Source organism: Cyrtonyx montezumae, unplaced genomic scaffold, assembly GCF_038088225.1.
Source record: "Cyrtonyx montezumae isolate F1298 unplaced genomic scaffold, pur_monq_1.0 scaffold_7, whole genome shotgun sequence".
NCBI lineage: Eukaryota > Metazoa > Chordata > Aves > Galliformes > Odontophoridae > Cyrtonyx > Cyrtonyx montezumae.
Window position 1 is genome coordinate 21,413,014 of NW_027072078.1, and position 264,113 is coordinate 21,677,126.

The following is a 264,113-nucleotide window of genomic DNA, read 5'->3' on the forward strand; positions in this document are numbered from 1 at the left end:
GCAGCAGCCGGGCTCTGCGGCAGGGAGGTGGCTCCATCTGCAGGACACAGCCCCGCCGGGAGCCCCGGAGCCGTGGGTACCGCGGGCCCCAGGCCGGGAGCCGTCGGGGCTGCGGGAGGCGGGGCCGTGCCGGGCTCCACCCCGGCCCCCGGCCCACATAGGCCGGCAGGGTGGGCCCCTCGCCCCCTGGAGCCTGCGCTGTCCCGGGGCCGTGGGGCGGAGCACGGTTGCAGCGGCGGAGGGTAGGGGCTGTGCGGTGCGCCCCGTCTGCCCGTCCCGTCTCTCCGTCCGCCCGGGCAAGATGCTGCGGCAGCGCTGCGGGCGGCTATTGGCCCAGCTGGAGCGGGCACGGCAGCTGCTGGAGCTGGACGGCCGCCTGGAGGAAGGTGAGTGCGTGGGGCATCTCCGTGTGGAGCTCGTCGGGTGCTCTGAGGGCTGCCCCCAACTCGGTTTGCCATCCACTGTTGCTGCCCACAGACTTCATCCGTGTTGTGCGCAGCTTCGAGGTGACACGCCAGTGGTGCTGCTGGCTGGAGAAGGACGGGCAGCGTGCCCGTGAGCAGCTGGCCTGTGCTGAGGCCGAACGGGCAGCACTGGAGGTGAAGCTGAAGCATGCCCGCAATCAGGTGGAGGTGGAGATGAAGAAGCGGCACCGTGCGGAGGCTGAGCTGGAGAAGCAGGTTTGCTGGGCTGGCAGCTGGCACATGCCGGGGGTGCTGGGAGTGTTTGCCTCGTGCCACCTTGTTTGGTTCACAGGAGCGCAGGCTGCAGCTGGTCCTTGAGCTGCTGATGCAGGAGCCATGGGGCAGTGGGGAGCAGGGCTCTGTTCTCAGCACCCTGGCTGGATGGCGACTGGGGACAGCCCTGGCAGCAGGCAGGAGGTGAGCGGGGTTGGGGCACTGGGTGGGGCTGGGGATGCCCCAGCCGTGCTGACACCTAGCTCTTTCTGCAGGTCATCTGCAGTGGATGAGTCGTGCCAGTCCCTCCTGTCCCACTCAGACATCAGCTATGACCGCACTGAGGATGATGTGGTGAGAAGTGACCTGGGGACACCTCAGAATTGCCCATGGTGATGGGTGGAGCTCAGGTGCTGGGGTGCTGTTGGCCTGGCCAACAACCCCCAGCACCTCTGCTGCCTTTCAGGACGTTGACATGATGGTGGTGCGGGCCCTGAAGCGCAAGGCCCAGGAGAGACAGGTATGTAGGAGGGATGCTGGGGCATTTCCCATCTCTGCGCAGAGGGCTTCGAGGAACCCGGCAGGGGGTTAATGTATTGCTGCTGGGCTGGGAGCGCCGTCTCTCAGCAAACCTCCACAATCAATAGAAACTCCATTACCCTGAGCTGTGGCCCAGCCGGGCTCCTCAATAATTCATCCCCACGTGTGGGCATCCCGCGCGCTGCTCTGCATTGCAGCTCTGGCCTGGGTTCCTTCTGCCTAGGTCTGGGGTCCTATGTGGCTTTTGTGGGGTCTGGATGCATCTTTCTGGGGGCTGAGACCACTGCATTTGGGTGCTCGGTGGGCAGTCAGGGAGAGGTTCCCTCTCCTCTTCATCAATCCTTCTGTTCTGTGCCCAGCGCCAGTCCCTGGTCCCTCAGATCGGCCCCGTGGTTTTGGCAAAGCGGCACCGCTCTTCTGTGGCACCCTCCAGCACTGTGAGTGGAGATGGCCGGGGCTGAGCAGTGGGCTGAGCACAGCCCATGGGACTGCAGCCAGGCACCTCCTCACTGCCCCCACCTCACAGGAGAGCGTCCCCCCTGTGCCCCCTCCCGCCGAGGTCCTGGAGCCTGCCCACAGCCCCCAGCCTGCTGTGCTGGTGCCACGCCGCCGCTCGCGCCAAGGACACCGCATCTCCACGCATGCAGGTCACAGCTGGTTTGGGGAGGGTCTTGGGTGCAAGCAGGCTGCCGGTAGGGGAAGTGAGACTGGAACTGGGGTTCCTTGTGTGATGCTGTGTGTGCCATGTGCCTCCATGCCCACTGGGGGGCTGTTGGGTTCCCAGGAAGCAGGGAGGCTCCTGCAGCCTTTGGCTTTGGGGATCCCTGCACTGCTCCCTGTCTCCGCAGATCTGACCACGGCACGGGGCACCGGCGAGGACGTGGGTGGCCATGTCTTGGTGCGGGAGAGTCAAGCTGAGGTCAGCCCCGTGAGGCAACCAGCGCCAGGCCCCCCCTGCTCCTCTCCACCCAGTGTCCTGCCCCCCCAGCACCACTTCTCCTCCAAAATGGTGCGTGCCAGACACCCTCTCCTTGCATCACACCCTACGATTAGAGCAGCTGGCACGGCCAAAGCAGTGCTGGGCCCTCACCCCACCTCCCCACCCCAGGTCATCCGCCCCGAGCCGTGTGGTGCCTGTGGCTCCCGCCTGCGCTTTGGGAGGGCCGCGCTCAGGTGCCGCCAGTGCCAGCTGCTGCTGCACCCCAAGTGCCGGGAACGCTGCCCTGGACCCTGCACAGCCCAGCGTCGCCCGCAGGCCTGGCCCCGCGAGGTGAGCGGGTGGTCGTGTCCCCAGGCTGGGTGCTAAGTGAGCCGGCACTGCCCTTCTTTCACATTGCCCCTCTCTGCAGGGTGTGCTGGCTGATTTTGCCCCCCCGACCGCCCCGCTGGTCCCCGCATTGGTGGTGCGGTGTGTGACCGAGGTGGAGACGAGAGGCCTGGCAGAGGTAGGTGGTGTGCTGGTGTGGGGTGAGGTCACGCTCCCCGCTGGCTGAACTGCTCGGCCCCCACAGGCCGGGCTGTACCGGGTGCCGGGTGCGGAGCCGCTGGTACGGGAGTGGAAGCAGCGGCTGCTGCATGGCGGGGAGGCCCCAAGTGGGGTGGCCGACATCCACGTGGTGTGCGGGGTGCTGAAGGATTTCCTGCGGGGCCTCAAGGAGCCGCTGGTCACTTTCAGCCTGCACCCAGCCTTCCTGCATGCTGCTGGTGAGTGGGGGCCTGGGGGCTCAGATGGGGCTGGGGGCCGCACCGCTCCCTAACACCCACTGCCTCCACAGACATCTCTGACGAGACTGCCTGCAGCACGGCCCTGCAGCACGTGGTGGGCAAGCTGCCTGCCGCCAACAGGGACACGCTGGCCTTCCTCATGCTGCACCTGCTCAGGTGAGGGCTGTGGGACTCCAGCTCACTCCTCATGTAGAGGTGGGGACGCTGCAGCCAAGCCCTGTCCCCTCACAGGGTGTCACGCAGCCCTGACTGCAAGATGGACGTCCTCAACCTGTCCCGTGTCTTCGGCCCCACGCTGGTGGGGCACAGCTCCGCCAACCCCACACCGCTCGCCATCATGGAGGACACACCGCGGCAGTGCAAGGTGAGCAGAGCACAGGCTGTGCGTGTTGCTGTGGGTGCTGCCAGCCCCTCTGCTGGCCTCCATCCTTCCCTCTGTGCAGGTAGTGGCTCGGCTCCTGGCACTGCCACCTGACTTCTGGAGGGGCTTTGTGGGTACGGAACAGGAGAACCCAGTGCCAACGCTGGACCCAAGCAGCAAACATGGTGAGCACATGGGACTCTTACTACCGTAACAGAGCTGGGGTGTGACCCCCTGCCCCTGACCTACCCTACATCCTGCAGAGCCGCTGTTCTGCCCCATTGCTGCCGCAGAGCCACATGTGGGGCAGCTGAGTCCCACCAGGACATGCTGCCTGCCTGGTTCCCTGCGGAGCTGCGTGGGCACAGCCACCCGAGCACCGTGAGTGCTGCTGGAGAGGGGTGGGGGAGGCCCGCCTCGCCTCGCACCCTGACTCATCTGCTGTGTTCCCCTGCAGGCAGAGGGCAGCCCCTGGGAAGGTGGGGCGGTTCTTCCCCTCCCCGCTGTAGCTGTGGCTCCCTGGGGATGGAGCTGCTACTGGAGTAGCGAGGAGGAGAAGAGGAGGGCAGCGTGGGCCTGCGGTGTTCAGCTTCCCTGCAGCTTTGGGAGGTGCAGGGACAGGGATGCTGCCCCACGCTGGGCTTGGTGGTTGGTTTGTATTAAATGTTTGCAGCAAAACTGGCCTGCGTGCGAGTGGCATGTATGGCAGGAGAGCTCCAGGGCTTGTGGACAGGATTGGGCTGGGCCAGGTGCTCAGTGTGCAGGAGCTGTGTTGAAAGCACTGTGCACAGCAGTCCCCAGCATCCCGTTTCTGCAGGGACGAGGCAGCTGCCATCGCTCCTGGGCTGAGTGGGCAGGGAGGGAAAGGCAGGGCCCCCTGCAGCCCCTCTACTGAGGGGCCCTGTGTCAGCCCAGATGCTGATGGCCTCCAGTAATGAGAGCTGCTGTTAGGGATGGGACAGCCCCAAGACTTCCTGGCACCTCAGCTGGGGCCCCTTTTAACTCTTTCCTCTCCTCCAGCAGAGCTGCAATGTGCAGCAGAGGTGTGCAAGGCTCTGCCTGCAGCAGAGGGTGGGTGGACAATGGCCCAGGCAGGGCTTGTTTTCCCCTTACCTACCCCCTGTAATGTAGTGCAAGGAACAGCAGTAAAGGGGGGTTAGGGAAAAAGGGGCCTTGCACAACGGGGAAAAAACTGCCAGAACCACGTCCAGCAGCTGAGAAACCTTTGTTCATACTAAAATCCAGGGCAGATGTGGGACACAGGAAGAAATTCAAAAGTGAGTAAGTACTTTGGCTCAGTTCCCCTCGATGCAGGGGTGTTCACCAGAGGGCAAGGAAATTAGCACATCCAAGGCAGAGGCAAAACTTAAAGAGTTTAATGTGCTTAAAGTCAGGGAACAGCTAATCCCCACCCAGGACCACAGCAGAACTGGCAAAGGAATGCACAAGGCTGGGAGCAAGGATTTGCAGCAAATCCATCCAGCTGGGGTGGTATGGGATGGATGGAGAATCCCTAATGCAGTGCCTGGTGGGAAGTGAGGCGTGATGTGCCCTCGGCAGCATGCAGGGCTTTAGCACAGAGCTGCATGACATGGAGGGAAGGCAGGGAGATAAGTGGATAAAGGACAGCACTGTTTTCTACCGTGTGCCAGGATCAGCAGCGAGCTGCCTTCAATAAAAACAGGTTTTACAAGCCGCAGCATGGCGGTAGATCTCTCTGCCCCCTGCACACAAGTTAAGATGATTGCTCCTGTGGCCATCGCTGGTGCGAGGGCAGGCATGCAGTGAGGCCCCCACGTTGGCCCTCAGGAAGGTGGGAAGCTATTGCCCTACTGCAACTGTGCAGGTCTCAGCCTGATGAGAGCACAGGCTGCCAGCTCTGCCTCATACTGAGACCTCGTGTGAAGGTGCTCCTGTGGGAGTGGGTACTCTCATAGCTACCTCCAGGCCCAGCAGTGATGTGATGGAACCCGGTGTCTCATCCAGTGCTGTTAGGCCAGCCTGATGTTGCTGGCATTGCCCTGTGGTAGGCAGAAGTGCAGCTCAGGCTGTTGTAATCACACTGCAGAATCCTCCCACCAGGCTCATGTCTGGGCAGAAGAGATGCATTCAAGGCTCCCCTGGGAAAGGGCCAACACCTTACGAGGAGTTGGAGAGAGCAGCTGTTGGAGAGCTAGGCAGGGGTACCAAGTCTTCCAGGGCAAGGCCATGCTGGTAATGCCCTTTGGTGTGGCCGTACCCAGAGCTCAGGACCTAAGATGCTGCAGGGAGCAGGTGCTCTGTTCAGCCAGCAGATGGCCTGGAGCAGGGGCCCTGTGTAGGCCCAAAGCTTCGCCCAAAGCTTCACCCAAACCCCTGGGCTGCAACAGAAGCAGCACACGAGGCTGATGGTGCACCAGCTTTAATGTCTATCTGGAGCTGGCTTCAGGCACTTGCAAGGCTCCTGCACCTGGCCCTCTGGTGTGCTGGGAACCCCCAGAAGGTGAAGCCATATCTGGGGACAGGCAGAGGCCAGCCCAGCAAGCAGCTGACTCACAGGATGATCTGGTTCTTGTAGCTGCGGCTCAGCTCCTTGTGAGGAAGGACGATGGAGTTGAGAATAACAACCTCAGCGGGGATGGTGACGCTGCACCCTGGAGGGAGAGAGTGAGGGGCTTAAAAAGAGGGAGAGGACACTGACCCACCTTGTAGGACCAGCACTTACCCAGGATTGTGATGGAAGGTGTGAGGCGGCCGTCACGGAAGAGTGTCTCACTGTCGATTTTTGCATAGGGATCATTGGGGTTGGGGTCACTGGGTGTCCCTTCAACCCGGGCCCAGCGCCCAATGGTGCTGTCCCAGCCCACGATGGTATTGAGGACGCAGGTGTGGTCCTGGAGTGCAGTGGTGGATGAGAGGTGTAGCAAGGGACTGGAGAGGAGACAACCCCTGTCCTAGGGCAAGCCCTACTTACGTGTAGTGAGGCCCCATGCAGGATGATGGACTCGCGTATGCGCACACCAGCTCCCACTGTCACCCCCTCCCCGATGGAGACGTTGGGGCCCAGCTGTGAAGACAGAGGATCATAATAAGGTCAGGGACAGCAGTGTCCTCAACCCCGAGGTCTCCCTGCACTCACCACTGCTGTGCTGTCAACAGAGGCTGTGGGGTGGATGTACACGTTCCCTGCAACATAAGGCAGCTGCGTCAAGGGAAGCAGCCCAGATGAGCACCTGGCTCTGAGAGCAGGGAAGGAGCTGTCTGTGGGTCCTGGCTGTATGGGGCAGCTCCCTGGGCTCTGGGGGATGTCAGTGGTGTACCTCGGATGATGGGACCTCCAGGTTTGTTTTGGGCCAGCCTCTCTGGGTGGCTTTGACTGTACTGGTTCAGGTAGAGGCGGCTGGCATAGATAGCAGAGCTGGGGGAGGAAAAGCAGAAGATTGTTATTGTCTCTCCGGTGCCTTCAGGATAGAGGAGACTCTGAATTCAGTGCCTGCCATCCCACCCACCCTGGCTCTGTCTGGACATCTGCCTCTCCCACATCTAAGGAAGCTTACTCAGAGCTCCTGCTGCACCAGCCACAGTCCTTACCCAGCTGATTTGATCTGGCTCCAGAAGCCATCAGTTTTGTAGACGTAGAGTTTACCGCTCCCAGCCAGCGCTGTGAACACGTCCTGCTCCAGTCGGATCACTTCAGCACGCTGCCAGCCATTGGAGTTCTCCTCTCTGCAAGTGAGAGGTCTCTTAGATCCCTGCCCCAGAGGGAGACCCCAGCAGACCATCTCCAAATCTGGGGGCTTCTTTCTAGATGTGCACCTCTCCCAGAGGCAGGGCCAGCCCTTTCTTGCCCTATGGTTATTCTGCCAGCTGGAACAAGTTCTGTGCCAGAACTGGGTGGTGCAAGAGCTCCACCCAGCCCGTGTAGGTGTAGGTATGGCAGATTCTGTCCCCTAGCCTAGAGCCCTACACAGCTGGATCGATGCTGGGTGGTGGCAGAGGTGACAGGTTGGCTGCTGCAGAGAGCTTGAAGGTGAAGCAGAGCAGTTCAGGCTGAGAAGCTTGCTCAGCCCCTTGTTCATAGCTCTATGAGTATGGGATGGGAAGAGAGGAAGGGAAAGGGTGTCAGGAAGAGATGTACAGGGCAGCCTTGCAGGTCTGTAGCAGGGAGGGAAGTAAGCATTATCATTAAGCACAATCCAGCACAGAGCAGCCACCACAGACACAGAAGGACCGACTTACCCAAGGTAAGGACAGCTGGTTCAGGACCAGGAAACAAGTGAATGATGGCAGAGGAGGAAAGAAGATAGAGAAAGAATGGAGGATGAGTGTGCTGCTGCAGGCCTGGGAAGCAGTGGGGTGGGAGGGATGCAGGGCAGAAAGGGGCTCTCACAGTGCTAGCTCCTGCTGGCTCCTTTGGAAGACCTCGCCGATGTGCTGGAAGATGGCCGGTGTGAACAGATAGATGCCACAGTTGATGATCTCACTGACAAATGTGCTGGGCTTCTCAACGTAGTGCTGGACCTGAGTGAAGGAGAGATATGAGGGCCAGGGCAGAGCCTCAGTACCACACTTACTGTCCACTCTTCGCCTTCCTCTACCTCCTGTGTGTCTGTATTGGCCACGATACAGCCATAATTCAGAGCCTGGGTCCTGTTGGCCTGCGGAGTGGGGTGTGTCAGTGCCAGGGAAGCAGCGGGGGAGAGCAGAGCTCACAGCCTGGGACTCATCCAACAGCTTCTGGCCAAGCCCATGCCGGATCTGCACTGCTCCCCATCCCTGCCACGCACCGTGGTGCCCAGGATGACAAAGCTGTCCTTGTTCCCGTGCTGCTGCCGGAAGTCCAGCATCTCTTGCAGCGGGAACTCGGAGCACACGTCTGCGTTGAGGACGAAGAAGGTGTCAGCACCGCCTGCCAGGATCTGGTCACGGAAGTGATAGATGCCCCCACCCGTGCCCAGGGCCGCGTACTCCTGGAGGTACCTGTGAGGGAGGGAATGCTCAGGGACAGGTGTGCTTAGCGCCAGGCGCTTGGTGGCAGGCTGGAAGGGCAGGCAGGGCCAAGGGGCACCTAGCAGAGCACCCACCTGATGGGAATCCTGAATTCCTGCTGGGCCGATGCCAGGAAGCGGCTGAGGGCCTCGTGGGGCTGGTAGAAGCCCATCAGCAGGATCTCCTTTAGGCCGGGCACCTGCGGGGGCGTAGAGGGAAGGGCAGCAGCAGCACGGCCCTCGGCCCGGCTCGGCCCGGCCCCCGCCTACCTTGGCGCAGGCCTCGATGTGATGCTGCACCATGGGCACGCCGGCCACGGGGAACAGCGGCTTGGGCACCTCGAAGGAAAGCGGCCGGAAGCGAGTGCCTGCGGAGCGCAGCGGGTCGGCGGGGCCGGCCGAGGGCTGGCTGCCCCGCGGGGCCCGGCCTCTTACCTTTCTGCGGGCCCCCGATGAGGATCACGGCCTTCAGCGGCATGACGGCACGGCTGTCCCGCTCCGGCCCGGCACGGCACTTCCGGGACACATCAGCGCGCTCCGCCGCCGCAGCGTCACTGCCAGCGCCGCCCGGCCCCCAGCCCCGCCCAGCCTCCCGGCGCCGCGCCCGCCGCCCGCAAGGGGGCGCTGTAGCGCTGCTAGAGAGGCCGCGCATGCGTGTAAGGGGGGGGGGGGGGGGGGGTACGCGCATGTGCAGAGGGGTCGTGGTGAAACTGCGTCTGTGCGAGCGTGTGTGTGGGTCATCACCCCTTGAGCTGAACCCTGAGACACCCCCCCCCCCACCCCGCCCGCAGGCTGTACCACCCCACAGAGGCACGCAGACAGACTCGGGCTGCTCAGGGCCTTTATTGCTGCTCTGGCACGGTGCTTGCTTTAGCCCGCGGGGACGGCAGCGACTCCGGGGCCTGGCAGAGAGGTGGGGGCACAGAGCAGGGGCAGAACCTCTCCCCGCAGTCCGTAAATAAAGCCCAGTCGCTACAGCGAAGTTGCCCGATGTTGCCCCGGGCTGGGGCACCCAGAGGAGGAGGAGGGGGTCCGCGGGGCACGGGGGAGCCCCACGTGGCAGCATGTAAGTGCAGGGATGTGCGTGTGCATGGGGATGTGTGGTTCAGCAAGGCACGTGTAGGGTTGCACGTGGGGCGGGAGGGGCTGCGGGGAGCTTTCCAGGTACGGGCAGCTTCGAGCGTCTCTTCCTGCTCGGAGTGCCCCCAGAAGCGTGAGCAGTGTGGGCCTGAGCAGCTGCAGAGTATGCATAGCCCGGGGAAGGCACCGGTGTGGGGCCCGGGCTGCAGCCCTCTGGAGCGGGAGCAGGCCCGTGCTGTGGGCTGGCCCCTCTGCACGGCTCAGCGGAGCAGCCTCCATCTTCGTCGCTCCCGTGCAAAGCACGCTGACCGTGGGCATCCCCAGTCTGTGCTGGGGTACGAGGCCGCCCCTTGCCCCCCCGTGTCATGACAGTGGGAGCCACGGGCTGCGGGTAAGGCACGTGGCTGGGCTGGATGCTGCAGGGGCAGCCACGTTTTGGGGCCAGTCCCCCACTGACCGTGTGGCCCAGGCTGGCTGGCATGCTGGCAAATCTTCCAGACCCCCATCTTTATCCCCGCCCTATCCCTGTCACATTCTTCCCCCAACCCTCTGCCACATTCTCCATCCATCCCAGCGTCGCCACCCGACCCCAGCTGGGGCACCATTTTCCGGAAACTCTTCTTTGACTCCACTGAAAGACGTCGCTCGTCTCTGTCCCTGTCCTGCCCTGCCGGCGTCCCTGGCAGGTGGGGTCCGTGGGCTCATCCCGGCTCTTTGGCCGCCCTGTCCCGCGGCCCCTGGAATGTTCCTCTGGCTCCTCACCCCTCACAGCTACTGCGGCCCCGGTGGCTGGCCGCCCTGGTAGGAGCGGAGTAAGACCTTGTGCTTGGTGACAGCCTCACTGCGGCGCCGCTGGTGCTCCACCAGGAACTCCTTGAGGCGGTTGGTGGTGAAGGTGAGAGTCTGGCGGCGGAGCTTCATCAGGTAGGCATCCTGGAGCCAGGTGTTGGCAAAGCAGTCCTTCACTGTGGGGCGGCTCCTGCGGCAGCTCAGTGTCAGGGACCGTGGGGTGCCCACCACCTCCACACCATCCCCAAGCCAAACACCAGCACCTCCCTCCGAGACCCCCTTGGGTGTCCCTCAGGTCTTCCCAAGCAGGGATGGGTCTCAGGAGGCACTCACCAGGGGTGGACGGTGAGGACCTTGCGGATGAAGAGGGCAGCACTCTGCGAGACGTTGGGGTACAGCTTGAAGGCGTCAAAGCGCCCTGCCAGGATGCGGTTCTCTGTCTCAATGGGGTCCAGTTCAAAGAACGGCGACCGCCCACTCAGCCTGGGAGAGAGGAAGTGGCACGGGCTGGGCACAGCGGTTAGCGGGCACCTAGCACCCAGCCAATCCCCATGTGGGACAAATATCCAGCTGGGGGCAGGCTTTAGGACTACAACATCCCCCCTAGCCTGGTGGCCCCGCATGGGGCTTGCTACATCTCGGATGCTCACCCCCAAGCCCCTTTCTCTTACATGATGTAGGTGAGGACGCCAACACCCCAAACATCCGCAGCGGAGCCTACTGGGTCGCCTTTCACCACTTCTGGCGCTGCAGACAGAGTGAGCAGCTCTATCATATGCACAGTGGCCAACCCCAGCAGCCCCAGTACACACAGCACTCCCAGCTCCCCACCCTCACTCCCTCCAGCAGCCCTCGCTGACACCCCAACACAACCCAGCATCGGGTACCCTCACTGCCCCAGGGACCCAAACGCTCCCACTGAGCCCAACAGCTCTAACAGCCCCAAGACACCCCCAGCATCCTGGCCACTGTTCATCTTCCTCAGGCACCTCTCAGCTACCCACGCTCTGTGCCTGGGCACAGCACTCACACATGTACTCCAGTGTGCCCACACGCCGCCCCAGCTGCCGCAGCACCAGGGGGTTGTAGGTCTGGGCGCTGCCAAAATCAATGATCTTGAGAGCGTTTGTGCCCGAGACCACGACGTTGTCAGGCTTGATGTCAAGGTGCACGATGCGGCGGCCATGCAGGTACTCAAGGCCCTGCAGCAGCTGCAGGACATAGCTCACCACATCATCCTCCGAGTAGCGAAACCTGGGGAAAGGGGACATGAGCAGGGCCCTCACACCGATCCCCAGACCCTGTCACCCCCACTCCCTGGACCTGTCCACGATGCTATAGAGGATCTCCTTGCCAGCACAGTTCTCACAGATGAGCACCAGGTAGCGAGGAGTGATGTACGCCTCGTGTAGGGCCATGATCCGCTCGTGATGCAGTGCCTTTAGGATCTCATACTCCTGCAGCACGCTCTGCTTCCTCTCTGCCTCATAGGGCACAATCTTGGCCATGAAGAGCTTTCCTGTGGCGTTCTCCTTGCACAGCCGAATTACCCCAAAGCGGCCCCTGAAGCACAGGGTGATGCTCAGCCCCCTGTATGAGATGCTCCAGGGGCATAGTGGCACAGCACCCCATCCCTCCCTTCCTCACCTTGCTTTCTCATCCAGGAAGGTGTATGGCTTCTGGGGGACACCCTGCCGCAGTGCCGAGCCGTCTGGGGCCCTGCTGTCACCCGAGGGCTCCTTGGAGGACATGGTGGAGGTAGGTGCCTCCTGGGCAGGGGGCGAGGCGGGGGGCATAGAGACAAAGGAGGTGACCATGTAGGGGGGCATCTTCCTGGTAGGTGCAGTGTTGGGGGTGGTGGATGCTGAGGGGACAGGGGAGGGTTTGGATGGAGAGGGTGCCCGGGGTTGAGGGGACACCCGTGTGGGCAAAGTGGGAGCAGATGTGTCCGTGGGAGTTGCAGTGGTGCCTGTGTGGGGCGTGGCAGTAGTCTGAGGGGCAGTGAATACCAGCTCTGGGGGCTCACAGACAGTGATGTTGGGTGAGAACTTGGGGTCTGGCTGTGCCCCCTCAGGGACACCTGGCTGCAGCGTCTGCTCGGGCTTCTGTAGCACTGCCTTGTGCTTGCGGGGCGGTGTGGTTGGGGGGAGCCCTGGGACCGGGGGCTCCAACTGTGCCTGGGGTGTCTGGGTCGACCGGCTGGAAGCCACCTTCTCTGGGACGGGGATGGCAGTGTTCTTAGCTGGAGCAGCACGGGAGTCTGCAAGGAGGAAGGAGAGCCATGAGTCGAGTTGGGGTGCATGTATCCGGGAGCAGGATGCAAGCGGCATCCCACTGCCTAAAGCCCTGGAGGAAGAGCCCCCAAGCATCCTGCTGCTGCAGCCCCATGCCACAGGGCTCACTGTGGGCACCAACCCATGGGAACAGCCAGCTTACCTGTTGTCTCCAGGTGTACTTTGCCTGATGGGGTGCTGTACGGCCCTTGCCCAGCCTTATTGACACAGGCCACCCGGAACTTGGCGGTGCTGCCGGGGGGCAGCTCCGTCACGTTGAAGTAGCAGTCGGTGATGCCAGTGCTGACCAACTTCCACTCATGCTCCCCTGCCGGCATGGAGGCATGGTGAGGTTCAGGCTGTGCCCTGTCCTGCTCTCCCAGGCCCCCAGCACCCATCCATGCAAGGGTGAAGGTTGCAGCCCAGCTAAGGGTGCCCACAAGCAGAGCGGGGTGGCCACGTTTCACTGGCCACATACCCTCTAGCCGGTGCTCCAGCGTGTAGGTGCAGGGGGCTTTGCTCTCTGCAGGCTTCCACAGCACCAGCACCGTGTTCTTGTACTTCTGGGCGATCTCCGGGGTGCCTGGCCTCCCGGGGAGCCCTGCCGGGGGACACAGAGGGGGCAGGCTGGGTGCCTGGCTAGCAGCAGGGTGTGTGGGCTTGGACACGCAAGAAGATGCCTGTGCAGCAGCAGCCTGTCCCCCATGAAAGCCCCAAGTAGGGTTGTGCAGAGCAGGGATCCAGTGCTCTGCCCCAAAATGTCCCCAGCCCCATGGCTGTGTCACCGCATTAGCAGCAGTGCCTGAGCGTGCATCTCTTCTGCCAGAGCCAGCCCCGAGCAGCCCGAGCAAACAATCCCCAGTGTCTGGCATGTGTTCTGTCCCTGTGGGGCAGCACCTCTGTCCCCTGAGATCCCCCCACCCCTGTGTCCTTACGTGCCACAGCCAGTGTGCAGGAGCTGATGGCTGTGCCCAGGGTGTTGGCGGCTGCACACTCATATAGCCCCGCATCCTTCCTGGAGACCTTGGAGATGGTGAGCATCTGACGGCCGTCCTTGCAGGAGATGATGTTCAGCAAATTGTCTGTCTGCAGTGACCGCTTATCTGTGAAGGGGAGCAGAGGAGAGCAATACTACAGCTGCTTCCTGGGTACCGCCTGCCTGGGCAGCGCTGGCAGCAGCAGCTCCCACCTTTCATCCAGACAATTCTGGGGGTCGGGCAGCCAGCAGGCAGGCAGCAAAGGGTCAGGGCATCACCCTCCAGAAGCACCTGATCCTTCAGCTTGATGTGAAAAATGGGGGGAAAATCTGGAGAGCAGAGGACATGGTGAGGACAGGGTGTCAGGGGGTGACCCAGGTGCCCCACATCCCGTTCACACCTACCCGACTCGCTGGGTGCATGCTGCCGCCCAGCTGCAGAGCCATCCTCCCGCAGCAGGCTGGAGGGGATGCTGGGCTGTGATGCCATCTTCTCCTTTTTCGTCCGGGAGAGCCCCCAGCGCTCCCAGCGTGACCGCTTCTGCCCCTCACCTGTGGGGACACGGGCAAAGAGCATGGCTAGGACTGACTCCTAGGGTCTCACTGGGGTGCCTGTGTGGCAGCGCCGGGGCAGCTCGGCCCCAGGGTGCTCCCAGCCCCCAGCTCACCTTTGGCAGAGGTGGCAGAGCGGGTGCTGCCTTCCGAGCGCAGGGACTCGGAGGAGGGTGCGGGTGCCGGGGGTGGTCCCACCTGGTCCTGCGCCACGACGCCCACCCGTCTCAGGCTGTCCCCCTCCGAGATGGAGCGGCGCAGCAAGGAGGGCCGCCGCTCCCCCAGCTCCCCCAGCCCCTCATCTTCAGGCCGCTCATCTGACAGGCTGCGCAGCCGCGAGGACACCCGCTCCATGGTGGCACTGATCTTCCGCCGCACCGCCACCACCGGGGACTCCCCACCACCCCCAGGCTCCGACTTGAGGCTCTCCGAGTCCCTGCGCTCCTTGGAGCTGCCCAAACCCAGGCTCCAGGAGAAGCGGCGCCCACGGGTCGGAGTGTCACCACCACCTTCCTCCCCTTTGCTCTTCCTCCTCTCGGCGGGTGGAGTGCGCTTGAGGAGCACAGACATCCTGCGGAGGAAGCTGCTGTCCTTCTCCACCTCGTGGAGGTCCTGCACCGACTTGGACTTCTCCGCCAAGCCTGTGGGCTGGCTCCGGCGCAGCTCCAGAGGCACACCGGCTGGTGTGGGCCGGTAAATGCCGTCATCGCGGGCTGAGGGGCTGGCCAAGTGCCGGTCCTCAGAGCGGGAGCGAGTGAGGAGCTTCAGCCCACGGCTTAGGGATGACTCGCGGCTCCGCTTGAATTTGGCCTCAAAGACCTCCTCTGAGTCAATGTCCTGGATGAGCAGTGAGCTAGAGGAGCCGGTGGGCTGTGCCTCCTTCTTCTCCTCTGGTGCTGGGGCTGGTGCTGGGGGCTCAGCAGGGGCAGCAGGCTGGGGGGCTTCCTTGGTGGCCAGCTCCGCCTCCGATGTGGCTCCCATCGCCTGCATCACCTCCGCATAGGAGGATGCCTTAGGGGTGCGAGCACCAGGGGCCGAAGGCTGCTGCGGAGTGGCTGCTCTGGGCCTGGCAGCCCCCGCCCCAGGCGTCCCTGTGGCTCTGGTGGCTTCAGCCTTGGTGGGCACCTTCTCCTCCATTGACTTCTTCCCCGCAGTGGTGGTGGCGGCTCTGGCCTGGGGCTGAACCCGCTCCTCATGGCTGGGCCTCCTCTCCTGGGCAGCCTTGGCTGCAGGAGGCTGCGGTACAATGGGTTCTGGCACCTGGGGCCGTGCCTCGGAGAGTGCAGAGAGAGACGGGGACTCCTTGAGCCTCTGGGCCTCAGCGTGGACCATTGGGATCTCCAGCGGTGCACCAGAGCGGCGGTGCCGGACGACAGGCTCGGCATCACCATGGCTAAAGGAGCTGCTCTTCTGCAGGACGCGCTCTGGGGGCATCAGGTGGGGTGAGGCAGCCTCGCTGGATGCTGCCCGCACCAACCGTGGCACTGAGGGTGCCAGCTGTTCCATGCGAGGCGGCCACTGCCCCTTCTTGTTGGGGCCAACCCCTAACGTCTCCAGGAGCGGACCCCGCAGGCCGCTGACTTTGCCATCGGCAGTGCCACCCCTCAGCAGGCGCTGCCGCATGAGCTCCAGGCGCTGGGCGTGCTCATCCTCGGCCCCCCGACGCCTTGGCAGCTCCATGGAGGCTGCCTTGGCCAGGGCCCGCCGTGGCTCCCGGCCCAGCTCGGCCCCCTCCTCAAGGCCTGGGGGCCGGCTCAGCAGGGCACTGTCGGCTGAGCTGCCCCGCTTCAGCTCACCCCGGCGGGCACTGTCCGGGGACTCCAGGCTGGAGCCCTTCTTCATGGCTTTGCGGGGATACTCAAACCGCTTCTGGGCCTCAGGGGCCTCCTCGTCGGAGGAGCTGGGTGCCTCCACCTCCGCACACTGCCGCCGCGGCCCTGGGGCCCTTGGCCTCTTCCCCAGGGCCACCACGGCCTTTGCCGTAGCCTCACTCTGCCACTCCATGGCGGAGCCATCCCCTGGCACGGCTACCTCCTGCCGCAGGCCCTCAGCTGGCCCCGGCGTCTCGTCATCTGTGGGTATCTCATTGAGGGACATGCGGGAGCCAGAGAACTCCACCTGGTGCGGCATGGGGATGAAGGGCAGCTCGTCCAGGTCATCTGAGTCTGAGGAGGACGAGAGGGCTGGAGACTCCTTGAGGTGGCGAGGCACGGCAATGGAGAGATGGTTGGAGGTGTCCTCCAGCAGCTCCGGGATCGGCCGTAGCACCATGTTGCACTTGTAGCTTATCTGCGAGCGCTGCAGCACGTGGACAGGGCTGGGTCAGGCCCAGGCAGGTGGCACAGCACCATGCATGGCATCAGCCAGCCTGACACACATTGCTGCCCTCCCACCCCAGCTCCTAACCCCACCTGCCATTTCCGACGGGAGAGGAAGAGCTTCAGGTGGTCAGTGCTGATGACCTTCCCCTTGGCCAGTGTCTGCAAGGACAGGGAACAGCAATGTCATTTAGACTCTACAGCAAGCCATGAGCAACGCTGCTGCCACCAGGCACTGCTCCATGCTGGGACACACCTTGAACCAGGGGTGCTCCAGAGTCTGCTCCGCAGTGGGTCTCCTGTGAAGAGAGAGCCAGGTGGCAGCAGAGCCAGGTGAAGCCTGCATCCTGCCAGCCCCTCACCCAGCTCCTCCATCCCAATGGGGCACATGGCCATGCCCCAGGAGGGGACGGTCTCCATGGCACTCACAGCCTGTCATTGACCAGCACTTTGATGACGAAGCCCTTGGCCTCCCGAGTGAGCCCCTGGAACATCCTCTCCTCAAAAGCCACGTTGTAGTTGCGGATGTTCATCAGCGTTGTCTTGTCATTCTCACCCACAAAGGGAGAGATGCCGGTGAGGCTGCGAGGAAGGAACACTGTCATCGGGATGTGGGAAACAGTTTGGCATGTCCTGGAGACTGAGGGCTGCCCCAGAGCCACGGGCAGGAGCAGCCAGAGCGGAAGAGAAAAGCATGGAAAGGGAACAGAATGAGGGACTCTTCTGCAGGGACGCAATAGGGGCACTTACCACAGGTAGGCGATGACCCCCACAGGCCTGTGGAGAGGAGAGCAGGGTCACCACGCAGCACGAGTCCCCCAGCACAGTGGGAATGCCAGGTCTACCTGGCTGCTCTTACCAAACATCGGTGACGCTGGAGACAGGGCTCTGGTTGACAATCTCGGGCCCCACGAACTCAGGGGTGCCATACTTGCAGTACTGCGGCTCATCAGGCATCAGCTCCTGTGCGTTGCCGAAGTCACAGATCCGGACCTGCTCACTGCTCGAATCCGCCATCAGGAGGTTTTCTGGCTACAGGAGAGCGCAGGGCAGGTGGGAGCTTGGCAGGAGGCTCCCACTGGGAAGAGGTGCAGCAAGGCACAGGGGATGCCTCCTTTGCAGGGGCCCACGGAGCACTCACTTTGATGTCCAGGTGCAGGACTCGGTGCTGGTGCAGATAGCAGATCCCCTCCAGGATCTGCCGCATGTAGGAGCGGACCTGCGAGAGAGCAGAGGTGGGGTGGCAACAGGCAGCAGCAGCCCCGATGAGGCTGGGGGGTGCCACCTCCTTTTGGCACACTGCAGTGAGCATGGTGCATCCGCAGGATGGGACGGACACTGGTATCCCAGCCACACGTTGTCTCCCTGCCCACTTCACCCACCTCAGACTCGCACACTGAGGGCTTCCTTGCCATCCTGTCCAGCAGCTCATCTTCAGCACAGCTGGGAATGGTCAAGGAGCACAGGGAATGCTGTGCCCACACCCTCCTCCCACCTTGCTCCCATGCACTCACTCTGTCCCCCCAGCTCTCCCCTGGTCCCCACACCATGCTCCTGGAGGATACAGCTCCATCACCATGATGACTGCGTTCTTCTTCTCAAAGGCATCATGAAAGAAGACAATGCGCTCATGATCAAGCTGTGAGAGGATGTGCAGCTCCCGACGTGCTGACTGCTTGGCCTTGGTCCTGCCAGGGACGAACTTGGCGGCGAAGTCCAGGCGGCTGCTCTTCTCTGTCACTCTCCGCAGGTAGGAGAAAGCCCCCCTGAAACATGCCGGTGGGATGAGGAGGTGGGGAGGGAAGACCTCCCCATTGCTGAGAAGCTGGGGTAGACACTTGTACCCGCAGGGAGATGCCCCGGGACCATCGCTGGAGGATGACGACTGTCCTCAGAGGATCTCCTGGCCCCGTACCTCCCGATCTCCTCGTGCACATCATAGTAGTCAGTCAGGCGTCGTGCCTTGTGCAGCGCATCTTCCTCCATGGTGGCATCGGCTGCAGGCTGGGCTGGGGGAAAAGGAGGCGCTGTTGGGGCTGAGCAGGGGGCCGGGGGCAGGCCCCCAGTGCAGGGCCAAGGGGACTTGGCTGGCTGTACCTGCATGCACCACCAGCTCAGCCTTGCAGGAAACCTCTCCCGCCAGATTCCTGGCCGTGCAGGTGTATACCCCGCTATCAGTCTCGGCAGCACCCAGCACCACCAGGGAGCACTCGTTGTCCTCGTAAACGAAGCTCAGGTGGCTGCTCTCCTCCAGCAGCTCCCCATCCTGGGGGTACAGCAGGTGTCAGGGGGGCCCGTGCCATTCCCCCTCCAGCTCCCACCACCAACGTGTGCAGCACCCTGTGTCATCTGGGGAGAGCACAAAGGCCCAGCACAAGGAGCCCAGAACAGGGAGGGGAGCAGGGGCTGTGGTTCTGGTGGACTGTGAGTCAGGACAAGGTGCTGAGGTCCCATCCCACCTTGTACCACATGATGTCTGGCAGCGGCTTGCCCTCCACCACCACGGCGAAGCGGGGTGTCTCCCCTTCCTGGGCATCGATGTCCTCCATAATGGACTCAAAGCGTGGTGCCTCTGCCGAGAGATGGGGCGTGGGACATCATGGGGCAGTGCTACCCCAACACACTGAGAATGGGGCACCATGGGGCAGTGCTGCTCAATGGACATGGACATGGGGCAGAGTGGGGCCACATCTCCCCTTTATAAATGGATGTGAGGTACTGTGGAGCAGTGCCAGCCATGACACCGGTGTGGGGTACTGAGGAGCTTCCCTCGTGGCTCATGGCCATGGAGCAGTGCCTGTCATACACGGGTAAGGGGCACCATGCAGCACTGTCATTCATAGCACGTGGCCAAGGGGCACCATGGGTCATGGCACAGAGCCACCCATGGGGCAGCGTCACCCATGGCACAGTGCCACCCCCTGCACATGATCGTGGGGCGTGCAGGACGCCTCAACTCAAATCAGATAAGACACCAGATATGCATGCATAGCTCACGGGCTGTCAGCCTCATGACTACCACCCGAAAGGACAGTATCCCCACAGCATATGAGTATGGATCATGGATGAGCAATGCCATGCTACGGGGCAGTGCCCCCCCTGGCACACAGCCATGGTGCACCATCAAGGCAGTGCTACCCTATGGGACGATGCCACCCCCACGGCAGAGGGGCACAGCCCCCCAGCACGGGGGCACCTACCTGCGAGGTGGAGGCGGAGGGTGCAGCGGGCAGTGCCGTGGCGGTTGCTCACCTCGCAGGCCAGCGGCCCCGCAGCCCCCCGACCCACGCGCAGCAGCCTCAGGCAGTGCTGGTCATCATCTGGCATCGTCATCTCGCATGTTCCCTCCTGCTCTCCCAGCACCTGCCCGCCCCTGCGGGCACACACCATCAGCTCTGCATGTCACCCTTTGGTGCGTGCCCCGAGAACCACATAGGGTGCATCCTACCTCTTCCAGGTGACAGTGGCCTCCACATGGTTGATGGTGATGGTAACAGAGGCTGGTTGGCCCTCCACCACATAGACTACATCAGGCTTGTCCAGGATGACTGGAGCCTCATCCAGGTAGGGACCTGTGACATGTTTTGTCACCATCCCTCCCGATCCCACACCCAGCCCTGGGCTTGCAGCCCCTCCTCCTGCCCCTCCCCCCCAGCACCCAGCTGTGCACTCACCTCGATCCAGAAGCTTCACGGGCCCCACCAGTGGGGAGGGCTTGCTGTTGGTCTTGGGAGTGGCAGTGATGACACGAAAGAGGTACTGGGCCCCTTTGGTGAGCCCATGCACCGTGTAGGTAGTGTCCCGCACGCCAGCCACCAGCACCATCCACTGTGTCATGCCCAGCACTTGCATTTGCACCACATAGGTCACTGAGCTAGGGTCTGCATGGGGACAGGGTCAGTGCAGAGTCCCCACTACTGTATCACAGCAATATCCACCCCCTGTCCCTCACCTATGGCTGTGTCCAGCCACTTGGGCTTGTTCCACGTCAGTGTGATAGCTCTGCCGGTCACGGAGGCCACAGTGGGGGGCCCATCTGGGGGGGTTGGCACCACATCTGCATGAGAGAGGTGGAGAGTGGGGTGAGCTGCCAGGAGCCCCCATACAGCACCAACTCCCCTGCAACTTGCACTGCCCCATGGTCCCATCTGCCGTCATCTTGCTATAGGAACACCGCTTCCCCACCCTGAGGTATAGGAGTGGCAGCCCTCAGTGGTGACTCTACTTACCTGTGACATAGAGGTGTGCATAGCACGTGGCCTTCCCTACTTTGTTGGCAATGACACTTTTATAGACACCAGCATGTGTGTGGCTGACAGCTCTGAACACCAGGCGATGCACGTCCTTATCTGCAGGGATGGATGCAAGAGCCCATCATCGTGGTGCAGAGTTCCCTTCCTGGGCAGTGTTGTGCCCAGGAGGAGGTGGCTCTGGCCTAGGGGAGGGCAGTGGGGAACCCTACACTGCATCATCTTGCGGTCATCGGTGCTGTCAATACGTGAGCCGTTGTGAAACCAGGTGATGGAGGGGTAGGGCATCCCAGCCACCTGGCATTCCAGCACCGCCTCCTTGGACTCCACCACCTCCAGGTTGTGCAGTGGCTTCAGGAAGTCGGGCATGGTGAAGCACTCCGCCTCAGTCTCCGCCTGTTCCGGTTCCTCTGGGATGGATGGCATCTTCTCCAGCTTGGAGCTGTGGCCAACCATGGTGAGCTCAGTGCACCCAGCCCAGCCCCAGCAGCACAGAGCTGCCTGGCAAGGCTGGGGCACGACCCATGGCCACCAAGCAGGGGGACACCATCTTACATCTGGGAGGCAGCAGATGGCCGCGGCTCCTCCACATAGAGCTCGGCGGAGCACTCCACGTGGCCATGGGTGTTCCTGGCAGTCACCATGTAGTGCCCCTCGTCCTCACTGCTCACGTGCACGATAACCAGCGAGTGCAGCCCCCCATCCTGCTGGATGCGCACATTTTCCCCTTCCTGCACCATCTGGCCTGTGTGGAGACATGCACGTGGCATCAGCAGCCCTGCACAGCCCTCGGTGTCCCTGGTCCTGTGCCTCCGATGCTCCAAGACCAAGGCTGGGTTTCCACTGGGGGTGCAGACCCCTTGGGATGAGGGTTGGGTTACCGAAGTGGCTCCAGGTGACCGTTGGCGCAGGGGTCCCGCTGACCATGCAGTCAAAGCGTGCCGTCCGTCCTTCCACCACGTCCACGTCCTCCAGCTTGCGGGTGAAGAGTGGCTGCACGGAAGGCTTCACCGTCAGCCGGGCACTGCAGGTCAGCTCATCTGCAAGGAGAGTATGGAGGGTGAGAGCCACATGGCCAAGGGCAGAGCTGAAAGCGCAGGGCAGGGCACAGCACGTCACCCCATGGGGGCTGTGGAGCTCAGAGTGCATGTGCAAGGTGTCCAGGCACAGGGTCTGGGCTCTGTTGGCAGAGGAGTTCCTCTTCCCACCCCTCAAACAATAGAGAAACTGCCTGCTGGGTGTTGTGGGAGGGTGCCCTGTCCTTATGGAGCTGGGGGGTCACAGCTGGGGGTGCAAATGCAATGCTTCAGAAGGGGATGGTTGTAGCAAGGATGGGGGCACTGATAGGGAAGGGAATGGGACAGGGATACTTGTCCCTGGCTGGTGAAGGAGGAAAAGGGGGGAGTGCTGAAGGCACAGGACAGGGCAGCCAGGAGTGTGTGGTGGTTCCTGCCACCAGTGGTATCTTTGGGGAAGATGGCAGGTCACCTTGGCCCCTGCCGAAGGCCCATATCCTTGTGCTGGGCCAGACGGGACATGTCAGTAACAGCAGCCTGGGGACTCTGGAGCCTGGGGATTGGTGCTGCTGTGCTGCAAGCAGCTGGGGGGAAGCCAGGCAGTTCGTGGTGCCTGGTACAGCCATGATACAAACATGTCCCAAGTGCCTGGGAGCTGCACACCTGCTGGAAGGGGGCTGAGTGGGGTGGGCTGCAGGCTCGGGTGCTGGAACTGACTGGTGCCCTTCCATGGGGCACTAGAGCCCATGGAGTTTTGCAACACCAGCTGCTGGCGGCACAAAGCGCTTTCTACCCCCCACCCCTCCAGCACTCAGCTACGCTTTGGGATGGAGGTCCCCCTGGCACCACACTAAGGCCAGATCCTGAGCAAAACCCCCGGGGACTGAGTGCCCACCACTTACCCTTGGCTGTGCTGAGCTTGCAGGTGTAGATGCCGCTGTCGTCCTCGTGCACGGAGGTGAGCAGCAGCTTGCACTTGCGCCCGTCAAAATGCATCTTGCATTTGAGCAGGGCGGGCTGGAGCAGTCGGCCCCGTGACAGCCAGTCCACGTCCATGTCTGGCGGGCCAGCCACCAGGCACTCAAAGAGCGCCAGCTCCCCCGCCCCGACCACCATGTCCTGCAGGGGAACCACCACGGCCAGGGACTGGCACTCGGGCCGAGCTGCCCGGGAAGGGGGGAGAGAGAGAGAGAGAGAGAGAAAGAGAGAAACGCGTCTCAGCAACTGAAAAGCAACTATGGGGGGTGGCGGGGAGGGGGTCGTGCGGGGCGGGGTCATGCGGGGTAGGGGCCCGGCACGGCGGGCAGGGAGCGGGGTGCAGGCAAAGGGGTGCAGCGGGGAGGAGGTGGGGGTGAGATGTGGAAAGCGGAGCTGAGCCGGGGTGGTGGGCAGGGGGAAGGCAACGGGGGGTGAGGGGAGGTGTCCGTGCCAGGAACACACCACACAGCGCTTTACCAAACAGATTTTATTAGAGCTACAAAACGGGTCACGGCCTCGCAGCCCACATCCCGCCAAGCCCCCCCACGCTGGGGAGAAGAGACCCAGAGCTGGGGCTGCTTCTGCGGCTGGAACGGGGCGGACCCTAGGGTCACGGCCCCAGCACAGGGGTCCCCAAGTCCCTTGTCCCCCAGACTCTGAGGCGGAAGCCATCACACCGTGCTCCCTTTCCTATGGCCCCGGCTGGCACAGAGCCGCCATGGGGCCAAGCTCCCTGCTCCCTTCCCCTGAGCAGTGAGGAGAGGAGCAGCAGGACACACAGACACAGACACACGGATGGAGCAAGACACCAGACAGCATTGGGCAGCCTCTCTAGCTTGGCTGAGGGGGTGCCTAGCACTACCGACCTCCCCCCCACCCGCTGCTCAGCCCCAGTGACACAGTGCCCGGCCACCCCACACGCCCCACACCCGCCGTCGAGGGCCCGCGCGTCCCCGCAGTGCGTCCAGGACCAGGCGGCGGATGGAGCAGAAGGTAATAATGCAAGGTGAGGTCCACTGCCTAAGAGGTGTCCAACTAAGAGCCCCCGTGGCTCTGAGAGATGCACCCCCTTATCGTACTCCCCCTGCGTACAGACAAAAACCGCAGTCAGCAAGCAGAAGGGTTAGTGCAGCGGAGACAGGGCCGGCACGCACGCACATGCCAACACGCAGCACTGTGTGCTACAGACAAGGAGCATGGCAGAGGGGACCAGTGCCTCGGCCATCACCCATCCATTCATCAGGTGCATGCCTGGCTCGCACAGCCACTCCTGTGCCACCACGCTTTGCTGGCAGCAGGGGCCTGTAAGGACACAAGCAGTGCAGCGAAGGCTGGAGTGGGATTGGGACAGCCCAGGGACTCAGGCAGCCATCAGCAGGGAGGGCTGGGGGGAGCAGGGTACACAAAGCAAAGGGCAAGAGAAAGGCAGCATCACTCATCCCCTTCCTGGAAGTCCCTTGGTCCCAAGCCACTCCCCATTTGCACACACATATTAGGGGCCCTAGGAGGATGCTGGAGCCCACCACAGCGTGGCTGGGGAGGGGCAGCCCAGCCGCAGGTACCTGGGTATGGTGAGGCCTGCTCTGAGGTGGGAACAAGCAAATGGGAGAGCTCTCTGAGCTGTCCCATGAACACAGCTTACAGGCAGGTATGGAAGGAGCTGTGTGCATGGTGCGGGGACTTGTCCCTTGCAGGGTCACCAAGGGCATGATCCCTTTCTGCACAGCCAGGACCAGTGCCCAGCATGAGGACAAGGGGACATAGGTCAAAGCTACAGTGGTGGAGCAGAAGCCTCTGGGTCAGGCTGGGCATGCTGGCACAGCTGGGCAGCAAGACCCACTATTGTGGGGCCACACATTTGGATCGGTCAGCGGGGCAGCTTGCCTCCTTCTGCAGGCAACCTCTGCAGCATTATGACCACTCCCTGTCCCCTCCCTGCCACCCCACCAGGCACCACCCTTCCCACACTGGGGTCACACCCGCCTGCTCTGCAGCAGGCAAGGGCAAGAAGCAGCACCGCCGAGAAGGGGTCTGCAGCAGCCCCTTCCCCACACAGCTCATGCAGGGTGCTGGAGCTAGCCAGCCCCACGGGGACGTGGTGACACCCTCGGGGAGCTTTACCTCTGACCTCCAGCTTGGCCTCGCACTGCTTGGTGCCATACTCGTTGACAGCCTTGCAGGTGTAGAAGCCGGTGTCAGTGCGCTCAGCCGCCAGGATGTGCAGCGTGTACAGCCCCCGGGCCCCCTCCGCCTCGTTTGCGTGGTGCCGGCGGCCGTACTTCACAGGCTGCCGGTTCCGCAGCCTGCTCAGGGACATGGGCAGAGAGGCATTGTCACAGCTGGCCCCACAGACGGCCCCATTCTCACCTATCTCAACACCAGAGCTCTCCTTCATGCTGCTCCAAGCTGGCAGACCCCAAATGGGGATATTTCCATGCCTGCCCCCCTTCCCTTTCCTACTGTAACCCAGTGAGCTCCAGGACTCACCAGTAAATGATGGGCTTGGGCTCTCCACGGACACGGACACTCATGCTGACATCCTGCCCTTCCAGCACCGACTGATCCGACAGGGCCACCTGAGGAAGGGGAGGTCAGGAAGCAGCCGGCGCCCACCACCCTGGGGCCATGTGTCCCTTCCACGACCCCGGGAACCACCTGTCCCATATCACAAGGGGAGCCCTTGAGCACCGCAGGGCACAGCTTTTCCTCTGCCAGGTCCCAGGGGGCTCACCTCAAAGGTGGGTGCAGCCTTGAAGCTGCTCTCCGAAGAGCTGTGGGCAGCCCCATGCTCCGCTCTGGGCTGCAGCTTCATGGCCGGTCGGTGCTGCGGGGTCCCGGACTCGGGGAACTCCTCTAGTGGGCTCAGGTACTCCTCGTCTGAGGTGATGGGGCTGACCTGGCCCAGGGGGGGGGCCAGGTTCCCATGCCGCTCCACGGCGGGGGCTAACAGGAGAGGGTAAGTAAGGAGCGGGCAGCGGGCAGAGCCGGGCAGGCGGCTCGGGACCCCTTCCCCACCACCCTGTGCCTGAAGGTGCTCGGAGATGCCCACCCCATGCCGCATCCCGCCGGGAGCAGCGCGGTAGCCGGCAGCGAAGGGGTGCGGGGCTGCGCGGGGGGGGGAGGGGGGGGGTGCGAAACACGCCCCGGGGCCGATAAGGGGACGCGATATCCCGCAAGGCGACAGCGGGGCTCAAGTGGCTCTTACGCAGCAGGCCGCGCTCCCATCCTTAAGCCGCCCGGATTCCGGGAATGGCTGCCCCTGCCCCGAGCCGGCGGAAGGCTGAAGGTGACATTGGCAGCTGCTCTTCCCTCGCAGCCCGGACGGCCGTTCCCGGGGTCCGAGCTCGGGATCGCGGGGAGCACGCGTGGGCAGCGGGGCCGGCGTGGAGGGAGCGAGGGGCCGGGATGAGCGTGAGACGTGTGGCGGGGTCGGGGGCGAGCGCGCTGCTGGCAGAGCGCTGCCCGAGGTGTGGGGGTGCTGGCCCCACTCCAGCGCGGCCGTGGCAGCCGCCGTCCCCCCGCCCCCCCCCCCACACACACACCCCTCGCCAGCGGATCCCCTTACGGAGCTGCCGAAGCGGGAATGCGGGCGGGCTGCCCGGTGACGGCTTGCACCCCCCCGCCCCCGCGTTGCCCCCGCAGAGCAGCAGCGGCGGGGAGGAGAGTCGCGGGGGTCCCGACCCCCGACTCCCGCCGGACCCGCAGGGCTCCCCGCAATCCCTCCGCCCGCAGCCCTCCGGTGCACCCCGCACTCACCGGGGGGGCCGCGGCCCCCTCCCCGAGCAGGACCGAACCGCGGGAGCGCCGCTGCCGTTGCCGTTGCCGGGGCCGGGGCCGATGCGGCGGAGCCGGGCGCGCATCCAGCCCGGAGCGCTGAGCCCTCCCCGGCCGAGCACCGCCCCGGCCCCGCGCCGCCGCCCGGCCCCCGGGGCTGGGCCTGAAGCGGGGGAGGGCCCAGCGGAGGGCCGGGGGCTGCCGACCCCTTCTCTTCCAGCCGCGAGGATGCGCGGCCCCGAGGGGCGGCCCCGCGCTCAGCGCCCCGGCCGCGGGGGGTGGTGTTCCTGCAGCCCCCAGGGGCTCTGCGCTCCCCAGGGGGAATACTGGGATGGGAACACGTCGGGGCTGCGGTGCGAAGGGGATCCCCGGTTGACGGAGGGCATGCCGGGCACCGATGCGAGCCGCGTGTCGGGGGGCAGCTGGGGTACCCCGCAAGGCACGAGACTCGCCAACCACCGGGCGGCTCTCTGGGGATGCTCGGAGCCTGACCCCGCTCCCCCCACGGCGCAAAGCCGGCAGCGAGTCAGCTGCTTCGGTTCAGACAGAGCCTTGTAGGGTAAGGAAGCCGCTTTCCTAGCAGTGACAGCAAAGCTGGCAGGCAGCCCGTCGCCTCGCCGGCCCTCCCCGCCGCCCGCATCCCGGCCGTCGGCACTCACCGGGCCGCACGCTGAGGATGGCACTGCAGCAGGTGGCTCCCACCTCGTTGGCCGCTGTCACCGTGTAGAGGCCGGCGTCGGCCACGCGGGCGCTCCGGACCAGCAAGGTGTGCCGCTCGCCCTCCGCCTTGATGGGCCGTGCCGTGCTGCTCCTCAGCGGCACCCCGTCCTTCCTCCAGGACACTGCGGGCAGAGGCAGGGTCACTTCGGACCGTCCCGGGGTAGGAAAGTCCCCGCTCCCCCCGTTGTCGGCGCAGGTCTCTGCCCGGCTCGGGGACCGCTTTGCCATCGGGAGCAGCCCCGGGTCCCCACGGCCCCTGATGGAGAGAGGCCCCGCTATGGTTCCCGGCATCCTCCCGCCCTCCAGTGGAGGATGGAGGAGGGAAGCGGAGCTGCTTTGCTCGTTGCCAGCCTCTGCCAGCTGCTCCGTGCCCGGTGCCTCCTCCTGCTATCCCAATGCCGGCAGATCACTTTGCCCACACCCTATCCCCTGCACCGCACCCCAGAGCTTTGCTCCAGAGGTGGGCACGTCATCCCGCTGAGGAGCACAGAGCCACAGCTCTGCCGCACAGCTCAGGTGGCTCCAGGGACCCGGGACACCCAGGGGGACAGTGCAGGAGCCCATCGTGCTCTCATGCCCCCCCACTACTCACCTTCTGGCTGCGGGTTGGCCGTGACAATGCACTTGAGCAGCACCTCTGTCCCCACAGCCACCGCTGTGTCCTGGATGGGGATCTCAAAGACAGGCGCTTCCAGAGGATCCTCACCCGCCGAGACGTAGGAGTCATCTGAGGACTCTGCACAGGGAGAGATGGCCCCATGGCTGTGAGCAGGGTGAGCAGAGGGTCCTGCTGGGCATCTCAAGGCGACAGTGAGGTGTGGCAGCAGCATGGTACCCTCTGTGCATGGGACAAGAGCTGTGCCCTACCTAGCTCTGGAGAGGTGGGCCGGGCCCGGCGCCCCTTCCCCTTGCTCCGTGTGCCTCTGCCTTCCAGAGCCGTCCGGACACTCTCTTTCTTCTCTGCCACCTTTGCCTGCCTTCTGTCCACCTCCTTCCCTGTGCCGTGCTGCCCTGCCCAGCTCCTCTCCAGCCGGGCCTCCTGCTCCATGCCTGGCTTTGCCCAGGGCAGGAACCGCACTTCAGCGGACGCCTCGGGCCTCCGGTACAGCCCATGGGGCACAGCCAGCCTGGCAGTCAGCCCTTCGCTCGCCGCCCCAGGGGCCCTGGCCGCAGCCACCGGACCTCCATCCAGGCACGGGGTCCCTTCTGCAACGCGGCCCCGTGGGATGGCCTGCGCCAACATCCACTGTTCCTTCTTCCTCACTTCCCCACCACCATCTTGCTGCACAGCCTTCCTCGCCTCCTCCGCCGTGCCGCCCCGCGTTGTGCCTCTCCGAGCCCGCTGTCCCCCCGGCTCCGGCTCCCCGTCGGGCCCCACCAGCGCCACGCTGGAAAGAGCCAGGTGCTGGATGACGTGCGTGCCCTCGGCCGGAGCTGAGGCCTTGGCCGGCGGCACCTTGCGCGTCATGGCCGGGCCACGCTGGGTGCGGACGGCGGGGGGCTCGGCAGGAGGCCGGGGCTCAGCCTTGCCCAGCTCCTGCGAGCGCCGCAGCTGCTGCTTGGACACGGTCCTCTTGATGCGGCTCAGCTCCTCTGAGAACTTGTGCTCGATGTCCTGCACGCGCCCGGCGAACTTGCCCCGCTCGTCGAAGGAGGCGGCCTTCTGGCGGAAGGCCTGGCGGCGGCTGGCAGCGCTGCCCTCCCCGTCCCGCCAGCCCCCGGGTGTGCCCGCCCGCCGCTCCCAGCCCGGCTGGTCGAAGGAGCGCGTCTTGCGCAGGGGCAGCCACGGCCGGGCAGGGAAGGGGCTGTCCGGCTGCTCCAGGCTGCCGCGGCGCTCCTCGAAGTACTGCAGCCGCTCGAAGATCCTGGAGCCGGCGCGCACCAGCTTGGGCGATGCCCGCACCGAGATGCGTCCCGAAGCGTCGCTCATGGGGGTGGGGGGCCGGGAGTCCTGCGTGCTGCCCTGAGACTTGGGCTTCTTGATCTTCTCCTCGTACTCCTCGGGGACGGTGTCCTGGTAGTCGGCTGGCACCGAGGACGTCCTGCGGGGGGTGACGGGAGTGCAGGAGGAGGAGGAGAGGCGGGCAGAGGGCTGCGGGGTGGCCGTGGAGGGTGTGGGGGGGCACAGGCCAGCTCTGGGGGACGGTGATCGGATGATGGGTGGCTTGCTGGTCAGCGGCAGAGCGGCGGGTGAGTGCGGAGGCTCAGCACCAGGCTTTGGGGAGACGGGACCGCTGTGGGGATCATCTCGCCGGTACCCCCCCTGGGGGATACTGCTGCAAGGGGAGAGAACAGGGGAGAGCAGGTCAGAGCCCACCCTCACCTATGGCCGCATCGCGGGTCCCAACCCAACCACCCAATAGGGCACAGCCCTGGGACAGCCCTGGGACCCACAAGGAGCCACAGCGAGGGGATCCAGCCACACTTAGGCCACCGGGAGCCAGCTTGCTGGTATGACCCAGCAGCACCTTACTGCTTGTGTCCCACTGCCCAGGGGAGTGTATCCCATGTAGGATAACAGTGTGGTGATGCTGGGACACTCAGCAAGTGCCCTTCCCAGAGCTGCCATGCAGGCAAGATGAGGGCACAGGGACAGAGGAGTGCCCCAATCTCCCTGGGGTGTTTCATCATGCCAGGGCTGTGCAGACAGCAGTTCTGCAAAGCCACCCAGTGTGCATGCTGCTGCCAATAAGTTCCCCCTCCCTCGTTGCCCCTAAAATGCCCTCCCACCCCCCGCCAGCCCCACAGCCCAGGGCTTGGCATGTGCAGTGCAGAAATCAAAAGTGGAGATGAGGTTCTGGTGGAACAAGCAGCCTTGAACACAAAGGGGAGGATGGAAGTCGAAGGAGAAGGCCTGCGGGGCTGGGGAGGGACAGGGGCTCTGAGCATGTCAGCAGGCCCTGGGGAGGAAGCATGTCCCTCATCCCCACTGACTGCTGCGTGGTGGGGACAGCTTGTCCATGGTTGCCATACCTCTGCACCCCCATGTCCCTGACCATGCAGAGCCATCACAGATGGCCAGGAGGGGGTTTGGCTCGAATGGGGTTACCCCCAAACCCTAATTGGCTATAGCAGACAGGGACCCTGCTTCAGGACCCCCAACCCTGGGCCGTCCCCTCCTCACCGGTGCCAGGTGCCTACTGCTCAGAGCCTCCGTTCCTCGTCCGGGCATGGAGAAGGCAAAGAAAGACCAGGCAGAGGGGAGAAGATGGCTGCGGGGAGGAGATGGCCCCAGCGATGCCCCCTCCGCGCACTTCCCCCTGCTACTTACACATGGAGCGAGAGCGCCCGTCCTCGGTACAGGCTGAAGGCGCTGCCGTACGGGTCGCTGGCCACAGAAAGGCTATCCTCTGACCCCCAGCTTGTGCCCACCAGATTAGCCCGCGATGCCCGCACCAGCGGCTCCACGCCCAGGTGCCGGACCTCGGCGCCGCGTGGGGACGGCGCGTTTGCTTGCCTTGGAGTTCCCTGCGGCGGCCAGGCAGTAGGGCGGAGGTAGGGTCCCCGCACGGGGAGGTTGGCATCCGGCTCCTTCTCCACCACAGTCTGCTGGCTGCCCGACCAGCTGGAGCGCTCCTCCGCCTGAGACAGGGCCAGCACCGAGGTTGGCGTCGTGTTCATGGAGGCGTCCACCAGGGTGTCAGAGCCACCTGGAAGGAGAGCAGTGGGCATCCCCAAGAGGTATTCCACCCAGCTCCTCATCCCACGGGTGGGCTGCCCCAAGGGGAGCCCTAGAGCTTGATGTCCCCGCATCTCACCCGTGGGGGTACTGAAGGCCGTCTCATCTTGCAGCTCGCTGCGCTGCGTCACCTGGGGGTCGCTGGGCTCATCCTCGCCGGTCTCTGAGTCTGCAGGGGAAGAGCAGAGGATGAGGGGACACAGGGACCAGGCTGGCACTGCTCCTTGCAGACCCTCCAGCTCCAGGGGCAGATGAGCGGTGCACAGGCAGTAGTGGGCAGCAGAAGGGTGAGGGTGGGAGGGGGATGACTGTAACACAGGGGACCAGAAGGGACAAGCCGCCGGCAGGAGGGGCAGGACCAAGGCTGGAAAGTCCATGGGACAGAAACAGTATTAGATTATGCTATGTGGGGGGGAGGCAGGAGAGGAGATGCTGGTGGCAGTGAAAATGCAGGGGAAGGTGGATGTAAGTGGGTGACGGAGACGGGGGGACAGTGGTGGCACTGCAACAGAGGGGGGAGGAACACTCTGGGCACAGGGCCTCATCTGGGAGCACAGCTGGCATGAGGCAGGCATCTTCCTACCGTAGCTTTGTTTCCTGCAGGAGCGGAAAACTTCGCTTCCATAGGGGCAGCAAGAGAGAGAGAGACATCAACACCCGGTTATCGGCCCGGCCTGCAGAGACGCGTGGGGCAGTGGGGGAGGACTTTGTCCCCAGCATGTCCCTGTACTGCCAAGAGGCAGTGAACTGCCAAGGCAGCAACTGGGTGGGCCGTGCCAGTTCAAAGAGCATGGCACCATGTGCTGGCCTTGGAAGCCAGGGAAGGGGCTAGGACTCGCCAATTACCTGACCCAGGGCCCACGGTGGGCACCCAGTGCCCTACCCTTCCATATGGCAGGGGCCATGGGTCTGGCACCCCCAGCCTTCCCTACACAAATTCATTACACACAGTCACTACATCCTATATGGCACCACACTACATCCTCTATAACACAGCCTCCCCCTCCCTGCATACCTCCCACAGAGCGCATGGCATCAACCCCTCCCCACACCATGGTCACATCCTGCCTGCACAGCAGCCAGCTCCAGCTGTCCCCTGTGCACCGTGCCCTCACCTCCTGTTCTCCAAGTGGGCACACATGGATGTGTGTGTCTGGGGGGACATGTCCTGCATCAGATGTGCACTCTGCATCCCCAACCTTTCCGTAGCAAATATTTGAAGTGTTGCTGTGCCCCACAGTGTGGCTCTGGCTGGGAGAGCACCAATGCAACTCTCAGAGTGAGGCTGTGGGACACTGCATACCCAGGCACGATGTGGCCAAGTCAACACAGAGCTGCTGAAATGTTCCTTACCAGGAAAGCAAACCCACACAGATACCAAGGGCCAACATTTCCTCCTCACCACTGTGCAAGCCATCGCAAGCTGCTGCTGCAGAGCCCTCTGGCAAAGGCAACATCCCTCGCCCTGCAGCCCTGTCATGGCACACCACAGCCCACTGTGGGTCCATGCTGCTGTCCCCTCCCTGGTGCAGCCCAACACACTGCCAACTGTCCCTGCCACTGCAGCAGGCTGCCACTATATCCCCAGCTCCCCCAGCAACACTCCTGCCCCCTGAACTCTGGAGACACGCTCACAGGACACACCAGGAGCCTCTAACCCCTATTTTAGGGCTGTGCTCAGCCCTGTGCAAACTGCTCACTGCCCCCTCCCTCGTACTGCGGGAGGGCCGGACCCCATCCCAGCAGGGTTGGGGAGGAAAGGCGAATCCTAGTAACTCAACGCACCATGCGTGAAGCGCCCGAAGCGCCGCGAGTGGCCGGTTTTCTGCAAAGGAAAAGAGAAGAAAGCGTTATCCACAGCACAGCCCCACGCACAGCCCCGGCTGCACACCCCCACGGTACCTACAGGCACACACCCCACGCGCACAGCCATGCACGGTTGTAGGTGGACACGTGCAGCGCACGCCCACCACCGCACACACACGCACATTTCTTGTTGCCACTCCCCTGCTGTGCCCGGTGGTGACACTGTGCATCCCATTCCCGCTGCCTGCAGCCAGCAGCTTCATCCGGGCGGGTGCCCAAATGCTCCACAGCCCCTTCGAAGCCACCGCCTGCGCCAGCACAGGGACCGAGCCAGCCAAGCGTCTTCCAGGCACTGGCCCAGACTCAGCCATGGGCATGGACCCAGCACAGGGACAGCATCCCCCAGCCCGGCGGTGGCCGTGCCAGCTGTGAGAGAGGCCGCCTGGCACAAGTGCCATGAGATGACCAGCCTGAAAGGAGGGAGGCGTGGGAGCCACACTGTCTGGGTGGGATGGCAGCACGGAGCAGAGGTGCCAGCAGCTCCCTGCCAGTTCCCTGCCCTCCTCTACACCACAGCTCAGCACTGGGCATCTGCTTGCCAAGGGCCACCTGGCTGCTGAGTTGATGCAGGCAGGCAGGACAGGGATGCAGAGTGCAGGCAGCAGTGCTGTGCTGCCAGCACCCAGCCTTGCTCCTAGCCCAGCCGGGTAGTGCCACGTGCCCTTGCTGCCCAGGGTGGAGCCTGATGGGGCTCTCCCAGAGCCTCCTGCCTATCCCTCAGCTCCTGGGTGCCCTCAGGGATGGACAGACAGCGCCAGGGTCGTGCAGACAGCCAAGCACAACCAGCAGTCAGATGTCTTCGTAAGAGCAGCAGACTCATTTTGCAGCCCCCCAGGGTGCCGGTGGGCAGCACAAAGGGGATCCCACCGCCCCCTCCCAGCATGTGAAGCTGGCCAGAGGGCAGTGGCTCCACGAGACACATTTGTATTCAGGCTGAGCCAGATTGAGCCAGGCTTCACCTCCCCTCCCCGACTGCCTGTGCTGGTTCTGGCTGGCAGCCCGCCTTCCAGGCCAGGGAAAGATAGATGAGTGATTAACTGCACCATCGGCGGATAATTCCCCCATTAAAAAATGAAAATGCAATTGAGTGCCATTATCGGGTGTGCTCATGGCTTCCCCAGGGACTGGCGCCATCGGCTCCCACCAGATCTGGTGACTGCACCCAGCAGGGCAGGGCCTGGCTGCTGCCCCACAGCTACACGGGGGATGGGCTCCTACCCTCTGCCCCACAACAGGACCCCCAGCCTGGACCCCCTGGGCATGGCATCCACCCACAGCTCAGGATGCAGCACCCCCCAGGTTCCGGGTGATGCAGGGTCACCTCCAAACAGCAGAACCTCTGCTTTCAAAGAGGGGGGTGGGAGGGGGGCAGGAGGTGGCAGGAGCAGCTCAGGACAAACCAAACCCCATGGGGCTGAGATCTGGACAACTCAGCCAGCAGTGATGCACCCTGCCTGGGGTTTCATTTGCAGCATAGGAAAGAGCATGGTGGAGCCCTCGGAGCCTGCACTGCACCCACAGAGAAGGGGAGAAAAGCCAGTGGGGATGAGCAGCCAGCCTCAGCCCTTCCCGGTGGCAAGGTGGGGTGGGACCTGACCTTGCCTCGCAGCCCCAGTGCTTGCATAGACCCACCCTCCTCATGCAGGGTCCTGCCAGGGGGTTGTCCATCCCAAAGCTGTGTCTATGGGGTGAGTGGGGCTCCTGGGGACGTGGAGCACAACCCTCCCCTGTCACGTGGAGCCCTCCAACATGGCACTGGTGTTGCCGACTGTGAGACCAACAGGGAGCGGGGCTGAGGGGAAGCAGGGAGGCAGCGGGTGGTCTGTGTGGTGTGCCCAGAGCTCGGACAGCATAGCAGGACCATGGCCCTGGCATGTGATCCGTCCCCAGGAGCAGATGGAGCGGCCAGGTGCTGCCTCCAGGGAAGATGGATGCCCCCACACCTGGACAGGGCTGTCACCTCCCCACAGCATCCTGGGGGATCCATGTCCCCATCCTGCACCCCCAGGTGGGGACTGCGTGGACACCCAGCAGGGTGACAGCGGGGAGGCCGTGCACCCACGCAAGATGTAGAGGTGGGGTGCTGCTCTAAGCTCCACGAGGGGGTTCCTGGCAGGATGCCCCCATCTTCCCCCTACTGCCGAGGCCCGGTGACGTCCTTGCTCGTCGCTCAGCGGAATGTGCGGCGGGGCCCGCGGAGGATCTCTGCTGTGCCAGGCATGCTCCTGACGCGGAGGGGATGACGCATGCAAAGCCTCATCTCCAGCTCCGTGACCACCGGCGGCGGGGCCGGGGGGAGCCACGCAGCCGCCTCCGCTGGATCCGGAGGGCAGGGAAGGGACGGGACCCCCGCCGTGGGCTCGCAGCCGTCCTGGCAAAGGCGATGCTGAACACCTGCCCGGCACTGCTGCGTGAAACCGGCGGCTCTGCGGGCGGGGCTGGCGGTGGGATAAGCCCGGGGAGGGAGCAGCGCAGGGCCCGGGTCGCCCCCTCCCCACCGGGAATGGACGCGCGCCCGCTTCCCGCTATTTCACCTCCCCTTCCCTCCCCCCCCCCCGTTCCTCCGTGCGCTCGCCAGCGCGCAGCCCTTACCTGGAAGCGCTTCTTCACCCAGATCTTCTTCATGCTTCTGCAGAGCCCCGGCGGCCCGGCCACCGCCGCTCAGGCCCGGCAGCACGGCAGCCCGCAAGTGGGGGGGTCCCCACTGTCAGCGCCCCGGTGGGGCCCCCAGCATCCTCCCGGGGAGGGTGGAGGGAGAGGCAGGGGCTCGCCAGGTTGGGCTCTCGGGAGGGCTGGGGCTGTGAGCATGAAGCATCACTGGAGTGCTCCTCCCTCCATCCTTCCCCCGCCTGCCTCCGCCTCCGCCTCCCGCCAGCCCTGGCACGCAGTGACAGCGGCGGGGGACGGTCAGGGCACAGGTGGCGTGGGCACCGCAGGATGGGGGCTGCGCGCACACATCCCGCACCCCTCTGCCCTCCTGATGGCTTTGGCTGTGCGGGATCGGGGGCTCTGAGCCCCCTGCCCAGAGCCACCGAGCCGCTCTCCCCCCCTGTGCTCAGCACCGCTCAGTGCCGGGGGTCCTCAGCGCACCCCAACGCAGATAATGGCATCGCAACGCACAGCACCGGCAATGCATGGCACTGCCACATGCACACCACGATGCCTGGCAGCTCCGGCTGCTTTTCTGCACTCCCCCTCCCAGCCCACGGCTCCCAGCGTGGAGCTTGTCACGGCTTCATAATAACTTGCAAATTACCAGGTACAAAGGGAGCTGCTCGTACGACGTTGCTGACAGCCCCACCATCCAAGGGATGCTGTGGGGTTTCCGTGGAGACCCCGTGCGTCAGGCAAAGTACACAAGTGGCAGAGCTGGCACAAAGGGGATCTCCTGCTGGAGCCTGGGGATGCCAATGTCCCTCTCAGCCTGGTGCTATCCCCAAAGAAAGGTGCCTTGCTGCGTGTCCCCCGTGTACCCTGGCACAGATCCTGTCCCTGCCATGTGCCACATGCTCAGTGACACTTGCTCACCATGGCACAGCCTGTGTGCAGGGACAGCCACCCCACTCCTCAGCATCCCCTTGCTGCTGCTAGAAGGATACTCAAGCACACAGTGCCCGCTGCAGGCCGAGGACACAGGGACACAGTGTGACCTTGGCTGGGGTGCTTGGGCATGGAGCAGAACAGGAGGGGATATTTCCTACCTGCTGTGCCAGCCCTGCCGCTGAGGCACTGGGCACAGAAGGCACGGGGGAAAAGGGGAGGAGGGGTCAGAACTCTCCCAGTGCCACCAGGACAGCAGGAGGGGAGCGGGCAGTGGTCGGAGCTGGGGGGCAGCACCAGGAGGAGGAAGGGGCTGCAGCCCTGGACATAGCCCCCAGAAGCTGTGCTATATTTACCCACACTCGGGCCCGGGTCTCGGCTTCTCGTGTGTAACACAAGCCCTACAGCCTGCGAGAATCCGAGGGGACGGCACATTCCTCAGCAAAAATAACCCCCCGACAGCGGGAGAGAGGGCAGGGGTGGAGGTGACTGACTGGACAGCTGCACGCTGCTCCCCTGCCCGCTCCCAGCACCCCGAAGGGGACCAGTGGCATGGCCTTGGAGTGAGCTCTGTACCCAGGTGGCACGAGACAGAGCTGGGAGATCCCAAAGGGCCTCGTCCCCGTGCACAACCCCACCTGGGGATGTGGAACAGCTGTGCCATGCTCTGATGGGACATGGCCAGGCACAGTGCCCACCCCACAGCATGCCAGGGGCTGGAGTGGGCACAGCAGCACAGGGAAACTGAGGCAGCCTCAGAGAGTGCCCAGAGGGGGAGGTGGAAGCAAGGGGAGGCTCCAGGCTGTGTCCAGCCTCAAGCGAGTAGAGCACTCAGCAGGGCTGGCAGGGACTCTGGAGAAAGGGGCAGCTGGCACCAGGTGCAGGCACAGCTCTGCAGAGTAAGGGCCTAAAATTAGGCACCGAGATAAACGCCATGAGGTGCTGAGCCACCACAGACACTGTCAGCATGGCCATCCCAAGTGGAGTGCCATCAGCACTGCCAGCCACAGCCTCATGACCCTTGTCTGTGGGGAAACTGGGGATCAGGGAGAGCACGGGAGGCTGGGATCACCACCATGGAGCCACACAGCTGTGCCAAAATGTGCTGAGCCCCTGGAACAAATCCTGTGCCCCACACCCTGCTGCAGGCAGGCTTCATCCCACTGCACCAAGGGGAAGGGGCTGCGCAGGGTGGGTATAACCATGCAGGGTCATTGCACAGGGAGCACTGTGCAGGGAGCATTGCACAGGGACTGCTCCATTCACTCTGCACCCAGCTCGTCCCACAGAGACAAGGTTACACAGCACTTTGATTGCTGAGTGCAGGTGGAGGCGAGGAGCAGGACCCTGTGCTGGGCGATGAAGACACACAAATCCAACCTTGAAATAAGACGCAGCCTCGACATCACTCAGTGCTGGCACGGCGAGGGGGGGCAGGCTCTCTAACAGGAGATTAGTGTGGTTTGGAAGAGGTGATTTAAGATGGCTTATGGTAAAAAAAGCAGGAGATACTGCTGAGAAGTGATGTGGGGTCAGTGGGGAACCCTGGAGCCCCTCCTGGCCCTAGGCACACTCCCTGATTCCCATGCCAGGCACTGACACACTCAGGGGACCTGGGAGAAGAGCAGGAGAAAATCATTAGTGGGGTGGAGCGACAGATTCAGGGCAAGGGATTAGAGGAGCTAAATTGGGCTCTTGCGAGCAGAGGGGAATGCAGAGCCGGTGCAGGAGGACCTGACCACAGATCTGGGCAGCACAGAGCCTCCCCAGCAGTGACCTGAGCCACCTTGGGAGAGCTGTCAGCCCCACGGAGAGCTGCAGCTCAGTTCACAGTCAAGGGGAAAAGGCGGAGGACGAGGGACATGGCACCACAGAGAGCATTGAGCCCCAAAGCAGGGCAGAGCCACCTCCCTGCCCCAGGGCTGGCTTTGGGCATCTGTTTGCTGAACACAGTGCAGGTTAGTGCCCAAGGCAGGGTGACATTCACCCCACAGCCCTGGCTGCTCTGTGCCTCCTGTAGCTGCTCCAGAAACGTGGCCGCAAGTGCTGGGAATCGGGAGCAGGGAGGAGTGCATCAGCACAATGAGAACGGGCACCTGGGGAAATCAAGCAGCTCCAGGCAGAGATGTGCTGCAGGTTGGTGTGACAGAGGGGTGAAGAACCACTCTGTGCTCCCATCGCAATCCACTGACCCCAAAGATGCAATGTACAGTGACCACAAATCCCCACTACTCCTGCACACTTCTCTGCTCCCTTTCTCGGCTCACTCCCATCAGAAATGCATTCTCTCCAGTGGTGCTACCCCAGCAATCCAGACCCACACAGAGCTATGCTTCTTCCTCCCAGCTGCCTCGGGCAGCACAGCCCCGATGCTTTCCTCACCCTCAGCCCCAGTGCTTGGCACATCCATGCTCACATGTTGACATTGCTGCCCAACACCTCCAGCCAGGCAGTCCTGGTGGCACCACAGGGAGGTAGCACTGCCCTGAGGTGATGAACCCCATTCTGCACAGTATAAGGCCACCACTACAGCCAGTTGTCCCATGCACACCCCACATGATGCTGAGCATCAGGCAGCCATGGGGTTTTGGAGGTCCAGAGGATGCTGGCCACTCCCTCTTCCTTGCACCGGGCCCTGCCTACTGCCACACATAAGCTCCTCCTTCATCCCTCAGGCTCCTCCCCTTTCTTCCCCACTCCTGGGGTTCCCAGTTCCTTTAGTGCAGCTCCAGTGCCCCCATTGCAGCCCCAGTGCCCGCTACATCTGCAGTGGTGGCATCACAGCCACTTGTGTTCATGGGGACCGGTGCATGGGGGTGTCTGCTGCAGGGACACCAGGGGTGCCATACACCCAAACAACATGACCAATCTCTCTCTCCTGCTGCCCCACACAGGCTCACCATCACATGCTCCAACACCTCCACTCCCTGGCATCCCACCCTGCTGGCAGAGGCTGCTGCAGCCACATGCTCGCTCCCCGGCTCCAGTGCTGTCCTGCACCACCAGCACCAGGGAGCCCAGCCCGTGGCTGTTAGACATGGCACAGCTCAACCTCAGCCAGTCCCTGGGCACACCACGTGGAGAAAGCCTGCAAAGCTTCACCACTGCCTTCAGCGAGGGGAAGCAGCGCCGATGGTGAAGTTGGAACCGTGGTGCCAGAGCAGCGGTGCCGATGGCCATGTGGCCCTTACCTTCCATGTCAATGATGGCCAGCACCGCGCTGGTCATGGCCTCTCCTCGCTCGTTCTCAGCAACACACGTGTATACACCAGCATCCTCCTTCGTGCTGTCCCGGATCCACAGCGTGCCATACTCCTCCCCGCTCGGGGCCAGCTGCTCCTCGTTGTGGTACCAGCGCAGGCTGGGCCGGGGGTTGCCCACCACCACCACCCGCAGCCGGATGTCACAGCCGGTGCCGATGGCCGCGTTCTTCAGCTTCCGCACGAAGGCCGGTGCTGCCAGGCGAGTCGGGCCCTCCTTGGCCCCTTCCTGCTCCGCTGTGACCTTGGCGCGCTTCGGGGGGATGCCGGGGCTCGGAGGGGCTCTCCCCGTCGCCCGCCCGGGCTCCCCGCTGGCCCCGCTGGTGCCACCACGTGCTTGTGCCCGATGCATGGTGCTTGCTTCCCTTTCTCCTCCTCCCCAGTGCCACAGTCCCACTCCCCAGTTTCCTTCCCGGTGCACACCAGGGGGTGCCGGTGGTGAGGCTGCCCCCCGCTCCAGGTGCCGTCCAGTTCACAGCCTCCCCCTGGCCAGCCACAGCCCCGAAGGTCGCGGTACCGTGGGCAAGCTGGGGGCTATTTTTAGGCTGGGGGCTCAGATTGCCGCTCACCACATTGCTGCTCACCGAGCGCAGCACCCGCGCACCATGCTCCACCACGACCCCCGCCCTACACCTCAGCACCTGCTCCGCCGCTGCCTCGTGCGGGTCCCACGGTGCCGGCGCTGCCCTGCTGCTGGGCCCTGACGTCCCCCCCTCACCCGTCCCGCACGGCCCCCACAGCGCTGCGCTCCCTCTGCCCCCTCTCCTGAAGTGGCAGCTGCCTCTGATATGTCACATTCCTTGGCCAGGCTCCCCCTCTCTGCGCCCGCCGCACAGCCCTGCAGCCCAGCTCCGCTTGCAAAGATAGAAAGGGGCCAGCACCTTTCCATATTAGCAGTGAGGCCAGAGGGGAACCAGCCTTCCCCCCCACCTTCCCCATTTCCAGGCGTGTCACCGGATCGGGACACAGAGACCCTGGTGGCATGCGGAGGGAAAGGACACCGTCATGCTTCCTGCAACGCGAGACCCCACAGTGAGCTGGGGCAGGATCCGGGCCCTGCTCTCCATCCCCAAGGAGGGCTGTGGGTTTGGGGGTGCCTCCCTGCAGCCAGCAGCCAGGGCTACCACTGCCACACAGCATTTTGCCACCCCCGGGCAAAGCAGGGCTTCCCCAGCTCTGGATTTATGGCACACGTCTCATCACCTGGCCCCAGCCGCCCTCTCCAGGGGCTGTAAATCTGGTTAACGATATGGCACGCTGCTTGCCTGCCGTGAACGAGCCCGGCTGGGTTTGGCACAGCCAGCAGCCACCAGCACAAGGGCAGCTCATTAGTGGCACAGCACCAGCACCAATGTTCTGCACATAAGAGAGCAGCTGTGATGTCCTGGGACAAGCTGTTGTTGGGGACCCCGCTACCCACACCCGGGGCTGCAGAGCAGCTGGGCGGACCCCAGCAGCTCCAGAGACAAAGCCTGCAAAAGCCCTTGGTCCTCTCTTCTGCTGCACCTCAGTGCCAAGAGCTGCTCCTTCCCCACGCTGTCCCCAGCCCCAGAGGTGGCAGAGGGGACAGCTGGCACAGGGCAGCCCCTGCGGCAGCTGGGTAACAGGAGTCTTCAAAGAGAGTGGCAGCAGTGGGCAAGGTGTTGAGGGGAAAGTGGGGACAGAGCAGAGGGTGGAGCTCTGTCCCTACCAGCTAGGCAGGGAGGGAAGCGTCTGGTGGTGTCGTCTGTCCCCAGGGCAGTCCTCGATGTCACAGGGCCACCTGCTGGACACATCCCTTGAGGTTTGAGCGCCATACTTCCCTCTCTTTGGTCCTGCAGCCGAAAGTGGGGGCCCCCACAAAGACAGGGAGCTGCGCTGCCTCTCTCTGGTGGCAACGCTGTCCCTGCTGGTGGCAGCAGCTCGGGGATACCTGGCTTTTGTCGCTAAAGCATCCCACTGGGCTGGGCGAGGGCAGGAGGGGCAGCATCGGCTGAGAGCCACCTCAACGTCATGTGACCCTTAGGGGGGAATGCGGAGCGTCCCTCCCTGTGCTGGGGACCAGCCCAGCTCCGACTGCGGGGAGTAGGTCCCAGCAGGGTATGGGGACCCCAAAGCTGCTCTGAGCCTGCTCAGGGCTCAGCTCCCTTCGGACACGGGCTCTGCTGCAGTCCTGGTATCAGCAGGGTTGCACCCCGGTAGTGGAACTGAGTACTACTTGATGCTCCCACTCGTGCACCACCCCCTGCCCCTCCCATGCCCCCGCCCCATAAGACGCACAGGAGGCAGGGCGATGCTCCTCTGTTTATTTCAGCCGCCGGCAGTCACGTACACGCGGTGGGGTGGGGGTGCGGTGGGGCGAGGGGTGGGGGCGCCGGCCCTGGCCCCCGGGCCTCTCTCCGGCTCCTCTCTCTCTTTGCCCCCTCTCTCCCACTCACTCACTCCTGCTCTTTCCTGTGTCCACCTACGGGTTTCCTCTCGGCTCACCCATCCCCGTCCCCGCGCAGCCTCTTTCCCCCCCAACCCCCCCGGAGCGGGGCTGCCTCTGGAGCAGAGTGGGGGGGAGCGCAGAGCCCCGGAGACCCCAACCTCTCCCCGTCCCCGGTATCGCTGCATCCCTCCCAGGAGAAACGCCAGCTCCGGGGCGGGATGTGGTGCCGTGCGGGGAGAAGGCTCCTGCTCCTGCGGGGCCGCCCCCGAGCGGGGAGGGGGCTGCGGGGCGCGGGGGGATGCAGAACCCGCTGCTGGGACCCGAGGCCACCACCTGCTCCCCCCACCCCTTCCTGCCTGTCCCCTCCGTCCCTCTCTGCCGCCCCCCGGCCCGGCCCTGATCCTGGCGCTTGCTGCGAAGCCTTGCGAAGCCAAAGGAGAGAGCCCGGGGGTGCGGGGGGAGCCCGGGCCGTGCCCGGAGGCGGCCGTGTCGGGGGGATTACGGGTGGGGGGTCAGAAGGGCGGCTGGGCACCGGGACGGAGTCTTCTACAGCACCTCGTGCTGCTGTTGGGTCGCCTCGCTCACCACCTGAGGGAAAGGAGCATGAGATGATGCCACGTCCCCAATCCCCACCGGCCATCCGTTCCCCCCCCCCCAATCCTCCACGGCGCTCACCTCTCCATCACGAGTTTCGATGGTTTTGATCATCACTGTCTTCTTGGTGTGCACCTCGGAGCCACGCTGGTCTGGGCTGGTCTCTGTAAGGGAGGGGGACACAGGGATGACAAGGAACTGCACAGACAGCTGGTATGGGGAGATGGCACTGGAGCTGAGGCTGAGGGTTTCCAGGAGCCCTGGGCCACCCCTCACAGTTCAGCACCCATGGGACCCCCAAGGGCTCAGCCCAACTCACCTCGGAAATTGAGCGCGGAGGCAAAGGTCTGATGCATGGGGATGCTGATCCTGCGCAGACACAGAGAGAGAACTCAGCACCAGCCACCCCAAAACCACACCCCCACCTCATCCTGCTTCCCCCTGCCACTCACCGGTTCTCCTCGCCCTCCAGCAGCTTGCGGTATGTGGCAATCTCCACATCCAGGGCCATCTTGACATTGAGCAGGTCCTGGTACTCGCGCAGGTGCCGGGCCATCTCATCCTTCAGGTGCCGGATCTCCTCCTCCAGCCGCGCAATGGTGTCCTGGTACCCGCCGGCCTCCCCTGCAAAGCGCTCCTCCATTTCCCGCATCTGGCGCATCAGTGAGTCGTTCTGGGGAGACAGTGATGTTGGTGAGCAGGGGGTGGCATGTGGAGTGCTTCTGAGGCACCCCCGAAGTCCTTCCTGAGGAGCCCAGGGTTTGCTTTGCCCATGGCTCACCGTGCCCTTGAGGGCATCGATCTCACAGGTGTAGGACTGGATCTGGTGGCGGTACTCCAGCATCTCCTGCTTGGCCTGCCGCAGCGCGTCGTTGTTCTTGTTGGCCGCCTGCGTCAGGTCAGACACCTGCGGAGAGGATGTGGTCAGCGGGTGCTGTGACGGGGATGGCCCTGCTGACCCCCAGCCCGTCCCTGGCCCCGCACCTTGGATTTGTACCACTCCTCAGCCTCGGCAATGTTCTTGGCAGCGATGCTCTCGTACTGCGCGCGGATGTCCCGCAGCGCAGCTGTCAGGTCGGGCTTGGAGATGTCCATCTCCACCTGGATGTGCTGCTCCTGCAGCTGAGCCTGCAGCTCGCGGATTTCCTGGGGACACAAAGGGATGTGTCAGGCTTCCATTCCCTGCTCCATTCCGCAGCCCCAGCCATGCCTGCGGGACATGGGGCAGCCCTACACCTACCTCCTCGTGCACCTTCTTGAGGAAGGCGATCTCCTCCTGCAGGGACTCGATGCGTCTCTCCAGGTCGATGCGTGCCAGCGTAGCCGCGTCCACGTCCTGGGAGAACATGGAGAATGGGCTTAGAGGTGGTGATGAACACTTTCGGGTTGCACAGGGACCCCCAGCCTAGGCTGGAAGTGGCAAAGCTGTGCCCACAGCCACACTCCAATGGTGGGAGGGGGCAGGGAGGACAGGGGTAGCTACTTGGCTACTCACAGCTCTGAAAGCAGCCAGGTTGTTCTCAGCCTCCTCCTTCAGCTGGATCTCCTCTTGCAGCCTGGGGGCAGAGAAGGAGGCATTAGGGGACACTCGGACAGACCTCTGTCCCCCAGCACAGGTGTTCCCTATTGCTGTCCCCAAGCACAGCGTGGTGTGGCTGGTGGGAGCGCAGCGGATTGTCCTGCACTCCCAGCAGGCGGAGAGAGAGCTGGCAGGGGGCCAGGGACTCTTCCTCCCATTCCCTATTATAGTCAATGGCAACGGGAGCACAAAGGCATGAGGTCAGCTTGGTGTCATGCTCACTGCCCCAGCCCTTATAGGGATGACTGGCCAGCAGCTGAGGGACGGGGTCCTGAGAGGCGGCCGCCGGCTGAGTCACTCATGGGGACTGTAGGACGGGCTGGGCACCTGGCTCAGAGTGCAGGGAACCAGAGTGAGACAGTGGCTTTTGAGATCACTACAGTGCTGTGGGTATGGAGCTGTGACAAGGGAGGGGGCTGGGTGCCCTAGGCTGCAGCTCACAGAGCCTCAAGGGGACAGAGGTGCCACCGGCTGTGTTGGCACAGCGATGCAGGAACCCAACACCCATTTGTCCTGTGTCCTGCTCCTCCCCTGACATTTGGGGGTTGTCCCACAGGAGCAGCGCAGCTGGGTGGCTGCACAGCAGGCTGCCATCAGCCTCACAACATCAGCAGCCCCAGCCTGAGTTGCTACTCCTGCTGGGTCACCCTCAGGGGATGAGGACTCCAGCCTTCCCTTCAGAACAGCCAACACCTGGACACCAGGATTAGAGGTGCTGCCTGATGGCCCCGTGCCAGTTGTACCATGGTTTCCTTCATCCCAGTGACCATTCCTCCTGACCCCAGCCTCATCCCCACCCTATGACATCCCTACAGGGCCAAGGGGTCCGTGCAGCTCCTGGTGCACAATAGCACCCACAGCAGGCCTAGAGCACTGCTGGCCCGCGGAAGTGTGACTGCTTCCTCCCCTCCCTCCTTCGCATCCGGAGCCAGCAGAACCCCCACCCCCGCAGCCCTCCCTGCTTCTGTACATCCGTCTGCCTGTCCACCAGGGCTAAGATCAGCCGTTAGCTCTTCTTGCTGTGAGCAGAGCAGGGTCCCCCTGTTTCCCAGCTCCAGGGATTATGTGCCATCACTGCACAGGAGTGCAAGGGGCAGCTCCTGCTGCTGGGGACATCCTCCCACTAGGTGCTCCCTGAGCACCTCCAAAGGGCTGAAGTGCATCTGGCCCCATGCCACGGCTTAGGGAACCCCATGCCCTCCTAAGACCTGCACACATGGTGCCAGGGCTGCGGCCCCGCCACGTTCCCTGTGGATGGGTGGGTGCCCAGCAGGAGAAACACACACAGGGAGAAGCACAGGGGTGAGGGGATGAAGCAGCGGGGCCATGGTGGTGGGCACCCAAGAGGATGCCGGAAGGATCTACCCAGGGCTGGAGCCACCCCCAAGGAAGGAGCGGAGAGGCAAGGGCCCCCTCACCTCTGCTTGAGCTTCTGCAGGTCATCTAGCAGGTTGTCACGCTCAACCTCCACGCGCGCCCGCTGCCCGGTGAGCGCGTCCACCTGGCGCCGCAGCTCGCGCAGCTCCTCCTCGTACATCTCAGCCACGCGCGTGGGCTCCTTGCCCCGCAGGCGGTTCACCTCGGCCACCATCAGCGCGTTCTGCTGCTCCAGGAATCGCACCTTCTCAATGTAGTTGGCGAAGCGGTCGTTGAGCTCCTGCAGCTCCACTTTCTCGTTGGTGCGGGTCTGGAGGAACTCCTGGTTCATGGCATCGGCCAGGCTGAAGTCCAGCAGCTCACCGGCCCCCTGGTAGGCGCTCTGGTAGGTGCGCAGCGGTGTCACACGAGTGGTGCGGAAGGTGGACAGGGTGGGCACGGCCGAGGTGCGTGACACCTGGTAGACGCGAGAGGTGACGGAGCTGCCGCTGCCCCTGCTCCCGAACGAGGCGCGGGGGAAGACCGGCGAGGTGCCGCCGCCGAAGGTGCGGCGGTAGGAAGAGACCCGCTGGCTGGAGGAGTACGACTGGCTCATGGTGGCGGTGAGGAGGCGGCGGCAGGGAGCAGGGAGCAGGCAGCAGGGCTGGCGAGCGGCCGGAGCTCGGCGAGGCGTCGGGAGCCGACCCGCTCCGCTGCTATTTGTATCCTACTGACATCACCGGCCCCTCCTGCTGCGGGACAGCTGGGGGATGCTGCTGGAGGGGACGGCTGCCAGGCCCCGCCCTCGGCACTCACCTGTGGGCACCGCTGGGCCATGGCCCCCCTATAGTCCCCCGATGGCTCATAGCACCCCCAGGGTCCCCCTTAGTGCCACGATCATCTCAGCACATTCCCCCTTCCTGGGCAACGTTGCTCTGGGACCGAGGGAGGGGATGGTGGGCAGGCGGATGGGGAGCCCCCCTGGCACTGCTGTGACCCCAGCTGGTGCACAGTGCTCCCATTGGAGTATCAGACAGACAGCTGGACTGATGCCAGAGGGAAAGAAGGGGACTCAGCCTTTTCCCCTCCTGGAGCCCAGACCCCACGGCCTTATGTACCCTAGCAGCATCCCAACTTGCCCCATGGTGAAAGTTCCAAGCTCAGCTCTCTGTCTGGGGCCAGATGCCATCCCCACTATGGGATGTGCCCCTCAGAGAGGGGGACATGGGAAGGGAGCAATGTGGGGGGCCCCTGCCTTGAGAGTGCTTGGAATGACCCCCACCCTGACCCTACTTTCTGGGGCTGGGCACCCTCGAGGGTGTGCTGAGTGACCCAGAGCAGGTGCTGGGGTGCAGAGCAGCCCAGTGACAGTGACGTCACCCCCGGGTCCTGGCTCCGGCACATTCCCGAAGCAGCAGGCACCCAACCAAAATAGCCTCGTACTCATCCGCGTGGGATATAGTGATATTTATAGCCAGGGGAGGCACCCTCTTAACCCTTCTTGTGCCAGGTGCATGGATGGAGACCCTGCCCTCCCCCTGGTCACTGTTACTCCTGGGGCCCTGGGGACATCTCTCCCTAAGGAGCAACGAGCTCCTGTTCCCCACACTTCTGGAGTGGCCATGTTGGGAGGCCCCCTGCTCCTCAAGCCCCACTGCCCACAAGGTGCCCCTGCCATGCCCTAATTAGGCTGATCCAGGAGCTGGCACAGCCCTAGCGCCACTGTCCCCAGGACACCATGGCACAGGGGACTGTTGTGCCACCAGGCACAGCATGACTCAGCAGCAGGAGCTTCTCAGCCCTGGACTTCCCAGCCCCCATGTGTGCACCAAGAGGTGCCCAGGCTCAGCACTACATCCTGGGGGCAGCGAGGGGCTGGATGCCATTTAGGTGGGCAGAGGGTCAGGGTCCCACATCTGGGCTGTGCTCCCCAGGTTCTCCCACTGTCTGGAGTCCCTCCAGGCTGCCCAGATGCAGCATAACACCGTGGCTTCCCGGATAGTGCTCATTGCCCGGCAGAGCCTGACTTTAAAAGGGAAGGTATTTCCAGATGGGGCTGTTTCATCCCAGCGGGGGGGACATTGTGTAAGGGGGGGCTTGAGGGACGAGAAGGAGAAGATGGAAAAACATACAGCATCCTTCCTCCCCCTGCCCTGCTCTGACCATGCCCGGCCCATCTCTGACCTCATGCATCAGCCCGTGGTTGAAATGTGGAGGGACACATGGGTATTCACGCCAGCATAGCCCCACTGCTCAGACATCCATTTCTGTGAATCTGTCCCCCTGCCCCAGGTCAGGGCTGGGGTCAACACACTGCGCATGGGGAGTGGCTCCCAGCATGGTGTTGACCCTGCTCTGGAATGCACTTTCTGAAGTGGCCTTTCCTCGGCCGCCCTACAGCCTTCCGGGACACTGCCGCAGCGCAGAGGCCCTGCATTTGGCATAGGGCCGACAGAGGGACAGACGCCTCTTAGGAAATTCCCTTCCCCATGGTGCGGGAAAGAGGCGGGAGGAGTGGGAAGTGGAGATGTGGGCAAATGGGTCCTTGGCCATGTCCTGGGTCTGTCCCACTCCCTGGCACCACTTAGCATGGTCCCACCAGTTGTGGACCAGAACAGGGGCCATGCCCCAAGTGATGTCTCCCACCATGCTCAGCATCATTCATCTCCACCCCAGGCCATGCTGACCTAGACAGAGCCTGGGAACGGGGCCCCAATCTCCAGCTCTGGCTTGGCCCCAGCTCCCGCAGGGCCCCGGGATGAAGGCGTTGGGAGCCAGAATGTCAAACAACGCCGTGAGCCAAGCCAGCTGCATCCCACAGCCGGCCCTCCTCCTTGTCCCTCCCTCCCCTCTGCTCCCCCGGGATTTAAGGCACGCGGGGAGCCGGGCACAACCTCCCTGGGGCTGCAGGCACTGGGGGCTACAGCCAGGAGGGATGTAGTGACGGGACACCAGCTGCCGCTCAGTCCCATACCGCGGTGTTGCCAGGGAGGTCCGGGCCTTGCTTGCCCTCCTCCTGATGCGGATGAGAAAGGAGCAGCCAGGGTGTCCCCCCCACTTCGCTGGCCCCTGGCCGTCTCCCTCCGTCCCGCTCCTTTTACAGACACGAGCCTCCGAGGCGCCTTTACCCTAACAGGGAAGGAGCAGGCGCCTGTTCTCTTAGGCGCGTGCTATTGTCTAAATAGGAGATCACTCTTCCTCTGTGCCTGGAGTGCAGCCCAGCCAGCGCACTGGGGTCCCATGGAACCCTGGGTGCCCCCAAAAGACACAGCTCACTTCTTGCTGCTTCCTTCAGGCTGTCAGCGTGGGCATGCAGCAGCCCCAGTCCACATCTCTCTCTCCCCAGGGGCATGGATGCCTGTCCTGAGTGCCATGGGGATGCTGAGGGTGTCTGGCTGAACCTATAACCCATATGAATGCAGGGCGTGGCCCCTATGTGAGTGCATGGGATGTGTTGCCACCTTTGTCCAAGGTGACATTGTAGGGGAACTTGTTAGGGCCCAGTGTGGATGCTGGGAGTCAGCCACCTCCATGCCCTGTGAGGGTGCCTGCATTGATCAGGAGCATCCAGCTGTGACCCGTGGAGATGCTGGCGATGTTCACTTGTCCCACAGCCCTGCAGTCCAGAAGGATGCTGGGTTGTCCATCTCCATGGCTGCGATGGCATCACCCATGCCAGTGAGATGAGGCAGCACCCACCCCATCCCGCCGCGTGGCTGGTGGCTGGCGTAAGGGCGGCCGTGCGCTCAGCCTCCAGCAATGCCCGGGCGCTGACTTCACTTTCCCATGCAGGGACACGTGGCTTGGGGTGGGGGCTCGGCGGCAGCGCGGGTGCCATCCCTGCGCTCATCCTGACAGGGCGGGGACCAGGGGGCTGGCAGGCTGCAGGAGAAGGGGACGGCACTTCCCGGAGCTTTACACATCCATCCTGGCTGCCTGGCCCTTAACCCTTCCAGCAGGGCTCAGCTCTGCCTGCATGGCCCTATAGCCGCAGGAAAGGGCACGGTACCCCACCCCCGGGCACACTGGTGGGTGCATGCAGGAACACTGAACTGGGACACAAGCCCCACGGCGAGGATCCCCACTGCACTGAGGACTGTGGGGTGGGGCAGTGATAGGGTGCGGGGTGGCAGGTGCAGGGTGAGTCAGGGAGCACCCAGAAATAGCCACCAGCAGCTTTTCCGGGAAGACCCGGTGGCTCTGGGAATTAGCTGCCGCATGCCTAGGCGCTGCCCTTTGCCCACTGCAACGGGGCCACACTGCTCGGCCACTCACCCACATCCCTGGCACCCCGATCCCACTCCCATCCACAGGGGACAGGGGGCAGCCCCTGCCCTGGGCACCCGCTGCCGACCCATTCCCCTCGTTTGCAAACGGCCCCGAGCCCCCGGCAGGAGGCCGCACGGCGCTGCATACGGCACGCCCCATGTTTGGCTGCGGTGGCCGCGGTTGGCATGGAGACCCCCCCAGCTGTCCGCTGGCGGAGTGCCGGGCAGGGGGCACCGGTCCTTTTTATTTTCTTTAGGGGGAGGGGTGAGGCAGGTGCTGAGATGGGAGCACAGATCCCGAGCTGCCGGGGTCACGGCAGAGGGACCGCGAGCTTCCAGAGCCGCATTCCGCTTTCGTCTCCCGGCGTGCCACCGACGCCTTGTGTTGGGGGCGGGGGGGACGGGAACGCGACCTTCCCCCGTGCGGAAGTGCCGGTCCTCCGCTCCAGCAGGGGGCGCGCGGCGCGGCGCGGAGCGGGGCGGGGCGGCCATGCAGGTACCGGGCGGGAGGCAGCGGCGGGGCCGTGCTGAGCGGCCGTGGGGGGAGGGAGAGGGGGGGGCTCGGTGCCGCCGTGCGGCGCCCGCGGGGCAGGGAGGGATGGGGGGACCCGCGGCCCGGCTCCCGGCGTGACTCCGGTGGCCGTGGCCGCAGGCGGTGGGTCCGAAGCAGGCCGTGCAGGCGGCGGCGCAGGAGCTGGTGAGGTTCGTCAACCGCGGCCCCTCGCCCTACCATGGTAAGAGCCGCCCCGCCGCCCCGCCGCCGGCCCGCAGCCCCGCCTGACCCAGCCTTCCCCGCAGTGGTGGCCGAGTGCCGCAGCCGCCTGCTGCAGGCCGGCTTCCAGGAGCTGAAGGAGACGGAGCACTGGGACATCCGCCCCGCCTGCAAGGTGGGCCCGGGGCCGAGGGCTGGGGGCCCAGCGGGGAGCGTGGCTCTCACGGCCTTGCCCCTCCTTCCCCCCCTTCCGTTAGTACTTTGTCACCAGGAACTACTCCACGCTCATCGCCTTCGCCGTCGGGGGCCGCTTCCAGCCGGGGAATGGGTTCAGCCTGCTCGGGGCACACACTGACAGCCCCTGCCTCAGGGTGAGACCTCCCCTATATCCTCTTGAGCAAAGCCTGCCCTGCCCTGAGCCCCTGTGCCCACCGGTGTCCCGGACCCTGGTGCCATCTCTGCACTCTTCCAGGTGAAGCGGCGCTCGAAGCGGGGGCAGGTGGGCACGGTGCAGGTCGGTGTGGAGACCTATGGAGGGGGCATCTGGAACACCTGGTTTGACCGTGACCTCACCGTGGCGGGAAGGGTGATCGTCAAGGTGAGCCTGGCTTGGGGCAGGGATGGTGGCTTGGCTGTGGAGTAGGACTTGCTGCTACTCCTGCGACATCTCAGTCCTACAGAGCTGGCCCAGCGAGGCAGCTTAGCAGTCCTGCTGGTGTTTCAGGAGCCGAGCACGGGGCGCCTGGAGCAGCGGTTGGTGTATGTGGATCGGCCCATTCTCCGCATCCCCCATCTGGCCATCCATCTGCAGCGTAGCATCAATGAGAACTTTGGACCCAACACCGAGCACCACCTGTAAGGCCCGACTCAGCCCTCACAGCCGGAGCAGTGCCCAGCCCCAAGTCTCCCTGTAGCAGCTGCTGACTGCAGAAGGGTGGACTGTAATGGCTTCACTAATAACGAAGGGCACTGGGGTGTCCTAGGATTGCACAATAGCTCTGTGCTTAAAGCTTAGTGTGTCCTTGCTCCATTTGGCATGGCAGGCAGTCCCTGGGGGGTGGGCAACGCCCTGGCAGCTGCTGACACTGTCTCCCCACAGGGTTCCCATTCTGGCTACTGCTGTGCAGGAGGAGCTGGAAAAAGAGCCAGCCACAGAGCGCACAGCTGGTGTTGCTGCAGCCCAGGTGAGTAGGTAGCCAAGGACAAGGGGGGGGCTCTCACTGCGGTCTCCCATGTGCCATCTTTTGATCTCTAGTCCTCAGGGCTCTCTGCCAGCAAGTTCTTCTACTTCCCATTCACAGCTGCTCACTCTCAGCTCTACCCCAGAACCACATACACTGCACATGTGCATAACCCTTTTCTGTTCTCACCCCAGCCTGCAGCTACTCTATGGGAAGGGAGAAATCCCCCATAAAGCCATCATATATAGCCTCCCTCTCCTCTCAGAGGAGGGAGGGGAGGCTGCACAGTAGGCAGAGAGCCTTTCGCTATGCTCAGTGAACACCACTGCTGCCCTGCGTGAGGAGGGAATGCGAAAGTTTCTCTGCCATCCATCATTTGCACTGCCCACAGTTCTGCTTTTTTCCCAGACAGAGCGTCACAGCCCTGTCCTGCTTTCCCTGCTCTGCTCCCAGCTGGGGGTGAAACCAGAGCAGATTGTGGAGCTGGAACTATGCCTGGCAGATACACAGCCAGCGGTGAGTATGACAGAGCCTCCTTTTACCTGTATACAACATGCCTGCAGGCTGGCACTGCCCAGGTTCTGTGCATCGGATGCTTCTGCCTGGGGCATGCAGGGCTGGGAGCTGAGCAGACTGAGAGGAAATGGCTCCTGAAGGGCAGAGGTGGGGACTGGGCTGGGGATGCATCCCACCTATTCTTTGATGTCCCAAACCCTGTGTCCTACTTCTTGTTCTCTGACTGCAGACTCTTGGTGGTGCCTTTGATGAGTTCATCTTCTCCCCACGCCTGGACAACTTGCACAGCTGCTACTGCGCTCTGCAGGTGAGAGGAGGAAGAAAGGAGCCTTTGGACTTTGTCGTGGCCCTCTTGTGCCTCGACTTAGCTTTGCTGGTCTGTTAGCTCGTTCATATGGCAGGGGTATCTTGCTTACCAGAGGGCCCAGCGTTGAACAGTGGCTGCCCCTTTGTGCAGAGTGTGTGACATTCCCAGCAGCTCCTGAAAGTGATGAATTCTGTTTGTGCTGAGCAGTGTACCCACAGCTTCTTTCCTTGGTGCCTTGGGCTTTCCTGAGGATGTTCCTTCCAGCTCAGTGCTGAGCTTCCTAGGATGGGATGGCACCCAGGCTGGTACCCTTTCTCTTCTTCTGTCTCCCCAGGCCTTGATCGACTCATGCACAGTTCCTTCCCTCTCCCAGGAGCCCAACGTACGCCTCATTGCACTCTATGACAACGAGGAGGTGAGGGGCACTGCTGTGGGGTGGCTGGCACACAGAGGGGCTCTCTTCACCAATGACTAGAAGGAGTTACATCCCAGCCCCCCCATGGAGCACCCCACCACAAAGTGTGGCCCGGGCCTGGCAGGGGGTGGGAGCTTCTGGTGTACTTGGAAGCCTCCTTGCTGGCTATGGGGAGCATGCCGTCACTCAGCTGGCCTGCAGTGCTGGAGGTGGCTGGGGTGGTGCTGAGTGGGTTGTGCTTATGGTTCTCCTGGCAGGTAGGGTCAGAGAGCGCGCAGGGCGCCGAGTCCCTTCTGACAGAGCTGGTGCTGCGTCGAATCTCAGCATCACCACAAAACCTGACAGCCTTTGAGGAGGCTGTGGCCAAGTCCTACATGATCAGTGCTGACATGGCCCATGCAGTACACCCTAACTATGTGTGAGTACTCTGAACCCTGCTGTGCTGTGTGCAGGGACACATTCTTTGCGCTGCTGTTGGCACAGTGGCAGGACAGTTCTTGTTGTAATGGGGAGACAGGATTGTGGCATGCAACTCCTGCTTCTCTTTTGCAGGGACAAGCATGAGGAGAATCATCGGCCAGCCTTCCACAAGGTGAGCACAGCCTTCTGCTTTGTGCTAGAGCTGGTGCCACCTGTTTGTTCAGCAGCACCGTTAAACACACAGCCACTGCCCAGAATGCAACTCAGCAGCAGTTTTACAGGAGACCTTTGTCCTGCTGCACAGTGCAGTTGTGCCACATTGCTGGAGTTGATTACTTGGAAGCATAGCCCTGTCCATGGGGATCTTCCCTGGCTTAGAGCTGAGGCTGGTTGTCAAGCACGTCACTTGTAGGATCCAGGGGGTGGGACAGCGCTTCTGACTGTGGGTCTCTCCGGGGTACTTGGCGCGTACAAATTCTGGATGTGCAGTGTGTCCCTGTGCCAAACACTGTGTGTTCTCTTTCACAGGGCCCCGTCATCAAAGTGAACAGCAATCAGCGCTACGCCTCCACAGCTGTCACTGAGGCAGTCATCCGGGACATCGCGGCCCGCGTGGGTGTTCCTCTGCAGGTGAGCACAGCACCTGTGAATAGCACCAGTTCCTGCTGAGCCCCTGTGCTGGAGAGCAGGACCGATATCGGGACCTTACCTCTCTGCTGCTCTGCCTGTGCCTGCTGGTGTCTGTGGTGTCCTGCTGCTCCAGGGGCTCCTGCTCATGGGAGCAAGCTCCTGGCAAGCAGGCTGAGGATAGAAGGGAGTGCAGGTCTGGCCTGACCACATTGAATCTCCTGGGGCTTTCACATCTTGGCTTATGGACTGTGCTGCTCCCCTGTCCCAGCGTGCCTCCTGTTAGGACTAAGCCTGGTGGGAGCCGTGAGGGAGGCTGTGTGGCACTGGGAGCAGCTGCCAACCCCGTGTACTCATGCAGGAGTTCATGGTACGGAATGACACGCCGTGCGGCACCACCATCGGCCCCATTCTGGCCTCCCGCCTGGGGCTGCGTGTGCTGGACATCGGCTGCCCGCAGCTCGCCATGCACTCCATCCGAGAGATGTGCTGTACCTCGGGGGTGCTGCAGAGCATCACTCTCTTCAAGGTGAGCCGGGTCTCTTCCTGCTGCCCCAAATCACCACTGCTTCGTGCTTTATGTCCCCTCCAGCCCTACCTTTTGGGTGGGCTCCCCGCTGCACGGGGGCAGCGCAGCAGTGCCAGGAGCTTCCAGAGGTGCTCCTTGCCTCTCCGCCATCCATCCCAGCCTTCCCTGGTGACTGCCATCCCCAAATGGTTCCTATGGCAACCAGCACTAGCCTTGAATCAGTGATGGGTTACTATGGTGACGCGGTCCTGCTCTGTGCAGCAGCTGGCTGCACTGAGGCCGCACATAACCCAGTGGGGAGCTGCTCCCTGTGCCCCTGCCCCACACCCTGATGGCCTGTCTCCTTTCAGGGCTTCTTTGAGCTCCTGCCGGTGGTCAGCAGCAGCCTGGTGGTCGACTGAGGCGGCGGGAGAACAGTTACGGGGTTCAGCCCTGATTAAAGCATCTCTGTCTCGCAAGGGAGTGGTCTATGTGTGCAGCTGGGGTTGGGAAGGGACAGCTGTGGATCCTGAAACTGCTGTGAACGTTGTGCAGCAGAGGAGCTGGGATGAAAGATGGCCCTCAAAGCTATTGCTGTCCCCAGGCCCTGCCAGGTGGGCTGAAGCCAGCTCTCAGTTCCTGACTCACGCCTCTGCCGACCTCAGCACTCGGGCCGTCACAGGGAGCTTCCTTCCAGCCCCTGTGTGCCGCTGCCCCGGCAAGGGTCCTGTGGGATCGCTTCGGAGTTGTGCACCCAGGGCTGGGGATGCCCCTCCTGGCTTCCCCGGGCCGGCTCTGGCTGGGCGGGGTGTAAGGGCGTGGCCTGGTGCTCGCTGCCCATTGGCTATGGTGCGGGCGGGAGCCAGTCGGACCGCAGGGCCTGCCAGGGGCCGGTGCTGATTGGCGGCTGCGTACCTGCGCGGCGGCACACCCCCCTGGGGGCGGGGTTTGTCTCGGGGGAGGCCGTGATTGGCGCGATGCTCGGCCGTCTCTCCCCGGAACACGACGTCATTGGCCCCCGCTCTACCGGAGGGGGGCGTCAGCCTAAAACGGAGGAAGGGGGATGGAAATAAGTCGCGGCCTCCGATTGGCTACTGTGCGAAGGGGGCGGAGCGGAGCGGGCGCCATTGGATGGGAAGCGGCGGTGGGCGGGGCGAACGGCGCGGCGCGGCGGGGCGCGGGTTGGCGGCGGCGGCGGGGGCGCGGCCGGTGGGTGCGCCATGGTGCGGCCGTGAGCGGAGCATGGGGCGGCGGCTGCTCCGGGCGCTCCTCTGCCTCCTCCTCGTGGCCGGCCGCGGGCTGCTGCGGGTCGGAGGCGCCACCGCCGCGCACGGTGAGAGCGGGGCTCTGGGAGGGGCGGCGGCACCGCCCGGCCGGAGATCCCGAAGCTATCGGGTGGGGCGGCGGGATGCCACGGGGCGGGGGACGGGTGCCGCGGTGCCGTCGCGACGCGGCGGACCCGGCCCCGGTGCCGAGAGAGCGGCGCCGTGCGTCACCCGCGGCGGGGGCGTCTCTGCCTGGGCTGCCGGGCCGGCGGCGGGGATGCCTCCGGGCGCTCCGCTGACGGCGGAGTTGCAGTGCCCGGGATGGAGCGGGAACGGTGCGACGCTCTTCCGGACGCCCTGCCTGGCGGGCGCTGCGGGGCCCGGCTCCGGGGTACAGCTGCGAGAATGGGGACCGGGTCAGCGGCCCCGCGCGGCGGCTTCCTGCGGGACCCCGGTGCCCTTTAGCTGCCCTCCGCCGGCGGGCGCGGCCCGGGACCCGGAGCGAGCCGGTGCGCTCGCTGGTCGCTCCAGCTCTGGCCGCATCTCCCTTCTCGGAGCTCTGGGAGTACCGGGGGCCCTTACCGGCAGCGGAACTGCAGCCCCCCCTCTTCCCCCCGCACGGGCCCGGCGGCCGCTGACTCACTGCCGACGGGCAGGTGCCTCTCTGACCATCCGCCCCCAGGCAGCGGACCCCTGCAGCCACCCCGCTGAGGAGGGGACCACCGCCACCCGCTCCCCGAGGCCGCCCCGCGCGGTCCTGCCGTCCCCGGCAGCGGCTGCGGCCGAGACCTGCCCGGCCCAGCTCTCCTCCCCGGCGCGTAGCGGGACTGCCCGGCGGGACGCGGCTCTGTGGCTTCAGCACCGCGGACAGCGCCCGGCCACGCTGCCCGCTCCCGGTACCCCCGGCCCGGGGCCCCTGCAGTGCCACCCGCTGCCGCGCTTCCCTGTGCCCCGTGCCTCTTTCCGTTCCCACCCTGGGGAGCTGGCGCGGGGCAGCTCGCGGGTACACACGTTTTGGGGACCCGCTCCCCACTTGCCCCGGCGCGGGCTCGGCGGGCCCCTCCCTCCCCTCCCCCTGGTTGTTTTCTCGTTCCTTCCTCGCCATCCGGGGCTGAGTCATCGCCTGCTGCCGTCTCGCTGCTGACGGTCTTGGACCGAGATGCGGGGGGAGGAAGGGGGATGCTTCCCCCCCAAAGGGGTGGGGACCTCGTCATACCACTGCTTGTGTGCCTCGGGGCCCCCCCATGTTGGGAAAGCGGGTCCCCCCATGCTGCAAGGTAGAGGGCCTTGCCCTCGTCTCATAGTGCCACATGTGGGAGGGTGAGAGACAATCTCACAGCTCGCTGCCCCCCAGCTCCCTGCCCCCTAGCTCTCCCTTCCCTGCTGCCAGCACCCCACAAAACTCCGGGCTCCCCCCTTCCCTAGAGCCAGGAACGGGCTGTGCTCAGTGCCCCCTGCTCAGCTTTGAAGATGAGGAATGCTGCACTGAGGCCCTGCCCAAGGCTCCCCTGCTGCCACCACACTGCACCCCCCTGGCACTTCCCCGTGGAGCAGAGTCCCCAGGCAGCTGGCTTCCTTGCTTGTGATGAGCGAACCCCACTAAGCCCCCCCTTGCTGACTGTGCTCTGTCTGTCTGCTCCAGGCTGTCTGTTTGACCGGAGGCTGTGCTCCCCGCAGGAGGTGTGTGTGCAGGGTGAGTGCCTACAAACAGCCCCTGGTCCTGCTTTATCTGAGATGCTTGCTCATGGGGTGGGAGCAGGGCAGGAGGCAGATGGGGCTGTTTCACCCAAGCTGCTTTCATCCCTCCTCCCCACCACCCCACTCTTTTGCAGATGGGCTGTTCGGGCAGTGCCAGGTGGGCTCGGTGCAGGACAGGCCCCACTTTCAGGTCACATCCCCCGTTCTGCAGCGCCTGCAGGATGTCCTGCGGCACCTCATGGCACAAGGTGAGGGCTGGGGGGGGGCATGGCCACAGGTTGGGCAGCATCGCACAGAGGTACCACAGGGAGCAGAGACATTTGGGGTCCCACTGGCTGGGGACTGGGTTGGGGCAAGAAGGGATTCAGCTGGCTCTGGGAGAAACAGGAATGACCACATGCATAGGGTAGCTCTCCCACCCCAACATCTTATGGCCTCCTCTGCCGCAGGGCTCTCGTGGCAGGATGGCATCACACAGTACGTAATCTCACAGGAGATGGAGCGCATCCCCCGCCTCCGCCCGCCACCTTCGCTGGAGTCCATACCCAGGGACAGGTAGGGCAGGGTGGGGTGGGGGACACAGCAGGGCTGGGGAGCTGTGCCTAGGTGCCATCCCACGCTGCTTGTCCCAAGGTCCTTGCCCGTGCGCAGCCCCCCTCGGCACAGCCCCTTGCCCGTGGCCCCCGGTCTGCTCGCAGCCCAGCACCTGGGGCAGCCCCCACCGCTGCTGCCCTCAGGCCTGGCACAGCGCTACCTGGAGCACCTACTGCTGCCCCCACCGCCCCAACTGGGCTACGAGGAGGCCATGCTGCACCCCTACTCCTACCACAAGGTGCGTGGCATAGCGAGTTGCCTCTCAAAACCCCTTCTTCCTGTGCTGGGGTGTACAGTGGGTGCTGACTGGAGGCTGTGGTTCGGTTGCAGTTCGGCTACCAGGACACCACCGCGCACCACCTCCCAGGCAGCTCAGCCAGGCAGGGCCCTGATACCACCTCGCTGCTGGTCCGCAGCCTGTATGGAGCTGGCCCTATGCCCTCCTACAGTGGGCAGCCAGGGGCAGAAAGTAGCCACATATTCCAGGATCTGGGCCTGCTTGCACTGCCGAGGGAGAAAGCCACTCGCGTGGACCCAGCCAGCACCAGGCCCCAGCATGGTGCACGGTTCCTCAGTGACAACAGGGATGCAGGGCAGCAGGATCAGGCAGCACCCATGGCGGCTCGGCCATCCCCTGCACAGACAGGTACACAACCCTTGGGCTTGGAGCTCTGCATCCCATTTGCCCTCCATCCCCCAAATCCCCAACCCACAGCCCTGCATTGGGTGCAAAGCTCTGATCCAGAGCCACACCCCATGCAGATGCCTCGCTGAAGAGACTGGCCTCCCTGCTGGCTAGCTACAGGCTTGGGCTGCCTGAGCTCAGTCCTCAGCAGCTCAGCAGCCTCTCTGCCCTTCTGCAGCTGCTGCAAAGTTCTGGTGAGTGGGATGTGGGATACCACAGCGTCAGGTGTGGGGTGTTGACCCTCCTTTGGGATCCCCATCCTTCTCCTTCCCAGGTGCTGCTGGCCCTGAAGCACCCACAGCAAAGAGGCTCAGTGCTCAGCAGGGAGCTGCTGGGCCACAGGTGGGCTATGTGTGCATGGGAAGAGGGTGTGCCTTCCCCAGGGGACTCCTTGGGGGCCCTAGCACTTCCTGTCCCCCCTCTATAGGTGTCAGAGGGGGACATGCAGCATGGAGAAGAGCCAGTGCCGCCCTCCTCTGTGGTGCCACCTCCCAGGGTCACAGCCAGCAGTGCCCCAGCAAAAGGGCTGGGGGGCCAGGCAGCCACCTTGCCAGCCCCCCAGGCCCAGCCACAGAGGGGGCATGAGTGGGACGAGACGATGGCAGTGGAGAAGAAGAGCAACAGAGAGATGAAGGACGGCGGTGGGGCACAGCGGGGCACACGGCTGCCTGACGAGTACGGCTACATCATCACAGACCAGAAGTGAGAGTGGGGCCAGGGCACCGTGCAGACCCCATCCCCAGCACTGGGGCCGCATGCCCCCCTCACCCCGCCTTGCTCCCCGCAGGCCGCTGGGGCTGGCTGCCGGTGTGCGGCTGCTGGAGCTCCTGGCCAAGCGCGTGCACCTCTCCACCACCAGCTTCATCAACATCAGGTGAGGGCAGTGTGGTGCTGCCCAGGGATGGGGTGGGCTCTGTGTGCTCTGCTCTCACTCTCTGTCTCCCACAGTGTCGTGGGGCCTGCGCTCACCTTCCGTGTGCGGCACAACACCCAGAACCTCTCGCTGGCAGATGTGGCCAGCCAGGCTGGTGAGTGCTCAGCCTGGGGATCCCTTCTCCTTCACCTCTCCAGTGGCTGAGAGGGGGAGTGGGGCTGAGGTCCCGGTGCTGCTGGCTGACCTGGGGATGGTGGGTGGCTCTTGGGGTGTTCTTAGGCTCTTGGAGTTTTCTTGGCCAAGGGGAAGCACCCTGCTGACTGTTTGTCCCCATCTGCAGAGCAAATGAAGGCAGAGCTGGAGGCTGAGCTGGGCCTGAAGATTGTGCAGACGGGAGTGGGAGAGGTAGGAGCACAGCACAGGGACTTAAGACTGGGATGGGGCTGCAGGGAACTGGGAGCTGTGGGGTCTGCAGGCAGTGGTGGGGCCACTGATGGCCCCTCATGAGGCTTTGATGGGGGCTGTGTGTTGGGAACACGCTGATCACACCCAGCAGCATGGTGCTACCTGTAGGTTTGAGGCACTTAGATCTTACTAAAACAAGCCTGTGAGGCCTGAAGGGAGAACATTCCCCTCCATTTGGGACCTGGCTCATCCTTGGCTTCACTTCCCTCCAGTCTCCATTCTATGGCCTGGGCATGCCAGCCCTGTGCTGAGCACCCTGGGGACCAGGCAGGGAAAATGCCATCGTTCCTACAGGGAGCAGAGCGGCAGCTGGCGGCAGGGATGGAGCAGCAGCCATCTGCTGGGAGAGGGCCTCCCTCCCCTGCTCCTGTGGGCCACAAGAGTCATCCCATGGGGGATGGGGATAGAGATGGAGCTTATGTTTGCAGCTGGGGAAGGGCACAATGAGCCCCTGAGCCGTGGTTCCTATTCCTACCCTCCTGCCCTGGGGAGCTCAGTTGCAACCAAGGCAACTGATCTCCATCAGTCCCATGTGCAGCGTCAGGATGGCAATGCCTTTTAATGTGACAAGTGGCAGGAGCCAGGAGGGTGTGCTTTCCTAATGAGCAGTGCACCCCAGAAAGGGGGTTGTTTGCACCGAGGGGTGGGTTCCTTGTGCTGAGCACCCCCAGAGCAGGGGACAGCAGGCGCTGGGTCTGGCACTGCCCCAGCAGTGGGGGCAGGCGGCGGGGGCATCCCCAGGCATCATAGGTGATGATGATGATGATGATAGCAATGACGCAGCGTCCCCTCGGTAACCTCATCAGACCCATAGCCAATGGGAAGCCGAGGCAGTGAGGTAATGCAGGGCTCCAGCACCTCATTGGGTGCAGAGTATTTGATGGCGGGGCTGCCCCAGCATCCTGCCCACCCCTGGCTCTAGGGAAGGACTCTGTGGGGCTCGGTCTTGAGGGTCTCATCCAGCGAGGGCTCAGCACCCTCCTGTCCCAACGCAGGGGCTGAGAAACTGAGGAGGGTCTGAGGGGTTCGAGCTCTTGGGTTGAGTCAGGCAGGAGCTCACTGAGGCCAAGCTCTGAGGGCCTTAGGGGGCTGGGAGACAGTCCCAGGTACTGGCAGCAGCAGGTGGCTACTGCTTGGGCTTGTCCAAGTTGTGCACCTCCAGGGTCGGGGCTGTGATCTGTGCCATGTTCAGGCACACGTGCCCTGTGTGCAGACACCAGCTCTGCGCCCACTGAGCTGAGGAGCAGCACAGCCCCAAGTACCCTCCCTCTGGTTTAGCTCAGCCAACCAACCTCAAGCACGGTGTGGGAAGGGGTCTGTCCCCGCACGCCTCCTTGTGCAGATACCCCACGCTAACCCTTGCTTGGCATTGCTTGCAGAGGAATGAGGCAACTGCGTACCCGCACCCTTCCCACTTTGGAAACAGCTTCCACTCGGTGCTGCTCACCTTCATCGCACTGGCCTGTGTGGCTGGCGTCTCCATCGCAGCCGCCGCAGCCTTCTGCCTCCGGCAGCATGCCAAGCAGCGGGAGAAGGAGCGCCTGGCCGCCCTGGGGCCCGAGGGGGCCACCGACACCACCTTTGAGTACCAGGTAGGGATGTGGGATGCTGCATCCACACCACTGTGAGTATAGGGAGCGCCCTGTGGCTGAGAACTGGGGCTCTGCTCGCTGTCCCCAGGAGCTGTGCCGCCAGCACATGGCCACCAAGTCGCTCTTTGGCCGTGCCGAGGCCCCCACGGCACCAGCAGAGACGTCGCGAGTGAGCAGCGTCTCATCGCAGTTCAGCGATGCCCCGCAGCCCAGCCCCAGCTCACACAGCAGCACACCATCCTGGTGCGAGGAGCCTGTCCAGTCCAACATGGACATCTCCACTGGGCACATGATCCTGGTGAGCCCCCCTGGCAGGATGTGGCTCCCCGAGGCTCCCCTCAGCAGCAGGCTGACTCCTCAATCTGCACTCCAGGCCTACATGGAGGACCACCTCCGCAACAGGGACCGGCTGGCCAAGGAGTGGCAGGCTCTCTGTGCCTACCAGGCTGAGCCCAGCGTCTGCTCTCTCGCCCAAAGCGAAGCCAATCTGAAGAAGAACCGCAACCCAGACTATGTGCCCTGTGAGCATCTCAGGGCTGTGGTGCGGGGCACAGGGATGTTGGAGGTGCGGTATGGAGCGCTGTCCGCAGTGCTCACTGCGTCTCCTGTGCTGTTCCCCAGATGACCACGTGAGGATCAAGCTGAAAGCTGAGAGCAACCCATCTCGCAGCGACTTCATCAATGCCAGCCCAATCGTGAGTGATTGCTGGGATCCCCACTGGCACCAAGGGCAGCAGGAGCTCCCTTTCAGCCCCATTGCCTCCAGGGCATCCCCTGCTCCTCCTTCTGTCACACACTCCCTGGCCCAGTGACACGCAGCGTGTCACCCCTTTTCCCCCTCCAGATTGAGCATGACCCACGGATGCCGGCTTACATTGCCACGCAGGGGCCACTGTCCCATACCATTGCCGACTTCTGGCAGGTGAGTGTCACCTAGCTGTGCCAGCATCTGGGGACAGGGACATGCCCCTTGGAGCTCTGGAGCTCCTACATCCCAGTGATGCTCACCATGGTCCAGACGGGTCACAGTAGCTCGGACACTGTTCCTGGGCCATCACCCAGTGGTGACAACGGCGGTGCTTGGTGTGCAGATGGTGTGGGAGCATGGCTGCACCGTCATCGTCATGCTGAGCCCGCTGGCCGAGGACAGTGTCAAGCAGTGTGACCGCTACTGGCCTGACGAAGGCTCCTCGCTGTACCACATCTACGAGGCGAGTGGTCCCACAAGCATCGCCCCACTCCAGCACGTGGGGCAGGGCTGCGCTGCTCAGCACTGACACCCGTGGGCCATCCCTTCCCTGAGCAGGTGAACCTGGTGTCGGAGCACATCTGGTGCGAGGACTTCCTGGTGCGCAGCTTCTACCTGAAGAATGTGCAGTCGCAGGAGACCCGCACCCTGACGCAGTTCCACTTCCTCAGCTGGCCGGCTGAAGGCATCCCCGCCACCACGCGGCCCCTCCTCGACTTCCGCAGGTGGGTGCCAGCCCGGGGGGCACAGGGTCGGCTCGGGGGAGGGGTGGGAGCCAGCGGTGGCCCCGGTGGCGGGCCTCCTCTCCTCTCCTCCCCGCTCCTGCTCTCTGTCTGTCTCTGTCCCTGTTTCTCTCGCAGCTGCCGGCGTCATTTTTGTGATTTGCAGCTAGTAATCTGGCTCCAGTTGCATAGTCACAAAAGTGATCGTTGGCAGCCGTGCCTGCTGCACGGAGCGTGCCGGGAGCCCAGCCGGGGCCGGACCGCAGCCATCCCCACCAGCACCGCTCCCCCGTGGGCTCCTGCTCCCAGCCCGTACCGGGGAGGCGGCAGGAGCCCCGCACCGGACCCCGGTGCCCCCTCCCATCGCATCCCGACCCAAGCGGGCACTGACCCGCTGCCTCTTGTCCTTGCAGGAAGGTGAACAAGTGCTACCGGGGCCGCTCCTGCCCTATCATTGTGCACTGCAGGTACGTACCGCGGGGAAAGGGCGGGGGGGGGGGGAAGGGGTGGGGGCTGTGAGGCGGGGGCCGGGCCGGCCCCTGCACTTCTCTGCGTCTTCCAGTGACGGCGCAGGCAGGACCGGGACCTACATCCTCGTCGACATGGTCCTGAACCGCATGGCCAAAGGTACGGCGTGCGCCGTGCGTAGTGGGAACGCGGCGGTGGGCTCAGCCCTCACCTTCCTCATCCCCCACCCCATCCTCCAGGTGTGAAGGAGATCGACATCGCTGCGACGCTGGAGCACATCCGCGACCAGCGGCCCGGCATGGTGCAGACCAAGGTACTGCCAGCCCCTCCGTGCCGCCTGTCCCCAGTGCCCCCGCCCCGGGCAGGGGCTGCCCCAGCCTCACCCTGCTCCGTTTCCCCAGGACCAGTTCGAGTTCGCGCTGACCGCGGTGGCTGAGGAGGTGAATGCCATCCTGAAGGCACTGCCGCAGTGATAGCGAGGAACCCCCCCCTCCCACTCCCTCTCGTCTCCCTGTGGTCCCCATGCCGTCCCCCTGCCCTCTGGCTTCGGGCACGCTCCTGGCCCTGTAAATGCTGTCTGTGCTGCTGGCTCTGTTTTTTTTCCCCACCCCTCTCCTTGGGCTGCGGGGCTCAGCCCCCTGCGTGCCCTGTGGCGTGCAGCGTAGAGCCTTCGCTCCCACTGCTGTAGTGGGGCGCGGGCTCCCATCCCCTGCGGTGGAGGGGAAGGGCAGTGATGCTGGGAGTGTGGCCGTGGGGACACCCCTGGCTGCTCTCCCGCCCCTGTCCCTGTGCCTAAGCAGGGGGTGGGGGTCCTGGCCCTGCCCCTGTCCCTTCCGTGTCGCCCCCACCTCGTCACTCAAGCAGAAGAGAAATTTCTAGAGAAATATAATTTTGTATCTTGATGTGAATAAAGTTCTCGTGTCACGTTTGTGCAGCTGCAGCTGGGCCTGGCCTCTCTCTGTGTCCAGGGGAAGAGGGACGTGGTGGTGGCAGTGTCCTGCGCAACCCAGGGCCTTGGAGGGACCAAAAGGAGCACAAGAGAGCCCAGGCCTGACACAAGGCAGGGGGATCCTGCACCTCTTTTGGGGGTTGCCCCCATCCCACAGACACCCCACATGCGGTAGCTCCTGCAAACAGGTTTATTGACTGCTGTAGGCAGATGGGGTACGGGGGGGCTACGGGTGGGGGGATGGAGGCAGAGGCTGGTACCATTCCTTTTGCCCTGGCTGGCTGCCCCTCACTGCCTGCCACAGCCCCATGTGCCCCCAGCCTCACCTCAGGGGAGCAAGCCCCACATCCCTCCAGCAGCCAGCTCTGGCTAAGCTACAGCAATCCCTGCTTCCTCTCCCTCTCATCACCCCTCCCCAGCACCGTGTGGTACGTGGGGCATGCTCAGGGTCCACCCTTCTAATCCTATGGGTCTTGCTTGGCCACAAACGCTATCCACCACCCCCCCCCACCCCCACCGTATCCCATGGAGTTGGAGGGTGCTGGGGGAAGGAGGTGGCAAGGGGTGGCCGTGCAGGGACAAAGCGGAGTCCTCTGTGCCTCCATGGGCGAGCGGGTGTGCACGGTCCCCGGGCGCAGCAGCCTCAGAACACACCTGGGGAGACAAGCGGAGGGGGGGACACACAACATGACTGGTGAAACCTGGTGCTGGGAGCATGTGACAGCCAGCTTGGGACGAAGGGAGGAGGAAAGTCCTAGGAGGAAAGCCCAAGGCACTGTACAGCTGAGCTGCACTCATCTTCTGTACGGGAAGGGGGTGACAGCCACAGGAAACAAGGGGGGATTGTGTCCCCAGCCAAGGCAGGTGCCCCTGTGGGGTGTGCAAGGGGTAGGAGAAGGAGAGCAGGCAGGGTTCTGCAGCAGGAAGGGACGGAGGAGGTAAAGGCAGGAGCAACAGCATCCACCAGACACAAGGCACCAAGCAATGTCCGTGCACCTCTCCTTGCAAGGAGGAGCCCCCCCACAGTCGCAAAGTCTGAGGCAGCAGTGGGGGCACCAGCCACAGCCACTGCATGAATGTGGGGGAGGCAGAGAGAGGGGAACTCCCCTGCCCATGTCCCACAAATCCTGGGCACAGAGCTGCTTGTCCTACAGAGCATCAGCAAGGGCCTTTCTTTCAGCAACCAGGCTAATCTTGGCAGCCTCCCCAACACCAGGGCTCCCACAGCTACCCTCCACTCTTGGAGGAGCAGGGAGACAGGGCAGGACTGAACCCCCCATCCATTGCTGCGAGAGGCAGCAAAGCCATGGGCAGCCACCGCATCACGGCTCTTTGCTGCAGCCCTGGCACCTCATTCCCTCTGCCATGCCTGACAGAGGGCCCTTCCCCTGGGGGGCACAGCCCCTCAACCCCATGCTCACAGCAAGCGGCAGTGCCACTGCTTTGCCTTAGGGCCAGGTTTACGCCCTGGTGTTGTGGGGCTGCCAGCCCTGGGGGGCTCTCGCTCTGCCTCCCGCCGAGGCCTGTGAGCTGTGCTGGTGGCATGGGGGGCAGGGCTGCCCCCTGGAGCTGGGGGGGCACTGGGGCCGTGCCCACCTGCTTGGTGGTGCCCCGCAGCCTCCATCTCAGAGAGGCTGTAGGCCATGGCCAGCTGCAAGTCCTCATCCTCATCCTCGCTGTCCGTGTAGAGGCAGATGGGCGAGGAGCTCCGGGGCTGCTGTGGGGCAGGTGGTGGGGGTGAGGGGGGGCGTGGACTGGGGAAGGCTTGCTGCTCTCGCCGGCTCAGCTCCAGCCCCAGTGCCATGTCATCAGGGACACCTGCAGGGAGAGTAGGGTTAATGGCCAAGGATCCCAGCCCCCCCAGCCTTGGCACCCCTCCTAATCAGTGCAGCACAGTGCAGAGCTGGGTGCCCACCAGGCCTTGGGGGTGGGAGAGTCCCCATGTGTCTGCTCCAAAAAGCTTGCACAGGGCCCCGAGTGTTCAACCCCAAAACCAAGCCCTGAGGCAGCCTCCATGGCTCCCAGCAAGGAGATGCTGGAGGTGGCATGGCTCGGTGGCACCGCATCTCACCATCAATGTGGATCGACTTCAGCTCCCCATCCTCCTCCACTTCCACCCGCTCCCGCCCGTTCTCGATGATCCTGCAGACAGAAAGACAAGGAGACAGTCAGCCAACAGCCAGGCACTGTGGTGGCAGTCGCCCACGCCAATGAGGCCCTCACCGCTTGGTGGTGATACGTCGACCGTTAACGAAGGTGGTGGAGGTAGAGACAGAGCGGAATCCCATCCCTGCATCAGCCCCCGAGCTGAAGGATGAGGCGAAGAAATCTGGAGGAGGGAATGATAAAGTCAGCACCTGGGGGGCATGTGGGATGGGAGGGTGGCAGGCTCAGGGCTCTGAGCCATGCTGCGCCGTGGGTGCTAAGCCGAGGCACTCCATATCTCCTACCAGAGGATCCAGGGAAGGTGGAGAAGAAGTGGGCCCCTCCATGGTGCCGGGGACCGGCTCCCCGCAGCTCGGAGAAGGGCAGCATCTCGTCTGGAAGGCAGGCAGCCTCTATCAGCATCAGGCTGATGGTGCCCCATAACCATTCCCACGCCCCCTCCCACTCCACACGCACCAAAGAAGTCAGCAAAGGGATCTCGTCCACCAAAGAACTCTCGGAAAACGTCGTGAGCGCTCCGGAAGGTGAAGGTGAATTCAGGAGCCCCGGCATCGGCTCTGGAGCCCCCTGGCCCTGCTGGAGGGAACAGACATGGGGTTAAGCAGGAGTCAAACTCTAGTGTGTGCAGTCCCACAACTGAGTCTCCACACAGGACTGTACCCAAAGTTCAGTGACCCCCCCTCCCCATAGCCCCTGTCAGCTCACTCACCTGCCCCCATGAGGCCCTCTTTGCCATAGCGGTCATAGACATCACGCTTCTGCTCTGGAAGAAGAGAAGGGGCTATCAGGCAGGCAGCCCCAAGGACTGTGGGGACCCATCACACAGCACCATGGCATCTTACTGTCTGACAGGACTTCATAGGCCTCGGCGATTTCCTTGAACTTCTGCTCAGCGTATTCCTTGTTGTCTGGGTTTTTGTCTGGGTGCCATTTCAGTGCTGCCTTCCTGTACCTGCGCAGAGGGACACTCAGCGACGGGCACGCCATGGTAAGCCAAGCCTCCTGAGCACTCACAGCTCCAGACATGGCAGCAGCAGCAGCATCTCTGAGCTCGTTTCCCCCATTCCCAAGCACCGAGCCATCCGCCAGTGCCACAGCACCGGTGCCCACACGCACAGCAGCACCTCGCATGCAGCCCAGCAGCTCTGGCCACCAAACAGGCAAAGGACCTCCCTTCCCTGCCTCTGCAGCTCATTTCTGCTCTCATTTACAGACCCTCCCTTGGATGCACCCCAGCCCCGCTCCCCCACGAGGCACGACAAGTAGATCGATGGCACGCACTGGCCCGGGCAGCGCTCCCACCGCCAGGGACTAACGGATCCCGGAGCCGTGCTGGGCTGTGCCGGCCGCAGGAAACCTGGCACCCGGCCACGGCCGCGCTGGGGTCACGCCTGGGCTCTGCGAGCAGTGCCACCGCCCATGGCGCAGCCGCACGGCCGCCTCCCTCCCGGTCCCCGCTGGAGCCGGGTCAGGGCTCCGGGCCGCGGCACAGCTCCTGGCGATGCAGCAGCTCCCGCAGCTCCCCTCTCGTAGAGGACGGGGGGTGGAAGGCCGCCGGCCACTGACTTACGCCTTCTTGATGTCGTCGGCGGTGGCGTTGCGGCTCACACCCAGCGCTTCGTAGTAGTCCACCATGACGCGCGGCCGCCCCGCGGGGTCGCTGGGGAAGGAACGGCGGCGTCAGGCGGCACGGGGCCCCGCGGGGGTCCCCTTCGGCCCGAGGCACGGAGGGGCACAGACCCCGCATGACGCATCCCGCGGTACCTCCGCGCCGCCAGCCCGTGCCGCCGCGCACCCCTCCCGCTCCGGAGCAGCCCCACTCCGTCCGCGCCGCGCCCCCGAGTGCCGCAGCCCCGCGGTAAGGCGCTTAGTGCCTCCTCGGCCTCAGCGGATTAGCAGCTCAACATAAGGCGCTGCCGTCACGCACCGCGGCCCCGACCCGCATCCGCTGACGGCGCCGGAGGCTGCGGCTCGCCCTGCCCGGCGATGCGATCGCGGCGTTCCGCCGCCCGCGAGGCTGCTGGAAGTTTCCGCCGCTCCCCCCCGCCACCGGCGCCGGGCCGCCAGGAGGGGACGCGACGGGACACCGCTCCGCGGGAAGGGCCCGGCTCGATGCGCCGCGATCGCCCCGCACTCTCCGCTCCGCCCGCCCCCCCCCGACGCGCCCACCTGGCAGCCGCCGCCGCCGCAGCCGAGCCCACCCCGCCCGCACCGGGCCGGCGCGCCGCGTCCCCCCCAGCCCGGGCCGACGCGGGCCTGGAGGCGGGTTCTGCGGGGTGACGGGCGTCGGCCGCGGCCAATCGCGACGCCGCTGCGCTGTGACGTCACGCACCGGACGGCCGTGGGCCCTGGTGGCGGGGACGCGGCCCCCGCGCGTGGTCATCTGCGCGGCCCGGCCCTGCTGGAAAGGCCGCGATGCGGGGCGGCGGCGGCGGCGGCGGCGGCGGCGGCGGCGGCGGCGGCGGCGGCGGCGGCGGCGGGGACAGCTGCGGTGACTCAGCGTTTTGCCGTCCCCGCGGGGGGGCGGAGGGACGCGGGCTCCACTCCTCCCGCGGCCGCACGACGGCCCGTGCACCGCGCGGCCGCGGGCGGCAGAGGGAGCCCCGCGCCGGGGCAGGGAAGCTCGCCCCGCGGTAACGGGTGTTTTCGGCCCGGCCGCTCCGCAGGTCCGCGGCCGTTTGTGCCTGGACGCGTTAGGGGTGAGCGCAGCTCCCCGGGCACGGCCTCGGGGACCCCCAGCGGGTGGCAGCCGTGCATCGCATCTCCCCTCCTCCTTAACTGCTTCCCTCCGAAATCCACCGGCGCCTGGCCAGCCGCCAGCACCGCCCTTCCCCTTTTAACGATGCCGCGGCAATTCCCGTGGCTCCAGGCTGATTTCTCTGTCTGACGATCTGCTGGCGCTACGCACATCCCTAACATTTCTCCAAACCCCTTCCACGTGCGCATCTGCCGAGCCACGGAGGGCTCGGGTTCTCCCCAAAACCACGGGAGCAGATGAGCGTGTAGGGCTGTGCTGCTGGGGATGGGGAAGTCAGCTGTGGCTCTTGCCCCGTCGCCGCTTCCCCACGCCGGCACACTCCTCAGCATTGCAACAGATCTGACCGCAGCCCTGTTGCAACCCCGGACCATTTGTGGCACAGGAAGGCCTGCACGCCTCAGGACAGGCACTCAGCTGCGGCCCACAGCCCCTCCAGAGCCCCCCACGAGCTCTGGCATCACCTGCCCGTGCAGAATTCAGTGCCACCACTACCAGGAGTATGGGCTCAGCTCACCTGCCGGCTGCCTGGGGGCACCTGCCTCACCCCAGAGCCCCGACATGAAGTCATTGCCATCAGCCAGACGCGGTCCGTTCACTGCCGTGGGTGTGCAGCCGCTTTTCCCAGGGCGTGAATGAAGAAGGGAGGTGACACTGGGCCGGTCCTTGAGCCGGGGCGGCTGCTCACCGAGGGCGGGTCCCAACTCGCCCCTGGTAGCCCGGCACGTCGGGGATGAGGACATCTTCGTCCCTGGGAGCGCCTCCCTGCCCGGTGAGTCAGGGCTTAGGGCTGCAGTGAGGTCTGGAATTACCCTCATTGTTCTGCACGCAGCAAGCATTTCACAATTCGCTTCATTTCTTCTGAACCAGCAATTAAACGGCTTCAACTCAGCACAGAGAGCACAGCCAGTGCCTTGACACTACCGTGGGAGGAGGAGCAAGCAGCACAACATTTCGCTCCCTACGTCCCCCACAGTGCACGGGGCCCTCCCACCTGTGCGGTCTCCAACCTGTAATACTCCTTCCACCAGCAGTTTGGTTTTTCACCCCAGCTCTCTAGCAGAATGCTGCACGAACAGACCCAGGTGCCTTCTGGAGAAGCAGCACATCCTGTCACACCTCGAAGTGCCGGCAGCCTGTTGTACAAATCCTGCAAAGTCGAGGGCACTGCATGCTGCCCAGCTCTGCCACTCACACTCCTGTGCTGCAGACTGCTCATGCTGCCCCAGAACTGGCTGGCACAAGGCAGGATGGAGCCAGGAGTCACCTAGCACCAACCCCTTGGTATCTTGGAGGTATTTCAGGCAAAGATATTCACGGGGAAAGTAGACCCCACCACCCTGTTTCACACAAATTAGCTTACAGGGCTCAATTTTTGATGCCTCAGTGCTTACAGCCTCCCTCCCGCTCACGGACTGCATGCATCAGCACGGGCTGTGCTATCTACAGATCACTGAGGTCACCCAAAGGACGTTTATAGCACGGGGCATGTAGGCATTTCTGGTGTCACACAGCCACCATTGCACACTGTGGGCCAGCAGCACACCCAACCTGGGGTAGCTCTGTAGAAGCAGCAGCTTTTCCCACCAGCTTGGTGAGCCCCACCTTGCTCATTTAGCCCAGGCATCTCAGCTAGGGCTCCAGGCTGGGTGCTGGCACAGCCTTCACAGCAGCACTACTGCCTTCAGTCACTTTGCACCTCTTCATCATGAAGGTGACATTTGCCAGGTGACTCAGGAACAAAGAAGGGCCACTGAGAGAAGGTCATTTGTGTTCAGCTTTCAGTGCGAGCTGAGGGATGACAGCACCTTTCAATGGAAACTCATTAGGCCATTGGCTGGGCAGGGGCAGGGCTGGCTCCGCATCACAGCAGGTGCCGCAGGGTGTTTTCGGCTGGACCAACGAGCGGTGAAGTCACAGCGAAGAGACTCCGCCAATGAGCCCCCTCCAAGGCAAAACTACACCTGAGCTAACGCATGCAAAATATATGAGATTTATGCAATTTTATGCAAATGAAATGGGCGTGACCGCCCGCCCCGGAGCGGGGGGTGCCACCCCCGGTATAAGGCTGCAGCGGGGCCGGGCCGGCCGAGCGGAGCTGCGGCGGTTCGGGCAGAGGAGGTGTGCGACATCAGCAGCATGGTGAGTGCCCGGCCGGACCCTCCCTCCGGGCTCCTGGACAGCACGGGAGTGGCCGCCCGCGGTGTCCGTGAGCCCCGCGGTGTCCCGCACCCGGTGTGTCCCCTGTCCGTGCCGGGCTGCAGCCTTTCCCGGGCTGCTGCGTCCGCTGTCCCCTAAGCAGGGGGGCATCGGCGCGGGGAGAGCTTCTTTAAGGCTGAGCCCAGCCCTGCTCCTCCTTCTGCACCCTTTAACGGCCGCAGCTCCCCCATCGTATTTCTCGTGGGCATCCCGAGGCGCTGACGGCAGCAGTGGTGCTGGCTGTGTGCTTCTGCTGCGGAGTTTCCTAGGGCTCAACATAGGCTTTCGCGTTACAAAAGCTGATGGAGCCGCTGGGGGGAGGGGGAGAGGTTGAGAGAGCTCACTTTGCTCCCTGTTCTTCAGCTTTGGGAAGAGTAGTGAGAGCCAGAAGTCCATCTCTCTAAGGCTGCCAAGGGCTTGTTTCGCTACCCCTGTCCCTGCTGCACCTCTGAACAGCGCTTGGAGCACCATGGGTGCTCCCCTCGTGCGGCTGTCGGTGCTGCACCCAGTGCACAAAATGGCCCCACCGCCTTCCTGCCCGCTGACTCACAGCGGGGCACGGAGCACTGGAAATCCGGTTGGGTTTGGATGCTCTGCCCGATGACACATCCCAGTCTTGGCAACAGCAGGGCCGAGGCACGGAGTTATTTTGGTGTTTGTTAGAAGGGCTGCAGCCTGCGGGGTGTCTCACCTGGAGGGAGGGAGGGAGGGAGGGAGGCTGCAGGACCCATCTCAGCCCGTTGCTGGGGGATCCTCTTGCATCATCAGCCTTTAGTTCAGCTGCAGCATGCAGCGAGTGCCTCCCACTCCAGAGCTAATTTAGGGAAGTGGAGCCTCTGAGCATGGCAACCATTCACTGCTGCAAAAGAGCCCCTTGCCACGCACTTGTTCTCAGTGCCATCACATCCACAGCTCTCAGGGCACAGGTGATGCTCTGCCATCGCAGCCCTGCTCTGGAAGCAGCAGATGGACAGGGGCCATGCCAGCTGCTGCAGGGCTCAGCCTTCCAACTGTGTACGTTCATGAAATGAAGTAGATGCTCCCTAGGTGCTCCCAGGGCTGTTGACTGGAACAGAGCAGGGAATGTCCTGCATCTGTGGTCCCCACTGGGCTCTAATCCTGCCTCCCCCTCCGCAGCGTGAGTGCATCTCCGTCCACGTCGGCCAGGCCGGCGTCCAGATGGGCAACACCTGCTGGGAGCTGTACTGCCTGGAGCACGGCATCCAGCCCGACGGGCAGATGCCCAGCGACAAGACCATCGGCGGAGGGGACGACTCCTTCACCACCTTCTTCTGTGAGACCGGCGCCGGGAAGCATGTCCCACGGGCCATCTTTGTGGACCTGGAGCCCACTGTGATCGGTGAGTGCTGAGCTCGGGGTGCATGGCACGGGGTGCAGCATGGCAGTGCTGCTGGCGGGCACATTATTCTAACTGCAGAACAACCCAGGACTTCCTATGACCTCTCCCCATGGCCAGCCATGGCTGATGTCGTTCTCATTTCTCCTAGATGAGATTCGAGGGGGGGTCTACCGGCAGCTCTTCCACCCTGAGCAGATGATCACTGGCAAGGAGGATGCTGCCAACAACTATGCACGTGGACACTACACCATTGGCAAGGAGATCATCGACCAAGTGCTGGACAGGATCCGGAAGCTGGTGGGTAACCACAATGGGGAACGTGTGCCCCTGCACTGAGCTCCTCCATGGTGCGTGGGGCGGGAACAAGAAGCAAGCCTGCTGTGCATGGGGAGAGGCCTGCAGCTTCTCCAGCAAAGCTCTCAAACTTCTCTCTGGCAAATATCAAAGTACAGAGGACTCTCACTTACCTCTTTCTCTCTGCAGGCTGACCAGTGCACAGGACTCCAGGGCTTCCTTGTGTTCCGCAGTTTTGGAGGTGGCACTGGCTCGGGATTCACCTCCCTGCTGATGGAGCGACTCTCTGTTGACTATGGCAAGAAGTCCAAGCTTGAGTTCTCCATCTACCCAGCCCCACAGGTCTCCACTGCTGTGGTGGAACCCTACAATTCCATCCTCACCACTCACAGCACTCTGGAGCACTCGGACTGTGCCTTCATGGTGGACAATGAGGCCATCTATGACATCTGCCGCAGGAACCTGGACATCGAGCGCCCAACCTACACCAACCTCAACCGCCTCATCAGTCAGGTCGTGTCCTCCATCACTGCCTCTCTGAGGTTTGATGGGGCACTGAACGTCGACCTCACTGAGTTCCAGACCAACCTGGTGCCCTACCCTCGCATCCATTTCCCCCTGGCCACCTATGCCCCAGTTGTTTCAGCCGAGAGGGCCTATCATGAGCAGCTGTCAGTGGCTGAGATCACCAACTCGTGCTTCGAGCCGGCCAACCAGATGGTGAAGTGCGACCCCCGGCACGGCAAGTACATGGCGTGCTGCCTGCTGTACCGCGGGGACGTGGTGCCCAAGGACGTCAACGCCGCCATCGCCACCATCAAGACCAAGCGCAGCATCCAGTTTGTGGACTGGTGCCCAACTGGTTTCAAGGTGGGCATCAACTACCAGCCGCCCACGGTGGTGCCGGGGGGAGATCTGGCCAAGGTGCAGCGCGCCGTCTGCATGCTGAGCAACACCACGGCCATCGCCGAGGCCTGGGCACGCCTGGACCACAAGTTCGACCTGATGTACGCCAAGCGCGCCTTCGTGCACTGGTACGTGGGCGAGGGCATGGAGGAGGGGGAGTTCTCCGAGGCGCGGGAGGACATGGCCGCCCTGGAGAAGGATTACGAGGAGGTGGGCCTGGACTCCTACGAGGACGAAGAGGAGGGCGAGGAGTAGAGCGGCCGCCTAGCAGAGAACCTTGCTGCTTTTCCTGTGTCACCTGCGGAAACCCTTTGCAATAAACCGTTTGAGAACCTCCGTGTCTCCCAGTGGCCCCCAGCCGTGTTGGTTTCTTGCCAGGTCAGGTGTGTGGTGCGTGCTTCAGCGCTGCTGCTGTTGCTGTGCTTCCCCCCTGCGTGCTCTGCTCCTGCTCCAACTCCAGCTGCCCATGCAGCTAAGAGCCCTGCACTTGAGGCTGAGGACAGGATGCCCACCACACTCTGGGTTAATCCCCAGCCAAAAGGATCAGGAGGAATTCGTATGATGTGATAGGAGAAGCACCAGGCCTATGATCTGAAACCAAAGGGTCTGGCAGAAGAGGGGAATGGGTTCCCCTTGGGGAAGCCTACAATAGTTTTCGGTCTTCTCAGTGAGCTTTTGGTTTGTGTGAGGAGGGATTTGGGAAGGCACCCCAGGAGGCTGAACTCAACAGGAAAAAATGGTTAAAGGCACAGCCTGTCCACTGCTTTTTCTCATTCTGGTGCTGATGCCAGAGGACTTCAAAGGAACCCCATCTTATACTTTTCCTGTGGTAGCTTCTAGGGATGCCATGGGCACATCCTGGTGAAACAGCTCCCTTCTTCCCTGCTGGGGTGGGTTATTCCTGGCCCCAAGGCCCGATGCTGTTTGTTAGGTGGGGAAGTGCTGATGTAAGATTCGGGCTCTATCACGAAGCATCCCTGCTCACTCCCAGCCTGGCTCTGTCACTCTTGGAGCACTTGACGAGCACTGACTCCCCTGCATTGGCTCCATGCTGCCCAGCACTCAGCAGTCTGAGCATCAGCTCCTTCCTCCAGCTGCAAACAGGAGATTTCTGTTACCCATTATCCAGCATGCTGGGACCAGAGATTAATTTTCCCTGCTTAACACTAATGCTCCAGCTACACTGACCCCCAAGGACTGTCCTCCACTGCCCTCCTCCTCCCAGCATGCACCCGTGTGTCTGCTGGAGGGGAAAGTACGAACCAGCAGTGGGCTGCCCCGAGTGCTGGAGCAGAGCCAGGCTCAGTCTCACCGTGCAGGGCAGCTCCTGGCACTGCTCCTTGCGGCTGTGACCAGAGCCCTGAGCTCAGATTGAGCCATGCCAGCTGCTCTGGCTGGAATTGCTGCCCCTCATGCCGGGCACCGCTTCCAGCAGCTCCTGAGATCTGAGCATGGGACAAGGACAGACCCTGCTCCTCCAGGAGTAATTCTACTGCTTTTGTGCCATCTCCCTGTGCCCTCAGGGTGACCTGACTGCTGCCAGAAGTGCACAGCGGCTGTATTTGTGTTCTGATACTTTTTTTTTCCTGAAAATTATCCTGTTCCTCTGAACTACACATCCCTGTATGGAGTACCCAGCAGTGTCTCCTACCACTCACAGCTGAACCTATTGCTCGCCAGGAGCTCTGAATCCCAACAGAGCCTGCAGTGAGGGCAATCTCGTGGGGGGACAGTTGAGGTGCTGCTGTACCCCATCATGTGGCTGATCCCCACAGGCTTGTAGCTCCTGATACCACAATTTCCCACCCAGAAGCAGAGGAAGAGCTACTCCAGTCCCTCCACTTTAGGGTTTCTCATCCCCTGCGCCAATTGCGCAGAGACTCATAAGACTCCAGCTACTTTCCTAAGAGGTCCTCCCCCGCCGCATGCAAATACCCTCCCCCAAATAAAGGGGCGTGCCGCCCGCAGGCCCCTCCCCCCTATAAGAGGTTCTCTGCGGCGGGGATTGCCGCAGCCGCAGCTCCGCACCGAACCCCGACGCACCTAGTAACCGGGACAGCCCGGGCCCGCAGCCTCAGCATGGTGAGTGCGAGCTGAGCACGCAGCACTGCGCACGGCGGCGGGGAGGGAGCCCAGACAGCCGCTCCGGCACCGGAGGGGGGAGGCACGGCGGAGCCGCTGCGACGAGCCCCTTCCTTCCCCACCGTGACCTTGGGCAGCCCCATCGGCCCCTGCCCGGGGGCAACGTGCCCCTGCCGCGCACCACCTCTCCCGCCAGCCCGAGGCGTCCCGGTGCCCCCAGATCTCCGCAGCGGTTTGCGGAGCGGAGGTGACCCCTCCGGTGGCGTCCGGTGACCGACGGCCGCGGACGGACGGGGACAGCTGCCGGGAAGGGCGGGGGGGGGGAAGAACGGGCCGGGCACCGGGGGCACGGGCGGGGGACGCTGCGGAGCTCCCTCTCACTGCACCGGGTCACCCCACCGGGGCTGGCGGAGAAGAGCGGTGGGTTCGCTCCGGTCCAACAGATCCTGGCTGCTCCCACGGGGTGCGGGCCGGGGCTGATGGCCAAAGCGGGTGATGGGCTCATCCATCGGGCCCGGGGCTATATTTAGCGGCACGGCGCACTTCGTCTCGCTGGGATGGGCCTGTCGCTGTCCTTTCCGGCAGCTGCAGTTCTGACTCCCGCTCCCCCAGCCCTGCCCGCGGCGATGCTGCACTGGGGAATCGTCCCCGGGCACGTTTTGCCGCCACGGGGCTGGTCCCTGGCCATCAGTGATGCCCGGTCTGATCCTGCCTCCCCCTCCGCAGCGTGAGTGCATCTCCGTCCACGTCGGCCAGGCCGGCGTCCAGATGGGCAACACCTGCTGGGAGCTGTACTGCCTGGAGCACGGCATCCAGCCCGACGGGCAGATGCCCAGCGACAAGACCATCGGCGGAGGGGACGACTCCTTCACCACCTTCTTCTGTGAGACCGGCGCCGGGAAGCATGTCCCACGGGCCATCTTTGTGGACCTGGAGCCCACTGTGATCGGTGAGTGCTGAGCTCGGGGTGCACGGCACGGGGTGCAGCCCTGGGTGGGCACTAAGCAGCCAATGCGTGCATTCCTGCATCCTGCACCAGATGTAACTCCGGGAGAAGCCATAAGCCACTACACCAGCTGTTGTTACTGGAATGTCCTAGAGGCAGCGGTGCCAGTAGTCTCTGTGTGCATAGAGAGAAACCAGCCCGACCAGCACTGCGGCTCTGGCTGTGTCACAGTGGCTGAGCTCCCGTACAGGGAGGTGGCAGCAGACTCTGCTGGCAGAGAAACCTGGCACCTACACGGTCCTGTTGACATACTATCCTGGCAGGTGGAAGGGGAGGAGGATGAGGGATGGGCGCTCAGCTTCTTGTCAGCAAGCTTGAGGACTTCACAGCCCTCAGCCTCCTTTGCTCTCTCCTAGATGAGGTGCGGGCTGGGATCTACCGGCAGCTCTTCCACCCTGAGCAGCTCATCACCGGCAAGGAGGATGCTGCCAACAACTATGCACGTGGACACTACACCATTGGCAAGGAGATCATCGACCAAGTGCTGGACAGGATCCGGAAGCTGGTGGGTAATTGTAAACTGGGGTCACACGTCTCTGGGCTGGGCTTCGTCATGGTGCTGGGGCTCGGAGCCCGGCTATGCCAAGATAGGGATTTGCAGCTGTCCGTGGCAGGGATGGAATGGGTCCTGAAGGAATTCTGGAGTCAGATGCTGACAAGAAGATCTGACAGAGCAATCTCACGTGTTTCTCTCTCTCTGCAGGCTGACCAGTGCACAGGACTCCAGGGCTTCCTTGTTTTCCACAGTTTTGGAGGTGGCACTGGCTCGGGATTCACCTCCCTGCTGATGGAGCGACTCTCTGTTGACTATGGCAAGAAGTCCAAGCTTGAGTTCTCCATCTACCCAGCCCCACAGGTCTCCACTGCTGTGGTGGAACCCTACAATTCCATCCTCACCACCCACACCACTCTGGAGCACTCGGACTGTGCCTTCATGGTGGACAATGAGGCCATCTATGACATCTGCCGCAGGAACCTGGACATCGAGCGCCCAACCTACACCAACCTCAACCGCCTCATCAGTCAGATTGTGTCCTCCATCACTGCCTCTCTGAGGTTTGATGGGGCACTGAACGTCGACCTCACTGAGTTCCAGACCAACCTGGTGCCCTACCCTCGCATCCATTTCCCCCTGGCCACCTACGCCCCTGTCATCTCTGCAGAAAAAGCTTACCATGAGCAGCTGTCAGTGGCTGAGATCACCAACTCATGCTTCGAGCCGGCCAACCAGATGGTGAAGTGCGACCCCCGGCACGGCAAGTACATGGCGTGCTGCCTGCTGTACCGCGGGGACGTGGTGCCCAAGGACGTCAACGCCGCCATCGCCACCATCAAGACCAAGCGCAGCATCCAGTTTGTGGACTGGTGCCCAACTGGTTTCAAGGTGGGCATCAACTACCAGCCGCCCACGGTGGTGCCGGGGGGAGATCTGGCCAAGGTGCAGCGCGCCGTCTGCATGCTGAGCAACACCACGGCCATCGCCGAGGCCTGGGCACGCCTGGACCACAAGTTCGACCTGATGTACGCCAAGCGCGCCTTCGTGCACTGGTACGTGGGCGAGGGCATGGAGGAGGGGGAGTTCTCCGAGGCGCGGGAGGACATGGCCGCCCTGGAGAAGGATTACGAGGAGGTGGGCCTGGACTCCTACGAGGACGAAGAGGAGGGCGAGGAGTAGAGCGGCCGCCTAGCAGAGAACCTTGCTGCTTTTCCTGTGTCACCTGCGGAAACCCTTTGCAATAAACCGTTTGAGAACCTCCATGTCTCCCAGTGGCCCCCAGCCGTGTTGGTTTCTTGCCAGGTCAGGTGTGTGGTGCGTGCTTCAGTGCTGCTGCTGTTGCTGTGCTTCCCCCCTGCGTGCTCTGCTCCTGCTCCAACTCCAGCTTGCTCCCTGCATAGGTAAGAGCGCCTGGGACTGCAGTGCACATCCCACACTGCTCACCAGTCCAGGCAGCTTGGGTACCGCCTCTTCCTGTGGATAACCCTGCATCCTGCTTGGTGTCCTGAGGAGCAGATTCAGCCCAATCATTAAAAATCTGTGGCTGCGGAAATGTCTCCATTTGTACAGACATAGGGGTAGGTGGGCTAGTCAGGAAGACGAGTGCTTTTGGAGCATTGGGAGACACCCAGGTTATGTTCGAGCTCTGTAGTGCAGCGAGGGCACATTGCAAGGGCATCTGACGCGGCATGAATCCCTGTGGCTGCTTTACTACTGTGCTGTGAGAGGATTAAATGAGGGGAATGCTCCCTGTGAAACCACTTGGCTGCCTCTCTTTCTTTCCCTGCTGTGGGCAGCCCAACTGCTGCGCGTCTGCTATGCCCCTCCGGCTGCTGGTGCTCAGTGCCACCCCAAGGCTGTCCTCTGCACGCAGTTGCTGGGCTCTGCCTGTGCCTCGCACGGTGAACGCTGTGTGAGCTCCTTTCCTGCAGTGCACTGCCCCTGAGGGACCGCACAGCAGCGCTGCACAGCAGAGCTCGGCTGTAACTGCAGATGGATTTGTCGTGCTGGGGCCAGAGATTAACTTTCTCTGCTTAACGCTAATGCTGTAGCTGCATCGAGCCTCGGGGCTGCCCTCCCCCGCCATGCCCCTTCAGCCACGCCTGGCTGTGTCTGGCTGCTTGGCCCCAGCCACATGCCCTGCTCACACCATGTTCCAGCAGGACAGAGGACACCGTGCACACCTTCTCAAGAACACCTTTACTCAGAACACAAGGCAACGTGGGTGCCAGGCCAGCAGGCACTGAGCCCCGCCAGCCCCTGCCTTGCTCCAGCAGCACAAGGCTGGGCCTGGCTACAGCCATACCCATGGGAGGAGAGACCCGTGGGCTCACAGCAGGCAGCGAGGCCTTGCTCTGAGCAGCAGGACACATGTGCCAGTCCTGCAGCCATGGGGGCCCCAGCAGCCATGCAGTACCCAGCGGCTGTGCAGGCATCAGCAGCAGCATTCAGGGTACAAACCACTGCACCGCACAGTCTCAAATGACAAAGTCTAACTTCAAAACACCTCCAGCATGGAGCAGCTCTCCCCTAGGTGCAGAAATCTCTTCAGAAACAGCCCCAGGGGGAATAGGTCCAGGGTAGCCTGGTGCAGCTTAGGGCGGTGACGGGCCACATTCAGATGCTCGTGGTGACCTGGCCAGCTGGCGTGGCCTGCAGCTCCTCCAGCTGCTGTAGGATGTCCTCGACGCTGGGCCGCTCCTGGGGGTTCACTGTCATCATGGAGGAGAGCAGGCGGTGCAAGGCGGCCGAGTACCTGTGGGGAGTGAGGGGTCAGCACAGCCCCACCATGGAGAGTGGGGCCCACCCACCTCCAGAGCCTCACCTGGAAGTTGTGGGGATGGTGATGGGGTTCTGCACCGCTAGGGCCACGCTGTCGCCCTTCTGGAAGATAGCGTCGTAGGGGCCCTCCCCGAACATCATGCAGTACAGCACACAGCCTAGGGACTGCAGTGTGACCATCAGAGTAGCCCCTCACCTCACAGTATGGGGGAAGCCAGGGGCTGCATCCTCACCCAGATATCCGTGTGCTCATCGATGATGCACTGGCTGGGCACCGTGAAGAGCTCGGGGGCACGGTAGGAGATGGTGCAGCGCTGGGCAGCCCAGTCCTGAGGAGAGGCAGAGGGGATGCAGGGCTGGGGGCAGCGGGGTGATGTTCCCCCCCAGAATGGGCACCCACCTGCACAGCCATGGCCTCCCGAGAGCTGGTGACTTCCATGCGGGCCCGGTTCATGGAGCCCAGGTCCATCAGAATAGGTCGGTCATCGTCATCCAGCAACACGTTGGTGGGCTTGAGGTCCCTGCAGTGGGAGTAGGACATCACTGAGCACCCACTAGAACCCTGCTGCCCTCACCCCTGGCCTGGGCCCCCACCTGTGCGCGTAGCCCTTGCTGTGGATTGCCTGCAGCCCACTGCAGATGCCATGGAGGATGAGGAGGATGCGCCGCTCCGGCATGAAGGCTCCTTTCTCCCGTAGTGCTTCCACCTCACTCCAGAGGGTCCCCCCCTGGCAAAGACACACAGCGGGCGGTCACGGCAACCCTGCGTGGCATGGGTTCTGGGGGCCACCCCCTCACCTTCACGTAGGGCAGGAGCAGCCAGGCCTCGTGCTTGGCACCCTTCTCCACCAGGCAGTGGGCCTCCAGGCGCAGAATGTTGGGGTGCTGGAAGAGGTTGTGCATCTCCACCTCGTGCAGGGCGGCCTGCCGGTCCTCCTTGTCATGGCACAGGATGCGTTTCAGCGCGTAGAAGCGCCCGTCCCGCAGCCCCTCCACCAGGTCCACGTAGCTGAAGCCCCTGCGGCGAGCACAGCACGGTGTGGGGATGGCAGCCCCAAAGCAACGCCGTGGTGGTGAGCAGAGGGCGGCGGGTGCTGCCAGCACAAAGCCGCCTCCATCACCCCCGTCCTGGGGGGGCGGTCCAAGCATGCCCCCGGCTACAAGCGCCCCGTATGAAGCACAAGCACCCCCGCAACGAGCAGCCCCTGCGCCGGACACCTCCCTCCGTGCCCAAACGTCCCCACCACGCACAAGCGCCTTTCCCAAATCTCTGCGAATCCGTCCCCTCCGTGCCCCTAGCCCCCCTTATCCTCAACATCCCCCGTGCCCCCCCGCCCCGGCATCCTCCCCCGGCTCCCCGCTGCCCCCAACCCCCCGTCCGGCCGCACCCCTCGGCCAGGCGCTGCAGGAGGAGGTACCGCGCACCCCCCAGGCTGACGGTGCCGCGGGAGCAGACGCACAGCGCCTGCCCCATCGTCCGCGCGCGTCATCGCCCGCCGCCGCGCGTCACCGCCGCGTCACCCGCCGCCACCGAGGGGCGGGGCTCGGCGGCGAAGAGGGCGTGGCCTGTGGGAACCGGGCGTGGTCTGGCGGTGGAGGCGGGGCGCGGCGCTGCGGGGCGGTGCCCGTGCCCATATTGCGGGCTCGCTCCGTACCGCCGTCCCGGCCTTCGAGCCGCGGTCATGGTGCCCGCGGCCCTCGGGCTGCTGCTGGCGGCTGCGCTGCTGCGCGCGGAGGTGGGCGCGGGAGGGCGGCGGGCCGGGGTCCCGTCCCGATCCCTTCGCCCTCCGCGGCTCCGGGTGGGAGCTGCCGCCCCCGGCGCTGCCCGTGTCCCGCAGGCCGCCCCCCCGGCGCGCTCCTTCCAGATCGATTTCGAGCGGGACTGCTTCCGCAAGGACGGGGTCCCGTTCCGCTACGTGTCGGGCAGCGTGCACTACGCCCGCGTCCCACGGCTCGCCTGGCGGGACCGCCTGCTGCGGCTCTACGTGGCCGGGCTGAACGCCGTGCAGGTGTAAGTGAGCCCGGGGGGTTCCGCCCCTCACCTGCTCGGGGCTGTGCGCGAAGCTCTGGCTTGCCGCTAGTCTGGGCTGGCCCCGGATGCCATCCCCTGCTCCCCCAGCTACGTCCCTTGGAACTACCATGAGCCGCAGCCGGGAGTGTATGACTTCACCGGGGATCGGGATGTGGAAGCCTTCCTGGACCTGGCGGCGGAGCTGGGGCTGCTGGTGATCCTGCGCCCGGGACCCTACATCTGTGCCGAGTGGGAGATGGTGAGTCCTGGGGTTGCCGACTTGGCCCTGTGCTCGCTGAGCCGCGTCTCGCTGATGCTCTCCGTATTCTTGCAGGGCGGGCTGCCTGCCTGGCTGCTTTGGAAACCGGACATCGTCCTGCGTTCCTCTGACCCCGGTGAGCTCAGCATGTGGCCACGCCCGTGGTGTCCCTTCAGGCTCTTGGCATTCCTTGCATGCCGCTCTCTCTCCCAGCCCCAAGCACTGCTTTTTCCGTTCACTTCTCCCTCTTCTGTGAACCTGTAGTTTCCCCGCTCCACCCTCTTCATTGCAGGGCCGGTGGCTGTGGACTAGGGCTGAGCTGCCCCTGTCCCCAGCCTACCTGGCAGCTGTGGATGCCTGGCTCCATGTCCTGCTGCCCAAGATCAAGCCACGGCTCTACCAGCACGGGGGCAATATCATCAGTGTGCAGGTGGGTGCTGTGGGACCTGTCAGCAGGTGCTTGTCAGGACCTGGCTGCATCCTACCTGGTTTGCAGGTGGAGAATGAATATGGGAGCTACTATGCCTGTGACTCCAGCTACCTGCAGCACCTGCTGGGCACCTTCCGGGCACTGCTGGGCCCTGAGGTGCTGCTCTTCACCACTGATGATGCGCAGGTGGAGGAGCTGCGCTGTGGCACCCTGCAGGGACTCTATGCCACCGTTGACTTTGGGCCAGGTGCCACCAAAAGGAAGGAGATGAGATGGGAACAGAGGTTTTGGTCCCCTCTTGCTCTAACCTCACTTTTTTTCCTCTTGTAGACGCCAATGTGACTGAGGCATTTGGTGCCCAGCGCCACGTTGAGCCCAGGGGACCGCTGGTAAGGCACGATGGGATGGGGTGGTTTAGGGGGTGTCACCTCAGCTCCAGGCAGGTGACAGCCCCTGGCTCCCTCAGGTGAACTCTGAGTACTACACAGGCTGGCTGGACTACTGGGGGGGGCCACACGCCAGCACCAGTGCTACACTGGTGGCCCAGGGACTTGCTAACATTCTGGAGCTGGGAGCCAATGTCAACATGCAAGTAGCAGACTTGGGGCATAGCTTGGTCACCAGACCCTTCCTCTACTGGTGTTGGAGGTGGGCAGGGGGTCAGCAGGGTGGCCCAGGTCTGCATGGGTGCTGACTGTTCTCTGGGGTGTTACACAGGTACATGTTCCACGGGGGCACCAACTTTGCCTACTGGAGTGGTGAGTGGGGGACTGGTGGGGGGGCATACAGCAGGACTCTGTGTCCCCTTGGCATCAAGGAGCTTTTTTCCCAGGCTGCTGCTCTGTCCTGGGCGGGAGGTTGGGTGCTGCACCACAGTTTGTACCCCTGAGGACTCTTTTAGCTCCTGAGCAATCCTGGGTCATGCCCACTGCATTGCCAATGTAGGGCTGGTGTCTGGGTGCTAGGCTTTGCCTGCAGCTCCTATCACTTTCTTGGCCAGGAGCTGACTTCAAGGGCCAGTACAAACCAGTGACCACAAGTTATGACTATGATGCACTGCTCTCAGAGGCTGGAGACCCCACGGAGAAGCTGTATGCCATCCGCACTGTCATCAGCAAGGTGCTGAGCTTGACAGGAGGAGCAGTGCTGGGCTCTGCCCCTCATTCTGGGGAGAGGGAGTACAGAGGATCTTGGCAGGGCAGGGCCATCTTGCCACTCATTTTCAGGGAAGTCATAGCCCTGTGGGGCACCTGACAGTCTGCTGTTCAGTTCCAGCCCCTGCCAGTGGGCCCGATGCCACCTCCCACTCCCAAGTACGCCTATGGCTGGGTGGCTCTGCACAAGGTGAATATCTGCCTCAAGGGCTATGCTGTCCTGCTTGGCCTTGCCTGGCTGCCCAGCTCCCGTCCCTCTCTTTGCAGTATGCTGCTCTCCTGGATGTTTTGGATGTACTGTCCCCCTCTGGACCTATTCAGAGCCAGTTTCCCCTCAGCTTTGAGGCTGTGAAGCAGGTAGGTACCCTGAAGGTTACTGGAGGAGACGCTCCAGGGTGGAAGAATGGGCTTATCACCAGCTCTGCTTCCCTTTCTGCTGCCTGGCAGGCCCATGGCTTCATGCTGTACCATACACATCTGCCCCGTGACATCCTGGTCCCAGCCATGCTGAGTGCTCCTCCCCATAGCATCTGTGATAGAGGCTACGTGATGCTGCGGAAGGTGAGAGAGCAAGGGTGCCTGCCCCTTGGGAGAGATGTGTTGTGGCAGGGGCCTGGGAAGAGCAAGCTGGCTGAGAACCTCATTGAACCCCTGAGGGGCCCGGTTTTGTGTCCCCTCTGGGGTGGGGAAAGCAGTGGAATGCTACACTACTAGGCTGCTAGTAGTGTTTATGGTCGCAAGACCAGAGCATGGGACTGGGATGTGGGGAGGGGGGCAGCACTGACCCTGTGTTTGTAGGAGTATCAGGGAACGCTGGAGCGGGACAGTCAGACAGGGCTGCGTGTGAAAGGCAAGGCAGGGGACACGCTGGATGTGCTCCTGGAGAACATGGGCAGGATCAGCTTTGGTGCAAACTTCAGTGACTTCAAGGTGAGGAGAGAGGGCCTCAGGGCTGCTCCATGGGGATGGGATGGGCACCCATGTGGCTAAACACCCTCTTCTGTCCTCAGCCATGGAGAGAACACCTCATACCCTGCTACCTGGTTAACTACACACCATCTCCTCTTTCTTCCCCACACTCCCACTGGCATAGCCCTGGGCAGGTGGCAAACCCTTTGGGACCAGGACAAAGCAGTGGGATTGGCATCCACCTTTCCCACTGTTGCAGCAGCTAGGGCCATGCAGCCCATCTGATGTGATCCCATCCCACATTCACTGCTGGGGGGAGAGATGTGCACAGGGGAAGCCAGGCAGTGCTGCATGTGGCATCCTGCTGCCCCATTTCTCTTCTCCATTTCAGGGCTTGCTGGGGAACCTCTCTTTGGACTCCAGCCCACTCAGCAAGTGGCTTATCTACCCCCTGGCCATAGATGCTGCCATCCAGCAGGGCTGGCCCCACACTGCCCTGCCTAAATCAATCTGCAGGGGCAGAGCAGGGCCAGCTTTCTACACAGGGACCTTTGAGACCCCTGGCATTGCCTGGGACACCTTTGTGAAATTCCCAGGTTGGAGCAAGGTAAGCTTTGTGCAGAGTTAAGAGAGGGGATAAGGGTGGAGAGCATGGCTTAGTCTCATTTGCATCTCCTAGGGCCAGCTGTGGATAAATGGTTTCAACCTGGGCCGGTACTGGCCCCACCGAGGACCCCAGCAAACCCTCTTTGTGCCTGGCTCAGTACTGCGTGTTGGCTGCCCCAACAACATCACGGTGCTGGAGCTGGAGGGGGCACCCCTCAACCCCTTCCTGCTCTTCCTTGATCAACCCCTTTTCAACAGAACCCTGAGCCATAGCCCCCTGGATAAAGAATAAACAGAGGGCTGCCAGGTACTGTCACTGCCTCTTGCTGTGCCTGCAGGGATGGCAGGGGGCTGGTGAAGAAAAAAGGCACAGCTCAGCAGAGACGGCCAGAGCTGGCTGCTTTGGGAACAGGCAGGGTCTGTACTAGGAACAAAGGAGCCCAGACTCAGCTTGTTTTGCGTTAATCCTCATCCCAACTAGTTTCATGCTTATACACCTAGGGGGTTGAAGGCACTTTTTATTGACAATGCAGGCAGAGGAAGTAGTTGTTAACGTGTATGGCTGAGACTCAGTGGCTCCCAGGAAAGGAAAGGGCAAAGTACAGGTGAGAGGGCACCCACAGGCACGGGGGCTCAAGGCTGGAGGGTTTGTATAGATCAAGATCTGTACTACCACCCCAAGCAGCAGCCTGCAAGGTACCCATCAGAAAAGCAGGCAGTAGGACTTCCTAGCTGGAACCAGACTACAGAGTGGTCTTGGTCTTTTGCACTAACACTTGATGGCCTTGAGCCACAGTGCTGCAGCTACTCAGTCTTGTGAAAATTGCGCAGAGAGTGATGTGACCAGCTCAGTCCCTCTTACCAGCACTGCTCTACAGGATCTCTGTTGCTGCACAGCCAGTGCTCAGCCATGTCTCCACCATGTGGGTCCCTGGCTGATGACAGCAGCCCCCAGCCTTACGTGTGGCTGGCCTGGGCCCGGCGGTGGGTTTGCAGACAGGCTGTGGAGCAGAAGGAGAAATCGAGGTAATGGAATGGGATCCGGCCCAGAAGGGACTCTCCACAGTACCAGCAGCGGCTGCAGGGGAAGAGCAGAAGTGGCCTTGAGTGAAGGGGACACCTGCAAGAGCACTGGAGAAATGAAGAGCAGGTACAAAAAACGGCTGAGTAGGGGCTGTGACATGAGGGAGCAGGTCCTGCAGGACTAATGTGCTCACACTAACACAAGGCTAACCTAGCAGCCTCACCGGGGCACATCCCATGGAGCTGATGCTGCATGGGAGTACCATGAGGAACGTCAAGGCAGGCGGAACATGGGGGACTTTGGCCCCATCTGTGGTTGTTGAGCATCTCCCAGACCATCACGTGCAGGGCTGGCTGCCCTCAAGCCTGGGGGGTGGCACAAGGAAGGGACATGGCAGCTCGGGTCAGAAAGTCACCAAAGAGGTTGAAGGCTTGGCTTGCCACAAATCTGGCTGCAAGTGGACAAAGCTATCTCAACAAAATGTTTCAAGGGGATGGATAAACACACACTGCTGGGAATAGAAGGGACAGGGAATAGCTTTAGACTGGAAATGAGGACTGGAAAGAGAAGGGCAGGGAACAGCTGTGCTGATGTAAGGAGGTTGTCTGCAATGATGACTGCTGTATTACGCTAGCAGTAAGGGAGAGTGTCTGGTCAAAGGGAACGCTCCTGGCCAGCACTGGCAGCATTCACCCTCCCTCTGTCAGCTCACAATAGCTGTGTTATGTGGGCTGTTACCTGATGTTGGAAAGAGCTGTGTTGCCATTCATCATCTGTTCAGCCAGCCTCCGCTCAGCAGCTAGGGCCCTCTGCAGAGTGAAGAGAGAGGTCAGCCTGCAGGGCTTGCTGTGCCAGAGCCCACTGCATCAGTACTATCTGAGCCAGGCTGGTTCCTCTTCCCTGAGGCCTTACCTTCTCCCTGTCAGACAGGGCTGCAAACCGCTGCTTCTCTTCCTTCTCCTGCTCCAAGCGCTGCTGCTCATCCCGCTGTGCCTGCTCCCGCTGCTTCCGCTGGGCTTTCTGTGCCCTCTTTTTCTCCAGCTTTCTGGCTTCCATCTCCAGAGTTAGGGGCCCAGGTACCTGGGGGCAGTATGGGCAGGAGGCAGTCAGCGTCTCCCTTGGAGTAAGGGATAAAAGCACGGAGGAGGCAAGGGCAAGATACTGGGGTGTGGCTCACGGCCACTTTGCTCGGGGTACCCAGAAGGTAAGGGCAGAGGCAGGCACCCACCTTGGCACGGCTGTAGTCATACTTGTCTGGGTGGTTCACCATGAATTTGCGGAAAGCATTGCGTGTTGGTTTGTCAGCGGAGATGCAGTAAGGGGTTCTCTCCTGCTTGTCTCTGCCAGATGAGAAAGAGCAGCTCAGCCCTGTGGTATCACTGCTCCTATCCCACTGGGCTGTGAGCCCAGCAACTCCCTGGAGGCGTCCAACAGATAAATTAACAGACCAGGGTACTGGAGCCAAGGAGGGGAAGGTTACATATCCCTACACCACAGCCTCCCCCAAATCCTCTCCTTGCATTTCAAAGGGTAATCTCTGAATTACCTAGAAATAAACCCAGCAGTCCTGGCCAACCCCAGCTGCCCCAGGACAAAGCTAGCACCAGCTTCATGTGACTGCAATAGGAGAGAGTTGCTGGACTCTCACAGCAATGGCTGTCAACTGCTGGATGCCCTGTGACCATACCTGAGTGCAGGGTCAGCCCCTGCTTCCAGCAGCAGGCACACAGCCTCAGCCTTCCCTGCGCGTGCGGCCACATGAAGCAGCGTGAAGCCATGCTCATCCACAGGTTGGTTGAGTAGGGTGTGGGGCAGATCCAGGGGTTGTTTATCATCCCCATTCTTGCTGTCCCCTAGTGGGCCCCTGCTCTCTGGCACACCCAGGAGGTGCCGCAGTGTGCCCACATCTCCTGTCTTGCAGGCTGTGAACAGGGCATCACGGAGCTGGGTCTGAGGATCTCCTGTGAGAAAAGAACAGGAGGGGAAGTCTGATGCTGCAAGGCCATTTGGCTGCCAGGGCTGTCACATCAGATATCTCTGCTGCTCTCTAATCCCATCTATCCAGGTGGAAACACTATGGATCAGTTACTGCTCTGCACACACTGCTTGCTTGAAGGTATGTGGCTGCTTGACAGCTACCCTGGCACTTAACTGCTCCAAGTACCTGCACAACAATTTGCTCTTCACCCTGCTGCAAAGTGCCCAGCATACAGGGTAGGTGCTCACCTGGCCAAGCTCACAGCTCCACTCACCTGCAGTCCCCCAAGGAAGGGGTTCAGCCTCAAGATTTCCTTGCAGCTCTGTAACCAGCTCTAGGCCAGGCTGCCCACCCACGGTATCACAGCATCCCATTTTTTCAGCGTGGAGCCCTGCATAGGGAGCAGGTGGTGAGGAAGCCCAGTCAGCACCTGAGGCATGGCAGTCCCTTCCCCCATACCCTCCAACACTACCCCAGGCTGATTCTTCCCCCTCACCATTCTCCATCTTTTTATTCCTTTTCTTCTGCCTTTTGCGGTTTCGCTTGGGCACCACTTCAAACTCCCGGAGGTCCAGTGTCCCCAGTGTCACTTCCACAGTTTCCAATTCCCCTGCTGGACCCTCTTCCTCTTCTTCTTCCTCCTCTGGAGCTGATGAAGGTGAAAGGACAGGGGCTGAAGCCCCACAGACAGCATGAATTATTTGGGCCTTTCAGATAAGCACAACTTCCCCTTCTGCCCAGCACAAAGCCACTCTCTGCAGAGTTCCCACTCAGCAGTGTCCTGCCCTGTTACAGGGCTGTAAGCATCAACCTCAGGTAATTGCCCGGAACACCTCCCCAGCTTGTTCTTGCACTTCCCAATGTGTCTCAGTTCACCACCTGTGTCCATCTGCAGGGAATCCATCTCAGCTGCAAGCTGCTTTTTCTGCCAGCCTCTCCAGGGGGACCCAGTGATGTCTTCCAGTGGTGTATCCTTCCCTAGACAGCAAAGGTATCGTTGCCCAGGGATGGGGTGCACCTCATGCTCCCAGGGACAGAGAGCAGGAGAAGCCACTAGATGTGCCCAATGCTCCAGGGTTACGTGAAGGACTGCTGCACTGACCACAGGCCAACTCACCGAACACCTGCAGGCTGGACAGCACAGCATGGACTCGCAGCACCTCCCGCAGGGTGGCCCTGCGTGTGCTGAGGGGGATGTGGCAGACACGGGGATCGCTCCGGCTGAGGTGGGGGTTCCTGCCATCAAAGAGCAGTGCTCGGTTGTGATGAGGGACTCGGAGAAAGATGTGCTGAGCTTCCTTCAGGTGCTGTGCCCAAGCTGCTAACAGGCCCTGAATATCCTAGGGAAGAAAGGGAGGATCCATGGAGTCCTGAGCGCACAGCACAGGTAGCAGCAGCTCTGGAAAAGGCATAGGTTCAGGACACAGTACCCTCAATCAGGCCCTGACCCTGTTCTGGAGCTCACACCCCACGTATGAACTCCAGTGGCAGCATGGCGCCATCACACAGTGCTGGTTGCAGCCATGTGTTCCTACCGAAAGCCCAAGCCTGTGGTCCACCCCCACCTTGAGCAGAGCAGCCTCATTGTAACGCCGCAGAGAGGCTCCTGCTGATCTGGGTGCTGACCCTGGGGTCTGGGCATCCCGTAGGCTCTGCGCTGTGCCCCGCCGGGCTCGCACAGTGTAGCGGTGGAAGGTCTTGTGCTCCTGCACCTGGGGGCTACAGAGAAGGGCAGGCATAAACAGTGGGGTCCAATGCACACAGAGAAAGTGATCTGATCCTCCATGGGACCCTGAAAAAATTCTTGCTTGTTCCTGAGGCCACAGAGATTAACATTTCTCTTGCAGTGCAATTGGGGTTAGCCAACCCTCAAGCAGAGGAGTTGCTGGTGCCCAGGGCATGAAAAACACTGTGATGGAGGATTAAGGAGATGCTGACCTTCAGGGAAAGGCCCATCCAACAGTTGGCCCTGCTTGTCCCTGCCCACAGGGACAACCTCAGCCTTGTGCCCTTGTACTCACCCACAGAACACAGCTCCTGCAAAGTGCCCACCGCCCATCATCAGCACAACCCAGCGTGTGCTTGCACTGAGGCTCTGCAGTGATGCTATCAGCTCCGCTGGCTCCTCGCTGCCACCCTGAGACAAAAACACTCCTGTTAGCATCTATGGGATCACTCCACTACTTGCTGCCCCCCAAGAAAAAGGCCATCCCCACTACTGGCACATACACAGTCCTAGTCACACAAATGGGGGCATCTTAGCTGCAGCAAGCCTGAGGCACCAGACTTCTCCCTTCCCCTCAAGGGGCCCCAGGGATTTCAAACAGATGTATGCACTCCAGTGGCACGCTTCTTTCCCAACAAGCTGGACCGTGACTTGCCTTCCCAGTGCTCAGTATGCAACGATAGGCGGAGATGAGCTGTCCCCTTGCATTTCGGAGCAGCACCTTGTGGGAGCGGGGACGCTGGGGAGTGGCAGGACTATTGCTGGCAGGGGGAGGCAATTCTGACCCACTGCTTGCATCAGAACTCTCTGAATCAGACCCTGAGATGCTGGAAATATCACCTGCAAGGAAGAGAAAATGGAGCAGTGGAGCAAGACAAAGATTAACAAACAGCCTAACCAAAACTTTGCAGGCAGCTCCAGGGATCAGCCTGCAGCACCGATGTATCAGATAGGTTGAAAAGACTGTGAACATGGACAGGTAGCTGGCAGCTTCACCCCCAGGCAGAACAGCAAAGTCTCTAGGCCCTTCTGAGGCAGCCCCATTCTTCACCTGCTCTGCTCTTCTCCTCAAATTCTTCCACTGGCAGTGCCCGGCGCCCCTGGAGTCGCTGCTTCAGGTTGAAGCGGTGCCAGTCAAGTCGATAGTGCTCAGTCTGTGGAGAGAAGAGTGAGCCAGCAGGGTCCTGGTGCTTCACAGAAGCCACCTTTATCAAAGGCCCCACAGTGACAGACTCCAACTCATACCAATACTGGGGCCACAGGAAATCACAGTACGCTGAGGAGTCAGTGAGCCAGTTAACCATTAACCTAAACAGACCCAGGCCTGCACTGTGCCGTGCTGCACATGCAGCTTGGCCTTCAGGCCTCTGATGTACTGCAGAAATCCCCTGGCTGCAGGATTAACTCATCTGGGTCACTACAACAGAGCAGCCCACAGACAGCTCCCACTCAGTAGCAGCAATTACACCTCCTGCATGGCCTTGCCTTTTTCCAGATCTGCATCAAGAAATACTCATGTGAGCATCCTTTTAATTTTACAGTAGGAAAGACGAATGTAGTGTTCCATTTTAAGAAAACACTGTGAGAGCCTGAAGGACTACAGTGGGAAAACCTTTGCAAGGACTGCATCTGATCAGCCAGCTGGACGGGAGGTGGCACCCTGACTGAAGGTCCATCACACCATGTGATTCAGGACTCCCAGCATCTAAGGGGATGGATGTAAGAGCATCTGCACTATTGTCTTTTTCTTGTAGTGCTGCCTCAAGTGAAAGACATTCAGTGATACTGTACAGAGTCTGAATGCCTTTACCACCATCATGAAGAAACAGCACCTCCTGGTGCCAACAAGGTTACACATCACCAAAATTGGGCTATCCTCAAACAGTCCGTCCGACCTGCCGGACTCCAAGAGTAAGCCCCAGCTAAGCCGCAAGCAGCAGCTGTCACTGGGCAGCGTGGTGTGAGGCAGCACCCAGCAAGCCATGACAGCCTGCTCACCTGCTCCTCCCGGCTGCCGAACTCCTGGCCGCAGGTTGAGCAGCACATCCGCTCCGGCACCTCGGGGATTGCGCCGGCCTTCTCCCCTCCATGTGTGGCTGCGGGTTTCTCTGAAAGAAGCAAACAGGGCTGTGCAGCACCACAGAGAGCTCCTGTGTCTTAGCCCCACACAGCCTGGCCATGCAGGCAGCACAAGGCAGGAGAGGGAGCCTCGGGGACCCTGTGGTGACGGCTACAGGCCAGGAGGAGCCCACCCAGACGCTGCAGGGCAGCTCTGCCGCTCAGCACTCGCCGATCCCCGCCCGGCACTCAGCCCCCTCGCACCGCACAGACCAACGCACCGTGCCTTGCAGGCGCCGGCTCGGCAGCCGAGGGATTCGCAGCGAACCCGCTGACGAGGGACAGCCCGCGCAGGAGGACGGGGTCCTGGGCAGCCTGGAAAACCGACCAGCTCTCTGGGGCCGGCATCGGCCCGGCTCGCCCTAGCCAGCCCGGGCTGCAGCCCCAACACGGCCCCTCCCGCGCCCCCAGGCAGCACCGGAAGTGCGGGTGGCAGCCCTGGCATCCGCAGCCACTTCCGGCACTCCCCCTACGGGTCGCCGCGAGGCTCATTCCGCCGCCCGCCCTCCCACTCTCCCATTGGCCCAGCGCGGACCCGCCCCGCCATCGCCATCGGGCGGTGCGGCCGCCAGTCGCGTGCTGAGGCGGGGCCGGGCCCGGGGCTGCGGCCGGCGGCGGCGGGGTCCGGCCATGGCCCACCTCGAGACGCAGTACCAGCGGCTGGAGAGCTCCTCCACCGAGTCCCCGCCCGGCGGCGGCGATCTCCTCGTGCACGTCCCGGAGGGTGCTAAGTGTGAGCCTGGGGCCTGGGCGGCGGCAGGCCGGGACGGGGCGGCAGGCCGGGACGGGGTGGCAGGCCGGGGTTGCGGCCCGTAGGCAGCGGTGGAGTGGGCTGGGGGCTGTGTGCGGCCGGGAGGGCCCCGAGCTCAGGTTATGCCTGGCTTTCACGCTGCCTCTCCTCCCTGCAGCTCCCTGGCACCACATCGAGAACCTGGACCTCTTCTTCTCTCGGATATCCTTTCGCAGGCTGTGCGGGGGCGAGGTGGGGGGCTGTGTGGGTAGGGGAGAGAGGTTTGGCTGAGGGCTTGTGAGTGTCAGTGGGACAGTGGCCTCGCTGTCCCGTGTAAGAGGGAAGGAGTCTCCCGACTGTTTTCCTTGACTGTAGTTTTCACGTCTATAACTTGCATCAGAAGAATGGCTTCACCTGCATGCTCATCGGAGAGATCTTTGAGCTCATGTAAGTGTGGAGTGTCCCTGCATTGGGGTCACAACAGTGGCTAGGGAACAGCCTCAGGAGTCTGACAAGCTCCTGCAGCTGTGTGGGCAGGAGGATTCCTGTTACAGTCATCCTGTGAGCTCTTCATTAGAGTTTTCTGTGCCCCACACCTTCAGTTCAGTTTGTGGAACTGGTGCCTTTGAGCTTTCCCTCTCTCTAGCTTTGGGAGCTCGTGACCCTGCATCTCTGAGATGCATGACCCTGTGCTCCTGCCTGCTTCAGGAGGAAGGAGAAGGCTTCTCTCATTATTTCTCTCTTTTTTCACAGGCAGTTCATCTTTGTGGTGGCATTTACCACCTTTCTTATTAGCTGCGTTGATTATGATATTCTTTTTGCCAACAAAGCGGTGAATCACAGCCAGCATCCCAGTGACCCCATTAAAGTGACTTTACCAGATGCTTTTCTGCCTCCAAATGTCTGCAGTGGAAGGTAGGTGCAGTCATGGCACCACTTGTGTATTCTCAGGTGCTGGTAGCTGTTGCCTGGGGCTCATATCCCACTGCATGCTGCCTTCTTTCTTGCAGAATCCAGGCCAACAGCTTCCTCATCTGCATCCTGGTGATAGCTGGGGTTTTCTGGATCCACAGACTTGTCAAATTTATCTACAACATTTGCTGCTATTGGGAGATTCACTCTTTCTACATCAATGCCCTCAGAATCCCCATGGTAAGTAGGTGGGACAAGGGCTGCATGTGGTATGGGAAGTGGGAGGCATTTGAAGGTGAGAAAGCAGCTCACCTTCATTCCTCTCTGGAGCCAGCTTCTCCAAGAGGCTCGCTCTGAATGCTCAGTCCTCTGCTTCAGGCTATATGACTGCATGGATTTCCATCCAGCTTCTTCTCCAGCAGCCAACTTGCTGCTTGTTACCCACTCTGCCCAGCCTGCCTCTCGCTGTGCTGGCACTTGCATCTGCCATCTGCCACTCCATATGTTTATACTTCTGCGGTGGCCTTTTCTGTGATGCTTTTAACAGAGAAGGCATAAGTGAGGATATTCTTGGACTTTCCTGGGAAGCAGACAGTATCAGCTTCCTTGTTTACAGACTGGAAAAATGAGGTGTGGAGCAACTCAGTTGTTGAAGATCATGCTGGTGATCGGTGTGGCAAAGCTGGGCTCTGAGGCTTGTGCATGCGTCCTAGTCCAGAGTCCTTGCTCTGATGGACAGCACCAAAGGGTGCATGTGTGTATTTTGAGTAGAGGCTGTATCTTGAGAAAGATGGGATGAGCCAAGAGGCTTGGTTTGTCCCCACCTTTTCCACAGGCTGCCTCTGGGGTTCTCTTTAGGTTCCCATCCCCTGTTCCTGCCTCCTTGCTGACTCTAAACAGCAGGACTGTGAGCTCTGGGAGGGAGGATCCATGCGAGGTTGGGCCTGTATTTGTGCCTCTTAACACAGCTGGCATGTGAGTGGCTGGAAAACAACCACCTATGCTATTAGAGAGGTAAAGGACACTGGGGCATGGTTTGGAGCTTGCTTGCTGGGATGACTCAGGCTGAAGCAGTGCAGGAAGAGATGCCTGGTGCTTTGGTGTTGCTTGTGGCTTGTACACACCCCGAGGTGTGTGCTGGGATCTGCTGTTGGCTCAGCCCAGCCTCCATCTCTGGAGCCTGCCCCTGACCTCACCACTTTTCCTTCCAGTCCAACCTGCCCTACTACACCTGGCAGGAGGTACAGGCCCGTATTGTGCAGATCCAGAAGGAGCACCAGATCTGCATCCATAAGAAGGAACTGACAGAGCTGGACATCTACCACCGCATCCTCCGCTTCAAGAACTACATGGTGGCCATGGTGAACAAGTCACTGCTGCCCATCCGCTTCCGCCTGCCCCTGCTGGGGGACACCGTCTTCTACACGCGTGGGCTCAAGTACAACTTCGAGCTCATCTTCTTCTGGGGGCCTGGCTCACTCTTTGAGAATGAGTGGAGCCTGAAGGCCGAATACAAGCGGGCTGGGAACCGCCTGGAGCTGGCTGAGAAGCTCAGCACTCGCATCCTTTGGATTGGCATTGCCAACTTTCTCCTCTGCCCCCTCATCCTCATCTGGCAGATCCTCTACGCCTTCTTCAGCTACACGGAGATCCTGAAGCGGGAGCCGGGCAGCCTGGGCGCCCGCTGCTGGTCCCTGTACGGCCGCTGTTACCTCCGTCACTTCAACGAGCTAGACCATGAGCTGCAGTCACGTCTCAGCAAAGGTTACAAGCCAGCTTCCAAGTATATGAACTGCTTCATCTCCCCTCTCCTCACTATTGTGGCCAAAAACGTGGCCTTCTTTGCTGGCTCCATCCTGGCAGTGCTTATCGCTCTCACCATCTACGATGAGGACGTGCTGGCAGTTGAGCATGTCCTGACCACGGTCACCCTTCTCGGGGTGGGCATCACGGTTTGCAGGTGAGGAGGTTCCATGGTGGACAGGGCCGGATGCTGCTGACAGTATGGTGAGGGAGCAGTGAGGTTGACAGCCTTAATATGAGTGCGTTCTTAGGTTGCAAGTGGACATGAATCTGTGTGAGTGAAGGGCACGGCTGGGGCAAGTCAGGGCAGGGCAGGCAGGAGAGGGGGCCAGTGGTGAACTTGGACAGTGGCTATGGTGACGGCTTCAGTGTTGATATGAGGGAAGTTACTGGAGCCATACAGCAACATCCCTGGGCTGGCCTGTCAGGAGGGTTTGTGTTGGAGTGAAGGCCACAGGTGAAGCTGTACTATGTGTCAGTCTCCTCACTATCCCTGGATGAAATCTTCCAGGAATACTATGACGTTTCCCTGTTTTGCTCTGCAGGTCTTTCATCCCTGACCAGCACCTGGTGTTTTGCCCTGAGCAGCTGCTGCGAGTCATCCTGGCACACATCCACTACATGCCTGACCACTGGCAGGGCAATGCCCACCGCTATGAGACGAGGGACGAGTTTGCCCAGCTCTTCCAGTACAAAGCGGTGAGCCTGGCTTGCAAGGGGCTGGGATGGAAACCCTCTCCCATTCCTGGACTGGCAGAGGAACGAGGGGCTTTTCTTATTAGCACCCTGCCCCAGAAGATGGCCTAGAGCTAGGGGGTTGGCTTTGGGGCTGGCAAGTTTCTTGACATCCTCAACCTTTTGCTGAGCTCATCTTTGTACTCAGGTCTTCATTTTGGAAGAGCTTCTGAGTCCCATCATAACCCCTCTGATCCTCATCATCTGCCTGCGGCCCAAGTCCTTGGACATCGTTGACTTTTTCCGCAACTTCACGGTGGAGGTGGTGGGGGTGGGTGACACCTGCTCCTTTGCCCAGATGGACGTGCGCCAGCATGGCCACCCAGCGGTAAGGTGCTCTGGGGGCTGTTTTCACACCTGGAGTCTCTCAGGAGAGAGGAATGGGAATGTTTGGGAATCTAGGAAGTCTGACTGATGATTTGAAAAGCTGGGCTGCTTCAGCCCAGGAGAGGGGCAGCCTAGGGGGGTGGGATATATATTCCCTTCTACAAAGTTTACTCTGGAGAGAAAAAACAAGTCTGTTTCCTGTGCCTGGGAATTGTCAGGAAAGAGTTTGTAGTGACAGGGCTATGAACTGGTAGGGGATGGACTCGCTGTGTCAGGCAACTTATAAAAACAGCCATTTATTGGCTGTAGTTGCTCCCACTGTGGATTGGACGGTGCAAAACAAAGCTTTCGGCTCTGTGAATGGCCTTCATCTCTCTAGTTCCCTTCCAGCAATGCATATTTAGGGATGGAGGTGGGCAAAAAGCAAACTAGTTATGGGGCTTTTGGTATAGGGCATGCCTTCTGCTTGGCACCATGGCCCACTGTGCAGGTTGTTGTGTGCTGAAGCATTCCTGGACTTGGCATGAGTGTAAAGCAGATCCCGGTCTTCAGTCTCTCTTTGTGCTCCACAGTGGATGTCAGCAGGGAAGACGGAGGCCTCCATTTACCAGCAGGCTGAGGATGGCAAGACAGAGCTGTCCCTCATGCACTTTGCCATCACCAACCCCAAGTGGCAGCCGCCCCGTGAGAGCACGGCCTTCATCGGCTTCCTGAAGGAGCGGGTGCACCGGGACAGCAGCGTGGCACTGGCCCAGCAGGCTGTGCTCCCTGAAAACGCCCTCTTCAGCTCCATCCAGTCCCTGCAGTCAGAGTCAGAGGTGCCCAGGATGGGGGGCTGGGGGGGAGGGGGGTGGGACAGTCCTGGAGTTTTTGCTGGGTGCTGGCAAACTGTGATAATCAGGTCTTCTGGACAGACTTTGCCCTTACCTGGGCCATGTCCAGGGGTGCAAATATGATGGATCAGCACTTTCTGGGACAACTTCTGGCTTTCTAGCAAAGGACAGCTGGGTTTCCTATGCCCTGTGAGGTGGGAAAGGGGCTAAGAGAGCTGGGGGCCCTCAGTTCTGTCTCTGTGGTGGGAATCAGGCCTCCGAGTCTGTGCAGGGCAGTGATTCTCCCTTTTGTCTCTGCAGCCTCACAGCCTGATTGCCAATGTGATAGCAGGCTCCTCAGTGCTAGGATTCCACATGGGCCGTGATGGACAGGCCTCTCGTCATCTCTCTGAAGTGGCTTCAGCCCTGCGTTCCTTCTCCCCGCTTCAGTCTGCCCAGCAGCCCTCTGGTGGCTTCCAGACAGCAGGAAGGGATGGAGAGGGAACCCAACCTCGTGGTTCCAGTGCCATGACAGCCTCTGGGTAAGGGCATGTGGCAGCCTTCACTGCCTGACCTAGAAGCAGACATCTGCAAGCATGACCCTATAGCAGAGAGAGGCTTGGTGGTACCTGGGGCTCCGTAAACATCACTCATGTTTTCCATGGCAGTGCTGATGCGAGGACCGTGAGCTCGGGGAGCAGCGCCTGGGAGGGTCAGCTGCAGAGCATGATCCTGTCAGAGTATGCCTCCACTGAGATGAGTCTCCACGCACTCTACATGCATGAGGTGAGTTGAGCTAACCACAGGTGTGTGGGCCCAGGGCAGGCAGGACTGGGGTGCCCTGCCTTTGGGTGGTTTGGACTGACTGGAAGTGCCTTGCTGGGGAGAGGGTGCATTGGGGCATCTGAGCTCTTGCTACGTGTCTGACCCACCTGTGTCTTGGCTCTGCAGTTGCACAAGCAGCATGCCCAGCTGGAGCCCGAGCGGCACACCTGGCACCGGCGAGAGAGTGACGAGAGCGGTGAGAGCACCCATGAGGAGCTGGACGCTCAGCGTGGTGGTCCTGTCCCCCTCCCTCGCTCTGCCAGCTACCCCTTCTCATCACGGCAGCCTGCCGAGGAGACAGCCACGCTGCAGACGGGCTTCCAGCGGCGGTATGGTGGCATCACAGGTATGGGAGCTAGGGCAGAGATCTGAGCCTTCTGGTCAGAGTCCCGTAACCCATGTCCCGTAATGATGAAGACTGGCAGCCCCCCAGGTAGCTAACGCTCCTCGCCTCTCCTGCAGATCCAGGCACGGTGCACAGAGCCCCATCACACTTCTCCCGCCTCCCCCTGGGAGGCTGGGCTGAGGACGGGCAGTCAGCAAGACACCCAGAGCCCGTGCCAGAGGAGAGCTCAGAGGATGAGCTTCCACCGCAGATCCACAAGGTAGGGGTGGAGGCTGACAGGGGCAACACGGCAGAGCATGCCAGGTTGGGGACTGGCTGCCGGCACCCCGTAGCTGCCACGTGCCCTCTCTGTCTTGCAGGTATAGCCTTGCAGACTGGGGATCTCGTGGGGGTTGCAGACTGGAAGCCACCAGGGCAGCAGGATGCGGTGTCGGCCTGATTCCTCTCCTGTCCCGAGGGGATGGGGTGGTCAGAGGCTCCATTTTGTTGCCATCAATTGCTGATGAGACAAAACTGCCAGGCCAGCAGCTTTGCGGTGGCTCCTCGTGTCCAGCCATGCGTCAGGCCAACGCCACTCTGACTCTTGTGGGGTGAATGCGTGTGTGAGTACATACATGTGTCTGTGTTCACATCTGTGTTGTCCGTGTCGGAGGATCGCTGCAGAGCCATGACAGCTGACAGGACTGGCAGTGGGGAGCTGAGGACGGGCTCAGAGGCGGCAGCGACAGCTGCTGTTTTAAGGGATGTGACATGGAGCTGGGACCTGCCTCCAAAATGAAATCAGGGAGCTGGTGCCCTCCAGGGATGGCTGACAGCAGCCTGACAGCAGCGGGAGCTGTGGGAGCTGCCTAGCTCAGCCTGTTGCAGTGCTGGAACCACTCCTGCAGCCTTGGGGAAGTGCCCTGCGCCGCATTCCACCTCACGGGGAGGACCAATGTTGCACACCTCGGTCTGGAACAGGACAGCAGTCACCCACCCCTCTCTTTGCACATGCGTGTACTGCCCTGGCACCCTGCTGCAGGATGGTACTCAGCCGCTGCTGTGTGGGTAGAGTTGGGAACAGCTCTGCTGCAGCTCCTCCCCAGCTCCCACGGTAACTGCCCTGTCCCAGGCACACAGGAAAGGATCCATGGAGTGGCAGTTCTGGGCCTCTGTCCCTCCCCGCTGGCAGCCTCCTCTGCCTTGGGATAAGGCAGCACTTCCTGCCCTGCAAGGTGCTCAGGGTTATGGGCTGCTCCCAGGCCCTCTTGCAGTGCCAAAATGCTGGTGCAGCCTGATGTCTCCTGGGAGTGCACGCAGCCTGCTCGGCACCCACAGTGAAGGTCTTGTGCTCTGTGCACTGATTCCCTTCCCCCAGGCATCATAAAGGCCTTTTTCCTACGCTCAGTCTGTGATGCATCGGGCCTGTTCTGTGGCATCAGCCCTTTCCTCCTCCTGCCCTAACAATGGCTTCAGTGTGTCCTGCGTCTCACCCAGGGGCTCCTGGCTCCTCCTTTCCTTCCTTCCTGAAGCAGTCTTTTTGCAAGGATTGCCGTGGAGACCGTATGCTGAGCAGCTGCCTCATGTCATAAGGGGGGGAAGAAGGGGTACCAGCTCAGCCCTGGTGTGATGGAAGGAGGAATCAGGATCCTGGCTTTATAGCATGGCCTTGGCCCAGCCCTTCCCAGGATCATGCTGGTTTCCCTCACCTCTCTTGCAGTGGCAGCTTGCAAGGACCTGCATCTTGGCTACCCCTGCCCAGCTTTGTTCCCCCCCCCCTTGCTCCTGTTGCCTGCAGTAGGGACTCTTTTTTCCACGCCCTGCCCTCCCCTTCCTGGAGTGCAGGTGACCTTTCTTTCCCTGCCCAGCTATTGCCCTGTGCCCTTTGAGCCTGGGCCAGGCTCGCTGAGCCAGCTGCTGCTGCACCACACCGGGGCAGCAGGGACAGGAGTGAGGAGGTGGCAAACAGGGCTGGCTCTGCCCCTCACACCCGTGGCCCACCAGCTGCCCCTATCTGCAGCCCTTCAAGCAGTCAGTGCTAGAAGCTCCTCACAGGAACTGGAAGCAATGGTGATGTCCTTCCCTGGGCTGGGCAGCAAAGAGGGGCATCCCCACGGACCTGAGCTTTGTGCCACCTGGGCCTCCCCCTGGCTTTGTGCCCCCTGGGCCTCCACTGCCCCATGGGCAGTGCTTGGCGCCCCTGAGGGGGTTTCAGAGGGGGGAAGTGGAGCCCTGTGGCTGGGCTAGTGGGAGGGAGAGGCCGGGCAGGAGCCCTCGCCGCATGTTGTGCTTGTGTCGTCGGTGTCCCCTGTGCATGGCGAGCCGCTCTTCATCTCCTTCCTGGGTGTGTGGGCACGGGGCGCCCAGGGAGGGTCGCGCCGCAGCCCTGTGCCCTCACTGTACAGCTGTCTTACCATCCAATAAAGATGGGGTGTGTCATCCTCGTGCTGTCTGAGTGTCACACTGCAGTAAGGGTGGAGGGCAGCGCGGTGCCCAGCCAGCCGGCTCTACGGCTCGTTCCTTTCGCTGGGCGCTCGCGGTGGGGCAGAGCCGCCGTCACCGTGCCGCAGCAGCGAGGCGGCCTCGGAGTTACCCGGATCCGCGCGGCCGAAGCAGCAGCTGAAGCAGCGCTAAGCCCGCCGGGCCGGGGGCCAGCGGGAGCTATAAATACCGGCAGCGCTCCGTCCCGCCCGACCTCTGCGGGGCTATCTCCGCGCTCCAGCCGCAGGGCCGCTCGCCGCGATAAGCAGCGCCGGGGCCGCTCCCCGGCCGGGACTCCCCGCGGCATCGCCCCACGTGGAGGCACTTCGGGGGCTGGGCGGGGCCGAGCGGTGCGGGGCCGGAGGGGGAAGGACGGAGGGAGGGCCGCGGCGGGGAGCGGGGCGGGGCCGGGCCGGGGCCTGCGGGAGGTGTGGGGAGCGGCGCGGGCAGGTGAGCGGGCGCGGGGAGGGTGGGGACGGGATCGGGAATGGGAATGCCGCCGCGCTCGGAGCCGTGAGTACCGGGCCCGGGCCGCGCTGTGCTTGGGCGGCGTCCCCCGTGTTTTCCCCCGCGCGTGTCTCCCCGTGGTGCCGGTGCCGGCCCGGCGTGTTCCTGCCCCCGCCCTTGTGCTGTCCCTCGCGTTTCCCTGTGCGTTGCCGGCGTTACCCAGTGTGTTTCCTCGCGCGTTGCCCCATCCTTTGCTCCGCATTTTCCCCACGCGCTGCCCTGCATTGCCCCTCTGTAATGCCCTGTGTGTTACCGTGCATTGCCCGCTGTTTTCCCCCGCGCGGTGCTCTGCCTTTCCCCGCTTGTTGCACCACGCATCACCCCTACGTTTCCCACCGTGTTCCGCTCCAGCGCTGCATCCCCCTACCCAGAGCAGTGCCTCTGTATCCCTGCAGCAGTGGCAGCGTGGAGCACTCGCCACTGTCCCCACATCCGAGTGCTCAGGGTGGCCCTGCTCAGTCCTTGCGTTCTCCACCCGCCCTCCACCCCTAAGAGCAATGCCAAGCCATAGAGCAGCCCCGGCTGCTGCTCATACTCAGGGGTACGTCCCACAGAGCCGTGTCCTGTGGTGTTCACCCCCTGCCTGGCCGTGCCATCCTGCCTCACATCCCTCCTTGCAGCCCCCCCGAGACCCCATCCTCTTCTCTCCACAGTCACAGTCCGGCCAGGATGGCTCTGCTGGGGAGCTACTGCGAGGCCAACAGCTCCGTGGCACAGGCCTGGGTGCAGCAGGGCTTCCAGCCCTGCTTCTTCTTCACACTGGTGCCGGCCGTGCTGCTGAGCGTCTGCCTGCTGCTGGGCGCCCTGCAGTATGCCTGCTACGTCCGCTTTGGCCGTGCCATGGAGCCCAAGTACATCCCCCGCTCTCATCTTTACCGTGCCCAGGTCCTGCTGTCCCTGCTGCTGGCCCTGCTGCCCTTCAGTGGGCTGCTCTGGCAGCTGGGGGGGCCGGGGAGGCTCTATGGGTACATGGTGCTGTACGCCTGCCTCTGGGCTGCTGCCTGGGGCTGTGCTGTCGCCCTCCTGCAGCTGGAGCACACACGGGTGCTGGCGCAGGACCGCACACGGGGCCACGGCACCGTCCTCCTCCTCTTCTGGGCGCTGGCCTTTGCTGCTGAGAACTTGACACTGGTGTGCTGGAGGAGCCCACTGTGGTGGTGGGAGCTGAAGGATACCAACCAGAAGGTGAGTGGGCTGCGGGGGCAGTGAATTTGGGTGCTGACCTCCTCTTGGCACGTGGCTGCTCATACCTGGGGTGTGCAGGTTGCACCTGTGCCTCCCAGCTCCTGTGCAGCTATAAGCCCACCACAGCTGAGCTGTGCTAGGGTGGGTGGCAGTGCTGACCCCCTCTCCCCATCCAGGTGCAGTTCAGCCTCTGGCTGCTGCGCTATGTCTGTACCTTCACACTCTTCATCCTGGGCATGAAGGCACCGGGGCTGCCCAACAGGCCCTACATGCTGCTGGTCAACGAGGAGGAGCGAGATGTGGAGAACAGCCAGGCGAGTCCCGGGGCTGCCTGGGGAGGGGTGTACCTGGGGACTGGGATGAGCCTCTCCAGGAGGTGGGCTCCTGGGGTTGACTGCTTGCCCTGCGCTCCTCCAGCCGCTGCTGCAGGACACAGGCAGGACCAGCTCCACCTGGAAGGATTTCCGGAGGAAGCTGCGCCTGCTGGTGCCGTACATGTGGCCGAAGGGCAACCGTCTGCTGCAGGGGCTGGTGCTGTTCTGCATGGCGCTCATGGGGCTGGAGCGGGCCATCAACGTCTTTGTCCCCATCTATTACAAGAACATCGGTGAGTGGCCTGGGGCTGGCCAGGGGATGCTGCACTGCTGGACCACAGCCCACTGCTTTGCCACGTGCTAAGGGGTAACCTCAGTGATGTGGGAGAGCACAGGGACTCGGCAGCGGCAGGGTCCTGGGGCAGTGCAGTGTGCCGGGGCTGGTCCTTATGGGGCGCCCAGAGGTGCTCTCTGCCTCAAACCATGCCATCCTCTTCTCAGTGAATGAGCTGACTGAGGGTGCTCCCTGGCGCACCCTGGCCTGGACCGTCTGCATCTATGTGGGGCTGAAGTTCCTGCAGGGTGGAGGTGCTGGTAAGGACCATAGGGCACATCCGTGACATCTCTTGGTTGGGGATATCAAGGGAGGACCCGGTCCCTGCTGACCATCCTGTGGCACCCCACAGGCTCCACCGGCTTCATCAGCAACCTGCGAACCTTCCTGTGGGTGTGGGTGCAGCAGTTCACCAACCGGCAGGTGCAGGTGCAGCTCTTTGCCCACCTGCACGGCCTGTCCCTGCGCTGGCACCTGGGCCGCCGCACCGGCGAGGTGCTGCGCAGCGTGGACCGGGGCACCAGCAGCATCAACAGCCTGCTCAGGTCAGGGCACGTCCGCAGAGGGTTGCTGTGCTCGCTGCGGTGAGTTGATCTAATGCTACGTCCCCATCCTTCCTTCCAGCTACATTGTCTTCAGCATCATCCCTACCATCACAGACATCGTCATCGGCATCGTGTACTTCACCTCCGTGTTCAGCGCGTGGTTCGGACTCATCATCTTCGTGTGCATGAGCCTCTACCTGAGTGAGTGGGGTCCTTGGGGTGTTGGGCACTGTGGGGCTGCTGGCACCCGCTGACAGACTGCTTTTCCTCACAGCTCTCACCATCTTCATCACTGAGTGGAGGACCAAGTACCGGCGGGACATGAACACGCGGGACAATGAGGCCAAGTCCCGGGCTGTGGACTCACTTCTCAACTTTGAGACAGTAATGATAGAGGGGTAGGGCAGGGTGCTGGGGGAGTGGGATGGATGCTGAGCTAGGCTCTGTGTCCCACAGGTGAAGTACTACAACGCAGAGAGCTACGAGGTGAACCGCTTCAACGATGCCATTGTCAAGTACCAGGTATGGGGGCTCAGCGCCCATCCCAGGGGAAGGAGCCTGGTAGGCATCTGTGGGGTGGATGGGGCTGGTGGTATCATGGAGGACCTCTCCTCTCCTAGCTCTCTGAGTGGAAGGTCAGCGCCTCGCTGGGCCTCCTCAACCAGACCCAGAACATGGTCATTGGGCTGGGGCTGCTGGCAGGGTCCCTGCTCTGCGCCTTCTTTGTCACTGAGGGGAAGCTGCAGGTAAGGCTGTGCTAGTGGGGCAGCCCCTGCCTAGGGCCAGCCCTGGTGCTGGATGTGACAGGCATGTGGCCCCTGGCCCTTCCAGGTGGGGGATTTTGTCCTTTTCGGCACCTACATCATCCAGCTCTACACACCGCTCAACTGGTTCGGCACCTACTACAGGTAACATGGGGCTGTGTGGTGCCTGGTGGACATGGGGCAGCGTATGCTCCCCAGACCCTTCCCTCTGGTCTTTTCCTCCCTCCAGGATGATCCAGAATTCCTTTGTGGACATGGAGAACATGTTTGAGCTCTTCCACGAGGAGCAGGAGGTGGGTGTCCCCATCCTGAGCCTGTCATGCCCCCATGCCCCTGCCCTGGCACTGAGGCCATGTCTCCATCCATCAGGTGAAGGATGTGGTGAATGCCAGGGACCTGCACCTGGAGGCTGGGCGCATTGAGTTTGAGAATGTGCACTTCAGCTACATCGATGGGTATGGGGTGGCAAGAGGGGATGGGCTCAGCTATGGGGCCTGGTACCAGAATGTTGGGCAGGGAAGGTGGCCCCAAACCCATCTCCATCGCATCGACCTCTTTCTCATTCCCTAGGAAGGAAATCCTGCAGGACATCTCCTTCTCTGTGATGCCTGGGCAGACGCTGGCCCTGGTGAGAGCTGTGGGGTGGGATAGGGGCAGAGGGGCTGGCAAGGATGGGGTGTGACACCCTCCAACCAGGGCAGCCCCTCCTTGCCCAATAGCCAGGGGGGCTCTGGCATCTCCAAATCCTTTTACCCCCCCCCCGTGCAGGTGGGGCCTTCGGGCTCAGGGAAGAGCACCATTATTCGCCTGCTCTTCCGCTTCTACGACGTGCGGGGTGGCTGCATCCGCATCGACAGGCAGGACATCTCTCAGGTATGGGCACTGTGGGATCGGGAGGGCACAGTGGGGCTGGGGGCATGGCCAAACCCTCATTGCCCTGAGCTCCCCCCAGGTGAAGCAGGCGTCGCTGCGTGCCCACATTGGGGTGGTGCCCCAGGACACTGTGCTCTTCAATGACACCATCGCCAACAACATCCGCTACGGGCGAGTACAGGCCACCGACGAGGAGGTGCAGGAGGCAGCACGGGCTGCTGATATCCATGATCGTATCCTCTCTTTCCCTGACGGTGAGACCCTGCAGCCCCTCTTGGGTCTATGCCAGCCCATTGGGGGCCATGGGGTGACATCCTGCCTGGGGTGGATGTGCCCTTGCCATCTTCAGGGCAGAATGAGCCCCTGGGCAAGGGTGGTCCCATGCAGCACAGCCTTGTTCCCCATCCCTGTCCTGGAGGGGACCGGCACAGCACGTTTGTCCTTGTGCCCGCAGGGTACAACACCCAGGTGGGGGAGCGAGGGCTGAAGCTGAGTGGGGGGGAGAAGCAGCGTGTGGCCATCGCCCGCACCATCCTGAAGGGCCCCCGCATCATTCTGCTGGATGAGGTAATGGCACTCACCCCCCTGCCCTGCAACAGCAGACCCCTCCCACAGCTGCCCCCTGCCCACATCCCTCTCTCGCAGGCCACCTCCGCGCTGGACACGGAGACTGAGAGGAATATTCAGGCCTCCCTCGCCAAGGTCTGCGCCCAGCGCACCAGCATTGTTGTGGCACACAGGTAGGGATGGTCGGGGCTGGTCCAGTTCCCATAACCCACCTGCAAGAGTTGGCAAGAGAGGGGCAAGCCCCATGGCCATTCTGCAGCATTCTCTGATGCAGCATTCTTGGGGCAGCGCCAAGGACTGGCTGCCAGCTGCAGGGACTCTCCTTGCACCCAGCACACTCCTCACAATGTGCAAACCCCTCTTCTTGCACGCAGGCTCTCCACCATCGTGGGTGCAGACCAGATCCTGGTGCTCAAGGACGGGCGCATCGCTGAACGCGGGAGGTGAGTCCAAGGGCTTGGTGCTGCCTGCCCATGGGGTGCCCCTGGGCAGCCCACAGCCCCCGCTGTCCCCACAGGCACGAGGAGCTGCTGCAGAAGGGCGGTGTGTATGCCAGCATGTGGCTGCAGCAGCAGGTGGGAGACGAGGGCAAGGAGCGTCACAGCGAGAAGCCCTCCGGCAGCAAGAAGGGGCCATGAGTGCAGCTGGGAGCTCTGCTATGGAACTGATCAAGGGGTGGGTGCCCACGGTGCTGGAACCCCACTGCCGGCCGCAGCTACCTGTGTGTGCTGGGAGCTGCAGGGCCTGGCTTGGACACTCCATTTGTACCTGTTTGTTCTGCTGTGGTGAAGTTTCTTAAACCAGATCCTTCCCAGCTCTGTGATGTGTGCTCTGGGCAGGGGAGGTGCGCCTGTGGGACAGCCCTGGGGAGGGGGCTGTGGGCTTCAGGGACCCCAGCAGAGGGGCATGGCTCCGACCCACTGCTCCTCAAAGCTGCCTTGTACCTTGGCTGTGCCTTTATTTTCTCCCAAGCAGCACTTTGACACATCAGCACTCCCTCGCCCCAACCCGAGCGCACTGCCAGCCCCTGGTGGCACCGCCTGCAGATGCCCCCTTGGGCTCCTCCTGAGGAGATGACCCAACCCTCAGCTGCTGTGCTCAGCATGTGCTCGGGGCAGCCTCCACCTCTCCAGGAGTGTGCTGCACTGCTTGCATGCAGGGTGAGATGTCGTTGTGCGCTCGGTGGCTCGTTTAGAACCCTGGGGAGATCAGGTGGCTCTGGTGGGACCTGGGCCAGGACCCCACAGCATCCCCGTGTGGTGCCACAGCCGCTCCTCGTGCCACGAGCAGGATGCCACGTCTGCTGGCACAGCCCACACGTGCCTATGACATGCTGCAGTTGGATGGCTTTGAGCTGTGTGCCTGGCAGGGCAGAGAGCACGCAGTGAGCGAGGCAAGGTGGCATCTTCCTCGGCCCTGCATGGTCCCTGGGAAGCAGAAACAGGGGGGTCCTACGGCTGGGCTCAGCTTGCTCACCTGCCGCTGCAGCTGCTGGTACTCAGCCTCACTTGCTGACAGTGCCTGCGCCAGCGCCAGGTCCTCCTCCTCCTGCGTGCTGCAGGGATAGTGGTGCACCATATGCTTGGCACCCCTCTGTGCCCACCCCGCTATCCCCCCTGGGCAGTAGAGGGCAGGGAGCTGCTTGCACTCCATTTAGCAGCACACAGCAGCGTGCCCATGGGCTGCTGGCTTTCCTGGCTGCACCCATCAGTGCCATGCAGTCAGGAAGCAGTGTGTCCCCCTTGTAATGCCCAGCACTGTCCCCACCCAGCAATGGGCTCAGCTGCAGTTCCGGGCTCTTTTCCCCAGCACCTTGCAGAGCAGGGCCATCGTGTGCAGCCCCATGCTGTGGGCAGCACCACCCCCAGCCACACAAGCCAGGCACAGGGGTGGCACCACGTGCCCCAGCTGTACCTGGGCGGCTGTGCTGAGCCGCGTGCCGACTCCACCAGGGACATCTCCAGCGCCCGCTGCAGTGCTTCCTCCTCACTCTGCAACAAAACCCCATGTCTGCAGCCACAGCTGCCCCTGCCCAGGCCGGGAGCTAAGACAGTGGGAGGCAGCCCCCATCCTCAGCTCAGCCCCTCTGGCAGCCTCCCAGGGTACGAGACTACCTCCCACACTCACCAGCCCGTTCTGCAGCATGGCAGCTGGCGGGGAGGTGCTGCGGGCCTGGGGTACGGCCGCTCCCACACCTCTGCGGACAACAGGACAGAAGCCAGGTGATGCCACAGAGCTGCTGCCCAGCAGGGATGAGGAGTGGGGCTGGCACCTACCTGGTGGGGGCATGGCAGGGGGGGCTGCCTGTGGGCAGGGCGGTGCCACTCAATGTGCTGCCAGCTTGGGGGGGAGATGCCTGGGCCCTGGCAAGAGCAGCATGCCTGATGCAGAGAGCGTGCTGGGGGTGAGCAGCTGGCACCCCAGGGACGGGGATGGGGGCAGCTCTGCTCTGATGCTCACCCCGCTTTAGAGAGTGGCTGCCCAGCCCCTGTGCAGTCGTGGTCCAGCGGGTGCCGGTGCTTGAGGCAGTAGTTCTTGTGGCACTGCTCGCAGATCACCTTCATCATCTCCTTCTGCTTGCAGCCGGGCTTCAAGCACTTGTTGGTGAAGATCTGCGATGGGCGGCGGCGCTGAGCGGGGACCCGTGGGGCAGCACCAGGAGCCATCCTCCGGCACAGCCTTCCCCACACACCTCCCCAGCGCTCGCGGTTCCCCGGGGAGCCCCACCTTGCGCTGGCGCTGCGCGGGGTCGGACCTGCAGTCGCGATCGATGTGCTCTCCCACCACCACGTCGGGCATCTCGCCCCGCCGCACCGGCACCGGCGTGTTACACAGCGGGCACACGGGCACCTGCACGTCCTGCGGGGACGGAAGAGCGGCGGGGGCACGGGGCTTCGGGACGCGGGGCTCAGGGATGCGGGGCTTCGGGGCGCCGCGGGGCCACTCACCTTCTTGTAGGCGGAGGTGCACCGGTGCTGGGCGTACGCGACGTGGTCGGTGCAGAAGATCCGCTCGCAGGCGTCGCACTTGAGGGGCAGGAAATCTGCGGGACGCGGGGTCAGCGCTCAGCGCCGACGGCCACGGCCCCGCGTTACCGCCGATCCCCGCGGCCCTCACCCAGGCGCTGGCAGGCGGCCCACGAGCAGTGAGCCCCCAGGTCCGGGAACTCCATGGCGGCCCCTCTCCCGGACGCCCGCGCCGCGCCCGTTTCCGTCCCGGCGTCACGCGGGGCGGGGACGCGCTCGGTACCACCCCCGCGGCGGTCACGGGGCGGCCCCGCGGAGCCGGCGGTGCCCGGAGCGACGCGCTCTTCCCCCCTTCTCCCTTCCTCCCCGCCGGCTTCTTCCTCCCGCCCCGGTTCCCTGGGTCCCCGCCCCGCCCGTTGGGGCCCTGAGCCGGACACAGCCGCCCGGTACCCGCGGCTGCGAACGCGGAGAGCCCGGGCTGCGGGGGACGCGATGTCCTTCCCGGGTCGCGCTGCACGGCGTGAGCTGCATCCCTGCCCCGCAGCCGCGCTGTTAGACGCGTGCTCCCCCCGCCCCCTAGCCCCCAGCCATCACCTTCCCGCTCCCTACGCTGCGCTTCGAGGTCTTGCAACGCTCCGCCGCCGTTGCCAGGGGATGCGGGCAGAGCCGAGGGGTGCTCGGCCCCGGGGCAGTCTGCAGCACCAAGGACGCGCGGTGCGGTGCGGGGCGGTGCGGTGCGGCAGGAACAGACGCAGAACTGAACAGGGCCAGGAGTGAACTTCATTGATTGCAAAAAAAACCTCCACAGCCACTCAGTAGCACAACTCCAATCAGACAGGGAAAAACAGGTATCGCCCGACACCGTGCTCCAGCAGCAAAGTGAAAGATGCCGACAGGTTGCGGAAAGGGGCTCTTTGTTGGTCAGGACCCATCTGCTTGTGTCCCCTTACTGCCACCCTCCCCCCCCGCCAAAAAGACCCCTCGCCCACCCCCGGCTCCCGAGGGCTGTCTGCCCGTGCTCCCCTCCCCAGCCCTCCCCCAAACGAAACCTCTCGAAGTTAAAATTATTTACACTTTTAGCCATTTAAAAACCCAATAAAATAAGATTGCATATGTCCTACTGGGGGTCTGGGTATTAGCAGCAGCTACAGCTAGCTCAGTACTCGGCGTGCAAAACGAAAGACAAACAGAAGACAGACCAAAATACGGCACCATTACTAGGAAGCGTTTGCAGGGGTCGGTGCTCCGATTGTGGCATAAGGCTTCCAGGAGCTGGCTCCTCCCCGGCGGCGGGGCAGGGCCGTCCCCAGCTCAGCCAGCAGACGCCGGGCTCTAGAAGGATGGAAAGGATTTGTTATTCCAAACACAGCACATGAACACTGACGCGTTTCCATCCCCAGTCAACACAAACATCTAAAACCCGCCGCACGTTCGCCACGTTGAGTTCTTCCTTCTTTCCAGGGACGATGGAGATCAAGGGGGTGCACGAAGAAGACCTAAGACATAGATGCTGCTGTCATCGCTGCCTCCTCCTCGTCTCCTTGCTTTGGCAGCTCAGCGTGGGGGGGACAGGGGGGAGCCAGAGCCGGAGCGGCAGGAGACTCCTGCCCTTCCTGCTCCTCTCCAAGGCCCAGCTCTACATCCATTTGCTCCAGCTCCCTCTGATCCAGTAGCTCAAAGTCATCGGCTTCCTCCTCGTCCTCAGGTGAAGCTGCTGTCTCTGCCTCCGCCACTTCGGTCCCTGACAGCTGTGCTTGGAAACTCAGTTTCTCTTCGGGCTCGGCGGGGAGGAACTCAGAGAGGGAGGGTCCCTCGCTGGCCTCGGAGGACCGCAGCAGGGCAGAGAGGGTGTTCTGCACCGCTGTGGTAATGGCAGTGGTGACGATCTCCTCGCTCAGCGTGTCAATGCAGACGCCCAGGCCCGGCGCAGGGACAGTGTCTGGCTCTGCACTGCCTCCTGCCACCTGCCCACCCCCGTTGAAGTGCGTATTTACAAAATGGAGAGGAGACGCTAGGCGAAGGATGGAGAGGTCAGAGTCCGCAGCCTCCTTCTCTGCTGAGTCCAGCTCACGGGCAGCGTGGGCAAGCTCAGGACCCAGAGGCACACCAAACGCTTCTTCATCGCTCTGTGGTCCCAGATCTCTGGAATGGTATTCTTCCACGGAGGGAAACTCTGCCAGGTCCTTGGAGAATGACTCCTCCGGCTCACTGTGCAGGCTCTGCTGATCCAGGTCTGGAAGGCACCAGCATTAACATCAACATTAAGGCACGGGTCACCTTGCCTCAACCCAGGCTGCTGACATCTCCCATTCACTTTCTCCCAGCTGACACACCAGGGCTCCTTTCTGGGCATTCTCCCAGCTCAGGGAGTGCAGTAGGAAGGGATTTGCAGTTATTCCTGAGTGGCACTACTCACCTATCCTGCCCTATGTGCTCTCTGCTCCGAGAAAACCAATTTTTCCTTGCTCTCACTCTCTGCATCCAGAGCTAAAACTCTGCTAAAACCCATAGGCTCAGGGAAGTGGTGCTCATAGCACTCTCTCTCTGCCTAATCCTCCCCAGGCACTCAAGCAACCAAGCTGGAGTGATTATCTTTGCACTCCTCACTACTGACCAAGCTTGTGAGCTGTAGTGGAAATGCTGACAGTGTCTGAAACAGTGATGGAGCACCTGGTGGGAAGGCATGGCCAGCTCAGGTGCATGCAGTGCCCCTGAGTGACAGGAAGGGGTGGAGCCAGGATCCACCCCTTCCCAGACCTCATTTAAGGGTTGGCAGTGGAGGCAATGGCATCTTGCTGGAGATCTCTGTCTATCTGAGCCCCTCCAAAGGTAAGCGTGTTTTCTTCCTCTCTTTCTGCATTTGTGGCTGCTGTAGCGGGGCTTGTTTTTGTTTGCTGCAACCTAGGATTGTGCCACCCTGCTATTACTGTTGTGGTTTCTATTATGTTAGAGCATTACATAAGTCTGGCAGGGTGAGCTGTCTGACCTGTTCCAACCAGCATCACACAGCAGTGTATGACTACATCATACCATTTTTTTTTTTCTGTGGGTCCTCTCTACTCTTGTGTCCTCTGCCACTTTGCAGAGACTTTGTGGATGGCCTTCCTCCATTTCTGGAGCCACAAGGAAGTACTGGCTTGTGGGACAGTTACCAGAAGCCTGTCTTCAGTCCTGACCAACTCTGTACCACCCATAAAGCCAGGGCACACTGTTGCCATTACTGCTTCCTTCTTCTAATGTTTTTTTCCCCCTACAAACAGCTGGGTTCTCTGTGTCTTCCCATTCAGAAGAGCAGTTGCTCTAGGTCAAAACATCCCAGGTAAGGGGAGGCAGCAAAGCATCCCATTGTGTACCTTCAGAAACATCCGTCAGCTGTGGGGTGGTAGCCCTTGAGACAGAAAAGCCCCCACTCTCCAGGATGGAAGCCTCTTCATCAGAGAGTTCAGAATCTGTGATTGACAGTGCTAGGGCAGTTTTCTTCACATCCACCTGCATAGAATGAAAACATAGTGACAGGTTCCTGCATGTCTGACTAGCAGTGAAGCACCTCCATGCAGGTGAGAGCTTGCAGGCAGAAGTCCTTTGCTGGAGAGAGTGTGCAGGGACAGTATGAAAGCAGGAGGGATGTGGCAAAGTGCTTACTGCACTGCTAGTGAAGAACAGTCACAGCTCACTGGCTTTCCTGCAGTAATTCACTGCTGGAAGCTTTGTCTGCTCTCAGTGCAGAACATGAAAGAGCCAGTACAATATGAGATCAGCCTGCAGTAGTCTCACAAGGCTTCAATTTTTTTTGGGGGGGGGGCACATCAAGAAGCAAAACACCCCTTCCCTCTTACTTTCACACTAAGCACAAAGAAGCCTTCTACATATAACAGTAGCTCAAATATCTGCATTGCTTTGGAAGTTAAAGCTTTCCACCTCACTCCATGAGCCTAGCTCCAAGCTCAGAGCTCCTGTAAAGACAAACATTCAGTCCATCTCTGTGGTGCACGCACAGAAGAGTCTCACCCTGTCTGACTGAGGGCAGGAGGTCAATGTAAGAGACACCAGCACTGCTCATCTCCCTTTCCTAGCTGTGAGCAGAATGGGAGCCTAATGCAAATTGTATCAGGAAAGACCAGGAGACTTTGTCATCCTCTGAGCTCACAGCATAAGCATCACAACAATTCTGTGGGTTTGCTGGTGGCTGGGGCTTGGCTCCCCTCATCCTGCTTCTGTGATGCTGAAGTCTCTTCAACCAGATTGAAGCCAACCTTCTCCATTGGGACTCTGCAGTGACTTGTTGGTGTGCTGTTTATCCCTGTGCCCGTGCTCAGACCGCTTTTGGCTCTCAAGCCACCACAGAGAGGAAGGACTGGTTCCTATATGGGTTTGTTGTGCTCTTACCACTGGGGAGAAGCCTGACAGCTCTGCCTCGCTCTCACTCTCTGTTTCTGCTGTTGGCTCATCACCTGCTGCAGGCTCACTCTTTGCTTGTCGCTCTACAAGTAAAAAAAAAAAAAAAAAAGTGGGTTAGCTTGAGACTGAAGGAATTTTATTTTTATGTTCAACTCATCCAACACTTCTACCCTGCAAAACCACACAGGTTTCCTAGAATGCGAGAGCTTCCAGAGACAGCTACAACCGGTTGCTTTTGTTTGCTATATCCAGGACAAACCTAGTTACTGTCTCCCAGACCCTCAAGTTTCAGTCTGTTTCTCCCTGCTCCATCACATCTCTGTGCTGTTTTCAGATACTCTTCTCTCGTGCCTTTGCTAAGGCTCCACCCTGGAGTTAGGAAGAAGGTAAGTGCTTACTCTTCTTCTCGTGCTTATGGTGCAGTGTCTCTGCCTTCATACTGTAGTCCAGTTTCATCAGAACAGGCTCCAATCGTGTGTACATCCTCTGGATCAGCTCATGGTAGACCACCAGTGGCCAGAGAAGAATGCTGAGCACTGCGATAAACAGAGGGTGAAAAGACTGTAAGAGGAAGAACTGGCACAATCCAGCCCTTTATGGGGCTTGACTCTGTCAAGGGAAGAGCAGCTGAATTGAATTTGCTTTGCATTTGACCACTTAAGATCCTCAGCTTTGGTTATTCTTACTCATTCTGAAGCTGCTAAATTAGTCTGGTTTTCCTAACCGATGTCTGTTCATGTTTTGATACAGGTTTACACTGAAGCGAAACAGAAGCCCTCCACTTCAGGCACTGGTGTTCCAGCCCCAGCATGCAACAAACACCCTGAAATTGGGTGTTTAAATAACTGAATGTAAGCAAGAAATAAAATAAAAAACCTGAAACTTTTAGAAAGGTATCAGCACAGAGGCATGCTAGCAGCAAAGCACCTGAACCACCTTCGGAACTATCAGGGACTCAGGATGCAGTTAAAAAGCCTTATTTGCTGAACATGCACTTTCTTTAATAACTCTCTCAGATGGACTTGCCCTCTGTAGGAACTGAGAAACTGCAGCTTTCTGCATCTCAGAAGCCTCACTGGTGCAGCCTCAAGGGTAGAAGAGGAAAGCAATGTTTTTCGTGACAGCTCCCTCTCCTGACTTTGCAGTTGCACTGCATGCCCGCACTTAAAGCAGGAATTCCCAGAGTGCACTGCTTGTATTGATTTATCATGTAGCATAGAACTCTGCAAAAAAAAACCAAATAACAACCAAACAAAAACAACTCCAAAACCACGCATGCTTCTACCAGCATATCAGCGGCACAGTTAGGTCTTGTTTCAGAGTACGTCACAGGAGGGAGCTGCTTATACTCACAAATGATGTAGGAGATCATTATGCCTGGAACATAGTGTCCAACTACAGCCAGAATCAGGCAGCCTGAACAGACACTCATGCAGAACTGAAGGAAGAGAGGAACAAACAGAAGTGACAAGAGGCAGAGACATGTTTATGCAACCAGTGCAGGCAACCCAGTCAGAACAAAGAGAGGGATGCTCCTTACAAAGTGCAGTACACAAGCCCTTCCCCCACCAAAAGCAGTATAAGTGTTTATTTTCTTGCTCAGCTTTGCACTGAGGACATTCAGATGCTGATGGTCACAACTGAGGCAGGTTGGTTGGGTTAAGCTGTAAGCATTAGAGGTTCAAGCACCTGAAGACCAAGGTAACTGAAGACCCCATTCACAAAAATGAATCAAAGTTTCAGTGGATGGTTCTTTCTGAATAAAATGATGTTCCTTGAGGCTAGGATGGGATACTGCACACTGCAATTTCAGAGTACATCCTCTCTGAAATGTTTTAAGAAAAACCTGTGCTGTCCTGACAGAGACTGAATGCTGCTAGAGTCACCTGATGACGTGCCACTGCTCTGCAATAAACCAAGTGGCAAAAGTAGCAGCAGTACAACCCACACTCCCACCAGGCCAGGTGCTTCCTCCTCTGGAGAAAGAAGGACAATGGTGCAGCCCTGATGGTCTGTCCTGAATTCTCCTGGGGATGAGGGGTGAGAACAAGCACCCTGCAAGCCAGGGTGTGGGTGAAGAAGCTGGCTGCATCCAGCAATGAAGAGCTTTGTTTGTAACACAAGGGCCATACAGAAGCTAGGGCTCTCTAAGGGTTTTGTTTCCAATGGCTCTGGTTCCCCTACTCCCTACTGTTGGGGCAGTGTTTTAACAGAAGAGTAATCAGCAGTGACAAAAACCCACTCCTTTTGGCATGCTGGAACCCAGCAAGCCTGATATGACCCTAGTAGCCGGTCTGTCCTATCTTAGAGGTGCTAGGGAAACTCCTGTCTACAGACCTCTCCTAAATAATATGTCATAGCCATCAGAGCATGGCTTTTGACATACACTCAGCAACACTGCCACATTTAGCTAGCAAGATAGGTAGGACCAGCTTAAAGGGTTGAACAGAACCCACGAACAGGGCAAATCCTGTAGGATCCCCTTTCTTACTCCTAATAACAATCTAAGAGCTTCCTTTGCACGCTGAGCAATAAAACTCAGTACAGTTAGCTGTTCACAGAGTACAGTAAGTTCAGGTCCTGTTTACAAACACTAGCAGCCAATCACTCAGGAATTAAGCTTCCCAAGGCACAGAGTCTGAAGGGAAGGAACAGCAAATGTTAAGCAGGGATAGCAATTGTAAAAACATTGATTTGTTTTTCTTCCATCTCCTAAGGCCATCAGCAATGGAAAGAAAAGCCCCTGCAGGGAAGAGTAGGTATCTCCATCTTACCTTGGCAGGATTTTGTCTCTTGTACTGTAGCAGTTCCTGCAGGTACAGCCTGAAGGTGACCCAGCTCTCTGCCAGACAGTGGCACAGCTCAGGGACACTGAGCAGGTGAGGCTGTGCCCCTGAAGTCACGCCCTCGCTAGAGACAGACAAGAGTGAGAAGACAATGTTTGAATACAGTCTGCTTGGTCTGGGGTACAGCTGCACAGGGACATGTAGGTCCCTACCAAAGGCTTGACAAAGATTCTGACTGCATCTGCAACTGAACTCTGGAAGACACTTGACTTGTTGACATTTTTTTTCTCTTAATCAGGAAGAGAGTCAAGAGACAGCTGAGCCAAGCAGCAGCAGCAGACACACCTCACAGCATTCCCATGCCACAGGCCCAAGATGCAAAGCAGTTTGCCCAAAGCCACAGAGACAGAAGCATCGGAGGTGGAACCAGTTAGGTGGCTCTCTCTGGCACCAAGCCCCAGGTCAGCAGAGCACAGTGCTCAGACCTGTAACCACAGCCGAGCATGGGAAGCCAGCTACGCTGCCACAGGCAGCACGCATGGCCTGCAAAAGTCAGTCTCAGGGATTTCTTGCTCTCTGGAGAATTCTTAAAATAGTCCAGGACATATCCAGGGAAGAAACCTGAGAGATCCTAACAACAGAAGCACCTGAGCTTTATTGCTGCTCCAAGAATAACTTTTCCCAGAGTCTCAAACTGTGGCTCTCGAGCTGATAAACAGCTCCCTGTGCACAAGAAACCACTACCAAGGTTTCACAGCAGGAGCCATGCAGTCTACTGACAACAACAAAGAGAGCAGGTGAGATCACCGCACTAAATGAAGGCATCCCCACTCTCCTCTTGCACCGTGGAGCACATTACTGAGCTTACCTGTCCCCTCCTGGCTCCTCACACGGCTGAGCTGTAGAGAGAACAGAGAAGAATCAGCCAAGTGAAAAATAAAACTTGACACTTTTACCACTCAAATAGAGCACAGCTGGAAATGTATCATCTTCAGCTAGGGATGCACCCTGGGGACTTATCTGTGCTCTCAAGCAAGCAGAAATCACTGGCTTGGAGTTTGTACTTGGCAAGCTTCAGTGAAGGCTGAAGTCCCACCCCCACGGGACGTGGAAGCAGCACAAAGACAATCGCAGCTGCCCAGCCCTTGTCACTCACACAGGACTGTCAGCACAGTCCCGGAGCTGTGCAAAGCTTCAGCTGCTGTCTTGGAACTCAACATGGCGCTAGCAGGTTCCAGTTGCATCTCCCTGAGACCAGACCACAGCTCCTGGCACGATGCTGTGTACAAATGCCAGAGATCTCACTGCTGTCTCTGCCCTTTCCCATGGAATTAAGTACTAAATACCAGACTCATGCATAATTATCTAATTTTAGGGCTCTTTCATGCCTCCTGACAGCCCTTTGTGCCAGCAACGCACAGATATAACTACACTACTAAGTCTGGACAAGAACAAGGCAAAGCTTCTGCCATTCCACTCTGCACCCAACCCAGAGACAATCAAACAGGGACTGAAGGTTGGAGCAGTGCTTCAGTGGCAGAGGTCACACAGGTCTATGCTCTAACCAACAACAAACTTTGTTCAGGCTGCCAAAGAGGTTCTCAAGATTGATGAGATGCTATCTCGCACACCACCCCATAAGCAGGACTGAAATAATGGAAGAGAGTTTATGTTCAAAGGTCAAAGTACTTGGTAGAAATGTGCTTAAAAACGCCACACAGGCAAAAAGAGTTTCAAAGCCCCCGCGGAGTCACCAGCCAGCTGCAAGGCTCAAGAGTGGTAGTGACTTCCCCAAGGAAAGCAGCCTCATCACCATTCTCCCAAGGCAGAAGATGCTGGGCCAAGTATGTCAGACTCCTCCTACCACTGCAGGCACCACACCAGTGCAGTGGAGCGGGAGGCCATCCGCAGAGGGGAGGAGGCAGTTCTTTGAGAGCATGACCCAGATTTCCAGTAATCCGGCCTGACAAGAGGAGCCAACTGCTCTCAGCCTGGGCTGCCCACAGCACATTGGTGTGGCTGCTAGGGTGGCAGAAACTCAGACCGACCACCTCAGCAAGTGAAAGGAGTGTTAGGGATGCAGGTGTAACCCTGGGGGGTGGCTGCTTCTCTTTCACAACTGCTGCTGTTGTATTTTGTTATTGTACGCAGACAGCAGAATTCCAGCTGTCTCTCAAAGCATCATCTTTTATCTGCAGTGAAGCACCAAAAAAAAATGCATTTGGCATGGGCCCCTCTGTGATTGCTGCCCGTACCAGCCACCAAACGAGGCTCTGGAATGCTCGTCACAGTCCACCGGATGGATGCACCAGCAGCACAGCGAGCAGGGTGGCACAGGAGCTCCACTCCACTCAGATTGGCTGCTTTGGTCCAAGCCATCAAAAACATGCCAGCAGAGGGAGCGAAACAGTTCTCCTCAGCTGCTTCTGAAGGCTTCAGGGACTTCTGGGAGCTGCAGAACGCTTCAGCAGGCTGCAGAGTGCCCACGTGACTTAAGCTCTCTGGCAAAACAAGAGCTGTCTTTAAACCAACAGTCTTTTGCTTCCTGTGGTAGTGTAGTCTGCCTGCTGTCCATCCCAATGCACTGGAGCCTTAAACCAGCAGGAGAAACACTGCAATTGCAATAAATCCACACTGATTATTGCTGATAGGACATGCTGGCTTAGGTAAGGCTTAACTCCAACCTGTGCTGCAATACTGCCTAGCCCCAGTACAACTAAGCCAGCTAGAACACCCAGCTGGCCTCACATCATCAACAACCAGCTGAACTCTTGCTGTCAGCATTTCATACCCGACGGTGGATTAATACAAACTGCCTGACATACAGCAGACTCTTCTGAGAGAGCAGTCAGCCACACAAGAGTTTAGGTTACATGCTGGTACTGACAAATTATCGCTGATGGATTCCTTGGCTCTTACAGGTTTTCAACACTTCCCCAAGAGGCGTTCTTCATCTGCATATAAACTTCAGCTAGAAAGCAGGGGCCCTTTTTAAGGAATGCCAGCATTCAACTGCTGTTCTACACTAAGCTGTGACCAAAACACACTGCTAAACAATGCCACAAAAAGACATTGGTACTCCATAGCTACTTCAGGAGAAAACTGAGGTGCTTCCCAAGTCCTTACACAACATTAAAATGGAACCCCATGTGGTGGCAGTTACATATGGAGAATGCACTCATGATAAAAATATGCTGTCCTATGTGACAGGGCCTGTACTGGAAATGCTACACGGCTTGAAGCAGTGATGGAGCACCTGGTGGGAAGGCAGGGACAACCCAGGGGAGCTCAGCTGCATGCAGAGCACCTGAGTGGCCAGAAGGGGTGGATCCTGGCTCCACCCCTTCCCAGACCTCATTTAAGGGTTGGCAGGAGGAGGTAAGGACATTTTGCTGGAGACCTTCCAAAGGTAAGCAGGTTTTCTTCCTCTGATTCTGCACTGGGGTTTGTTCTCATCTGCTGTAGCCTAGGATTGTGCCTTTCTGCAATACTGCTGTACTTTCTATCACGTTATAGTGTTACAAGGCCCAAAAAGGTTGTGTAACTCAGTGTTATTAGTGTATCCCTGATCACAGTGTGAGTAACTGCAAAATATATGCTGAGGTTTTAGCATTCCTTAAAAAATGACATAAGCAGTCACCTGAGACAGAGAGAACTGCCACAAGCAGAGGTTTGTGTGTATATGTGCTCATCTGTAAAGGTGTGGTACTGACCTACTTTCAAAAGCTCCTGGAAAGGCTTATAGGAAGCACTGAGGAGGAAAGCCACAAAGCTACAGCTCTCCTCCAGCAGGAAGTGAGAGCCACACAAGAATCCTAAGTATTCAGCAGTGCCAAGTCAACAGGAGGCCCCCGAGAAACACAGGACACTGTTCCTTCCTTGTAGAGGCTGAGGAAATGTGGTCTAGTGGACTATATCAAAATCAGGGCTGTGACCTAACTAGGTATACCAGAAAGGTGGCCCCGTTCCTGGCTTTCTGCAGTTGGGAAGCATCAGAGAGCCAGAGGGGAATGAATGCAGGGAAGAAAAGCACTGAGGAATTCAGTAGAATGTGCACTGGCTCCATACAGAACTGATGACAGAGGGTTAGCTGAACTCCTGAGTTGTGGGTGTTTTTTTTTTCATTCCTTGCTGTTCTACATCACACACTGATTTCAGTATGGATTTCCCTTTCCTCTGTTACAGCACAACTTTTACAAGCCTGGTATTTTCGAGAGAGATTCTACCCCCACCTGCTTCAATAACACCATTCTGTATTGGATACCAAACCTTTGCAGTTCTGGATGTGTTTCAAGAGAGATGTTTTGGGTTGGCTTTAAACTATTCCCTAAAAAAACAATGTGAATAAGCAGGAAATTAAATTGGCCAGTCCAGTTTGGCTGCCTAGCTACCTGAACCACACAAAGCAAACAGTTTTGAGACTACAGCTGAAACATATCTTATCGGGACTTCTGTGAAAGCACCCTTTAAGTCAGTACCCTTACAGGTCAAATAAAGGGCACCTTACAAACGCATACATAGAGGGGCTTTCATTCAGAAACCCTCCTTAGAGCAGGAGGGCCCCAAGCTGCCTTTGAACCACAGCAGTGACTGTGTAAGGTGGGTCTAGGTGCAGTTGTTTAGAAAACCTTCTGGAGAAGGAGCCACTCAAAGCAGACAGCAGCCTTCCATCCTGTCATCGTTATGAGAGTGTTCTCCTTGTTGCTTTCCTGTCTAATGTTGGCAAAGACCTTTCAATAAGTGGGAGAGCTCAGCCAAGCGATGCTGCTTGCTGATTAGCTGCAGCCCAGCTGCTGTTCAGAACACAATAGGTGAACTGTCCCTGATGCCACTGCTCCCTACCTGCTGCACAGAGAGGTGGCTCTCATCTGATCTGTTTCTTCCAGGGCATAAGCCCACGCTATGCTTAACTGAAACCAATGTAATTTAAGCTCCCACTTCTTTCTGACAGCTCAGATCTGAAATGATCCTTCTCGATGAGACCTCAAGGAGAGAAAGGATGCAGCACTAACGCTGCATCATCCCTCTCAACAGCTGAGCTGGCTTGGACACCCTTAGTCACTCTCTCCATGAACTGCTGACAGCATTCCTAAGTGCTGGCAGCAATTGTGTCAGTCCTCGAGGGCTCTGCTGGCTTGGGGGTACATCCTGGTACCTGGATGTAAACAGGCAGGAGGCAGCAGTGCCAATACTTGTAGTTACAGTTGGGACAGGGCTGACACAACCTCTGGCAGAGCTGTGGCCACCAGGACAGCGCACTACCCATCACATACCTGGGAAGTCAAACAGGAACCTAGGCTTCCATCTCTCCAGCAAGAGGATGCCAAGGAGAGACATGCTGAGGAGAAAGAGGGGTCTCAGAGAAGTGGAGGAAAACAACCTAAAAATCAAAGGAGAAATCATTAGCTAGGGGACGAGGTGCTAAGCTACTGCTCCGGATGAGTGGAGACGGCTCAGAGCAGACACATCCGACTGCTGCGGGCACCCACGGCTGCCCCCGGCGCGCTGTCAAATGGCGCCGGTGCCCGCGGGCAGACAGCAGCGTGCCGTCACCCCGCGCTGCCGAGCTCCTCCTCCGGTTGTAAAACGGGGCCGGCGCTCCGTGCGCTAGCACGACTCCCCGAGAGCCTGCGGGCGGAGAACCGAAATACCAACGGCGCTGACCCGCGCCTCGGAGGAATCACCCCGGAAACCGACGCCGAGGAAACGCGCTCGGCGCTGTCCCTCCGGTAAGGAGGGGCGCTCCCGGGGGCTGTGCCACAGCGGCGAGCCTGGGAACGGCAGCCCCGCGACGACACGCACGTTCCCCCCCGCATACCCCGCGATGATGCCCCTCGCTCACCAGAGCGCCCCGCCGAGCGCGGCGGCGGTCACCAGGCTGTGCAGCGGCCTCTCCCACACCAGCAGCCGCTGCGCCGCCGCCAGCGCCGCCTCCCAGCCCCGCAGCCGCTGCCGCAGAGCCAACGCCAACCGTTCCGCCGCCGCGGCCGCCGCTTCCTCCTCCTCCTCCTCGGCCGCCGCCGCCGCCGCTTCCTCGGCGCGGACGGTCGCGGCCATGGCTGCGCGCGGGCGGGGCGGGAGGGGGCGCTGTGGCCGCCGCCGGTAGCGGTCGCGGCGCTGCAGCGGCCCGGCCGGGCGGCACCGCCTGACAGGGACCGGCGGCCGCTGGCGCCGTGCGCATGCGCGGCCCGCCCCTCGGCGGAGAGCGCTGGGGAGGGAAAGGCCGCGAGTGCGCGGTGGGTTCGGAGGCGCCGGCACGCTCTGCGCACGCGCGGCAGCCGCGCCGGAAGCGGAAAAAGGCGGCGGGGCGGGGCGGGGTGGGGCGCGGTTCTTCCTCTCGGGGCCGCCTCCGAGCCTCGGCCTCGCGGTGCTTCTGAGGCCGTCCCGCAGCCTCTCCGCCGGCACGCCGTCCCCGCTCTCGGGGCAGCCGCTCGGCATGGACCTGAACGGGTTCCTGCTGGATGAGGAGGGCGCTTTCTCTCTTAGCGGCTTCCAGGAGTTCACGGTGAGGCCTACTGTGGCGCCCCGGCTCCGGTCTCTGCTATGCCCTGCGCTCCCGGGGTGTTCCCTGCCCTCTCCCGGCCCTTAGGAGCCCCCTCAGCTGCTCTCCTGGCGTCCTTAAGCTGCCTGGGGGCACGCCTCACTGACCGTTGGCGCGGCATTGTCGTGGTCGGGGCTTTTCTGAGCTTTTTCCTTTCTGCTCGCAGTTCCTACCCCGGCACCAGCAGCTGAGCGAGCGGGTGCGGAAGCGGCTCTATTATGGCTGGGACAAGGACTGCACCCTGGATAACCTCTCCAGCCCCGTGGCAGGTGAGTGACCAGCGCGCTCAGCCGGGAGTGCTGAGTCAGGACGGTTGGAAGCTACCCAGTGGCCGGCACCAGCACGGCTGCTTCCTCCAGCGCCAAATCCCTCCCTGCCTGGTCTCCTCTTTGTCCCCTGTACCGTGGGCAGGCTGCCAGGGCCTCACAGTTCTGTTTTATAGTGCTGTCCAGCCTGCTGTTGTGTTTTTGGCACCTTGATGTTGCGCAGAGTCCTTTGGGGTGCTTGTAAATTGCAGCGAGAGCTTTGTCCCTTCCCCTAATAGGCGGTATCTTGGTCAAGTTCTCGTGCTCACTAAACTTAGTTGTGAAGATGAGTACCCACTGTGTGTGTTTCCTGTTGGTTCAGCAGTGCCTGGGGGAGTAGAGGGCGAGGAGGAGGAGCTGTCAAGGGCTAGTAGGTTTGCTGATGTGCCTTCATAGCAGTGCTGTGTTGGTGTTTCTATTAACTGCACCCCTGCAGGAGGCATGGAGTGAGTGGGGAGGTGGGCTTGCGTTCCAAGATGTTGTGGTGGTTTTGAAGGAGGCGGTCTGAAATCCCATGGAGGCTGCATGTGAAGTTCTCCCAAGGAAGGAGTTGTTGGGTACATGATGCGGGAGTTAGGGTTAACGGGGCAGTCAGTGCCTGGCATGGGCAGCACAACAGGGGTGCCAGGCTCTGCTCTGGGTTTGTTTTTGTGCCCTGTGTGGAATGGATGGGGCTGCTCCACAAGACCCTGTTGGTGTTGTAAGTTCAAAGAGCATGCTTATGGAAGAAGGCCTTGTTAAGGATTATTAACTATAAAGACTGCCGTTCACCAAAGGAATGTCTCAGTTCCAGCTGCTAGGTGTGGGGAAGTGTCATTTCAGGCTTATCTGCTCTTGCAGCCGTTCTTCGCCAGCTGCTGTCAAGAAAACAGATTTTAGGGCTGTTGTATCTGTACTCTTGCTGTGTGGGGCAGCACTCTTGAAATGAGAAAGAGACAGTTATGGATAGAGTCCAGCAGAGCAGAATGAGCTAAAAAGGGTTTTCAGCATTAGAAATTCAGTTGTGGAAGACAGTATGGGCTGGGTGAGGGAAGAGAGGTAAAAATGTGAATTTGTTCCTTCTAGAAAAGAAAAGCTGTAACCGCTCTCGGTATGGCTGTGGGATGAGGGCAGAGATCAGCTACTCCTTGGGGCAGCACACGTTGTCATGGGTTGGACTTGTGGGTTGAAGAATTAGATTTCATGTTGGAACAAAGCCTGTGGGCCCTGGTGAGCTTTCCATCCCTTGGGGCCCTGCTGCTGCTGCTGGTCTGGTGATAAGGAGAGGCAGGGGTTTCAGGCCAATCTTTCACAAGGATGGCTCAGTAAGGTAGAGAGCGGCAGCGCTGAGCGGCTGCGAATGTCTGACATTGATGGTTGGAGCTGCGTCTGGTTGGCTGTGGATCCCAGCAGTAGCATGGGATCAACAACTTGAGAAGAGCACTTTTAGTCATGTGTTTCTGAGCTTGGTGATTGCTGCTAGGCAAATAATGCCTGTGGGACTGCAGCCCTTCTTGTAGTTGCTGGAGTGATGCAGAAAGGAGGGGTGTAGAGGGAAGAGATTGTGTGGTTGCTAGTGCTTCCCCCGGGGGCTGGGAATGCAAGGCTGTTGGAAGGAGCTCTGATCTCAAATCTCTCAGCTGAGAACTCAGCAGCAAAATGGAGCTGGAGTTGCCTGCAGTAAGCGCTTCTTGGCAAGCACTAGACTGCAGTGCCATTAGGGTGCTTTCAGTTGGTCCTATCATAGTGAGAGGCAAGATGGGAGCTGCTGATGCCGTCTGCCGGCAGCAGACTGGCCTTTACAGTGCTGGAGTGCTGAAGTGTGCCAGTAAGCAGGCTGAAACGGGCAGGGTGGAGGAGTCACAGTGAGGGGAGGTCATGCAGAGTTCCACACCAGCAAGCTGAGATGAGAAGCATGTGCAGTGATGCTGCTGCTCACCTGCCCTCTGTGGTCGCTGACAGGAGCTAGCTGTCCTGGCTGCTTGTGGGGAGCTGGCGCTGAGCTCCTGTCAGAGCCTGTTGGCTGCTGTGGGCTTCAGTTTTGATAATTGATACCTACAAAGTCAGGCAGGAAGTGAGATGTACTTGAACCATGCTCTCCTAACTGGAGTGAACTCTGATGCGGCTAGGACTTGGTGACCAGAGGCAGCTGGGTGTGCAGTGGCACCACAGTGCTGCTTCCGTGCCCTGTACACTCAAACAAACATTGTCCATTGTCATCCTGGGTGCACTAGAGCTGATATGAGGAAGAAGCTGTGTCAGCCCTGATCAGCTCTCAAGCAGGAGGGCATTGGTTGGAAGGGAGCAAGGAATGGGGAACACCTGGTGCCAAAATGGTGTTTATGAGGCCCCAAAAACCTCATAAAGCACAGTCAGAAGGGGTTGTATGCGGGCCTGTGGGGTGAGGCAGGGTGTTAGCCTCTCTGTGCAGCTGGCTGCAGGTAACTCCCCATGACGCAGACGTGTTAATCTGGATCTGGCACTGCTGCTGTGCGTTGGATATACACATGCTCTTCCGGCTTTGGTCTGGCTCTCTTCTGCATGCTTGTTTGCATACCTCATCCCTGACGTCTGAAAAGCCTGTCCTAATCTGAATGAAATGAGGGGCCGTGAGCAAATGCTGAGACTCATTGGTCTTGTGGGGGAAAAGGTGGGGATGGACTAAGCCATATAGGGCTCACCCTTTTTGTTATTTCTTTGTCCTAGATATTGCTGTGGAGCTGCTGCAGAAAGTGGCACCCAGCCCTATCCGCAGACTCCAGAAGAAATACGTGTCTCATGTGTCTCGGTAAGAAGCAAAACCTGTCCTTCATGTCCCACGTCAAAACTGGGAGCTCTGGTCTCACCTGTGACTCACTTCTGTCACTTGGGCCAGCACTGACTTTGTGATTAGACACTGATGAGTGTCAAAAAGGAACTGGGGACAAGTGGCAAGGGTGAGCAGGCACAATGTCAGGTTGGTCCTGCCCTGTGGGATGCAGAGATGCTTTTGTTACTGGGATTCTATACTGGTGTGGATCAACAGTTGAGCAGTGCTCATTGTGCAGCCAGGTCTGAACCCTGGCTCAAGCCCTTGTAGCATGCCTGGCTACAAGCAGGGGTGCTCCTTGGAGAGATGGCTGTGCCCAGAAATAGGAGCTAGGGCTTTCTTCTCTCCACTGTTTCTCCTATGCTTTCTCTTGCTGCAGCTCAACATAGTGGCACAGAGCAGGCAAGGCTGAATTGTGTCGCTGCCAAGTGCATAACTGTTTGCTGATCCCCTTGCACTTACTTAGATGGGGAGGGAGCAGTCAAGTTGTGCTACGATGACATGCATGTAACCTTTGGGATGGCTCCTGTATCATCCCCACAGAGAAGCTTGTATCTCACCCTGCTCCATGATGCTGGCACTAGTTTATATTGAGAGACTTCGGCACCGGAACCCTGAGTACCTCCAGCAGATCTCGTCTTCAGACCTCTTCTTGATCTCCATGGTAAGCAGTATGGGCTAGAGGGTTGCTGAGTTGGAGGAAGGCCTGGAGGAGTGCGGAGGGGACTGAGGTTCTGTCCTTTATGCTGTTTTTAGATGGTTGCAAGTAAGTACCTGTATGATGAGGGTGAAGAGGAAGAGGTATTCAACGACGAGTGGGGAGCAGCAGGGAAAGTGGATGTCCAGACCATGAACACACTGGAGATGAACTTCCTGAGTGCCATTGTAAGTGAAGCCTGGGTTTCTCCTTTTTCTTTCATGTTCCCCCATGAGGGAATAGAGAAGAATGTGTGCAGGTGCTGGTTGGCCTGGTCAGACTGGACTGTGCTGACCTGTCATTGCTGTCCCTGCAGGACTGGAGTCTTTACACAGACCCCCGGGAGCTGTTTGAAGTGCTGAGCTGGCTGGAAGGACGGTAAGTGTGTATGGGGTGCTTTTCATCCATCCTGCAGCCCTGTCTCCCCCACTGCTTGGAACTATTTCTGCTGCAGCAGAATAAGAGCTTGTGTGCCCATGGGACCTTGCTGTGCTCTGCAGCTCCCTTCTACTGCCATGGTGCCATGAGTGGGGTCTTCTGCAGAAGTGAGGAAGGCCTGTGCCACAGCCGCCCTTCTCTTTTTCCCTGCAGTGTGGCAGAGAAGCAGGGCATGTGGCGCGGCTGGTTCACCTACACGGATCTGTGTGTCCTCATGGAGCAGTCCATGTGGCAGCAAGCACTGGGACAGTTCTACCAGCAAGTGATGAAGGTATGGACATGGGGGAGCAGCTGCTTGCAAGAACATAGGGAACAGCAGACTGTGAGTATAGGGTAGGACTTTGGTGCTGTAACCGCTCTCGGTACTCTCTCGGTAACATCTACTCCCTGCTGAAAAGGGAAGCTCTCAGAAGCTAAGCTATATGGATTTGCAGCTGTCCTGCCTGAGACCCTGCAGCCTGGTGTTGAGTTAATCTGTGTGCTGTGTTGAACCACAGTTCCACAGGTGCATGGGAACAAGGGCATGCTGATGGCGTGGAGGGAGGTGGTTGCTAGCTGGGCATTTAAACAGGAACTGTTAGGTTTCAGCCAAGGCATTCAGACTCTGCTTTGCGTGGGCTGTCTGCTACTTGCTGTTAGGAGTGTGGCTGCCTGTTCCCTGGTCTCCAGCCCTGTGCTGGTAGAGCCCTTAGCCATCATGGCTCTTGGGTTGATGCGCTGGGGAGTTTGGGATGTGGTCAGCCACAGGAGTGTGCAACTGGTCTGAGCTAACCATCAGCTTCCCTGCAGCTGGCTTGCCTCCTGGGTGTGGTGTACCTGACTGGCTTTGCAGCTGTCTTCACCTCCATCGCCGTTGTGCACCGGGCTGTGTGCATGAGGAGCGCCAGCACTACAGCCCTCCGTCCTGCACTAATCCCTGTGGAGAGTGGCTGCCAGCTGGGTGCCCAGCCAGCCCTGGCTCCTGAGCAGCCCCAGCCCAAACTGCCTGATGTCTCCCCACCCAGCAGCACTCATTGCTTTGGGGAAAACGAGACGACCGAGGAACCACGTCGCGGGGCTGTCACAGCAACTGCGCTGTACCTGTGGGGCAGTGTGATGACAGCTCTGTCCTATGTAAAGGCACCTGACGTAGTCCTGTACAAGAGCCCTCCACAAGCCCCCCTTCGGAAAGTGCCCACCGCCTGTGAGAGATCGAACCGAACTGCCCCTGTTGCAGCCCCCAGCCAGCCTGGCCCCTTCGGACTTGCTGTGCTCCTGGCCCCTCCAGCACTCCACTGTCATGCCTGCTCGGCTGCTGCCAGGCCCGCGTGGGATGCCGCCTCCAACCGCAAGGACTGGTTAGACCCCCTGGGGCTGAGGCAGTGCTTCCTGCACACAGCCCTGGATCTTGGCAGAATCAAGAGCTTTATTTTTCCCAGCTAGGAGCAGAGGATGGCACCTTTCCCCTTCCCTCCTAGTGTGGCACAACTCACTTCCTTGCACTTTTGGGACCCCTGATCCCTGGGGCTGCACGGGGCTTATGACCCTGCATTACTTCCAAACCAGCATTTATGTCCCCTGCCCACCCAGGGCAGGGGTGTTCTTCTCTTTGGGTGCTGTAGAGCACTGGGGCTGCTGGGACAGGATAAGGCAGGGTTGGCTATCTGGAGATATAAGTGGAGTGTTGTTTGGTTGGGATGCTAGGCTAATGGGGAGTATTGTACCACTCCCAACAGCAGATGAGTGGCCTTTGGTGATGCTGGGCAGAGGTGGTATGTGGCATGTAGGATGCTGGGGCAGTGTTTGTGGGGGTTGGGGCAGTGACCCCAGTTGTGGTGCAGAGCCCATTTGTAGGAGAGGAGGTGGGAGAATTGGGGAGTGAGCAGCCTGACCTGGCTGGCATTAGCAGCTATTCCCAGTGGAATACCAGACCATTTCTCAGGAGGTACTAGGGTTGCACCAAGAGGGGACCCTTATGTGGCTATGCCCCAGGGAAAGGATGTACCCTTTTGGATTGGCAGGTGAAGTGATGAGTGTTTAGCTTCCTTATCCTGCCTGAGTTTGGCACTTGGGAAGTGAGGTATTCTTAGACCCCACTTCAGTCCCAGTTGCCTGCAGTTGTGAGCAGCGGTGCCTGACTGCTCCGTGGGGCGGGGAGATGGCACCTTGTCTTGCTGACCAGCTCTGCTCATTGTGCCCCTTATTTTTACTGTGGATTTTACACCTGTTTTTTCACTCTTTTTGTAGATGCAACTCTTCCAATAAAAGTAGTTCTTGCTGTGCACCTGCTTTTGCCTGATGAGCCACTCCTTGCCAACAGCAAGCATACCCATTGCAGCTGTGAGGATGTGTGTTATACCAGGCAGGGCTTGCTCTCTGGATCAAGTTGCAAGGCAGATTCTAGGTGCCAACAATGAGCTCAGGAGCATTAAGCCCTGTCCTGTAGGACTTGATAGGGACCAGGCTCTCTGGTGGTGGGGGACAGGAATGACCTTGGGGCTGGTGCCAGGGAAAGGCAGAGGCAGTGGCAGAGGAGGTTTCCCATACATGGGAAGTCAGTGAATGTGTAGCCTCCACTACTCTTTGCTCCCCGTAGACTGTCCAGTTAATAAGTGAGCCCTGAGCAGCAAGGGCTTTGAGCAGTCACTGTTGTGGTCACTGCCCTGTGACAAAACACGGGCATTCCCTGCCTGTGATGCCTTGGGAAGCTTCCCACCCACAGGGGCAGCTCTTATCCCTGCCATCCTTGTCCAAATTGCAGGATTCAGTACTAAGGTTCCTACCAGCATTGGGGATGTGGTAGTCCTGCATCAGAGACTTCCATGGCATGGACACACTGCCCATGGATGGGAGTGTCAGGACTTGGGGGTGCCTATGTGGGTATTAATGGACTCCATGGAGCTTGATGGCAAGGAAGGACTGGACCAGGAGATCCAGGCTGGAGCTGTAAGATGCTGTGGGTGGGGATGCTCCAGGCAGGTGCAGAAGGGTGTCTTGTGAGCTCTGGCACAGTCCCTGCTCTGTATTAATAGAAGGAGGGGTTGATGCAGCAGCCTGAATGAGACCTGGGCTATAGGCAGTTGGTACTGTGGCAATGTCCAGTTCCTAGCTGTGGGTAGTTGTCACCTGGCCCTTGTGGTGACATCCCGTAGTGACACTTGCATTCCTGGCCGTAAGGGCAGGTTACTCACCAACTCAGGTTAATGGCTAACCCTGGGGCAGCTCCTGCAGAAGGTGGAAGTTCAGCCCTGTAGGGTCTGTGTGGAGTCCTTGGGGGCTGAGACCCTGCCCTGCAAACTGGGTGGCAATGGGGGGAGGAAGCAGCATGAATGGGGGCCACCATCCAGTGACTGGTGCTGGGAGCCCTGCGCTCACATCCTGCTCCTGGATGAAGATGTGTTCCTGGATGCTGAGCTGCTGCTTAGCCCTGCAGGTGAGAAGGAACTACAGAGAAAAGGGGTGATGGGAGAGGACTGGAACCCTTGGATGAGGCAGGAAGAGGCTGCATCCTGCTACAGCAGGTGTCCTTATGGCTCTGGCCAGGGTGTGTTGGAAAGAGGGGACAGCAGGAGTGGTGCTGCAAGGTGCTGGGCACGGGGGCAGTGGCACTGGGTGCCACGGGATGTCATAACCATCTGCCCTTTCCCCCGTGCAGCATCTTGCTGTGCAGGCTTCATTGCTCTGCGTTTTCCATCTGTTACTGCTACCTGCCGTGTCTGAGGAGCAGCTCCACACCCCATCTGTCAGCGTGCTGCTGGCACGCAGCTTCTTTGCCTGCGGCATCTCTACACTGTTGCAGACCAGCCTGGGGAGTCGGTGAGCAAAGGGGGTGATGCTGGGCCAGGGCACGGCTCTGCACTCTCTGAGCCTGGGTTTGGATAGGTTTGGATGGAGGTGGGAAGGGGCACAAGGGCTGGGTTTTCCAAAATGACCCCTTGCCCTACATCGTGGCACAGACTGTCCCCTCCCTGCCACCACTGCATCCTCCTCGTGCATCTTCCTCCAGCACATTGCTGTGCTGTGCAGCTCCTGGCTGCCTTGCTGCAGCATCAGGCACAGCTGCTCCCCACCTGTGTGCTATGATTGCCAGCACTGATCTTGGGGCAGGGCGTGTGCTTTGGCAAAGCCTCTGGTCACACCCCCTAAGTGCTATCACTCGGGATGTGCTAAGGCACAGCTGACATATGGGGCTCTCACGTCTTCCCCTTTCTACCCCTCACTTCTCCATGTCCCAGAGTTTTGGGAGATCCCAAAGCCCCTCTTTTCTTCCTAACCTGCCCTTGCTGTCCCTCTCCCCAGGATGCCGCTGGTTCAAATCCTATCATTCGAGTATCTGGTCCCTGCCCTGGTGCTGAGCTCCCACCTTCACCTCGGATCCAGTGCGGATGGGAATGGTGAGCACAGCCCTGGAACCTCTCCCCATTATCCTGTGGGGTCCTAGGCCATGCCAGTGCATCTGGGTAGAGGTGAGGGATAATGAAGCATCCTGCTGGCTGGCTCCTCTGGTTGATGGTACGTAGCACCCTGAGCACGCTGCTCACCTCTGGTTACAAAGACAACGTGTCTGGGGTCGCAAATGCAGTTTGTGGCTTGTACCGTGCCCAGAAGCAGGGGTAGTGCTTGCTGGGATGTGCTTGCTGTGTCAGCACTCCCATGCTGTATGCCCTCAGACCTGATGTTCTGCAAGCTTCATCCCAGATGGGTTCTCAGTACCTCTGCATCTTGCATCCCTCTGAAATTCCCTTCCAGGCATGGCTGTGGCCACCGTGTGCCCTGAACCACACTGTACCGTCACAGAGAGCAGGGCTGCCTTGTTTCGAGAGGTGGGTGCTCCTCCTGTGCTCCTGTTGCTATCTGTGCCCCACAGCCCCTGTCGCATCTCTGCCACAACTCTCCAGGGGATTGCTGTGAGTAGGTGGGGCACAAGGAGGTGTGCAGAGGTAGTGGGAATGCTGGTGCATGTGGCATTCCCTGGGCTTGGGGCGAGCAGAGCAGGGCTGGAGCACGGAACAGGTGATCATTTGGAGGTGTCTGGGGGGGATTGGGATGCTGTGTTTTCCATTCTTTCCCCCACAGGTCTCTGGGGCCGTGCTGGTCTCTGGGCTCATCCAGTTGGTGCTGGGAGCAGTGGGTGTGTGCGGCTGGGTGGTGCAGCGTTGTGGGCCCATGGTCCTGGCCCCCAGCATCTCTATCATCGGGCTGTCTGCCTACAAGGAGGCTGCTTTCTTCTGCTCTGCCAACTGGGGGGTAGCACTGCTGTACGTCAGCCTGGGAGCCGAGCTGGTGTGCAGCCCTGTGTGCTTCCCTGCCATAGAGACAGGAAAGAGGCATCCCCACGGTGCAAGGCACACATTTGGGGCCCTGTATCCTTGATGCTGCGTGGTGACCTGTGCCTCTTTCCCAGGCTCATGCTCCTCACCATCACCTTCTCCCAGCACCTGGGGTCCTGCCGTCTGCCCTTCTGTGCCTGGCCCTGTGCCCCAGGAGTCTCTGTGGAGCCGTCCGTCCCCACCTTACGCACTCTCTCGGTACCACTGCTCGCACCCTGTTCCGTATGCTGCCTGTGGGCTCCTTTGGGATCCTGGTGGGGTTAAGGGGAATTTGGTGGCCCTGGGGTGAAGCTGGCTGACAGGGGCAGAAGTAGCAGGTGAGTCCTGGGGCAGCACTGAGGTCCCATGGGAGTATGGGGGACCTGTGCAAGAGGGTGCTGGGGCAGTGGAGCTAGGGATGCTCCCTCTGGGGTGAGGGGATATGTGGCACAGCTCCTATACAGAAATGATGGGACGGTGGCACAATAAGGAGAGTGATGGCCAAGGAGAGCAGGGCAGGAGGTCCTCTCCTCAGGTTTGTGTTACCTTGCAGGTTCTCCTCCCCTTTGCTGTTGTCTGCACGGTCTGCTCTATCCTCAGCCACCTCCACCTCTCCTGGGACTTGCCAGACCTGGCAACAGCACAGCTTTCCTGGGTCAACAGCACCCATCACGCACCGTGGCTCCAGATGCCCTATGCAGGTGGGGTTGCAGGGCAGGGTGCAGCCATCACCCCTTGGCAACATCACCTGTCCCCTCTCCTCTACTGCAGGTGAGTGGCCGCTACTCACCCCCTTGGCGCTGGCAGTGGGTATCGCTATGGCCTTCGGCTGCAGCATTAACTCAGTGGGCTGCTACGTGCTCTGCGGGAGGCTGCTGCGAGCCCCCCAGCCACCCCCCCACACCTGCAACCGAGGGCTATGCATCGAGGGGCTGGGCAGCCTGCTGGCAGGGCTGCTGGGTTCTGCAGGGGGCACGGCCGCCAGCATCGCCAATGCCTGTGCCAGTGGCCTTACACAGGTACAGCTACAGAGGGATTGGCAAGGGTGGGAGCATGGAGGATGTGGGGAGCCTACTGCTATGGTACTGGGAACAGGAGGCTGAATGGCAGGTCTGTATAGCAGGGTGATGCTCCTCATGTTCCCACTTCCTCCTTGATGCTAGGATGGCTCTCGCCTCTCGGTGCAACTCAACGCATTGGCGTGTGTGATGCTGGGCATGTCCCCAAGGCTGGTGGGGCTCTTCGCTCACATCCCTCTGGCAGTTCATGGTAGGTGTCTTCTCCTCCCTCTGTGCTGCAGAGCAGTGATGTGTGCCCACGTCCTGTGTGACTCCTGCCCCATGCAGGTGGTGTGCTCTGCGTCACCTATGCTGTGGCTGTGGGCACGGGGATCTCGTACTTCCAATATGCAGACATTGACTCTGGAAGAAACATCTTCATTGTTGGCTTCACCATGTTCATGGCACTGCTGGTGCCACGGTGGCTCAGCGTGGCTCCGGCTCGCCTGGTCACAGGTAGGGGGGATGCTTCATGGGGATAGCAAAACCTCAGCCCCGTGGCATGGCAGCCACCTGTCCCCACTGTCACGGGAAGCTGGTCTTAGAGCAGCTCCTGCCCCTTCCCTGCTGCTGGCATGAGACATCTCAGATAATTCTGGTCCTATCCCTGCAGGCTGGGTTCCCCTGGACCTCCTCTTCCTCTCCCTCCTCATGATGCCTGTCTTTTTAACTGGCTTCTTGTCCTTCTTTTTGGAGAACACAGTCTCAGGTGAGGGGATGCTCTGGGTGCTGCAGTATGGCCTCATGAGCCACTGCTCCATGGACCTGGCTGTGGAGTGCAGGGGGTTAGTGCTCCCATCACACTGTTTGCAGGCACTTTGGAGGAGAGAGGGCTGCTCGCTGAGCAGGTACAGCAGAAACCTGAGACCAGCACTGGTCAGTCCCGGAGAGAGAGAGGCAAAGCCAGCCCCGTGTATGGGCTCCCAACCAGGCTGAGGAGGCTGCTGCCCTCTTCCTGCAAAACCTTCCCCTGCTGCTTCCTCTGCCCGGGGAGCGAGGATGAAAAGGAGGAGGAGGAAGAGGAGGATGGTGGCCGTGTAGCTGAGGAGGGAATGGCTGCTGCAGCGGAAGGGACGCACCTGCTCCTGAAGCCTGGCACAGAGGAGACAGAGGAGGATGGGCGGCCGAGCCAAGCAGAGATGTTCGCATGGCGTACAGGGGCCTGAGCAGGTGGGGACACCTTGTGGGGAACCTAAGCTGTCCCTCCAAGGCAGCTCACAAGGTTCTCCTGGTTTCTGAAACCTTCATGGGCACAATGGGAACTGTACTTTCACATTCATTGTGGACCTCGTTTCCCTGCTTTGGAAGGGAGTTATAAAAACCTTCAACCTTGTTTGTCTTTGGGCTTTCCTTTCCAGCCATGACTTGTCTGGGAGATGCCAGTCTAGGACTGTGCCTGCAAAGGGTACAATTTTATTGCCCCGCTGCAACTGAAAAGATGGGTGCCCCTAAACCTTCTCTTCACCCCTTGGATGCTATCATCTACTGCCTGGTGAGGTGGAGTTTGATGCTTTAGGCAGCCTGAAGGGGCTATGGGTACCTGCTCTTCCTCACTCACTGGCACTGTATAAGGGCAGGAAATGATGTCTGGGAGTGAGATATTTCCCCTTGTATGGCAGCGCCAGAGTGGTGGGTTTCACATGCTGGATAAGTGTTACTGCTCATCTCCCATGGCAGCAAAAAGTTTCAGGGATGGGGACTAAACTAGCTGCAGTGAAGTCTGCACCAGTTGTGCTTCAGTTGCGGCATTCACAGCAGATCAGAGTCCAGGAGCAAGGCTCTCACTCCCAGTGCTACCTCCACCAGTTTGAACTGGCCTGTGACAGCCCAGCTGGGGAGAGATCCCTGCAGCTCTGGTGTACAGAGTACAAGGACAGAAGGTCTTGGGCTTGGAGGACAAGGGAGCCAGACAGCTGCTATGTTAGTCCTAGGCTGGAGTCCAGTGCCAGGTTGTGGTCTCCCCACCCTGGTCCCAAGGCACACTGCGGTACCCCGGAGCACCCAAAGCTGACTGCAAGGAGAGAAGAGAGTGTGGGTGCAGCTTCCCAAGGGCCAGTAAACCCCATTTTGCTGTCTCATGTGTGCACCTAGAGGATGCAGAAAGCAGGGACTCACTCAGCCAGCACCCTGCATCCCAGCTGGGTCCCTTCCTGCAGCTCTTTTAGCCATGAAAACCTTCTGGATCTGCTCCTCCTGTGCACCTTACCCTGAACCTAGCTGCTGGGTGGGGAGGTCGTGGGAACTCCCAGTCTTGCTGTGCCTCGGAGCACCCCAGAAGAGCAGCGTCGCAATTGAGTGCCTTGGGCCGTGCCCCCATGGACACCCTCACGGGAGCTGGGGTGAGCGGTGAGCTCAAGGCTGCTGCATCCCAGTGCTGGCAGATGTGACACGGGCAACCCAAACGCTTGCAGCAAATCGTTTCCCCGCGCTGGTGACGTGTTGCACTGCGCATCCCAGTGTGCAGCGGCCCCTTGCGTGGCACGGAAGAGAACGGCATGCTGGGAGCCGTAGTCCGGCCCTCACGTCCGGCCTGGCTCAGGCGAAGTCGGCTGCCCACTCCCCCGTTCCTTGGGTAATTGAACCTGCAGAGCCCCGTCCTGCTGGAGCGAGACCATGGGCACCTGCCTGGTGGGCAGAGGTGCCTGTGCTGAGCCGGGCCGGGATCTGCCCTGTGCCAGCTCCAGAAGTGGAGCTGCCCGGGCAGCACAGAGGGGCTGTGGGGAGCCCAGGGTCTCTGCGAGGTCATCCCACGGAGCTAGGTCTTGTTGGGCCGGGGGTGAGGCAGAGACCTGTTTGCTCTCTTGCAGATGGAGTGCCCCGAGGAGCTGGAGAGCACGCTCCTGACCCAGCCCTGGGCTTCTGTTTGCTTTGGCGAGTCTGACTTTATTGCCAAAGCTTGCTTCGGGGATATGGGCTACACGCTGCTGATCTCCGACCTCAGCGGTGTCTGGTACGAGAGTGCCGACGCGGAGGCTGTGGGGCAAAGGTCCAAGGTGAGTGTCTGGAAAGTCCAGGGACCTCCAATCATCCTCGTGCCAGCTGATGTCCCAGCACAAACTGCTGGGTGATGCAACAGCTGATGGAGCTGGCAAGGCTGGGGTACGAACACCCACCTGAGCAGTCCTGCTGCTGGGAAGGGTGTGGGGGTGAGCATCACGGGGCTGGGACCCCATGGTGGGCCACGCAGAAACAATCTGGCTCACTGTGTGCTGCGGTTTTGCCGCTGCTTTGCTCCCAGAAACACGGGCTGAGGCAGAAGGACCTCTGGAGCCCCGAGCCCAGGGCCGGGCAGCGCTACCTGGGGCAGGCTGACCGCTGACGGCCCACCCTCGCCTTTCCTCAGGAGCTGAACAAGCGGCTGACGGCCTCCGTCTCCTCGGTGGTGCAGCTCCTGCGCTCCCTGCTGTGCCCCGTGCTGGCAGGGCAGCCGCACGCCGCCACCTCCTTCTCCTGCCAGCGCCCGGCCGGCGGGCTCAGCCTGCGCGTGAGGAGCGAGCTCTCGGGGCTACCCTTCTCCTGGGACTTCCGCTGCCGCCCCGCTCCCGTGGCCACGGTGAGCCGGGCCACGGTGAGCCGGGCCCCGTCGGGGCGGTTCGGGGCTGCGGGCCCTGCGAGGCCGAGGCCGACCCCGGCTCGCTGCGGCCCTGCGCGCACCAGAGGGCGCCCGGCGCTCGCTGTACGGCGCTCGGACCCGGCCCCGCTGCCGGCCCGGAGCTGTGCCGTGAGGAGCTGCAGCACGTGCGAGCCCTGCTGCGCGGGGGGGAATCCCTGCTGCTTCTGGTCTCCTTTTCTTCTAGCCGTGCTTGGACACCTGAGATTCTTATAGGGTTTTCTTGCCTCTTTCCTGTGCACGGGTCCGTGGGGAGGGTCTGGGAGGGGGCTGTCCAGCTCATGTGGTAAGTGGCACAAGGAGCGTGGCCGCCGTACCCTGTCCTCGCTGGGCTCACGCTGCAGCCCGCAGCTGTGAAGTGCTAAGGCTGGGGTGGAGGGGTGTGTCTTGCAGCGTTCCGGCTTCCTTTTCCTTGCTCACGTCTTAGGGCCGTCCTAGGTGTGCCGTCACCTTGTGCATCCCCTGATGAGGATGAGCCTGGCTCTGCAGCACCAGGTGCAAGAGCTGACCTCCCTGCTGCTCCAGAAGGATGCTGAGATCGAAGACTACAGGGAGAGCGGGGCCACTCTGAGCAGAGGTGAGGAGGCTCAAGCAGCGAGCTGGCATGCTCTGTTCCCTCTGGCTGTCACCCAGCAAGGCTTGCTTTTCATGTTCAGCCACTCCAGAAGCAAGACGGTAGCCAGGAGGCTGGGGAACAGTCCCCTGGGGACAGTGAGGGGAGGAACAGCCCTTGACTGGTAGCCGGAAGACTTGGGGAGTCGCCAAGGGGCTCTCCGCTTTGCTGAGAGCACCTGGCTGCTCCCCAGGAGCCTGTGCTGATGCCAGCAGGGGCTGGTCCTGGAGCAGCGTCAGGCTCCTTCCCGCGGAGCTCTTGGAGAGCAACCAGTGGCTCTCAGCTTGACTCCGCTGGAAGTGCAGCTGTGTGCGTGGGCCCCCGTCCAGCATGCAGCCTGGTGTGGCTGGAGGATAGGAGAGTGGAAGCCCCTTGGGGAGCACATGGGTTACGTCCTGTTGAGGGCTCTCTTGAAGGGTGCACTCTGCCCTTGACAGTGGCTGAATACACCCTAGCCAGCTGTGCTCACCTGCCTTGTTCTGCAGAGCTTGGAGCAGCTGGAAAACCGAACTGGGGTCCTGGGAGTAATACTGGTGGGTTTCCCTTGCATTGCTCAGCATACCTGGGTAAAGCTGGCCAGGTACTTCTCCAAACAACGTTGTTGTAATGATGGGAAAAGATGAGTGCAGAATGAGATATAATGGGGGTTTGTCTCTGTGCTGCAACAAAAGGATGAGGTCAGGTTCACCCTCAGAAAAACAGCTGGAAACGAGCAGCTCCTGATCCCCTGGGTATGTGACTGAGCAATGTGCAGACTAGGGCAGTGCTTCCAAGATTCTGTGCATATGGACAAGTCATGGCATTTCCACAGACCCCTATCTGGTCTGTTCTAGAAGCTGGGGTAAGGCACCAACATGTGATTGCCGTCTCTTGCTAATGGAGAAACCAGCCTCTGGGCTGCTGCACAGGAGCACTTGCACCTTTGAGAAGCTGGGGTATGTGCCCCCAGACCAAGGGCCTGCTAGGCTGTGTGGCTGGCTCAGGGAGTGAGTGTGATGGAGCTGTTCCCCTGGAAACTGCTATCCTACCAGGCAGGAGAATGTGAAGCTGGGCTGGGAAGTCTGTCTGTCCCTGCCCAAGCTGATTCCTACTCCCCCTTGCAGACCGCCTGCGAACAGAGCCCTTCCAGGAGGAGACATTTCTGCAGAACTTCATGGCTGAGGTAAGGAGTGGTAGAGGTCCTCCTTCCTCCAACCAAGGTGTTATGGGGAGCCAATAGCAGAGGTCCCAGTTTGTGGTCTGCTGTGCTGGATGGGAGCACTGGTAGGAGTGGGTGGACTTGGCCGGAGAGGAGTAATGCTCACTGTGCTCCCATGTGTCCCTCCAAGATCCCTTGTGTCTGGTCTGAAGGACAACTGGACTGGGGATGCGTCTTCCATTGGGGATGTGGCATTGTGTTTTATTACCCTCTCACTGGTGCCTTGGCTGCTGGAATTGCCAGGGCTGTGAGCTGAGCTGGCTGCTCTGTGAAGGCACCTTCCCGTGGACCTGAAAGCCTGATGCTGACAGCAGGCAGTGAGCAGATGAATGAGGAGATGCCATCTGCTCTGTTTGGTTCATCTTTGGCTTTTAGGAGTGGCTTTGCAGTGGCTGACTGCGGGGACAAGCAGCTTTCAGCCTGTTCTTGATGTCATGCCCACCCTTCTTCCTGTGGCATGCTTGGCTCTTAAATCAGATATGTGCTTTGGAGAAAATGGGGTTGGAAACAGCTTTCCTCTGCAGCCATTTTATCACAGAAGCACTAAAATGATTCAAAGCAATGTGGAAATGTCAGAAATAATTTGATACTGATGGGTGCAAAAAGACTCAGGATGCTCCTGCTTGCCAGCTGTGCAGGGTGGGGAGCAGTAGTGGAGCAGTCTGCCAGGGACCCCAGTATCAGCTAGGAACACAGAGTGTGGTGTCACACATGCTGTATGGAGAGGACATTGCTCTGTGGGACATGTTCTGGTGTTCTTGCACAGCCAGCTATAAACCAGCTGCAGGGCTTCTGAAGACTAGGAGCGATGCTCCTTTACATAGGAGGCATTGCATCCAGCACAGGCAGCTTTCGTTTCCCCATGGTTATGATGGATAGAGATGAATTCATTGCTGGACTGAAACTTAGAGGTTGCTTAGGGACCGATGATCATGACCAGATTACATTCACCCTGGGCAAAGAAAGGACATTCCTAAACAGTAATTTATATCCTTCATGTTCTGAAAGGGCTAATTTCCCAAAGCAGGGGGAAATTATGAGTGAAATCAGCTAGGAGGAAACATTTAGATAGAAAAATGTGAATGAAAATTGTGAGCTCTTTCAGAAGAATCTCAGAAGCCACAAAAAGCCACAATTCCACAATCAAGAAAGAGGGCAGCGTTGGCCGAAAGCCCATTCTGGTTCAGCAGCGAAGTGAAGGCAGCAATTAGAAATAAAAGAGCAGTTTATAACAAATGGGAGTAGATAGCAATCCATATAAATTAGAAATTATGAAGTGTAGAAAATGGGTAACAGAAGCTAAAGACATCAGGGAAAGATCATAGCAGAGGACAGAAGGGAAAGGTTTTATTTAGTGTATTAGGAGAAAACCCCAAGGTCCCAGCAATGGGCTAAGCCCATTAATAGATGGAGGTGGTAAGATGATTGACAGTGAAGCAGACGCGGTAGAAGTGCTGGGCAAATGATTCTGTGCTGTTGTTGGAAGGATGCAGGTGGGTGTGCCAGTACTGGGGGATGATGAACGATGTCTCTGTCCATGGGATGGGTCAACAACATCTGCAAAAGGTGAATGTGGGGTTGAAGCTTGGGGTTTTTCAGGAGTCGGTATGGTGTGGGGCATGGGAGAAAGTACTTGGTGGTGCTGAGTGGCTGCTTGTGGAGGAGGGGGCTGCTGGGCTTCTCTGTGCAATTTCATGGAGAACTCCTGCTGTGAATTTTATAGGATCTCTGTTGGGATTTCTCAGTTGCCCTTTTCCTAGCTTGAGCATTACTTGTGCTTTTAGCCTCCTGCTGCACAGAAGCTGTTAAAAGTTTCCACCTACCTCTGTGTCTTTTGTTTTCTGCCACATTCTTTTGGAGAGGTGGCACCAGGGCTGCATGCGCCTCGAATGGATTCACCCCAAGGAACGCCATGATATCTGCTGCTGTCTTTTCTCTTTGTCCCCTCATCACTCCCTATTTCCTTTTGCCTTTCTGGCTTTAAGGCTGGGGTTTCCAGACACCTCATGGCATCAGCAGGGCATCTCCTTCCTTGGCAGGAACTCCTGCAGTGCTCTGCTCAAGGAATGTGAGGCTAATTGGAAGAGCAGAGCAGGTGATCTAGCTGTCTCTGCAAAATGGGCAGGTATTTCAGAGCTGTGTAATGCTGCACTCTGTTTGCAAGCTGCCAATAGGAGCAGCATGAGGGGCAGAGGGTCCCCCTGGGCATGCTGCAGGATGCTGGGAATGCTGCCACCAGCTCCCATGCCTGGGTTGTAAAAAAGATGCCAGACAATTAGCATGGAGTCGCAGAAATTAATTGAGGACTAGAGAGAGCCCGGCACTGAGCAACTTGGAAGGCAAGAGCTCCGTCTAGCTTATCAGAAAGAAAATTGAGAGTCGCCTTGATTGCAGTGTGTGAGAGTCTTTACAAGGAGAAAATGCTGGTTAGCAAAGGGCTCCCTTTAATCTAGAGAAGAGCAGCAGGATGCGAGCCAGGCACGGGGAGCCAGAGCCAGGCAATTCCCAGCTAGGACAAAGGCACATGGTTTTGCTCCTGAGGGCGATTAGCAACTGGGACACGTTCCCAAGGGCAGTGGTTGAGTCTCCATCTCTTGATGTCTCCAGAAGTGGGCTGGGAGCCTGCTGGGAAGCAAACCAAGATGCTGGGCTCAGTATCGGGCTGTGCGTGGTTAAACGTCGGTGGCTGAGAGGTCAGATGGAGAGCTCTGATGGTCCCTTGTGCAATGGGACTACAGATTGCAGATGTTTAACGATGAGGGCAGCGTGATGGGGTGCGGGGCCGCAGGATGCAGGAACGCACTCCGTAGCTTTGCTCGTGGCAGCTTTGAAGCCTGCACTTCCCTAACTGATGGAGAGGAAAGGGGCTGCCAGTCCCAAGGGAGAGCTGCATGGGAGCACACCGCTAAGCATGCCCTTTCACAGGGCTCTGCAGGCCAGGGTGTTGTAACTAATCGTGGGGATTTTTCCAGCAAAGCCCTGGGAATATTTATACGTTTAGGAAACGACGCTTTCACACACGCAGTTTTTGGCAAGTGTTCACTGCTTAGCAGCTGCCTGCACTCAGGCAGAGCTGAAGGGAGAGCAGCGGCTGCGCGTGGTGAGGCGAAGCTGGCAGCTTTTATTGGCAAGCCCAGGGGCTCACATGGGGAGGAGGAGAAGCAGGCAGCTGCAGGGCTGAGCATCTCATGGCTGAAGGTCCAGGGGCACATCTACAGTGGGTACTGCTGGAGAAGCCCGTGGTGGTGGGGGTCATTTCTCCTGCTTTGGCCTAGCCATAAAGCAGTCAAAACCGCTGTGATAAACTTACAGATAGGATCAGTTCAAATATAGCCCCTGCGCCTCAGGATGCTTCACCCTGCATATTTTTATCTCCTGTGGCCGGTGCACGCTGGGGTGGATGCTCCGCACCTCCGGCCACCCCGTGCACTTGGCTTGTGGTGCAGGGCCCCGGCAAACAGGACGTGGAGGGTTCATGGGTTGACCTGGCCCAGTGAGGAGGAGGATGTGCCATCAAAACAAGCAATGCTGGAGAGGAAGATAAACAAACACCGGCTTCCAGCGTGGCCCCGGCTGAGGGCGAGCAGGAGCTCTAGGCTGGGGCTGGTGGGGCGGCAGGGCTGACGTCAGGGAGTACAGGGGTCAGAGCCCCATCCCATTGTTCTGCAGCAGGGCTGGGACAGGGCCAGGCGCCTGTCCCCATCCCTCAGGGCACAGGGACACACGGGCAGGTGGAGGGCACTCACTGGGATTGCTGGCTCTCACCTGTCCGGTGCCAGTACATGCAGCCAGACACCTGCCCAAGCTCTGCTTGTATGTACCATGCTGCCTCTCCCTTTTAACAGGTGCTAAAAAGAAGTCTGGGAATGGGAGCTGCTGGCTGCCCACGGGTGGTGGTGGCTGCAGGGACTATGTCCATCCTGTAAATCCAGCCTGCTGTGGCAGGGTGGAAGCAGCTTTTTGTCTCTTTCTGATGATGAATGTTTTAATTAGCGCAAGGTAGCTGTGGCTTTGCAGCTGCCACTGGGCCAATGGCATGGGTATGATGTGGGGCACACGCAGTCTATGTTATAGGGTGATGCTGCAGGTGCTCATCTGCACTTGGGTTCCCTCTGCATGGTACCGGGAGGGGGCTGGTGGCCACGGCTAAGTGCTAGCAAGGACAAGCACTGCAAAAGCCTTGGGTCCTCACAGCAGGCTGGGGTCAGTGCAGATGGGGAGCGTGGGGCTGTCTCTTGGGGATGCTTGGCTGAAAGGAGCAAGCCCACATATGCATCCAAGCCTCACCGCCGTACTCATCATTGAGCCAAAGTACAAGTGTGCACGCCAGCACTGACGTGTGCATTGGGTAGAACGTAGCATCCCATTTCAGTACACTACGCTCATTTCTGTGCACCCATCCGCAGGTTGTGGGGAAAGGGGCAGTTTGGGGTGAGTGTGGGTACCCACTGCCGCGTGGGGGCTGACCACTGTGTGGATGCCAGGCCCACCTCGTGTGTTTGCCACCGAGGCGCGTGGCGGGTGCGGTGTGGCTTTATTTATTTATTTGCTCAGGCACCATCAGGTGAGGGGGGCCCTGACTGGGCCACGCTTTCTGGGCCGCCGCCGGCAACCACAGGCCGCTTACACAAGCAGTGAGTCAGTGGAGCTGCACGCTGCTAAAACCAGACTTGGCATGGGCACTGCGGGGCAGTGAGCTGCCCGAAATAGCACCCAGACCGTGGGCAAGGAACAAACCCCCCCTGGCACAGCTGGGGATGTGCTGGCTGTCTGCCTGCTGACTGTGATTGCTCCATCACAGCAACCCGTCCTGCTCTGTTAGGGCTGAGGATGCACCCCGTAGGGTGCCTGCCGCAGCGTGGGGCTTGTAGCCTGACCCCAGTGGCTGTGGCAGCACCCAGATACAGTCTTCATACTGCCTGACATGGAGAGCATGTGACACAAGCTGGGCACAGGCAGCCTGTGTCACCTTGTGGCTCATTTGGGGATGGAGAGTTGGGCTTGGCCATTGTGGCCGCTCTCTCTGGAGCATGGTATAACCCAAGGAGATGCAGCAGGGTGCATGTACAGGGATGTACAAGCACACAGCTGGAGCTCTTCTTTGCATTTGAGGTCTTTCTCATCCACGCTGTTCCATGCCATGCCATGCCATACTGTGCCTTCCCATACAGTGCCATGTCATGCCATGCTGTTCTGTGACACACTGCTGTGCTCTGCCATGCTGTGTCATGTAATTCTATGTTATGCAGTGTTATATGCTGCCATGCTATGCCATCGTGTTGTACCATATTGTGGTTGTTAGCACACACAAGCAGAGGGGTGTCACAGGCTTTCTGGCAGCAGGGCCCTGAGCCTTGCTGGTGCAGCAGTGGCCCCAGCTCGTGCATGGGCACCGACCACGCAGGGGATGATTGATCTTGTGTCAGCAAGCGGTGGTTTGAGCCAGTGCCAGGCCTTGGCTCAAATGGCAGCATTGAAGGGGGAGAGCCCCTTCCCCCTCCGGAAAGCAGAGCAACTGCAGGGCCTTATGAGGGGTGATCCTGCTGCCCCAGTGGCCCCCCGCCCCACTCCCACATGCTGGGACTTTCAGCCTCACGTTTTACAGGCTGTTCCCAGCCCTGCAACCCAGCCTGGCTTGAACTGTATTTGGGGCAGGGGAGGGAAAAGAGTGGGTGAGAAGACAGTGCATGGGTGTCATCTGCCTCTCCTGTGCAGGGCAGTGCCTTTCCCAGTCCTGCAGCTTGGGATGTGAGCAATGGGGGTTCTGGGGAGGAGATCAAGATGAACTGTGACTGGGCCCTAGGGAACTGCTCTGTGTCAGTATGGGATGTGATGGCTTCTCATCCTCTGTGGTAGGGTCTGGATGAGGGTATTGCTTTCTTGTCATTTTGGGAGCCGTTCCCCGCCTGCCCAGTGCCCCTGTGCTCTGCCAGCAGTGCCAGCCCATGCAGGGGATAGGCTCCATCCAGCTGTGCACATCTGGGCTGGCTGCTGTGCACCCAGGGGTACATCCTGCCCCCCTGGCTCACGCCCCGGCAAAGCCGTAGCATTCCTGAGGCCGCCTGCTCCCTCTCGGCTCGGACCTTTGTGTACTATTTATCTGTGTGAGGAAACAGAGCCATTCATGTATTTCTCTGCCTATTTATACCTCTCCCTTTCCGTATTTAGTGTGTGCGCAGGCAGAGGGGGCAGCATGCGCCGGGGCGACTGATGTTCTTGGCTCCAGTGCTGGCTGGAATTTTGTCCTGGAATGTCTCCTGAACCGCTCTGAAAACACGAATAAATCTCTGTGTGTTGTGTGCATGTGTGTACACAAATATATAGACAACTTATAGACACTGTGCCCTATGGGGGCATTTGTGAGTTTTGCTATTTAAAGACACGAGTAGTTATAGGGCTCGCAGTGAGCCCAACACCTCGGTATCAAAGGGATGCAGGGCGTTTTGCTAGTGGCCTGCTATTTGGGAGATATATGGCCCTTGCCTTGTCCTCCCAGGGGAGCTGAAGCAGTGGCCAGCTGCAGTTTCCCTAGTGCAGGCTGTGGTGCCTTCCCTGTGTTAGGGAAGGGATTTGGGGGCACTTGGGTGTCTAGGGCTTTTGGAGGGGCAGACATTGCCTCTCCACTGTGGTGCTCTTGACTGCCTGGGAAAGACGAGGATGTTCAAGGATCAAAACAGGCACTGGGTACCAGGTCGCAGTGGCTGCTTGTCTGGGCATCTCCTCAGGAAGCACTGGAGAAACTGGTGCTCAAAGCTGCCTAGAAAAGGCAATCAAGAGGAGAAGTAGGAGAAAATAGAAAGTAGGTGCCAGGAACTGTGTACCATTCCCCCGGTGGGATGCTGAGCCAGTGAGGGCATCTCCAAGGGATACGCTGACAGCTGCCTTGCTGGGGATGCTGTGTGAAGCCCTGGCCAGGAGCAGCAACTCAGAGGACTTCCCACCCTGGGGTGACAATGGGGAGGGCGTTGAGACTGAGCTGGGATGGCAGGGGAGGATGAGGCCCTGTATGGCATCCATGGCACAGCAAGGAAACGGGCACAGCAAAGCCTGGTAGTGTGTGAGCGGGCACGTGTTTCAGCCCAGTTGAAGGCAACGCCAGCGTTTTGTGACCCAGCTGCTGAAAAACCTGATATTTCGGGCTCAAAATGCCCACATTTGGTCTCTGGCCAAGGAAGATGTGTTTGTGGGTGGGGGAAATTTGAGCAAATTCCTGCCGTGAGCTCTGCACGTGTGTGTGCGCGTGCGGGTGTGCGTAGAGGGGAAATACAGTTTTCCTTTTTAAAAAAGCACCACTTATTTTTATACAGAACTCCAGAAGGACTGAATGTGGAAACTTGGCCTGTCAGCAGCTGTCACAGGGGAGCGGGTCCCTGCCTGAGTTTGGGGGGAAACCACAGCTGGGTGTTAATGGGACTGTTAATGAATTAATGTTGGCTGCTGTGTGCTAGGGGGGAGCGTGCAGCCCTTCTCGGTACACGTGCTGCAGCCTGGCTATGGCTCACGCACAGGACAGCTGCACTTTTCCAGAAAGCCCCATCTCTGAAGCCGTGTGCTTGGTCAGGTGGGGCACTCCCTGAGCTCCTTAGCTCCTCCAGTGCTCCAGACCGTGGAACTGCCTGCAGCAGTGTTGTCTGTCTGCTGTCAGGTGTGGTGTTAATTCTCTTGCTGTCTCCCCCAAAATGTGGAGGAGTGCACACGTAGCTGTGGGAGCATAGCTTCAGCTGAACGCGGTAGGCTCAGAGATGTTTGCAGCATGCGCTCCCGGCTTGGTGGGGGTGGCTCTGGAGGAGCCAAGACCAATGTGCAAGGGGTGCAGTGGGGCTGAAGAGTAGAGTCGTAACCTGGTTGGACTAGAAATGGGGAAAAAACAGGCAGGACCTTGGAAAGAAAGAGCAATTTATTTTCTATTGAGATCTCCGCTCTTCTCTGTGAACATTTCCATTCCTCTCCGTGGACGTTTCCTGCTGCTTTTGACTTCAGTCTCTGTAGATCAGATCTCAGCTATGGGGAAGCCTATGGTTTCTCCTGAGGATTCCACCTCTGGTACCACTTAGCAATTGAGAGCATGAGCCGAGAGAAAAGGTGACCGTGGCATGGAAGTAACTGATATCAAGGAAGGGCTGGCTGTGGTGAGGAAGGAAAGACCACACCGAGGAAGATAGCCATGCTGAGAAAGCTATGACCAGGGAGACTCAGAGTGAGACTGAGTTTGTGGGCCCTGCCAGGAGAAAGGCTGGAGGAGCCAGAGCACAAATCTGTATGGGCTCTGCCTGTTCCATACTTGGAGAATGGCCCCAGAGGATCCCAAAGCCCAGCCTGGAGGGTCTCTGAGGCTCCTCTGTGCTTGGCCACTGGCTTCCAGGGCCCAGCCCAGTCTTTGCGGGGCCCAGAGCCCTTCCTAAGCTCATCCCAGGCAGACGGATATCCCAAAACCCGCTGGCCACAGAGCCTGTCCCGTGGGCCCCTGCTCTTGGTCCCTCTGTGTGAATGGGGTGGTGTGCGTGTGCCCAGACTGTCCTCTTCTGTGACTGTACGGTATACACAGCTAAATATACGTCTGTGCAGATACAGGAACTCAGAGGGACTGAGTGATGCTCCCTTTCTATACCTCTTTTCATGGGGAGAGCTAATGAGATTCATGTCATTAAAGGGCTGATGTTTTGTGGGATGGGAGCCTTTTAAACGGGATGTGTCCTGGCTTAGTCATGGCAAATATTTACCAAAAAAAAAAAAAAAGAGGAAAGAAAAAAAAGGGACATACCATATAAAATTAGAGTTCTGAAAATAGTATTTAGAGCAAGTGAGAGAGAGGAACCTAAACCAGAAAATACAGCCCAGTCTGTTCAGGAGTCAGGGGAAAAAGAGAGAGCAGAAGAGAAAAAAAAAAAAAAAAAGCCAGAGATAAAACGAGAGAAACCTCGGCAGTAAAAACAGCATCTTGGTAAATAGACTATTAAAAAAATTCTGACCTGCTTTATGGCTTTCTTGGCTGCCGTTCAGCTGCGCTGCCCTGCCGGCACTGAGAGAAGGTAGCGGGGCCGGCGTCTGTGTGGATGCTCAGAGCCCGGGGATGCGGCTCCCCCCGCGAGCAGCCACGGGGCGTTAAATTTAGCCACATAATGATGGCCCTGACGAGGCAGCCTTTTGTAGCCACGCTGTAATTACTGCCTGGCTTATAAATTTTATTTTTCTTATTATGTTTCCTCCTCCTCCTCTGGGAAAGGGAAAGGGGGGCTCTCACACCCCCATCCAACCCGCAGCTCTCTGGAGAGTGGGGGGATGGCTGCAAGGGATGAGGGGATGACTGCTGAGCCCTGTGCTGCTCCCTGCATGGGCAGGGGGCTCACCCCACCTTTGAGGTTGGGGACAGTGGTGAGCTAAGTCAGCCCAAGTAGGGACCCTGTGGCACAGAGCTTGGTGTCCTGGCCTCTCTGAGCCCTGGGACTGGAAGAGGTGGAAAGGGCCAAGGCTGGCTCTGTCCCCATCATCCTGTGGCCACAGCGCTGGGATGGGGCAGGGGGACAGAGCTGGTGCACACGGGGGGGGCAGTTTCAGACCAGGCAAGAACGTGCCAGAGAAGGTCTGGTTCCCCTCTTGTTTTCCCAAAACAAAGGAAGCAGCCTTGCATTGCTGGAAGTCGCGTGCTCGGGCTGTGCTGCCTTGTTATCATCCGATAACCCGACGACCCAGGAGCTGCCCTGCTCCTCACCCGCCAGGCTCGCACTACGGGATGCGAACAGCTTCCGCATTAGCTGCCCTTTGCAGGGATCTGCTTTCCGCTCTCCGGGCGGGGGGTGGGGGGGAGAATGACTGTGTGACAGCTCTGGCCCTGAGCAGCGCAGGTAAAGGTGGAGGGCAGCAGTGGTGAAAGGGCAGAAAGGATACAGGTGCCTTGGTGCACACAGGTGTTGCCATCCCACTGGAGATTTGGGGATCTGCTGTGTCTTGCTTTGCTCTTTGCATCTTCACTGTTGTCTCCTGTCAGCCTTGCAACAAGGACGCAGGACCAAACCTGGCTCTGTCCTGTCTCCGAGTGGTGTATTTCAGGGCGGGTTGGTGCTGTGAGGAAAAGGCAGTCAGATCTCTGTGGCCAGATCTGGTCGCTGTGCATGGTGGGGAGCATGTGGGCTGGGGGTCCCTGGGAACATGGTGATGCCTTTGGAGCTGGGAGCCTTGCCAAGTGCTGAAGAGCTGGGAGCAGCACTGGTGCTGCCTGCTCTCCTTTTTGTCTCTGCTTCTTCGCCCTGGCAGTGCAGCAGTGCTGAGGCATCCCCCAGGTGGAGCTGGTGGTTGGGGTGATGTGTCCATCACAGCGGACAGCTGTCTGGGGAAGAGTGCCCTTTGCACAGCAGTGAATGGGGACATATGGGACATGTCCCACAAGCTGTGCCCAGGGGAGCCACCTCCTCCCAGAGCAGCCACTTTCTCCTTCCCCACGCTATAAGGGCTCTGTTCAGAGCCAGGATGACCCTAGGCAACCTCCATCCCTCACTCAAGTGCCCAGTTCAGGGCAGGTGGAACAATACTAAATCAACTCCTTTGAAGCCTCCCGGCCCACAGCCCCACAGACGTGCTGCTCTCCCTTTCCCCCATCAGCTGTGGGCAGGCCAGGGGCTTGGCTCCGGGTGCAGGGATCCAGCACCGAGGTGGTCGCAGGAACCCTTGGGGCTGCGGGATGGCTTGGGAGCTTGACTGGGGACCAGGAGACAAAGTGCCCTTTCAGCCATGGAAAGATGCGTGTGTGTGTGCATGGAGGTGAATGCCCTCAGCCCCAGAGAGTGGAGAGAGGAGAGCTGGCCGTGTGCAGTGCCACGGAGCAGCCCTGCACGTGTGCCGCTGCCGTGTGTGCAGGAGGCTCACGCCTTTCCGTCCTGGTGGGTTTATGTACGTCATGCGTGTGCCTTACTCATCAGGGTGTTTTTCTTTCTCTGTTCTTGGGTCTTCCCCCACCTCCCACCCCCGCGATGCATCTATAATTCTTATAGTTTTTATTGATTTATTTTTATTTTGTAAATCACCGGTTTGGGGAGTCCTTAGGAAAATAAATGGTATTTTTAGAGCATGTCTGCCAGGCTGCTGATCCCGCCTGCCCTGCTCATCGCTTACTCACTATTTGTTTAAACTTTCGTTCTGCCCCACTGCTGCATCCCGGTGATGGGGAGAGGGAGCAGTGGGCACGCACGGGACTGAGCAGCACGTTGGAGTTGTAAATGAGCAGAAGGCAGCTCCAATCTGGCCTTTATTGAGGTGCGGGCTTGGGTAGCGCTGGAGCAGCCTGCCCTGTAATCAGTCAGCCACCAGAGCTGGCCGGCCTTGTAATAAAGCAGCTCTATATTTATTTGTTCTGTTTATACCCTGCTCTGTAATAAGTTGGGAGCTCTCCCCAACCCCTTTTTCTTTGGGTCTCCGAAGGGATCAGCCATCCCGCACTCAGCGCGCGCTCCAGCCCCGCGCCTGCAGCTGGAGCAGCTGTGCCACATCTGGGCAGAGCTCAGCCATGTACCGCTCCCTTCGTGTGCTGGCTGCCATCCTGTGCCCTGAATCCCAGCCCTGTCCCCCTGCTCACCCCAGGCCTTTTCCAGAGCCCCTTGCCTTCCTCCCCCCCCCACTCTTTCAGCTCTGGGTCTTTTTAAAATCCGTTCATTAAAGGCAGCTCAGTCGCCCTTCTGCCGGCGAGGCTGGAACACTGACAGCCTGTTCCCCCGCCTGTCTGTAATTAAACTCAATCTAGGGGTGAATACAACAATGTGACTGCACAGAATAATTCCTGGAGATCCTGACGCCGAGGAGGAGTGTGGCCTGTGAGCAGCCCATTCACGCCTGGATTGCTATAAATACTTTACTATGTGGCACTAAGAAAACTTCAAGCCCTACTCCCCCCCCCCTTTTTTTTTTTATTTTTATTAGTGCTACATAATATAGGAATTGTGCAACTTGAAGGTTCCTCCTGTGCCTGCTTGGGTTCATGGGCCTGGGTGTGACCTCACACTGCACCAACTGAGCACAGGAGCCTGATGCTGTGCCCAGGGGGACCTCAGTTTTGTCCCCAGGCTGTGCCAGGGGACTGCAGGTGGCCCTGTGTACCCTCTGCTCCCTGGGCAGCACCCCTTGGCTGGCTGGTGGAGAGCCACATCTGCACGTGCAGGTGCATTGCAGATGAGCACATCCCAGGCTGCTGGAGAGGAATGGGACATGGGGCAGGGTGGGGGATGGGCATGCCACACTGCTGCTGGCCCTGGCAGTGGGCTGTCAGAATTGGCGTGAGGCTGTTGCTGCGTTTGCCTGGCCAAGTGTAATGTTGGCTCAGCTCTGGTGCTTTGGGGACAGCAGTGTGTGACAAGGACGCGGCAGATGGCGCCCTGTCACCAGCAGCAGAAGGCTGGTGGCCCTCAGCTCCCGGCTGCGTGCGGCTGTGGCTCTGCAGCTCTGCAGCACGCCACTGCAGCTGCACATCCCAGCACTGCCTCGCTGCATCCTGGGCACTGTGTCACCACAGCATCGGCACTGCGTTGCTGCATCCTGGCTTTGCATCCTCTGCACTGCACTCCTGCAACCGCGGCACTGCCTGCGCTGCCTCTCTGTGTCCCTAGCTCTGTGTTTCTGCATCTCCCTGCTGCAGCCCCCACAGACACATGCTTGCAGGCAGCAGAGCTGTGCCTTGCAGAGGCACTTTGTCCCCTTAGTGGGAGCCACGTGGCAGCTGCCATGCAGCAGGGATGTGGGGTGGAGTGACCAGCGGGATTTCCCCAGATCTCTGAGCACAGCCCCATGCTGATGGCAGCCAAGACACAGCCTGTGTCCTGCCAGGTGTGGGTTTGGAGCTGGGATGTGCCTGGGGCTGATTCCTGCCCTGGGCTTCCCTGCTGCACAAGCCAGGCACGTGGGTCCCTGTATGCTTTGTTCTCTTGGGTGAGCCAGAGTGAACAAGCAGGGTTAAGCCCCAAATCTGTGGGGGTTCTCAGCCCATTTTTTTTTTGCTTTAGGAAGGCTATGAGGATCAGAGGAGTTTCTGTGGGAGCTGTGGAGGGCTGGGTTTGAAGTCCAGCTGCTCATCTCTGCTAGGACAAGGGAAGGAAAAAGGGAGCCAAATGGGTTCTGCCCAGTGCGGTGCAGGGAGCGAACAGCAGCCTGCCGTGGCTCAGCTGCTCTTGTGATGTGTTGCTTAATCCTTGGCAGGGATTTGCCTATTTATTTAGATTTTGCTGCAAAGCACGTTGGTATTCAGTGTTTTCATATAAACCTCAGCTCCTGAAGTCGTGGAATTGTAGGAAAAGGAAAATCTGATGCATAGGGTCATAAGGTCTTGCCTGGCTCATGGCAGGTTCATACAATGAGATGCTGATGGTGGTAAGGCTCTGCTTGCTAAGGTGGATGTGAAGACCAGAATACAGAGAGACCTCCTGAGCTGTGGGTGCACTTCTCCATCTCTGCATGTTTGGGGTTGTACATGTGCTTTGCATTTGGTGCAAACGCCCTCAGACTGAAAATAGAAGTTGCTCGCTCTGAATGGTGCCATGCCATCTTCTCATGCCCACGCTTCCCTTTGGGGATGGGACATCCCCAGAGAGACATAGGGGTTGCTGCATCCCTAGGGCTGCTGTTGGACCCAGCAGGGTTTGCAGTGTGCGGAGTTGTGCACCCCAGGGCTTTTAGGGCATCTCTTTTTCCCACTGGTAACTGGTGGTTGCCTTCCCACTGCCTCTGTACCTCTCCTCTGTCCTCAGATCCCTCACTTCAGGCTCCTGGTGGTTCTCAGACATCAGTAACGCTGTGGGCTGTTAATGTCTGGGGTATAGGTGATCCTATTGTTGTGGAGTCAAATACATCCTGCATTCCCCATGCACAGGCCACAGCTTCTGTGCTTTGGAGCTATGGTGCGATGCGCCCTGAAGTGAACAGCACAGGGCAGAGCAGAGCTGCACGGAGGTAGCGAGGTGACTTGATCTGGAGTTGTTTCAGCTGCTGTCAGCTTGATTTTGCCAGCGGCATGCTGGGCGCATACCAGAGGATGGCTGTAGGCATTAGATGCCAAAACCCCCTGCTCCATGCGGCGAGGGGCTGGGGTGTCAGGGCAAGGGATGCCAAGCCTGCTGCAGGGCTGTATCCCCATGCTGGTCTTTGTGTCCTGGTGGCATCCCATGGTGCTGATGGTGCCCATGCCCCGGCTCCACGGAGCGCTGCCCTGCCTGCATGGCTCCTGGAGCTGCTGCCCTCCTGCCTCTTTCTGGTGCATGTTTACGGCTTGGAGAGAGCCGTCCTGCCCCTATTCCCCACGCACTCCTAATTTCATATGTCCGTATATATCCACGTAGCATTTGATACAGGTTTTATGGGCATTTCCATATGTTTTACAGACACAGCCATTACAGAGACAGGTTTCACCTGAGAAACCTCAGGGGAGCAGAGCACTGAATCGCCTTAGTCTTGGCCTCAGAACAAGGCTCTCTTCTCTCTCTTGCTGGGGCTGCCGCTATCAGCTCCGCAGAGGGCTTGGGGATGGTGAGGGGCTGCCAAAGTCCTGCCCTGAGAGTTGTGACACGGTCCCTCCCTCCAGCCGGAGCAGGAGCATTGCAGGGTTCTGCCTTGTGCCGTGCAGTTGGGGGCTGCCCTCCCTTGTCACCCTCTGCTCAGTCCCACATGCAGGGGCAAGCACGAACTGTACCTGGCCCTGCTGTGGGCTCCCGATTCCTCCATCTTCACACCATGCCAATGAAGCACTGAGGAATTTTCCACCATGCATCAGTGGTCCCATTTGCAGGGGAAACGCCTGCTCCCACTCAGGGCTGCCCCTTTCTGATGCTGTGGGGACCGGTATACATTACACCACCATCCCCAGAATGGCCTCAGCTATTCATAGCATCTCCCCTCGCCCCTTCCAAAGGCTGCTGGGATCCTGGGGTCCATCCCACTCTGTTTTCTTGAGCAGGTCCCGAAAGCAGGAACCATTTGTGGCTTCCCCGGCCGGCGCGTCTCTGCTTGGCCTCCAGCGGGTGTTATTTTCTGTGCTGTTTACTGTTCTTCTGTGGGCTGTCAGGTTTCCGCACTGGGGAAAGGCTTGTAAATGGGTTGGGGGGGGGGGAGTGGCGGGTCCGCACGGAGGGGCTATGGGCAGGGGGGTGCGGAGGAGCACAGACATGGCCTTTATCGCAGCCTAGGGGATGTGTGGCTCATAAATCCGACCCAGGCAGATAGGGGATAAATCATCTCTGCTTGGGCATTGGTGGTTACCCATGGTTAGAAATTAACTTTGTGTTGGATGGGTCCCAGGCTGTGGGATGGGAAGGGGAGGCTGCTCTGGGCAGCGTGCCTCCCGCCCAGCCCTGGGGCCAGGCTGCAGCCGGAGTGCGGGTGCCCAGTGCCTGCCCTGGCCGGCAGGGCCACTGGGTGCAATTAAACTGCGAGCTGATGAAGCAAGCGGATGCTGCGGCCGAATCTGCACTGCGGGTGATGCCCTGGCACCTGCGGCAAGCTGGCTGTGCTCTGGTGCTCTGGTGTCTGGCTGTGGCTGCTGAACCAGGCTCGGGGCATGGGGAGGCACTGTATGGGAGAGATGGGGGCTTGAGGGGCAGGATGAGGATGGATGCGCTTACTGTGAGGTTTCTCTCCCTGTACAGCTGTCAGCCAGGGCTGGGCAAAGCTGTGGCTTAGCAGACCGTGTGCCTTGGGGATGTGCAATCTCTGGTCCTTGTGTCACTGCGGGTGGGAGGACGTGGCAAAGCCTGCAGCCCCCATTTCCCCATCCTCTCCGTCTTCTCTGTCCTCAACTCCCCCTTGAGCACTCCCAAACCCTGCCCCGTGCAGCATCAGGGCATCCAAGGGGCTTTGACCCCTGTGCCTGCAGCAGTCCCTGAAAGGTATCTCCCATCCTTCTGCTCTGTGCCCGCTGCTGAGAATCTGGAACCCCTGAGTCCCACTGTGCCCACCGGTGGGGCAGGGCAGTGGGGATGTCCCTTCCAGCTCCCAAGGCTGGACTTGCTCCTGCCCTGCTCTCTAATAGCTCTCCAGCTTTCCTTTCTAACGAGGCTCTAATTGGAAGCCGGTTGTGCTTCCCTTCCCCTCTCCTCAGAGCTCTCCGGTCCCAGTGCTGCAGGGCGATTAAGCTGAGGTTTTGGGTTTTTTTAATATGGCAGAATTATTTTGGAAGGGCCAGGATGGTTACATGACGGGCTTCTTGAAAAACCCCAGGCTTCGCCTTTCAGACGGGGCCTTTTCAAGTGGTTTTGCACAGTACACATCTCTGGGCAGCGACCGTCTCGAACAGTTACTGTTAATTATAGATGCCTCTTTCCCGCTCGCCCATTACTCAAAGGATTTTTGTGTGTTTTAACAGTGTTTTACATCAGCCTGAATAAGACTCTATTCAGTGTTTCCGAGAGCTGGAACTTGGGCATCCCCTGCTGTATGTGCTGTGCTCTCCTCTCCCTCTGCCTCCTGGGGCCGGGCACCATCATGCTGGGCTCCTCGGATGTGCAGAGCCCTTGTGTTTGCTAGATGACCATCTGGATGCCCAACATGAGTCCTAGGGAAACTCTTCACCTAGGAGAAGAACTTGTCTCTTGTCCCATGACAACCAAGTTGCTCTATTCATCCTTGGGTCAAACCTTTCCCAAGGTGAGCCCCACTCTGGGGCAGGAGGGCTGCTGGGGGCACGCTGGTGTTGTCCAAGAAGAGCCCCATGATGTGGGGGACGTCATCTAGGCACCTCCACAACCTTCGTCTCCTCCAGCCCAGCATATAGGGCACTGTGGTCAGGCCCATTTATAAAGCTGGTAAATATATCGGCAGGGTTTGTGTCCCCTCCAAAGGTCAATATTTGTGCAGAGTTTAATTTTAACTTAACAAGCAGTTGTTTGCAGAGGCTGCCCTGTTTGTGAGTGTGTGTATGTGCCGATCGATGCTTACAGGGTGCAGGCAGTGTTCGTGCATGCATGCACCCATGTGCTGGGCACCGAGGGCTGGCAGTGGGTGCTCGCTCCCCGGAATGCTGTGGGCTGAGGGATGCAGGCCAGTGCCTTGCGGTCCAGAGGACACGGATGCTATGGGGACAGGGTCTGCGGCCGAGGCTATAAATGCAACCCACAGACCTCTGGTGGAGGTGACAGCGGGCAAAACGTGCCCCATGTGGCTCTGCACGGCAGCATGTAGGGACAGCGGCTTCCCAGCCTGTTCTGACCAGTGCCATGGGCTTGCTGCAGCTGCCCCTGCTCTTTCCCTCACTATCCCCTTGTGAACCCCTGTGGATTTTGTGGCTCTCACTCATTTTCTGGCAACACACAGCTCTGAGCTGAGTGCATTGGTCAGGCTTTGTGCAGGGCTTGGGCTCCCAGTGCTGTCCCCTGGCTGCTCCCGTGCTCTGAAAAATGCCATGGTGCTCTTCTGGCATCACTGCCAGACCAGTTTCATCCCACTCTGGCTGCACTTCCACATTGCTAAGCAGGATAAGCTGGCACCACAGACACACCTGTGCCTGGCTGAAGCTGAAGGAAATTTAAAGAGGTCCAGAGGCAGATGTCTGGGTGCCTTGGTGCTCTGTCTTCCCGCTCCTCCAGCCGAAATCCAGTGCCACAGGGCTGGCCACACATCCCCAGCTGGATCCCAGCAGGGTTAGGGGCAGGCGTGTAGCCCCTTGGGACGCAGGTCCTTATGTGTACGCGCAGAGCATCCTTACCTGGCTCTGTTACCCACTCTCAGCCCATCTCTCCGAGAGCACGGAGAACATTATCTGCAGGAAAATGGCAGAACAGCAGTAGGCATGGCCAAGGCAGGATGTTTGAGCTGCAGCTGGGGCAAGAGCTGGGCACCCATGATCCCTCAAGGCCACCTCACTTAGGGCAGGAAGGGAGCACATGGCCAGGAGAAGCAGGGCTGGGAGGGAGCCGCCGGGGCTCCGTGTTTTGCAGCCCGCCTTTGTGGGCAATGAGGTTTGGTTTCCTCCTTTCTGCTCTTTTCCTCTTCCTCGCCAGGCCCCAGGGCTGCTGACCTCAAAAGGAAAGCGGGCTGCGAGGGACAGCATTGGGGCTGGGCAGGGGTAAACACGGGGCTGGGGCTGGCCAGGCGGTGGGTGATGGGGTGAGGTCATGCCGTGACGTCAACACTGTGGCTTTGGGGACAGCCGTGGTTAGGCTGCCTGAGGAGGGGTGGCTGTTTTCCTGCAGCTCTGCCTTTTGCTCCCGGTGCCCGTCTAACTTATAAAGTTTAATGGCCAGTTTAAGAGGTTCCTGCCACGGGCACCTTGTTGCCAGTTTTAGGTTTTTAATTTGGAAACTTTCCCCTCTGTGGTGGGGGTGGAAGGACTCAGGTCCGCTCTGGGCCGGTAATCGGGATGTGCGGGTGCCGAGGAGACGGCCCAGACGGCTCTATTCCCGTCACTGGTGTCAGTGGGACATGCACAGAGTGAGGAGCAAGCTGTCGAAGCCCTGCCCCCCTCTCCCCCACACTTGTCAATACATTCAGCCACCTGCTCCCTGTTGGTGCTGGGGACACACACTGCTGTGGGAGAATCCTCACCCTGCAGCCCTTGGGAGATGCTGAGAGTCCCCGTGCCCCCCTCCAAGCCCATCTCTGTGTTCCTGAGCTGCATGCAGGTGGCCAGAGCAAGGCTGCAGCTCCTCTGTGGAGGCTGTGAGGCCATGTTGTGAGCGTCCTAGCTCCCAGGTGGGTGTGGAGCAGATGTGGCTAGGGCTGCTGGGAGCTGCAAGGCAGAGCGGGCACAAAGTGTACACCTTACGGGTTGAACTCCCCTTGGGTGGGCACTCGGAGCACTATATATAAATAACATGTGGAGCAGTGCTCTGGAGGAGCAGAGGAGTGGCCCTGGTTTACCAGCACGTTCCTACTATGGCTTTCAAGTGGTTCCCCTGTGTGTTCCTGCCAGCTGCGGCACATCTGCACCCGGGGTCTGTGGGGTATGCTGGCAGAAGGTGGACTGCGCTCAGCCCCAGCAAACCCGGTGCAGTGCCACGTGGGCACAGAACTGGTGCTGGAGCCTGAGAGCAGCCCTGCCCTTGCCAGGCCTGTAATTGATTCCTGTTCTCTTGCTTGGGCCGTGGATGTGCTGGCATCCATTGAAGAGCTGTGTTTTTTGAGTTCCGAGGTGGTCAGAGAGGCTCTTTTGCATCCTCAGCTCCTGGAGGCAGGAGGTCTGAGGAGACCTTGGCCATAGTGTTTTAGGGACACTGACAAATAATCCTACATTGAACAAAAAGGGAGTAGAAAAATATAGAATGGAAATGGCGAGAATTTAAAAAAGGGGTGGGCCATCAGTAGAAGGCACTGCTGTGTGAAGTAGGCAGGGGCAGAGATGTGAGCAGAGTGCACGGAGCCTTAGCACAGCAGGCACCAGCATGGACTAGCAGAGGAGCAGGAGGAAACGTCCGTGCAGCAGGAGGAAGAGAGTCTGGCGGCACTCCAGGCCTGCTGCCGGGCTGGGTGTGATTTCCTCTTTGCCAAGCATGAAGAGCTGGCCAGCAACCCTACTCTGGGTGAGCCTGGGGCAGAACAATACTGCTGTCACAGGGTTGAGAATTTGAGTCCCCTAATCATGGACAGCATGGCAGCCCTGAATGCTGTGGGAACTGGTTGGGAGCATCCCGGAGCATCCTGTTCCCTGCCCTAGCCCAGCAGGAGCTTCTCAGCATCCAAAACCAAACCCCACAGAGCAAAGATAGATGGGGATGCTGTGTCCCTGCAGCCCCGCTGGTACCCCATCCCTCTCTCAGAGGGGACACTCCTGACAGGGTGTTTTATTTGCGGCAGGTGCCTGAAACCCAACCCACAGCCCTGCACTTCCTCCCCTCACTTGGGGATGAACCTGGGTGGGGGCACAGCTGCGCAGGGTCAGACCCCTGTAGGCTCCCCCTGGCTGGGGTTGTCCCCACGTAACACCATTGGGCTGCTCCTGCTGTGGGCAACAAGCGCGTAATGCCTGATTTCACAGTGCCAACATGCTGGGCTTGCTTGTAGCAATAATTTTCTTTCCTGGGCAGGCCCTGACCTGCAGCCCGAGGACAATTGTCACCTCCTGTGATGGGTACCATGATGGCCTCAGCCAGCCCTTCTTTCCCCAGTTGTTCTCTCTCAGTGCCGCTTCCAGCTCGTCCCCCTGCACCCTGCACTGCTGGCTGAGCTCATTCAGCTCTGACCGGGCTTACAGCATGGAATGCAGAGCTGCTGCTGGCCGTCCTCCAGCCTAAACATCCCCACCCCATGGTGCGACGCGAGCTGATAAGGCGGCAGGTATCTCGTGCCCAGCCCGCGACCTACAGGCGCACGGCCTTGGAGGCTGTCACTTATCTCCTCCGTGCATGCACGCTGTCTCTCATCCACAAGCAGTGTTCTCAGCGCCTCTGGTTTTTGCTCTGGGCCAAACCCACATGCGCATTGCCCGAGACCGACTCCGAACAGGCTCCTTTGATGAGCAGGGCTTAAATATATATTTGGCATTCCAGCGGCAGTGTGCCGAGCGTGGCCCGGGGTGTGAAAGTGTTTGCTTGACAAACGCCGGAGGCTCTCGCCTCTCTGCCGGCCCTGGGGACTCACAGGAGAGAAATGTCAAGGAATTTTTCACCTCTCTGTTTTGTTTGGTGTTTTTATTTTGTTTTCCTTCTGAGGGTGCATTTGTAATGCTGGTGATTGGCAACCCCAGAGCCTGAGCCCCTCTCCTTCCCTGGGAAGGGGACGGGGTTGGGATTTCCATCTCCAGTGCCCATGCAGCAAGTGGTCTGCAGTGCTGGGGTGCACGGCCAGGAGGGTTCTGCGTGAGGAGGATAAGGAAGGCAGAGCTTCTCCTGCTGTCCAGGTGCAGCAGCCTTCACCCCAGCTGTAAATGGGGATGGGGTCCCGTGGCAGCTGATTTGGTTTCAGAGCTCAAGTCTTCGGTGCCTGTTGGAGCAGGTTGAGATCCTGGCCAGCTCTTGGGGAGGGGGTAGGGGGCTGAGTCTGTGTGTTCCCAGCTGTCCCTGTCATAATCCCTCCTGAAAGAGAATCCTATACCCTGCTGCATCCCTGTTATCTGCCAGCAGTGGACCCTGGCCCTAAATCACCCCCTGCTCCCAGCCTGATGAATGCTCCCACCAGTGGGGTGCTGGGGTCTGTGGGGCTGAGATTTGGATAAGGGAGGAAGGCGGAATAGGGGTGAGGGCCTAGGGGACTATGAAGAAGAGGGCTGTCCCTGGGGCTTGGCTTCGGCTCTCTGAGAGTTTCTTCCCTGCCTGCTGAAGAATCACTGGCTTGTCTGCTGGAGTGCAGGCCCGTGGATTTCCTGGGCAGCGAGCCCCTTTCATGTGGCCGCTCGCAAACTCTCATGACATCACAGGGGGTGCTCCTCCTGGAGACAAACCCGGTGCTTTTTAGGGCTTTGCCACCCCATGCCCCAGCCTGTGTATTTTGGCCAGGGGGGACCCGGGGAACCGCGTCCAGGAACGGCTGTTCTGGCACAGAGACAGCACGGGGCCACGGGCAGGGGGAGAGCAGCGTGTCCCCTGCTGAATAAACATGGGCTGGCCGGGCTGGAGGGGGCTTTTCCAGGCTGGACCACACCCTAGGGGGGCTATTTTTGCCATGAATGAAGGGGCTGTGTGCTCGCCAGGCAGCCTAGCCTCCTGCCATTGCTGCTGCACAGTGCAGAGAGCAAGCCTGACACTCAATCTGCTGCCTGGCCAAGGCCCAACATCTGTGCTGAGCAGCTGGGCACTGCCCGTGGGACACCTGGGCACTGTGGGACACCTGGGCACCATGGGGACAGTTGGGCATCACAGGGACACTTGGGGTACCACAAGGACACCTGGGCATCATAGAAACACCTGGGCACTGCCCTCAGGAGGGCTCTGCTCGGGTGGATGTCTGGACTCTAGGGGGAAAACTGGGCACCGTGGGGGTACCTGGGCACGGGCACAGCTGAGCAATACAGGTCACCAGTCTCACCTGGTCAGCAACCAGAAAGGAAATCTGTGTCACCAGGGCAGTGCTGAAAGGGCTCAGTGCCCCTGCGTTCTCTGGGCAGGGCGGTACCATGCCAGGGATGTTGCTGGCTGCAGGAAATGGGAAACGTGGGCTGTCACCAGCAAGGGGAGGTGAAGGTGACTCAGTGGTGGTGCCAGCAGTGGTGCCAGTGCTGCTGGGGCATGTCAGACCCTGTCCCGCTGACCCACTGTGCCCAGCAAGATGCCTGCGTCAGCCCAGGGATTAGCCCTGCTGTCCCCTCTGCATTTCCTGCTGCAGTTTCGGGTGATGATGGGACAGCGTCCCAGGGGCTGCCCCTCCGGCTGGGTGCACCCATGCTGGGAAGGAACCGCAAAGCCACCAGGGAGGAGCGGCTCAGCCTGGTCCTGAGCACACCCAGATTTCCCCCAGAGCCCCTAATCTCACTTGGCTCTGCCCCATGCTGCTTCTGCTTGGTGGCACAGCTAAACCTCAGTGGGCTCAGTGTCACACTGGGTGCAGCATCCCCCCTGCCACCCTCAGGCTTTGCTTCCCAAGGTGCTGCTCTGGCCATCCTCTGCTGCTGGCTTGGCACAAACCCCAGTTGTTTCCTTCCTGACCCATGCTCTCACTTCTCAGCTAGCATCACTGCCCCGGGGGAGCCGTGAGTGTTTGTTCCCATGAGCTTGTCTTTGCTGGGTGGAGCTGGGGCGCAGCATCCCACTTGCCTCTGTCCCTTATCGCCATGTGGCACCCATGTGATTCACTAGGTGTGGCTTTGTTTCCGTCACCCCACTTTGCAGGAAGTTTCCTGGCCAGCCCCCTAGGTGCCCTGAGCAATAATATGCCAGGATGAGCTGGCCGACCTTCCTGAGAAACCCTACAATAACAAACCGGTGCTATGCGTCCAGCTTTCCGGGATGGACAATAATAAACCGGCATGAGCTGGCATGGCCTGCAGCACACCCTGCAATAATAGAGCTGGATGATGTGTCCACCCGACAGCGGCAAGCTGGCACGAGCCACCCCATGCCAAGAGGGGACCCCAGGAAAATCTGGACGCTGGGCTCAGGGCTGGCACATGCCTGCAGCTGGGGTGGAGCCTCAGCAGCCCTTCATCCGCAGTGCAGCTGTACCCATCCCCTCGCCAACTCTCCTGTCCCCTGGATTGGTCCTTGAGAGCTGGAAGAGCAGCAGGAGGGCAGGGCAGGGCAGGACCCCGGCATCCCCGCAGCCGTGCAGCAGCACAATGCTCTGCATGCTGTAATCCAACCCACGAGAGCAGCACAAGGGGAAAAGAAAAGAGTATTGAGCAGCGGGCCGCTGCGGTCACCGGGCTGCATAGACTGCTGGTTGTTAAGCGGGTGCCTCGCTCGCAAAGGCCGCCTTGATGAAGTGTGAGACGGCACTTACGGAGGGACGCGGGCAGGCATTCTCGCTCCATCTTCCGCTCACAGTGCCGCTCTTTATGCGCCTGACATTTGCTTGCTGGAAAGGCCTTGAAAGTCGGGGGAAAGGAAAACATCACCCGCAGCAGGGCCATGCGCAGTGCCGGGAGGAGTGCAGGGCTGTGCCAGCCTGTGCCGTGCCATGCCAAGCTGTGCCAGGCCGTGCCGCTTGGCTGCCCCGACTTTGCCGCCCGCTGTTCCCTGGGGTGACCCCATCACCTCTATCACCTCTCTGAGCATTGGGCTGCTTTTTCCTGCCGGCACAGCTGCTTCCTGCCAGTTGTCCACGGTACTGGCTCCGTGCCGGGGAAGCCCTGGCTACCCTGCCCCGACTGCACCGTGCCAGCACTGCTCACGGTGCCGTTGGGAACATCGCAGGCTCGCCACTTGGGTGCATCCCTCTGCTGTCCCTACCCTTGATCCCAGCCAGAGGCAGCAGATCAGATGTGTCCTCCCACGGGTAGGACCCCTCACTGGTGGCACGGACACATGCTCCTCTCTGCATGTCCCAGGGTGAAACCCTCCCTGGAGGACCACGGGTGGTGATGCCCAGCATGCACCCAGCGAGCCATGCCAGCAGCACAAGCCCTGCGGCAGGGGAGGGTCCAGCAGCCCAGCCACAAAGCACAGCAGTGCCCCAGCCATGATGCTGTTCCCACCACAGGCAGCTTGCTGCAGCATCACCAGGCTTTGCTATACCAGCGCAGTGCCAGCTGCCTTGCTTGTCATGCTCACAGGCCACTGCCCCACCGTGCCGCTTCTGTGGATCTGCTGTTGGGGCCAGCTTGGAGAAGCTGTGCCCCCCCCCCTCCCACCCAGCCCACACCCCTTGGCTCCCGGCCCCTGTAGGAATTATTAAGTGTGCCCCTGTGGAGCATGTGCTGAGGCTGGCCACGGGAATGTGGGCAGATCTGACATACAAGCCACAGCAGCCAGGCTGTAATTTCCAAGCAGGCCTCGTTCGCTCTGTTTTCCAGTTAAAAATATATTAAAAAATAGGAATATGGGGTTTGTAGTGAAGAATGTTGGTAACCGCTTCGAACGTCTGGTGTGATAATGAAAGGGTCAGTCCCCAGCTTTGAGCACGACCGATTTAGACTCTGGTGCTTGGCATGGGCGCGGGGGCCCAGCACAGTCCCTTCAGCCTCAGCCCTGAGCCGGGGGATGGCGACGCTGCCTCACCCGTGGGTGACATGGGCAAGAGCACATCTAAAATCTGATCTATTATCAGCCCCTTGCAAAGGGAGTGCGGACAGGGATGGGTGAAGGCAGGGTGATGGGGATGGATGCTGTGCCTGGGCTGCATCTCCCCATGAGCCAACCCCGCTGAGCACACAGGTGCTGTGTCCCAGCCCCCTCCTTCCTGGGCAGCCCCCCCAGCTTGGCTAATCGCAGGGTTTGGGCTGTGCTGCTGAGCATCCCGTGCCGGTGCCGCAGCCTTGAGCAGCTCCTGATACTGGGGCACGGCGCTTGGCCTTGTGGACAGGTAGTCATAACATGGGGCAACCCCCCCTGCCAGCAATCCAGGCATCGTGGCAGGGGAACCTGGCTGACACCCCTTGTGTCCCAGCTCCCACAGAGAAGTAATCAGAGAAAAACAAGGCTCCAGCAGCTGGGGCTGAAGCCATACTGGAGACAATAAGCTGGCTGCAGTGGGGTTTGGCTCTGCGATGTGCTGGAGCCATGGGGCAAAGAGGAAGGGGATGTCACCCACAGCCACATCTTGTCCCCTCACCAGCCCCTCCGGGGACACCTCCCTGTCCCTCTCAGCCTCCGGGGCCATCAGGTGGCCGCTGGCTGGCACAGCACGCTCTGCTCCCTGCTGAGTCACAACTCTGTGGGGAAACTTCCAGCACCAGTCATAAACCCATTGATTTCCCTTCGGGTCTGTGCCCAGCAGCCTCCCATCCCATTCCTGCACGGGTGAGCTGTGGCCATCCGTTGGTTCAGAGCTGCCTGCTGACTCCCAAATTCCAGCCCAGGCTTGTGGCAGCCCCTTCCCAGAGCCATGGGCAGTGGGCGCCCTGCACCTGCAGCCCCGTCTGCTCCCAGGGATCCCTCGGTGGTGGGGACAGGCCCTGGCACCAGGTGGCTCTGCAGGGACTCCCCTGCCCCACAGGGGCACTGACCCGCACAGTGCTATCTGGTACACTTTGCTCACTCCACCGCCGTTCCTGGCTTTCCTGGGAGCTGCTGTTTGCTTTTCTCTGAATTATGACTCCAGCTTGTGCCTTTGATCTAGGCTGTGTCGGCCACCCGATGCCAGCCCCTCTGCTGCCTTTGAAGTGCAGGCAGTCCCCTTCCCAGCATCGGACACCACTTTTGCAGCCTTGGGAGCAACCCCAGCCCTGGGGGACTGAGACATCCAGTGCGAGAGCACCCGGGGATGTCCGAGGCACTCAGCATCCCTCATCCTCTCCTGGGTCTCATGCTGGGCCAACGTTGCTCACAGCCTAAAGGTGACACTGCAGGTGGTGAGCAGCCCCAAGGATGCCGCATGACTTGGACCAGGGCACTGCTGTCTCCTTTGGCAGTGGGCAGGGACACAGGAGACGGCCAAAAAGCAGACCCCGATGGTACGTATATCCTGCAGCTAAGGGGTTTTCCATGCTGTCACCTCCATCGGGAGGGCTGAGAGCTGTGGGGAAGGTGCCCTTCTGGATACTAGTCCTCCCCTCCCTTCCCAGCACAGAGTACTGGGGGTCTCTGCCTGCCCTCTCTGCCCTTGGGACGCTGTCCCAGGCTCTGGGCTCTGGCCTTGAGTGGGTCTGAGTGTCCCCATCCCCTCCCCACTGCCCCATCCTGGGGAGGAATCAGCCTTATCTGTTACACTTTGTTCTCCAGCTGTCTGGGTGTGGAGCCGAGCAGAGGTTACTGCCGGACCTTTGACACACACGCACATACATGGACACACAAACAGCCCCACATGCACCCGCAGCTACTCTCATCACACATGCATACACCTGCACATGTACACAACTGCATATCCCTTAGCAGCCCTCTTCCCCCCCCCCCCCCACCCAAGCACACACATGCATTTCCCCAGCCCTGCATGCATACCTCCTTTCCTGCACCCCTTTGTAGCTGTTGTGCCCTAGGCACCCTCCAAGCTCCCTGCACATGTTGGCACAGCCCTCAGGGTGAGAGCAGCAGCCCCCAGAGAGCACGGGCATGAGGGGGATTTCCACACATCATCACTGGATGTGGTTCGTGCTGCACACGCAGGCATTGCTGCAGGAGGCTGTGGCAAGGCTCCTTGTCCCCACTGTGTGTCTGGGGTCCTGCCCATGCCCAAAGCTTGTGCTCCTTGTCAGCATGCCTCCACACTGCTCCTGCTGGGAAAGCCACAGCCCTTCCCATGTGATCTTATCTTCAGCGGGTCATGAATGACATGCGAGTGGCTGCCCTGGCCTGTGTCATCCTTTTCCTAATGGGAAGACAGCAGGTGTGCAGCACTGTGTGTGTGTGGACATCTGGGGAGGATCTGCATCCCTGCAAGGTGGGCAGAGCCATGCCATGGTCTCCACAGTGAAGCACAGCCCCATTACTGCCACCCAGCACAAGGCAGAGTGGCCTGGCAGGAGCTGACCCTTCCTGGGGCTATTCCTGACCCTGGTGCTAGCAGTGGTGTGACGGTGTCTCTATTCTCTCCTCAGAGACTGCCCCAGATCTGCAGTGCAGAAGATGGGCACGTGTTCACCTCCACTCTGCGGCAGCTCTACGTGGCGGTGACGCTGCAGGAGGCCAAGCATGCTCGGAAACGGCATCACCCAGGTGAGGAGCTCCTGGCTGGGAGGAAGGGGAATGTGGAGCACTCCTGGGACAAGCCTCCTTCACAGGGGAGTGGGAGTGAGGATCTGGATGCAGCCCACTCCCCTTTGCTTCCAGCTGAGCTCCCCTTGTTCGCATTGTGGGTTTGGGTGATGCTCTGTGCTCCCTCAGCTCAACCCCAAATTGCATCTCTCCCTTCTGGCACCAGAGGACACCGAGGACCTGGCGCCTACTGCAGAAACCACAGGACACCCCGACCTGGTGCCCCAGTCCCCAGAGGATGAAACAGCATCTTTGAGTGAGGAAGCCACGGTGAGCACGGTGCTGGGAACAGCCTGTTCATGCCAGCAGCGGGATAGGGCTTCATGGACTCGTAGGGGCTTGGAGCCAGCTGCTGCAGCCCAGCCCTGTGCCCCACCAGGGTGGGCTGGGGGGCTTGGCTTGATTCCTAGCACGTCCCACTCCCCGCACACTGGTTGGGAGGCGCATGGGCTTGTTGCACATGTGTGTGTTGCTGCACTACCCCATGGGGGTGGGGGTGTCACTGCTCTCATTTGCACCCATCCTGGAAGAACCCCCCCCAGGGGGCTAACATTGCCTCCCCATTGCTCACAGCTGACCTCGTCCCCAGTGCAGAAGCCCCGGCTGCCCGTGGCCAAGGCCAAGCCAAAGAAGGCGAAAGGGCTCTTCAGCTGAAAGGTTGCTGCTGCTGTCCTGAGGGTCTCTGCTCCCCCAGCACCTGAGAGAGGCTGTGTGGATCACCGTGTGTCCTCTGCCACATCCACGTCTCTCCATGGATCCTTCTGGGGTCATTCTCACTGCAGGGGAGATGGAGTTTCTTGTCCACGTGCTAATATCTCAGGAAATCCTTTGGTACTTCTGCTCGGGTTCAGATCCCAGGCTGCCTGCATGGAGCCTGTGCTGGACCTAGGGGTAGTGGGAGGGATGCTGCTGAGTGGGTGCCATGATGGATGCTACAGGGCTCCAGTGGGGTGTGACTCTGGCTGGAAGACAACACATCCTGCCCTTGTGTCTGTTTGCAATAAAGGGGTGTGTCCGGGTGATGTTCCTTCTCCCTCTGCTCTACCCCTCCTCAGCCCATGGTGCTGAGACACGGCTGCAACTCCTGGGGCAGCTGAGTCCCTCAGCAGCCCTGCAGCATATTATAGATGCTCTCTGCCCTCACAGTATCATTTCTGCTCCTTCACACACCGTCTACCCATCCATTCTCCCCTCCATCCTTCTCTCCATCCCTCCATCATCCCTCCCTTTCTTCATCCTTCCATGCATCCATGCATTAACCCTTCCTCTCCTCTCCCAGCTCTTGTCTCCATGTGCTTCCTTTGAAGCTGGGAAGCCACTCCCATACCAAATCCAGCTCCTAAAATAGCAGCAGGGTCCTGTGCCCCTGCCTGCCCCTGGCTCCCCAGGGCTGGGCTGGCCGCAGGCTCACTGCCTTCTCTCAAGGGCGGCAAGGGGGAAACAAAAACATCCGGAGCAGCCCCTGTGTCTGTAGAAAGTGAATGAAAGGGCCTTTGCAGGGCCATGGCCGGCCAGTCCCAGGGCCAGAGGTTTTTATATTTCCTCTCCAAGGGAGCAGCATGAGGGGCAGAGCGGGTGATGGGAAGGGGAAGCCATGGGGTGGGGAGTGTGTGCCTATAGCCTTGTGTCCTGCCTTCTCCTGTGTCAGTACAACCCAGGAGCCTTTGGAACAGGCACATGTGGGCTGCAGGGTGATGAGGGCTCTGGGGCAGAGCTCCGGGGCTCTCTGGGCTTTTCCAACCACATTGATTCCTCCCGGGTGGAATTGCTGGGGCTGTGTCCCATCTCCAACATGGGTCTGCACTGCCTGGAGGATGTGGGCTGCAAGCAAGGACCTGCTGCTGGGACACATCCTCTCCCAGGGCATGGGAAGGGTGGGCTGCAGGAGCAGACAGGAAAGTAGATCGGAGCTGTCAGTGGGAAAAAGAGCTCTGCCAGTACCCCTAGCCCTGTGCATCCAGCATGGGGACGAGGTGCCTTCCTGGCCCAGGCTGATGCCAACTGCGAAGAGTGTCACCTCGCATTGTCTCAGCCCGGCCCACTGGGGTCTCCTTCCCTGTCCCCACCCCCTCCTCCCTGAAGCCGGCTGGATTTGAGCTCCTGACACACATTAAAGGCCACAAGTTCGGCCTCGGCCTCCATAAATTTGATTCCATAAATATTAGTTTTCGCAGGGTTTAATGAAGCCGTTATGCCGGGCACGGCCCAGCACCCCGACCCATGCCCTTAATAAGGGCTCTGTGGCCTCGATTAAAGGGACCTTTCAATCGCTGTCAAGTATTTTTAGAAAAGGAAAAGAAAAAAAAATGAGAGAGGAGAAGACGACGACCAAGGCAGCGAATAGGGAGAGGAAAATCCCAAACCCGACCAGTGCAAAAGTAGAGAAATAGCACCACCTAGATTGCATCTCCTGGCTCCGCTGCCTGCTCACCCTGTGCTGTGCCCAGCTCCGGGCAGCCCTGCGGGGCCTGGTGCCAGCCCAGTGCCAGCCCAGTGCCCAGGAGATGCTGCTGGCTGGAGGCTGTGGTGCCACTGTCTATGAGGTGAAGCCAAAGAGTGGAGGAAAGAGGGACTTGGGTGAGGTGAGGACACAGCCGGGAGCAGTGTGTGGGGTTGGTCCTGACGGTGCCTATGAGTGACTGGGTGCTGTGGGAGATGCTGGAAGGTAATTCTTCCACGTGCCTCAGTGCTGCAGATACATACGTCCCTTTCCACCAGTCCTTGGGCAAACAGCCCCTGGATGCCCAGCCACACCTGGGAGTCCTGCCCCGTGGGATATATGGATACATGGATACGGGCTGGCACCTGGATATGGATGCTGCGGTCAGTGCTGAGCCCAGACTGCATCAGTCCCTTTGCAAGGGGTTGCAAAGAGCTTGGCGCTGTCCCCAGTCACTCCTGGGGTGCTTCCTGGTGGGCTGCTCTTCATCACCAGGTGGTGTTAATGAGCAGGTAATTCTCCCACATCCCACTTCCCGTGCAGGAGTTGGGCCAGCCCCACAGGTACCTGGAGTCAGAGCAGGGTCTGCATCCAGTGGTGGGAGTCTGTCACTGCTTGCCACGGCCAGAGCAGATGCAGGATGCTGGGGCCCCTCGAGCCACGGTCACAGCCAAAGTCAGTTCCCTGTTTGCAGCTCTGGGTCTCCAGGGGACGTGGATTTTGTTCCAGGGAGGGCAGAGCTGTGTTGCTGCCAGTCTGAAGCTGGACAGGGGACAGGCATGTGTGACATGCATGCTGCAGAGACTATTCAAGTCTGGCTTTGGATCACTGGCAGCCGTAGGACACTTGTCCGTGGTGATGTGCTGCACCCTCAGCACTCTGTTGCTCAGTGCTGAGTAAGGCAGTGAGCTGGGATCGTCCCTCCAGCAGGAGCGCAGAGCAGCCTGCAACCTTAGCTCAGGCTCTGCTCTTCTCGTGCCTGTGATTCGTGGTGAGCTGTGCCCTCCTGCAGCCCCAGAGGCAGGGACAGGGAGCGGTGCTGTGACAGCTCCCTGCTCTGCCTGCTGACTCCCGTAGGATGCTCTGCTGGAAGAGTCAGCCAAGATATGCAAGTGTTGGGACTGGGGACTGCTGGCAGAGCTTTTTGCTCCATCACGTGTGGGAGCAGCACACATTCCGAGCTGTGGCAGGGCTTCGTGGAAGCTTTGACCCTGATGCAAACACCTTTGGGCAGCTTTGCTCTGCCTGCATCTCATCCAAAGCATCCCGGGTGCTGCTGGCTGCATCCCTCTGCCTGGATGGCTCTGTGTCCATCACCCAGTGCAGGCCTGCAGCTATTCCAGCCTGGTCCTCCCGTGTGTCCCTTGCAGCGACCCACCCGGGGGACATGAGGGGACATCCCCCATGAAGGCGGTGCAGGGCTGTCCTGAGGTGCTGCCTCACCTGGGAAAGACGTAGGGAACTTGCAGGGGTGCAAGAAGAGTGTGGCTGGACCCCTCCCCAGCACACAGCTAGGGGAGAACCAGGGGGGCCCCCACGAACCCTCGCTCCTGAAATCAGGGTGTTGTATTTACTTTCCCCTTTTGGCAGCAAGAAGGGGAAGCCCATCCCAGCCCCTCATTGTTGTCTCAGCGAGTTAATCAGATGCCATAATCCTGTTGTGGAAATATCGGGCCTCCCTGGAAACAATGGGGAGCGAGAATATTGTGGTTAAATTTCAACCAGCTGCCTCCCTGCTCTGTTTGATCCCCACCCGCGGGCCCGGGCCCCTGGCGAGCAGGCGGAGCGGCGGGGGCCGGAGCCCCGGGGGTGCCACCTCGCGCCCGGGGGCGTCCCGGGGTGGGGGGCATCGGGCCGGGCGGGCGGAGGGGGCGGCCCCGAGGGGCAGGTGGCGGGGTGGGCTGCGGGGCTCGGCCGGTGGGAGGAGGCTGCGGGCGGCCCGGGGCAGGTTCCGCGGGGAGGAGGCGAGGGAGGGAGGGCGCTGGGAGGCTGGGACACGGGCAGGGTGCGGTCCTGGCGGTTCCCGGTCCCGGATCTCTTCAATTTCCCCTCTCACTCCTGCCCGGGGAGCGGAGGCAGCGGCGGCTCCTGCTACGGCTCCGGCTCCGGCTCGGGCCCCGCCGCGCTGACCGCCAGGGCGCAAACCGCGGGGGGCTCCGGCAGCGCCGAGCCCCGCGCCCCGCGCCCCGCAAGCGGCCGCTCTCCTGCCAAAACAAACGGCCCTTCGCTATTTATTGCCGCCGCCGGGGCACGGCGGCTCAGAGCGGCACGACAGCGGACGGCCGCCGCACCGGGCAGCCGGAGCGCACCGGGCAGCCGCCGCACCGCACCCGCAACCGGCACCTGCGCGCCGCATGGGGAGCCCCGGGGCGGGCGGCGGGAGCGGCGGCCGAGCCTAGCGGGGCCCCCGGAGCCGCCGGTCCCCCCAACCCGGGCCGCCCCGGGGCCGCCGGGCGCGCCATGAAGCCGGCGCGGCTGCTGCTGCTGCTGAGCGGGTGCGCGCTGCTGCTGGCGCCGGCCGTGCGCGGCTGCGGGCCGGGCAGGGTGGTGGGCAGCCGCCGCCGGCCGCCCCGCAAGCTCATCCCGCTCGCCTACAAGCAGTTCAGCCCCAACGTGCCCGAGAAGACGCTGGGGGCCAGCGGGCGCTACGAGGGCAAGATCGCGCGGAACTCGGAGCGCTTCAAGGAGCTCACGCCCAACTACAACCCCGACATCATCTTCAAGGACGAGGAGAACACCGGCGCCGACCGGCTCATGACCCAGGTACGGCCCCGCAGCCGCCCGCTTCTCCCCCCGCTCCGGGCACCTGCGGGCACCGGGCTCCCGGTACGGCCCGTTCGTTCGGGCGGGAGGCGGAGACCGGCGCCGCGGCCGCCCCATCCTGCCCCGGGCATCCCGCACGGGCATCTCTCTCTCCTCGCTCCGCCGCACCGCTCTGCCCCTTCGGCGGGGCTGGGCGCTTCGGAGCCGGCAGCACCCCGTCACCGAGGTGGCAGCACCCATGGCTGCTACACCGCAAGGTGTGCCTGCTGTCCCCGAGCTGCCGCGTCCCGCTGTCTCCCGGGCTGGGTGCCCCGCTGCGCCCGTCCTGCCCGTGCACCTCTGCTCCGTGCATTGCGGGGCACGGCGGGAGTGCGTGGAGCCCGGTGTGCTGGCAGAGCAGCAAGTTTGCCCCACTCGCTGTCCTTGTCCCCAGTGCTGCGCCTCGGTGCCCCCGCTTCCCTCGGGTTCAGAGAAGGGTGCCTGGCGTGGGGCCGCCCCTCCTGGCTATGGAGAAGGGAACAACCTGTTGTTGCAAATGCTCTGCTGTTGCATTCAGCTTCAGTGTGCCCAGAGCCAGCGGGAGGGAGGGTGGCAGGAGGGGGTGGGGGACAGAGGACGGCAGCGGGTGGAGGGGGTGATGCTGGACGAAGGTTACTCGGTGTTTTAATATTGCCAGGAGAATGCCTGAGGGTTTCAGGAATGCAGATAAGGAGCCACACGGCCTTGCTATAAGAAACCTGGCCATCGGCCTCAGCGTGGGGTTACAGCCCAAGCAAGCTGCTGGGGGAGGTGGGGAGCAGGCGGGTGCCTGCTGCACCCCAGGGCTGGGGATGGGTACGTGAGTGGGATGGCCCCAGTGGCAGCAGCTGAGCCGGGCTCTGGCCATGGACTCTGCCCGAGGTGCTGGTGACAAGGAGAGGAGAATGGCTAGGGTGCTGGCATGACAGTTCTGTAACCCTGTATGCCCCAAGGGCAGGTCCCCCAGGGCAGGAGCTATGGCAAAGGGAGGTTTTCAGACCAGGGGGTGCAGCAGAGAGATTGAATTCCCCTGTGAGCTGCTGGTCCCTGGAGCCTGCAGCCCTAGTGCAGAACAGCTTAATGCCCAGGGACACTGAGGAAGCAGTGAGCTCTGCCAGTGCGTGTGTCCTAAGGGCACCGTGGGTACCACCGTTTCCTGAGTACTGTTCCCATTGCTGAGGAGATGGCCTGACTTCTGGTAGCTCACTTCCATCCCACAGCCCTCTGGGCTCATCCTGTGCCCCTGGCTGTGGGAGATGCTCCCAGACATAGGAGCTCAGGCACTGTGCCCTGCTATGGGCTGGGAAAAGCCATTGACCCAACTCCTCATCCCTTCCCCCAGTGCCCCGGCTTTTACTGCTGTTGACTCACTTCAAACCTGTTTTCTTTCCCCAAGTCCAAGGGTCTGGGTGTCCCAGGCAGCCGGAAGATGCCGCCCGCTTAGGGGGGGTGGGCAGTGCTGCTCTCTGCCCGCCTTTACTTTATCGTTTCATCTTCCTCAAGAATTCCAGTGTGTTTGCTCTTGCTGGTCCCACTCGGAGGTGCTGAGATAAGGCTGGAGGCAGAGCTCGCCTCACCTCTCCCCACAGCCTGGACCAGGAATGTCCCCACCCCATGCTGCTCTCCATCACCCCTTGCAGCCCCTCATGGTGTGGAGACCATCCTTGCAGGGGCGATTAATTACTCATGAGGAGCTTGGAGTGGGACTTCTGTCTTTTTCCGGGAAAAACCTCACCTGGGGCAGGTGTAGGCTGACCGTTCTTCTCCTGGCCGTGCTCAGGGCTGGAGTTCAGCTGCGGCCCATTGCACCTCAGTGTTGAGGCTACAGGCACAGCAGAGTGTCCTGGGTTTCCTGATGGCTCTGCCCTGCCCCGGGGCTGTGTTATTCCTCCAGACCTTCCCAAAACGTTTGACTTCTGCTACGGAGCGGGCATGAGAAAAAAGCGATGCCAGTGCTGAGTGGCAGAGAGCACCTCTCCGCTCAGCCCAGCCTGACATCTCCAAGGTCTTTTCTTGTACTGACAGTCCCTGCCCGCTCCCTGAGCATCCCACCTGCTCTCCGTCGCGCTCCCTATTTGTCACCTCTCATCGCTCCTCGCCGCCGGTACCTGTCCCATCCTGCTCCCTGCCCGCTCTGACACCTGCTGGCCACCGAGGGCACAGGCAGAGCCGCCTGGCTCGGGACTTGGGGACACCGTCAGCCTGGTGCTGCGCTGAAGGGACATCGCTGGGGACGAGGTGACCCTTCCCTGGGTGTGGTGGCAGGCGGCGTCCCAGCATGGAGGACAGAAGTTGAAGGGTCTCAGTGTGTGCGTTCATCCCTTGCAGGGAGCACTGGGAGAGTGGAGGGGATGAGGGGGTCCCAGAGCAGGGTGGAGAGGGGACACGTGGAGAGATGCAGTGTGGGGGCTCCTCACCTCCGCGAGGCACGACCCCAAACCCTCTCACTGGGGTTCTTGGAGTTCTTGTGCCTACGCAGTGGCACCGTGCTGGTGCTTGCTGAGGACAAAAGTCACTCCCCTCCCTTCTCCTCCCCTCTCCTGGGCACTGTTTGTCCAACACCTTCCTGCCTTATCTCCCCACGCCCAGGGAGCCATGAGATGAGGGTAGAGGCACTCCCCTGCCCCATGTGGGGCAAAGGCCTGCCGGGCACTGCCCTCCCTGACATCCACACTGCACTGAGAACAAGTGGGGTTCCTCCAGAACAGCACCCCGGGATAGGGACAGGTGATGGGGGACAGGGGTAGGGCCACCCTACTGGGCCAGCTCCCTGCAGGAGCAGTGTGAGGGCCTTTCTGAGCCTCTCGGCACCCAGCAGCAGGTCTGCAGCCCTGCTTTCCCACTCTCCGTGGTGCTGCCTCATGACCTGCGTGTATTGCTGCCAGTGTGACATTCTGCAGCAGGAAATCCAGCACCGGGCTGTGACCATATGAAGCATCCCCCACGGTGTGCGTGCTTTTAGCCTGCTGCCCTGTTGTGTCGTTTCATGCTTCCCAGGACTTCCCAGGTCCCTGTGTGGGACCACAACTGGTCCTGTTTTTTTCTTTTCTATATCCCCCACTATGCAGTCCTATCCCACCCATCCAGTTTTATCCAGAAGCACCTTGATACCATCTGTATCACTTTCTTTGCACCTTTTACATCTGAGCTCTGTTCCTCTGACAGTCAGAGAAGGGACCCACAGTGCAGGCTGGGCTTGCAGAGCTGGGCCAGGGTTGGTCCCCACCATGATGCAGCTGCAGGTGGAGCTGCTGTACTGGGGGGAAGCAGACAGGGCTGCATCTTTGAGGGATGTTCTGGGGCAAGAAAAGGACAGGACAAAGCCACTGACCCCTATGGCCACCGGCTGCAAGGGTTTGAGGACCCATTGTTGTTCCTCAGCCCTTGTATTGGGGAGATGTGGAAATGGGCTCAACCCATGTGGACAGAGGATGGATGAGGCTGTGATGCAGCTGTACCCCTGGGGCGGCGATCACCCAGCCTATGAGCTGGGTGGCAGAACCTCCACCCCAAAGCCCATACTGACTGTGCCCCCCACCCCGCAGCGCTGCAAGGACCGACTGAACTCGCTGGCCATCTCCGTCATGAACCAGTGGCCGGGGGTGAAGCTGCGGGTGACAGAGGGCTGGGATGAGGACGGCCACCACTCGGAGGAGTCTCTGCATTACGAGGGCCGGGCCGTGGACATCACGACATCAGACAGGGACCGCAACAAGTACGGCATGCTGGCCCGTTTGGCCGTGGAGGCCGGCTTTGATTGGGTCTACTACGAATCCAAGGCGCACATCCACTGCTCCGTCAAGTCAGGTAAGGATGGAGGGGACCGCGGGGCGGGGGGGGGCGGGCCCGTGCTGCAGCATGCTGTGGTCCTGGCTAGTTGGTGGGGCGCTGCTAGGGGTGTGCTGTGCCAGGCAGTGGGGCCAGGTGTGAAGCACAGCTCTGCCACAGAGCAGATTCCCCATCTATCCCCCACAGAGCTCAGTCTCTCCACCCTTTCCCCACCCTACACACCCTTTTCCCCCCACCTGCCCATCACTGCTGCCTCCCCTCCCCTTGCAATTCCTTAGCCCTCGTCCAGCCCTGCCCTCCACAGCAGCACCCAGCCAACCCCGCGGTGTCCCGTGGCCGTTGCGGGGCACGGACGCCCCAGAAGGGTGTCCTGCGGACAGGCCCCTGCTGTGGAGGGGTGCTGGGGGCTGCGGGAAGCTGGGAATAGGACCGGGTGCTGCGCTCGCTGGTGTCAATGGCTTCTCGGGCGGTGCCGCGGGGGGCGGTGCTGCAGGGTGTGTCGGCTTGGGGTGCGCAGCAGAGGGGACAGGAGCTGTGCCCGGGGTCCTGCACAACCCTCGGCCCCTCCCGGCCGCGCTGGCTGCATGCGGCAGAGGGCAGCAGCGGCTCACGCACGGTCGGGGTGCCCATGCGGGCGGTCCGGGACACGTCGGGAGAGCTCGTCACCGCTTGTGGGCTTGCGCGTGCGTGGGGACAGCCGCAGCCCCGGGCCTGCCCGCTGCCGCGCACACCCGCGGAGCCGTGCTCCCAGCGGACTGTGCCTGTCGTACCGCCCTAGCCCGCTCCCAGCGGCCCGACGTCCCCCGACGGCAGCCGGTCCCCCCGCGCTGACCCCATCCCCGATGCCAGGACGGCCCGTCATGGACGTGGGGCGACTGCGGCGCAGAGAGGGAGCGACGCGGCCCCGCAGCAGAGGGACGAAGCGTGGGCGAAGCGCCGGGGTTACCCCATCCCGGGGTGCCCGGTGGGGCTGGCCGCAGGAGTGGGTCCGGGCTCCGGAGAGAGGACCGTGACCCCAGTGCGTGGGGATGGCCTGAGGAGTGGGGCTGTGCCCCTGGAAAAGGAACGAGGCTCTGAGTGACCCCCGGACTGATGGAAGACAGATGCCGCGAGCGGGGCCCCGAGCTCCTGGAGGGCTTTTGGGGACGGGCCGGTGCCTCAACGCTCACAGCAGCAATCTCCCATGAATGTGGATCCCCTGTATTTATCCCTATAGCCAGGGGAACCCCGGGGCTTTGTGGTGGAGGCTGTGGGGTGCAGATCCTGGCCCCCCAGTTCTTTGTACAGAGGGCAGCCGGGCTGCCTTGTAGTAAATGGCTTTTATTTTTGTACGGATGGCCGCGTGGCCTGGTGTATGTATTGTGTCCCTTTGGGTCCCCCTGCACCCGCGCACCCCTCCGTGCCCGGTGCCTGTGCCCCTGCTCCTGCCAGGTGCCCCCATTCTCCTCCTGCCAGCCCATGCCTGGGGACATGGGGTGCAGGACTGGGGACCTGTCCCTTGCTGGGAGCAGGCACGGGGCGGACGCTGCACCTCATCTGAGCAATAAAAGGATTCTGTCCCACAGATGGGTGACTCTCTTCATGGGGCTGGGGGCCGTGCGATCTGGGGGGAAGGCTGCTGGGTTAGATGGGGAGCGGGGCGGGTTGGGGCTGGATTCTGGGCAAGGCGCCCCAACAGGGGGAGGGAGTCACATAGAACCTAAGAGGGGACTGGGGGAGACAGGGCTGCTGGGGGGGGCTGAGCACCATTCCTTGGAAAGCCAGCGTTCCCTAGCTGGGTCAGACAGCGTTCCCTGTCTGACAACCTGGTGGCCCGTTCTGGCTGTGGGCTGTGACGCCTCCTTGCAGCTCAGAGAGGGGGTGTAGGGAGGGTGGAGTGAACAGCACGTGGGAGGAGGGGGCTGCAGCATGGGATGGAGACAGTCTGTAGGGCTGGGTTCTGCACCCCACTGCTAGTTCTCGCCACAGCCCTGAGCGGTACCCAGGCAGGGGACAGGCAGGCAGTTTCCACACACCCTTGGCACGCAGTGCAGCGCTTGCAGCTTGGGGTGCCTGCCCTGCTGCCTTGTGCGCTCATCCTGCCCTTTGCCCTGGGGCTGCTCTTTGCCCCGGGCACTCCCTGTGCCAGCGGGTTTGGGGCCCTGCTTTGCAGAGCAGCACTGCAGCGGGTCACAGGCACCGGTGGGCACAGCTCAGCACTCCTGGAAGCACAGTGGTGGATGTGGGCTGTGTGCAGGGAGCTGTGCACATCGGAAGTGCCGGGGCGGTGTTATCCTTGCCGGGCAGCGCTGGGTCTCCATGAGTTGTGGGGTGATGCTATGGGGTCTTGCAGATGGGTAACCCTCTCCTTTGCTCTCTCCCCGTGCAGAGCACTCAGCTGCCGCGAAGACAGGCGGCTGCTTCCCCGGGCGGGCGCTGGCGACGCTGGAGAATGGTGCCCGGACCCCACTGTGGGCACTGCGGCCGGGCCAGCGGGTGCTGGCAATGGACGGGGCGGGCCGGCCCACCTACAGTGACTTCCTGGCCTTCCTGGACAAGGAGCCGCGCGCCCTCACCACCTTCCACGTCATCGAGACGCGGCAGCCGCGCCGGCGCCTGGCCCTGACACCCACCCACCTGCTCTTCGTGGCCAACAACGCCTCAGCACCCGCCGCCCAATTCCGCCCCACCTTCGCCAGCCACGTGCAGCCCGGACACTTCGTGCTGGTGGCGGTGGGCTCGGGGGGGCTGCAGCCCGCCGAGGTGGTGGGGGTGCGGGGCCGGACAGACGTGGGAGCTTATGCCCCGCTGACACGACACGGGACGCTGGTGGTGGACGACGTGGTGGCCTCGTGCTTTGCCCTGGTGCAGGAGCAGCAGTTGGCACAGATGGCCTTCTGGCCGCTGCGGCTCTACCACAGCCTGCTGGGGGGGCCAGGGGTGCAGGGTGACGGCGTGCACTGGTACTCGGGGCTGCTCTACCGCCTGGGCAGGATGCTGCTGCCCCCCGACAGCTTCCACCCGCTGGGGGTGCCCCGGGCTGAGAGCTGAGGGTGTGCCGGCGGAGGAGGTGGCAGCGCGGGGACCCAACCCCAGCTGTGCCCACACTGGGCTGGGGGGGCCACATCCACCCCCCACGCTTCCTCCTCACCCCTCTGCTGGTGGGATCCACATGCTGCTATTTGTGTGTGTGCGTGCGATGTGTGTGTGCGTGTGCAGAGCTGGGGAGTGGGCTGCACCCAAGGCTCCCATGGGCTGCAGCCCTAGGGGGAGGCTTGGGGAGGGGGTACCGGGTGCTTTGTGGGGTGATGCCATTCCCAGCCCTGGATCTTGGCAGCTGGGAAGAAGGGGATGCAGGTACCAGGACCAAAAGAGATGGGCATCCAAACCAGCACCTTGTCTGGAGGGGATGGTGTGGATGTAGCACAGGACCCGTGGCTGGGTGGCATGGGTGCTGCCAGGGCAGCAGGCTCAGAAATAGGACCCAAAGGCAGCACCGTAGACACCCTGCCTGCAGGGACAAAGTAACAGCGTGGGGGAGCTGCTCTGGGATCACACCCCCTGCAGGAACAGCGCAGAGGAAGCAGCTCCCTCCTCACATTCCCCAGCTTCAGCCCCAAATCCCTGCGTTTGCACCCCAAAGCTATAAACCCCTCCAGGTGCTGCCTTCCCGCCCCAGCACCCCACACCCTCAGGGTATCTCATTGCTGCTCACGCGCTCTGGGGGCCTGGGGGGGGTCCCATCAGAGCCGCAGCCACAGTCACACGTCTTTATTTATTTATCTGCTCTTTGTATGTACCATAGCCGAGAGGCACCGTGGCGTGTGCAGGGTGAGGGAAACGGGAGGGGTGGGCAAGCTGGTTTATTTGGGAGGGGGGATATATATTTTTTTTTAATGGAAAGCAGAAATTATTTAAAGATTATTTTAAAGCACAGTTTTTGATGGTGATTGTTGTCCAGGGTGAAGCGAGCTGACAGCAGGTGTACTTTTGTCTCTTCACTGGATGTACCTTTCCTGGTCGGGGGCACGGCCCAATAAATCTATCATCTCCCAGGCGGGTGCTGCGAGCTGTGGTGTGGGGGGAGCTGGGCAATGCAGTCAGCCTGCTGCCCCCAGGGTGAGCAGAGCGTGCCAAGAGCTGGGCCAGCAGCTTTGAGGAAGAGATGTTCTATGTGGGGTGCACCTTAGGCTGTCGTGTTCCCCTCTCCATCCCACTCCATGCCCCATGCTAAGAGTGGGGACCACCCCAGCAGCCCTCACCCCCATTCATGCCCTGCCCATGCATGTCTGAGCACCCCTGCCCCATATCCACCCCACATCCCTGCCGCAATCCCACAGGGGAGCTGGGAGCAGGGCTTTTCCTGAGACCCCACAGCACAGTGAGTGTAGAGCAATCCGATAGCAGAGGCTAATTTAAGGGCTCTACGAGGCAGCATGGCTAATTTAATTAGGTTCTTATTACAGAGAAGGACAAATTGGTCCCCAGGGGGGCCTGGGGTCAGGCCTTGGAGAGGCGCTTTATGGAGTGAGATTTCAATCAGGAGCTGTGTGATGGGAGCCCGAGGCAGGAGCTGTGGGGCAGAGGGGACACTACGGCTGTGCCCGCCCCCCCCCCACCTCAGCACTAGCCCTGACCCCTCCTGCACCAGCTGTGCCCTTTGGTGGTAGTAGGCAGTGCCAGTCGCAGGTTTATGGGTATCGATGGGCATGAAGGAAATGGTCTCTGCCCCATTAGAGGAGGCTGTGGGTACAGGGGGCTGCTTTGGGTTGGGAACAGACAAGTGGGAGTTCCCAGATCAGGACAGAAAGGGGAAGAGAGGGGATCCAGAAATTTTAGACTCTTTTTCCTCCTGAAGCCTCATTAGCTCACTCATAGCCCTCTGTAGCCCCGTGGCAAGGATAGTGAGGACAAAATGAAGCCAGTCCCGATGGGAAGACCCTCTGGTGCCCTGTCCCCATCCCGCGCCGCTGCATGGTGATGGATGGGGATGCCGGTGGGTGGCCGGCAGAAGGGCCGGGTCGGGGAGGGTACCACAATGGCTGTCTCCCCATCAATTTGTCCTCATTACCATGTAAATAGTGGGCGGGGGAGAGAGGAAGAGCATGTGGCGGCGGGAGAAACCCACCGCATGTTCCCATCTGGGGCATCGCGGCCGCTCCACACCTATCCAGCGCTGTCTGAGCGCGTTAACCCACTCCTGGCCCCACATCGGGGGAGGAGAGGTCCCACCCCCTATTCACAACCTTGAAAAGGATACAAGGCCCGGCCCTGTTAACAAGCCGAGGGGCAGTCCCGGTCCTGGCCCTCCGTCTGTCCCTCTTCCCATGGCCTTCTGCTGCAGCCGTTCTCCATTCCCAGCCCGGCACTGGGCTCCCAGTGGGATTTGGGTGCCATTGCCATAGCGAAGAAGGGAGAGCCCCTAAAGCATCTTCTGCTTATGGCACAAAAGTGAGGCTGAGCCCCACGCACAGAGGTCTCATGGTCAGAAGGGGTTCATCACCCCCACCCCCCCCCTCCAGCCCTGACGGCTGCTGCAGCTCAGTCTGCTCCAGCCTCCAGTCTCACTTCCATTAGCTTAATTTCGCTTAATGACTTTTTTGGAGCACTGCATCTCCAAGGGCAGGACCCCCATCTCTGCAGCACCGTTCATGCCACAGTGTCCTTTTCCCCATGGCTGTGGGGTGCCCAGGACAGCAGGACACACTGTGTGAGCATGCGGGATGAGGAAGGCTTTAATCAGGATCCTTTCCCTAATAAATCACCCCACGCCCTCCCTCCCGCTCTAATAACCGGGCCCCACCACCACAACAATGCACCTAATGGAACGATTTATTTTCATAATGGTGCTGGTGGGGAGAAGGGGCGGCTGGGGCGGGGGCAGCACGCTCTGGGGCAGGAGTTTCTAATTAGTGAATGAAATTTGATGTAAAGCTGGAGGAAGATGGATTCGCTGCTTGACAAGGGGCCTTTCAGCTCATCAAATGTGCCCGAACAGGGAGGTAAATTAAATTATTTCTAATTCTTTGCTAACCTCCAGGGAACCACCCCCTTCCCCCCTCCCTCCCCCCCCCACAGCAAAAGGTGGGGCTGCTCCTGAGCTGAGGAGGTGCTGACAGACTGTGGCTGAGGGGAAAGGATCAGGGTCTGTGAAAGGATGGGGGTGATGGGGTGGGATGGGATGGGATTGCACTGGGATGGATTGGATGCAATGAGATGGAACACAATGCGATGGGATGGGATGAAGTGGGATGGAGTGGGCTGCCACGGGTTTGCAGGAAGGATGGGGAAGGCAAAGGTGGTGACAGAGGGAAGAGCTGCAAATGGTCATTAAACAATCAAATGATGAACATGGTCCAAGCTCCCCACCCCAGCTCATTGTCCCACAGAGGGCTGGAGCAGGGCTGAAATGCAGCCAGCAGTAAGGAAATGGCATCCGAAGCCTCCGGGGTTTGGAAGGACTGATCCTGAAGAAGGTGAAGGAGGTGTTTGGGCACAGAGACCGTGCATGCAGCGGTCCCAGCACAGAGGGGTGGAAATGTTTGGAGCTTTGGGGCTGTGCCTTATTGCAAGTGGGACTCTGCGGCAGTGATGGGGGCAGTCCCTCACCGCTGGGCACAGGCGCAGAGCGATCTGTGCTGAGCCAACACTCCAGGAATTTAATTTGTTTAATATATTCCCTGGGAAAGAAGAAAATAAATAAGTGGCACCTCGCGTGCCCCCATGGCTCACTCTCGCAGCGGAGGTGTCAGCTTAACGAGCCGAAGCCCTCAGCCTGATTAACCAGCCGCTGCTCCCACTAATAGGAGCCGCCGAGCCGCGTGATTGATGTAAGGGAGCATTACTCCAGCAGCACACTTCTGCGTGGAGGTGCTGTGCCCCAGCCCCTTGCTCCTGCACAGGCACGGGTCAAGGGCAGAGACGGCTCCCCCCCCCCCGGGGCAGATCCCCCTGCCCCACTGCACTGCCAGGTCAGGATTTGGGACTGTATGACTGAGCGCTAGGTCCTGCAGACCTAGAAAGTTCTTTCTTGCCTGTCCTTCCATCTGTGCCCTCTTAACTGAAGTGCCCTAGGTGTTGTTGCAGAGACATCACCAGTCCCTGCCATCCCTGCCCTGTGCCACTGCCAACCCCTGTCTTGGGGAAGGGTTAATCAGCAGCCAGGGAGACAAGGTAATAAATGGCCGTTATCTCGTTAATGAGCTGACATTAATTAGAGCCCAAGGTCCTGGGAGGAGCAGCTGATTTATCCAGTCACCCTGGGAACAGGTTTAGGAGCTGACTCCATGGAAAGCCCATTAGTGGGGATGAGGTGAGTCTGCGCTGGGGGGTCACAATGTGCTGCACCCACAGCCCAGCCCTGGCTTCCTTCCCTCTGAGCGAGCAGCTCCAGCCCACACGAGCAAAGCAGAGGATCCTGGAGCTGACAGGATACTTCCCACTTTCCTGAATAGTGCCAGGCTGTTAGATACAATGCCCTTATCCTAGAAGCCAAAGCCTGGGGGACAGCCACTGAGATGTTGGGGACCCTGGGCTGCCCGTGCTAAGGCTCCCACTGCTGTGGGGCTGATTAAGAACTATTATCCCTCGGTTAATGTGCCTGGGCCGCCCACAGGTGACTTCTGATCTGTTCATTTTGTCACAAATCACTGTGGGGATGGCGGTTTGTTTACCTTCCCCATGGGCCTCCTGCAGCTTCCCAGAGCCCAGAGATAGGGACAGCGGGTAATGGTCGGGGCTCCCATGAAACCAAGGGCACCCCAGTCAATGGCACAACACCACCAGAAAGGCTTGGTGGTTTATGGCCAACCAAAACGGCAGGTAAGGTGCAAATGAAGACGCAGCCTTGCCTGTGCCTGGGATAGACTTGATCCTGGGAAGGTGGGAGTCTGATCCCCACTGGCAGTTTTTTTAATCATGTGTGGATTTTCCTCGGCACCCTTGGCTTTGATCTTGGGGCGGCTGAGTTTGTGGAGGGGTGTTATGTTGCTGCCCAAGGTGACAGTGAGGAAATGGCAGGGCTGTAAATCTGAACTGCGCTCCTATATGCTACCCTGGCTCCCATGGCTTGCTTCTGAGGGCTAAGGCATCACTGGCAGATGGTTGGATGTGAGCTGCTCTGTGCAGCTTGGTGGGTTCCTACAAATTTTAATGTTCATGAGTACCAGAGCTGGACGTCCACGTGGATGCTTGCTCTTCTAGTTTTTGATTGGCTGCTTGACCTCACTCAGGATGAAGTTGCATGGAGATGATCTCCTGAACTGGGGACATTTTCTGGGGCAGTGCTCCTCTGCAGCACCCTACACACAGAGCATGAGGTCTAGATGTCTGTGGCTGAGATCCTGGGGTCTGTGACATGAGCTTGGTGCTCAGGCTGCCCAGGTTTCTGCATGAAGACACTCCTGCCTAGAGAGAGCATGGAGCAGAGGTAAAGGGCTAGGCCACAGCCCTGTTCCCTTATTGCAATCCTCAAATCTAGTTAGCAACCAGGTGAGCTGTCACCAGAGGAGCTGATGGATGGGGAAGTGAGTTCCCTCCTTCCTGAGGCGGGAAATGAAGCTAATCAGAGCTCGGACACCTTAATCCAGCTCTGATCTGATTAATGCCCCTAAAGACTGTGAACTCATCAGCACCCCAGCATCTATCACTGCCTGCATCCCGCCCCTACTGCTGGGCTCTTCTGGCTCTGCTCTCCTCCCTGTGTGCTGGGTGCCCTCCTGGGAATGGCTGCTGTGTATCTGTTCCCATATGGGGATTTGGGTATGGAGTGATCTTGTGCAACTGAAGGAGGATGTTGTCCCATCCGTCATGAGACCTTTGGACCTTGGTGGTGTGGGTGCACGGAGCTCAGTGGGCTCCAGGCCAGGCAGGATGAGCTTGGGAAGAGAAGCCCTTGGGGCTGCTGAACAGAGGGGGGTTGGGGGGGAAGTCTCTTGTGGCCCTGCTTTCCTGCTCTGTGAAGTCTTAGTGGGATGCAGGATGTGGGGGTCCGGACTCATCTCTTGATCTAAAATCTCAGGGGATTCAGCAGCAGTAGAGAAAAAAGGGGAAAGGGAAAGAAATAGAGATGGGAGCTCCCTTCAGCTGTTAGAATATTTAAACAGGTCTATAGCAGCCATCCTTCCAAAGGAGCCTTGTCTGGACACAAGCTTGTCCCACTGCGTGGGTACGATGCAGAGTGTGAGACTCAGGGATGGACAGGCACAGATCTGCTCACAGATCATCTGCCTCTCCCCAAAGGGCAGAGCCAGCAGGTCTGGGCTAGCTCTGCTCCTGCTCACCTGCCCGTCCCAGAACAGCCAAGGCTTTCTTCTCCACCTGCCTCTGGTGCCTTCATCTGGAGAAGACCAAACTGGGCAAATAAATAAAAATCCGCCTGTAGGCACCTGCTCCATTGGGCAGATAGATGGTGCAGGGAGACGGCCCCTGAGTGCAGCCATCTCAAGTCCGCTGATGTCCTTGTGCCAGAGGGATGCAATGGGTGTGAAGGGCAGAATCGAGCCCCGGGGTGTGCCGAGGGGCTGCGGGAGCCGGGAGAGGGAGGGCGGGGCAGGGGTCCGGCGAGGAGCCAATGGGGAGCTGGGGCAGGTGGAGGGGGGGGTTAAAACCCCCCCCGGTGGCGGCGGGCAAGCGAGTGCCCGGGAGGAGGAGTGGAGAGAAGGGCTGCCCTTGAGGGCAGCCCCGCGGAGCGCGGCGGGACCCCGCGAGTGGATGCCCGCCGGTGCCGGGGTGGTCCGGGGCTGCCCGGCCGGGCGCTGCCCTGGCAGCCGAGCGGCGGGGGGAAGCACGCTGTGTCTTGCCGGGGGGGCCCGGCCGGGCCATGCACAAACCCATGGAGAAGTCCCAAAACTTCCGCATCGAGGCGCTCCTGGCTGAGGAGCCGCCGCGGAGCTCCTCTCCTCCGGGGCTCAGTCCCTCGGTCAGCCCCGGCCCCGCCGGCCGCACCGACACCCCCTCACCGCGGGCTCCCCAGGCTGCCACCCAACTCGGTCCGGCCGGCTTCGTTCCCAAACCCGGCTTGCTGCACCTTCCCGGCCCGGGTCTGGGCAGCCTGCCGGCCCTCTACCCGCCCGCCGTGTACCCGCTGCCTGCCCTGGGGGGCCAGCACCCCGCTTTCGCCTACACCGCCTTTCCCCAGCTGCCGCCGCCTGGCGCCGAGCACCTGAAGGTGGCCGTGGCCGGTTCCTTCCCTCTGGAGCATTGGATCCGAGCCGGGATGCTGGTACCGAGGCTCTCCGACTTCCACGGTGAGTGAGTCGGGAGCGACCCTCCCGTCGGGCGGGACGGGGCTGGGAGCCGAGGCTCTGCAGAGACACAGCGGTCCTACCCGGGGCCGTGCCCGTCCCGGTGCCTGCTGAGTGCGGCTGCTCTTGGGGGGGGGGGCGGTTCCGGAGGGTTGCTCCCGGGCCATCACCGGCAACCGCGGGCTCGTTGGGCTCCGCCGCTGCGTGTTGGAAACGAAAAGACGGAAGCGGTGAGAGCAGCCGGCACCGCGAAACGAATAAATGCCGCCCGGCGTGGTTGAGAACGAATCCCTGGTTTCTGTTGCGGTAGCGGGAGGGAGAGATGCGCGGCTGGAAGCAGCTGGAGCGAGCACGGGGAGAGGCTGTGGGCTCTGTCCCTCGGCAGAGAGGGGCTCTGTCACTAACACCGCGATGGGGTCACCCGATACTGTCCTACGAGTGGGGGTCCGGGCACCCAGGTGGGACTGGAGGAGTCTTGGCAGTGGGCTGCCGGCAGAAAGTCCAGGGGTTAGTCAAGTTCTTTAGCACCTGGGAACCGTTTACAAACAGGAAAAAAGGAGGAAAAAGAAAAAAAAAAGTCAGATAAGTCTGTTAATTAATAAACTGTCTGGGTGAATAATAGCATGAAGTGAAAAAATAGCGTGAATCGACCCATTCTTTGCTGCTTCCTCAAGTTACATCAGGTTGAAGGGGAAGAGACTGTTCCCCTCCTGCAGTGTTCTCCATGTGAGATGATGTGGAGAGTTTCACCTGGGGTGCTTTCAGGGTTTCTTCTGAATTCCTTCCAAGTGGTCCCTCTGTCAGAGCATGGAGGCCAAGGCTGGAAGCAGATTTGGAGCTGAAGCCTCCCTGCAGGAATGGGATGAGGTGCTGAGTGTCTGCAGCCTCTCTACATGCCTGTGCTTTCCCCATAGACATCACTTCTGGGACCTGTGCTCATCTTGGGGTCTGTTCTGGGCGCCCTGCCCTGTTGGACCCTGTGTCGTCTTTTTCTTTCTGCTATAAAGGCACTATTGCCAGAGCCTGGCTCTCATTCTTTACCAGCTGATTCATCTTCTCCTTGTCTCATTCCATTGGGATCATTTAAGATCTCAAGGTTTTCTCCAGCTCTTGTGGACTTGCTGCAAATTTCAAAAGCAGGTCTCTTTACAGAATGTCTTCTCCTGCTCCTGGGTCCCTGCCCAAGTGCTCAGCCTGTGGACGGACAGACAGAGCTGCCTGGCTGAGGTTTCCAGAGGCTGAGCACAGGTTTCCATGCTGCTGCTGGTGGCTGTGTATAGCTCTCTGTGTAGAAGTGGCAGACACCTGGCAGAGACCCTTCTGGAAGCCTCCTTGGTCTTGTTCTGGGGCACCCCAGCGGAGGTCACCTTGTCCTGTGTTCTTAAGGCTGAATCACTAATGAATCCCTTCTTTGGCTGCACATAGAGGTGTTTCACAGGCATGGTGTGGTCTGGTCCCTGGGGGGAAGGAGTAGGACAGCCCCTAAGCTGGAGCAGCTGTAGGATGCATTACATGTGCTTGCTATGCTCTCACTTGTGTATGTTATGGGGTGGAGGGTGCAAGGTGCTGTGTAGATGGCTTGAAGCATTAGGTCCCTGCATGGACCTGGACTGGGGCTGCTCTAAGAAGCACTCCTGCTGCCATGTCCGTGGTGCCTTCCCTGCTTGCTGCTGCAGGTGCCTCTACTGCTGCAATGCGGTGAGGAGCGGGGAATCTCTGCATGTAGGAGCAGGAAGCTTGTGGTCCCTGTCTCCAGGGCTCAGACCCACTGTGGGCACCTGTTCCCCTAAACTGCATGGGGGGAATGTTAGGTGCAGGGGTGCTGCATGCATTGGTGTTGGTGGGAAATGTGATTAATTTGCCCTGGCTTGCAAGGGCGAGTGGTGGGAGCAGACAGCAGACATCTTCCCAGCAGAGATTTGTGGGAGCAGAGTGTGGTGATATGCAGCTGCAGGGTGGGAGATGCAGGAAGATCGTAGAGCTCCTTGCTGGGACTGGTGCTTGGTGTCTATCTGGGGACAAGCTGCACACTGAGGCTGTGGGACTGCTCCACACGAGGCTGCTGCGTGTGCAGTGGTGTGGCACCAGCACAAAACAAAGGCTGGAAAATGGCTAGAAAACAGCAGCTGGGAGTCAGCAATGGGGAACAGGGGCCAGCAGGTTTGGGATGCACCCTTATGCCGCCCCACAGAGAGCAGACAGAGCTGCTGGATGTGGCTGTGATGCTGGTGGGACCACCTCTCCTCTCAGCCCTGACATCTGGAGGAACACCTCCAATGCTGGCTGGTGCTCATTTCCTCTCCTTTATCAGCCAACCTACAGAGCTAAGTGAGCTATAGCTAAACAAAACAAATTAAAACCAAGTGGGTTAATAGCAACCTTGGATTAGCCTTGTTATCAGGTAGATGAAACTGTAACAAATAAACCAATAATTCTTTATAAGCTTTATCTAACTATCCAGGAGGTAGCTGTCTCACAGAGCTCCTGGACCTGGGCTCAGGGACATTGCTCCAGGGCAATCAATTTCTTCACTGTTGTTGCAGCCAGATGCTGGGCACCCATCAGAGGGTCCTGGTTTAGACAGGCTGAAGGGGTATTGAGACTATCTGTGATCCTCAAGGAGATGTCTGGGCAGAGGAAGAACCCATTTTGAGCAAACATGTGATGCTGAGGCAGTTGTTGGCCTTCTGGTAGGAGCTGGCTAAGGGGGAGAGCCTTCCTGTAGGACTCTTTTTCCTATGGGATGGTGGTGGGGATGGAGTCATATTCACAGTTTGGCTGGCAGAGCCCTAGGGGATACTGTCTGCTCCCTATGGAGGACATCCCAGAGTGGGCTGGGCTGTGGGCTTGTTGGTGGCTTGAAGTGCACGCCAACATCACAGAGGGTTTTAGGGTTGGGTTTGATTTTTGCCAGCAATGAGAGAGGCAGAAGGCAGCATGGGTTTCTAGGAATGCTATGGTCTGTGTTGTCACCACTGTGCTGAGTGTGAATTGGAGACGCTAAGGTGGAGAACCCAGGGCTGTGTTCCAGCAGCCAGTCCTCTACACTAGTGGCCATTCGGGCTACATTCCACTGGGGTTTATGAGCCCTGGCTCTGCCTGTTTGACCCGTCCCACCCAGCACCCAGGTACCCAGGATCAAACCCAGATGGCGCTCAGTTAATACCCCTTCATAAATTCCTGCGCTGTGCGTCACTGCTGTGTTTGTGCAGGGCTCAGGGGGCACCCTGCGAGATGGGCAGGTCGGGATCAAAGCTGGAATCTGCAGGAGATAACGTTGGTGGGTGCTTTGTGCCCTGCAATGAAGGCAAGCCCCTCTGACAGCCTTACCCTGGGCTGTGCCCATGTTGGGCACGGCTGTGGAGCTATCTCACATCTTACCCCACACGGCTGTGCCTCTGTATATCCCGACTGGAGAGCAATTCCCTGCTCTGACAAGCTGGAGAGCAGCGGGGCCGTGCAGCTGGGGTGTGGTGGGGGCTTTGCAGTGGGAATGCGTCAAGGATCTTCCCCATTTGTGTCTCCCTGTGCCTCTCCAGCCCTTTACTCCCAGCTGCAAACCTCCGTGTTTGGTTGCCGCTGCGGTGCTGGGAGAGGCAGTAAAGCTGAACGCGCTGGGGACAACAAAGCGAGCGGACAGGAGATAAGCTGGGATCAAACACGGCGCGGAGCCACCCCACACGGGCTGCTCAAAGGCCCCTTTGTTCCTCCTGCTCCGGGCCGGCGGTGATAGCAGCCCGGTGAGGGAACCCTAGGCGGTTGGGCAGACACCTGCGTGTCCCAGCAATAAAAAGCAGCGTTAATTTCAGTCGCGGGGCTGATCCTGCTCGCACACCGAGGGCTGATAACGTATCTCGGTGGCAATAAAGCCATGGCTGGGGAGGGAGGTGATGGAGGAGGGCTGGTGGAGGGGTTCCCTGCTGTCCCCTGACCCTGTGTGTGTGCCCCGCAGCCGTCCCGCAGTCTGTCTTGATGGGGAAGTGCCGCCGGCCCCGCACTGCCTTCACCAGCCAGCAGCTGCTGGAGCTGGAGAACCAGTTCAAGCTCAACAAGTACCTGTCCAGGCCCAAGCGCTTCGAGGTGGCCACGTCGCTGATGCTCACCGAGACACAGGTACTTTGGGGTAGGGGCAGAGGGCTGCTGCCGGGGATGTGGGGAGGGAAGTCAGGGAAGTGTCAGTGTCCCTCTCTTGGCTGCCAGCGGCCCCACTGGCACCCCTTTCCTGGGCAGAGAGATGTCTGATGGGATCCAGGCCCCTCCCTTGCCAAGGGCACCGAAGAAACCTCCTCCTTGTTCCACCCACCACCTCCAGCCTGCACTACAGATTCTCCCCATCCCTCCCTATGTCAGGGCTTCTTATGGGGTTTAAAGTCCTTCTTTACTGTCCCCATGCATGTGTGTTGGCATTCTGAAGACTTGGTCCCCTTTGTCCCCAAACCAACCATGCCAGCGTGGGACAGGGGCAGACCTGGGACCCCCACAGCCTTCCAAAGCAGCATGGGACTCTGTAACAATGGCAGTCTGGGGGGAGTTTGATTCAGGGAAGGCAACGGGGTGAGTGAGGATGGGCAGGGGGTGAGAGGAGTGCTGATAGGTGCCTGTGGTGTGATGGTTGCTCCCTCCCGAGCAGGTGAAGATCTGGTTCCAGAACCGCCGCATGAAGTGGAAGCGGAGCCGCAAAGCCAAGGAGCAGGGGACAGCAGTGGAAACTGAGAAGCCACGGGGGCTTGGCAAAGCTGGAGAGAGCCTGCTGCCTGGAGAGCCCCAGAGACAGGCTGGAGACAGCCCCGAGTTCGTGGGGTGCAGCCCTGGATCGGGCTTCCTGCGCCGCAGTGCTGAGCTGAGCTACGGCCCTGACTCCTCCTGCTCAGGGGGAGAGGAGGATGAGGAAGAGGAGGACGATGAGATGGGCTCTGTGGGGAGGAAGATGGGCTCTGAGTTGTGAAGAGGGTCTGGGCTGAGGGGTCAGAAGCCTCTTGGCTGGTGGACACAGACTGAGCCCATGTGCAGCATGGGAGCTGCGGGGAGCCTGCCCCAACTTTAACTTATGTGTGTTTGGAATCTATTTAATGTATAATTATTCCTGTGTGTGTCTGGGGGTGTCCCCACTTCCTCCCCCCCCCCATATAAAACTGTTATCTGGATGCCTCTGCTCTTCCTTAGGGGATGGGGCTCTACAGCTCCTGCCCCTGTGTTGCCCTGCCAGCATCTTGCTTGAGGACAGCCCCGGGGCCCTTCTTTAGCTGCAAACTGCCCTTTCCTGATGGTAGTGCCCTGAGTCTGCCTCGTGCTGCCCTTCCCCGGGTGGTAGGGAAGGAGGGTGTGCAGCATGCATATCTGTGCCTGTCCCATCCCCAGCGTGGTCTTTGCTTTGCTGGGCAGCCTGGGAGCAGGGCAGCAGTGGTACCGGCAGCCCGTAGGACACTCAGCCTCCCTGCGTGGCACTGTGGTGTCCCATGGTGACATCAGACATGTTCTCAGCCCCTTTCTACGTCTGTACTGTGATCCTCTGGGGACTGTGCTTGTCCTGTCTGGGCTTGGATCAGCCCATGGTAATGAGATGACAACAGCCACCCCTCTGCTGTCTCCCTGTGAGCCGTGGGTTAAGCCACGACCCATAAGCAAGCAGGTTCCCCTTGCCCTTGGGATGCTGGAGGGTCTTGGCAGACCCTATATATAGGAGTGTGTGCGTAATGTAATCCTTTCTCTTTATACCTGTCTGTGCTTCCCTTGGAGATGCTGTGATGGCAATGCAGGCAGAGTGCGAGGGCTGGGGATGGAAGGATGGGAGAATGGAGTGCAGGAGTGGACAGCGGTGCTGTGTTGGGGGACAGTGACCCTCAGCGGCTGCTGGCAGTTCGGCAGCTCTCCCTGGGTGCCAGGCGTCCTGGGCGCACTGTCTAAGAACAGGAGGTAGAGAGGGAAAAGAGAGAAAGAAAGGGAGAACAGGGAGCACCGGGAAGGAGGAGGGGAGCTGGTGGAATGTCACAAGCTTAAAACGTTCACCTTGATGGGCGGTGACAGCTTTAATTTCCAGAGTACAACCATTAAAGTGATGGATGGGAGGCATCCGTCCCGCACACACGGACTTGGTGGCTGCAGGAGGGGTTGTTTTGCTGCTGTTATTTATGGCATTGTTTTTCAGTAGCCAGGCACTCATCCAGTGCTGGGGGACAGAGGAGGGGATGTGGCTGCTGGAGAGGCTGGGGTGCTGATTTACGGCTGCTCACTCAGATGACTCATGGTGTAAACACCAACAAATGCCATTAAAGCTGCATCTCCTCCCTTCCTCTGGCCCACCTCTGGCAGTCCTGCTCTCTGCCATGCTACACCCTGAAGGGTTGTCTGGGTGTTCCTCATGGGGACACGAGGGACCCCTCTGCCCCTTAGTCCGATTTCACCCAATCCCAGAACTTTTTTGGCAGCAGCCACAACTTGTCTCTTGGGCCACTGCTGTTCCAAGGGGTGGACCTGCCCCATTGAGGTGCAATCCCACCCTGCAGCCTATTGCATCTCACACGCACAAGGTACTCCCACACCTGAACCCCTCAGCCCTTTCTCCCACCCCTGTTATGCACCCACACTTCTTCACTGCACCTCTGCTTTCAGCTTCAGTTCATCTCTGCCCCCTCTCCAGTGCCTACCCTCATCCCCTCTTTCCCTTAGGCTCTCTTCTGCACCCACCTCTGCCCTGCCAGCACCCCTCCATCCATCCTTGCATCCCTGACATGCTCCCATCTGCTCCCTGTTGGCCCTCTGCTCCACCTGCACCCCCGTCTTCCACCATACACATCGTGCCTCCCTCCACCTCCATCTTCCTATCTTCTCCTGGCCTTCATCTGCCCTCTGCGCCACTTCACCCCCCCACATCCACACTCCCTTATCTGCCCTCTGAACCACCTGCACTCCCCCGTATGCTCCCCACATCCTCCTATCTGCACCCCTATATTTACCCCCACGCATCTCCCCATCCTTCTCCCCTACCTGGACCCCCTACATGCTCCCACCCCCGACCCCACCGCAGCCTCTCCGCGTCCCACTGCTGCTCTCTGGCGGCCGCAGCCGGGCGCGGTTTGAGCCGGGGCGGCTGCCGGCGTAGCTACGGGAGACGCCGCCGCGTCCCGTTGTCATAGCGACGGGGGCGATGCTTCGTGGAGCTGAGCCGGCACAGGGAGTCGAGGTGGGGCGGGCTCGGTGGGCTCGGACACGGGGAGCTGGGCAGCACGGAGCCTGGCAGAGGAGCGGCGCGTGTGAGGACGCTCTCCTCTCGCTTCTCAGATGCTGGCTCAGGAGCAGGGGGAGCCCCCCAGCACGGACCCTATCCGGAAGAGGTGCTGTGGCTGCGTCAGGAAGGTGAGTGCTGGGGCCAAGGGTGTTGTTGGCACGGGTGAATTTACCGGAAGGGCAGGAAAAGGAGGATAGCCACCAACTCTGTAAACCCTGCTTCTATAGTTTCTGACATCCAGGAGGATCCCATGGGGCTTTGTGAACTCCTGGGGCCCTGCCACGGGGTGGCTCTACGTCCTTTGCCAGGGTCACGTAGCTTTTAGTGCAAGGTAGCAGCTGTAGAGACGGCTTCTCCTCCCCCCTTCACAAACTGCTGATGTTCCCGTTGCAAAATCCTAAGCAGACTTCAAGAAAGGCGAAGAAGAAAGGCACATTCTGGGGCATTGAAGTGGCAGAGACGCTCCAGTGGCGTGGTTGGGAGCTTGGAAAGGAGATTATCAAATATCTGGTGCTGAAGAACGTTCATGAGAAAACCCAGAAGCTGAGCTACAGGTGTGTGGGAAGTTTACTTCTCCTTTTCCTCCTCTCCCTCTCACTGCCTCTTCGTCCTTCTGCTCCGTCCATCACTTCAGCACCCGCCCTCCAATCTGCCCCTCTTCCCTTGGGCTGTGTGCTGGCAAGGCAGGGCAGAAACCTGCTAATTCAGATGCACAGCCCTTGTTCCCAGCAGGGGTATTTAAAACGAAATGCCTTTTTAAAATTCGGTTTTGCTGATACTTCTGTCTGTGAGGCATTTCCAGTCTAGTGAGATTTGAATCGTGGATGCATGCCAGCCAGCCACTGGTGTGTCCTGAAACCATGGCTTCAGGGAATCCCACTGGACATCAGGCCATGCCAGCACTCCCTGTGACCCTGCCTGCTCTGAGACTCAAATGTTTTTGCCCTTAGTAAGAGTTTGGCACACACTACATGGCCTGGAAATGTAAAACATTGCTGAAGGAGGAGGCAGGTATTTAGAGCTGGGAATGGATTTTCAGGACACCTGGATTCTGTTCCAGTGTGCTGAGTGACTTTGGGGTCAGGTTTGCCAGTTGCTTTTAACTGGAGGGCTTTGGAGGCTTTTAATGCTTCATTCTCTTTCCTGCTACCTAACAGAACAACAACAGCTGTATGACATCAGACAAAATCTCCCATTTTAATTTCATTATCCAGATGTCCTTCCACGCGATTCTTCATCACCGTTTTTCCCCAGCCAATTGTCCTGAGCCCTGGCATGTCTTTAACCCTGCCCATCATTTTCCGGCCCACTGAAAAGGTAAAGTGGCAGCATCAAATCTGCTCTCAGTGCCTGCTTGGCTTCCAGGGAAGGAATCTGTCCTTATGGGAGGTTCTAAGTGTAGGACAGCGTAACTCTCCTGCAATCCCTGTGTCTCCAACAGCTGGGGGAGCAGTTTGCCTGTGCTTATGGCTGACAGTTATAAGAAGGCTCCTTGCACAAAGTATTCCCAGTTTTCCCATGTTGTCTCTCACCAAATACAATAAGGCGTGTGAAATACATACCCCTGGCTAGATCCTGGAGATCAATGGGATGAATTTAGTGCAGAACTCAGCTCAAGGAAGCCCATCTCACTGCTGTCTCCCCTCGCTTCTTTGTGCAGAGGGACTATAAAGACAGCATCTGCTTCCAGAAGGCCGAGGGGGAGTTCTCCGTTGCCCTGCATGCTGTGCTCCCACGCCCCTGCCTGTCCTTCCCAACTGCTGTCCAGTTGCCTCTCTGTGCCGTGCACAATACTGTGGAGACGACATTCACTGTGCGCAACGTGGGGTGAGTGCCATGGTGCTGAGATGCCTCCCTTTGTTTCATCACATACGTGGCCACCTTCCTGGGCTTCCCACTGAGTACAGCTCATTTCAAGCCAAACCAGAACATTTGGCCAGATGCACTAGGGATTCTGATGTTCACCACTGCAACCCTTTGGGAAAGGCTCATCCTATGCACGACTGCACAGGCAGAACGGCTCCATTCATCTTCTCCAAATGTTCTTGCCTCCTAGTGACTTCATCACGGTGTTTGCCTGGGAGACCCCCAGCCCTTTCTGCATGATTCCTGAGCACGGCGTGCTGGGCGCAGGTGCTGAGTGTGTCATTACAGTGCTCTTCCAACCCAAGGTGGCTGCAGTGTGCAACGTGATAGCGACGTGCTGGTTTGGTGCTGAGGAGAAGCAGAAGAGGACCATGCAGCTAAGAGCCCAGGGTTAGCCATTCTTGCATTGAACACTTGAGAAGCATGTATTATCCTGAACCTTAGAGCAGTGTCCCACACGGATACATGGGGTGCTGTGCTTGGGGGTGATGCTGTGTGTTATCCTCTTTAACAGCCAAATACCCCTATCTGCAAGTGAACGTGCCAGGGGAACAGCACAAAGGTGGACAGCTTGGCATGTTACAGGGTGTGCTGTGCTTCGGATCAGTGCCAGTGGGCACAAGAGTGGAGAAGTGTGTAGAAATCCTCAACATGTCTGAGGTATGTGAAGAGGGAGACTGCTTATTGTAAGAGGGCAACAAGCTGGCATGTGTCCCTGGGGGATGTGGTTTGGGAATCTCCTGTAATGCTGCGAATATAGCCCAGGTGGGAGTGTGAATAAAGCCTGATGAGCTTGTTTCTTCTCTGCTTGCAGGTTGATGCACCATGTATGATAGAAAGAGCAAAAGATCCCCTGCTTCTAGATCATGCCTTCTCCTTCAATGTGTCCCATGCTGTTGTTCCTGCCAAAGGGAAGCTGGCCTTGAGCATACAGTTCCAGCCACAGGCAGTAGGAGAGCTCTGCACAGATTATCTCACTGTCACACCCACTGGGTGCCTCCAGCAGACCGTTCTGAAGATGGTTGGCTCATGTAAAGGTGAAAGCCTCCCATGTTTCTGCCTTCTCCTCAGCCCTGCAGGGGAAATGCTAGAGCTTGGGAAAGAACTAGGGACTGTCCCAGCCCTCATAGGCGTACTTTCTGTTGCCACCCATGCCATCCCTGGGGCACTGCTTGAAGTTTACACAGTCTTGAAAAAGATGTGAGATAGTTGGAGGTGAATGTGAAGCCATTCGCTGGGACTGGTGGGGTTGCTGGTGAAGCCATGCTGGTTGGGGAATATTGGTTGTGTTGTGTCATTGTTCTAGGCCCTTTGGTGTCCCTGCACCAATCCTCTGTAGACTTCGACTGGATCAATCTTGGGGAAAGCTCAGTGCAGATGTTGAAAATCAGCAATGTCTCAGATGTCCCTGCGTACTACCAGTTTGATATTGATGGCAGGGGGAGCGTCTTCTCCTTGGATCACCCCTGTGGGGTCTTGAAGGGCACAACAACCCTAGTGCTGAAGGTGACCTTTCGCCCTGCTCACCCCATCAGCTACCACCGCAGAGTGGTGTGCCTCATCCACCACCAGGTAAGGGAGCAGCAAGTGGTATCAGCTCAGAGGGTTTTTGCAGTGTAACCCACCAGGGCTGGCCTCCCGAAACTAGCAGCCCCTGGAAATTGGTATATCTCTGTGTCTATAATCTGTAAGGTAACTCTCAAGGCAATCACAGAAGGGCAGCTTATTTCATACAGGGATTTCTGCTGTTTTCTCAGGAACCCTTGTATGTGGACTTCTTTGGTACCTGCCATTCAGACACCACTAAGCCAGCCATCCTGCAGGCAAGACATCTCTCCTGGTACCGGACCAACACAGTGAGGGGGCTGACCTTCTATCCTCCCGATATCCTGAGTGCGATGCTGAGGGATGGGAAGCTGCAGATGGATGAGAAGAGGGCCCTCATGCTGCTCCCTGAGGTATGAGCTGCCCTCCTGGAAGTCCAAGGTGCCACGTTTACCCCACAGACACCAAGACACTCTCATCCTGTAGATCCCTGCAGATAAGCCCTGCAAGGAATACGCCGAAGCCAGCTCCATGACCGAATATTTCTACGATGGTGTAAGCAGTGACCTGGCCTTGTTTCCACCTCATGTTAGTGTGAGCCCCAGAGAGCACGATTTTGGGTGCTGCGTGCCACTCTGCAAGGCAGAATCGCTTCCTCTCTGTGTCAGCAACCACACTAAAGGGATGATCACTGTTGCCTGGACTCCAAGCCACGGCAGTGCCTTCCAGGTGACCCCAGAAAGCTGTGACATCCCGCCTCTGAAGTCCTCAGCCTTCCGTGTCCTTTTCCAGCCCACGCATCTCAACAGCCTTTACGCTGCAGAGCTGGAAGGTTTTGCCTTCTACAAGGTTAGTAGCAATGACTGGGGCCAGGAGGCACTTTGCCACACTCCCTTCCCTCATGCATGCAGTTCTGTCTCCTGTGTGCCTGTAGGTTCTGAGACAATACAGCAACATTGAGGAGGATGCCACCATCTGCCCACCCTGGTGCCTGACCATCAGGCTGAGGGCACATACATATGAAGCAAAACGGGAGCACTTCATCCCACAGTACCTCCTGGATGTCCCCAAGGTACATGACAGTTGGTGTGCTTAAAGAAGTTGGGATTTTGCAGAGATGCTCCGTGTTTACTTGTGAACTTTTGCTTTGACCATGCTGTACCATCCTGAGACATGCCTCAGGTGATTTACAGTGATGGAGAGACTCCAGATTTGGGACAGAAGTAGGATGTCTTTTGTCCTGTGTTACTTTCCCAACCTCCAGTGCGACAGGTTGCATGCAGCACCTCATCAGTTCAGAGAGAAAAGCTCTTGGAATCTCCTTCTTGCCTGCTTAACAGGGTGTAGGAACTGACAAGGGTGCTTAGTCTCCCCTCAGGAGCCTTAGGCACTCCACACACACTTAGACAAATGGAGAGCAGAGCACAGAATCCACACTTTTGTAAGAGGATTGCAAAGTGGAGTGAAAGTTTTCCTGCTTCTCCCTGCTGTATTTGTAGAGTGTATATACAATAAAGCAGTGATCCTGTAAGATCCCATACATCTATGAAAGGGAAGAACTGCTGTGTGAGGGGAAAAGACCAGACTGTGTATTCTTGCACGACTTGTTTCCTTTACTTGGAGAGAAGCAGCTACAGAATTCTTCAAAGGCTCAGGATGATGCTTATCAAAACCTGGAATTCAACATAAAGCAAACTTCTTCTTTAAGCTGATTTCCTAAACCTAGTGCAAACAACCCTTCTTGTTTGCTTCCTCCAGACTTTTCCTCCCGTGACTTTGGACATGGACACCTACTGCAGTGCTCTGCTCTCAAACACCGGCACCTCAATGATGACCTTCAGCGTGAACAAAGATGCTTGTCCCTCTGTTTTGGTCAAGCCCCACTCAGGACATATCATGCCAGGAGGTCACCAGATTTTCTTTCTCTCCACTCACCCAGTTAAGACCGTATCACAGCAGCACATCCTGCCCTTGCAGCTGAACTCCTGTCCGGGGTACACCAAGGTAAGCAGAGGGAAGGAGAAGACTGTGAGGAAGATTTCTTCCATTGTGCTCGTCTTCTTCTCGGATCTCCATCCACACTGCAGATGGAAGATGCTTGTGATGCCAGATACTCTATATCCCTTATTTCCTTGTGTCTCTGTCTCCTGGAATACATTGTATGATGCTCAGAGCTCCATCCAGAGTCCTTCCCATACTTCTTCATCCCCCATTTGTTCTTGATTTCATCTTGGAAAGAGCAACACCCTTACAAGGTTCATCCAGCTGAGACTTCTAGCTAACATCTATTGCTTTTACTTGAATTCCACAGGAGATTGTTCTCCGGAGTTGTGCAGAATCCCTTCTCTTGCTCTTAGAAGGTGATGGGAATCTATACTTCAAACCTGTTTGCATAGGGACCTCCTCAACACAAAGGTATACAATAAAGAACTGCACAAGGCTACCCATGGCCTTCACATGGAAGATCCACTTCTCAGACAGCAAACTCCTGTCTGTTAAGCCAGCAGCAGGACTTCTCCAGCCCTATGAAGCCATGGTAAGCTCAGGTTCTACTGCAGTAACATTGTGTTCTCTACAGTACAGCTCTGGTCCGGAGCTCCTGTGAATGTTCTCCTTCCCTTTGTGATTTCAGGCTCAAGCATGGACTTTTACCCCTGACAAGGTGACCAAGTATCTCCTGCAAGCTACAGTGTTTGTGGGCTGGGAAAGCCCACCACTCGTGTCTCCTCAAAATGTCCATTATACCTTAAGGATCATTGGAGAGGGGGCAATGGGCACCATCAGGGTAAGGAAATGGGGCCTACTGGGTAGTTGGAGTGGGGGCTGTGGTGGGATGTGAGTTGCTGGCTCCCAGCTCCCTCCTCCCATTGACTGCTCTCCTCCATTTGTTCTGCATGTGGTCTAAAGTGGTGGCCGAGATCCAAAGCAGTGGCTACATTCACTGCTATGCTCTATGTGTAATGGTGACCTTTGCACGGTGGGCTTGTGTTCCAGGCACAAAAGGAGCACCTGGACCTCGGAAATGTTCTGGTTGGCAACCTGAAAGGCTGCAGCTTGGTTCTGATGAATGATGGGATCTGTTCTCTGGAGTACACCCTCAGCGTGGAACAGCAGATCACTGGGCTTTGTGACCCTGAGGAAGTCTGCAGTGATCCAACAGGTACTGGGGGAAACTAGCTTGGGATCGGCCCTTGTCTGTACCTGCTTTTCTGCAAAATGTTGCTAGCATGAGCTCAAAGGTTGAGATGCTTTCTGGCTAACTTGCAACCATTCTCATAAGCTGTGTACTGGACACTTGTGTGCTTTAGAATACATCAGTGATGCCCAGAGCTCACGCCAGCACCTTTCTCCTGCAGCTTTGGAACTGGAACACTCCAGAGGGACAATCCCTGCAAGATCAAAAGCTTTTGTACAAGTAACAGTCAGGCCAGCCCGGCGGCTGCACTACACCTGGTCAATCAGCTATGCTATCTGCACTCCTGCAGGTGAGAAATGGATGTTTGTGGGAAGGGGGAGAAAATGTTCCATCCAAGCTGACTGTGCTATAATAAACCAAACTGTGCAGGACTGTAACTGTCCTGATAGCAGAAATCCTTGTGCTGAGCAGTTCATCTGCACCTTCATGCTATTTCACTTTTGCTTTACTTTTTGGGGATTAGATATGCCTTAGTCATGAGGCATAGAGCCCAGGAGAGCTCCAGTCTCCCTGCTGTGTCACAAGATTCTGTGCTCCTCCACACGACCATGGCTTCCTACGATGTATCCTGAAGAACATCCTGAGAACTCCATGCAACCACTCCTGTGTAGCTGTCCTGGGCAGCTGTTCCTTAACATCACATGCCTACTGTTTGTTATTTCTCTCCCAAGCTCCAGATCTTGCAAGTACAAAAGTAGAACAGCAACCCCTCTGCTGTATAGAAGCGACAGGCGTCCACCCAACATTCTACATCGCTGATGCCTGCTCAGCAGGGAGTGCCAGCAGCATCAGCAGGCTGCACCTGTGGAGGCTGCTCTCCCTGGACACGCTGAATGAATACCTGCAGCGAGACCCAGCTCCCAGCGAGCTCATCTGCAAGGTTCCCACCAGGCACAGGTGAGGTGAGGGGCTCAGCCAAACAGAACTTGCATATCCTCCGTGTATACCATATGTAAAACATCAGTGAAAATCCAAAGGCATTCCTAATACCCAGTATCCTTTCTCCAAAAAATGCGGAAGGATCAAAGAATCAAAAGGAAGATAGATAGTGTAGAATCATAGAATAGCTTGTGTTGGAAGGAACCTTAAGCCATCTAGTTTCAAACCTTGTGTCTCAGTTTAATCTTTCCTTTCTCCTCACTGATCAGCACGTGCTTGATTCCTCCCATACACACCCCTCTCCTGCTGGATTTCAACTTCGGGGCTGCCCCCATAGGCTCGGAGCCTGCCCTTGTGATGCTCCTGCTGGTGAACAACGGTGTGGTGCCTGTGGAGTGGTAAGCAGTGCTGGATGGAGCTCATCATTCTCTCGGGGTCTGCCTGGGGATGTAAAAATGCTCACAGGGGCCACGAGATGTTAGAGAATGAAGGGGGTGATGTAGTTTGTATTGTGGGGGTGTGAAGGACGCCTGGTGGTGGGTCTGGGTGGGGGAAGCCCGGCTGGACTGAGGACACTGAGCTGGGCAAGCTGTCTGTTCCTGCTGCTGACCAGCTCACTGGGTCCCTAGGGCCTTCCTCTTTCCTTATGACCAGAAGATGGACTTGGAACACTGGGCAGAGGATGCAGATCTCAACCCACAGGAGCTGCACCAGATGAAAATTCAGGATAATCAGCTCTTCAGCGTTTCCCCAAAGTCAGGGAAGCTTCTTCCAGGACAGGAGGAAACTGTCCAGCTCTCACACAGGTGATAGCATCATCCTGCGTGCCAGAACACCTGATGGCAGAATGCCCTCCTTCTTCTACACTAGATCCTTTCCCTTCATGTGCCTCTTGCCCAGCAGTCACTGGTCAAGTACAAAGTCCCTGAGCCTGTACTTTCTGTGGTGATGACTATACAGTGAAATTCTTGTCTCTGCCAACAGCTAGAGCTCCTAGCCCCTGTGTGCCTGTGGGAGGTGTGCAGGCAGCTGGCCAGCTCTCCTTCGATAGCTGACCTGGTCTAAGAAGGGCTGACACTTCATATGGCCTAGAATCTCAGGTCCCTGCATTGGTGTATGACTAAAACCAACACTGCACTACTTGTTCCCACCCGAGTACAACTGTCTCCCTCCCTCTCTCAGTGGCTCTTACGCAACAGTGACTCTTTAGCCGGGAAATGAGTTGTCTCTAATGTACCGTGTGACCCTGATTCTACCACCCTGAGCTCAAGGTTGGTTTCTAATTATTTTTTTCCTCCTCCTCTTACACTGCTAGGCATGATTTTGTTGGCACTGATCACCTGCCTGTGTTGCTGAAGGCTTCCTACGGCCATGAGATTCTGGTAAGGCAGCAGGTGTCTCTTGCATATGTTTGCAGAACAGCAGCAGACAGGAGCTGGATTACAGGGCATTTCTCCAGGAACTGCATGGGGCAGAAGCCTGGGGCCTTCCCCTGTGGTCTGCATTATCCAAAGCAGAGACAAAGTCGACATCCTGACAAATCTGTGATTCTAGCACACCATGATGTGGCACTGCACTGCTTCCCCAGCCCAGCACTCCTGGTTGGCTGTTCCTACTGCAGCCCCAGTGCCTTGGTCCACCCACTTCTTCCTCCTTGTCAACAGTTGAGGAGCATCCTACTCATTCCTCCTGCTTCGCCACTTGCTAAAGCATCCTGGAGCTGATCTGCTGTGTGTTATCTCATGGTATTTCCTCAGGCTTGGAATGAATTTTTCTCTCTCCCCCTCTCTCAGACTGTCAGTTAGAGTCAGAGTCACCTTGTGCTCTGCCGGGCACAGCTCATGCCCGTCTGAGCCTTCCTGTCTGCCTCTGAAGTTTCCTGTGGGACCATTGTGTTCACACATCTCTTTTATTTTTCTTTTCTTTCAGGACTATTGTCAGTTGAAAATCCAACCCTTTGACCAAGCTGTTCAAACAGTGGCTTAACTGTGCCTTCCCCCAAAGCCCTTGGACGGGCTCCCTGTGCTCTGCCTGCCTGGCACAGAGAGTGGCAATGAGCATTTCACCAGCTGGCCACTGACGCATTAGGCTTTGGGGTACCTGGTGCCTTTAGGTTGGACAGAAGGAAGTTTCAGGCTGGAAGGGCTCTGAGCACCTTATGGAGCAGTAGGTGTCCCTGTCTGTTGCAGGGAGTTGGAGTAGATGGCCTTTGAGGTTCCATCAAACGATTCTCTGATTCTGTGACAGCAGCAGTGACCTGGAGCAGTGCAGGTGGTTTCAACCACCAAAGGATGCACAGTGACAGTATCAGAACATAGGAGCGGGAGAGGCTCTTCCTTCTGCAGAGAGGGCAGCTGAGGGGCTGAACACAGAGTACTCTCCTTCCTTCCATGGACATAGAGCATAGAGCCACCAACCTCCAGGGCAGAAATTGCCATAACCCATTGAAATCACCCTTGCCATTGTGCTGATGCCATTGCCTCACCTGGAACTCAGAATCTTGCAGAGTGTTTGCTAACCTTAAGGGAAGAAAACACTGTGATGTCACTCCAGAAGTTAGGTTTTGGAAAAACTGATATAGCAACAAAGCAGAGGTAGCTAGCATATTGCCTGGTCCTTCTGCCAGATTTCAGACTGCTTGGCCACAGAGTAGTGATGTTAGCCAGCCCTCAGGTAATACAAATGGGTGCTTTGCTCCCAAACCGCAGGAAAGTTTCTGACTCAATTCCCCTTGCAGTTTGGAAACATCAGCTCTAGTTCTCCATTTCTTTGCTTGGTGTCTGGCTTGTCGAGGCCCCTGGCTGGCTGAACACTCGTGGAGTGCTTTGAAAAGATGAAACAATGAAATCCCATGCGGGGCTTTGTTAGCTTTGTATTTCTAGTCCTCTCTCCTTACTTTGCTTATGGAACTGAACTGGAAGGGGCTCTTCTGTAAGAATCAGCATTCTCTGCTGTTGTCACAGCTGCTGATACACACAGCATCTCCCTCAGGTGTCCATCCAAGGTTTCCACCTACCATTGCTAATGTCTTCCTTATCTTCTGTGCATGCACTTGGAAAAGTAGCCGTGCTTTAGGCTAATGGTAAATTGCAGTGACTTAGCTCCCTTTGTCCATTATGAGCTCTATGATTCCTTCTGAGCCCCTGTCTCCAGGCAGCAGACAGCTCATGGGTGCTTTGAGGTGATCCTGCTGGAAACCTTGCACCATGACTCATCTGAGCCTGGCTACAGCTCTCTCCTCATGCAGAGCCCTGTATCTCTTCATTTCCATGAACCAGCACTGTGACTCCATCTGCTGTGCACAACGTGGTGGCTGCTTTACTAACAGGATACTGTTAGTCGTTACTCAATCGCCCAAAATTCAGCTGGGAACTTCAGCAGCCTTTGAACTCTCTGTTGGCCACATTCTTGGAACAGCATGTTCTGCAGAGGGAGGGCTTCCAAGAGGTCCCTTCCAGGAGGAGGCCACTACTTACCTCAACTCCTGGCTTCCCAAAAGGCTTGGATGTCACAGCAGCACAGCCTGCCATGTACAGATACTTCCATGCATGGAGGATTTCTACTGTATACTTGCCAAGAGCACTGAGGCTGATGCCTGACACAGAAAGGAGAACTGTGCCATATCTGATACAACCTGCAAGCCTTTCAGAGAAAAGCCAGCAGCTGAACAGGCTCTCCAGCTCCTTGCTTTGCCTTTGGGCTCATGTTCTTGGTGTTACCAATGTAAGGCTGTGAGCGTATTCCCCTCAGCTTACAAAGTATTTGTGTCGCCATTGCTGATGGGACCAAAGTTGTCTGAGAATGTGACTGCGTTTCTTTCTTCTGTAGCTGAACTTCAGAGGTGTGACAGTGGAGAGGGAACAACGGTACGTTCATTTTGCTTCCTCGAAGCATCTCTTCATACCCATTGCGGTTGGGACATCCCACCCCCCAGTACAGGTGAGCATCCTGGGGTCCAAAACCAGCAGCAGCAATATGTTGAACCTGATATCAGGCAGAGACTGGAAACTGGGTGCTGAGATGGCTGTAGGGAAAGTACCTCTCCTTATCACCAGTTCTACAAGAATTGGCATTATCTCCAGCCAGAATGTTTATAAAGTGTGTTGGACTCTACCCTTGTTCTCTTGTGTTGGACCCTAGTGATGACTAGTCTAGCTGCTCCAGGCACTCTGGAAATAAATCCTAATTAGTTTCTTAGTAAATTAATTAAACTTCCTTAAATACTTATTCAGGAAAAAAAAAGAAAAAAAAAAAAGAGGGAGCTTTGATTCTGTTCTGCCTAATTTACTTGGGAAATGAGCGAGACTGAATTGAATTAAAATCACTTTAGTAAGAGTGTTTTTGCATTTCAAGTAATCTGCTTTACAGCGATTGCTTTAGCTAATTTGTATTAATTTTTTCCTAGACTGAATACACAGGGCACCACTTGGAGAGGCACTGTAGCCATCAGCGTACATGTGTAGTGATAAATGCTCAGCGCAGAGCCTATTAGAGCCTCCGTGATAACTCCTAACACTACAAAGTCCTTCATTCTTAGGAGAGGAGCTGACTAATTAATTATTAATGCTTATCAGAGTCCTCTGGGGAAGTGTCAACTAGTTTAACTTGTGCAGGGTTGTCACGAGCATTGCACTCTCTGATTCACGTTAGACTTACGAACTCTACAACGGCGGCTCCGTGCCAGTGATGTTTGAGGTTCAGCTGGACAGCATCGAGAGGGTGCAGAAGGACAATTATCAGCATCCTGTATTTCTCTGCTTGACTCCCAGAGGAGAAATAGCCCCTGGCACAATAGGTCATATTGAGTGGATCTTCTCACCATTGGAAGCCAGAACATACTTGGTAAGGTCTTTCTCATGACTGCCTGGAACTCTTTCTGCTGTCCTATGTCTCACATTCATTAGATCTTGTATTGATTTTTGGCCTGTGCAATGCTACAGCTGAACTGAGCTCCATCCCTCCAAGGAGCAGAATCTGAGAGCAGATGGATAGTCACATAAGTCTCTCCATCCCAAAGAATACACTTCTTCCACAGCCAGGGGCAATACAGTATATATTTTTCAAGGATCTAACAGTGCCCAAGGGGTATAAATGATATCTGGTCAGATTTGTGGCTCAGTGCTGGCCTCCAATAACTCCCACAAGAGACCAAAGCTGAAGTATTTCATCACTGCAGTGTGCGCTACTGAAAAGAAAGCAAAAGAGCCTGGATTTCTCTTCACCTATGAATGTGATTTACACAAACCAATTGCACTCTGTTAGCAAGAACACTGCCTTCTTGCATATCACTCCTGATTACAGCTTTGGACTTCATGCTCTTATCTTGTCCAAGGCAGGTTGATGTTCCCATCCACATCCTGGGGGGTGATTCAGTTCTAATCACCTTCCAGGGAGAAGGCTACGATTTAAAAGCCTCAGGAGAGAGTGCCACTTTCAGAGAAGTTTTGTCTCCTTCAGTCCTGGGTTCCACCAGACTAACTGTGCCTGGGCAGGTAAGTCCAATTGTGCTGATATGGGCAATGTGATCAGAGCAGGAATGTGTGAAAGATCCCCTTCTTCCCCAACACCAGCAGAATGTCCTGCTCCTCGCTTCCTCAATCCTACTGTAACAGGGTTGTTTCACCCTGTTTCCTGCAGGCTGCCTCCTTATCACACAACAGGATTTGCATTGGGAATATCCCAGATTGCACCAGAGCCAGTCGACTGGTCTTTCTCAATAACATCTCGGAGAGCAAGGCAGCTGTGTTCACCTGGAGGACGGGCAATGTGAAAGACAGTGAGGTGAGTCCTTTCTTCATTTTCTTCTACCCTACTCTACCCAGAATAGCATGGAGAACCCCACAGATCTGCATTTCCTGCAAGGAGGGGGCACATAGCATGGGCACAGGACAAAGAAACAAATCCTCTGTGGCTTGGTTGTTTTTTTTTTTGTTTTGTTTTGTTTTGTTTTTGTTTTTTTCCCCTCACAGGTATTGCGGATTGCTCCAGAGCAGGGAGTTGTGCAGCCCGGAGGGAGCACCCTCTGCTTCATCACACTGCAGCCTTCAGGAAATGTGTCCTTCTACAGCATAGACCTGGTGTGTGAGGTGAGAACCAGGAGCCTGTGTGCTTCCATCACCTGGGCTGGCCCAGTACTCCCTGCCTACAGGCTCTGTCATTTGCAACTCCTTTCCCTGCACCCTCAGTCACAATGTGCTCTGCAGGTGTACACCCAGGAGTCCCTGATTCAGTATGAGAGAGACATGCAGGAGTGGGAAAGGGAGAAGGAACGGCAGGCGGTGGAGTTCACCATCACAGAGCAGGACCTCAGGGCTGAGAAGAAGCCCAGGCCAGGGGTAAGTGAATGCTTTGCAACAGCTTGTCTCAGCTTGGGAACAGCAGCCAAGTGTCAGCAAGAAACACTCTAAGAAAATCCAGAAGAGCTGGTGAGAGGACAGATGGCTCACATCTCCTCAGGATCTCATAGCTGCTCTGTGGGCAGCAGGAAATGGGACTGACTTCTAGCCGAAGATCCTCTTGTATTCTCTTTAACAATTTGAGAGGGGATAGTAGAGGGAGGAGCTTAGAAATGATCTTTTTCTGAACACATTGCTTTTGATCATGATCGTCTGAAATTTGGAAGTGCATGAGAAACTTCAGGAAAAAAAGACAAAGCCAGTGGATCTGGAAATTGGTGGCAGTTTATGAACACAGGTAAACAGTGTCGTGAAGTATTTAACTACCATGAAGACTGTGGCGAGTGCAGAAGGGGAGGGCAAGCTTATTGGCTTTCAGCTGGGGTGAGGTAAAAGAATCCTGGAGTCTTGTTCTGCTCCTTATCTTTCCCTACACTGTGATTTTTCACTCCCTTTTTTTTCTTTTTTCTTCTTTTTACTTTTTAGAGATCATCAGATTTTGCTGAGACAGAAGACCTCTGTGAGCCCTCAGCGGTGGTCAGGAAATTCAAGGTAAGTGAGGCCCTTGTCAGCTGCTGCAGAATCAAACTGGCTGTGTTAGAACAGAGGCAGATGCTGGATCTCGCAGCGTGGGAGCCCAGGCAGAGAGCACACCAGGATTTGTAGCTTCAAGGCTTTGGGTCACAGAGTGTTTGGAGGAGCCAGGAGAATCAGACTGTCTGGCTGTGTCCCATGGGCTGTAACTTTCCAGCTGAGGGGAATGGGAAGTGAACTTGGAACCCTGCATGCACCCACGACTGCAGCAACTCTTTATGAATAGATTGGGAAGGTTTTGAATAAGAAGAAAAGCTGCACGTGGGCAGGGCCGGCAGCACCTGAACTGCTGTCAACAGGGGCAGCGAGGCTATAAGGTCAGGGCATCCACCAGGACAAGCCAAAGGATGGCTCGGGAGACATGAAAGCAGCTCCACTTAGCCCAATCCTGTGGCTGGAGGAGCAGTAAGGACCTGCATTTCTTGTTCTCTGACAGACACTGCCCCCCATTAAGAACCATCCCACGGCCAGACAGCCTGCAGGGCACACATGGAGGAGGCTGCTGTCAGACAAAGAAGCCAGTCATGTGTGGGTCAAGCCAGAGCCCCCCCGGCCCATCCTTTTACACCTTGATGTGACAGCAAGGTCCCACTCTACTGAGGACTTCTTCAGCAACTTCTCCTCGGAGTTCCCCAAATACTTCTTGCCCTGGTAAGAGAACAGGAAGAGAAGTGGCCCACTGGGAGATACTGTCAGAGCGTAGCGCTCCTTTGGGAGAGTGCCTTCCTTGCAACACATCTGCAGCTCCCTGCTTCCTGCGGTGCTGCTGTTCAGCTGGGAGGCTGCAGGTCTGCAGGAGCTCATTTTGGTAGCACGGCACTGATGGAGCATCTCCCCGGTTCTCAGCCCCCTCACTCACCAGATGCTGTTTGTGGATGGGAGTGTGGACAGGGACAGGATGGAGAGGGACCCCAAATGGCTCTCCCTGGCTACTGCTTCCAAAGAGGAACTGCAGATAGTGACTGATGTGCTGACAGGTGTCATCAGGTGCGTGCCCCTTCATCCTCACCCACTTTGCAGCCCACCTTCCAGGGTTCTCCCTCTGGCTTGCTCTGAGTTACGATGATCCTCAGGGGTCACTTGGGTACCTGACTTTCCAAGACACATTCTTCTTTTCCTCCTCCCAGGGGCCTTCTGGAGAACACCCAGTTCCATGATGCGGTGAAAAGAAGCCTGCAGGAGCCCATCCCATATTTCTCTCAGTTCCAGCATGAAAAATCAGCAAAGACCCAACAAAGAGAACAGTGTTCCACCGTCCCCTCCAGGCTCTCTGCTTACCCAGATCTTTTCAACAAGGAGGATGGAGAGAGGAAAGAAATGAGACAAGAATCCTCTCCCAGCAATGATTTTCTAGGCTCCTGTGAGGGGCTGAGTGAGGTTTTTCACCATGAGCAGCTGAAGGAGCAGAAGGCAATGATGAAGAGGTGAGGAAGAGCTGCACACACAGAACAACTGTTCGTTGGCATCAGCATGTAGAAAACAGCATGAGCCTGATGTATGCTGGGGGAAGCTGCAACAAGCATCCTTCCTTATCAGCTGTCTGATAACCCCTCAGGCACCCGGCCTTCAGGAGTCTGGTGGAGATGGTGCTGGAAAACACGCTGCAGAACATCCTGGTGGAAGCCAGCCGTGGGGAGGTGGTGCTGACAGCCCGGCCCAGGGTCATCGCTCTGCCCCCAGCCCCTTCCAAAGGTAAAGGACCTGTCCTTAATGTGTCAAGCCGAGGCACAACCCATTTTCTAGTGGAGTCAGGTTGAGGTCTCGGTGCCAAGGATGCCTGTGCAAAAGGTAGAATCCAACCCCAAGGCCTCTGCCTCTTGTCTTATCCCAGATCCCCTGTGAGCTAGGCTTTGGGGAGCTCAGATTTCCTTCCTTGGCAGTGTTCTCAAACTGCTCAAGTAGCAGAAAGGGAACAAAGCTGTCCTGGTCTGAGATGGCGTAGGATCCATCTAGGGGGAGGGAATGGGAACAGGTGAGGAGGCAGATGTGGGGCTGAGGGCAAAGAATACGGATTTGTCCAGTCCTGGAGCTGACTACAGGTAGGTGGGACCAAGGGAAGGAAGGTTATTTAATGGAGATGTCATCTCCAGAGCTGCAGAAGCCTTGTCCAGATGAAGGTGGGATATTCCCTGTGATCTCACAGGGATGGATGGTTACCTGGGAGGAGGTGGCAGCAGACTGCACTCTCCTCACCCCAAAGTCATCTGTTCTCTTTCAGAATCACCAGTCCAGCACCCTAACCCTCAAGAGCATACTGTGGCACAGCGTGCTGCTTGAGCTCTGCAAGATCATCCCATCTCCACTATTCATTCCATCCTCATGATGTCCAGAGCTGCTCCAACCCTCCCACCCCAGGACTCAACACCAGCACACTGCTGTCCTCCAAGGCTGTGCATTTTGCCCGTGTCCTGGTTTGAATCTTCCAGCAACTCCTTGTTCTGGTGGCTGCGCTACTGCAGACAGTGAAGGGCTGCAGCTTTTACTGCTCACCCAGCAGCCCAATAAAAGGAGCTCAACCTCTGCAGGCACAAACATCGGTGTGCAATAAGATGTAGTCAATGCATCTGGGTTCAGTAGTGCCCTGGATGAACTCTCTCCTTTTAAATCTGCGAGGTTCTCACTGGGCGAACAGGCTGCCGTTGAGCTTCGGCTTGCCGCATGGCTCTGCCTGTCCCTTCCCACCTGTCCCTTTGTCTCAGCCGGGAGGTGGCACTGTTAGCTCTCAGAAAGCCCCGGTGCCGGCGCAGGTCGGGAGCCTCTCCTTCTCCCCTCGCAGCCCCCAGGAAAGCCGCGCACTGCGGGCTGTTTCAGCCCAGCTTGGCAGAAGGCAGATGCCGGCTGTGCCCGGGGCTGCTGCAGCTCTCCCAGAGCTCTGCTCGCTGCACGCGCCCTGCGTGCGTAACGCGTACTGAGCCCCAGGGCCAAGCTGTTCCCGCTGTCAGAGATACTGTGCTGCCAGCTCAGAGAGCACACCTCCTCCCTTCCCAGCACGATGGGTGCCAGATCTCCCACGGCAGCTTCTCTGTTTTCCGGGCCGGTGCAGAGCAGGGGCTGGGTGCCACCTCCCTGCTTCCCAGCAAGGCAGCAGCAGCCGTTTGGGGTGAGTCTGCCAGGTACAGGCTCCTCGCTGGGATTTTCTTAACACGGGTCCCATGCTATCTTCCCAAATGGGCAGCATGGGCAGCAGTCTCGCCGTCCTCCTAAAGCAGATGGGATCCAGCCGACTGCAGAACGCCGGGGCTGCCCGGAGCAGTGGGGATGGGGGGGATGACTGCATCCATCCCCAGGCCCGCTGCATGATGATGAGGTCTGGGAGCTGCCTACACATCTGCAAGAGAGATGTCTCTTCCCTTTGCAATGGGCATAAGATGGCTGTGTGTTCCCCGTGGCTGAGATGCTGAGGAAAGTTTGGCAAACCATGGGCTCCCGGGTTATGGCAGGCAGTTTGTACAGCACACAACAGCCCTTTTCTTCTTGGCTGCCAGTCCTGGGAAGGGTGGGATGGCCTTGGGGCAAGCGAGCGACAGAAGCTATCCTGAATCCCATTAAAACATTTAACACCTGCTGAATTGTGCCTTTGTCTGGGAGATAAAAAAAGGGGAACAAAGCTGCTCTCGGTCTTCCCTGCTATGATGCATGCCAGGCACAGTTATCCCATTTACCTGCATCCCACCTCGTGTGACCCCACATCCAAACTGGGATGGGGACAGTGCTGGAGGACAAACCCTGTGCCCCTGCCCCTAATACTGAGTATTGGGAACCTGGACAGGTCCTGTCATGAGCAGCCTGTGCAGCCAGAGAGAAAAGTGGGCATGGTGGTGACAGGTTGACAACTGGGCTTGAGAATCTTAGAGATCTTTTCCAATCCTAATGTTCCTATGATTCCCAAAGGACATGGAAGAGCAGAGACCCTTCACTTGTGCTCTCACATGTTTGAGGTACCACGATTTACTGGCTCAGCTTTGGTGTTTGGCACCGGGGACTTTTCAGTCCACGATGGGGTCAGGTTAGGACACCGAAGGTGGTTCCTGTGGGACAAGAGAGAAGTTGCCATGTGAGCCAATCACTCCGACTCCAGTGGGAGCCCTGCTCGCTGCCTTTCCCACACCAGGACATGAGAAGCAAGCAAGCTCCATACGGTGTCAGGAGGGAGCATTGCCTTGCCTCTTAGCGTCATACTCAGGGTGGTGACGGTTCTGCATTTCCTATGCTGGCAAAACTAGTGGGAAAGGGGTGAAGGCCACTGGTACCAGCGTGCTGGAATTCCTCCAGCTCCTCACCATGCCAGGCTGGGCTGGGCAGAGGGCTGGGCTGGCATCCTGCAGGATCACAGCCCCAGGCAGGAGGGATGGAGCACTCCTTTCAAATCCGGCTGACAGGGACAAGGCTCCAAGGATGAAGAGCTGGATGGCAGTGACTGATAGGGATCTGCTGCTATCCACTTACATATGGGAATCCATTTACTGCAGCTTGCAAGCAAACTCACTACGCAAAGGGAGACGGCAGTGGTTTTTAACGTGCTGCCAGGAGACAGGATATGTGTGGGTGTCTACTGTGGGGGTTAAAGAAGCACCTACAAATGCACCCATCTATACAAACAAACAGCCCAGTGCACCTGCACAATGGAGCTTCTCCTGTCACTGCAGTCACACTTCATGCTCTGTTATCCAGGGAGCTGCAAGTGCTGGAGTAACCCAGAGCTATCCCGGCTCCTGCTCGCTCAGGGTGAGATCAGCTGAGGCTGCTGGGGCTGGGGAGAAGACCTACACTGCTCCTGGCCCCCGTGGGCTCTGTATGGGGATGTCAGTGCGGGTTGCCCACCAGGATGCCATGCAGGCTGGATGGATGCAGTAAGCTGGTGCAGGCACTGGGATGGAGCAACCCCAGGATAAGGCATGTGCACAGGGAGGGAATGAAACACATCCTGTTCCCAGCACTGCACCTCGAGGGCTGGCTGCCAGGGAGAGAGATGAGGTGTCGCTGCCGAGCTCTGTCTCCTGTAAACGCATTGTGTATCGCCTCATCCCAGGGCAGGGTACCCCCATGCCTTCCCTTGCCCCCCTCCCCCGCTCTGCCAGCCCACAGTCCCCTCACCCCCAGCTGCAGTGAGCCAGGCAGGTGGGTGGAAAAGTGACAGCTGGTGTTGTTCCAGTGCAGGTTAATGAATGTCTCCTCCTCTCCCCCCCCCACACCTCCTCCTCCCCACCGCCCGCCCCAGCACCCAGGCTCCTGGCTCCTATCAGCCCATCAGGCTCCCATTAACAAAGGCAGCCCTGGAGAGTTTGCATAGAGACCTGCTCTGCCTCTAATCGAGGTGGGCTAATCGCCTCCCTTGCCCAGCCTGCCTTCCCTGGGTCAATATTTGCTCTGAGCAAACACAGAGCTGTGACAGGTGTGCTGAGAGAAGGCTCGCCGTGGCCAGCCCAGCCCTCTCGCCTGTCTCTGCTCAGCCCCATCTCTCCGGCCCCCCGACTGACGGCCAGCAGCGCTATTTTTATCAGGGCTATAAAAGCCCCATCCTGCCGGCGTCACCCTCATTTTCTGCTTGTGAGCCAGCAGGGGAAGGAGAAGACACTCACCTGTGAGCTGCCAACGTGTCACCGGAGCCAGGTGAGGAGCTGCAGCCCAGTACTGGGCCGGGTGCTGCCTGCCTGGTGGGAGCAGGTGCTGGGCATGGGGTCCTGCTGGGGACAGCAGGGGACAAGCCCAGAGGAACCTCCCAAGGGAAGGGGATGGGCTCGGTGGCACTCTCCTGGCTGCCCCTTAACTCATCCCTTCTCTCCCACCTGCATTTTCCATTCCTTTCTCCCTTCCTCCCTTTACTTTCTTCCTTTTTTTTTTCTTTTTTCTTTTTCTTTCCTTCTTTCTGTTTTTCCACGGTCCCTCCCCACCTCTCGGTGCCAGCTTAACCCGCCCTGCTCTTTTTGGCTTTCCCAGGCAGCAGGTGTCAAGCATTCATCCACCTCTCGGACTTTACCCCTGAGCAGCGGCTGCAGTGAGGACACCAGCTCCCAGATTAGACGGACCCAGACAGGGAGGAAGGATGGGGAAGGGGCTCCCTGCAACCCCCGGCACAGAAGCTTCCATCCTGGTGTGACTCTGCACTTGCCTGGCGTCGAGCCCCACGTGCAAGACCTGACCTGAACGTTTTGTTCGTTCGGCTCGCGTTAGGCAGGTCCAGCCTGTCTGCAAGCACACGCACCGTGCCAGCAGCACACGGGCACCTGCAGCCCACCAAAAAGTGCACTCCTGGCATGCAACACCTGTGTGGGATGCTCCACGTGCTGGTTTGCAGCATGTGTAGCATGGTGAGCATACATGGGATGATGTGCACACAACATGCAGTTCTCGCTTGCACACATGCTCAGCATTCAAGCCATGAACGGCACATCCACAAAGCCATCAGTGCATGGAAGGTGAAAGCTGCATACATGCATGGATCCATGCACACGTGCAGCACACATGGCACTGGTGGCACTCAGCATTGCAGGCAGTGACATGCAGGACACACAGTACGTGTGTCCATGGCACTGTGGCACACAGGCACAGGGCTGGATGCCCTGCAGCAGTCGGGTGCAGCTCCAGGTACGTCTCAGCAGTCTGCAGGCACCGAGCTAAGCTGCTGCTGGAAATGGGGAAAGACAGCAGGAGCAGGGCAGAGGACTGGGGGGGGTTACATTTTTTCCCTGCCTGTACATCTGCATATGGTGCTGCTGCTCCAGTTCCTCTGGCCCATGTGCTATGGAAGGGTAGTTTGGGGAACTGGGATTTCTCCTCCAAACCAGCACAGAGCCCAGGGCTGCTTCTTGACTTGTGCAGGCAGTACAGAGTCTTGGAGAGATGGGAGATGGGACAGTGAAGGAGCCTGGGAAAAGGGCAAAGCCAGATCTCAGAGCTGTACCTGTGCAACTCTGGAGGGAATGGGAGCAATTGTGTGCTGAGAGATGGCACAATTCCTGCTGCTTCCCCCATGCCCACACGCGTGGGCTCAGTGCCCCATGCCTCAGCACAGGTCAGCTACATCCCTGCACTGGATGGAGCGAAGGTACGTACTGGGCTTCCTGAGTGAGCTTAGGAAGTTTCCAGCACGTGATGTGGGGAAGAACTGAAAGGACAGAGCAAAGAACCCCCCCTGGAGCCAAGTGCTCAGCCTGGCCTGGGGACAGCCACACACAGTGTGTGACACTGCACAGAGCCAGGCCAGCACAGCCCTGTAACCCTGCACTCTGTCTGTTGCTGCCAAACGTGGCCAAGTTGAAAAGCCAAGAAAGCACAACACACACCCCGATGCGCACAGCCCCTTGCAGTCACCCAACTTGGGATCAAACAGAGTGTGATTAATAGTGCTGAGCAAAGCCAGACCCCCATTGCCCGCATACTCCAGCCGCCACACATGTCCCCCGGTGCAGATGCTATCTGGCACAGCAGGGCACCTCATGCACTGAAGATGCTCACCTCGGTGACACCATGTGCCATAGGGATACGTGCTCCCATAGCACACCCTGGGGCTATTTGATCCTATGAGACCCTCCTTGCACCCTGCAGGGAGCTCAGGTTCTGAAAAAAGACTTTGGTTCTGTCCCAGCAAGAGCTAGAGGCAGGCCTTGTGTATGTGTCCTGGTGGGAAAAGGGGACACCCGCAGCATCAGCAAGAGCAGCATCCAGATGAGCCCTGAGATGAGCTGCTCCGTGAGCCCTGCAAAGCAGGGATCTGTCCTCTGTGCTGTCACCTTGGCTCCAGGTGGATAAAGCAGCTCATGCTGCTTGTGTTTGGTGCCCAGCTCCATGCCCAAGCCAGCAGTGGTGAATCAGGTTGGCAGAGGAATAAGCACAAGGGTCTGGTGTCACTACCACTGTCTCACAGCCCCATTTGATCACACTGGGCTACTGGGGCCCTGTGCTGGGGATTTGCATGGTGCAGTTCTGCACAGGGCCAATTTGCATGAGGAGGGCAGGGTGCAGGGAGAGCACTAGGGAGCAATGTGTACCCCAGTGTGCATTTGCATACAGGTGGGTTTGCATTCAGGTGTGTGTACATATATGCATGCAAGTGCATTTGCATATATGAGAGCATATGCACAGCTCAGCGTGTGTATGCACTCTTGCTGACCTAAAGCTGTGGACCTGGTGATTCCCCTGCCACGCTCGCAGCTCTAATTGCACAGTGTGCAGGTGTGCACTGCTGCTGTCTGCCCATGGGGTGCTGCCAACACACGACGTGTCCTGCCCAGCCCAAATGCTTTGTGCCATCCCAGGGCGGGCACTGCTTTGACGCAGGATGTGGCAGCTGGCTGCTGCCCTTTGCATGCCAGTGTGACAAAGGGGGACAGCATGGGGACCTGCCGCTTTGTACAGAGTTATTGGGGACATGTGGTTCTGCCATGCCTGGAGGAGACACTGGGGCTGAGCAGGGGCTCCCTGACCCATGAAGGTCACCATGCCCCTGCTCTGGCACTGCTGCGGGTACCCAACCAGCTGGAATGAGGGCAGGGCTAAGAAGGCTGAGACTGTTGTGTCCCTGAGGTTGGCTTAATCTGGAAGGTGGGCACTAAGGGAATCAGCACCTTCCTCCAGGACATGTAGTTATGGGGAGCCCTGTGGATGGCAGCCTGGGGACGTCTGGGGCAGTGGGCAGGAGGCTGATACCAGTGGGTTCTGCTTGGACCTGATCTTCAGGCTCTGGACCTGAGGACCGCCAGCTCTTCTGCCCCTCTGCCTGGTGTCCCCATACAGGTAGGGTGGGATGGGTCTTGGGCACCCTTTTGGAGCACTCCTGTTGGGCACTGTCATGCTATCATAGGGCAGAGCTGGCGCAGAGATGCGGCACTTGCCACCTGCTCGCACCCAGGCTGTAATCCACAGGCAGGAGGCGAGCAGCTGGCGGAGCCTCCCTGACCTTCAGGTGGGATTAGTCCCCATGGGAACAGTGGGGAGCTGGCAGGTGAGGCCATGACTGCTGCAACTGCGTGGGGACCCTGCAAGGCTGCAGGGTGACAGGGCACCCCCTGCAATGGGCACAGCCAGGTGCACACCTGCTATTGGGGTCCATCCCCAGCATCAGGTGCGCCCTTGCTATTGGGATCTATCTCCTTTTGTATGCTCACCCGAAGACCCATCCCACAATCCGAGCACTGCAGAGGAGCCAGGGAGCAGGGAGACCAGCACAGCCTGGCAGCACTCTGGGAACCCCAGTACAACGTGCGTGCGAGCTGCGTGTGGGAGCTAATCCCAGTAACATCTGCCAGACTGCTTGCCATGTTTCCGGCTGTGGGCAGGGAGCAGGATGGCTGTGCAGGGAGCACGTGTGTGTCAGGAATCCTGCTGGTGGGGGAGCCTGCAGCACCCATTGGCCAGACAGGTGTGTGCTGGAACACGTGCCCTCCATAGCCAGCAAGGAGCAGAGAGGTGACAAGTGACACTGGGGCATAAAAAACCTCAGCTATGGGTCTGAGTGTCTTTGGACCCTGGTTGGGGTTTACCCATCCTCTTTGTTCAGGGAGATGCTTGAGGATGGCAGGGTGTTATATGCATCCTTCCCAGATAAATGGGTCTGGGGGAAAAAAGGAGGAAAAGGGAGCAGGGAGGCTGGGATGGGTGGCCCCTGATCTCATCAGCCAGCCCCTGCAAATAAAAGCCACCTGTTTCAGCCCTGGCAGCAGGAAGCCATCCCCAGAACAAACAGAGCGCCAGGCAACTGGGAGAAAGGCAAACAGGGACTGGCACCAGCTCCATCTGCTCCCTCCCAGCCCCAGTCCTGGATCTCCAGCCCCATGGATGACAGCACAGGCCCCAGCAGGGCCAGGGCAAGGGGAGCGCAAGGGGACTGTCTTGGTCTGCCAGCCTGGATGCTTGCAATAACGGTGGGAATGGCAGCATTCTGCTGTGAGCCCCGGACGTGCACCAGATGTGGCAGATACCCAGGCAGAGCCATGTCTCCTCCCTCGGCATGCAGCCGACACAGGGCACAGGCTGTGCCCACACGGATGGGGAGCACAGCGGGGGAGCGACCCCGTGCTGGGGCTGGTCCAGAGAAACCTGATCTGTTTTGCTCCTGCAGGGAACAGAATGAGCCAGGAGGGACATGGGGCCCTTATTAAATTAGCCTATGCAGCAGGCCCTGGGCGAGTGTTCAGCAGCTTGCAGAACCAATATTAGCAGCTGCCCTTGAACAGGCTCACTGCCTGCCCCCACCTGCCTCCCCCTGCCCGTGTCCTCATCCTGCTAGATGCTGCAGGTGACACAACCACACGTCAGGATGCTGGTGGCAGGGACACCCAGGGCCACTGGAGATGTGTCAGCACCCTGGGGTACAATGGGGAAGGGCTCTGAGTATGAGGATGCCTTCCATCTGCTCTTCCCATCTGGGGTTCACATATGGCTGCCCCAATGTGCGGGGATGTGGGAAGGGGCAAAGAAGCAGGGATATGGCACAGCCACCACCTAGGGGTCAGTTTCTCCCCAGTTCCTTCCTCCTCCACCTGGGTGCTTTTATCTGAGGAGCTGCACCAGGCTTCCTGTTAGGGAAGGTCAGAAAGGTTAGGAACCCATAACATTATACCAGTGCCCAATAGGTCCTATAGCATAATATCCAGTACCCCACATATCCCATCTCATATGGGACGTTCAGCCTGCATTCCATACACCTCAGCTCAAGGACGGGGATTTCATAATATGCCCCACAGCACTCCACAGCCCCAGGCTGTTCTGTGATCCCATCTCATTCCCCTGATCCCAAACAATCAGTGCCTCACGCCTCTGCTCTGCATCCTGACACAGGGCAATGGGGCTGCCCAAACCCATGTTCCTACAATGTGAGGAATGTCCTCAGGCCACCCTGAGGATGTGGGATGCACCCTGAGCAAGTGGGATGGTGGTCACCCCGCTGTGCCCTCCCTGCACAGAGTCAGCAGTGCTTTGTGCCCCCAAAAGAGGGACTGCTGCGCAGCGCTGTCGCTGGGCTGGAGCCGGCTCCAAGCGCTGCCAGGCTGCACCCTCTGCTGGGACCTGGAGGCATCGGCACGGCACGATGGGGACAGCACTGTCCCCGCGCCACGAGGCGGCCGCAGGGGACAGCGGGGATCAGCGGGGGCTCCGCACTGCGGGACAAAGTGCTGGCCGATGTACAGAGGGGGACACGGAGGGAGACACGAAAGGGATGCCGGGTGCTGGTGGCCCCTCAGACCCCAGTTCTTGCCCAGAGAGGCAGGGATGCTGCAAGAACAGGGCCACTAGGAGCCCCCATGCTGGCATCATTCAGCCTCTCCCAGCACAGAAGGCCCTTTGCCAGGCTGGGGTCGTTGCAAGCAAAGAGCATGGAGCACTGTGGGGACATCAGCTGGGGGTGCTGCCTGTCTCCCCAGATGGCTGAGCCATGGCCATGCCAACACTGCCTCTGCCCACCACTGCCATCCCTGGCACAGGCTGTGGATGCCCTGGGAAAGGCAATGCCCCTAATCCCCAGGCCAAGTGGGGACATTGTCTGGGGGCAGAAAGGAAAGCGGTGTGTCAGGCCCTTTGCCCATTGTGTCCTGAGCCCCTGTGCAAACACAGCCCAGCATTTTCATTGTCGGTGGCGGGGGATGTAGGGGGGCCACTCTCGCCACGCTGCCTGAGTGGAATGGACAGCGGGAGCCTGCCCAGTGAGTGCTCCAGCCCCCCCGCTGACACAGCGCCTAGCCCCCCCAGCACAGCCCCACTTTGCTGCCCGCCTATATAGGGCTGGGAAAAAGCCAGCACCGGCACCACCACCTCCGCCTCTGTGCCCTGCGATCAAGTAAGTACCGGGCTGTGAGCCCCCGAACCCCAGTGCACCGCTGCTGCCTTCGGCCCTCGCGTGTAGCCCCCACGTGTGGGGTGCAGGAGGGTGTGGGTGTCATTCTGCGACCCACATGGGTCCAGCAGGCACCCAGACCCCCCAGCAGGAAGTGCAAGGGGCTCCAGAGCAGCCCCACACAATGGGCACATCACATGGAGAGAGAGGGCAGTGCAGCTGGAGGGGTCTTGAGGTCCCTAGAGAACCCGCAGCTGTAAGGGAAGGGGATGGGAAGTGTCCCCGACCTGCCTGGAGGGGGCCGGTGACATGGGATGGGGTGACACCCGGGTGACACCGGGGCTCTGCCCGCAGCCGAGCTCCCCGCATGACCAGCGAAGCCATGGACACTCTGGGGCAGTACAAGATCACGGTGTGGGAGGAGGAGAGCTTCCAGGGCAAGCGCTGCGAGTTCCTCATGGAGTGCCCCAGCATCATGGAGCGCGGCTTCCGCAAGATCCGCTCCATCAAGGTGGAGTCCGGCCCGTAAGTGCCCCCCGGTGCCCTTCCCACCACCCCTTTCCCAGGGGCTGCCCGAGAGATGCGACACGCAGGTCCGTCCTCAGCCTCCCTTGCGTGCTGCCCCCTGGAGCCGACATGGTGGGGAGAGGCTCTGCCTAAACAAGGGATGTTTGATGCTGGCAAGGACCCGCACCCTGAGTACCCCCTCCTCTCCTGCAGCTGGGTGGGCTTTGAATACCCCGAGTACCAGGGGCAGCAGTTCATCCTGGAGAAGGGCGACTACCCGCGGTGGGAGGCCTGGAGCGGGAACAGCGGGTACCGCACTGAGCATCTCCTCTCCTTCCGACCCGTCAAGTGCGCAGTGAGTTATGGGGACAGCTGTGGGGCCAGCAAGGGCCAGCAGGGATGGAGGGTGGACGTGGGACATGGGTGGACGGGTTATTTGGGGATGTGGGATGGAGGGGTTGCTCTCACCCCTCTGCAAGCATCCTGAGGTGAGCATTTGGGCTCACATTTAACCCCAAACACCACCCCAGCTCTTGCTCTGTGTATTGCAGAGCCACCTTGCAGGCTGGGGAACCCAGGACTTGTCCCATAAGCCTGGGGTGGGGAGCAGACCCAGGGAGATGCTCAGGAGCAAGGACCATCCCCTCCCTACCAGTACCCAGCCCCAGCACAGCCGCAGCTGCTATCACTCCATCGCGGGGCTGCGGGTGCTCGCAGTGCCGGCACGTCTGTGCCTCCATGTGCCCCCCCCCCAACTTTTAATAATCACCAGGCAGATATGCTCGGGCTTTAATAAAGAGGATGTGATAAGATCGCTCCTCGCTGGCAGGACCGCTCCACGGTGCAGATGGATGTGCATGGGGGCTGGGCATGGAGGGGGGAACAGTGCCGCATCGCTGTGTCCCAGCTATTAACCCCTCGGTGCCCATCAACCAACTGAGCCCCTCGGAGATGGAGAGGCACTTTCAGCAGCCCAGCTTTCCCTGCAGCCTCAGGGAGGGTGAGGATGCAAAGAGTGGGGGCTGTAGTGACATGAGAGCACTGGTCAGCCCCTGGTGAGGCTGTAGGATACCTCATGGCTCACAGCCCTGCACCAAAGTTGGGCATGGCCCCCCATGCCAAATCCCTGTCCCATGCTGCCTGCTGACACAGCCCGCTCACCCTGCAGAACCACAATGACAGCAAGGTCATCCTGTACGAGGCGGAGAACTTCCAGGGGCACAAGTTTGAGCTGAGCGACGACTACCCCTCACTGCAGGCCATGGGCTGGGGCAACAAGGAGGTGGCATCCATCAAAGTGAACGCTGGAGCGTGAGTCCCGCTACCTAGGGGGTGGGGGGTGGGGTGGTAGAAGCACAAAATGGGTGTTGTGGGGCACTTCCAGCCCAGAGGATGGGCTATAAATGGCCAAAATGAGGGAGTCCTCCACTTGGAAATCTGTGCCATGTTCACCATGGGGCTAACAGCAGGAGGGAATGGGAAAGTGGGGATTGGGCTCTGAGCCAGAGGTGTCCCTGCAGGTGGGTGGCATACCAGTACCCAGGATACCGGGGCTACCAGTACGTGCTGGAGCGAGACAGACAGAACGGCGAGTACAAGAAGTACAGTGAATACAGCAGCCAGGCCCACACCAACCAGATCCAATCCATCCGCCGCATCCAGCACTGAGCAGGGGCAAAGCGAGTGCCCTCGCAGCTTGCGGGCTGCCGTGCCATAGACCTGTACCTGGTAGCAAATAAAGGCATTTGTCAAAAAATGGGTGCTCCTCTCTCCGCTCTTCCACGGGGCAGGGCACCTGTCTCAGCACCGCTGCTCGCCGGCACCACTCAGCCCTAAGTGCTGGGTGGGGTTTACCTCTCCCCTCCCGCCCCCAAAAGCCTGACCACGCCAGCACATCCGTGCCAGCATCCGGCTCCGGCTCCGCCTGGGCACACCGCGAGCCCCACCCTGCCTCCTCCTCCTGCACCCTTTCCCAGCCTCCTCGTCCTCCTGCATCCTGCTCCAGCACCCCCAGCTCTCCTGGGGGGGGATGCGAGGTGCTCCCCGCCGACGGGATGTCCACTGCAAAGCCTCAGGAAGGTGGAACGCTGAGTGCTGGGTCCCCAGCGCATCTGGCTTGGGGCTAGGGGGGCTGATGGGGATCTGGAATGGAGCCACATCTGGCTGTGTGCACACCCTGCACCCAAAAACCCCAGCCCTGGGCTGTAAGTGTGTGCGTGTGTTCACTGAACATGAGCTTGAACTCAACTCGACACTCCTCCCGTTACACGGCAGTTTGATCCGTGCGAATACCCCCTGCACCCCGTGCAGCCTCCCAGAGCCATGCTGCAGGGCGTCCCCATTGAGCCTCTCCCAGCCCTCCCTTGTCCCCACCCCACCACGGCCCCACGGCCGCCCGGCCTCTCCCCCTGCACAAACACATTCCTGCACAGCGGCCGGGCTGCAGGGAGCCCAAGGCCACGTCAGCTCGCCGCTCTGCTCCACACTGCATGCCCACAGTGAAGGTGAAGACTCTCTGGGCACCGATCTGCAGGGCTGCTACAGGAGGATCTGCAGGATTACAGATTTGGGGGCTGCACTGCCTTATCCCAAAGGGGTGAGAGTGTTGGATTGGGGGTGGGGGGTGAGCCATCTGCCGTTGCCAGTGGGGTGAACCAGGGATCCTGGACTCCTCACCACTAACCCTATGGACCTGAGCCCTTATCTCCTCCAGACTTGAGCCCCCATCCCCTGATTACTCCATGAACCTGGGCCCCATCCCCTGGATTCCTCATGCAACCTACCTACCCATCCTGTGGGTTCCCAGCTCCCCTTTGTCTTTTCTCCAACATTAACTTGGGACAGTGCCTCTTGGGTCCCCAAAGCCCACCACCCCTTGGCTTCCCCATGGGCACATAGCTCCCCAAAGCCCAGTACCCCACTCCTCCCACCCCTCTACACCCTTTAGGTCTCCCCAGTTCCATCACACCTGCAGCCCCCCACTCACTGTCTTCCCCCATTCCTTCTGCCTCCCCCCACACCTCCAGCTCCCACAACCTCTAAGACTGCCTGCTGCGTGCCTTATGTAATGCAGGTGCACGGCTGCAGAACATTTGCCACCAGGGAGGCTTCCAGGGGAGTGGGGCTCATGGCTCTTCCTCCCACCCCGCTGTGTCCCGGGCTTGTTTTCCGTTGCCTGCGGTGTGTTGCAGTGACTCAGGCAGCGAAAGCAAGTCTGGGAGGCTGTGGAAAGGCTACAGGGCAGGTTGGGGGGCTGGAGGGGGGGGGGGGGTTGGGGGAAAAAACAAAGGTGTTTGGAGCTGGAGGCACTTTTTAAGGGCTGTTGCATTCCAGCTGCCTACCGGGGCTGGAGGAGTTCAGTGGGTTATGAGGTGGACTATGCTCTCATCCTGATGGAGCTGGGCAGTGAGGGCAGAGAGTAGGGGCTGGCTGAGAACCCACTGAACCCCCATTTCACAGCCTGTTTCCCAACCCTTTGGGCACCCTCAGCCTGGAGGAGCTATTGGCCACCCGCTCTGGGATGTCCCAGCCTCCACCCACCCTCCCCATGGGCTACATGGCTGGGCTGTGGTGTCTCCTCCTATGGGTCTGGCACCAGCACATCCTCATTTCCTTTGGATTCACACCTCATGATGAAGAAATGCTGCTGAGACTGGGTTGAGAGCTTTAATAGACATCAATGGAACAGCAGAGTAGAGGTCATGTCAGATGAGCAGCTCACTCGGTGGCTGCGCAGCCTTGGGACAGGATGGGCAATGGCACCTCTAGATCTGTTGGGAATGAAGGTCCATTCTTGGCTGCGGGGACAGAGGTGGCACATGGATGCAGCACCTGTGGCTATGAGCAGTGGGGTCAGTCTGCCCAGAGGAGTCCTTTGGTATCGAAATTGCCCCAGCTCCTTCCCTTCTTACAGCCCTTTCCCTCCTTGCCCTGAATCACGCTCCTGTCTTCAAAATGCTTGCAGAGATTGAAGGTGCCTGGAACACCTCTATCCCAGTGCCAAACTGGGCAACACCAGCTCTGGGATTCAGCAGCCAGAAGAGCCTCCAGCAGGCTGACAGAGATGCATTTGTGCAGATGTGGGAGGGTGCACGGAGTCCCCCCAGTTGCTCAGACCCTAATGAAGATGGGAACAGAGCCATACAGAAGGGACTGCAAAACAGGGCACCAGGGGAGTGCCCGAGCTGAGCCACGTCCCTGTGTGCACAAGTGCCTGGCACTGCACTCACCCTCCCCAGGGCTCTGGGACCCCCTCAGTTGCACAGGAGTCTCGGGGGGGGGGTAAGGGAGGGCTGGGGGAGAAACAAAGTGAGACCCCACTTACCTACACTATGGGGACACTGGGTGCTGGGGAGGGCAGGACAGGGACACGGGGCAGCGGGCGATGCCGAGCGGGGTGATTCAGGGGCACGGCAGTGTGCTGCGTGGGGAGTCCGAGCGGGGGCCGTGGGTCGGCGGTCTCCAGGCAGTGTCCGAGCCCCACTCGCAGCCGGGATGGCAGCGCCGTGTTTGCGAAGAGTTAAGGAGGCGGAAGAGGCAGGAAGCGGCCCGAGCTTCTCTCCATAGAAACCCGCGGCCGTGATTAAAGTCTGATGCGGGCCCGATAGCGGGCTGGGGGGGGGGGGGGGTGGGGGGGGGATGTGTGGGGGGGAGACAGCGCCCGCTTTAATTACAGCGGAGGAAATTGCTGGAGCCGGGGCCCCGAGCCCCTGCGAGTTGCCTGGAAACTCCCCCTCCTCCCCGCCTCCCTCGGCCCCTGCCCGTCCCCTGCCCGTCCCGCTGCCATTTATTCGCCATCAGCTGCTCCCTGATAAAGTAGAATAATAATAATAATAATAGGGGCAGGAATATTAAAACATGCAGCCCGCGGGCCGCCCCCACAGCTGCCATGAGACACGGCGCCGGAGCGGTGCCACTGCTGCTCAACATGTACCTGCCAGGTACGGGCGGACCCCCCCGCAATGCAGCGCACCCCAGCCCCCCCCCCTGCCTCTGCAGCACCCACCCTGCCTTCCCCATGCACCATCCCTTCTGCTCTTGCAGTCTTTCACACCCGCACACCCTTCCTTCCTTTCATCCTTCACCCACCTGCCATCCCTTCTGTCCAGCCAGATGCCTTTCTGTCCTTCCAGCTCATCCCTCCAACTCATCCTTCCATCCAGCCACCCACCCCACCCACCCGTCCCTCCAGTCTTCTTTCTGTCCCCTCGGTCTATCCACTGTCCCATCCATCAGCCTGTTTTCCCACCCCATTAGCTGCTCTTCCATCCACCCATCCATCCTTCCATCCATCCATCCACACACCTCTCATCTTCCCTTCCCTTCTTCCTCCAATCACTCATCCATCCATCCACCCACTCACTGCTCCTTCTTTCCATCCACCTCTCTTTCTTTCCCTTTCCCCACTCCCCAACAACCTTCCATCACTCCCATCCATCCATCCATCCACCCATCCTTCCACCCCGTCCACCTCTCTCGCTCTCCCCTCTCTCCCTCCCACCTCTCTACTTCAGCCTGCGAGATTTTCTATTCCTATATAAAAGCTTCCCCAGCTCTGTCGGAAATCGGATTTCCTTTTTCCTGGACGCGTTTCCTGGCTTCACCACAACGGTGAGGCGGGCAAGGGGGAGCGGCCAGGGGGTCGCAGTCCCGTCTGGCCCCAGCCCTCCCCACACCTGCACCCCTTTTTCCCCCCAGATCCAGTGGGGGAAACTTTGTTCAAAGACGGCAAGAGCCAGGCGTGGGGATCCCTCAACCCGGGTGTGCAGAAAGGTAAGAAACCCCCTCCCTTCCCCCACTCCATGCCCCAGGAACCTGCCCCTCTCCCTGGGACCCTCTTGCACCAGGGAACCCTGGGGCACCTTCCCCTCTGTACACCCCATCCACTGAAGCTTCCTATATGGGATATGAAGTGCTGGTGCTTGCTGCTCCAGATGATTCGGGTTGGGACTACTTCACTGGGAGCTGAGCTCCCAACAGCCATCCCAGTGCACAAGTGTGGGGTCACGGCTCGGGTCCACTCAGCGCTTCGGGGATACCTGATGGGTGTGTGGAGCCCATTCTGGGAGTGGGGGTGTGGAGAAACTACCAGGGAGGGAGCTGCTGGGGCCAAGGCATGGGATAACCAGGAGTGGATCGATCTCATGGGGTCCCTCCATCCTTTGGGAAGAGCCAAACAGGGATTCAGGGGAGCAGCCCCAGAGCACAGTGGACATAGGGCTGATGTGGGGTGGGCATCAAGTGTTTGGGATGTGTTTTGCCCAGCTGGCAAGGGGATGGATGTCATGGCTTGTCCTCAGCAGGAAAAGGGGAGCCCTGGTTTGGAGGGGTGGGAGACTGATACAGCTGGGGCTGAGGGGGTCCTTTTCCCTCCGTGTTGTGGGCTCTGTGCAGCCGTGCTCTGCACTCCGCACTGTGTGAGAAAGGACCTTTTGGGGTCACTGGAAGTTTCCTTGGGGGGGTGCAGAGGAAGGATGGAGCCCCGCCAGCCCACTCGGCTGCTTGCGTGGGGTGGGGCACACTGCGAGGGTCACACATCAGCCTCTTGCAGAATTCTGCAGAGAGGGCTGTGGGGATGGGGTGAGGAATGTGAATGCGGCACAGGGATGAGAAATCCCCCATTGTATTCTACTGGCTATGACAGAGGTGGCTGGAAAATCACAGCCCCTGCGCTGGGCTCTGGCTGTTTGCAGGGTGGGGTGTAAGTGCCAGGCTGCAGGGGAAGGAGGAACACAAAGGGGTGCAGAGAGCAGAAGTGTGGGATAGCTTGTACCAAAAGCATAGCCTTGGAAAAACCTGGGCTCACCTGCTTGGGTCGGGATGTCTGCGTAGGGTCCTTCACAGTGAGGGTGACGGAGCACTGGCACAGGCTGCACAGAGAGATGTCTGGAGAACGTCTGGAGATGTTCAAGATCTGCCTGGATGCCTACCTGTGCAACCTGGTCTAGGGAGCTGCTTTGTCAGGGGAGTTGGACTTGATGATCTCTAGAGGTCCATTCCAACCCCTACAATTCTGTGATTCTGTGGTGATGACGGATAAGGGTAGGAGAAGAATGCCTGCTACCTGGATCTGGGGATAGGAGCAGGAATGTGCAGGGGGAACTGCATGGGTGTGAGTGTGGGGGAAATAGGGTGTGGGTCTGCAGGGTGGCTGCCTCTGATCATCACCCCAGGGCCCAGGGACCCTTTTCTTTCCTGTCATCAGTGCAGCTGCCAGGTGTGCCAGGCTCTTTTGGGCATGGGCATTAAGCCTGGCACGGGAGCATCTTGTCCATCCTCAGTGCAGCCTTAAGGTGCAATGTCCTTAGAGAGGACAGTTTTCACCCAGAAACAAGGCATATTTGCACCTTACAAACCCACAACCTGTCCTACCCTGTGCTTGGTGTTCTGGTCTCTCCTTGCATCTGTCAGGGTTCAGCTTGGATCACTGTTACACTGTGACATCACTCGCCTTGCAGGGATCTCTGGCAGTGGAGGTGGGTAGGGCTGTGCTATGGCACCAGACCCATTCTGGGGCAGAGTGCAAGTGAGAAATACGGTGCTGGGATGGGTCTGGGTACTGCGCAAGTACTTTGGAGCTGGGTATCCAAGCAAGCAGCTTGGAAGGGAAGGGACAGCTAGGAAGGAGTAAAGGCAGTTGGGACAACTCTTGCTCCCCCTACCCTGACCGGGAGCTCTGACCTCTCTGGGGCAGGCAGTGGGCAGATTCAGCTGTGGCAATTCCTGCTGGAGCTGCTCTCAGACCGGGCCAACCTCAACTGCATCGCCTGGGAGGGGACCAACGGTGAGTTCAAGCTGATTGACCCCGATGAGGTGGCACGGCGCTGGGGCGAGAGGAAGAGCAAGCCCAACATGAATTACGACAAGCTGAGCCGGGCGCTGCGCTACTACTACGACAAGAACATCATGACCAAGGTGCACGGCAAGCGCTATGCCTACAAGTTCGACTTCCATGGGCTGGCACAGGTCTGCCAACCGGCTGCCCCCGATCACACTCTCTACAAATTCCAGGGCAATCTGGCCCCGTTGCCCTTCTCGGGTATCTCCAAACTCAACCTTATGACCTCTGGGGTAACACCGGCTGGTTTCTCATACTGGCCTGGCTCCAGCCCGTCCCTCTACCCCGGGCACAGCCTCCAGCCCTCGGCCCCATTCAGCACCATGGCAGCCTCTCACCTTAACAACATGAACAACCACTACCATTAAGGCTTGGCAGATCCATCCCGTTGGTGTGGGGGTTGGGGAGCTTGGTGGGGAGGGGTGGGGGGTGGGATGCTGCCCTGCTTCAGCTGTCCTCGTGAGGTTTGGAGAGAGGTGATTCCCTGGCATGGGTGGTTGGAGGGCAGAGGGCATCTATCTACATTTGAGGAAGGATCTTCCATCGAGAGAACACACTAAGGCAGAGGTGAATTGGAGAAGAAACCATGCCCCACCCCACAAACCCTCCTCATGCTCAGTTTAGCCTCCAGCCCTCCCATCTCCCCACAGAGAGTAGTCAGGAGCTGGAGAACCCACAAAGCTTTGCCCAAGGGTGAGGGTACCTCCTTGCAGCTCCTTGCTCCCCACCCTCATCCTTACCTCCAGGGAACAAGGCTGGGTGAAGCAGGAGAAACAGCAAGACTGGGAGCTCAGGGCACCGGGGAGTAGGTCTGGTGTCCAAGGATGTGCCCCCACACTCCAGAGCAGGACTTTGGCCCAGTGGATGGAGAGGTGCTGCCAGCTGGGGAGGGATTTGTCTTCAATAAAATAGAGAGGTGCTGTGAGCTGTGTCTGCTCGTGTGTGCAGGGGGCTGCAATGGGGGGCAGGAGCCATCAGATCCCCTCCTTCTGAAGCCGGAGAACCGTGGGGCTGGAATGCAGCCACCCTGCCTCACCCTACACTCCTTCCTTCCCTCAAGCATCACCTCTGGCTCTTACCCCCAAGAGACAGAAAGAACAACTGGGTTTCCTGGGAGATCCCTCTGGGGCAGCTGCAGGTGAGGGGAGCCAAGCCTGGGGCTCCTCAGTGCCATAAAGGGTCTCTGGGCAGGTTGCAGTGTTGCCCTCAGACCTTCTCCCTGCCCCCTAGGTCACAGCTGACACAGGAGGGATGGCTCTGTGCTGCCTTCTCTGCATTCCGTCAGGGTCCAGTCACTCTCCTGGCCCTGGTAGCATCTGCTCAGCCATGCCCTCTCTGCTCTAATCAGCTTAAGAGAGGGGATCTGATGGCAGCATGTCTTCCAGGGAGGGCTCAGGCTGCAGGATGGGGGGTCTTGACGTCATGATGTAGGGAGCCCATGCCTACAACAGAGGGCTTAAGGGGGGGAGTTTCATCTGGTGCCCCTGAGCCCTGCACAGGCTGGTCGAAGGAGGTGAATAGGGGGAAGAAGAGAAGCCAGAAGCAACAAGCAATCATGCTGGAGACTGATCTCCCCCTCCCCTTCCCCCCACCCCTTCCTCCCCCCGCTCCAATTTTGGCCTCTCAAAGGTAAAAGGTGGGGAGGGGCAGCTGGACACAGCTGGCTTCATCATAGCCAGGGCAAGGGTATGTGTCCTCATCAGGGGAACGGGCGTCAAGGCTTAGGAAAATACATGACGCAGGGGCAGGATGGGGATTAAGGGATGTGGGTCACTAGTAGCTCCTTGCCACCGTCTCACTCCTGTCCCTCTGCCAGCACTTGTAGCAGGGAAGCTCAGGTCTTCGCTCATTCTCAGCCCCACAAGGGCAGCTCCCTACTGGACTGGAGCCCAGGTGTACTGGGAAGGGAAAAAAACACCACCCACCCTATGTAACAGGCTGAGGGTTTGCTTGGCTCTGCTCTGAGCTCACCCAGCAGAATCCCCTTGCTTGGTTCCCCCCTAGAAGCAGGGAGTATGCCCTGAAGGGATCAGACAGGAGGAAGGTGGGGTACCCATGCAGAACTCTCCAGCGATGCTGTCTGTCCGAGGATGCAGTGCTGTCACCATGGCAACTTGGAATGCTCCCATCCCCAGACCCCACTGGGAGCAGTTCCGTCCATGTGATGCTCAACAGAGGGGTCCAGAGTACCGCATCCCACCCAGCACGGCTGCCCCTCACCCTGCATCCCCCTGCCCCAGCCCAGCAACAGCATTGCTCTCTTCTGTCTCCAAAACCACCGCTTAAGAGCAGACTGCAGCAAAATCCTACCAATGGCTGAGCGGGGCTGAGCCCAACACGTGGCATGGACCGTCCCCAGCCCTGACTGGGGGTGCTCAGCCCAGGAGAGTGACGTGGAAGCACCATCCCCAGCAGTGGGGTGCATGGGCTTAGTATGCTGCAGGCTCCAGACTTACCTGATACCTCAGCTGCTACACTGCTCCTTGCATTCATACACAGCAGAAGGAGAATGGGTGCTGTCTGCAACCGTCCATGAGGGTGGAGAGGAGCTGGGGGGATATACAGCTGCAGCTCTTGCTCTGCTGCTCACCAAAATGCAGCCCCAACTCTGGGTGCTCAGCAAGGAGTGAGGTGGGGGGCAGGGTCCCAAAGGGCCTCAGCCTGTGCAGAGCACATGGTCTCAGAGCTGTTGGTGCTGCCTCATCATTAAAGGCAGGAGGAAGGTTTTATCCTGCTGTAAAAAAAGAATTCTTATTGTCTGGTTTCTCTTCCTTCTGTTTAAGCAGCAAGAGGGGAGAACTGAGCCCTGCCCATGACAGGATGGCATGTGGACTCCCCACCTCCAACTCCCCCATGTCCTCCCAGCCCCCTTGTAAGGGATGGAGAAGCCCTCTCCCTTTTTAGCTCCATGACCACTTCTCATTTCTCATGCTGGGAAGAGCCTTTGCAGCACATCCAGGTGAAGTTTGCCTCCCTGCCCAGCCCTTCACCCCCTCCAGCTCTCCCCATTCCCACCTTTTTCCCTCTCCACTTGCTAGCTCTGCCAGCATCCCAGTGCTGAGCTGCTGACTCACATCCTCCTTCCAGACACAGCCTTCCCTCAGCCTTGCTCCCTGCATGGGCTGCTTTGCTTCCATCCAGGGGGCTCAAGCCCTGGCAGAAGATCTAGTGCTGTGCCCCGCTCCCAGAGCTGCCCTTTGCACCCAGGACACCTTCGCAGAGTCTAGCTAAGTGATGTCTCCGTGCACCTGTTCTGCAGACACACAGAGGAAGGGGATAGCCAGCCTCCAGGTGTCCAGGCAAGGAGAGCATCTCCTGCCCAGCTGAGCACTGAGACCTTGGGCTGGACGCTGCAGAGGGCACAGGCTGGCCTGTGGAGGACTGGATTAATGCGCTAATGCCAGATTAAGCTGTAATACGGGACTTCTGACGAGGAGCCCAGCTCTGTGCTCCCCCCCACATCCCAGGGTCCTGCCCTGGGACACAGCTGAGTACCCCTGGCTGTGCAGCCAGCAGCTGGGATGACACAGACAGGGAGACAGGCAGCATGCAGCAGACCCCCTAGGTAATCCCCAGCAGCTGTGACCAAGCCTCACCCAAACCCACAAACCCTCCCCACTTCAGTGGAGCAGCAGCAATTCAGAGCCACAAAGGAGACAGGGCCCAGACAGCTCCCACAGAGACAGGAGAGAGACATTCCACTTCAGTCTGCCTCAAGGAACATATTATCCATCATCCATCACTGCAGCCCAAGGATGCAAGCCATTTGGTGTTGCAGGGCACTGATCCCTACCCATCCGCTCAGGCTGGAGATGGTTTCTTCCCACAGAGCTGCTCTGATGAATGCTGCCAGCTCTTAATAGCCAGAGTGCAGCTTCTCTGCTGTCTGTCCATCAGAAGGCACAGCTCACCAGGCTGGCTGCTGCCACCACATTGTTTGTCTGTACCTTGTGCCATTGCTATGAGGACATCAAGCACACGGAGCATGCACTGCAGGCAGAGCAGCAGGGCTCTGGGACTGCACAGGGCTGTCACTTTGTGAGCTCTGGGCAGATAAAAAACCCTTTCATTGATGACTATACAGCTTGGAGGAGGCACATTGCACACTGGTGGGGAGCAGCAGAAGTATGCTGCAGCCTCAGGAGGAGCTGCACCCAGCAGCCTGCTCCTCCCCAGTAACCTCCTATGCTGGTCTCAGAGGGAGTAAGGTGGGATCTGTGCTCCCTGTTCTCCTAGCAGCCACACAGGTTGCTCTGGGGGAGAAGAAAACCAGACATTTCTCCTTCAGAAAAGCTGAGGCTGAGCTGGCGATTCGAATTTAAATGCATAGGAGCATCTGAGCTCGTCTCCCATTCCTTGACATTTCCAGAGACTCCAAGCTGTCTTCAATTACCAGTCTGCAATTAGCTCTTCCTAAATCCCCCAATGAGGCCCAGCACTCTTAATCAATGAAACACAAGGGAGGAGGGGAAGGACACAGCCTCTCTGCAGCTGGAAGCATTTTACATGCCAGGACTTGAGGCTGAAAGGACCCTGTTAGTGTCTCTAAGGAAGACCTGTAGGGCGGGGAACCTTGGTGAGCACTGGCACCTCGTTCAGTAGTGAAGCCCTGGGGTCTGCAAAAAGCCCTGGCTCAGGGCAGAGATGGCTGGTACCCAACTTGGATTGCATCCCTCATGAGGCTGCAAACCCCTCTTGCTAGGCTTCATCACACTGTTCTGCAGTTCCCTCTCTAAAATCCTGGTAGAGAAGAGTCAGAATTCCCTCAGCAGCCCCATAGGAGCTCTAACGGGTCTGATTCCAGATATGTTTGAGTCATAGCAAGCCAGAGCTGCCACCACCCCCAACACAAAAAAGGGTATAGCCAAATTTGGGGTGAGATGAGGTTGTGAGTACATTTTGGCCCAGGCAGCTCCCCCACAAGGTCACACAAATGTCAGTATAAAGAATGAATCAGAGCACATAGTAGGCACAGGGAGTATGGGAGCAGCAGAGGTCTCAATGGGTGCACACACCACAGAAAAGCTTTGCACAGCACCCTGCCAGCTCAGACCCCATCACAGGGACATCTGTGCTGTCTTCCTGGCTGTACAGCTTTGCCTGAATGAGCCAGATTGGGCCTAATTAGCAGCTCTGCTGATGCAGACAAAGGTAGGGAATCCAGCTTACCCTCCATGACCTGCAGAGCCAGCACAGCTCTTCCTAGCTGAGGAGAACCCAGGGGTCTGGCTCGAAGGAGCTGGGAAGCGCTAGATGCAGACCCTGATAGGAGAGCACACGCAAGGGATCCTGCAGGAGGAGCCCCAGAAAACTGAGCAGCTGGAGGCATAGCAACCAGCTCTGAGAAACTCCACCCTGCTCCCCCGGGGTCTGCAGAAGCACAGGGCTGGTAACTGGGCTAGCAACACAGCTCTCATGGCCTGCTGCTACCAGAGAAAGCAGTCAGGCCCTGCAGAGCACAGGCAGAAAGGAGGGAGGGTGGGGTATCTTTAGGCAAGAGAAAAAAAAAAAAGAGAAAGAAAAAAGAGGTGACGTGACATGCACTGTGTGCTCCTGGTTACATTCATTGCAGCAAACAGACAGCAGGCATTTCATCTGCAATGGAGGAGGCCAGGATTGCTCACAGGGAGCCAAGGATGGACACAGCAAACAGTAGTGAAATTCTGACCCCACACATCACCATGGAGAGGAAAGTTCCCCCTGAGAATCAACCCCCCACATTTCCTTGGGGAGGAGAGGGGCCACCCCCCAGCTTCCCTTCGCACCCCACAGCCCAGCAAGTTCAGGGAGCCAGCACCAGGCCCATCCAGGCCACCTCTTTATTCTCCAGTGAAGCAAAGCAAGAGGAGAGGAACCCCTCCCTCCCCAAACCCAGAACTCCCACCCCAGCCCCCTAGGCCTCCTCTGGCACATACACCATTCCCCACAGCAAGCCGAGGTGGGGAGGGGGATAAGAAGGATAAAGGGGAACGCTGCTTACCCCACAGGTGCCCCTGCTTAGGGTGCTACACCCTGGGGAGTCAGGGGGAAGGGAGCAGGAAGCCTCCCCCCAGCTGCTCAAACAAAGGGAGGAGCAGGTGGCCGCCCAGCTGAAGGGCCCACCACACCCGGGGGACTCCCACTCCCTTGGAGGACAACCCCCCCACCCCCATAACCGGGCAGCCAACATCACCCGTGACACAAAGGCCCGCGCCCCCCCACCCCCAGCCCGCTCCCCCCCTCCTTCCCCGCCGCCCTTTGTCTGCTCGGCTGTGTCGCGGCGGCGGCTTCAGCACCACGGACAGCCCCGCTGTGCTCTGCTCGTGGCTGCGGGGACACGCACCGGTTCCGCAGCCCCCACGCCCTCCTCCCCCCACCCCCCCCTCGCCCCAGGCTGCGTTGTTGCCGTTGTTGGTTTTCCTTTCCGTTTTTGCCTATCGAAAACACATCCGAGAGCCTCCGCTCCTCGGCAGCCCCCCCCATCCCCGTCGTGCAGGCGGAAGGCCAACCCACTCCCCCCCCCCCCCGGTCTTCGCCGCCGTCTCGGTGTCCCGGAGGGTGGAAGGGGAGAGGGTGGGGAAACGGCCGAATCCGGAGCGGGGAGGGTCCAGGCAGCGTCTCCGCGAAGGGGAGAAGGCGAGGAAGATCGGGGTGTGGGGGGGGTCCAGCAGTCCTTCGCCTCCCCCGCCCCTCGGTGCGCGGCCCCTTCCGTCCCCAGGGGCCCGGTACCTCCCTAGCGGTCCAGGCTGATCGTCCAGTGCTTGGACCCGTCTCCGCCCTCGCCCTCGCTCTTGAGGTCCTGGAAGAGTTGCGTGAAGTAGTGCGGGTCCGCGTTGATTCGCAGCATCTTGGCGCTCAGGCGCTGGATGATGCCCAGGCAGCGCTCCCAGAAGCGGCCCTTGTCGCCCTCCACCAGGAAGGGTTTCAGCGGGTACGAGATCTCGTTGCCCATGTAGGAGTAGGCGAGATAGAGGCAGGTGAGGAAGGCGGCCTGCAGCTCGGCCTGGCTCCCGATGTCTTCTCCCCGCAGAGCCTCCCGGCACAGCAGGTACACGAACACCAGGTTGGCCGGGGTGATGAAGCCCTGGTCCTGCCAGCCCTGCAGCAGCAGCGAGCGGTCCACGCTGCGGAACCAGGAGATGAGCTCGCCGGGGCTCAGCTCCTTCAGGCGATAGCAGCGGCGGCACACGAAGTCCCCCAGGCAGCGCAGCAGTTCTCCGGTGGACGCCTGCACGACCACGCGGCGCGGCGAGCCCGGGGCGCGGCTACTGGGGGGCGGCGGCGGTTTGCCCCCACCGGAGCCGGGGTGCAGCTCCTGGGGCGCCGAGGGCACGGTGGGCACCGGCACGGCCAGCGGGCCCTGCTTGGCTCCGTCGGACGGCCCTCCCAGCGATTTGCGCAAGTTCTCGCGGTTGCGCTGCACCACCAGCGGGTCGGGTTGGGCCCCGGGGGGGGGCCCTCCGCCGGGCTTCGGCGTCACCTTCTTGGTGCTCTTCTTCTTCTTGGCCGAGGCGGCCACCAGCCGCTTCCAAGTGAGCGCCGAGATGAGCACTCCGGGCCTCTTCAGCCGGCTCTCGCCCTTTCCCGGCAGCCTGCCCGGAGCCTTGTCGGCCAGCAGCCCCCCGCCGCCGCCGCCTTTGCCCGAGGAGGCGGCGGGGGACAGGGAGAGCACCGTGCCCATGCTAACGCCGAGCGGGACGGGCGTGCGGGGGCCGGGACGCCGGCACCGCCCATAGGAGGCCGAGGTGCCGCGGAGGAGAGGCGGCCCGCACCGGGGCCGCGGTGCCCGAAGGATGCTCCGCCGCGCCCGCTCTGGGCTCAGCGCCCTTCGCTGCAGCCCAGCCGCTGCCCCGCCGCTCCCCGCCTCCCCGCCGGCAGCCAATCGGCTCCGCACGGGGCCCCGGTGCGGCCCGCCCCCTCGCCGGTGGGCGGTGGCGGCTGCGGGGGAGGGGGGGGTGCTGGACCGGCGCGGTTCCTCTGGGCGGCGGCCGTCCCGCCGTGACCTTCACTGCCGCCTCTATGGGCCCCGCGGGTACCAGTCTGTGTACCGGGGATGTGGGGGACATGCAGGGATGGGGAAAAGAGATGGTGTTGGGAGCACCTCAGGGCTTGGCCGCCCCCACCCTGCTCCTTGCTCGAGAAGGCTCAGGATGGAGCGGCCCAGCCCAGCTGAGCATCCAGAAATGATGCTGGGAGGAGATGCAGGTGGCCATAGGAGTGGGGAGCCCTGTACGATGCCAAGGGGGGAGGAGGAAGGTGGATGCATGCAGTGTGTGCACTTGGGGGCAGCTAGAGAAGGTTTGGGGCTGGGGAAAGGCTGCCCACGTGGAGCCACCACGGAGGGACTGGCCTCGGTGGGAGAGCCCCAGGAGCCATGAGAGCCACCCTGCCCCTGGGTATGTCTCTGCAGAGTGCTGCTCCCCACTGCCTGCTCCAGGCTGGCAAGAACCCCCCTGCACCTGCTGTGCAACAGCACAGTGCATCCTCCGTCCAGCTGTCCTATTCCTGTTCTGCCTTTTCAGCCCCAGAGGGGAGATTTCCAACTGCTCTGACCATTGCCAACATCAGACTAAAGTCAGGGTGCTTAGAGACAGGAAGGAGGGGGAGGATGCTGCACTTCTGCATCACTGCAAAATGGTGTGCGATCAACCAGCCGTGTGCACGCAGCCTGCTTCTCCCCCTCCAGATCTGAGCATGGCATGGATGGAGCCTGCACCCTCTGCCTCCCTGCCCCTCACTGGAGGATGCTCCTGTGTTTCTCAGTAGCTGGAGGATGGATCCTGCAGCTCTGATGGCTCCAGCTGGTGCCAGGCATCCATTAGGAACAAAACGCCCCAGTTGCCTGGACTGCTCCTGCATGTAAAGTGCCTGAGAGCTGGGAGAGGCAGCTGGGAAAGGGTTCAGGGAGAACGTATCGATGATGCATTTCAATATAGCATTTTAACTGTGAAATTAACACGTCAGTGCCAGGATGTAGCTGTTGCTGGATAGAGCCAGGCTAACAGGCGGTAATGAATTATCAGCCAGGAGGAGCTAAGGCAACCCCCCCCTCCCCCCCTTTCTCCCGCAGTGCTGCTGCTGGAGGTGTTTGAAATGGAAACGCAGGATCAGAGCTGGCTCCATCCTCCCACTGGGGCCCTCCCATGCCTGGAGTTGATGTTCCACATTAGGGGCCTTCTGCCAGGGCATGAAGAGGGGCAAAGTCCCATTCCCACATATCCCCTGCTGTGGCCAGCCACATGCCTCAGTGGCCTATACAAAAACACACACGCGTACGCAGACAAATGAATCTGCTTCAGGAGCAACCAGAACCCAAACAGACCTGGGCCTGCATTGCCCACCCAAGGCCTGCTGAAAATAAACAGAAAGACTGGAAAATTTGGTGTCAAAAGAGGAATATAGGATACAAATGGGAAGGAACAAGGCCAGGACAAGGTTCCTGAAGAAGATTAAGTCACATTCTCCAGCTTCAGCCTAGCAAAGATGGAAGGGCTCCATCCCTAGGGAAGGGATCAATCCCTGTCCTCCTTCTGTGCCTGAGGATGGACTGATTTGCCAGTGCACAAACTCATCAGAAACCAAAGCTGAATTTTGCAGGTGAAGAAGCAGAGCCCTTCCTGCATGCTGCTCTCTCCTCCTGGAGGAAAATCACTCCCAGATTGCTTCATCTGAAATACATGAAGCCGCCCCCGCCCTCCGTGCGCTCTCCCAAATTGGCTTCCCCGAACTCATTAAGCAGGGCTATTTGTATTCGGCAGCCATGAGCCAGGCTCTGCAGCCTTCCCACAGAGCAGCAGGCAGAGGCTCCCTGCTTCCGCCAGCCAGGTCTGCAGTCATCAGCCCCAGGCAGCAATGTGTGAGCTTTCTGGGAGGGGAAATGGGGCTGAAGGCTGTTTAAACCCCCAGTGTAGGGCCAACTGTTCCCCTTGCCTGCAGTTGCAGCATCTTGCTGTGGAACCAGCTCCCAGAGGAGCAGCTCTGGGGTGCAGGTGGTCGGTGAGATTTTGCCCTTCCCCATCCCCGGTGTCACGCAAACACCAGGGAATTACACTGCAAGAACAGAGGGACATTTCTTATGCAGGTATAGAAGCAGCTTTGCAGCTTACTTGGGAGGCAGCTGCTCTTCCACGTGAAAGAGGAGGATCTTTTCCCCCCTCTTCAGTTTTATTCTTCAAGCTCCAGGCCTGAGGCTGACAGGCAATGATGCAGCACAAACCACACCCTTGTGGCAATGGCTGGTCTCCTCCCAGCAGCTTTGGGCAGTGGGGAAGGCACAGAGCAGGAGCAGAGGGCATTCACAGACCCCATCCCCAGTTCCTGAGAGCCACTCCAGCTAGGACAACACATACGTCAGCTATGTGCCAACAAAGGGATGCTTGCTTGTCCAGGCCCCTAATTTTGGCCGTGCTAGAGATATCCCTATTCCAAAACAGGGGTGATCTAGATGGGGAGCTGGAGCACACTGCCAGCCCTACTGTGATGCTAGTCCCCTGCTCCAGGTTGCAGAGCTATTGGGGCATGGGCTTCCCAATACATCCTGGCAGAAAGCAGCTGGCACATCCCCCTGCCTGCTCCACAATGATGAATGAGCAACTGGCTGGCCGGAGCTGGTCTCTAATGGCTCACTTGCTGTGCCATGGTCTGTCTGCACTGGCAAAGACTGCATAGTACAGTTCAGGGCAGGGACAGCAGCAGGTACCTGGAGAGCCTCACACAGCCCCTGCTCCGAGGTCGGTCCCGGTTTCACAGAGCAGAGCACAGCCCCTGGGGAGCAGCTATTTCTGTCCCACTGTTTGCCAAACAACAGTGATAGAATCAGCTCAGGGAGCCAGAGAGACAGCTCTTCCAGGTGGAAACTACAGGAGAGAGAATTGACACGGAAACACATCAGAGCATCCAGGTTGCCAAGCAGAGAGAGTGGTCCTGGAGCAGCACGAGGCAGCCCCCAGGCTCCCACTTTACTGACATAGGGCGCGAGCAGGGATTACTGCTGGGGCTGTGCTTACAGCGCCTGTCCTTTTCAGGGCTGCTGCTAAAGCCATCACGGGGAGGTTTCAGCTGTGTGTGGTTTCAGCCCAAGCTGTTCCTCGTGGTCCTGCAGCAGCAAAAAACTCACCCAACTGCAGTGAAGGAGAGCTTGATGAATGTGCTAATTACCCTCCCTTGCAGGCAATTAGTAAGCTCCACGGGCTCAGCCCCCGAGCTGCACCCTGGACCGGTGCCGCCCTCTGGCGGCTCTGGGGGCTGCAACGTGCGGGGTCCCGGTCGCGGGGTCCCGGCCGGGGAGGGGCTGCTGCCGGCCGCTGTGCCCGAAGAGCAGGCTGATGCCGCCGCAAGCATCCCCGAAAGCTGGAACCGTGCGAGCCCTGGAGCGAGGCCGCCGGCCACTGGCACCAGTCCCCAGAGATTCCCCAGTGAAGGGGAAGGCAGAGCCGTAGCTTCCAATTCTTGTGTCCCGGTGCTGGAGGCCATAGGGACCCGGCGATACTCGCGGGGGGGATCGCTGCCCACCAGGTGGAGCTGCGCCCCGCGTTTTGCTGCGGCTGGGGCCGGCTCTGCTCTTCTGATGTTTTTCCCTGCCCTGGAAAAGGGGGTGAAGTGCTCTGCTCCCAGTGGCTCAGTATTTTGGGAACCTTCTCCCCAGCAACCCGGACAAGGGGAGTGAGCAGCAGGAGAATGGCCTTGGTGCTCTTCTGGCCTCACGTTTTCCCAGTGCCTGGGGTTCCCTGCTACCTCACATTGCTCTAGTAACGTGCTACTTCCCCAAGCCTGCATCACATCTGCTTGAGGACAGAGCTCGGCTTGAAGGAAGCAGGAGTAGTGGTTGGCACCTGGTGGGTCCTACGCTGCAAGGTCCAGGGTTTGGCAGAGCCCCATGAAGTCTTGGAAAGCCCCCTGGTTGAGTGACCCACTGCTTTTCCCAGTTTCTTCCCTGATATCTGCCATCCCCAGTCAGGGGTCCTATCACGAGGGGCAGGGGCACCAGGCAGTGCAGGATCTGCTGAAGTTCCCTTGCTCCCAGCCAGCCTGCAGATCTGCTCCCTGCCTGGTGCAACGCTGTCAGGCCTGGCCCTTGGAGCGAGGGAGGCAGCTGTACAGGAAATAATCACGGTTTGTTCAAGATTAAATCACTGGCGGGAGCGTGCGAGGGGATAAAAGGAACCGTCTGTCGTTAGAGGGAATATTAACCCGGCAGCAATCTGGGAGGGGGAAGAATTTTACTCCCTGTGCTTGCTGCCAGCCAGCCCCATGGTGTGTGCTGACAGCAGCTCTCAGCAGGATGCACAGCTCAGCCCCAGCGTTGGGTTAAGGGAGGAGTGGGGATGCTGCAGGGAAGGGTTGTTGGAGCAGTGGGGAAACTGAGGCAGCATGTAGCCCAGGTGCACCATGAGGCTTGGAGAAGCTGAGCTCCTGCTCTGCCCTGGTCAGGCTTTTGCCCAGCTCCTCCAAATGAGCCCAGTGTGGCACAAAAGGTTCTTGTTTGGTCTGGCCCTTATCAGGGATCCTCGGGGTCCTTCAGCATGGGAGCCGGGCTGGGAAGCAGCAGGTGGGGCTGGGAAGCAGGGCAGCGGGCAGGGAAAAACAAGAGACCAGCTGCAAGGGGGTGAGCCGGCAGGGAGATAAGATAGAGGGAGAAATGCAAAATATGACGGGTGGCAGGAGAGAGGGAACGTGGGAAACTGTGGGGCACCTTGGGTCAGAGACACATCAGGGTTGCTGGCTGTGGTGACAGCTCCCAGCAGCACTCCTTGTCCTTGGGCTGGGACCTGCTTTGGGGCCTGAAGTAGCTGAGACCCCAGTGCCAAGCTGTTCTCATCCCCTGTAGGCATGCAGCAGGAGTTCTAAGTGGGGCTGTGAGAAGCACCTGCAGATGTGGGGTTGGTGACAAATCCCCTGCAGCCCTGCTGGCTATGGCCAGGTTTGGGAGCCCTGCTCCGCTCCCTGCAGGCTGTCCCAGCCCCACTGCTGGGGCTACAGTGGAGAAAAGCCACGCTCCACAGGCCGGCTCAGGGCCGCAGTTTATGGGCTCTCCCATGCCAGGATAAACAGACCCACAGGGGATGCGGTTTGCAGTGCGCGGCTCATGAAAGCCTGCAGCCCTCCTCCTAGGGCTTCATTCCCCTTGATGGAAAAGCCCCGGCGCTTTCCCAAACAAGAAAATCCCAGCTCCTTCCCCCTCACCTCCTTTCTTCCCCGCACCGGCCCACTCCCCTCCAGTTGAGGCTGAGATGGGAACATCAGCCATCTTTGGCTGCCTCTCCTCTTCCAGCCCTGTGGTACACAACAGAGCTGAGCCTGGGACTGTGCAGCCCGTGCTGTCAGCACCAATAACTGCTGGTGGCTGCTCTCAGCCTTTCAGCCCCTCTATTTGATGCAGGGTTCCTGAGGTGGGTGGAAATCCTAAAAGCTCCCCCGATGTCTCCCGCCGCACCTGGGGAAGGTCCGGCCCCACTGCTCGCACACCCCAGGATGCAGCCGTTGCCAGGACGCTGCGATTTTCAAGCTGACATCAAAAAGCAGCTGGGGATTGGCTCGCGAGAGCTCCCACACAGCACATCCTGTGTGTTTTATGAGCGATGTTTTACAACATAAGTGCTGCTATATTAAGCCATACATTCAACTGGAAAAACAGGAGACAGAGGGGCGAGCACGGCTACCTCCGTGCACGCTGCTTTAGTTCTGCACGAGCAATCCTTCCCCTGCTGTGCTCTGCTCTGCCTCATGCAAAATAGGGACCGTCCCCATCCTTTAGGGCGATCTCCTGCCTGGCAACACGATGTCATGGCCCTTGGGCGGGGATTTGGCTTCAGCTGGGCTCTGAGAGAGGGATGGGCACAGGAGGGAGAAGGGGCTCTCTTCCCCCAGGAGAGGGTGCTCTGCGCCCACAGCATCCCAGCATTAGGGGTGCTCAGCACCTCGGGGTGCCCTGGCCCGGCAGGAATTAAAAACTGGGCTAAAATACCCTCCTCCTTTTGCTTTGACTCCATGCTACCCCCTGGGTGTAGAGGGAGGTTTGATTTCTGGGAGCTCCTGTTATCATACAAGGGGATGGTAATGCATTTGTGGAGATGGATATGCGGCCACGCTGTGCCCTCCCCAGGGAGGACCAGTCCCTGCCTCACACCCCCTAGTGAGCTGGAACCCTGTGAGAGCAGTGGAGGTGATTTATGCTCCTGACATTTCTCTCCCAGTTGAGCAGGACTTTTAATAAAGAGTGAGTGATTTATGGTTCCTTTTAAGTGGGAAGGAATGTTACCTAAGGCAGTCCACCCCCTGACACCCCCGCCTCACTGTCTCACTGAACCCCCAGCATCTGGGCCAGTGGGAAGAGACAATCTACCCCCATCTTCCCGCGGAGCCCTCCTACAGGATCCTGTCCCATCCCTACCCCAGGATGCCCTTCTACCGTTTGGGGAGTGGCACTGTTCCCACCCCAAGGCCCAGCAGCAGCATTATGGAGTGTATAACAGTGATTCAAAGAGAGCTGCTGCCCTAAGACCCCTCCACCAGGACCCCCGTGGTGGCTGGCCTGGGGACAGGATGACAGTGCTGTGCCAGTTGTCATGGTTACTGGGTATTAAGGGATGCAGGCATGAATGCTCCGCAGTGATGAGCAGCCCCAGACAGGACGGGTTGCACCCCCCCGCTCCCCAACCAACCCTCAGGGGGCTTGTCCATGGGGTCTGCCTCCATCCTCCTCCCCAAAGCCAAAGCCTGTTCTGAAACCAATTGTGCCATCAGCTTGCATCTCAGTGGGCTTCTTGGGGCCTTAAAATGACTCTGAGGTCTCTCAGAGAGGATAAAGAGGGGGACTTGTCCTGTGCCTCCCGGCCACAGGGCTGGGGGACGCAGAGGCAGAGGGGACTGGGGACACAGCAGAGGTCCAGGACCCCACCACCCAGCCCCCTTCCCCTCTCCAAAGGGCTAATGACTGAGGACAGGGGATAAGAGCAGGGGCGGAGGAAGCTTCGCCCAGACAAAAGCCGCCCCAAGAGGCTCCCAGCTGCTAATGAAGATAAAGTGCCCAGTTCCTTTTTTTCTCCCAGTGAAATCTGGTGGCTAAGGGGAAAAAAATGCTTTCAAGTGTATTCATCTATAACACGGCCTGGGAGGCAGGGATTCCAGCTGAGACACTGATCTCACCGTGCGCACACGTGCACACATGCATGCGCACACACACGCACGCACACACACACACACACAGATGCAGCATGCGTGAAATACCTGCAGAGCCCGGCATGCACCCGCGTGCATGCAGACATCAAAAGCACGGCCTTTCTCTGAATCAAAACCGCAGCTGCAGATGAAGGCATGTGTCGAGCAAAACACGCCCAGCCCACGCGGAGCTCACGCACCGCACTGTGCCGCCAGCTCACACACGTGCCCTGCCATGCACATGGCAAGCACAACGCAAACACAGGTGTGCGGCACGCCAAGGCTGCCGGCACGGCTGCGTGCATGCATGCACGCATGCACACACATCTGTGCTCTGTCCTTTGTGCAAATGCAGCCCCCAAAAGCAGCGGGGCTGTGTCTGCGGCGCCCGTTGCCGGGTGCTCTGCAGGATGCTCCAGGCACAAAAGCTATCGCTGTACAGTGAATGAGATGAAGCCAGCACTGCTCTCTGGCCCTGAGGACCTGCGCCACGGAGCAGAGCAGCCCCCCTCCAAGCCGTTAGACACATCCTGCAAGTGGGCATCTTGTGTGCTAAGCTCTGCTGGCGCTGTCCCTGACCCGGGCTAGCTCCCAAGCCATGAGCAAAATCTTGCCCACACCAAAATGGCACAAGGGCAGTGCTAACAATCCCCACGGGGACAGTCACACTGCCATGTCTGGGAATGTCCTGGGACTGTTTACTCTACAAATGCAGATGTAACCAGAGATTCCCCTCTCCTTCCTTCCAGAGGCTCTGAATTAAGCAGCCTATTTACAGGCTGGCCATGAGGGAATAGAATAGAGTGTACAGTGGGGATGGGGAACTCCTCTCCAGCACATCTGGATGATCCCAGGCCCTGCAGAGAGCTCGCAGGGAGCGGAGTACTTGCTTGCAACCCTGGGTGGACAGGGGTGCTGCATAGAGGCTGGGCCCAACTGCACGGGGTAGTACTACCCTGTGCCTGTCCCTGCAGCACCCAGTTCCCAGCACACGGGGCCATGGCTGGCTGCGGGGGTGTGGGGACAGATGACAGCTGGGGTTATCAGTACCCCTGTATGGGACAGTTGGCACAGTGTAAGGAAGCAGAGGTGGAGCCTGGGCCAGAGGGAAGCAGGGCACCGATGGGGGGCTGAGCTGCCAGGGCACACTCAGCAGAGGGCAATGAGTGCACATACACATGCATGTACATGTGTGCACACCCATGAATACTTGTGCACACCTGCACCTGTGTGTGCATGCAGGCACACAGGAGCCTCATGCAATTTGTCACGTGTGCAGCCACATCTTGTGCCATGCCACCTGCCCTGCAACGCCCTGCTCTGCAGCCACCCTGCAGCCACAGTGGGGAGATTGGGGTGGGACCCCATCCCTATCACTGCCAGGGGGCAACAAGGAAAGGGGAGAGGAGTTCCCTCGCTGTCACAGGACTGGAGGGATTTGGGTACCTCATCCCCTTTGGGGACATTGCTTCAGGGCTGTGACCACCGTACATGTCCTGCCATGCCCACAGTCACCTGGTGCTTCTGATGCTTCCATGAGGGTGCATGGTGCCCTGGGAACTCCAGCCCTGCATACAGCCTCTCCCCCACCAGTCCCAGCATCCTCACCCAGATGCACTGGGGAGAGGGAGGGGGCAGCCCTGACATCTGTGGAGCATCCGACTGAGATGTGCCGAGCACACTTTGCAATGCAGAGGCCACCAAGCCTAAGGGCTGTACTTATCCAGCCGCAACATGGCACGGGAAGAAAGGACATTCCTCCCTTAGGAACAGCTTGCTCGCATGGCGTCATTCCCTCCTTACTGCGAGGGAAGCCGCAGGGAGGGTGTTCCCAGCCCCCCTCCTCGAGCCAGGGATGCTGCCTGTGCCATTCCATCCCTGACAACCTCTCTGCTGGCTCCGAGGGCAGGAGCCACCCTGTCCCAGTTCAGCTGACTAAGCACTTTGGGCTGTCACCAAACTCAGGCGATGGCAGGCGGAGTGCACTGGAGCCGTGTCAGATGCTGGCTGTGCATGCCTGCACTGGCCGCACCGTGGTGGTGGCTCTTTGGCAATGGGCATAAGCCTCCAAGGTTGATTTTTCCTGCTAAGGGATGACAGGACAGAGAAGAAAGCCGCCCCCCAGCAGGGTGTGGGGGACTGCTTGGAGCTATGTGGAGATGGGGCATTTGCCCTGGATGGGATGTGGGAGATGGGGCAGAGGGGCACTTGGTGAATCAGAGCACCAACAAGGAAGGGAAGCTTGGCTACACAATGGGATTGCCTACAGCCAAAGGATGCTAGGGAGCTGTGGGACAGGGAAGGGCAGAGCATCGCTGCTCTCCTGGAGCCAGTTTAGTCCTGTATGAATCAAAGCTGCCTCAGTGCTCTTTGTGAAAGCCCCACATGTTCAGTGTCTCACCCTATGAAGGGCAAACCCTTGCACCAATCCCACAGGTGGATGCAACTTCCAGCTGGTGTGCGGGCAGGAACAAAGCCAGCCCCTGCCCGGAGACCACAACCAGCTCCTGGTGTCGGGAAACATCAGAGCACGTGTCTCCTGTCCACACAGGCGAGAGCAGCATGTGGGTGGAGGGGTGCACCTGGCCAGAACAATCCCAGCAAATTGCTTCTCCTTGATGTCAGCCGGCTCTTCATGATACAAGAAGCCAGAACCAGGCTGCTGCCAACTCACCTGTCACTGCCCGCATGCCCCAGGGCTGGTGGGATGGGGGAGGCAGCTGCAGGGAGCTGGCCACAGACAGCTTCTGCTCTTGCAGACGCTGTAAGGCCTCAGAAAGTGCAAGATGCTTCCATTCTCACATGTGTTTCGGGTTGTTTTTTTTTTCCCCTCATGGGAGATTTGCTGTGTTGGAGACGTGGAGGTTGTCCCAGATCAGAAAGAAAATGCAGGTGGATGAGAACAAGGGACTGTACCACAGGAGCAGAGTAGGCCAGAGACCCCAGGATGCAAGGCATCCAGATGCCGTGAGGTGCTGCGCAGCCTCTTGCAACTTGAGAGGCCATTGCATAACATGGGCCAACCCTTTCTGCTTCTCTACTCCATGTGAGCCAGCAATGCCATAGATCAGGGGGACTCAGAGGAACTGCTGTGTTGCCCTGCAGCCGTGCAGGGAGCTGGGCTCAGGCCAGCACTGAACATAGAGCCCACGGCAGCTCCCCTGCATCAGAACCTCCCCTGTGCGGGCACAGCTGAGCTGCAGATGGGGACTGTGCTGGTGGGAAGGTCGCATGGTGAGATCTGTGTCCCAGCCTGGCTTGGCAGGGGTAACAGTGTGAGCTGGCCTCTTCCTTGCCCTTTTTTCTTTGTGGCAGGGTATTTAGCACAGAGCATTGTGTCTGGTTCGTGGCAGGGGATGTGCTGGGGATGTGCCTGTAGCATGCAGCAGGAGGTCAACAAGGCAGGGCATGGATCCCTTCCTGATGGGACCCAGGGACGCGTGCAAGTTTGCATGCAGGGAGGTGGCAGCCCTGACAACTGGGTGACGTGCAGGCTGGCAGCTGCTGCTGGTGAGCAACAGTGAGTGGACAAGCATGGTGTGTGTGCAGCAGTGCTAGGGGTGAGTACAAGGGCAGGTTCTACCTGCAGGACAGGAGGTTCTGCTTCATGGCGTGGGGCTCTGGGTGCCCAGGAGCCAGCACAGTAATGTGGGCCGGCCCACGAACAGTGCTGCTGGGAAGATGAAGGCTTCCCCTGGGGTCAGCTGTGCCTTTGTGCATACCCCAGGTATCTGCTGGCTGAGATCTGGTGCGAGGGACCTTCTCCGTTTGCCCAGCAGTTGTGGGGACAGGGAATGTTCTTAACCTTCAGGAGCCCTGTGTGGGAAGCCAGTGTGGACCAAAACCTCTGCCCTAGGACTGTAACCAAGGTGACATCTCCCAGCCTGGTACTGCTGCCCCCAGGAGAAAGCAGCCCAGGATACAACAGGCTGTGATGGGCAGCTGCAGCCTGGCTGTGCCCCATCCCCTGCCACCATGTCCTGCTGAGGCGAGAGTGCTGGGGAAGGTTTTGCAAGGCTCTGTGCAGCACCCTGTAATCAGAGCAGCATGGGTTGTTAACTCATTGCCATGAAAGCCTGAGGAGATAATGAACAAAGCCCAGCCTGTATAAACCACGCCAGCCTTGGTGAGGTGTCTGCCACCTCCCTGGCCTCCTGCCCTCTGCACTCAGCCTATCTCAGCCCACATTTAACAATTACCTCTTCTCCGTGCAGCTCCCAAGTGCTCCCAGTGTTGCGGGCCAATTCCCTGCTGGCAGCTCCCAGCACTGACGTCAGTGGGGTGCCGGGCACATCTTCCCCACATCACCTGGCTGTGGCACCCAGAACACCCAGAAACAGCCAGCATCTTCCTTAGGTGCTGGGGTGGGCATCCCTGGGGGGCACCAACTTCTCTTTTCCCCCCCGATGATGAATAGCAGGGAAGGGATTCTGACAGGTGCAGGTGCCCAAGGTGGATGTGGTCCACAGTGGTGGATTTAACACAGATGGATGCGTGAGAGACAGATGGATGCGTGAGAGGAGTGCCATGGGGATGCTGTGGCTTTCTCATCCCTCAGACACTGCTGGCACCACAATAGAATCAACTGTGCTCCGATACAGGCAGGACTCGTGTCACCTCCTTCCCCAGAGAGACCAGTTTACCCCTCTAGTTGTACCCAAGGGACATCCAGGTAGGGCTGGGATGGGAGCAGAGGACAGGACAGAGATCCCCGTGCGAAGGGTGGGACATTCTGAATGTGTTGATCTGAGCTTGCTCTACAAGAGGTGACACCAGTGAGGACCTTCTTGTCACCTTACGTGGGCAGCCAGACCTCTCTGGATAGTCCCAAAGTGTGTCCATCATCAAGGTATATGAGCCCTTGCTCATGGTCCATTGGCTCTGGAGCAACTACAGCATTGGAAGGGATGTGCAAGATCACCACAGGACCTCCATCCTTCACCATCCTTTCCTGTACTTTCACTCATCCCAGTGAGGGAAAGGGAGCCAAAGACTGGCCCAGGGGCTGGGAAGGGCAGAGAGGCTCCACTCCCCACTGAGGGGTGGAAAATGTAGAGGAGTGTTGCCGCCAGCTGACATCTTCTACCCTGCCCTGCATTAAAAGGCTGAGATGAAAGCCTCTGGCCACAGCCCTCGCTACAACTATGCAGACCCCCTCCCAAAATTACTACTCCCCTGAAGGAGGTTGCTTCTGCCCCAGCAGTAGAGGAGAGCACCGTGTTTACATGGCATGGCTAACCAGCTGCCTCGCTGTAATTATCGCTGTGAGGAGGGGATGAGTTGCTGCGGCTCGGTGTTTGGGTGGTGGTTTGTTTGTTTGCAGCCTGACGCGGGCAGCTGGTGAGGGAGCCCGCCATGCCAGCAGCTGAAGCTGGGCTCACTCATGCAACATGCTGCCCAGCTGGGGGTTGTTGCAGTCCATGGTCAGAACCAACAAGCCAGCCCAGGGCTTCACAGGGATTGTGGCTGCAGGGAGAGGTGCCACATGGAAAGGGCATCACCACAGAGAGATGGGGTGGAGATGAGTGGCAAAATCCTAGGGAGTTCCAACTGCTGTCTGTGACAGCCATAGGGAGTCATGGGCTGCAGCTGTACCTTGACCAGTGGCATCTCATCAGCGTGGCCAAAGAAGGATATGGATGTCCTTCTTTGGCTAGAGTAACTGGAAGGGCAGGGACCGGTGTCCTCAAAGGCTATCACCTCCACTGACTCAAACCTTGCCAGTACTGCCAGTTCCATAGTTGCTGGCTGAAAGCTCTCCATCATTCTCATTGCTGGGAACATGCCTGCAGGATGCCCCCAGGGATGTATTCCTGGGCTGAAGCTGCAAGTGAGCAGAGCCAGGGGCCTCTTGGGATGATGTGATTTGCTTGATGTGGTCTGATGCAGATGGTACAAATGGACAGCGGCAGAGGGCTGCAGACTGTCACGACCAGCAAGGGTGTGGGTCACGAGAGTGTATGTGGCTTGGATTTGTCCCCATGCTTGTGACAAGCATGCTGTCCATGGTGCCCAGAAACATTCGTAAGCAGCAAGCAGAGACAAACTATCAGACAGTGCTACTTCTGCTCCTCTGTCCTAGTGCTGCCATGCACAACTGCTTTCTGCTCCCAGCTCAGCAGCTCCCATGGCAATTCATTCAAGCAGAGATGCTAAGTCTGGAGGGATTCAGTTAGGCCACCCAGCCCGGCCTTCTGCTTTGGGCCAGGACAGTGACACCCATTTGCCAGGGAGAAAAGGAGCATTCCCCCCAGTGAGGCCACGTGTTATGTGCAGGGTGTGATGGGGAAGCGGGTTGAGGGCCAGGGGAGTTCACCATTCCCAGCAGGGATGGGAAGGTGGAATGGGATGAGCCTCCTCTCGACTGCAGCACCATCGCCCAGACTTGATGGGGCGTGCGCTCCCATGCCACCCCAACATGCCTTGGGTGCCTCCAACTGCCTGGGACAGGTATTCATGGTCCAGTGGAGCATGCCCTATCATGCCTTCATGCCACAGCACTCCAAGCACCTCCCCTCCCTGCAGTTGCAGAGCATTCCTCTAGGGAGGGCTGGCTCCCAATGGCCACCCCCTGCTCCATGGGCACTGTGCTATCCCCCACCGTGGCAACCCTCCTCCCACCATGGTGGCTGACACCTCCAATGCACTGCCAGCTGGCAGAGATGTCAGGACTCCTGTGCAGGCATGGGGGGCATCCCAAGAAGCTTCACACTTCATGTGCATGAGGCCAATGGTTGTGTGAGGCTCTGCAGCAGGTGTAGAGCATGTAGGGATGGTGTACTAGGGCTGGGCAGTGCCCCACAACATGTCCCTTTTTTTTTTTTTTTTTTTTTGCTGGCAGATGGAGATTCTGGAAAAAGCCGGAGTACTTCCAGGGGTACCCAAATAGGTGGGAGTTATTGGGATCTCTGCGGAGAGGTGATACCTGTGGAGCTGAGATGACAGAGCTCTGTGAGAAGCTTTGGAAGGAAAGAGTCCTACAGAGATTGCAATTCTCTGAGGGGACTCCGGGGAAATGTGCTGCCAGGCATCCACCTGCTTTTGTCTTGTCTGGTGGAGGTAGAAAGGCAGGGTTCTGGTAGGGTTCTGGTGCTGCCCATGCCCAAGGTCCCCTCTAGATGAGCCCACTCAAGTCACACAGGCACAAGAAGAGGGTTAGCACAGGCAAACCTTGGATGAAGGGAAGGGACTCCCACGGAAGTGAACTGTGACGCCCTTCATGCCCCATACTGGAGAGCTCATCATCTCTACTCCTTAGAGATATGGCACAAGTCCTCGCAGCCTGCAGCACTCAACAGGAGACTGTCCAGCAGCACCATGCCTTCATACGACCAAGAACCCCGATCCAGTGGCCTGAGCTGTGCACAGAGAATGGAGATGTCCCAGGTCATTAATTCACTGAGAGAGCTGTTTCCACAAAATAAGTGACCCAGTGACCCAGCAGATGAGTGCCAGTTTTGTCTGCTAAGTCCTGATGCACACTTGGTACCCAGTGCCAAACATAATGTCCTGGAGGTGCAATCCAGCACTCAATGGAGAGACAGAGCACATGTAGTCCCTGTGCCCACACCTGTGCCCTGGGGGATACCTCAGTGGGGCCTCTATGGGGCCATGATGATGCTTGATCCAGGCACATCCCACCTGCTTGACATGTGCATAACCACCTTGGAGCATTGCCATCAGGATGCTCCCTAGGGCAGGAGACAACATGCCTGTGGCTGACCCCAAACCCAGTGGGATGCACACTGGGGTGCCCCCAGACCCCGCATGCGCCGAGCTTTGCAGGCGATGGTTAAGTCATGTGTTTTGTGTTGGTTTCTCCCCCTCCTGGAAAGTCCCTCTGTGCGGAGCAGTGGGGCTGAGCCGACCGCACACAGCTGCGGGCCACCACATAAGAGGAGGCAGCTCCCCGGGGATTACAGAGCCCCGGGAGCCCCGGGGAGGAGGCAGAAGCACCCGTGCCATCGCCCTTTCATCTCTCCCCTGCCTTGCTCCCCCTTTCATGTCTGCCTCTCTGGCCACGCTTTCTTTTCCTCCACCGCCTTTGCTCTCTTTGCACTTGGCCTCTTTTCCCTGCCTTCCCCCCACCCCTTCCCTGTGCACCTGGCTGTGCTGGCTGCCTCTGCACCTTTTCCATGTCCTCCCCCCGGGACCCTGCACTTTCATCCCCCGGCTGCTCCCACCTCCCCAGCACCGGCTGTCTGCCCCTGAGCCAGCTCTGCCCTCTGTGATCTCCCTCTCTGTCCCCAAAATCTTGCTGTGGTGGGAAGGAGGACAGTGGCACAAGTAAACTCTCCCCTGTTGGTCTTTGTCTGTGTCAGATGAGCTTTTCTCCTTTATGTAATCTGTCCTTGCGGGGCTACCCTGTTTCCATGTGTCCCACAGTGTCATATCCCCTTGCCCCCTCCATCTGTCTCACGGAAGAAGGGCACTGGGGTCTGCAGTGTACCCTGATATCCCTCCCTTTCCCTGGCACTTATCTTCCTCTACTTCAACTCCAAATGGGGGACCTAGAATAGCCAGTGTTGCCCAACCAAGGCAACTCTCTGGTCAAGGGATTAGAAAAAGAAGTGGGTGCCCTATTCTTGAAGCTTGCAGGTCTGTGGTGGAGACTGTGTTCATACAGTATTGAACGGTGGGATGTACAAGACTGGAAGCATTTCAGTCCAAATCTTCCCACAACCATGTCACTGGGGGCACATTATGGGGTAGCGTGATGATTAGAGCATTGTCTTTGAGTCCACAGACTGCCTATGCTGTGAAGGTGTGACAGTCCTATGTCCCAGGCCACTCAGTTGCAATCTGGTGCCATGAGGACTGAGTACAGCTGAAGTCATTCCAAGCAGCGGGGGCAGTAGAGTCAGACAGCTGCCAGCCTCTCTGGTCACTCAACCATAGTCTTTGTACTGGGCACATCGCCTGCCCTCACCTTGTAAGGCAATATCACCAGGACACCCTGTAATGGGGTGGCTGGAGGGATGAGCACAGGGCTCCTGGGATCCTCTCCTGAGCCAGCAGCTGCCTTGCTGTAGGTACTGTGCCTTGCCAAGCAGGTCAGCTAGGGCCAAACTTTTTTTGGGGGGGTTGCATGGGCGCTGGTGCCAAGCATGACATGTTGGGGCTGAACTCCAGGGAAGCCTTGGAGCATTTCTCTGCAGCTCTCAAGTTGCAGCAGGGTACCAGCCAGGCTCTCAGGAGGGTTCTCAGACCATGGCCACCTGCCTCTCACCCAGAGAAATTGCTGGGGATGAGCTGTCCAGAGAAAGGTAAGGAAGGGCCTGCTTCCCTCAGAACAGCAGATCAGAAGCCAGGATTTGCTCTCTGGTTGCTTCCATAGCTCAGGTGAGGGTTACAGCCCAGCATGCTCTGCCTGCCAGCAGCAGGTGCCAGTGTCTGTGCTTATGTCACCCCAGTGAGGGGATGGGATGGGCAGGGGTGCCAGGAGGCCATTCCATCGTGTCTCTGCTTCATGTAGGCTCTGCTGGGAGCAGGAATGGAATTTGGATGGGGCTGGGCGTTCCCGTGTAGTGATTCCCCCAGGCAGGATCTGACTGTGATGACTGTTCTGTGCAGGGAATAAATACCAGAGGAGTTACTCACGGCTCACTGGGGCATGATGTAGCAACTCCTCACTGGTTCCCCCCACCCTCCAGCCAAAGTTCCTCCTGTGATCTCCTGGGGAAAGTCCCAGCCCCCCCATTCCCTCCTGCCACCCCCAGAGACTTTCCCCACCCTTGCTGGAGCTTTCCAGAATCAGGAGACATACTGGGGTTTGGGGAGAGAGGAAAGGACCAGCACAACCTGCCGTGCTGCTCCCATTGCTCTTCCATGCTGTGTCTGGCAATGGGCACAAAGCCGAGCTCTCAGATAGCATCAGCATGGGGTACCCACACCTGGGCAGCCACACATCCAGCTCCAGACCAGGCAGAAGTGCAGTGATCAGCTCAGGTCTCTCAATTGCCTTTTTGGTGGTCACACTAAGGTCAGGTTTCCCATTGCTCTCCATAGCTGCGTGGACAAGAAGTGAGATTTACTTTCAGTTTGATTAAAGGAGCTGGGAGGCTTTCCTGCTCCTGGGAATAGGGAGTTCAAACTTTGAGAAAGCCTCTGCATGACTCCAGCAGAGCCACCCAGCTGGTGGTCCCTCTGCAGCATTGGCTCCTGTGGGTGTAGGAACCTCCATAATACTTTCAGCACTGGGGTGAGTTCCACCTGTTCATACGGTTGGCTGGGAACAGTCCCTCCATGCAGATGTGAGGAAATATGACTCTTTGGTGGGACTGGGACCAATCCTATCTGCAACCCAAAAACGAACCACATTGGACAGAGGGAAAGAACTCCCAGTGACAAGTCAACCACACTGAGTTCCCAAAATCAAGGGGAGATCGCATTTCTGTCCTGGAGAAGGAGGAAGGCTGAACTCAAACTGAAAGAGGTGGGGTTTGAGGTGCATAGCCCCCAGGGAGCCCAGTCCTACCTGACAGATGGCTCTGGGAGCTCAACAGTTATCATGGGAGAAGAGGTGTCCTGCAGGCTCCTTGTGTGGTTGGAAGGATGGGTGCTTGGCAGCTGGTATATCAATTAGGGAAACACAAGGACACTGTCTTTGCAACCACAGGCTCTCTGGCATCTTTCCTGTGGGTCCCAGATGCACAGCAAGGGAAGCCACAAAACAGATCTGTTGGTATTGCACTGGGAGCCAGATGGCCCCACGAGCAAACGAGCTGCTGGGACAAGGCTTTGGAGCTGACTAAACCCTAAGCTGGGGGATGAGTTATGTCCTTGGGAGAATGGTCCACACCTGCAACCCCTCTCTGCATCTTTAAACACATCTTGTCCCATGACATACTTCATGCCCAGCCAGCAGCAGGGCTCAGGGTGCCCGGGGCAGTGTTATGAAACAAGGACATAGGGCTCCTCCCTGCTGCACCCCGGGCACATGCTTCCTCCCAGCCTGGTATTTTCCCCCTCGATTTTTTTTTTCTATTTTTTTCCCCCCTTCCTTTATTATTTTGCATAGCCTTAAGGGGCACAAAGCCGTGGGAGGAGCAGAGAAGCTATCAGCCGGGAGATACCAGCTGTGTGATTCAGCAGGCCGGATGGGTGCCCTCCCTGCCGCTGCAGCGGGCTGCAAGCAGGAGAGATGGCTGCCAGTCAGCACCTTGCTCTGTCCCTGCCCTAAGCATCTCCCAGCAGCATGGGGGCAGTAGCACGACCGTGGGACCAACAGCAGGGATTCCTGTGTCAGGATGGACTCAGCTGTGTGCCCTGACAGCTGCCAGGGCTGTGATGGCAGCAGGACGCTGTGGGGGGCAGTCTTGAGAGCCCCAGCCATCCTGTTGGCACATGCAAGAGCAGAGCCCTGGAGAGGAGGAAGGGCATTCAGCACTGTCTCCAATCCACTTTTATTCACAATCAGGAAATAACTTACCATACAATAACACAGGCACGCACAGCACAGCCCCGGGCACCCTCCCCTCTGGCATGCCACTGCACTACAGGAGGCAAGACCCAACTGGGGGGCTGTGCCTCCTCCATCCCTTGGGATGCTCCATCTCCATCCCATGGGATGCTTCTATCTCCATCCCAGGGATGCTCCGTCTCCATTCCACTCGAAGAGCAGCCCTGCACTCAGCCAGAGGATCCTGTGCACAACGTCAGTGCGTCCCCCCGCCCTCCCACCCCATGCCCCTCCATCCCCATCCCACCCCACCCCATCCCAGCGCCCACCCTGTGCCTCCCGAGCGGTGCTGGTGTCAGCAGTCTGTACAGCGTGGCTGTGTGCTCCCGGTGCTGTGGGTCTGGGTGGGCACAAGCAGCCTCCACCCTGGGTGATAATGACAAAGTGCTGGTTTTGCAGGGCCCTCGTGCTGAGCATCTCCGGAGCGGAGGGAAGCGGCAGATCAATCACTCCCCAGCACCAGGGCGGGCTTGTCCCTGGCACCCTGGGGCAAGCGGGCAGCTACTTGCAGACGCTGACCCACTCGGTGATGCGGCACTCCTCGCATGCCACGAAGCAGCACCAGTGGAACTTGCAGTTGCAGCGCTCGCTGCGGGTTTGCCGCAGGATGTTGTGCCCGCGGCCGCAGCACAGGCTCTCGCAGTTGTCCATGCCTGGGCTGGTCTTGTTGCACAGACGCCCTTGGGTGCCCAACGAGTCCAGCGCTGGCTCCCGCTCACAGAAGTCAGGAGACTTCTCAAAGTAGACCAGCTCGCTGATGCCGGCACGTCGGCGATGCCGCGCGTGGCCCGGCTCCAGCTGCCCCGCATTGCGGTTGTGGGGCCGGATGAGGGTGGCCCCATAGAAACGGTCCTTGAGGAGGGATCCCACCAGGCGGAATTCGGGTGTCACCTGCCAGCAGGTCTTCAGCTGGCAGCTCCCCGAGGTGCCGTGGCACTTGCACTTCCTCCGCATATTGTCCATCACCACCTGTGGGGTGGAGGGAAGGGCAGAGGGGTTAGTGGGGAGGATGCGGCATTTGAGGGATGGAGAAAGTGACACAGAGCTGCCTAGGGATGGGTGATGCCAAGAGCTGAATTTCAAGCAGAAGCTAGAGATGCTTGTGTTTCTGGGGAGGCCATTGCCATGTGTCTGCTCCCACAAAAGTCAGCACTGTAAGAAAAAAATACTTCTCAGAAAGAGCAGTGATGCACTGGGCATGGGTTGCCCAGGGAGGTGGTGAAGTCACTGGCCCTGGAGGTGCAGAAGAACCGTGGAGACGTGGCATTCAGGGCATGGTTGGAGAAGATGATCTTAGTGGTCTTTTCCAATCTTAATGATTCTATGATTCTCTATGGTTGTGTTGGCTGAGGAATGCGGCTAACCAGGGGACAGGGAGGACCACAGTGGCTATGCCAGGAGGAGGGGATACTGCCAGCAGTCAGGTTCCCCATCCCAGACAGGGATGGTGCTTTGGCCACAGCTAGGCAAACAGCTCATTCCCAGTGACCCCATGGGCACAAAGCTACTGCACATCTTGGATGGAAGCAGTTTGTGCCACCCTTGGCTCCATCCCTGGTTCAGGGACTGAACATCTCCTCCAAACTGCCCCAGAAGCAGCAAGGAAGTTAGCATGCCAGTCCCCGTGCCCCTCCTCTGCAGCCCTTGGGCAGGCAGTAACAACATAGAAAGGGAAATTAGCCCCAAATTACAGAACATGCAGAGATGGAAGGCAGCAGTCACTCTGAAGCACTTTGCCACCAGCTTTGTCACTGCTGGGAGACAATTTCCTGCATGATCCCAGCCTCAGCATGCAGGGAGAGTTTCTCCATAGGGCCCACCTGCTCCCAGACCCAGCAAATCCCCCTCCCACATAGAGTGCCCAGCCCCTCTGGGTGCCCAAGCTAAGCTGGGGCTGACATAGAGCATCCCACACGTGCTAGTAGGATCATGTGCTTACGCTCCACAGGGACTTGACGGGACATGTGGCCCCATGCAAGGCCACACTCCATGATGTCCCAGCTATCCCTGGCCCTCTTGCTTTGTGCTAGGTGCATGCTGTCTGTTCCTGCCCCATCCCTGGGGGGATGCATACACAAGGAGTGCCTTGTTTTGGTAGGGGTGGGTATTTTTTGCTGCTTGTTTTCTTGTTTTCGAGTAAATCTCCCCGTTGCTAAGCACTTATGGTAATAAAGGTAGGTCAGGAAAACACGCCTGGAGCTCGGGGCACATGGCGCAGAGGTCTGGGCTGGGCTGGAGGTTGGCTTTCATCCTGCGGAGAAGCCCTGTCTCCTGCTGGGAGGGAGCAGCTCTGCCTCACAGACAGTACCATGAGCTGTGCCCATTTGCTTGCCATGCCCTGGGTGTGCCAGCAGAGAACACCAGCTGCTTCTGTCATCCTGGGAACACGCTGCCATCACATGATCCTTATCCACCTCCCTTCCCGTGGTTGAACCAGGAAAACCCATCTGTGGTGTTTCGGTCCTCATGAGGGTGGAACATGGATGACCCAACATGGACCATCCCAAGCCATGCAAGGCAGCATCCCAGCCTGCAGACTGCTTCTTTTCCCTCTGCACAGATAGCAAAACCCCACTACACTCATGCATCCCAGGAGCACCTCTGCCACCATCTCTCCTCCACGCACCCCTACCCAGGTCCTTCTCCCATCTCACAGACACCCGCGTTCAGCACATGCCCAGACTCGCTGGTTCTTTCTTTCACACATTCCCAGCTCCTCCCAGACACGCTCATAAGAGCTTTATCGTAGCCCTTTGTTGTGAGGGTAATGGGTAGTTCCAGGCTGCCTTTCATCCTCTTGCTCTCTGATCTGGCAGAGGGCTCACAGAGCCTCCCGCCTGCTGCTGGGCTCTTCGGTTTGCATAGGGAGCCCAAGGGCAACCAGTTGTCACTCAAAGGCACGATGACCAGTGCACCCAGCTGGCCTGGAGGATGCTGTGGCTTCACTGCTAAATTTGAAAAAAGGATTAGGGGTGTTTCTGCCTGGTTTCGTGTCAGTCGAATGTGATAACCACTCCACTATAGAAACACACATCACACTGTCACCAGCAGTGGCCTTCCGTGGGACTGTCACCTCCCCTGGCACTGCAGGGTGTTAGTTGGGAGCCCAGGAGTGTGCTGACCCTCTCTACGTGCAGAGTGCCCTTGGGATGCACATACTGAGCATCCTCCGCGCTGAAGATGCTGTGGTTAAGGCTGGTGCATGGAAACGGACAGTGCTCTGCATGTGGTGGATGAGCACTACTGCTCGAGGGGCCAGAAATCAGCACTCCCACCCAAGGAGAGAAGACCGCAGAGCTGCTGCACCCACCACTGCCACTCCTTTCTGGGGAATTCCCAGCAGATTGCTCCTTATTGCTGCAGAAAAGTAATCCTAGGAGTAAGAGCATGGCATGGCCGTGTGGGGGACAATGTGCAGCATCCATCTTCAGGCACGGCACCCGGGGCAGCAGCCAGGCATGGCATCACCCTCCTGTTCTCACTCATGGCTCCCATGCTCAGCTCCCACAACTATTACAACTCAGTCTCCCAAGGACTTGCACTTCTCCAAAGTTCTGGAGCTGGGCATGCTGCCTGGCCAATGCTGCCTCACCATCTTCCCCTTCTTCATCCCTTGGGCCCTCCTCTTCCCCTTCTTCCAGCTCCAGCCTTCTCCCACCTGCCTAGCTCATGTCTGAAGCCACTGAGAAGTGAGTGACAAGGCTACTGCCAGCCCCGTGCCACCTCCTGCTCACACCTGGGGACATGCAGACCCCACAGCCCAAAGGTGCTGTATGTTGACCTCTCCTGTCTATGGGCATTCCCTCCGGTAATAGGGGTGGGCACCTGGGCTGGGAACCAGGCCTGGGATTGCCATCCCTGCTGCCATCCCCCTGATGCCGCTCACCTGCCGCCCCACACGATTGTTGTGCAGCCTCATGCGCGAGTGGATGTCCCTGTAGGTTTCCCGAGAGTCGAGGAAATCCTTGGAAAACTTCTCCCCATAGTCCACATCAGGGCTGCACCCGCCCCACTCCCAGGAGTCCTGGAGGCCGGGGGTCTCAGCCGGCATGTGCTCCATGTGCACGCCGTGCACCATGCCTTTGCCACGGTTCATGGCCTCCAGCTGGAGCCGGTGCAGCTTGCGGCGGAAAGCCTCCTCGTCCCCCCGTCTCTTCTGGTCGCAGCCACATGCCTGCAGCTTGCCAAGGGCGCAGGCGTTGGAGACAGCATGCACCACACCAGCAGCTGCGATGGCATAAGCAAAGGCGCTCTCCCGGAAACCTGCAGGGATGGAGAGAGCAGGGCTCAGGGTGGGCTTGTGGAGCATCAGCAGAACCCTTCTGGGTGCACTCGTGGCCCATTCCTGAGCCCCAGCGCTGGGAAGCAAAAAGGTGCAGCCCAAAGGCTGGTCGTCGCCAGCCTAGCAGTGGAAACCTCCTATAAATGTGACACAGCGCTGGAAAAATTGAGCATCCCCATTTTTGGAGTGTGCTGCGACCGCACCGCACCCTGCCAGGGCAGGCGGCTGTTTGTCGTTAGGCGCTGGGGAGCGAGGACGTCCGCGCATGTCATTAGCTGCAGATGGGGCGGCCAGGGACAGGGACGCTGCCCGACGTGTGCGCTCGGTGCTGGTGATGCTCGCCAGCACGCATGCCTCCTCCATGCTTTGTGGCCACCTGCTGAGCAAACGCTATGATCTTATTAAAGGGAAATGAAACGCATCTCGGAAACCTGCATTTAAAGTCGTGCTGCTCTTTTGTGTGCTAATTTGACACCGCTGCATTTAAAAAATTAACGAGGCGCTGCTTAAAAGCAACCGGGAGCCTCTCCCAGCTTCTCTTCAGTGTTGGACAAGCTTGCTCTAAGCCAGTCCCTTCCAATGCACAAGTTGAACAACATTTTTTGTCAGGCGGGTAATGGTGCAGCTCCCAGGGAGGCACTGCTGGTAACATTTCCACACCCAAACAGCCCCTGTGCCCCTCTCTGTCCCCTGGCCCCTCTGCTGCTGCCTCGCTCCATGCCCCCATCTGCCCCTTGCCATTCTGTTAGCTCCATTTTCATGTTTCCCCAACCTAACACACAATATCCCATGCAGCATCTCCTTAAAATCCCTTCTGGAGCCCAGACAGAAGCACTAGCCCACCCATTTTGTCTAGCCTGCCAATCTCCTTGCTGGTGAAGAGGCTGAGTTGGTTCAGTGCCCTTCACAGCTGGGAAACCCGTGGGGTTAAGTCCCAGCTCTTCTCCTTCCCCTTCTGCCCTCTAGTCATGCAGTAGCTGATGGACAAGGCTGGGGGGTCCCTGTCTTCAGAGCATCCATCCTCCAGACCCTGGGCAGGCAATGCTCTGGTCCCCCAGCAGCAGCTGAGCCAACATATTTCTGTGCCCAGGGTCAGCTTGTGGTCCTCACTCAAAGATTCCAGATGTGGCAGCAAAGCAGTGAGGAAGGTGGCTGAAGATGACAAAGACAGGCACCACAGTCTAGGCAAGGGAGGATTTTCCAGGGAACTGCAGCCAAGCGTGGTGAGCATCAGCCCTTCAGAGGAAGGCTCTCCTGCTGCCCAAGCCACCTAAGACTTTGATGATGACCAAGACACCAGATCCCTCCAGGAACTGCAGAAGAGGTTATAGCCATGGGAGAAGCAAGAAGAAAGGCTGAGGGAAGCATTGCATCCTGACTGCATTCTGTCTCTGGGCACCTCAGAGATAGGGGACATTTAGCGGCACCCCAAGATGCACTGCCTCTGGTGTGCTCACAGCAGCTGCTCCATCTCTCAGGAGAGTGTGGGACCATGGAGGTGGTCCCAGTCCTGAAGTGGCCATGGGCTCCATGGCCTAGTGGGGGGCAATGAGAGCTGGACGACATACACCATAAAACTCTCCCTAGCTCTTCTCCCACCACCACCCGCAAGAGCCGGCTGGTCCCGACACGCCGCCTCTCCCCCAGTCCCACTCCCTCCCTCCCTCCCCTCTCCCTAATTAAACTGCAGGTGAACCTGCCAGGCTCTGGCCCCACGCCAGGCGCTAAACGGCTCCCTGCAGATCGCGACTTGCCTCCCTGCACCTCCCAAGCGTGCCAGGGACAGCCTGGAGCCCTCGCTCCAAGCACGCAGTTCCCATCTGCCCATGGCACTGCCAGCAAGGAGCTCCATGGGCTGCAGGGAGAAGAGACGCTGTCCATCACCAAGGGCATTGCTCGTGCCCATCTCCTTGGAGGAACATCCAGGGGCTGTGGGCACCCGCAGAGATGCAGCTGAGCAACCATAGCACCTGCATGCACTTTAGGGCCAGGTGGGTGAAGTCCGCAGCTTGCTTGAGGGTAGCAAAAACCCAGCCAGAAGCGCAGCTGCAGCTGTGCCTGGCCAGGCACTGCGGTTTGTGGGCACCGGTGCTTGGTTAGGGCTCTGCAGGGCTGGCACTGGGGTCCCGAGTTCTGGATGGCCATAACAGCACCTGTCTGCTGTAACCCTCTTTGCTGAGTGAACCAGGCTCTGGCTGGGCCCCACAGCCCCCTTGGCACCTGGGTGCTCTTCCTGGGAGGACACAGGCTTGCAAACCTCAACCAGCCTCCAAAGGCTGCAAAGGAAATCAGAGGGATGCTGCACTCCAGGACACTCAGGATAGGAGACCTACTTCTTTCAGAGCTGTAAATAGGTAGGACTGGGATGAGCCAAGAGCACAGGGACATACTGGACCCCTTGGCACCTCCTAAGCAGCCTCTGTCCCACAGCCAGGCAGTGTCAGCATTGAACTGTACCATGGGTGCATTGGCATGTGCAGGACCAGGACGAGGATCACCTGCAGTGAAGCTTCCAGTGCTCACCCATGCATGGTGCAGTCCAGCCAACAGGGATCCCCAGGGTTTGGATTAAGTCCATGGGCTCTGTAGGACCAAACTGGGCTGGGTGCAATGGTGCTGGGTGCTGGGGAGATGCGTGAGATGTGGGAGGACGGGGTGGAGCAGGGAGAAGCGGGGAGAGCGGGAGGAGAAGGCAGCTACAAATAATTTAAAGTGAGGTTCACGCACGGCTGAACTGATGGCAGAAGAAGTGGGAAAAGGAATGAAAGATTAAAGGGGTCTGTCACTTCGGGTTACAAACAACGATCCTTCGAGCACGCTGCGTTCCCAGGCACGGCAGGGATGGAGCAGAGACCTGCTCCCCATGGACCAGATGCATTAATGCCTGCGGCACAGAGCCTGCACCCCTTGCTTCACCTCTCCTCCTGGCTGTGGGTGGGAGATGCACCCTGCATCCCTGCTTCAATAGCTATTCCATTCCTGTGGGTCTGTGACAGCTCCAAGGCAGAGCCCAGAGCTCCAGCTCTGGTACTGAAGGATATGAGTGGGCTAGAAGTGGATCACAGCATCAGCCTTGAGACTTGCTCTATGCCAAAATGGTTCTGAGTAACCACATAGGATGGTGCTCAGAGCTCACTCACATCCCAAAGAGGTGCCCACCTCCCTGCATCCTTAGCTGTCATCCTTCGGGATCACAGCAAAGCTCTAGTAGCAGGAGACAGAAACATCTCCATGCCTCCACTGATGGTGTCCCAGGGCTGAGGACCTCATGGTGCCTCTTTTCCATGCTCTGCTGGAGTTTCTCACCACCCTGGTGGGACACTGGTAGCTGCTTGCCTTGGTGCAAGCTGTGAGCCTGTGTCTCTGCCTCCTGAGAAGAGCAGAAGCAAGCATATCCCTCCCAGATCTGGAAATACTGCAATGCTTATCACCCTCCTTGCCAGGCCCTAACCTGTGCACTGCTCACTGAGGCACCAGTGCTGCCACCAGTGCTGCCACCATTGGCCTCTCCCAGCCATGGCCTGGACCAACAAGCACCTTGCTGTGTGCTGAGCACCAGGCTCCATGCACAGGGAGAAGACACGCCCAAGTTCTACAGAAGGTCCTGTCATCAGGACACCACCCTGAGCTGCACCACGCAGGGAGCTGAGCTCCCAGAGGAGCCTGTCCCCATGTGACCCAACCACCATGCCCCATGGTCCTATAGACAGAGAGCCCTCAGCTCTGGGCAGCCAATGCCAAGGCAGGACACCAGGGTGATGGGCTCACAGACCTACATCCTATTGCTTCTGCTCACCACGATGCACCAAAACATTGTTCCTGCACAGGAACAGGATTGAGACAGGACACCCAGTTCATCCATCAAACCGAATCCCAGAGTGAGGCATCCACGTACATCGATGGGGGCCGAGATGCTGGAAAGTTTTGGGCAGCTCAGGACAAGGGCAAGAAAGAAGATGCACAGAGAAGAGCCCAGGTTTGCTGCTGCTAGCTCTGGCAGACCTTGAGGCTGCTCCATATCTCTGCCTTCACCTGCAGGATGCTGAAGGCCTGGCCTGGACCCCTGCACTATGGAGAAGAAGTGGAGCGCCCATGGGGAGCCTATGAGGCTCCTGAGGGCGGTTTCTGGGCAAAAGACGAGGAAGAAGAGAGGGGCCCTTTGGCCCTTACCTCTGCTGAAGATGATGCTCTCGTAGGGGATCTTGTTCTTGGTCTCAAGGCTGGAGCAGTTCCAGCGCTGGTCCCGGAACTGGTGCTGGCACTCATGGATGGCGATCTGGATGCCCTGGATGGCTGAGGCTGTCACGTCAGGGTGCCGCACGCACACCTCCAGCTGCCGCCGCGTCAGCCCCGGCAGTGTCAGGCACACCGTGTTGGCGTTCAGCACGGGCTCCGACGGCAGCTTCAGGCCCAGGATCTCATTGGAACAGGAGCTTGAGGAAAAAGGGAAATGCGTGAGCTTGGGGTGAGCAAGGTGCTGAGAGCTTGGGGATGGGGAAGACCTTGCAGGGGGACATGGGACCATGCAGGGGGACAGTGCCTGCAAGGTGGCACCAAGTCAGCAAGCTGCAGGCTTTTCCCCAGGTTTGTCTATCCACAGAGACTCCAGAGCACAAGGATCCATCCTAGGTCTGGCTCTGTCCCTGCTGCATCCCCTGTATGGCACTGCTGGTCCTTGCAAGGAAGGTGACCAGAGGGACCAGCCATTTTTTGGTTGGGAAACTCAGAGCAGAAGTTCATCAGCACCTTGATGCATTATTCACAAGCTTCCAGCAGTAATCCCAGTCCCATCCATAGCCATATCCCAGCCCCACTGACCATGACAGCAGTCACTCCTCAGAGCAGAAAGCACTGGCAGGTGGAGGTCCTTAGTGGGGTGCAGCAGCAGAGATGCTGTCTAGGGACACAAAGAGGTGGATGAAGTGTGGGATACAGGGGATGAGGTGGTACAGCCAGCACAGGCAGATGTGGAAAAGAAGGATAGAACCCACAATGTGCAAGCTAAGGACCTGCAGGGTGCACAGCAGGCAGTGAGATGTCAAGGAGCATTGTGCGAATTGCACCAGGGTCCAGCACTGCTCCTCACTCGTCCTGCTCAGTCTCCAGGCAGGGATCCCTGTCCCCTAAGACAATCAGGAGTTGGGATCCTGGGAGGAGCAGAGTGCAGGAGCCCTTCGAAGCTCAGTTACAGAAGTGAGACTTGGAGGAGAACGCAGCAGGGGGGCTGCAGTTCCCGCATGGAGCAGCCAGGCCTCGGGGAGGAGGACTGCTCCCTCTCTGGTCCCTCAAGCCCTGCCAGGTACAGGAGAGAAGCAGCACCAGAGGCAGGAACTGACTCCCCCAGCCATGGAGGAAGGGCTCAGCACTGGTGTCCCTTCAGAATTACAGGAGAAATTGAGCTGTCAGCGTCAGGTTGCTGCTTCCCAAGTGTGTTTACACCCATCCCACCGCTGCCATGGGGTGATCCGTGGGTCTGGCCCAGTACAAATCCACACTGTCTTCAACAGGGAGAGGTGGGACAGGTGGAAGCAGAGGAGTGCAAGGGAGCGCATCTTTCCAAAGCACACAAGAAGGATCCTCTGCCTGGCTCTTGCTCCCATTCACACTCCCTGGCTGACACCAGATGTGAGCAGGCCTACGGCCAGCACCATCCCCAGACCCAGCAGCTCCTACCCCAAGCACAGCGAGGACCTTATCCCCTGCCTGTCCTGAGCCAGCCACAGTGCCTGC

At 59.3% G+C, this 264,113-nt stretch overlaps 25 protein-coding genes across 40 annotated transcripts in view; 15 read left to right on the top strand and 10 right to left on the bottom strand.

Annotated features, from left to right (window-relative positions):
• Positions 1-301: 301 nt before the first annotated feature.
• Positions 302-3,949, top strand: LOC136057754 (rac GTPase-activating protein 1-like). The gene is made up of 16 exons (XM_065750619.1): positions 302-386; positions 478-680; positions 757-881; positions 953-1,031; positions 1,144-1,197; positions 1,577-1,654; positions 1,744-1,864; positions 2,066-2,226; positions 2,326-2,487; positions 2,567-2,662; positions 2,729-2,921; positions 2,993-3,098; positions 3,174-3,306; positions 3,386-3,488; positions 3,567-3,684; positions 3,761-3,949. Exons 1-16 carry the CDS (start codon positions 302-304, stop codon positions 3,810-3,812), a joined length of 1,869 nt encoding a protein of 622 aa, XP_065606691.1. The 3' UTR covers positions 3,813-3,949.
• Positions 3,950-5,688: 1,739 nt separating this feature from the next.
• GMPPA (GDP-mannose pyrophosphorylase A) lies at positions 5,689-8,768 on the bottom strand. The gene is made up of 12 exons (XM_065750715.1): positions 8,706-8,768; positions 8,541-8,638; positions 8,367-8,470; positions 8,070-8,262; positions 7,881-7,940; positions 7,673-7,803; positions 6,874-7,008; positions 6,603-6,700; positions 6,422-6,468; positions 6,257-6,349; positions 6,008-6,176; positions 5,689-5,936 (listed from the first exon to the last, which is right to left on the bottom strand). The coding sequence occupies exons 1-12, from the start codon at positions 8,746-8,748 to the stop codon at positions 5,836-5,838; spliced, it is 1,272 nt and encodes a 423-aa protein (XP_065606787.1). The 5' UTR covers positions 8,749-8,768; the 3' UTR covers positions 5,689-5,835.
• A 329-nt stretch (positions 8,769-9,097) lies between these two features.
• Positions 9,098-40,038, bottom strand: SPEG (striated muscle enriched protein kinase). Of its 4 annotated transcripts, none has more exons than XM_065751013.1 (41): positions 39,273-40,038; positions 30,755-30,844; positions 30,454-30,646; positions 27,864-29,272; positions 27,589-27,732; positions 26,936-27,118; positions 25,234-25,445; positions 24,990-25,078; positions 24,624-24,805; positions 22,427-22,687; positions 21,390-21,548; positions 21,064-21,253; positions 20,721-20,950; positions 20,488-20,607; positions 20,211-20,315; positions 19,933-20,139; positions 19,707-19,830; positions 19,459-19,631; positions 18,718-18,830; positions 18,356-18,524; positions 18,174-18,267; positions 17,824-18,024; positions 17,641-17,701; positions 17,400-17,477; positions 17,118-17,290; positions 17,009-17,035; positions 16,688-16,840; positions 16,515-16,557; positions 16,352-16,420; positions 14,057-16,238; positions 13,794-13,940; positions 13,602-13,718; positions 13,348-13,515; positions 12,891-13,013; positions 12,576-12,740; positions 11,787-12,399; positions 11,463-11,702; positions 11,170-11,393; positions 10,811-10,886; positions 10,473-10,622; positions 9,098-10,329 (listed from the first exon to the last, which is right to left on the bottom strand). In XM_065751013.1, the coding sequence occupies exons 1-41, from the start codon at positions 39,691-39,693 to the stop codon at positions 10,122-10,124; spliced, it is 10,086 nt and encodes a 3,361-aa protein (XP_065607085.1). In that variant the 5' UTR covers positions 39,694-40,038; the 3' UTR covers positions 9,098-10,121. The 4 variants fall into 4 exon arrangements, with proteins under 4 accessions (XP_065607085.1, XP_065607083.1, XP_065607084.1 ...); XM_065751011.1 differs by having other exon boundaries at positions 30,268-30,646; XM_065751012.1 differs by lacking the exon at positions 12,891-13,013 and having other exon boundaries at positions 30,268-30,646.
• A 1,574-nt stretch (positions 40,039-41,612) lies between these two features.
• DES (desmin) lies at positions 41,613-45,969 on the bottom strand. The gene is made up of 9 exons (XM_065751141.1): positions 45,343-45,969; positions 43,841-43,901; positions 43,586-43,681; positions 43,330-43,491; positions 43,127-43,252; positions 42,798-43,018; positions 42,665-42,714; positions 42,427-42,509; positions 41,613-42,339 (listed from the first exon to the last, which is right to left on the bottom strand). Exons 1-9 carry the CDS (start codon positions 45,894-45,896, stop codon positions 42,298-42,300), a joined length of 1,395 nt encoding a protein of 464 aa, XP_065607213.1. The 5' UTR covers positions 45,897-45,969; the 3' UTR covers positions 41,613-42,297.
• Positions 45,970-50,191: 4,222 nt separating this feature from the next.
• DNPEP (aspartyl aminopeptidase) lies at positions 50,192-54,713 on the top strand (the record flags this gene model as incomplete). The annotated part of the gene is made up of 14 exons (XM_065751310.1): positions 50,192-50,282; positions 50,347-50,435; positions 50,518-50,631; positions 50,733-50,858; positions 50,985-51,115; positions 51,360-51,444; positions 51,850-51,957; positions 52,187-52,264; positions 52,599-52,679; positions 52,937-53,097; positions 53,232-53,271; positions 53,628-53,729; positions 54,088-54,255; positions 54,606-54,713. Coding segments are annotated over 14 exons (1,425 nt in total), but the record flags the coding sequence as incomplete, so codon positions are not given.
• Positions 54,714-55,476: 763 nt separating this feature from the next.
• Positions 55,477-64,186, top strand: PTPRN (protein tyrosine phosphatase receptor type N). Its single transcript, XM_065750465.1, has 23 exons — positions 55,477-55,567; positions 57,142-57,192; positions 57,332-57,445; positions 57,647-57,752; positions 57,831-58,029; positions 58,122-58,437; positions 58,554-58,670; positions 58,751-58,818; positions 58,904-59,178; positions 59,264-59,350; positions 59,425-59,504; positions 59,691-59,755; positions 61,195-61,407; positions 61,496-61,705; positions 61,781-61,928; positions 62,029-62,102; positions 62,252-62,329; positions 62,499-62,618; positions 62,714-62,880; positions 63,291-63,344; positions 63,440-63,504; positions 63,585-63,658; positions 63,747-64,186. Exons 1-23 carry the CDS (start codon positions 55,477-55,479, stop codon positions 63,816-63,818), a joined length of 2,844 nt encoding a protein of 947 aa, XP_065606537.1. The 3' UTR covers positions 63,819-64,186.
• Positions 64,187-64,217: 31 nt separating this feature from the next.
• DNAJB2 (DnaJ heat shock protein family (Hsp40) member B2) lies at positions 64,218-68,096 on the bottom strand. Of its 3 annotated transcripts, none has more exons than XM_065750462.1 (9): positions 68,031-68,096; positions 67,303-67,412; positions 67,170-67,223; positions 66,917-67,033; positions 66,745-66,834; positions 66,518-66,623; positions 66,366-66,436; positions 65,891-66,112; positions 64,218-64,472 (listed from the first exon to the last, which is right to left on the bottom strand). In XM_065750462.1, the coding sequence occupies exons 1-9, from the start codon at positions 68,093-68,095 to the stop codon at positions 64,267-64,269; spliced, it is 1,041 nt and encodes a 346-aa protein (XP_065606534.1). In that variant the 5' UTR covers position 68,096; the 3' UTR covers positions 64,218-64,266. The 3 variants fall into 3 exon arrangements, with proteins under 3 accessions (XP_065606534.1, XP_065606533.1, XP_065606535.1); XM_065750461.1 differs by having other exon boundaries at positions 66,917-67,036; XM_065750463.1 differs by lacking the exon at positions 64,218-64,472 and adding an exon at positions 64,479-64,948 and having other exon boundaries at positions 66,917-67,036.
• Positions 68,097-71,303: 3,207 nt separating this feature from the next.
• LOC136057659 (tubulin alpha-4A chain-like) lies at positions 71,304-74,308 on the top strand. Its single transcript, XM_065750455.1, has 4 exons — positions 71,304-71,357; positions 72,552-72,774; positions 72,923-73,071; positions 73,258-74,308. Exons 1-4 carry the CDS (start codon positions 71,355-71,357, stop codon positions 74,227-74,229), a joined length of 1,347 nt encoding a protein of 448 aa, XP_065606527.1. The 5' UTR covers positions 71,304-71,354; the 3' UTR covers positions 74,230-74,308.
• Positions 74,309-75,966: 1,658 nt separating this feature from the next.
• On the top strand, positions 75,967-78,816 carry LOC136057946 (tubulin alpha-5 chain). The gene is made up of 4 exons (XM_065751035.1): positions 75,967-76,056; positions 76,783-77,005; positions 77,419-77,567; positions 77,766-78,816. The coding sequence occupies exons 1-4, from the start codon at positions 76,054-76,056 to the stop codon at positions 78,735-78,737; spliced, it is 1,347 nt and encodes a 448-aa protein (XP_065607107.1). The 5' UTR covers positions 75,967-76,053; the 3' UTR covers positions 78,738-78,816.
• Positions 78,817-79,746: 930 nt separating this feature from the next.
• STK16 (serine/threonine kinase 16) lies at positions 79,747-81,830 on the bottom strand. 5 transcript variants are annotated; one of them, XM_065750460.1, is made up of 7 exons: positions 81,728-81,827; positions 81,138-81,357; positions 80,934-81,067; positions 80,740-80,860; positions 80,573-80,668; positions 80,383-80,504; positions 80,127-80,313 (listed from the first exon to the last, which is right to left on the bottom strand). In XM_065750460.1, the coding sequence occupies exons 1-7, from the start codon at positions 81,811-81,813 to the stop codon at positions 80,175-80,177; spliced, it is 918 nt and encodes a 305-aa protein (XP_065606532.1). In that variant the 5' UTR covers positions 81,814-81,827; the 3' UTR covers positions 80,127-80,174. The 5 variants fall into 5 exon arrangements, with proteins under 5 accessions (XP_065606530.1, XP_065606529.1, XP_065606528.1 ...); XM_065750458.1 differs by having other exon boundaries at positions 79,747-80,313; positions 80,383-80,497; positions 80,573-80,860; positions 81,765-81,830; XM_065750457.1 differs by having other exon boundaries at positions 79,747-80,313; positions 80,383-80,497; positions 80,573-80,860.
• Positions 81,831-82,021: 191 nt separating this feature from the next.
• On the top strand, positions 82,022-86,018 carry GLB1L (galactosidase beta 1 like). Its single transcript, XM_065751311.1, is given in 14 exon segments — positions 82,022-82,350; positions 82,459-82,609; positions 82,685-82,745; positions 82,945-83,039; positions 83,106-83,286; positions 83,370-83,428; positions 83,506-83,797; positions 84,040-84,158; positions 84,309-84,383; positions 84,461-84,550; positions 84,641-84,754; positions 84,992-85,123; positions 85,494-85,709; positions 85,782-86,018. Coding segments are annotated over 14 exon segments (2,133 nt in total). The 3' UTR covers positions 86,001-86,018.
• Positions 86,019-86,497: 479 nt separating this feature from the next.
• On the bottom strand, positions 86,498-92,911 carry ANKZF1 (ankyrin repeat and zinc finger peptidyl tRNA hydrolase 1). The gene is made up of 15 exons (XM_065750453.1): positions 92,776-92,911; positions 92,435-92,544; positions 91,488-91,590; positions 91,092-91,276; positions 90,732-90,847; positions 90,276-90,429; positions 89,828-90,050; positions 89,590-89,688; positions 89,207-89,383; positions 88,985-89,101; positions 88,420-88,693; positions 87,961-88,072; positions 87,645-87,812; positions 87,471-87,541; positions 86,498-86,786 (listed from the first exon to the last, which is right to left on the bottom strand). The coding sequence occupies exons 1-15, from the start codon at positions 92,900-92,902 to the stop codon at positions 86,666-86,668; spliced, it is 2,157 nt and encodes a 718-aa protein (XP_065606525.1). The 5' UTR covers positions 92,903-92,911; the 3' UTR covers positions 86,498-86,665.
• A 231-nt stretch (positions 92,912-93,142) lies between these two features.
• On the top strand, positions 93,143-101,048 carry ATG9A (autophagy related 9A). The gene is made up of 14 exons (XM_065750451.1): positions 93,143-93,287; positions 93,463-93,506; positions 93,667-93,731; positions 94,038-94,199; positions 94,295-94,436; positions 95,408-96,156; positions 96,545-96,698; positions 96,883-97,062; positions 97,634-97,879; positions 98,195-98,415; positions 98,542-98,659; positions 98,825-99,044; positions 99,161-99,303; positions 99,404-101,048. The coding sequence occupies exons 1-14, from the start codon at positions 93,185-93,187 to the stop codon at positions 99,407-99,409; spliced, it is 2,553 nt and encodes an 850-aa protein (XP_065606523.1). The 5' UTR covers positions 93,143-93,184; the 3' UTR covers positions 99,410-101,048.
• Positions 101,049-102,592: 1,544 nt separating this feature from the next.
• Positions 102,593-107,400, top strand: ABCB6 (ATP binding cassette subfamily B member 6 (LAN blood group)). Its single transcript, XM_065750454.1, has 19 exons — positions 102,593-103,196; positions 103,373-103,510; positions 103,614-103,803; positions 104,012-104,104; positions 104,197-104,389; positions 104,469-104,590; positions 104,664-104,773; positions 104,846-104,911; positions 105,010-105,135; positions 105,221-105,297; positions 105,383-105,446; positions 105,523-105,608; positions 105,724-105,781; positions 105,922-106,026; positions 106,106-106,280; positions 106,481-106,593; positions 106,672-106,766; positions 106,968-107,036; positions 107,111-107,400. The coding sequence occupies exons 1-19, from the start codon at positions 102,681-102,683 to the stop codon at positions 107,229-107,231; spliced, it is 2,517 nt and encodes an 838-aa protein (XP_065606526.1). The 5' UTR covers positions 102,593-102,680; the 3' UTR covers positions 107,232-107,400.
• A 131-nt stretch (positions 107,401-107,531) lies between these two features.
• On the bottom strand, positions 107,532-109,807 carry ZFAND2B (zinc finger AN1-type containing 2B). The gene is made up of 9 exons (XM_065750684.1): positions 109,711-109,807; positions 109,542-109,636; positions 109,321-109,452; positions 109,054-109,205; positions 108,870-108,974; positions 108,721-108,790; positions 108,508-108,584; positions 108,070-108,148; positions 107,532-107,955 (listed from the first exon to the last, which is right to left on the bottom strand). Exons 1-9 carry the CDS (start codon positions 109,763-109,765, stop codon positions 107,917-107,919), a joined length of 804 nt encoding a protein of 267 aa, XP_065606756.1. The 5' UTR covers positions 109,766-109,807; the 3' UTR covers positions 107,532-107,916.
• A 956-nt stretch (positions 109,808-110,763) lies between these two features.
• On the bottom strand, positions 110,764-122,919 carry RETREG2 (reticulophagy regulator family member 2). Its single transcript, XM_065750681.1, has 9 exons — positions 122,586-122,919; positions 122,017-122,123; positions 117,612-117,642; positions 116,732-116,867; positions 115,311-115,395; positions 114,356-114,493; positions 113,946-114,040; positions 112,913-113,048; positions 110,764-111,792 (listed from the first exon to the last, which is right to left on the bottom strand). Exons 1-9 carry the CDS (start codon positions 122,798-122,800, stop codon positions 111,056-111,058), a joined length of 1,680 nt encoding a protein of 559 aa, XP_065606753.1. The 5' UTR covers positions 122,801-122,919; the 3' UTR covers positions 110,764-111,055.
• Positions 122,920-123,059: 140 nt separating this feature from the next.
• Positions 123,060-129,350, top strand: CNPPD1 (cyclin Pas1/PHO80 domain containing 1). Its single transcript, XM_065750682.1, has 8 exons — positions 123,060-123,248; positions 123,451-123,553; positions 126,275-126,356; positions 126,921-127,041; positions 127,134-127,262; positions 127,391-127,452; positions 127,666-127,783; positions 128,302-129,350. The coding sequence occupies exons 1-8, from the start codon at positions 123,180-123,182 to the stop codon at positions 128,932-128,934; spliced, it is 1,317 nt and encodes a 438-aa protein (XP_065606754.1). The 5' UTR covers positions 123,060-123,179; the 3' UTR covers positions 128,935-129,350.
• On the top strand, positions 129,351-167,480 carry LOC136057783 (non-homologous end-joining factor 1-like). 7 transcript variants are annotated; one of them, XM_065750675.1, is made up of 13 exons: positions 129,351-130,924; positions 131,147-131,307; positions 131,791-131,885; positions 132,241-132,749; positions 132,896-133,019; positions 133,354-133,571; positions 136,666-136,851; positions 137,202-137,411; positions 137,907-138,045; positions 139,185-139,243; positions 166,302-166,419; positions 166,625-166,728; positions 167,032-167,480. In XM_065750675.1, the coding sequence occupies exons 1-13, from the start codon at positions 130,799-130,801 to the stop codon at positions 167,110-167,112; spliced, it is 2,130 nt and encodes a 709-aa protein (XP_065606747.1). In that variant the 5' UTR covers positions 129,351-130,798; the 3' UTR covers positions 167,113-167,480. The 7 variants fall into 7 exon arrangements, with proteins under 7 accessions (XP_065606747.1, XP_065606751.1, XP_065606749.1 ...); XM_065750679.1 differs by having other exon boundaries at positions 132,241-132,314; XM_065750677.1 differs by lacking the exon at positions 137,202-137,411.
• A 3,423-nt stretch (positions 167,481-170,903) lies between these two features.
• IHH (Indian hedgehog signaling molecule) lies at positions 170,904-179,497 on the top strand. The gene is made up of 3 exons (XM_065750620.1): positions 170,904-171,661; positions 175,225-175,486; positions 177,837-179,497. Exons 1-3 carry the CDS (start codon positions 171,359-171,361, stop codon positions 178,496-178,498), a joined length of 1,227 nt encoding a protein of 408 aa, XP_065606692.1. The 5' UTR covers positions 170,904-171,358; the 3' UTR covers positions 178,499-179,497.
• Positions 179,498-185,092: 5,595 nt separating this feature from the next.
• Positions 185,093-191,547, top strand: LOC136057735 (motor neuron and pancreas homeobox protein 1-like). Its single transcript, XM_065750582.1, has 3 exons — positions 185,093-185,694; positions 189,644-189,804; positions 190,322-191,547. The coding sequence occupies exons 1-3, from the start codon at positions 185,268-185,270 to the stop codon at positions 190,634-190,636; spliced, it is 903 nt and encodes a 300-aa protein (XP_065606654.1). The 5' UTR covers positions 185,093-185,267; the 3' UTR covers positions 190,637-191,547.
• A 1,422-nt stretch (positions 191,548-192,969) lies between these two features.
• On the top strand, positions 192,970-210,154 carry CFAP65 (cilia and flagella associated protein 65). The gene is made up of 32 exons (XM_065750450.1): positions 192,970-193,044; positions 193,319-193,470; positions 194,131-194,233; positions 194,577-194,743; positions 194,973-195,172; positions 195,297-195,442; positions 195,597-195,819; positions 196,089-196,354; positions 196,540-196,740; positions 196,814-197,176; positions 197,262-197,399; positions 198,086-198,331; positions 198,639-198,863; positions 198,960-199,112; positions 199,322-199,487; positions 199,684-199,812; positions 200,195-200,420; positions 200,672-200,800; positions 201,032-201,208; positions 201,718-201,784; positions 204,231-204,341; positions 205,053-205,244; positions 205,739-205,894; positions 206,040-206,183; positions 206,372-206,488; positions 206,606-206,737; positions 207,284-207,349; positions 207,828-208,042; positions 208,238-208,378; positions 208,519-208,815; positions 208,947-209,082; positions 209,608-210,154. Exons 1-32 carry the CDS (start codon positions 192,970-192,972, stop codon positions 209,629-209,631), a joined length of 5,283 nt encoding a protein of 1,760 aa, XP_065606522.1. The 3' UTR covers positions 209,632-210,154.
• Positions 210,155-219,528: 9,374 nt separating this feature from the next.
• Positions 219,529-221,345, top strand: CRYBA2 (crystallin beta A2). Its single transcript, XM_065750464.1, has 4 exons — positions 219,529-219,686; positions 219,882-220,023; positions 220,837-220,979; positions 221,189-221,345. Exons 1-4 carry the CDS (start codon positions 219,529-219,531, stop codon positions 221,334-221,336), a joined length of 591 nt encoding a protein of 196 aa, XP_065606536.1. The 3' UTR covers positions 221,337-221,345.
• Positions 221,346-224,339: 2,994 nt separating this feature from the next.
• Positions 224,340-228,056, top strand: FEV (FEV transcription factor, ETS family member). Its single transcript, XM_065750667.1, has 3 exons — positions 224,340-224,608; positions 225,366-225,440; positions 227,362-228,056. The coding sequence occupies exons 1-3, from the start codon at positions 224,557-224,559 to the stop codon at positions 227,871-227,873; spliced, it is 639 nt and encodes a 212-aa protein (XP_065606739.1). The 5' UTR covers positions 224,340-224,556; the 3' UTR covers positions 227,874-228,056.
• A 5,855-nt stretch (positions 228,057-233,911) lies between these two features.
• CDK5R2 (cyclin dependent kinase 5 regulatory subunit 2) lies at positions 233,912-235,165 on the bottom strand. The gene has a single exon (XM_065750583.1). The coding sequence runs from the start codon at positions 235,163-235,165 to the stop codon at positions 234,218-234,220; it is 948 nt and encodes a 315-aa protein (XP_065606655.1). The 3' UTR covers positions 233,912-234,217.
• A 19,200-nt stretch (positions 235,166-254,365) lies between these two features.
• The window catches only part of WNT10A (Wnt family member 10A), an 11,445-nt gene continuing 1,697 nt past the window's right edge, over positions 254,366-264,113 (bottom strand). The window contains exons 2-4 of the mRNA XM_065750625.1: positions 262,554-262,816; positions 257,988-258,364; positions 254,366-255,070 (exon numbers count right to left, since the gene is read on the bottom strand). Of these exons, the coding sequence (XP_065606697.1) occupies positions 254,603-255,070; positions 257,988-258,364; positions 262,554-262,816 (1,108 nt within the window). The 3' untranslated portion in view covers positions 254,366-254,602. The remainder of the gene's footprint in view (positions 255,071-257,987; positions 258,365-262,553; positions 262,817-264,113) is intronic.

What these genes read in the sequence shown, in the direction of transcription:
- LOC136057754 (XM_065750619.1), top strand. Translation starts at nt 302, where the DNA reads ATGCTGCGGCAGCGCTGCGGGCGGCTATTGGCCCAGCTGGAGCGGGCA. An exon ending in CTGTGGCACCCTCCAGCACT is followed by an intron (nt 1,655 to 1,743) that starts GTGAGTGGAGAT and finishes CCCACCTCACAG; the next exon opens with GAGAGCGTCCCCCCTGTGCC. An exon ending in CTCATGCTGCACCTGCTCAG is followed by an intron (nt 3,099 to 3,173) that starts GTGAGGGCTGTG and finishes GTCCCCTCACAG; the next exon opens with GGTGTCACGCAGCCCTGACT.
- GMPPA (XM_065750715.1), bottom strand. Translation starts at nt 8,748, where the DNA reads ATGCCGCTGAAGGCCGTGATCCTCATCGGGGGCCCGCAGAAAG. An exon ending in ACATCGAGGCCTGCGCCAAG is followed by an intron (nt 8,471 to 8,540) that starts GTAGGCGGGGGC and finishes ACGCCCCCGCAG; the next exon opens with GTGCCCGGCCTAAAGGAGAT. An exon ending in GAATTCAGGATTCCCATCAG is followed by an intron (nt 8,263 to 8,366) that starts GTGGGTGCTCTG and finishes CCTCCCTCACAG; the next exon opens with GTACCTCCAGGAGTACGCGG.
- SPEG (XM_065751011.1), bottom strand. Translation starts at nt 39,693, where the DNA reads ATGCATCGGGCACAAGCACGTGGTGGCACCAGCGGGGCCAGCGGGGAG. An exon ending in TCTCCCGTCGGAAATGGCAG is followed by an intron (nt 16,239 to 16,351) that starts GTGGGGTTAGGA and finishes CACGTGCTGCAG; the next exon opens with CGCTCGCAGATAAGCTACAA. An exon ending in CTCTGCCACCTCTGCCAAAG is followed by an intron (nt 13,941 to 14,056) that starts GTGAGCTGGGGG and finishes GTGTCCCCACAG; the next exon opens with GTGAGGGGCAGAAGCGGTCA.
- DES (XM_065751141.1), bottom strand. Translation starts at nt 45,896, where the DNA reads ATGAGCCAGTCGTACTCCTCCAGCCAGCGGGTCTCTTCCTACCGCCGC. An exon ending in ACCTGGCTGCTTTCAGAGCT is followed by an intron (nt 43,682 to 43,840) that starts GTGAGTAGCCAA and finishes ATGTTCTCCCAG; the next exon opens with GACGTGGACGCGGCTACGCT. An exon ending in CTCCGCGCTCAATTTCCGAG is followed by an intron (nt 42,510 to 42,664) that starts GTGAGTTGGGCT and finishes CCTCCCTTACAG; the next exon opens with AGACCAGCCCAGACCAGCGT.
- PTPRN (XM_065750465.1), top strand. Translation starts at nt 55,477, where the DNA reads ATGGGGCGGCGGCTGCTCCGGGCGCTCCTCTGCCTCCTCCTCGTGGCC. An exon ending in GCCATCCCCTGCACAGACAG is followed by an intron (nt 58,438 to 58,553) that starts GTACACAACCCT and finishes CACCCCATGCAG; the next exon opens with ATGCCTCGCTGAAGAGACTG. An exon ending in AGGGAGCTGCTGGGCCACAG is followed by an intron (nt 58,819 to 58,903) that starts GTGGGCTATGTG and finishes CCCCCTCTATAG; the next exon opens with GTGTCAGAGGGGGACATGCA.
- DNAJB2 (XM_065750461.1), bottom strand. Translation starts at nt 68,095, where the DNA reads ATGGTGGACTACTACGAAGCGCTGGGTGTGAGCCGCAACGCCACCGCC. An exon ending in CTATGAAGTCCTGTCAGACA is followed by an intron (nt 67,224 to 67,302) that starts GTAAGATGCCAT and finishes CTCTTCTTCCAG; the next exon opens with AGCAGAAGCGTGATGTCTAT. An exon ending in GAAGTCGATCCACATTGATG is followed by an intron (nt 66,113 to 66,365) that starts GTGAGATGCGGT and finishes CTCTCCCTGCAG; the next exon opens with GTGTCCCTGATGACATGGCA.
- LOC136057659 (XM_065750455.1), top strand. An exon ending in CCTGGAGCCCACTGTGATCG is followed by an intron (nt 72,775 to 72,922) that starts GTGAGTGCTGAG and finishes CATTTCTCCTAG; the next exon opens with ATGAGATTCGAGGGGGGGTC. An exon ending in TGGACAGGATCCGGAAGCTG is followed by an intron (nt 73,072 to 73,257) that starts GTGGGTAACCAC and finishes TTCTCTCTGCAG; the next exon opens with GCTGACCAGTGCACAGGACT.
- LOC136057946 (XM_065751035.1), top strand. An exon ending in CCTGGAGCCCACTGTGATCG is followed by an intron (nt 77,006 to 77,418) that starts GTGAGTGCTGAG and finishes GCTCTCTCCTAG; the next exon opens with ATGAGGTGCGGGCTGGGATC. An exon ending in TGGACAGGATCCGGAAGCTG is followed by an intron (nt 77,568 to 77,765) that starts GTGGGTAATTGT and finishes CTCTCTCTGCAG; the next exon opens with GCTGACCAGTGCACAGGACT.
- STK16 (XM_065750456.1), bottom strand. Translation starts at nt 81,488, where the DNA reads ATGCTTGGACCGCCCCCCCAGGACGGGGGTGATGGAGGCGGCTTTGTG. An exon ending in TGCTCCTGCCCTACGTGAAG is followed by an intron (nt 81,068 to 81,137) that starts GTGAGGGGGTGG and finishes TGTCTTTGCCAG; the next exon opens with GGGGGGACCCTCTGGAGTGA. An exon ending in ACCATCCCCACAACTTCCAG is followed by an intron (nt 80,314 to 80,382) that starts GTGAGGCTCTGG and finishes CACTCCCCACAG; the next exon opens with GTACTCGGCCGCCTTGCACC.
- ANKZF1 (XM_065750453.1), bottom strand. Translation starts at nt 92,902, where the DNA reads ATGCCGGCCCCAGAGAGCTGGTCGGTTTTCCAGGCTGCCCAGGACCCC. An exon ending in ATGAGGCTGCTCTGCTCAAG is followed by an intron (nt 90,051 to 90,275) that starts GTGGGGGTGGAC and finishes TTTCTTCCCTAG; the next exon opens with GATATTCAGGGCCTGTTAGC. An exon ending in GGGGCTGACCCTGCACTCAG is followed by an intron (nt 88,073 to 88,419) that starts GTATGGTCACAG and finishes CTCATCTGGCAG; the next exon opens with AGACAAGCAGGAGAGAACCC.
- ATG9A (XM_065750451.1), top strand. Translation starts at nt 93,185, where the DNA reads ATGGCCCACCTCGAGACGCAGTACCAGCGGCTGGAGAGCTCCTCCACC. An exon ending in GGAGAGATCTTTGAGCTCAT is followed by an intron (nt 93,732 to 94,037) that starts GTAAGTGTGGAG and finishes CTTTTTTCACAG; the next exon opens with GCAGTTCATCTTTGTGGTGG. An exon ending in AGTGCCATGACAGCCTCTGG is followed by an intron (nt 98,416 to 98,541) that starts GTAAGGGCATGT and finishes TTTCCATGGCAG; the next exon opens with TGCTGATGCGAGGACCGTGA.
- ABCB6 (XM_065750454.1), top strand. Translation starts at nt 102,681, where the DNA reads ATGGCTCTGCTGGGGAGCTACTGCGAGGCCAACAGCTCCGTGGCACAG. An exon ending in GTGCATGAGCCTCTACCTGA is followed by an intron (nt 104,591 to 104,663) that starts GTGAGTGGGGTC and finishes TTTTCCTCACAG; the next exon opens with CTCTCACCATCTTCATCACT. An exon ending in TCACTGAGGGGAAGCTGCAG is followed by an intron (nt 105,136 to 105,220) that starts GTAAGGCTGTGC and finishes TGGCCCTTCCAG; the next exon opens with GTGGGGGATTTTGTCCTTTT.
- ZFAND2B (XM_065750684.1), bottom strand. Translation starts at nt 109,765, where the DNA reads ATGGAGTTCCCGGACCTGGGGGCTCACTGCTCGTGGGCCGCCTGCCAG. An exon ending in CCGCGCAGCGCCAGCGCAAG is followed by an intron (nt 109,206 to 109,320) that starts GTGGGGCTCCCC and finishes CGCCCATCGCAG; the next exon opens with ATCTTCACCAACAAGTGCTT. An exon ending in GGCTCAGCACAGCCGCCCAG is followed by an intron (nt 108,149 to 108,507) that starts GTACAGCTGGGG and finishes CTATCCCTGCAG; the next exon opens with CACGCAGGAGGAGGAGGACC.
- RETREG2 (XM_065750681.1), bottom strand. Translation starts at nt 122,800, where the DNA reads ATGGCCGCGACCGTCCGCGCCGAGGAAGCGGCGGCGGCGGCGGCCGAG. An exon ending in AGAGACAAAATCCTGCCAAG is followed by an intron (nt 115,396 to 116,731) that starts GTAAGATGGAGA and finishes CTCTTCCTTCAG; the next exon opens with TTCTGCATGAGTGTCTGTTC. An exon ending in CCATAAGCACGAGAAGAAGA is followed by an intron (nt 114,041 to 114,355) that starts GTAAGCACTTAC and finishes TTTTACTTGTAG; the next exon opens with AGCGACAAGCAAAGAGTGAG.
- CNPPD1 (XM_065750682.1), top strand. Translation starts at nt 123,180, where the DNA reads ATGGACCTGAACGGGTTCCTGCTGGATGAGGAGGGCGCTTTCTCTCTT. An exon ending in CCTCTCCAGCCCCGTGGCAG is followed by an intron (nt 123,554 to 126,274) that starts GTGAGTGACCAG and finishes TCTTTGTCCTAG; the next exon opens with ATATTGCTGTGGAGCTGCTG. An exon ending in TGAACTTCCTGAGTGCCATT is followed by an intron (nt 127,263 to 127,390) that starts GTAAGTGAAGCC and finishes CTGTCCCTGCAG; the next exon opens with GACTGGAGTCTTTACACAGA.
- LOC136057783 (XM_065750674.1), top strand. Translation starts at nt 130,799, where the DNA reads ATGGGGGGAGGAAGCAGCATGAATGGGGGCCACCATCCAGTGACTGGT. An exon ending in GCTGCTGCTTAGCCCTGCAG is followed by an intron (nt 130,925 to 131,146) that starts GTGAGAAGGAAC and finishes TCCCCCGTGCAG; the next exon opens with CATCTTGCTGTGCAGGCTTC. An exon ending in TTTGGAGAACACAGTCTCAG is followed by an intron (nt 134,568 to 134,671) that starts GTGAGGGGATGC and finishes CACTGTTTGCAG; the next exon opens with GCACTTTGGAGGAGAGAGGG.
- IHH (XM_065750620.1), top strand. Translation starts at nt 171,359, where the DNA reads ATGAAGCCGGCGCGGCTGCTGCTGCTGCTGAGCGGGTGCGCGCTGCTG. An exon ending in CCGACCGGCTCATGACCCAG is followed by an intron (nt 171,662 to 175,224) that starts GTACGGCCCCGC and finishes CCCACCCCGCAG; the next exon opens with CGCTGCAAGGACCGACTGAA. An exon ending in CCACTGCTCCGTCAAGTCAG is followed by an intron (nt 175,487 to 177,836) that starts GTAAGGATGGAG and finishes CTCCCCGTGCAG; the next exon opens with AGCACTCAGCTGCCGCGAAG.
- LOC136057735 (XM_065750582.1), top strand. Translation starts at nt 185,268, where the DNA reads ATGCACAAACCCATGGAGAAGTCCCAAAACTTCCGCATCGAGGCGCTC. An exon ending in GAGGCTCTCCGACTTCCACG is followed by an intron (nt 185,695 to 189,643) that starts GTGAGTGAGTCG and finishes TGTGCCCCGCAG; the next exon opens with CCGTCCCGCAGTCTGTCTTG. An exon ending in TGATGCTCACCGAGACACAG is followed by an intron (nt 189,805 to 190,321) that starts GTACTTTGGGGT and finishes CCTCCCGAGCAG; the next exon opens with GTGAAGATCTGGTTCCAGAA.
- CFAP65 (XM_065750450.1), top strand. Translation starts at nt 192,970, where the DNA reads ATGCTGGCTCAGGAGCAGGGGGAGCCCCCCAGCACGGACCCTATCCGG. An exon ending in TTCACTGTGCGCAACGTGGG is followed by an intron (nt 194,744 to 194,972) that starts GTGAGTGCCATG and finishes CTTGCCTCCTAG; the next exon opens with TGACTTCATCACGGTGTTTG. An exon ending in AAGGTTCCCACCAGGCACAG is followed by an intron (nt 200,421 to 200,671) that starts GTGAGGTGAGGG and finishes CTCACTGATCAG; the next exon opens with CACGTGCTTGATTCCTCCCA.
- CRYBA2 (XM_065750464.1), top strand. Translation starts at nt 219,529, where the DNA reads ATGACCAGCGAAGCCATGGACACTCTGGGGCAGTACAAGATCACGGTG. An exon ending in TCCGACCCGTCAAGTGCGCA is followed by an intron (nt 220,024 to 220,836) that starts GTGAGTTATGGG and finishes CTCACCCTGCAG; the next exon opens with AACCACAATGACAGCAAGGT. An exon ending in ATCAAAGTGAACGCTGGAGC is followed by an intron (nt 220,980 to 221,188) that starts GTGAGTCCCGCT and finishes GTGTCCCTGCAG; the next exon opens with GTGGGTGGCATACCAGTACC.
- FEV (XM_065750667.1), top strand. Translation starts at nt 224,557, where the DNA reads ATGAGACACGGCGCCGGAGCGGTGCCACTGCTGCTCAACATGTACCTG. An exon ending in GCTCAACATGTACCTGCCAG is followed by an intron (nt 224,609 to 225,365) that starts GTACGGGCGGAC and finishes TTTTCCCCCCAG; the next exon opens with ATCCAGTGGGGGAAACTTTG. An exon ending in CAACCCGGGTGTGCAGAAAG is followed by an intron (nt 225,441 to 227,361) that starts GTAAGAAACCCC and finishes TCTCTGGGGCAG; the next exon opens with GCAGTGGGCAGATTCAGCTG.
- CDK5R2 (XM_065750583.1), bottom strand. Translation starts at nt 235,165, where the DNA reads ATGGGCACGGTGCTCTCCCTGTCCCCCGCCGCCTCCTCGGGCAAAGGC.